The sequence below is a fragment of the Eublepharis macularius genome, chromosome 9, assembly GCF_028583425.1.
Source record: "Eublepharis macularius isolate TG4126 chromosome 9, MPM_Emac_v1.0, whole genome shotgun sequence".
In the NCBI taxonomy this organism is placed as follows: Eukaryota; Metazoa; Chordata; class Lepidosauria; order Squamata; family Eublepharidae; genus Eublepharis; species Eublepharis macularius.
The window spans coordinates 41,070,580-41,358,937 of record NC_072798.1 but is presented as its reverse complement, the minus strand read 5'-3'; the positions used below and the strand labels follow the sequence as shown (position 1 = coordinate 41,358,937).

Here is a 288,358-nt window from a genome sequence, read left to right as displayed (position 1 = left end):
GACAGTTATCAACAGTGTACTGTTTCTTTCCACGGTACTTTGCTGTTCCTTCTTGGGGCTGTGTGTGTGTGGTTCTGCTATTCATGTTGCCTTTTTTTCTAGGCATGCTACAATTGATGCATCTGCCAGGCAGTCAAACATAATATGAGGTCTGAACACAGCCCAGCAAACCATTTTATCCCTTCTTGTGGCTGGTGTTCTTCATTTGTTATTGTTGTACATTCAGCCCAGGTTGTTGTTTATACATTGACCATGTATATGGAAGAATGAATTGCTGTGGTCTTGTGCTGTTCCAAAGATGGAATTATGTTCAGAAATAATTCAGATTTTCATGGAAGTATCTGTAGAAGGGGAAATTAATAATGTATTACTGTGACAGAATAATGTCATTACTGTATAAACCACACAAACTTATTGTCTTCAGTAGTCAGCATTATTACACAGTTCAGCCGTAGGCTGAAGAAGGGGCTGTTCATGAGCCCAGCATTTTCTGAGGCATGGAGTTCTACCTATTACAAAGGGTGTTAGGAAGTTTCAAATATTTGGCTAAAGACGGAGTCTGCCAGTGATGCACAGTGATGCCACATAGGCTACTGAAACTGAGAACATAAGTAAGACTTGACAGAGCAAATGATGAAGGGGTTTCATTTCCAAGCCTGCCTTACCTGATGCCCTAGAACTAGTGACAATTGAAAAGAAAATACATCTACAAACCCCATTCTTTTGTCATTTTAGACCACAGCCAAGCTTAATACATTGTGATGGCCAGGGCTTTTTTTTGGGGAAAGAGGTGGTGGAACTTAGTGGGTTGCCCTAGGAGAAAATAGTCACATGGCCAGTGGCTCCGCCCCCTGATCTCCTGACAGAGGGCAGTTTAGATTGCCCTCTGCGCTGCGGCACAGGAGGCAATCTAAACTCCCCTCTGTCTGGAGATCAGGGGGCGGGGCCACCAGCCATGTGACCATTTTCAAGAGGTTCCGGAACTCCGTTCCACCGCGGTCAAGCTGAAAAAAAGCCCTGGTGATGGCCACATGGAGACCATTGGAAATGCTTATGTAAGGTGCAGGCTCTGCACCACAGAAAAATAAACCAGGATCACAGTGTAAAAAATAAAAGACAAACAGCTACTGTGATTTATGATTAGAGATGGGCACGAACCGCGTTACGAATGTAAAAAACCCACGAAAATGGGGATTGCGCGATCGTGACCCGGCGGATCGTGATCGGCCACGGCCAACGATCCAGCGGTCGGGAGAGGCCTGGTTCAGGGCGTTCGGGTGCGTTTTGGGAAGGCAGACACTCAGGCGCCAGCAATCTATTCCCCTGGCAACGGAGCCAGGGGAATGCCTGAGCTCTGTCTGCCCTCCCTCTGTCGCCCTGGAAACCCGAATGGAAGCCCAGCTTTCCTTGATCAGCAGAGCTTCCTTCCAACCACGGAGCTGCAAAGCAGTCACAAGTTGGGAGAAGACACCCAGGGGAGGGAGGGGGAAGGAGGTGTTCTGTAGCCATGGGCACTCCAATCTCATCCCTGCAAACCCTGATAGGCAGCTCTGACGGCCAAGCACAGACCTTCTGTGTTGCTGAATGGGACCCATGCTTATAAATAGCCGTGGGCTCCCAGGCTGGGTTTCACTTTCTGCGAGCAGTGGAGTGGGACAGAGCTCTTGCTTGCCACTTGCTAGCCTTTGGAGAGAGAGACTGAGAGAGTACAATTGAGCTTGGTTTTGGTGGATAGGGATCTATCTTCTCTGGTTCCAGGGCTGCTGCCTGGCTCTGGGGCCAGGCTTGGTGGGCACCTCGGCTGAGGGCTCACATTGATTATTATTAATCAGTGCCTGATCTGTTCAGGTCTGTGGGAGTGGTGGGCTAGGGTTCTAGTCCCTCCCTCCCTCTGGTGCCAGGGCTGCTGCCTGGCCCTGGGGCCAGGCTCGGTGGGCACCTCGGCTGAGGGCTCACATTGATTATTATTCATCAGTGCCTGATATGTTCAGGTATGTGGGAGTGGTGGGCTAGGGCTCTAGTCCCTCCCTCCCTCTGGTGCCAGGGCTGCTGCCAGGCCCTGGGGCCTAGCTAGGTGGGCACCTGGGCTGAGGGCTCACCAAATGATTCGTATTATTATCACAATCCTAATCATTTTAATTATGATTCTTATTATTACTATTATTATTCTTAGTCACTGTCCCTGTTCTGCCCAGGCATCTTGGTGTGCTGGGCTATGGCTGTAGCCCCAGCCTCTGGTTCCAGTACTGCTGCCAGGCCCTGGGGCCAAGCTCAGTGGACACCTCAATTGAGGGCTCACAGTGTTATTAGTGCCTGTTCTGTTCAGATCTGTGGGCGTGGTGGGCTAGGGCTCTAGTCCCTCCCTCCCTCTGGTGCCAGGGCTGCTGCCAGGCCCTGGGGCCAAGCTTGGTGGGCACCTCAGCTGAGGGCTCACATTGATTATTAATCAGTGCCTGATCTGTTCAGGTCTGTGGGAGCGGTGGGCTAGGGCTCTAGTCCCCTCTGGTGCCAGGGCTGCTGCCAGGCCCTGGGGCCGAGCTCAGTGGGCACCACAGCGGAGGGCACACAGAGTCACAGAGTCATCCCAAACTCTCGGTGCTGTCCCCTCCCGCAGTCCACCCCTCACCCCGTCGTCCGTGTCCAGCCTCACAGTGCAGCCTGTAACCGTTCGTCCTCTTTCCTCTGGGACAGTTAGCGGCCAGCGTTACAACTCCTCTGTATGGAGGCACTTTCGGGCCCTTCCTGTTGACCTCCGTGTGGTGCCGCGCCTGTGATGTCCTGGCGCGCAGGAGCAAACCCCCCAAACCTCTCTTCGATGGCCCTGAAGAAGCACCCGAAGAGGCACCACCCAAGCCTGTCTCCCTCCTCACCCAGTGAAACATCCATTGGGGAAAGGGGGCCACCCACTCCTCTGAGCGAGGGTCAGTGGGAGGATCATTTTGCCCTGAGGGTGGTGCTGGTGAGAGCATAGCGCTCCGGCAGGCCACACTGGCGGAGGTTGTCCCCTCGGGGTCTGGGACAGCGCTGTTTACAACCTCGACGCTGATGGCTCAGGAGGCGGCTGCCGCCGCACTGTTCCTCAGTGGGACCCTTGGGTGAGGACCCATGGTGGCTGGGGGATCAAGCCCCCGGTCCGAATGACACGTCCTCTCCCTCCCACACCGGGAATTCCAGCGTGCTCCTCTTTGACCTGGCGGTTGCAGGGGGATCTTCCCACTTCCCCCCCACATGACAGGTCCTCTCCCTCCCGTCCTTTCCGGCAAGGCAGGAATGTGGGTGATGCTGCTGATGGCAGCCTCCTTTGGGCACTTGCGCAGCAGCTCAGGAACTGTTGCACATATAGTTCAGCCGCATGGTGCCCCCAGCCATCGCAAACGCAGAGCAGGGGGGAATAGGTCGCTTGATTGATGTCCTTCCCGCAAAGGCAGGAAGGTGGCCGATGTCAGCTGCTGCTGCTGCTGCTGCCCTGTTTCCATCTCCCTCTCTCAGGAACCACTCTGACCCATCCAAACAATGCCTCCAGTCCTGCCCATCCCCTACTTTCTGCAAAGGCAGGACGGTGGATCAGGTTGCTTCACGAGGGACTATCCTGTCACTGCTCCCTCCTTGGTTACACAGTTCGATTGCGCTCTCAGAGCCGATTGTATTGTGTACGGATACAGTCGGTTGACAATGTGGCAGCACCCCTGTCAACGGGACTGACTGGACCTCTTTCAGCTGGGTGGGAATGTGTCCTGAAACTCCTGTCCTTTCTGGCAAGGCAGGAAGGTGTGTACTGTTGGCTGCCTCCGCCACACTGTTCCTTAGTGGGACCCTCGGGAGAGAACCCGCAGTTGCTGGGGGATCAGGCCCCCGTCCGAATGTCATGTCCATTCCCACCCACGCCAGGAATGCCAGCGCACTCTTCGGCCTGGTGGGCAGACACATGGGTGGTGCTGCCGGTGAGCGGCCAGACCCCCTGCCCCCTGAGGGTAAGCGGCTCGTCGCCACCTCCCCGTGCCCGCCAGGCCTGGTGGCCACCCCCAATACACACCTTTCCTTTCTCACCTGGAATACCAGCACACTCCTTTTTGGCCTGTCGGGCGGGCACATGGGGGGTGCCGCTGGCGAGCGGCCAGACCCCTGCCTACCTGTGCCCGCCAGGCCCTGCTTTGGCCTCCACGATCCTGTTCAGCAACGGGAGATGATTGTTGCGGTTCGGGTATTCAGGATCGTGGCCTGCACCAAACCACAATCCGTTGGTTCGTTAATTTTTTTTGGTTCGTGCCCATGTCTATTTATGACTGTTATATTATATCAATAAAATCACATGTGGTCCTTGCATATTACATAAATGACAGAAAAATATCACAACAAATGTGATCCTGTTTAACTAAATTAGCTAAAGGTGCATACTGAAATACATGTGTTATGCCTTTCTAGACTTACTCTAGTTTATTATTGAATAAAGAACTTCTAGGGACCAACTGGGCTCAATTTCTTGCATATTGTATCACTCTATGATCCCTGATTCAAAAAATGTTTTTCCAATCTATTAGATTCCTTATAATAATCCTGTGCCATTGTTGAATTACATTTTAATCTTAAGAACTGTCCATATGGAAGATTATAACGTGAGGTGGATGAAATTATTTGAAATGCAATAGTGAATTTTTATCTGTTGGTTTTACAAATGTCTTTACAGACAATTCATTTATACTGTTCCTATGTTCCTAGCTAAGTCAATTAAAATATTATAAATAGACATTGGCATGTGATTGCGGGTTTGCCTGGATGCAGTAATCAACCATTTATTGGATTTAGACAAACTAGAAGTATTAGAGATATATTCATTTGATCTGATTTTTATTGGAACCAGTCAAATAGGGATAGTCCATCTGGACACTATAAATGTGTAAGTGCTCGGTGTGTCCCCTCTTTGGAGATGCAGAAGTTTGAACATCCACAAGATCTGTATACAATGAATTTGTTTTCATTTTACAAACTGAATTACTAAAAGGGCAATATATGTTACATGCCCATGCCAGCTTCTATACATTGGGATGAGTGCACATGCTGTAAAAACATGCATTGTATAACATAGATCACGAATCTGCAATAAAAATATGGAAGCACCTCTGGTAGCACATTTTATAGAAAAGGGACACTCCGCTGATGATTTGCTGTTCTTCATATGTAGCAAACATGTATCACACGCATACGATCATTTTAATGTTAAAAAAATGTTGCTCTGTCAAGTGATGGCTTGAATATATAGATTAAAACCATGTATGCCCTATGGACTTAATCCCAATTTGGATTTGTTGTGTTATATATAGGAATATATATATTCTTCAGATACCTGAAGAAGTGATCTGTGGCTCACGAAAGCTCATATTCTACCTCTAATTTTGTTAGCCTTATAGGTGCTACTGGACTCCTGCTGTTCTCCATTGGTACAGATAGACTAACATGGCTACCCATCTTGATCTATATTGCATCTGTGATTGCATTTTGAAATATTGTTATATTGTAGTAGTAAGGGTATGATTTGAGGTAACATTATATACATGTTTTAGTACTTGACAATGATCATAATTGTGATCTGTACCTTTAAGAATGTGGGAGTTTCATAAGCAGCTGCATGGAATTACAGGGGATGGTTTTTCTTAAGATGGGTATGTTGCCAATGTGTTTAGAGAGTGCTTTGCTGGCTAGCATTAGAGCAATTAAGCTTGACCTGATTAAGGAAAGGTTTATTGGACTGGCTTGCTTCCTATGGAAATGTTGAGTTGCACACAAGAGGTAAGTCTAAATAATATAGCATATACTCTTTTAAAATATTAAGATTCCATTCAGCTGCATGGTGTCCCTAGTGTCATGGGCTGGGCACACCCAAGCTGATAGTCCAAGCACTAACACGAAGCCAAAGGAGCATTCAAGATTCAAAAGCCAGGTCCAGTCCATAATCAGGGCACAAGGTAAATGCCAGGGGTGTGTCCAGAGTCCAAAAGCCAAGTCCAGTCCATAGGTCAGAGCATGAGAGTGTCAAGTCAAGGTGCAGGCAAGAACAAGCTGCGAAGTTCAAGGAAGTGGTCACAGGTAATCAACACGTTGCTTCCATGCCTGGCAGTTTCTCCAAACTGGCTTTTATAGCCAGGGGTGGTTTTCAGCCAGCTGCTGGGGCTCCATCCTGACGTTACTCATCATCGCTCTCCAGCAGCTGCTGTTGGCTCAGGAGACGAGCACTGCGCTGTTTCTCCTGCAGTTCCAATCTCTGGTGTTGTCTGCAGCGTTCTTTGGGTGTGGGTGAACCTGGCGGGGTGTGTGTGGAGGCCCTTGGCTGGGCTGCACCTGTAGCCTTGGACGTCCCTGGCTGAGCTTCCCCTGTGGTAGTGAGGCCAGAAGGTGCTGGTGCCTCTGCCTCAGCTTCTGGCTGTGAGCACTGATCATCCAACAGCTGTTGTTCCTGATCACCAGCTTCTGCTGAGTCAGGGCTAGGGCTGTTTACACAGAACTCTTCTCCTGAGGAGTCCTGGCTGGCTACATGAGGCTCCTCTCGTCTGGAGGAGACCTCACCCTCACCGAGACTGAGCCATGACACCCAGAGTTTTTATGATTATGGTTAATTTTAGGGAGATAAGTTATGAGAAAGATCTACTAACTTCTGATAAAGGTTAACTACAAAATAGGCTTACATCTAGGTGCTCATTAGCTTGCCTTACTGCAGCTTATTACAGAAGCTGTTCTACAATATCACATGGATGTAGCTTTTCTAAATGTGTGATACAGTCATTGTTTCCTCTTTCAGATGTACATCACAGCCATGGCACTTATAACTGGCTAACTCATGGATTGGCCTTGTGTTGTGGACAGTCTCCATACATGCCAGTGCTATACTCTCCTCACCAAGGTTGATCCACATGACAAATTGTTTACTATGTCCTATGGCCCTCATGATGCAGAAGGTTTTTTCAGCAGCTTCTGTACTGCTGTAATGTGTGAAGTCATGTTGAGACCTTGCCTTTAATGAGGGTCCAGGAAGAAGGGTCTTCAGCAACAGTGGGAGCAGCTGCTGAGAACAGATCTTTGTATACACTTCCTGCTGCAATTAAAGATGTGTTATTGGATAAGTGGAGAGCAATGGGATGTTATGAGAAGAAAGAACAATTACAGGTCCTACACAGAAAACATTTCTAGGAAAAATCTTGAAAACTGCATGTAGATCATTGTATATGACAATAATGTGTGTGCCTATTCTGCTTCATTGAGGGGCTGTTTAGGGCTTTAGCATACACTCCCTCATCCTAGCATAGCTTCAAGGGGCTGCAAAATACCTTGGCCAGCCACCTAAGTCAGTTGGGCTGGGAGGAGATGAACACCATTTTTCCTCTTTCTTGTGCTTGGCTTGCTTGGGAGATGATCCTGCCCTGCTCACTGGGAGAAGGTATTTGCAGATGTTGCCCTTCTGCACTTATGGAAAACTCTTATGGAGATGGTTCCTACCATTGAAAAAACACAAGCTTTATACTAAGCAAACGGCATCTTACGTGTTCCCTTCCTCCTTGTTGCAGGGAGTAACAGCAAGGATTTCTTGAGAGGAAATTTTGATGAATCTGCAACTGAGATTATTTATTGCTCAGATGATCCCAGTGGATTAATTCTTTGAGCCGATCTATGTGTACATGTAGCTGCGAAGAGGGAAATGCAAGGTCCCCAGAAAGCTTGATTACAAAGCTCAAACACTTGCTGTCTGAAAAGCTTTGGGAGTTAATTGGGGTGGGCATGTAGAAATAAAGGCTAAACCTAATAGGTAGACTCTGCATGATTGTCACTTTTTGTGCCAATATTCTGGCAGTGTGTTAGTCATGCATCAATTTTTTTTATTTCCAAACGTGCTTTATGTTGCTTGAAAGGAATTAAACAGAGAGGCAGAATAAATCTGAATTAATGCAGCTTTTCATGCATTAAGCTAAATGGGAGAGACTGAAAAGTGATTTCAAGATAAGAGGCATGCTGTTGAGGAACCACAGATCAAGGCTGATTGCTAGAATATATCACACTTTCTTTGACTGGTGCACCAAGTGCATGTGCACTATGGAGTTTCTTGTAATAAAAATGTGCAGCTTTTGACATTGTTCCTTTGTTCTATTTTTTCTTTATCAGCCATTTTGAATATGTGAACCATGGTTTTACTAGTCATGGAAAGCTTTGGGCACTAAAACTGGAAATGTTTACACACCCAGCTACCATGAGAAATTGGGTACCAGATTTTGCAATGAATGAACTCTGCTGCATTGGTTTCTGTCTGTCGCCCATTTAGGTTAGCATTCATGTAGAATAGATTCCAGCCACACTAGCCTCACCCTCTTAACTACAAATATTTGATATCCCCAGTCAAGCAAGTGTGATGCTGTTGCTTCTCGGTCTAAAGTTCTTCAGAAAGTGGTGACTGTTACATCATTGCACATTTATAGGCAAATAGAGCCCTTTTTTCTTAAACTCCAAAATTACACAAAGCAGGCCTAATATGCAAAGCAGAATTCTTATGCTTGCCATATAGTTTGGGGTTGTAAAGAAACAGCATGCCTCTGTGTGTTGGTGCAGATTTTGAGATGTGAAACTCTTAGTGGTAGGAACTCCCTACCATTAATCTGCCCGATCTGTTACCATCAGCACTTATTTCCAAAAGAAAGTGTAAAAGTAATCAGAAGTCAGTTGTGGAATAGCCCTTTTCCTGACTATCACTTGCATTAAGAATGTGTTCAGATGTTACAGTTACACTGTGGTTTGTTTAAACCAGTGGCACTCCACAGTTTGTAGAAAGTCATATTCACGATTACCATTAACCAAAAGAGTCAGATTTACTTCCATCCCTGGTATCAGGCCTGCTGCAGCAGCTGCTTCAAAGTAATAACTACATGCCGCACTGAAGGAGTATCAGTAGTTTACACCATGGTTTGTGCAACAAACTCTGTTCTTTCTGTCTGGTAGACTAAAGCTTCATTTTTCATATGCCCAAGTTTATCTGCTTCTTGCCTTTGCTCAGCTTCCTAAAAGGGAGCACAACTTCCCCAGAATACCATCTCTGTGGCCAGGTGGTAGAACCAGAGGGCAGTACTACTCAACAAATGTGATTTGTGAGTTCAGCTGTCATAGCAAACTTAGACTTAACAGATTGTGCCTGCCCATACTCAGTGGAGCGGTGGGAGCCAAAAAGAGGATGGGGGATGGCATCTTGCAATACTCTAGGAATCTCTGTGGTTTTTACCATAGTGTTTGGGAGAATTTCTTGAGCATCCATAAAACCATTTCCTTCTCTCTGCCCCCAAATGATTTCCCCCTCCCAAATGCTGGCATCTGGCAATCCTATACAAACAATGGTTAACAGATCAGCTACAAACTCTAATGTGGAATTCCAGTGTGGTGCATACAAACAAACCACAGGTTTAAAATAGTTTAACAAATTTCAAGATTCTGGAAGTCATTGAGGTTTGCCTTCAATTCATAGTTGTAAATATAGTCTTGTCTCATGCCAGTGTGGACATAATTTTATGTACATGTATTCACCACATGCTCAGCAAAGACATGCCAAGATGGTAGTCAGGTGCATGTTTTCCAGTTGCTAATGCCTGATATATGTATATATAACTTAACATGAAATTGGCCTGATTTGGTGGTGTGAAAATGCCTTAAGCAGGAATGTACCCTTGTCCCCTCCAAAAACCCATAAGAGCCAGTGCGATTTTTCTGGGAGATATTGAAAGGCCCCTGGTCTCGTTATAGAGTTAGTGTCCTAGCCTCTTCTCATTCCCTCCCTCTTTTTAGACTGCATTTAAATAAGAAATTATAACCTGTGACTTGGGAGCTCATCTTCCAACCTGTTGTTAGTGGTGATGAATATTCATTGATGAGGGGGAAAGCTCTTTTCATAAGCACACAGCCTTTTAAATACTACTACAACATATTTTCCAGACCCTTACTATTGAAGAGTGTCTAGAACTATCCTATGGGGAAGCCATAGTAAGTGATATAAGCCCTTTCAAGAAAATACCTTGCTAACCAGTCATCATTAGTGACTTAATCTCAGATCACATCAGGAGTTGACACACAGTGGTCGCACAGTTGTCAAGAGCCCACCAGAGGTCTGTGACTCCTGGGGCATAAGATTCCAGGGTTGATCTCTGAACAAAGGGTGAGGGAAAGCACAATTTGCTGCTTCTTGCTGAGTGCCCATCCCAGATGGATGTTGCCCCTTGGGAAGCTTCCCACTTTGGGATGAGAGGAGTGCTAACATGCAGCAGCACAACTTGAGGAAAAATAGGAGAGCCATGTCTGGCTCTCTGCCTTGGGCACCTTTCTCAGACAGAAATGTGAAATTGACCCAGAGTTCCTTATGATATTGCAGGGCTCTCTGGGGTGATCTCCTGTTTCCAGCTAAGAGGGAGTACCAAGGGAGGAAGCTGAGCACAGACAGAACTAAGGCTGAGTTGCCTGTTGCACTCCATATGGGAAGATGGATGCATCAGCTCAGGAGATGAGCGCCTCCTGCAGTTCTCCCTCTGAGGCGGAGGACATCTTGGGTTGTTTCGTTTCACCCAATCAGGGAGGCAGGAGGTCACAAAACATTTTCTTCTTCCTCTTGGAGTCTAGAAACGCCCCATTGTCCCTGTTCTTTTCCTGCCTCCAGGGAGAGCAGTTGTTGCTACAGATTCTCTGCCAGCCTACAGTCTTTTTCTTATTCACCTCTTCTGATCCCTCTTCCTCTACCATTCCTCTTTAATCCTTTCCACCGCTCTGAGCTACTTATCTCCTTCACTCCCTCTTCACTCTCCACCTCTCTTCTTACCCACTTTTCTCTGCCCTCGCTCACTCCAAGGTGGCAGAGACCATGGAGTCCCGGGATTCCGAAGATAGTTTTATGGAGGGCAGGGAGGAAAGCCTGCCAGCGGCTGCATCAACTGTGGAAATGGCTGCTACAACTGGTACTGTCTTGCCGCCCAGGCTTGAATGGCATCCCGGCACCTTTCTGGCTGCTAAGTCGCGTACTTCTTCAAAAAGAGCGTGCCGCAAGCAACAGGACCCTGAGGCATCACAACCAGCCAGCGAGCAAGCCGAAAGCAACCCTGTTGACTCAGCTTGCGCCAAATCCCACATGGCTCCGGGTGCCGTGGTCACCAGCCTCCCTGCAGGACACTGCTCTGCAGGCCCTTCTACCATAGATTGGCCCAGCAATCAACCAGCACCGGCATCCAAGGGACAGGTAACGTAAACAGCGACCTCGGTTCCCTTCTGCAAGGTGAGTTTCTGTCCCTCCTACGTCAAACTATGAGGGAAGAGATCATTAACTTTTGCCAGCCCTCTCTTGAGGCAGTGAGCAAGTCTTCCTCCATTCCTGCCTCCCCACCCCCCCCAGTAAGGTATGCCGTACCCATCACCAATGGCCTACCAAGGCAGCTCAGAGGTTTACCCCAGTCCCAGCCAGGGACGAGGCTTGTGTCGTGGTGGGGCACTTCATCTGACAGTGAGGAGGGTGAAGAAGGGGTTCCTCTCTGAGGAGGAGGAGGAGATTATTTTGCCTGACGAGACCGATAGACTGTTTAAAGCTGAGGATTATCAGTATCTCCTGAGTAAGGCTCTGGCGGCACTAGAGCTTCAAGAGAAACAAAAAGAAGAGGCTGTTACTGGGGCGAGCAGGGCCACTTCTAGACCCCCAGTGTGTAAGGAATTTTTCCCAAGGGCAGAGACCCAGGAGAAAGTCTTCCCTTTCCCTGAATACTTTGAAAGACAGGTAAAAGCAGAATGGGCTTCCCCTGCATCTAGTAAACAACGTTCAAGCTCAATTAAAAATTTATATGCCTTACCTTCTTACGCAACTGAGCTTTTGCAGGTCAGTTGACGCTCCAGTGGCAGCCCTTCAATCCTCAGGTCTTCTGTCTGAAGATGGCCAAGGTTGTTAGGGACAATATGGACAGAAAAGCTGAACCTGCTCTCAGGAGAGCTCATGAAGCAGCGGCCATGGTGATCAGAGCCTCTTCCATTGCATCTATTGTGTCCTGACCGAGCATTGGTAGTATGGCTACGTAAGTTGATCCAGCCGCTACCCGACAACCAAAAACACCTTCTGGAAGGGGCAAACAGAATCATGAAAGCAACTGCCTTCACAGCAGATGCCACCCTAGATGTTCTTACTTTCTCTTCCAGGGCCATAGCCTCAGCAGCAGTAGCTAGAAGGCTTCTTTGGTTACGTGCATGGCCAGCCGACCTCAGATCCAAATTTATCCTGATGGCATATCCCTTCCAGGGAGATAAACTATTCAGGGATGCCCTGGACAAGGTGTTAGTTGAGACGAAGGACAAGAAGAAAGCTCTACCCAAGTCGGTTAAGCAGTTCGACAGGCAGCCCTTCAATAACCAGTCCTTTCGTACACACCATTCCTTGGCAAGACCCTGCCAGTACACCAAGTGTTCCTCCTGGAACACCAACAAGCAGCCCTTCAAGAGAACCAACTTTGGATTTAGGTCCAACAGGCAGCATCAACAGCGAGGGGAAAGACAGGAATACGACACCAAAAACCAGAAGTCTCAAAAGAATACTCAATAGAGTTCAAATCTCACCCACCGGATCGCTTCCTATCATTCCCTCTACACCAAAATCTGCAAAGGAGAACTGTCACCTTAAAAGTCGTTCAACATCTCTTGAACATCAGGGCAATAGAGTCCATGCCTCTGCGAGAGCAAGGCTTCGGAGTTTACTCTCTATTTTTCACAGTACTAAAGAGAAATGGAGACTGGAGGACCATCTTGGACTTAAAATTCGTAAACCATTTCATACAGCTGAGGCACTTCCGCATGGAGAACCTAAGATCGATTTCGAAAGCTTTCCTCACCTCCGTAGACCTTATAGAGGCATATCTTCACGTCCCGATTCATCCAGCCCATCGCAGGTTCCTGAGGTTCCACGTGGATAGTTGCCACTTTCAATTCAAGACACTTCCATTCGGGCTTGCCATGGCTCACAGGGTCTTCTCCGAAGTCCTCATCAATCCCATTGTCCGTCTTTGGGAGAGGGGAATTCACATCCATCCCTACCTGGACGATCTGCTTCTCAGAGCAAACTCCAGGGAGAAAGCTGTATCCAACACTCAGACCACCATACTCTTCTTACAAGCATACGGCTTCTTAATCAACTTGTCAAAATGCTCCCTTCAACCTTCACAAAGATTGCTCCATCTGGGACTGCTGATCGACTCCAAGAAGGGTCACCTCTTTCTCCCACCAGAGAAGATCCAGAAGACCAAGGAGCTGTTTGCCTTAGTGATACGAAGCAGTTCCACCTCGCTAATGATGCTTTCCAAGTTGATGGGGACTCTAGTGGCAGACTGTGAGGCCTTAGACTGGGGCTGCCTACGCACACGAGAACTCATGTCATTTTCATATGCCCAAGTTTATCTGCTTCTTGCCTTTGCTCAGCTTCCTAAAAGGGAGCACAACTTCCCCAGAATACCATCTCTGTGGCCAGGTGGTAGAACCAGAGGGCAGTACTACTCAACAAATGTGATTTGTGAGTTCAGCTGTGATAGCAAACTTAGACTTAACAGATTGTGCCTGCCCACACTCAGTGGAGCGGTGGGAGCCAAAAAGAGGATGGGGGATGGCATCTTGCAATACTCTAGGAATCTCTGTGGTTTTTACCATAGTGTTTGGGATAATTTCTTGAGCATCCATAAAACCAAAAACGATCAACAGCTCAAGGTCCCCCAGAAGGTCAGGGCAAGTCTCAAGTGGTGGACTTTACCTTCCAATCTGTGCCAGGGGAAATCCTTCCTCAATCCTCCAAGACTGCAGTTATTCACCGATGCCAGTCTAGCCAGCTGGGGGGCGATCCTGGAGAACCGACCTACGCAGGGTACCTGGTCACAGGAAGAGACAAGCCTATCCATCAATCTCTTGGAGATAAGGCTCTTGCATTAAGACAGCAGCGCTGTCTTCCGTCCTTCCCGTGGAGGGGTTTTGGCTCTCTAGGCATCCTCACATTCACCGCTTCCTCAGAGGCGCTACCTTCTTGAGTCCTCCTGTTGTCCATTGTTTTCCTACCTGGAGACTTCACGTCGTTCTGTCGACCTTAACCAAACCACCCTTCAAGCCTCTTGGCACAATTTCCTTGAAGTGGCTAAAACTCAAGACTATCTTCTTGGCGGCCGTCACGTCGGCAAGACGGATTTCGGAGCTGGGAGCGCTGTCAATCAAGCCTAACCTATGCATTTTCCACCGGGATAAAGTTGTTATCAGAACGGACCCTACCTTCGTTCCCAAGTCCTATTCCAGATTCCATAGGATACAGGAAATCAATCTGCCATCTTTTTGTCCTAACCCATCTCACCCCAAAGAGAGGGATTGGCACAATCTCCATGTACGAAGGGCCCTCAAGTCGTACCTTGCCAGTACCGAGTCATTCAGACGATCGGATTCACTCTTCATTAATGTCACTCCTCCCAATCAAGGGAAGAAGATGTCACCAGCAACAATAGGAAGGAACATTCGATCCTGCATAATTGAAGCATATAGGGCATGTAACAGGGACGTCCCACAGGGAATCACGGCCCACTCTGCGATAAGTGCAGTAACAAATGCGGCCTTCCTCAATGTTGCTTCCGTGGAAGAGGTCTGCAAGGCGGCCACTTGGTCATCAGTTTCCACGTTTGTGTGACACTACAAGCTGTGAACATATTTGACTCTGCAGACGCAGCCTTCAGGAGGAGAGTCCTTCAACATGTAGTACAAGATGAGGAACTTCTCCCACCCTGTAAAGAATAACTGCTTTGGGAGTACCCAAGATGTCCTCTGCCTCAGAGGGAGAACGGACCTTTGGACACTTATCGTGAAGGGTCCTTCTTCTCGGTGCAGGAGGACATCTTGCCGCTCCCGAGTTTCTTTGTCTATCCTTTTTTCTAGTTGACACTGTGCTGTCTGGAGACTCTCTACCTCCTTCCGTCAATAATCTGCTACTATCTTTTTCTTTTCACTTTTTGATTTTTTTGATTTGATTTCAGAGCACCTTGAATGAGAAAGATTTACTGCTTGTAGAGTCACCAGAATGAGACAAAGGGGCGTTTCTAGACTCCAAGAGGAAGAGGAAGAAGAATTTTTTTTTGTGATTTCCTGCCTGAGTGTCCTCCTGCGCTCAGAAGAGAAGGACCCTTCACAGTAAGTGTCCAAAGGTCCGTTCCAATCTCCGCTGTTGTCTGCGGCGCTCTTTGGGTGTGGGTGAACCTGGGGGGGTAGAAGCCCTTGGTTGGGCTTCACCTGTGATACTGGACATCTCTGGCTGAATTTCCTCTATGGTATTGGGGCCGTAGGGTGTGGGTGCCTCCGCTTCAGCTGCTGGCTGTGAACTCTGATCAGCCAGCAGCTGTTGTTCCTGATCACCGGCTTCTGCTCAGTCAGAGCTAGGGCTGGCTACACGGAGCTTCTCTTCTCCTGAGGAGTCCTGGCTGGTTACACGAGGCTCCTCTCCTCCGGAGTCCTCACTCTCATCAAGTCCAGACTGGGCCATGACAAAAATCTATGTTTCATTCATTTGCATTGCTTTTGGGAACAAAGTATGCACCTACTTCAGGATTCTGTTTTTGAAAGAACTGTGAAGCAACTGTGTTCTTGAAATTCTCTTCCCAGTAATGATTATTTAAAATGTATATAGGCCATTTTCACACGGCCAAATATAGCGCAGATTTTGCAGAATTATTTGCTTACCTGCGATCCACCTCGTCACGCTTCATCGCGCTCCCAACAGTTCAGTGGGTGGTAGGTATTCACGTCAGTAGATGTCAGGGCCATACCACCTGCTTTCTCTGCCTTAAAAAAAAAAGTAACCAAGATTTGCGCTATTTCAAAAATTCATTAGGCAGGTTCTGAGCACTCTCGTCCCTCCACACCGCAACACTTCCTGTGGACCTCCACCTGTTGCCAAGTAGGCCCCCTCCCCTGCTTTAAGGCCTGCCATGAACTGTGTTAAAGTTTCCTGCGTTACTGTTTCACTGCTGCACAAAGATTGCTTTGCACGTGTGTGCTCTGATACACGTGTCAGTTTCCTGCCTGCGTGTCAAGTACCCTGCTGCTGTAATAGACTGTGTAGTTTACTGACTCCATGTTTGGATAACTGCACAAAAGGACTCTCTTTCTGGGCAACCCTGCCCTGACCTGTATCTGGACTTCCCAGTGTGCTTTGGACTGTGTTACAAGTATGCCCCGTGCCTGCATTGCCATCTGCCACGGACCGTGCCTGTTCCCTGCTTTGGACTGTGTTTTAAAGTGTTGTTCCCCCTGCCTCCATGGAAGCCTGCCTCATGTGGGCCCAAGCCGCTGCTAGCAGCCGGGCGCCTGCCGGGGAAACCTCCAGCGAGCCTGGCTAGGCGCTCCCTGGTCAGTTCCCGCCTGGAGCCTCCCGCGAGCCGGTCGCCGAGCTTGCCCTCGCTACCGGGCAGCCTGCTATCCAGCCCCTGCTATGCCCAGCCGGCATCCATGTTCCTAGGCAGCCAGAAGACCCTGAGGAAGAGACTGCTTTGGGAAGCCATTTCGGCGAAGCGAGCACACCACGTCCGCAGCGAGAGCCCCTCGCCCCGCTCTGCATATCTTAGGAGCCGCCCCGGAGAAGGAACTAAGTGCTGACCATTCCAAGCACTTAGAGAATGCATCTCAAAGAAACCTCCGCATTCCAGAGCTGATGACATCAGGACAAGCCCTGTCCGCTGGAACATCCTTTCAGCCCACTTGGATTTCCCCCCTCCCTCTTTTGTCCCCTCTTCCTGAGGTGTCACTTATCACAATCTGATTACCAAAGTGGCCCATCCAAGCCATTCAGTAGCCCATTAGAACCTTTGTTTTAAACTGTGAGAACCACCAAGTACAGCACCAGCCCCAGGGTACGTTTTGGGGTATTTAAGCTGGTCTCCCAGACCACTCGGTGCCTCGGCCATTCCCTATCCAGACCTCCTTGCTGTCCGTCTGTGGTTCCGGTGCTGGCATTGGGCCACCCTCGCTGCTGTGTCTCTGCTTCGCTCCAGGATAAGTGAGTATTCCCCCCTATCATCGTTGGGAACCAGCTAATGCGAACGTCTCTGTATTTCCTGCTCTGTATTTCCTAGATCTTGTGTGTTCCTTGTATGATTGTGCAAGTTAGGCTTACGCCACACTAAATACACGTGTTTGGAACTTATTTGTTGTCTGCCTCTTTTTCACTAGAGTGTCTGGGATCGGGACCTCCGTATACATAGGTTATGATCCGCGCTTAATTTTAAAGTTACAGACTGCTATAGCTAATTCCCCATTATAATAAAAGAGCAGTTCTGGTAACAGTTTACTGGTGGAGAATGCGGGCAAACCCAGTTCGTGTGAATACACGTGAGTCGACACGCGTGTCTTCAGCGAACTGACTTAGAGGAAAATTTTCCAGACCTCAGTGTAAAGAGCGCAATTTAGCTCAGGGAATTAAAAGTGTGAGTGTGTGTGGCTCTAGCGAGCAATTCTCTCTTGTGGGTTGGCTTTTCCCCATTTCCTCCTTCAGCCAGCTTTGGACTACTTGCCTTTTGTGGTGCACCGCGAGGCCCTCCAGCCGTTATAACCGGTGTACTGTGGGTGAGGACCTCTGAACTGGTGAAGTTCCTGGCCACCTTCCGGGCCGCCTAAACGCGTCTTTGTGGGTGGGATCCCAGAAGTAGGCTCTATAGATATATATATCCTGAAGCAGCACATATAAAATTCTCTTCCGCCCTCCCCCGTCTCTCCTAAGCCCGTCCAAACCCCGTTCCTGCCAGCACTTAGGCTTCAATCCCCGCTCCGGAGGAAACGTGAAGGGATCGAGAGTCCGTTCGTTCAGTCAGTTTAGCTTTGGGAATCTGAAGCCAGATTCCTGAAGCCCCGCGCCAGCCGGCCGCACCGTGCTTAAGAGTTTTAAGTTAGACTCTTGGGCGCCTTTCCGCTTGCGAGTTTTAAGTCAGACTCGTGGGCGCACCTCGCTTGGGAGTCAGTGGGACTCTTGGGCACACTTTTGCTTGGGAGTTGTTGGAACTCTTGAGCGCACCTCGCTTGGGAGTACAGTAAGCTTTACTCCTGGGCACTTTTGCTTGGGGACTTGCAGAGGCAGTCCTTGAGCGCATTTAGTCTTTTGGTCTTGGCTTGGAGACAGTTTAATCGTTTGTCTCTGAGCACGAGGCCTGGGGACACTTTGAGCATAGTTCTTGGGCTTAGAGAGCTTGAGAGCATTTTGGCTTCTGAGCAGAGGCTTGGGAGCATTTCTGGTTGCCTGAGCAGAGGCTTGGGAGACCCCTTAATTGCAGTTTCCGAGCAGAGGCTTGGGAACACTTTTTGGTTTTCTGAGCAATAGGCTTGGGAGACCCCTGAGCTTTGGTTTTCCGAGTATAGGCTTGGGAGACCCCTGAGCTTTAGCTTCTGAGCAGAGGCTTGGGAGCACTGAGCGTTTTGGTTCTTGGGCTTAGAGAGCTTGAGAGCACCCTCTGAGCCAGTAAACTTCTCCTGGTCCCGTGGCTTGTAGGCAAGTTTGAAATGGGAATAGGAATTTTCCTTCTCCCCCGGTGGAGAAGAACTGAGTGTAGGACCCTTAAAAATACCCTTGTGAACCTAAAAGTAGGACCCTTTGAAATCACCCCCTGGTAAAAACCCTTGAGGACCTGAGGGAAGGATAAACCTCCTGAAAGGGACATAGAGAGGAAGAAGTTGTTAAAACCCTTGAGCAGCTTTAATCGCCCCACCCCTGGTGTCGCTGATCCACTCTTTAACCTCCCCCGAGATCAGCCTTAAACGAAAGAAAAATGTACCGGGCAGCCCCCACCGTGCCCCGCCTGGAGAAGTGGCTAGTTAAGAAGGGAGATTGCCCCTGGGAAGCCGGTTCCTTCAAGGGACCCGACCCGCTCCAGATAGTCAGAAGCGCCTTCCAAGATTTTTGTGAAAAGGAGAAACCTAGGTCCAGTAAGAAAGATAGATACGGAGCTTGGGCACTTTTCACCGCCCTACAGGACAGTGTGTCCCTAATTAATAAGTTGCAGACAGCTCAGGAAGAACAGGAACAGGAGATAGAAAAGCTAAGGAAAGAAAAGAAGGAACATGAGGAGAAAGCAGCCGAGTGGCGTTCAGAACGCGTTAACTTCATGCTGGAGAAGCAGGGTCTAGCCGCTGCCCTCCAAGACGCCCAGCACAAGGCTGAAGTGGCCACCGCTCGTGCCGATATGGCTGAGCACGCAGTAATTGAAGGACAGGAGAAGATTGCAAAATTAACCCATGCTGCCCAGTTCATGGCAGAGCAGAAAGTCGCAAAGATAGCCGCAGCAGACCACTCCGCTTGCAAGAGGGAGCTAGAGGCCCTAAAGCAGCACCTGGGAATGCAGCAGGCCGTAATTTCCGCCGTGCATCCCGCAGCCCTCTTGGCCCTCCCCGAAGGTAGTACCGACAGCTGGTCACCCCCTTCGTCCCAGCCCGAGGAAGCTCCACAGCCCCTCCATCCGATAGCTACCAAAGAAATTGTCACCACAGACGAGGATGGCAGGAAGACAGACCGAGTAGTTAAAGAGACCTGCAATTGGAGGCCCGATGAGCTCCAAGCCATAGCGGACCGCATGGGACCCCTGAACCGGGACTCAGCTATACAATGGTTTGCACACGTGACCATGTCCCAGCCCTCCGCCAGTGGCTCCGATGTAGCTCAGCTGGCTCGCCATTGTGCCAGCCCCGAAATAGTCACCTCTCTCAACGCATATATTTCTAACCGGAGACTAGCCACTCGCAGTCAGTATGGTGCCATGAAAGAGTTGTGCGCCTTCCTCTGGCCAACCAAGAGCTTGAAAGCCTTATACATAGCAGAATCTCAAAAACCCGGAGAGGACCCAGAGGCATATTTAGCCAGAAAGCAGCTCCTAGCCGAACTAGCAGACGAGGTAGACTTAGACTTGAGCGACATGCCTGACTTCGATGACTTAGAGTTTAGGAGAGCAGTCATAGATGGGCTCAACAGCACCACTCGCCTGGCCCTGGCAGGAGTCGAACCCGGGAGCATTACATGGGGAGAGCTGGAATCTCGCATCAGGAGTATTGCTGGCCTATTGCGAGAAACCGGCGCCATCCGCCATGTGAAGTCCCCGGCCTCTCATAGGAAGGAGAGCGAGCCGATAAGTGCAGTCACCTATGCCAATCATGGCCCCCACTCTCAGTACCGACCGCAGGGACGCGGCCCGTACTCGGAGGCAAGGGGAGGAATCCTGAGGGGAAGGAGCAGTAGCTTTAACCGGGGAAGAGGACCGAGGGACTACCGCCCGGGAGTTTCCTTTGCGCCCACCCCGAGTTACAGTTCCTCCTCCCAGCAGGGACCCCACGAGCCCCGATCACAGGATGCGCCCCTAGCCCCTTCTCACTCGCGAGCATCACACCCGTACAATCATCAGGTCTACCCGCCTCCAGATCAGTCTAACGTTTGGGGAGCATCGCAGGGCGACCACGAGGGATACCGGGACCGCGGCAGCACGCCCCAGTCCAGGGACCCCCTCCGTTGGGAACTTTGGATGCGCCTCAAAACCATGGGAGCGAACATGGAGCTATTCGATGGAAAGCCCACGTCCGTCCTAATGAAGGCGATCATGGAGTGGGAAGACCAGCAGCAGCCCCCAGTACCCCCGTCGGCGCCCCCGTTACCGCCTGACCCTCCCTTCTCGAGTCCCCCGATAGCTGCGGTCTGGGAACGCCCGAGCCCCAACAACCCCTTTAGAGGAAACGCCGCTTCCATCGACCAGGGCGCAGGATCAGAATAGGGTTGCCCCGAGTCCCAGTCTCCTTCCGTGGGCATAGTTGCCAAACTAAAGCCGGACACATGGGGGAGACCGACAGTGAAGGCAGGGATCGGGACTCCCGGGGAAAGGAAGAAGCCTGCCACCCTCCTCATAGATACCGGAGCTTCACTTAATATACTCCGGCCCACCTTAGTCACAAAGGGAACTCAGACCCCCACCACCATGCAGCTCGCCGGTTTCGGAGGCGGCATGCAGGAATCCCCGGTCTGGCAGGATATCCCCCTCTCCGTTGGGAACCTGGCCACCCGGATTTCGGCCTGCGCAAACCGGGGAGAAGATGATGGACTTTTGGGTATGCCATTTTTCCGTGCCGAGGGACTGACCATTGACCTAGCGAATGGGCTCCTATGGCGCATCCCAGGAGGCCCAGACTTTGTCAATGCAGTCCATCGATGCGCAGCCCTTAAGGCCCCCCTTCCTCTCGCCCCCATTACGGGAGACCCCTGGGCTCAGGACTTCCCCGAAGTTTGGGTGACAGACAAGGCCGAGTGTGGGATAGTGAAGGGCGCCTGCGTCCTGATTGAAGGAAAGGACCCCCCTCCCCAAAGACAGTACAAGTACCCAGCCGAGGCCGAGGCAGGGATAGCCAAGACTATAGAAGGACTCCTTGAGTGGGACGTCATACTCCCGATGCAGTCCATCTGCAACGCCCCATTGTGGCCAGTCCTAAAAGCAGATGGAGTGACCTGGAGAATGACGGTCGACTTCCGTGCCCTGAATGCCACCACCCCTCCAGTTGCCCCGGTTGTGGCCAAGTACAATGAGATCCTAACGGCCATTGCCGCTGGGTCCCGGTTCTACTCGGTCATAGACCTGGCCAACGCTTTCCACTCCATCCGGTTGCATGAGTCTTGCTGGTACAAGTTCGCGTTCACTTTCCGCGGCCAGCAATACGCATTCAAGCGGACACCCCAGGGATTCCACTCCAGCCCCAGTATTTGTCATGCCCATGTGGTTCAGATGTGGGAACGCCTCCAACCCTCCTCGAGGCCCCACGTACTGAGCTATGTGGATGACATTTTAGTCCACCCCCCCACGGAAGAATTAGCCCGCCAAATCACCAGGGAAGTCCTGGGACTCCTCCGCGAGACTGGGTTCAAGGCAAGCAGGGAAAAGGCCCAATTGGTTCAGACCAGCGTCAAGTACCTGGGTCTGACCCTGGGACCCGAGGGTCGCACCCCGGATGCCCAGCGAATGGAGGTCATTTCCAAGCTGCCTGCACCCACCGACGTCCCCTCCCTCAGAGCCCTTCTAGGAACTTTTAACTTTTCCCGAGACTTTATCGAGTCCTTTGCAGACAAAGCTCGCCCCCTTTATGCTCTCCCCAAGAAGAACACTCCCTGGGAGTGGGGACCGGAGCAACAGACAGCCTTAGCCGAGCTGAAGCGCAGCCTGGCCGCAGCCCCGGCCCTAGCCCATCCAGATGTTACCCAGCCATTCTTTATTCAGCTAGCTGTGTCAGACAAGAGCATAGGAGCCACGCTCACCCAGCAGCAAGCGGGAACCGCTAGAGTAGTAGCCTATGCCTCTCGCAACCTAACCGCAGTAGAGACTAAGTTCAGCCCATGCGAAAAGACGTGCCTTGCTCTGGTTTGGAGTCTGACCCATTGGGAATTTATCATAGGAGGTTCACGCACAATAGTTCAAACCACTCACACGCCCCTCAAATATATTCTGTCTGGCAAGATACAAGATGGCCAAGTCTCAAACGCCCGCATAGCACAGTGGACCCTGGCCCTGGTCAACCGCGGAGTAGAGTTCAAAAAGGAAACCACTGAGCCACCAGCCCCCTATGGCCTGTTAGTAACCGGGACCGAGCACGAGTGCCCCCTGGACCCGCCACCGCAGGTTGTTTGGCCAGTCACTTGGGGAGTCCCGCTAGAGGAAGCCCGACAGAACGGCTTCACCTGCTGGTTCTGCGACGGCTCCTCCTTTCACGTTGGAGGCTCCCCTCGGACAGGCTACGGCGCCGTGCGAGTGAGCGACGCCCATACTCTCAAAGGTCCAGCCCGCCCCCATTCCAGCCAAGCGGCTGAGGTGCAAGCGCTTCTGGCAGTGCTTGAGTTTGAGCCCCCAGAAAGCCCACTGGCCATCTACACAGACTTGGATTGGACGGCCAAAGCCGCCACGGTCTGGCTCCCGGTATGGCAAAATCAGGGGTGGAGAGCTAGTGATGGGAAACCCGTAGCCCACCTTCAGCTATGGCAGCAAGTAGCCGCGCTCCTTCAGTCCCGCCCGGGCCCAACACAGGTTACCCATGTCAAAGGACACCAAAAGACAAACTCAGAGACCGCCTATTGGAATGACCAGGCAGACCTCGCAGCCAAGGCAGCCGCCACTGAAAATGCCCCCTTACCGGAACCAGCCCCCGATTGTCCCCTCCACCCTGTCACCACCCGGGCACAAGCCCGCAGCCAAGCTCAGGGAACCGCAGGAACACTAGACCTAGCACAACTACAGCTATCTGACCCAGAAGTAGCTGACCTCCTAACCGCCAGAAGAGATCAGACAGGAAGACTAATGATCCGAGAAGAGGAAGGCATAGTTTGGGCAGTAGATGCAGCCGGCGAACGCCACTGGGTAGTGCCATTGGAAGTCAGGGCCGACTTAATCCAGTTTGTCCACGAGCAGGGACACCGAGGCAAGGACCTGACTCTGGAGAGGGTAAAAGAGGTTGGTTGGTGGCCTGGCATGCGCACCGAAGTAGCGCAATGGGTAGACAACTGTCTGTCCTGCGCTATGGTCAATGCAGACCCCACCGGACCTAGAGCTCCCCTCCAGCATCAGAGAATTGACGGACCCTGGGCTCGCATACAGATTGACTTTATCGGCCCCCTTCCCCCCACTCCTCGCGGCAATCGCTACTGTCTCACTGTCATAGACCCCTTTAGCAAATGGGTCGAAGCGTTTCCTTGTAAGCGCAACAATGCAGCCACCACAGCCAAACTACTATTCAACAATGTCTTTTCAAGATGGGGCATTGTGAGAGTCATGGACTCCGATTTAGGCTCCCACTTCATCGGGGAAGTCACACAGGAGCTTTGCAAGGCGCTAGGCATCCAGCAACGCTTCCATATAGCCGGCCACCCTCAAGCTTCAGGCGCCATAGAAAGAACCAACCGGACCCTCAAGGAGGCTCTCCGCAAAATGGTTCGCTCCTCCGGGAGAGACTGGGATGAAAAACTCCCCATAATCCTAATGGCCATCAGAGGCACCACCGCAGTTCACGGGCTCACACCCCATATGGTAATGACAGGGCGAAGAATGCAGCTCCCGGAAGCCTTCTGGCTAGATACGCAGCTCCCTTCTGATATGCAGCCCGTAGTAATTAATGACGCTTGGGTCCAGGACCTGCTCTCATCCATACACGCCGTCCACATGCAAGTGGCCCAGAAGTTAGGCACAGCTCAGAAGGATATGGACCGCAAACTAGGATGGGTCAGGAACCCCAGGCAGTGGGAAGAAGGACAGCTCGTTTTATATAGAAAGTTCTCACAGAAGGTGCATTCACTAGCAGCCAAATGGCAAGGCCCAGTCCCCATCACGAAAAGAGTCTCCCCAGCCGTCTATCAGGTAGCTATCCAGAGGAAGACAGGAGGCACTTGGCTAAAATACTTTCATGCCTCTCAATTAAAGGAATGGAAAGGGAAGCCGCTCCAAACCGCCCCTCCTGTGTATGACCCTGGGGGAGCTGCCACCAGCCCAGCCCCCCTCTGCCCAGTGATTCGCCAGATATCCCTTCACCCTGGGCCAGAGATACCCTGTGTCCCCTTAGACCAGACCTTTGTAGCCTTAGTATAAAAGGAACAGTAGAATATGTAGATATAGGTGTGAATGTCAAGAATCTCTCCAGTTCTATTCTTTAACTTCATTAGGCGGGCCCCACAGTTGGGACCCTTGGGGAAGACACGGCAACCAAAGCCAAATAGGACCACCACCGAAAGTGATTCTTAATTGGATTGTAAGCCGCATGTTCGGAAAAAAATTGCACAGGCAAAAGAGATTTGCTGTGTGTGAAAGTGTTTGGAGAGGCTTTAGCCCAAAAGTGAATGCAGTCTTCCAACGGTGAAACCACCAAATAAGGTGATTTCTTTGTTTGAAAACATTTCACCCGCCGTGCTGGTGAAGATCCCGCATCTACGTAGATTCGGGGTCTCACCTGCCAGACCCACGCTTTCGCATGATGGTCGGCTTTGGCTTTGAGGGCCGTGCCTCCCCTGGAAAAGGACCCCCAGATAACCCAACCTCCCTCTTTTACTAATGTTCATATTCGTCATGGTGAGTTGCTATACGGCGCCACCAGTTAGTACGCTTTAGTGCAAAGGTAAAAGACCCGCCAGTATTTTATAAATATGTTACCCCTGGAATGTGTTATTGAGGTGCGTTCGCTACACACAAGGGGCAGCGTGCCTCATTTACATAGCCAGGATCCCCCGCGCCAAGATGACCCCCGAACAACCCAGACACAGTGGCGCCGACAGATCTCGGCCGCCTCCGCCGCTTTTCGATAAACGCCGCCGAGCACCCTCGGCTCCACTTCGGCCCTTTCCGCTAGCAGCCGCCCGCCCCACGTAATCTTTTCCCTTGCCCGTACCGTACAAGGGAAAAGAAGGGGGGGAGACATATTGAAGTTATAATGAAGCCATGCCAGGCCTTCCAGGTGAGGGCAACCCGAAAGTACCCCACACCCGTATGCTTCTTGCTCCTTATATTTTTCTTGCTCAGTGTATTTTTCTTTTTGCCCGGTGTACCTTTTTTTTAAACCAGAAAATGGGGCCTCCCGAGGGAGTCCCTCCAAAAATTGCTAGTCCTGCAAACATATGACGAAAGCCCATTTTTAGGAAATTAAAGCGAGGGCCCCCATCTGCAGCAACCCTTATAGTTAATGGAAGCCGCTCTTTAGTTTTTTTTCCATTTTAAAGCGGCAAGGCCAGGCCGAGCCGGACCGATAGCTCTCAGCCCGCAAAATAAAAGCAGCCCGCCACCGAGCAAGGGGCACCTGAAGGCCACATAGTCTAGGCACCTAGGGACCCCTGGGGCGAGTTTGCATAATCCCGCCTAACGTACAGCCGACCCTTGCCCGACGTAAAGACGTTACCCTCTGAAATATACATGCCTTAGAAAGAAACCTTCGTACAGGAGTTCCCCAGAGCAACAAGCTGGAAGGCTCGCTTAGTGCTCCGGGACTTCTCGTTCGAGCCCCACCTAACATACAGTGCTGGCAGAAATACGCCCTCCTTTTTCCCCGCTTTACTTTATTTTATTTTTGCTGCAAGAAACTCAGGGAACCTGTACTTATATCTGCAGGTCTCCCCAGGATATTTTCACCACAGAAAGGAAAGGAAGGCCAGGAGATGAGGCACCTGGCTACTCTGTGTTTGCTCGTACTGGCAGGCACCCTAATAGAGGGACGCCCGTCCAAATTAATGCCCTACCCCCACTGGAGATGTATTAATACACTGGCAGGAAATGAAATGATGGTCTGCAAGGTTGTGCAGCAGAGTAATATGACCACCCCTATGGAGCGCACAAACTTCCGCAGTTGTGAAGAGCAGTGGATCCGACCCCCAGAGCTTGTTATTTTATGTGTGGGAGTGAAAACTATGTTCCTTCCCCGTATCAGGCCAGCCCCCACCGCAGTCCCGGTGGTAGACAAATATACCACCCCTGCCAACTTCGAAACCTCGCCATTTGTCACTGAGGCTTTCGGACCATACTGTGAAGTTATTTTAGTGTTGGCCGCAGTATGGAAGGCAGGAGACCCCTTTAGAATGACCATCCTACTAGGCACTACCACTGAGTCTGCATCAGTCACTATCACGCCCCCTTCAGGCGCAGTTCTCTCCTTTGCTATAGAACGCTGGGAGAACCTGACCTGGATTGTAAAGGAGGAAGACCTAGCCAAACACAGCCCACCCGATTGGATACTGGTTCAACAGACGCCCGAATGCCAAACCAATCCCCTAGCAGAGAAATTTCACCGGCTTGGGCTGCTCTTTGTAAATTTGACTCACGAACCAGGCAATTACTCCCTGCTGATCCGGACCCAGGAGACCCACACCATCCAAATTGACCCTTTGATTGCTAGCAATGAACAATTAAGCCAAGGCGGCACGCACATAGTGGGCTCCCATGTTTTGAAAACTGACATTCGAGAGAGAGTTCTAGTCCGCCCGCAAATGTCTTTAAAAGAGATCCGCATAGACTTAGCTGAACTAAATGTAACCCAGAGGCTGCCGCAGTGCGCTCCCTATCTGGAAGCCGGTGGCAAGGGTTGGAATGCATGGCTACAACTGTGGATCGATCCCTCCCCCTCTCTCTCGCGTGCCAGACGAAGCATTGCCGACTGGACTGCTCCTGCAGCCGGAGGCTTAGCAATCATGGATTCGGTCAATATTGAGACTCTCGCTAATAAGTTTGCCCATGTCACGACTAGCATCTCTGACTTAGGTAAACCGGTGGTGCAGTCCCTAAATTCCATTTCAAATGGGCAACACGAGATCAGATCCATTCTAGTTAACTGGGAGAGTCAAATTGAAAGAGATTTTTCTCTGCTGCTCAAAGGGACACAGTCTTTGGAACGCAACATGTCAATAGCCATGGCATGTATGCAAGCCCAACAATTAAACCAGGCTGTGGCCATGGGGCTAATTCGGCAAGCCACGGACGGGCACTTGCCCCTGGAAATTAAAAGATTGATTATGCCCAAATTGTCACCCATAGAACTGGAGCTTGAATCCTGGTGGTCTCTCGTAAATTCCTCATTCTCACTGACCACCCAGGAGCTTAAATTATTTTTGTTAACGGCCAGTGCGCACGAGTCATTCCATGTGTATCCAGTCGTGCCTCTGGGACTCCAAGTCAGCGACACCGAAGTCCTCTACGCCCGCCACCCCGACCATTGGGCCCGCTTCACCCCGACCGGATGGCAGCTCGTCAGCCTCCAAGGGCGCCAGCATCGAGACCAGACCGGCTTCATTTGCCAAGACCAAGCCTTTGCACCGCATCATCCCTGTGTAGCCCCGCAAGTCGACGCCCTCAACGAGTGCTCTTTTGAGGTCGTCCGGGAGAACAGCTCCGCTGTGGTCTACCTTGGGAAAGGATGTGCCTGCGTGCGAACGGCCTGCGATTTTGTGATCCTGAACTCGTTCCAGCTCAAGCCCGTGATCCCGGGAGTCAATCGCTGCTTTTGCAACCTGTCTTCGGTGGCAGCCTGCGACTTCACCTACACGGTACCGGTCTGGACCCAAGAAGAGATCCTGGTGGCGCCCTCCATCTATCGACATGTGAAGCCCATCTCCCTTGGCATCGGTCTGGAACTAATACATGAGCTCCTGGCCCACCCGCAGCTCCACCGCACCCTCCAGAGCATCCAGAGGGACGGGGACACCACCGCTTTGGTTGTGTCCCACAACGGAAAGGAGATTTTGGATCTTGTCCAGCGGATTAAGACCACGGGTGAGCATTCATGGTGGGAAACCCTCTTTGGCTGGAGCCCCACTGCCACTGGAATTTACAATTTGGCTTTGCACCCGATCATCGTTATTTTGGCCTTTCAAGTTTTGTTGTGTGCCTCACTACTTTATTTAGGCTGTTGGAGCCGCCGACAGCTCCAGCAACTCCAGATGTCCCACCGCATGGATCGCTATAACCCCGACCTTCTTCTGCCTTAAGGGTTGTTCTTGGCGCCCTCCTTTAACCCTTGTTTATTTGCTTACGTTGTTATGAACTATGACTATGTTTTATTATGTGTACGGATCCTGCACCGGCCCCATGGACGCTCTGCTGCCGGATACCGCTCCGAGGCCCTCTTGTGGACTAGGGGGGGAACATATTACTCTGCCTCCCAGCCCACGGCCCGTCTCCAAACGACCGCCAGCAGCGCCACCTCCATGAGGACTAGAACTGTGTGCCTGAAGCCCTTCTCGCCGCTCACCGACCCTGCTCTGCGGATTGACGCAGACAGCAAGGGGGGGTGGAAGTGTGTTTTGGAACACATGGACTAAGCTTGCTTGTTCTTGTAAATATGCAACCCAGTCCAGCAGCTGTACTGCGGACTGAGCCGTCTGTGATCTTTGTTGCTCTATTGTTCTATGAATTTCTTCCCATTGCTTCTTATGAATTTTACTCCCATGAATTTAGCCCCGAACTAGTCCCTCCCTCTATCTACTGCAAGTGCGCCCATGATCTTCCCATGAACTGGGACCCTTTTTATCACCCCCTATTAACTTTATCCCTATGAATTTGATTTTAACCTTTTGAATTGCCTTTTTAACCTGACTCCCTCCGCCGAGGTAATTCGAGCCTATTTATCATTTTATGAATTTGGTTTTAACTGAGACCCCTCCTGTGCTGTCTCTTTTATTGGGTATGTAAACATTGGTTTTAGACTGTATGAATTTGGTTTTAATTTGACTGTATGAATTGGTCTTTTAATTGCAGAGTTTATTTTTCTGTCCCCTATGAGCCCTTCCGCCGCTTACCCCTCATGAATTGTTTCCCCGCACTTGCTTTTACTATTGCTGCTTTTATCTATGAAATTGGTTTTAACTTCCGGAATTATTGTTTTAATCCTATGTATTTATGTATTTATGGTCTTAGCCCTCTATGAATTGTCCTACCCCTGATGAATTGGTCTATGCCTTGCTTGCACACTTCACTTCTATCCTCTATGAATTGCTTTTACTCTTACATTCATGAATTGTATCCATGAATTGTCTTTGCCTTGAATCCTATGCTCATGAATTATGAATTGCCCCTGGTTTTAGTGTATCAATCCACCATGAATTACGGACCTCCAGTTATGAATTGATCTATGTACGCAAAATATGAATTATTTCTGCTTGTATACATGAATTGCTATTACCTATGAATTTTTGCTATTTATTCTGACGGTTGCACTTAGCACACCCCCTGGTGTGAACCCAGAGACCTGCAGCCCATTGGCTGATCTAAATTGCACTTATTCGGTTAGGTGGTTCTCCAAACTGTTTCACTGCTGCACAAAGATTGCTTTGCACGTGTGTGCTCTGATACACGTGTCAGTTTCCTGCCTGCGTGTCAAGTACCCTGCTGCTGTAATAGACTGTGTAGTTTACTGACTCCATGTTTGGATAACTGCACAAAAGGACTCTCTTTCTGGGCAACCCTGCCCTGACCTGTATCTGGACTTCCCAGTGTGCTTTGGACTGTGTTACAAGTATGCCCCGTGCCTGCATTGCCATCTGCCACGGACCGTGCCTGTTCCCTGCTTTGGACTGTGTTTTAAACTGTTGTTCCCCCTGCCTCCATGGAAGCCTGCCTCATGTGGGCCCAAGCCGCTGCTAGCAGCCGGGCGCCTGCCGGGGAAACCTCCAGCGAGCCTGGCTAGGCGCTCCCTGGTCAGTTCCCGCCTGGAGCCTCCCGCGAGCCGGTCGCCGAGCTTGCCCTCGCTACCGGGCAGCCTGCTATCCAGCCCCTGCTATGCCCAGCCGGCATCCATGTTCCTAGGCAGCCAGAAGACCCTGAGGAAGAGACTGCTTTGGGAAGCCATTTCGGCGAAGCGGGCACACCACGTCCGCAGCGAGAGCCCCTCGCCCCGCTCTGCATATCTTAGGAGCCGCCCCGGAGAAGGAACTAAGTGCTGACCATTCCAAGCACTTAGAGAATGCATCTCAAAGAAACCTCCGCATTCCAGAGCTGATGACATCAGGACAAGCCCTGTCCGCTGGAACATCCTTTCAGCCCACTTGGATTTCCCCCCTCCCTCTTTTGTCCCCTCTTCCTGAGGTGTCACTTATCACAATCTGATTACCAAAGTGGCCCATCCAAGCCATTCAGTAGCCCATTAGAACCTTTGTTTTAAACTGTGAGAACCACCAAGTACAGCACCAGCCCCAGGGTACGTTTTGGGGTATTTAAGCTGGTCTCCCAGACCACTCGGTGCCTCGGCCATTCCCTATCCAGACCTCCTTGCTGTCCGTCTGTGGTTCCGGTGCTGGCATTGGGCCACCCTCGCTGCTGTGTCTCTGCTTCGCTCCAGGATAAGTGAGTATTCCCCCCTATCATCGTTGGGAACCAGCTAATGCGAACGTCTCTGTATTTCCTGCTCTGTATTTCCTAGATCTTGTGTGTTCCTTGTATGATTGTGCAAGTTAGGCTTACGCCACACTAAATACACGTGTTTGGAACTTATTTGTTGTCTGCCTCTTTTTCACTAGAGTGTCTGGGATCGGGACCTCCGTATACATAGGTTATGATCCGCGCTTAATTTTAAAGTTACAGACTGCTATAGCTAATTCCCCATTATAATAAAAGAGCAGTTCTGGTAACACACCTGCTCCCTCCCCGCCCCGATGGCTGCAGCGGGCAGGCTAGCTGGAGGCTCTCCCCTGCCTGGTGACCTTCCCCTTTCCCCACCAGTGCAGCCCGCTCTGCTCCAGTTCCATGCTGTCCTGTTCGGAGCTCTCCCGCTAGCTGCCCGCCAGCCCTGGCTCCCTTGAAATATCACAGCTAAATATCAGCTAATGAAATACGACATAATACACAAATTCACGGAATAACAATTGCCTCCAAAAATACAAATTAAGTATGTTTGCTGACAACATGCTATTGTATATTACAAATCCAGAAATCTCATTAATGCATTTGGAAAGTACCCTGGACAAATTTAAACAGTTATCAGGGCTGAAAGTTAATATACAAAAATCAACAGTAATGCCGATCAACCTTTCACAATTAGCAAGAAGCAGTCTCTCTTCAAAATACAACTATCAATGGGCAAACAACTATCTCCCATACCTGGGCATTAATATTCCATCTAATTTGGCCCACCTACTAAAATATAATAATTTCCAGGAAATAAAAAAGAAGTATTAGAGTGGAATAAACAACAGCACAGTTGGTACTCTAGATTCCACCTGATCAAAAATTTCTCACTCCCTAAACTTACATTCCTGTTTCGCACTATCCCGATAACAATACCTCGCAAACTGACAAGGCAGTGGCAAACAATTTTCAATAAATTTCTATGGAGCTATAAAAAACCAAGGATAGCATTCCAACGTTTGCATCAAACTCCCAAAAATGGAGGCTTCAACTACCCTGATGTTGAAATATATGTGCATTCAACTTATCTTTCAAATGTGGTACACATAGTGAGATCTACAGAAGAAACGTTATGGTCACAAATTTTAGACTCATTGCATCTATCGATACCAATCCAAGAGATAATATGGTGTAAACATCACCTCAGACCAACTCAAATCACTAACAATATATTTTGGACAAATTTGCTTAAAACATGGGACCATTACAAAACTAAATTAATGCCCAGGATACCACGTAATTCAACTATACTTTTGCAAAAATGGTTCCCACCAGGTTGTAATCTAATTAATCGCAAACAATGGAAATTCCTATACGGCGTAAAACTATGTGATATATCATCCCAAAACGGAATTTTAACAAAAAATGAACTGGAATTAAAATTAAACACAACCATTCCATGGTTCTCATATCTACAACTGGCAAATATGGCAAATAAAATATCTCTGAAAGACATTATGTCAAACCCAAGAACTCAATTTGAAGATCTCTTGGAAAATAATACTAATCAAAGAAGAGGACTAATCTCTAGAATCTATAAAACTATCATAACCTCCCAAAAACCAAAATATTACGCATACCAAAACAAATGGCAACAAGATTGTAACGCCCAAATTTCACCGGATCAATGGGAAGAAATTTGGTCCTCCTCAACATTAAAATCCAAAGCAATAAATATCAAACTTCAGTCGTTTAAAATTCTCACTCATTGGTACCTAACCCCAAAGAAGCTTTCAGTTATGACCTCTAATTATTCGCCTATGTGCTGGAAAAATTGTGGCAGTATAGGCACATTTGCTCACCTTTGGTGGCAATGCCCTAAAATAAATGCATTTTGGGTAGAGATACTAAAACAGATAAAATTAATAACGAATTACGAAATACCACTGGACCCTCTTTTAATCTTTTTAAACCTTTGGCAAAATCAAAACATACCATCCTCGCAAAAAGAGTTAATCATTAACCTAATAGCTATAGCAAAATCTTCAATTGCTTACTTTTGGAAAAAACAAATACCCCCACCAATCTCCCACTGGCTATCCAAAGTATGGGATCAGCTTATCATAGACAAAATAACAGACAATTTAACCAACACAACACACAAATCCAACTTTTATGAAAAATGGTGGCATTTCTTAGACTACATTGATAGGACAGAAGCAAATCCTCCAAACCATTTATATCAGAAAATACTAGATAGTTAGTTACGAGCTAAGTTGCTTCAAGAAAATTTTGTATAATATCTTTAACTGTAAGAACTGCAAATCATAGCATTCTGTCAGCAATTTTATTTATGAAGAGTATCTTATTGTTACTTCCATATATTACTTTTTGTATTTACTGTTTAAGTTGTATGGTTGAAGTTGTTTATTGTTTTGTTGATAAATAAAATTTATTATTAAAAAAAAAGAAATATCACAATAGCACAAATCACTTTCCTTTTTTTAAAAAAAAACTGGTCAGCTTTGTTCAGTCAGAGAAACATCGCAATAGTGCAATTGGTTTTTCTTTTTTAAAAAAGGGGATGTCACTGGGAGCCCGCAAAGGCTAGAGGGATCCCTGGACTTGTGCGGGAAAATATTTCCCAACAGATCCGGACAAGAAAACGGGGGAGGGGCTAAGTGGGAAGTCTCTGATGAAGCATTTCCAATAGTTTTTAATTGTCTCCAGTCATTCCCACGAACACCTAAAAAGTGCCACAAAGGGAATAAAGGGAACTTCACGATTGTGGATGATACAGGTATTCACGGATTTTAGCGGAAGAATAGCGAAAGTATGCACAAGTTTTGCGCTACAATAAGGCCTGTGAAAATGGCCATAATTAGTTGCTGATGTCCTTGCCATATATTGCTGTGTGCTGCTACTGTTCCCCCTTATTTCTCTCTCCCCTTTAGATAGCTATTTATACCCCATTTTTCTCCCTAGTGGGGACCCAATGCAGTTTTCAGTAGGCTGGAGGCAACCATCCTTCAGTGAGCCTTCAATCAACTTAAGTGGATCTTCTGGTGGAGGAAAAGCCACGTACACTGGAGGAAGTCCCCTTAGGCTGGAGGAAGGCTTCAAACTTCGCTCAGTGATCCACAGCAACATACTTCTCCTCTTGTTTGTTTTGTCCTCATAACAGCCTTATGAAGGCTGAGAGAGAGCAACTGGCCCAAGGTCAGCCTGCAAGCTTCTATGGTAGAGTGGGGATTTGAACCTGTCTCCCCCAAAGAACAGAGATGGACATTCTTATTTTGTACAAATGAACAAACTTGGCAATAGACAAGCCAAATGCGAAAGCCACTGCTAGGAAATTGGGTGCCAGGACCTCTAGTTGTAAAATGTTCCCGCAATGGGCTGATCAAATAAAAATACGAGCAGAGTGGCTGACATTGTCTAATGTAATAGGTTTGAAGTGTTCTCAGTGGTGAGGGACATTGTGAGCTGTACCCGTCGTTATCTGCAGCAAGTCATGTAAATCTAACAGTGTGCCCCCCTCCCAGTTCCTCGTCTTCATGGGGCTCTTAACCGTACCGATCCAGCTTCTGGGCTGAATCTATATGGGCTGCAGCAGTAAATACAGCAAGCAGTAGTGGGTGGTGACATTAGAGTCTGAACTCCTGGGTACAATAATTCATGGCAATCAGATCCGCTGGCATTTTTTCTTTTTAATATACCATTCCCTTCCTACTTATCTATCTTTAACCACACCACACATCACAGTGCCCACAATTATATGTGTCACAGATACAACTAGTCTGTGGTACATTACCACCACCTTTTAATGGGCAAAGCCATAACATAACCTTAACTACTTTAGAAAACTCAGCTGGTTGTGCACAGATGGTTCAGTGTAAACTGTTATGGGCTTGTTCTGTATTCACATTAGCATTGTCTGACTTAAGTCATTTTAGACTCTGTTCAGAGAGTTTCTGGGCACCTCTCCCAGAGTTCCCTGCAGAGATTCCCAAAACAGTGCACGGTGGGTGGGATGTTTCAAACAGGCAGCATCCACATTAGGATAAAACAGCAGAGACAGAAACAGTTCCGAGTTAAATAGGTGTTTGGCCCTGCTGGAACGTGATTTACTAAGAACAGCTTGATGCAAGTATGTAAATAATTTGGAACAGTTATATGGACAAACAGCATTACTTTCCTAGGGAGAAAAAGCAACATGTCGCACAGTAAATTTCTTTACTAAAGCAACATGACTAAAGAGACTCACAATGACTGCCTGGAATCAGGAGGGAAGAAACAAATAGTTTCTCCTCAAACTGGATTCTCATGTTAAGCTCCATTTTATAAATCCATAAAATATTTGCCTAAACCGTAATGTGTATTCTAAAGCGGTACAACTGTTTTAAGTTCTGCTTACTGTAAAATTTTGATTTTGTGCTGATAGTGATTTAAACAAGTGCAACTCAACACACTACTGCCATTACAAGAATAACCTTTGTCAGCAGTTCTCAAACTTCAGCAACTTAAGGACCCCCATAGTGACTAAAAAGAAATCATAGACCCCTGTGCCCTCCCCTCCTTCCTTACTGTTATACATCACATTTTGGACAGCTTCTTTTCAAGCATCAGACCATATATGCCTCATAGGGTCTTCTGTCCTCAGAACAACACAGTGAGACCCTTATCTGCTATATTTTTAAAAGTAAGTCGACGAACAATGCTTTTATTGTTGTATTGTCAAAGGCTTTCACGGCCGGAGAACGATGGTTGTTGTGGATTTTCCAGGCTGTATATGCCAAGACCATGGCTATACAGCCCGGAAAATCCACAACAACCAATGCTTTTATTTTTTGTGCATGACATACAAGAACAGGTCTCAGAGACTGATAGGGCCCTGGAGTCTTGCCTGTTGGAAGTGTCACTTGGAGCTAAGTTTTCTGGGGTAGGTCCATCGACCAAGGCCTTGGGATCCAGGGGCTATGGGTCTGGAAGAGGCTCTGGATCTGGAGGGGGTCCAGCGGTGTTGGGTGTTCCCTGAGCCTTCTGGTCTTCTGTTGGGGTGATCTCTGGCTAATCCTGGGTATCTTTCGAGAAGTCTGTTCCCGAGCCAAGCCCAGGGTGGCGAGTCATGAGTCTGTAACTGCCTGCTTCTGTGGGTAAAGGCCAGGGTGTGCTTCTACTTGGGAGACCTTCAGTCCCTGGCCCTCTCCATCTATTCTCTCAGTATATGTTTGCTCTTCTAATAAGCCCTTCATTTGAGGGCTTAACTTTTAGGGAAGATTTTTGTTTTACACAGGGGAACTGGAGCATGTTCCACTCAAAGTTGTCTTTAATCATCCTCTGACTGTGCTGCTGCTAGAAAGGACCTTTGGACACTTACTGAGAAGGGTCCTTCTCCTCTGAGGAACAGAGGACATCTTGGGTGTCCCCTTTGCCCAATCAGGGGACAGGAAGTTAAGTTTCTTCCTCTTTCCTGTTGATGCTTGGAACACCCCCTTTCTCAGTTCGGGTGACTCCAATCTGCAGTGGAATTTTCTGGTACTGGTACTGCACGAGTGTGACTCTCACCTGGTACTTAGACCCGCGGAATGGAATAGAAAAAGGATTCGAAGTGGAAGGAGAGTGAATGTTAGAGGAGACAACAGGGAGTGATAGACACAGAAGGACAGTGATGAGAAACCTGGGAGGGGCAAGATGTCCTATGTTCCTCAGAGGAGAAGGACCTTTCTCGGTAAGTGTCCAAAGGTCTGTTCTCCCTCTTAGGTGGAGGACATCTTGGGTGCTCCCAAAGCAGTTAATCTTTACAGGGTGGGTTGAGTTCCTCATCCTGTATCACGTGTTGAAGCACTCTCCTTCCAAAGGTGGCATCTGCCAAGTCGTACAGGTTTAGCTTGTGATGTCTCACGAAGGTAGATACTGAGGACCAAATGGCAGTCTTGCAGACTTCCTTCACTGATGTGTTGTTGTGCAGAGCTGCGTTTGTGGTCAGTCGCACTCCTGGTTGAATGAGCAGTGATTCCCCTGGGGATCCCTCTGTTGCTTGTAGGCTTCTACGATGCAGGTCCTGATATATCTTCCCAGTCATCACTGCTGACACTTTCTTCCCAGCATCAGGAGGGGAAGTATTAATGAAGAGGGAATCCAATATTTTGATCGAATCTGTTCTGGTCAAATAAGCTTTGAGAGTTCTCTGCACATCAAGAATGTGCCATTCCTTCTCCTTAGGGTGTGATGGACTGGGACAGAAAGAGGAGAGATTAATCTCCCGCATTCTATGAAACCTAGAGCTTGCCTTGGGTAGGAAGGTTGGATCCATATGAAGGACTATCTTATCTTTATGGAAGATGCGTAAGTTAGGTTTGATAGACAAGGCTCCAAGCTCTGAGATCCTCCTGGCCGAAGTGATGGCCACAAGGTAAAAATGGTCTTCAGCTTCAGCCATCTTAAAGATCTGTCCCTTATTGGTTCGAAGGGAAGCCTAGTCAGGGCTGACAAGATGACATGTAGTCTCCAGGTAGGAAAAAAACTGGTGAACAATTGGTGGGCTTAACAAGGTAGCACCTCTCAAGAAACGTACGTGCAGGTGCTTGGACAGAGAAAAAAACCCTCCAAAGAAGTAAGGATGGATGCCAGGGCTGCTACTTGTTTTCGCAGTGTGGCTGGCTTGAGGCCGGAGTCTAGCTCATCCTGAAGGAAGCCTAGGACTGTGGCCAAGGAAGGGTGTAGGTGGATCACCTTCTTTCTCTTCGACCATCTGATGAAGGCTTTCCACAAGTAAATCTTGATGGTTGGTTTCTTCCTAGAGGCCAAGAGAGTGTGGATCACTTGAGGCAGGTAGCCCAGTTTGATCAGGGCATTCCTTTCAATTTCCATGCAGTCAGACACATCCATTCTGGGTGCGGGTGCCAATTGGTCCCTGATGGAGTAGATCCGGGATGGACGGAAGGTGAAGAGGAGGGGATGAGGACATCGATTGGAGCATCGTCTCCTCAGCCACCATAGTGCACTCAGAATCACCTCCGCGTTTTGATCTGCTATTTTCCTCAGCAGCTTGGGTAAGATAGAGATCAGAGGAAAGGCATAGAGTAAGCCCTTGGGCCAGAGGGAGATGAGAACGTTGGTGCCCTCTGCCTAAGGGTTGGAGGTATCTGGAGAAAAATCTGGGGACCTGATGGTTTACATGGGATACAAACAGGTCTACAATTGGAACACCAAAAAGGTTCGTCCCTGTCTGGAAAACCTCCTGCTTGAGGGACCATTCTCCTGGTTGTATGGTTTGTCTGCTCAACCAGTCAGCCTGCAAGTTGTCTGCACCCTTGATGTGTTCTGCCTGGATGGATGTCAGGTGGACTTCTGTCTGCGATATGATCTTGACTGCCTCTTTGTGAGGTCTGGAGGACCGAGTGCCTCCCTGTTTGTTCACATAGGCCTTGGCTGACGTGTTGTCTGTGCGGATCAGAATGTCTTTGCCTGTTATGCTCCTGGAAAAGTGAGAGAGAACCAATCGAATCACCCGCATCTCCAGCAAGTTGATGAAGAGCCGAGAGGCCCCGGACCAGTTGCTCCTCCAACATTGCCTCCCATCCTGACAGGCTGGCATCTGTTAACACTTGGACTCTGTGAGGGCTCAGGAAGGTTTTCCCCTGCCAAAGGTTGGCATCCTGTAACCACCACTTGAGGCTCTCCTTGACTTTCCATGGGACCTGTACAAGTCTGTTGGACTTGGATATGATCTAAAATCGAAATGGTTGGAGGAAGGAAGGTAGATCCCGGGAGAGGAAATGTCCCCAATAGACGGCCTCGCAGTTTGCTACTAAGGACCCCCTCAACTTGGAGAGTGTCGTGAGTGAGGAGGAGCTGCTTCCGATCATGGATCTAATCAGACCCTTGGTCTTTTGGACCTGTTTTTTTTTTTTTGAGGGAGGAAGAGTCGTCCTTCCTTGATGTTGATTGTCAGACCCAGATGAACCAGCCTCTGTGAGGGAAGAATGGCACACTTGTTCATGTTTATCAGGAACCCGTGGCATTGCAGGAAGTGGATCGGCTCCCAGGTGTCTTGGAGGGCTTTCTCTCTGGAGTCCGCCCTGAGAAGGATGTCACCGAGATACAAATGGATGTGAATCCCCCTCTCTCTGAGTCGAATGATGGGATTGATAAGTACCTTCAAAAAGACTCTGGGAGCTGTAGCCAGGCCGAAGGGTAGTACTTTGAACTGGTAGTGATGGTTGTTGAGGCTGAATCTTAAGAACCGACGGTGCCCTGGATGTATGGGAATGTGGAGGAAGGCTTCGGAGAGGTATATGGAAGTGAGAAAGACTCCTGAGTGAAGTGCTTCTGAAATGGAGTGTAGTGTTTCCATGTGGAAATGTTTTAGTTTGATGAAGTGATTTATGAACTTTAAGTCCAGAATTGCTCACCAGTCCCCATTTTTTCTTTGGTACGGTGAAGAACAGGGAATACACTCCGAGGCCCTTCTCCTGATAGGGAATGGGCTCTATGGCTTTGATGTTTAAAGCACGTTGTAAGGCTTTCAGGGAGATAAGCTTTCTCTGAGGGTCCTTGCAAAAACGAGGACTTCAGGAAATGATCCAGTGGATGGGATTTGAACTCGATGGAGTACCCCTTGGAGACTACTTCGAGAGTCTAGGTGTCCACCTTTGATTCTACCCACGCTCAATGGAACTGTAGTAGCCTCCTTCCCACCAGGCCCCAAGGTGAGTCAGGATTTTGGGACTTTGGCTTCAAAATCTTGCCTGTCCCTTCGAGACTGATTAGGCCTGTGGGACCTAGAGGTGAAGGAGCTTTGCTTGAAGCTTTATTTGTTATTGTTCCAGGAGAAAATGTCTGGGCTCCCGGTGAGATCTGGCCAGGGACAGGTGGGAACAAAAAGGCTGAGGATTAAAGACGTGTCCATCAGATCTTCTGAGTGTTCTGGGTAAAGCCTTCTTCTTGTTTCCAAAAAACAAAAAACATGACCTACTAACTAAAGAATATGTGAAAAAATAAAAGTATATCAAATGTACAGTGAAATTTATTTAAACAAAACTCCTAGTGAAGCAAACGGCTTGTAAAGGCTCAAAAGCGCAAATGCTGGACAAGGTCTTGTTTCCGCCAAGACCCTATCCAGCATTTCTCTGAACAGTTTGTCACCCTGGAAAGGATAGGCCATAAGGATGAATTTGGAGTGGAGGTCAGCTGGCCAGGCCCTCAGCCATAGAAATCTCCTTGCGACTACTGCTGATGCTAGGTCCCTAAAGGAGAAGGTCAGGGCATCTAGGGTGGCGTCCGCCGCGAAGGTATTGGCCTTCAGAATCCTGTTGGCTCCCTCCAAGAGGCATCTATGGTTTCTTGGGAGCAGCTGGATAAGCTTATGGATCCACATTACCGAGGCTCTTGGTACGGTTGAGGCTGTGGCGGAGGTTCATATGGCCATGACCGAGGCTTCGTGGACTCTCTTGAGGGCGGATTTGGCTTTCGTGTCCAAATTATCATTCACAGCGCCTTGGCCAGCCTCAGCAAGCAGTCTTGAAGACTGAAGTGCTGCCACAGGAGCGTCAATCCGTGAAACCTGCAACAACTCATTAGCCTACACAGATAATGCATATAACTTAACAGAACTTGAGTATGATTTACTGGCCACAGGGGTAGCCCATTTGGCCTTCAGTTGCCTCTCAAAGTACTCTGGGAATGGAAAAATTCTCTCTGGAGTATCAGCCCTGGGGAAAGATTCCCTACATCCTCTGGGCCTGGAGGCCTTGCCCCCCTTAGGGTCTTCCTCTTCCCCTCTGGCGTTCCCCTGTAAATCCAGGGCAGCTGGGGCTTGGTCAATAAGTACTGGAAGCCCTCCGCTTTGAACAGCCTGTTGGTTTGGCTAGGGATGGTGATCTCTGCTTCCTCTTCCTCCTCAGAGAGGAACTCACCCTCCTCACCTTTAGAGGACGTTCCTCCCCCAAACCTTGCTCCTGCCCCCGGCTCTGCCCAGGGTGGACTTTTGGGCTGCTTTGGTGGGCCACAGTCTCTCTGCTTGGTTTTGGTTGTGGGGGGGGGAAGGGGGGCAGATGCTGTCTCACTAGCATCCCTGGTATGGGATTGACAAAATCTAAAGATCTCTTCCCTCATAGTTTGTCTTAAAAGAGATAAAAGGTTGCCCTGAAGAGGGGCTCCAAAATCACTGTCTGGTGCGGCCGGACTCAGCCCCGGGGCCCGGGGTGCCACCCTCCCGCCGGGAGAACTCAACCCCCCCGAAGCCCTGGCGCAGCCAGCCCCCTTACCTAGCTGGAGAAGAAGTGGCAGGCCCACCAGGAAGGGCTGCTGAGGCCACGGAGCCAGGCCCAGCCAGCCCTGAACACGCCGCCTCTGCCAGCTACGCCAGTGAGCCGGACACAGCTGGCTCCAGAGGCAATGCCTGCCGCTGTACAGCTGAGCCGTGGGCTGGTGCCACCGAGGAAGAGGCAGCTGCGGGAGACAGCAGGGTGAGGCCCAGCTGGCGGCACCTGTGCCCAAGCCGCGAGGCTCGGCGCCTGGCCCGGCAACGAGGAACACGCTGGGCCGGGCAGGGGAGGCCACAGCTGCGCCGGGGCTGGAGCAGCCACGCCCAGAAGAAAAGGGGTGGGCCTGGCATAGCCAGAAGGGAAGCAGGGAGGGGCTAGCCAGGGGAGGGTAGAGGGTGTGGGGGAAGACAGGGATTGGGGCCCAAGGGGGAGAGACAGTTCAGGGGATGGGTCAGAAGAGATGGGGGAGGCGACGAGAGGGGGAAGGGGGAAGGATTGGCTGTGGTGCTGGGGGAAAGGGAATAACAGGAGCCCTCCCAAGGAAGCCGGGGAGGAGATGGCTGGGGCAACTGGCAGTGGTGACAGAGAGAGAGAGAGAGGAGCCCAGCAGGGTAGGAGGAGGAGCTAGGGTGCCTTCAACCCCTTCCCCTACCCACATCTGACGGTGAGGGAGGGTCCTTCGCGGAAGCTTGCCATGGTGGAAGGCAGGGTCGGGGCGGCGGGCGGGGCTGGGGCTCACAATCACGAAGTACATTACCAGCCAGCGAAACATCAAGGTCTGGATTCTGCAGGGTCCAATCCGCACTGGGAGGGCTTGCTGTGCCTTCTCCCGGTGGGAGGGTGTTAAGTGTGTCATTCTGGCTGTGCGGGTTTTGGTGTGGCTGCTGCCACTTCCCGCCTTTTTCACGGCCTCTGCATCAGTGCGGTTCTCGGCCTCCAGGCAGACAAGCACTGCGGATCCCATCTCCTGCTGCTTCCGTTGTCCTCCTTTGTGAATAGTACACAGCTCTAAGGCTGGAAAGTTGCTAGGATTCCATTCCAGCCGAGAAGGCAGGATGGTACTGCGGGGATCTGTATTCTTTGTCGCGGATGTGACTGTAGCAGGGCTCTCCTCTTCGCCCTCCATAAAGCTCCCATCGGAGTCCACGAGCTCCATGCCCCTTGAGCTTGCTGAGACGGAGGCAAGGAATGGAGGGGAGAGAGCAGATCAAGCAAGAGCAGAAAAGGTAGAGAAGGAAAATAAAAAAGAAAAAGTGAAAGTGAAAGTAAGGCAGTGCAAAGGATCGATGAGCAAGAGTGGCAGAGCAATCTGCCCCTGCAACTGCTCTCCCTGGAGGCAGGAAAGAACTGAGAAAGGGGGTGTTCCAAGCATCAACAGGAAAGAGGAAAAAACTTAACTTCCTGTCTCCCTGATTGGGCAAAGGGAGTCACCCAAGATGTCCTTCACCTTAGAGGAAGAAGGATTAGTGCAGAGATTAACATTTAGCAAGCAGTACTAGAGTAAGACTGATGGTTTTTCTTGAACAACACTGAGTTGATGCTAGGAAGAGTTGGTCCATATTCTGGTATTCGTAGTAGTATGCTGATAAACCTGTCAGTTCCTCCTTTCCTATGTCCCATTCCTTACCTCCTTTTGACCTTGTACCGATCTATATTACAACTTGATTCTAGTATTATCAAGAGAGGAATCTCAGCCAATAATGTGAATGCTTAAGAAAATTCCAAAACTTTGGAACCGATCATTAGTGAAAGAACAATATAGGCAAATGTTTAATCCCATCATTCATTAAAATTCTTGAATAAATGCAAACAAGCAAATTAGATATAATTTTGGTCACGTGTCTTTGCTCACTTATCCGCATATGGATCATATATTTCCCCCACTCATTGTAGACTTGTCATTTTTTAAAACCACAACATTAATTGGTATAGATTGAGACAGCAGCCTGCTAATAGAAATCTGAGCAGAAAGGCATAACTAGTGGATCATTTTGCTCGTCTCTGAGTCATATCCTGCCCTGTGATCTTTACTGCTGACTCCACTTTCTTTAAAATGAGCAGAGAGATGGGAGGGGGAGTGTTCCACTGTTTCCCTTGGGAGCCCTTGCACCAGTCTAATAGACTTCACTGTCAGGAAACATTTCCTAGGGATTTGCTTTAATCATGGGTGTCAGACTCTTGTACTCAGGATGGAATTCCCCCCCACCCGCCTATATCAGTTCATGCTCCTCTGATATGATAGCAGCTGCTCAACTGCTTATTTCTGCTGCCTGCTGAAAGCCTCTGTCAGCTGATGGCCTTGGTCTACTCTGGAGGCACTTCTGCGTGTGCAGGAACCATAGAACCAGGGAGACACAGGTTTTGTGGGATGGGTTCATTCTGAACTCACTGCAGTTTGCATACTCAATCTGCAGTCAAGACAACGTTGCACTGCTTCATAACCTGTTACAACACAACTGCTTACCACATAAGTTAAAATTAATATTGTTAGCCAGACCCAACATGTATCTAGAATTGGACTATGACTAAGCTTTTCTTTAATTCATTGCTACCTTGTGCAGTATTAACCAAAGAGGAAGCCAAAACTTTGAGTGCTTTCAGATGTCACATATATCCCTGGAACAAAGCAGCAAATAATGCACCCCTTCGTTTTCCTCTGATGGCATCCATATTCAGGACTTGCTTGGATGTTGACCTGCTTTGGCAGTAATACTGTGTTAGTTTTCCATCAAACACATTTCTGCCTTATGTGCGAATTCCTGGATGACATTTGAAAATGCCCTGTATCAGGTTTTGGCATGGTGCCTTACAGTTAATAGGGTGTTCTGAAAAGAGAGTTGAAGCTGTTACTCACCTCTCTGATTGCTTGGAAGACCCAAAAAATGAAAAGTGTGATTGGAAACTTGTTCATATGTAAATACAGGTTCCTGAAAGCTGCAGAAAGGTTGAAAGGGGAAAAATTACAAAAACGTCTAGACATTTTAAAGGGCAAAAATACATAATTTCTAGAAATTTTGAAGTCAGAGGAAAAAATACATTCTATTTTAGAGGAAAATGGAAACATCTGCAGCAGTTAATAGCTTTTCCTATGCTGTTTTATTCTATTTAAGATTAACAAATGTATTATGCATATGAATGCTGTCAAATGGATTTATGAAATGTATATGTGTGATTCATATATACAGACAAGTGTATCTCATATTGGTTATGGAAGAGTGTGTGTCTTGGTATAATCTCAAGTGCCAGGAATGTTCAAACATTCAGGGCTGGATCATCTCCTCTGCTCCACAGATTTACCACTAGCAGACTGAAATCCACATTATAGGCTTCATGGCAAGGTTACAAAACAGGTGTCAGTTGCTTAATCCTTTGAATGGAAGTGAGATTATTTCTTTAGGTTGTCGGGAGTTGGGACTGATAGTGTGAGCTGAATTGTAGATGCCTTCTGATTATCGTCTGTAGGTGTTTTGTTTTTGCAAGATCAAGTCTGAGATCTAGAAGCAAACGTTAATTGGGATTGAATTTATTAATATATGAAGCTGCCTTACACAGAGTGAGATCATTCATTCTTCTATTCCAGTATTGATTGGCAGCAACTCTCCAAGGTTCCAGAAAGGGTCCCAAACCTGCTACTTGAAATCTCTTTTTAAAAGAAAAAATGGAGTTGTGAAGAATTAAGTCTACGACATATAAAACATATACTGTACCACTGAGCTATGGCCAGCTCCATCAAACAGCTAGAGATCTGTTATGGAGATAAGAGTCAAGGTTGAGCTGAGGTCAGAAACAGTGGAATCCATTCAGAGCATAGAAGCAGGAATATAATGTGTGAGTTGTGCCGTGATAGCGGGGGACAAGGTCTATTTGCAGAGACAATCCGGAGGGCTAATCAGTGGGAAGAAATGAGGAGCAGGCCACAGGCAGAGTGCTGCGCTGAGGCTTCCCTCTACACCCAGTTCCATCTTCAGGTTCCAGAACACCAGGGGAAAACAAGATAAGGAAGAGTCTTGTTAGCAAAAAAGGATAGTAGCACTAGCACATTCTGGTGCCCAGGTCTATAATGAGTTTGTATTTAGACATATACTTCCTCCCCCTGCCCTACAGACAGCTCATAAGCTTTCTTACTTACAGCACTTAATTTTACAGAGTACCTTCTTACTGCATGTAAGAGACAGAAAGAGAGGGTGTTTTTTGGTGGCAGGGAGCTTTCGTATATATGTGTGTAAGGGAGGGGGAGAGAGTGCACCAAGCCACTTAGTCCTTTACATTCCTTTGCAACCAGATATTTACATTTGTTTCAACATCTGCTCAGTGTCTTAACAGAACTTCCTTTCTTCCTAAATGGAATATAAGTGCAAGATAGGTATCTTTGAAACCTATTTTTAGAAGAGCAATAATACAGTGAATTGTTGTTAAAGAATTATTTTCTTTGCTTCTGTCATCCCCTGCTGCTTCCATTGGGTGCAAAGAAGTAGGTGTTTCTTTTATACTGTCTTTCTTGCTAACCATTCTAGGACACTTTGAAGGGGAATGTCTAAGACATTCTAAGAATGGTGCAAAAGCTAATGGTCTTGTTTCTGGATTTTGGTGGGTAGGAGGGTTAATTTTTCAGTCACCTTGAAATATGCTGTGAAGATGTCTGTCTTGCTTCCCAGGAATGTGGGTGGGTCCTCTGCTTCCTAAATCCAGCATGATTGTGCTCTTTTTGTGCTTACCCTAGCTATACTAAAGTGCTGTCAACTACTCTAGAGCCAGTCTTTTTTAAATGCAAGCACTAATCATAGCTTGCATCTTTCCCATTTAGAAGATATCAGACAGTATTGTGATTAATTTTCTTGAGGTGTCAGGGTGGTATAAGTTTGCCAGTACTGCTTGGGTATATGTATTTGCCATTTGAGAAGCAGGGGAAAAAAGCAGGAAAATAAAAGTTGAAAGTAAAAAACACATTCTGTAGTAAACAGAAGGAAATGTATTATTTGGACAGGAACACTTTCCTACAGACATGATATGTAGGACTACTAGCATATTTCAGTATTAAGTTAAACTTTATATCATTGAAAACCCCGAATTCTTTAATAATATGTTATCGTTATCACATATCACATTGTTGCCAAAATTATTTATCTTTAAACAAAAAATCTTTAAAATGTTGTATATGTCTATAATATGCATAGGAACTATTATCATTTAATGCTTTACATTTTCTTATACAAACATTTTCATACTACACATTTTCAGTAAAACCTTATCTTTCATTTCATTCATTGCAAAAGGGAAAAAATAAGAATATTTTCAGTGCTCTGTCCCCTAAATTGGAAAAAGTCCTTGGAACCCTTCCTCTAGTTTTTTCCTGAGTCCTCACATATTTATGTGGACACAGCCCTACTCATCGTGTGGTTGCAAGATCTAAGGAGTGAATGGTTCCTTTCTAGGGAATTATATCAAATGTAACCTGAGTGATTGAGAGTAGTCATCCAGTAGGTGAGAGGTTATCAAGGATCCATCAAAGCAAGTATGACTAAATTAAAGCTTGTAGGTGGTGGTGATTATTGTCCAGAGCCCCGCTAGATTGGAGGATTAAAGGAAAAATGGAAAGCCCAGGACCATACAGGTCAGAACTTCCCTTTAAGAAAATACTTAAATAAGCCATACACTGCAAAGCCAGCATTATCAACATCTTAGTCATCATTCCAACTCAAAAGTGGAGGTACAGGAGTGATTCTTGTTATTACCCTTTACTATTGCTACAAAAAATTACACTTGAAAAGCATGATGAGAAAAAAGGGGGAAACATATTCTGGACCCAGTCATGGCATACACATGAACTGGGATGGAAAGGATGATGGAAGAGTTTTATGCTGCCCATAGAAACTGCTTGCGCCTACCTAGTGAGGTTTGCCTCACTGGGACCCTTGCAGGGACCCTGGCTTTTGATATTATAGTGCTTCCTAAAGGAAGAATCTCAACTAGGCTGTGTTTCTCCTGTGGGCATTTTAGAGGGATGATAGACTCCCCCCACTTCCATGTTTGCCCTTCCCTTTTTTGTGTACTTTAAGCCACATGCTTCTTTGGGCTTAATTCTTGTTTCATACTTTTGTATCTTTAATGACAGCAGGTTGCTCTCTATAGGAGATAGGCTGTGCTTGAGGTATGAAGACATCAATACACTTGCTTTTTTCTACGGCATGCTGGCTGTATGTAGTATCCAGTTTAGTGGTTTGTATTTTTTATACACATCTAATAAGAGGCCTGTCGAAAACCTCCTTGCCGTATATGTTTCATTTTATCAGCCAAGCATTTAATGGCTGATGTTTAATTTCTCAAAATCCGGGGGTGGGGGTGAGAACGAGTCATTGTACACCTGTTGGGAGCCAAATGGGTACTATTACAGAAATCCCTATTCCTACTTCCAAGTTTCTCTTCTGGAATGTTCCATAGGCTGTGGTAATTGAGGAAGCATCAGTCTCAGACTGTGATTTTTCTGCCAGTAGAGGAGAGATCCTTTTCTAGAATAATTGCAGTGTATATCCTAAAAAAAGATGAGTGCCTTACATTCTAATTGAGAACTAGAAAGAAAACAGAGTTAACACATTTAATATAAGCCAAGCAGTGGCTTGCATTTATTTGGACAAACTACTGGATTATAATGTACAGTGGGGTTCTTGCCTTGAGCTCAAATGTTTTTTTATGTGGCAAATGGAATTAGCTTGGTGGTCAGAACCTACCTTGAGTCTCAGTGAGAAAGGCAAACAATAAATACCATAAATGAATAAAAATACATAAAAAATTATTCCTAGGTGGGCACTTCTTGAAACAGGTCTTGTGATACAGACCTCTGATTACTACATAGGGAGGAAGTTGACTGAACACAGGAGAGATTCAAGATCAGGGCAGTGGAATCTCGCATATTGGGTACGAGAATGTATTCGGAGAACTGCGTGTGTGATCCAGAAAGAGAATGGCAGGAGCTGTGCCATGCTGAGATACACTGACAGTTATAGAATTGCGTGGGTAACACTTGCACATCAGAGCTGAGTAACATGCAGAAATTTGCACAGTGAGGACCAGACTGGCTTCTGTAGAATTTAATGCTGCATAACCCATGTCAGAAAATGCAAAGGGAGACGGAGAGAAAGTGTAAACAACAGCAATCTTCATCTCTCTCTCTCTCTCTCTCTCTCTCACACACACACACACACACTGTCTGATTAAACAGAGTTGCCAAAAGAGGTCAGCCCTCACTGACTTGCTGACAGGTTGGCTAGAAGGCAATATGATTTGGAAGGGAAGTGATATTGATCACATTTTAAAAAACAAAACAAAACCCCTCCTCCCAATCCTTTTAAGCCATGTGATAAGTAAGTGATGGTGACTGGTTTTTAAAGGTTTATTGAATATCTCAAAATAAGGATGTTCTGGCCTTGGGGAAGGAAAGCAGCAAGCCTGGTAGGATAGGAGTACCAAGAGTAGGCAAGGAGGAATTCACTAGCATCTCTCTTTCTTTCTCTTCCCTTCCACACCAGCAGCTGCTGTATCAGGGGGATATTATTTGCCTTAATTTTTTTCCTGCCAGGTTTAGATGGTAAATTGATTATTTTTAGCTATAATGATGAAAGGCAATATCCATTCTCAAGGTTTGTATACTTCACAATACCAGATATGGAACAAGCAATAGCAGATAGCTGTCTCCATCTTGCTCTGCTTTTGAACTTCCTGGATGGTTTGATCAGTGCTGTTGGGGAATGCTGGACTGGAGGAATGTTTATGTTGTCCAACGTAAGTAGTTCTTAGCTGGCTGTGTGCCTCCACCATATCAGTGATGAGAGCCTCCATATAAAACACTGAACCTAATCATGCTGTATACAGGGTCCTTTATTGCCCCGGTAAAGCTCTCTGTAGGTAAGGACTGTAAATTATTTTGGCTGAGCAATATCTTTCTTTATAACTGATATTTTGTACAAGCAGCAGTATATCTGATTTGATTTTGATTTCGTGATGAATTTTTATTCACAGTTTCTAAGTCACATGTTGTTTACAATTTTTAATTACATTTACATTCATGTCAGTTCTGTGAGGTAGGCAAAACTGAATGATAGTGACTAATCCAAGTCCTCTAGTGAGCTAGGATTTGTCTGTTTAGTCATCTCTCTTATTAGTTCCTTTATGGAGCTCGATGCAAGAGTTGTGAGTTTTGCCACCTTTGTATCTTCTCAACAACCCTGTGAGGAAGGTTATGTTAGAGACAGCAACTGTCCCAAGGTCTCCGAGTGAGTTTCATGGTTGGTTGAAAGGTTGAATATAAATATGAGAAATGAATTTGCTTGTTTATGTTTGTGCTTAATTGCACACACACACATTATATTCATCTATCTTCTTTTAAAGAATTTTTCTCTCTCTCTCTCTCTTTAGTGTTTTCTCTGGTTTTGTTTCAACAATGATGCACAAAAAACTTTTCACTTTTCCACAGAGGATAAAGGTATGAAATAATATTTTTGTGGGGTGTGGGTGGTGGGGATGCTGTCCTATGAGGTAAAATCTGTCCTTTCTCAACTTTTCTAGGCGACCACTAGGAAGAATTATTGCTATTTATAGATGAGATTTAAAGGTCACTTCTCATGTCATACTTGATGTGTAAAAATGTGCAAACAAAAAGCAAGTTATCTAACTCATGCATTTTACAGGTAAATATGAAAGTATGCATAGAATGCCTGCAGTTCCCTGCTGCATTTCTACATGGTGATCAATGTATGCTTGCCATTGTATATGTGTGTGCAGCAACCAGTAGTCTTAATTGAGAGCTGAGGATGCAGAAATATTAAGACTCCTTTATTTTAAATATTTATTAGTCATGCATATTAAATAGCAGAGCAAATATGAAGGCAGGAGATTTAAAACCACTGGAAATTAAAATTCTTCTCTGAGTTCAATCTTTTCTGAAGTCACCATTTTACTTACTCCCGTTAAATGCTTTTAGCTAAGATGAGACCAGAATTTGCAATGGAAGGAAGCAGAAAACAAAATGTTTTGAAGCAGATGTGCAGTCCTCTAAGAACTACTTATTTCTGTACATGTATCAATACAACAACCATCCTCCCTACCTTGTAGGTCAGCTTTTCAAAGCCTCATGTTCTGCAGCTTCTATGGTAACTCCTTTGGGGGCTGAAAAGCATGTAAAATATACCAGACTCTGCCACTCATGTAATAACTTTTAAGCAAAGCACTTTGTGTGCTGGCTTCCATCCTTCGGGCTGCCTGTCAAATCCGTGCTGCTGATTCTGGCTGAATTTAATGAAAAAGCACTGGAATGACTCCTGAGAAGAACCCATATAAAGATTCTTGTGAAACCTGTCATCAAACAAGATAGATCCATTGCTAGTGTCTCCTGACCTTCTGTGGAATGATAAGGAAGCAAGGGTAAATGGGAAAGGTCAGCTGCCATGAATCTCTTGGCTATCTGGAGATACCAAATTAAGATGGCAATAAGGTTTGTTAATCTAACAACTTTCCATCCAGGCTTTTTCTGTATATCCTTCTCCTTGTAGGATTTCCCCCCAACCCTGGCCGAATCCACACTACCGTTGTTCTTGCAGCAGTTTTTCGCTTCCGCAGCGCCATTCCTTCATCTGTTCACACGCATCGTCTCTGAAGCCGTCATTAATTCGGCATGGCGTCGCCACAGCCCATTGCACTTTCGCCGTGGGTTATCTTTTGATGAATAACTGCCCTCCGTTGAATTCCGAGCCTCTCTTGACCTGCCTCCCAATTAAGGAGTAATTCTCCGCCTTTGTCCCCACCCCTTTTTTTAAAAAATAAAAGAGTACCGTGTCGATATGGTGACATCTCATCATATTAATCTCATTTTAAAAAGACGGGCAGACCTCAAATATCAGAGAAACAATTTCATATGTTAATTCAATTTATATATTTGGGGGGGGCATCCACATGATACTGAAATCATGGCTCATGTTACGCCCCGACACGGACTGTGCCGACGAGTTAGGCACAGATGTTAATTTTCCAAAGACAAAATGAAGCTCTGCTGTGGGATGCTGCTGTAGGTGATCGTGACCGCTCACCCATTCCTGGATGATTTCAACCAGCATGCAGGCTGTGATGTTCCGAGCGCTCATCGTGTCTTGGGTGATTTTTTAAAATATATTATATTAATGGTGTCGTTATACCATTGAACCAGGATGCTTACTTGTCGATATAGCGTCAATTTGTCCTTTTTAAAAAAAAACCGCGGGGGCCGTTCAGGGTTTTTCCCGCCCCTTTACCCGTCTTTTTGAAAGGGGATGTGATCAATGGATTGTGCAGGAGAAGCGCTATTCAAAGGGTGATGTGGACAAACAAGTGAAGAACGCGCAATAACAGATGGAGCAATCATTGCACAAGAAAAGCAGGAGCTAAGGTAGTGTGGAATCGGCCCCTATTTTGCTGTCCTTTAAGTGGTGTTGAGGAATGCAGGGAACGACAGTCAGTAAATTGCATACACCAACTCACAGTGGCTGCTGCTAAATCAGCTAGTTGAGGCACCTACTGTCTCAAAACTAATGGAATTGAAGACCTGAGCTTTCAACTGTAAAGCAACAACAAAAATACATAGAAGCCTGTTTTTACATGATTTAAGATTAAAAATACTGTCTTAATAGAAGGAGAAGCCTTAAACCTCTAAGCAATTTGTACTATTAGGACTTGTATGCATGCTCAGTTAGATTAAGTCCCTTCAGGTGTTTTATATCATCAAGAGATTATTCTGAGCCTGAAACAACTGAAAGCGAGGACAGGATAGTTTAGGGAAATCTAGAGTTGTCTCTTTAAACTTGGAACAGATATGGGCATACTTGCTGAGCTGGAACTACTATTACATTTCTCATATGTTTTGACTGTATTTGAACCATGTGAACTTTCTGTAACCTTTTTCTGTTTTAGTGATAATGTTATGCATACCATGACAACATGCCATTCTCTGTGTTGCCTGGTGTCTTACTGTCTGCATTGAGCTACATTGTTTGATTTCCTGAAGTGCAGAAGATGTCATGTCATGTTTCCTAATCTCATAACATTTTCAATATGGTATTGAGTTGGCTGTGTATATCCACCTGACCTTATTTACAGAAATTAGTGCCAGCCATAGAAGGTGGAAATATCTGTGCAGAGGGGGGCGGATGGGGGGAGAAGCAAAGACCACAAAACATTAGCAAAGTAACAGTAAACAGTAATATAGAAGTAAATAATGTTACAACCACAGATTTGAGGGGTAGGTGGTGTTTAGAATGCACCACACACGCTCACAGGTTGTTTCTGCATGGGTTATTTGGTTTGTGATCAATGCTGCTTCCCCCCGCCCCCCCCCGCCCCCCCCCCCCCGCTTCCTACCGCCATGGAACATTTGTGTACTTCTTTGGGGTTTCCCTTGCTTTCTTCTGATCTTTCCCATAGTAGTCTGAGAGAGGATCATGAAAAGAGGCATGACCAAATTCAACCATAATTTCCTGCCAATGTAAAAAAAAATTCTGTTCAGATGCCAAACAGAGTCTGCTTAAAGTTTGGGGAGAGAGTGAGCAGGATTGAGGCAGCAGGCCTCACACATGATGTAGCTCTCTAGAACCGTGCATTAAGCATAATGTTTGAACAGAGCTGAAGGCCACTTTCACATAGTTGGGAACTCTGCAAAAGGGCTCTGTGCTGAACATGTGAGGACTGAAGGCATGGTTGGCCATTGCAGGTACCCCTCACCACTGCATTTACAGAGCAGTCCAAAGCAGATCCTTCTAAATCAATTGAAGTCAGTGGGCTTAGAAGGCTGTAACTCTGCTTAGCATTATGTTGTAAATGTACAAGATGGCCAAGAGCTTTTGATTCAGGAAGACAACATTGAACAAGATCTGAAAGCCTCAAGTGGCCCTGATCACTGAACATAATCTTACTGAGAGGGTGGCTAATGTCAGGCAATGATGAACTGATCTACAATGCTCAGCTGGTAAAATCAGTCCTTTTCAAGATTTAATGAAATTACAGTTGCATTTTGGGCATAATACAGTGTGAAAATAAGCAACATTAATAGAAAATTGTAGAACTAGTAACTTGTACAAGTTTTTGAGGGTTGCATTTGCTTTCTTGAAGAGATCTTGAACCTGAAACCTTTATGAAAGTATTTGAAAAACTATTGTTAAAGCTGAAATTTAGAGCTGACTTTTTGAGGGGTGGCTTACCTTCCAAATTCATTTTATGCAAAGAAATTTGTTTTGCTAAAATGATCTATCTTCCTTGTTGCTATGGTTATATCTCTTCTTGTAGCTTTCCTAATCATCCTCAAGCTTCTGATCGTAATGTTTTTAAGTCTGTTTTTTCTTCACTGGTTCTCATTATAGCTAGTTTCTCACAGTTAATTGTTGAGTGTCTACTCTAGGACTTTTATGTCTGCATTTGGTCCTTCTTGCCCAGGTAGGTGAAGATACCTGCTTATCACAAATAGGAGACAAACTGAGAGTTGTGCATCTTTCTCATTTAATAAAAGGCATCACAACTTTCACTGTTCACCCTCCTAAAGAACAAAGCTAAATATCACAGTACTAAAATAGTGATAAGGGGAGGTCAGAACATTTGAGTAGCCCAAGGATGATTTTAAACAAAAGGTTTATTAAAAAGCAAAGCGAATAAAATATAAGGAAAGAGAGACAAAATAGCATATTAACTTAGCTAAAATTTTGATTTTGCTAGAGGTAGAAAATGCAAAGTTAGGGCAAGATACTTGTGGTACATTGTTCAATGAACTTTTTCAGGTATACGTTTGCCGTTCATGCTACTTCACTTGCTGAACTGAAGATATGTTTCCATGTTCCCCCAGAAATTCATGGCCAAAAATTCACCCTCACTACATCATACGGGTCTTGATCTTTATCTACTCTTCCCAGTCAGCCCAGTTGAGTAAAATAATCTGCATTTTAAAAGTCATGCTTAAGACCACGCTGTGAATGTGCCTACATAGCTGCTTGATCCTGGCAGAAGGGAAACTGGAATAAATCAGTTAAATAGAATTGGGATGAGAATTTCCAGGCTGGTGGTTAGGATTTTGATAAGAGAGCCTGTGCGGTGTAGTGGTTAGGGTGTTGGTACTAAATAAACACAGGCAGGGACTTGGATCATAGGCAAGAAACTATGTTTATATTTAGATTTGCTGTGAAACTCTGTCCTGTTGATATTTTTATCTTGAAAAAACTTGCTTGGTTTATTATAGTGATTCTGACCACTGGGTAGACTCCTTTGAGAGGAGAATGCCAAATATCTTGAAGAAAGGGTACAAATATCTGGAGAGGAACATGTTTCTTAGGTTGATGTGGACTTTCTTCATTCATCAGCCGAGACCTAGAACTCATTAAGGATTCTCATACATGCAGATGGGATTTGGCGAGGTAACTGGTAATGACTGCTTCTTCATTTTCTCTCTGTCTTATTTGGGAAAAGGTGCTGCTTTGCATAATATTTCCAAATGCATGGTTTTAGAAAGGGATGAGACATATCCTGTTCAGTTCCTCTTAATGCCACTTTTGTATCAGTAGTTTAGTCTACAAATATCAGTTAAGTGCAGCATGCACACAATTGCAGAAATCACCTGTGTAAAATATGGTTGGTGCTTGGCTGTGAATGGGACAGGAGAAGCTGATAAAAATAAAGGGGGAGGGAGAGAAAATGAAGTAAGAAGGCCTGCTATTTCTCTCTCTCTCTCTCTCTCTCTCTCTCTCTCTCTCTCTCTCTCTCTCTCTCTCTTGTCTACCCAGCCTCTGTGAACTGGTCCCTTTTGTGGGTTCTGATTCTTTTAAAGCAATCTTTTAAAAAATTGTGCACTCCAAGGGGCTGTAGCATCAGGGGAAGCACTGCGGTGGGTTTGCAGAGACTAAAGGTAAAAAGTGTTTGCACCTTAGAACAACTGTGGTCAGGTCACTGATACCAAGGAGAATGTACATGGAAGTTTGCTTGTCCTGATTTTGAGGAGAAGTGGGCTTGGCAGGGAAGCTAGAAAGTTATAACACTTGGTTCCTCTTAAAAAGAAAGCAGAGCAAATATCTTGTGTCACAGTATATATAAGACACATTAGAATCCTAACTGGTGTTGTATAAGGTATTCTGCTTTCTCCCTCTGAGGCGGAGGACATCTTGGGTGATTCCCACCGTCCAATCGGGGAGGCAGGAAATGAAACATCTTTCTTCCTCTTCCCTTGTGGGTGGGATCACCCTTGGTTTCCCAGTTCTTTTCCTGCCTCAGGGGAGAGCAGTAGGGTATAGGCTAGCTCTGCTACCCTGTCCTACTATTTACTCTTTACTCTTTATTCACCTTTTGTCTTTGCCTTTTCCCTTCCCACTTCAGCCTTATAGTCTTACCTTTCCTTGTTCAGTCCCTTTCACTACTCTGTGCTATCTTCCTTCTTGGTCCATACCCTTATTCTTCCTTCCCTGCGGAGAGGAGTCCCCTACTCGCAGGGAGACCAGGATGGCTTCAAGGGAGTCTTCCGACTCTGAAGACTCTTTCATGGACAAAGCTGGAGACAGCTCCCTAGGACCAGTCCTTCCAGCGGCAGGGGACGATCCGGCGGGAACCGACGCGCCGCGGAGGCCTGATCGGTCCCCCGGGGAAGACTCTTCGAAGAGAGAACACCCTGCAACAAAGCGCCCTCGTCTGTCTTCACCCAAGCCAGAGAGGGCAGCGCGCCATGGAAAACGAAAGCAGACCGGCGAGATGGCGCGCGACTCGATTTCGGCGGGAACGGCGGCCAGCTGCGACTTCCCGCCAAAACGCGGCAACGTGCTTCCCAACCTCCCGGCGGGAGAACTTGGGCACGGATCGGGGCCCTCGTCGCAGGATCTCAGTGCGATGCCTCCAGGAGCTCAAGTAAGTGATCCTTCTGAGGAGCTGTCGCCCCAGATCTTGGCTGCCATCAGGAGGTCCCTTAGAGAGGAGATCTGGGCCATTAGCCGGGGGCAGACTTCAGATCCTGATCGTTCTCAGCCCATACCAGACCAGCCTATTCCGGGTCCTTCTCACCAGAGAAGCACCTGGCCCACTAAGGCGGCCCGCAAACAATCTCTAGGCCCGACCACTAACAAGGTCTCGGCCTGCTATGATGAAGATCTCTCCCTCAGTGACATCTCAGAGGAGGGAGAATTTCTGTCGGAGGAGGAGCAGGAGTTAGACCCCACCACTGCCCAACCATCCAATAGGTTGTTCCAGCTGGAAGATTACCAATACCTACTCTCCAAGACCCTTTCAGCCCTGGACCTCAAGGATCCATCCGAGGGAGAGGAGGAGAGAGAGGAGCCGAAGCCCTCGGGCCTCAAGGCTAGACCCAAAGGGAACAGGGAATTCTTCCCCAGGTCAGACGAGGGTCCCAAACTGTTCCCCTTCCCTGAATATTTCAAGCGCCAACTCAAGGCCGAGTGGCCCACTCCTGCAGCCACAAAACAGGTACCCAACTATATGAGAAAGTTATATGTCTTACCTAACTTTGTGGACGAGCTCTTGCAGGTGCCTGTGATTGATGCCCCGGTGGCAGCGCTACAGTCTCAAGGTCTTCTCTCCGAGGACGGCCAAGGCAACATTCGAGACGGCCTGGATAAAAAAGGGGAAGCCGTGCTGAAGAGGGCACACGAAGCAATGGCTATTTCCATCAAAGCCTCGGACATAGCCTCTATGGTATCCAGAGCCTCGGTGGTGTGGATCAGGAGGATGATCCAGCTGCTTCCCGAGAACAACAGGAGGCTAGCAGAAGGAGCTAATAGGATCCTCAAAGCATCCACCTTCGTGGCGGATGCCACCTTGGACACCCTGTCCCTGACATCGAGGGCCATGGCATCTACCGCGGTCTCCAGACGACTACTCTGGCTTAGAACCTGGCAGGCCGACATGCAAGCCAAGATTATCCTAGCATCTTACCCTTTCCAAGGAGGGAAGCTATTTGGAGATCAGCTGGAAAAAATATTGATAGAAACCAAGGATAAGAAGAAGGCCCTCCCAAGGTCCCTAAAGTACACCTCCAGGAGACCAAGCAATTACCAACCATTTCGCTCTCATCACACGTTGGCCAGAAACAGACAGGACCACAAGAGAGCCTGGAACCCTCCCAGGGGCCATCCCAAGCGGACCGGTTTTCACTCCAAGTTCAACAGGTCTCAGGGATTCCGCGGCAACCGACAGGAATCCGACGACAAGGGTCAGAAGCCCTGACTATCACGACGCCCCGGTGGGGGGAAGACTTCTCCTGTTCCGCAAGACCTGGGAGGAATCCGAGGCGGACGCATGGTCCTTAGAGATTGTGTCCAATGGTTACTTGATCGAGTTTGCCTCCCTTCCACCGGAACGTTTTATTCCTTCCCCCCTCAAGAAGAATCAGTCCAGAAACCACATAACTCTGAAAGCGATCCAACACCTTTTAGACATACAGGCCATCGAACCAGTGCCCCCTGCAGAGCAAGGGCGGGGAGTATATTCAATTTTCTTCACGGTTCCCAAGAGGAACGGGGACTGGCGTGCCATCCTCGACCTCAAATACGTCAATCGACATATCAAACTCAGGCACTTCCGAATGGAGACTCTTCGATCCATTGCCGAGGCATTGCAGGAAGGGGAGTTCCTGACCTCGATAGACCTGACAGAGGCGTATCTGCACGTTCCCATCGCCGCACCACACCGGCGGTTCCTCAGATTCTGCGTCAAGAAGGATCACTTTCAGTTCAGAGCACTTCCCTTCGGTCTGTCCACGGCCCCACGGGTATTCACCAAGCTCCTAGTGGTTCCCCTTGTCAAATTACGGGAGAAGGGCATTCACGTGCACCCGTATCTGGACGACATTCTGATAAGATCCGCCTCCGAGTCCGATTCAATCAGGGAGACAATGTTCACCATTCAATTCCTACAGAGCCACGGCTTCTTGATAAATCAACACAAGTGCTCACTGCGTCCTTCACAAAGACTCGAGCATCTGGGCCTGATGATAGACACGAAGAAGGGCAGCTTCTTCCTCCCGGAGGACAAGAGAGCCAAGACCAGGAAGCTTGCGTCACAGATAATCAGGCAACAGGCGTCTCCACTCATGGAACTCTCGAAGCTAATGGGTCTGCTCGTGGCCAGTTCAGAGGCCATCTACTGGGGCAAGTTCCACGCAAAGCCACTTCAGGCCTTCCTGCGCCCCTACCAATGGCAGATCGCCCAGAGGTCGAACATCAAACTCCAGGTACCGAGCTCCGTGAAGGAAAGTCTGGGATGGTGGACAATCGACGGCAACCTTCGCCTAGGCAAGAGTTTTCTGTCACCAAAACTCACCCAACTCTTCACGGACGCCAGCCTGAAAGGCTGGGGAGCAACACTACACGACGTTCCTGCCCAAGGGGAGTGGTCAAAAACGGAACGGAACCTTCCCATCAACATCTTGGAGATGCGAGCAGTCTTCCTGGCACTGAAACACTTCCGGAGTGCGCTCGACCGCGAGCACGTCCTGGTGCGGACGGACAACGTCGCCACCAAAACATATATAAACAAGCAGGGAGGGACCAAATCGTCCCGACTCCAAAGGGAGGCCCACAAAATTATGACCTGGGCGGAACACAATCTTTCCTCCATCAGAGCGGAGCACATCCGGGGGATCCAGAATATCCACGCGGACTGGCTGAGCAGGGAGTCGCTCCAGCCAGGGGAGTGGTCACTGAAGAAGGAAGTATTTGCCTTGCTGACAGAGCACTTCGGAACCCCGGCAGTGGATCTCTTTGCCTCACACAGGAACAACCAGGTCCCACGTTTTTACACCAGATATTTCCATCCACAAGCGGAGGACACGGACGCACTCACTGCATCCTGGCCCGACTCTCTGCTGTATGCCTTCCCTCCCTTACCAGTGATTCCGAAACTGTTAAGGAAGATCAGACAACTCGGAGCAACAGTCATCGTGATTGCTCCATGGTGGCCCAGGCGACCGTGGTTCTCCACTCTCCAGCTGCTGTCAGTCTCACCACCGCTGCAACTACCGGTGCATCCGGACCTCCTACAGCAGGGCCCGATCCGGCACCCTCATCCAGAATGGTGGGCGCTGACCGGATGGAAATTGAGAGGAACTTGCTCCAACGAGAAGGCCTTCCCCCGGGAGTCATCGACACATTGTTAGCGTCCTGAAAGAGCTCCACCATCCGCATATATAACTGTGCATGGAAAGCCTTCCATAGATGGTGCAGACGTAAGAAAGTGTCACCTCTGGATCCGACTGTCCACTCCATTCTGGGGTTTCTGCAGGAGGGCCTCGACAAGGGACTTAGACCAGCCACCCTCAGGAGACAGGTTGCAGCCATAGGATCGGTCTGGACCAAAGACGGAGGAACCTCGCTAGCGTCTCACCCGCTCGTTAGGAGATTCCTCAGGGGGGCCACGCTGTTGAGACCCCCACCGGTTCATCATTTTCCTACTTGGAGACTCAACGTAGTACTCTCCGCCCTGACCAAACCACCATTCGAGCCGGTGAGAAGCGTATCCCTCAGATGGCTGCGGATCAAGACGATCTTTCTGGTCGCCATTACTTCGGCCCGCAGGGTATCGGAGTTGAGTGCCCTCTCGGCCCGTCCAGACCTGTGTGTCTTCCACAGGGATAAGGTGGTTTTGAGGACAGACCCTATCTTTCTACCCAAGGCGTATTCCACTTTCCATCGTTCTCAAGAGATCAACTTACCATCATTCTGCCCGAATCCCAAACACCGTAGGGAGCGAGAATGGCACACTCTGGACGTGAGGAGGTCGCTCAAGGTGTACCTGATCAGAACGGAAGATATTCGACAGACGGACGCCTTGTTCATCAATATCTCACAACCAAAAAAGGGTCAACGCATGTCCGCCTCAGCGATCGCGTACAGTATTAGATCTTGTATTACGGAAGCCTACAAAGCACAGCGGATCGAAATACCAGCCGGAATAACTGCCCACTCAACCAGAAGCGCAGTCACCAACGCAGCTCTGAGAAGGAGCGCCTCTGCGGAGGATATCTGCAAGGCGGCTACGTGGGCATCTTTAACTACGTTCATCAGACACTACCACCTCCACACCCGTGCCTCGGCGGACGCGGCCTTCGGGAGAAGAGTGCTTCAACATGTGGTGGAAGACGAAGATACACTCCCACCCAGATCGTAAGGCACTGCTTTAGGAGCACCCAAGCTGTCCTCCGCCTCAGAGGGAGTACGGCCCCTTGGATACTCACCGTGAAGGGTCCTTCTCCTCTGAGGACAGGAGGACATCTTGCCCGCCCACGATCTTCGTCATATTGGCACTCCTCTCCGCATTGTCGTACTCTGCTTCTGTCTGATCGCGTAGGAGCCGAAGGGACACTCTTGCTGGCTCTCACGCTCATTCTAACAATAAGTTACCTGTTAATTCTTGCATGCTGTTCGTATTTACTTATTTGATTATATTGATGTTTTCTATCTCACTCCTGTTGGGGTCTAGTTTTTTGATCTTTCCACAGTCTGTGTTGTACTGCTGGGGGGAGTCACCCGAACTGGGAAACCAAGGGTGATCCCACCCACAAGGGAAGAGGAAGAAAGATGCTTCATTTCCTGCCTCCCCGATTGGACGGTGGGAATCACCCAAGATGTCCTCCTGTCCTCAGAGGAGAAGGACCCTTCACGGTGAGTATCCAAGGGGCCGTTCTAGGAAAAACAGTGACAATTGGAACATCCTTTTTTAATGAGCAACAGTATCTATTCTGAAGTCTAGCCAGTGATCTCAAAAATTAGAATTGGAAACCAATCTAATGTTGACTACTTTTCCAGTTAGAACAGTTTAATATATAGATCCCGGGAGGGAACTGGAAAAAGGGGGGCAAGTGAAACTAGAGTTGCCAGTCTCCTGGTGGTGGTTGGAGATCTCCTGGAATTACAACTGATCTCTGGACCATAGAGGTAAGTTCCCCTGGAGAAAACAGCTGCTTTGGAAGGTGGACTTTGGCATTATACCAGTGATGGTGAACCTTTTTGAGCCTGAGTGCCCAAACTGCAACACAAAACCAACTTATTTATTTCAAAGTGCCAACACTGCAATTAAACCTGAATACTGAGGTTTCAGTTAAGAAAAAACAACTCATACAATTGTCCGAACTAATTAACATCTCTCTCTTTCTTTCTCTCTCTCTCTCTGTCTGTCTTACTCACTCACTCAGGAGCCACGAATGAAAGTAAAGCAAGTTAAATCAAAGCAGTTTGCCCTTCCTTGCACCAGCAGCCCTGCTGGTGCACTCTCTCCCTCCCTCCCTCCCTCAGGAGCCACGAATAAAAGTAAAGCAAGTTCAATCAAAGCAGTTTGCCCTTCTTTACACCAGCAGCCCTGCTTGCAAGCTCTCTCTCTCTCTCTCACTCTCACTCTCACTCACTCACTCACTCAAGAGCTACAACTGAAAGTAAAGCAGGTTAAATCAAAGCAGCTTACTCTTCTTTAGAAAGCCAGCCCCAGCAGCCCAGCTGCTGCCTCCGCTTCCTGCTGCTAAAGAGACGGGCAGCAGGGAGGCAGCGTTGAGGAAAAGGAATCACGTGGGCACGGCCAAAACCCATGTCATCTCTGCTCAGAACGCCATTCCAGGCATTCCCCCTCCAAATGAGCCCTGGAACTAGCGATCCGGTGACTTGGCTCGCGTGCCCACAGAGAGGGCTCTGCGTGCCAGCTGTGGCACACGTGCCATAGGTTTGCCATGGCTGCATTATACCATGCTGAGATCTCACCTCTCCCCAAACCCCGTCCTCTCCAGGCTCTCCTAAGTGAAACCCATAAAATTCCTACAGTGTGATCAGGAAATGATCAGGAAATGGCAAATTAAATAGAAAATGATCGAAGAAGTAGTTGTGAATGACTCCCCATACACATTTTGGAGCTATGATTGTCTGTATCTGAAAGCTGAACCTTTTCGCTCTTGTAGGCCTGGCAGAACAAAAATGGCTGTACTTAAAGAGAAATGGAGGAAGAGAGAGGAAGAGGTACGGTTGCCAGGTCTCCCAGGCTTGAAAGCAGGAGACGGAGGCTTGTTTGGGGGCCCATCAGAGAACTCACCTTGCAGGGTTCCTTGGCCTGTTCCTGCACCATTCTCCCCTGCTGGCCAGGTGAGAGGTTATGGGGTGGTGGTGACTAAGAGTGGGGGATCCCCTGCCTCCACTGAGGGGCTGGCAACCCTAGGAAGACACTGCCCTGCCCTCCTAAATTAGGGAGGGTAGAAGGAACAGCTTGCTTAACCAATGGGTCAGGCGCTCTCCCCCTCACCTGGGACTTGGGTGGGCCGAGCCAGGAACTGCCACCTCCCTCACCTTGACTTGTATAGGGCTCAGGTATGCTGAGCTCAGCCGTTCTGTTCCAGGGCTGGCCTGTGAGGGAAGAGGCCATTGGCCCATTGGGAGGCATCCTGGTGTTCTTAAAGACCAGTGTACCACTGCCTGTGAAGTTAAGTTAGGCTGAGAAAGTGCAACTGGCCTAGGATCACCCAGTGAATTTCTAGGTCAGAATCAGGATTTAAGGTCCTAGTCTGACACTGTCCATTACACAACAGTGGCTTTTGTGTGGTGGTTGCTGTTGAACAGTAATGAGCAGCTGGGCCTGAGTTAGTCATGGAAGTCAGGTGGTAGCTAGTCACTCAGTGGTTACTCCTGGGCCTGGCCCCAATGAGTCCTCCCTTAAAAGCCCAAATGGCCCTGGAAAAGGGTCCTGCCCCTTCCTGTGCCTTTTGTTGACAGAAACAGAGACTGGAACGCTGATAAAACTGTTGTGGTTTACTAGCAATGGCCACCAAGGGAATCCTTTGATCATTTGTGGGGGGAGGTTAACCCCACAGGTTTTTATTTTATTTTATTTTTAAAGATTTCAGGTTTTCTGCAAACCTGGGGACATTTTTCAGATTTGTAGAAAAAAATCTGCCTTGTCTGTTAATGGCTCTGGTCTCCAGATTTGACCTCGTTGAGAGTTAGAAATATTGATACATACAACCACTTTACCACATGGTAGGGTTTTCTACTATATGATTTTTTTGGTCCTCTGTAAAATTTTCTGATATTTTCCCCCAGCCACATATACTAATGCGTAGTGAATTTTGGGGGTTTTATCACTGTAGCCTCCTCACATTTTCAGAGTGGTTGCATGATTATGTAATATAATAATTAGGGGCACTGAGCAGTAGGGTCCCATCCCCCTGCTCTGGGCGGGGGATCCCCCGATCCCCCCTCCCCCCCTGCGCCCATTTACCTGGCCAGCAGGGAGGGTGAGCTCCCAGGGGCACCCCCTCCCCTGGTGGTGCGGTGCACCCCTGGGTGCGGGGCGCGCTTTGTGCACGTGCGTTCACAACAGCGAGAGGACAAAGGAGGTAGGACCCGGCATCCCAGTCTCCTGCTGGGAGACTTGAGGGACCTGGCAACCCTACTGAGCAGGGAAATTATTGCCGTAAATTTCATAGTTCATGACTAGATCACGATTTGAGTCCAGTGTCACCTTAAAGACCAACAAGGTTTCCAAGGTATACATTTTTAAGAGTCAGGTATCTGATGACTTTGACTCTTGAAAACTTGTGCTGAGGGATCCCATTTCCCCAGCTGGGACAGGGGATACCCCGCTCCTAGCCTCCTCTCACCTGGCCCGCAGAGGGGGAAAGCTCAGGAAAAGGGTAAGAACACCCACTTCTGCATCACACTGGGAATGACATCATTCCCGGTTCAACATGAAGCACTCCATATGTCTCCAGATTGGGCCACTACCTGCCATCCTCCACTTTCATACCCAGGGGCTATGGCAACCTTACTTCCACGTTGGAAATCATGTTGGTCTATAAAGTGATACTGGACTCTAGTCTTGTTTTCCTGCTGCAGACCAACATGGCTACCCACCTGAAACACAGTTCATGCCTGAAATTATCTTTTTAAAAACAGCTTGTCTGTCTTGCTTTTTATGCATGATTTCAGTTTTTACAATTACAGTTCTCTGTTTTCATGAGGTATTTTAATGTTTTTTGTTGTGTGAATGATTTTTTATTGAGGAACTCTCACCCTAACTTCTCAAAATTTGTGTGTGTGAGTATGTTGTGTGATAAAAGAGTGGTTGAAGTGCGTGTATACATGCCATCCAGCTTGTTTGCATCATGTGTAGCTACAGTTTAGTGGTTTTATGCATATGGCAACTGTGCACTAACTATATGTTTAAAATGTATGCAGGGCAATTACAGCAAATATTGTGTTCTTGTTTGCAGAGCTGTTGATGTTTTAATTTCATTAATAGCTTTTATTTTATTTTTGCCTTGTTTAAAGAAATTGTGGTTTCAAAAGATTCCACATTGTCAAGTATAGCGGCTTCAATGGCAGTGAGACAGGGTTGCCAATTTTCCAGCTGTGCCTTAATATGGGTTAAAGCATGGTTAATACATTGCTTGTGGTTATTATTACCAGTGTCTGATAAAAAATCTTATTAAAAGTTTTTAAGTAGGCGAATTCCCTATCCTGATTTCTGCGCGCTCTCAGAATGAGCTAATCCCAGATGGCTAAAGTCAGTGCTTCAACCATATTGATATTTCTCAGCATCAACAGCATTAATGCATTGTAAAAGGAAACTGTGACTGCATTTAAAAACAATTATAATGACAAATAAAATACAACAATTAAGAAAATTAGCTATAATAATTTGAAACTGTGTGCACATTTGCACATACATGCAACAAACACAACACTAAAAAAGGAACAAAAATTAGCAGAAAATGTGCTTCGTTTAGGCAGAGAACATGCATAGATAATTCCATTTGTCTACAGTGCAGACTTGTTTTAGCCTCTCCACCTTCACACATTTGCAAGCAGTGAAACACAGAAAACTGTGCCATCAAGTTGCAACTGACTCATTGCTACACCATCCTCAGGGAGTTCCAGGCAAAAGACAGAGGAGGTTTGCCATTGCTTCCTCATCATAGCAACTCTAGCCTTCCTTGGCTGTCTTCCACCCAGACAGTGACCGTGGCCCACTAGAGTTGCCAGGTTCCCTTACCCTCCTGGTGGGGAGGGGGACGACTTAGTGCTTACCTTTTTCTTCTTGCCAGCATTCTCCTCATGATGTCATCGCGCAAGGTGGGGGAGGCACAGGTGCTTCACAGTGAGCCAATATGGGCCCTGAACAGGTCCGATTTTGCCTGTTTGGGGTCCAAATTGGCCTGCTGCGAAGCGTGGGAGTGCTCTCGAGGCACAGCACTGACATCAATGATGTCACGCTGGCCCCAGGAGCATACCTGGGAGGCCTGTTTCCCGCCTCTCCCCCCTGCTGGCCAGGTAAGTGGTGAGAGGTGGGAGCAGGGCATCCCCTGCCCCCACCAGGGGAATGGGATCCCTATGGCCCACCCTGGTTAGCTCCCAAATTCTGATGAGCCTAGCTTTGCCCCCCCCCCAGCTATATTTTAAAGACAGAAAATGACAGGGAATTATTTGGAAAGTAGTGCAAACACCAACATTATCAATATGTTAACTTTTAATACAGTGGAAACAGAAAAACTATCTACTTCTGTAAATAAAGTTTGAACCAGGAATTAATATCAAAATGCAGCAGCAGTGGATGGAGAGAATGAACTAATATGTTCCCGTTTGGTGTAGTGGTTAAGAGTGGCAGGACTGTAATCTGGAGAACCAGGTTTGATTCCCCTTGAAGCCACTTGAAGCCAGCTGGGTGAACCTGGGTGAGTCACAGCTCTTCCAGAGCTGTCTTAGCCCCACCCGCACTGCTGGCGCCAAGGTTTCTGGCGCCTGCGGCAACCCACCCCCCGCGCGCGTGCAGTGCGTGCCACTGACTGAGCGATTATGTCATCGCACAGCGTAAGCCAGGGGCATTCGCCGGCGGATGGCTGGGGTGGCGGGAGGAGGCTACTCCGTGCTCCGCACGCCGCCCCGGCAGCGGCTCGTGGCTGCTGCGCCCGGCTGGGTCATGTGGCGGTGGTGGCGGCAGCAGCAGTGGCACAGGGCTGGCTGGCTGCAGCAGCTGCGAGCCAGCCATGCCAGCTCTGCGGCGCGCGCCTCCGCCCCCAACACCCCCTCTGGTGCCTCTCCAGTGCTGTCGCACCTGAGGCCACCGCCTACCTGGCCTCTATGGGCGCGCCGGCCCTGCCCACCCGCCTCACAGAGTGATTGTTGTGGGAATAATAGTAACACACACTGAGTGAGCATTAAGTTGTCCTGAAGGGTGGTATATAAATCAAATGTTGTTGTTATTGTTATTATTCCATGGCAATTAAATGAGGTAGTATCTAAACATGAAGCAAGAACAGACAGAATTGTACAGAATTATGAAAGACTGTATTATAATGCTTTAAGAAGCATTTAAGTAGTGATCAAACTTTCCCACATTTTCTTCATGGTAAGCTGATCACTGTATTCATTCAGAGTTGAGAAATAACAAGGGAATTCTTAAATTCACCTTTCTGTTGTGAAACAGAATAATGTACTTCATGCAAGGTCAGCCTGCAGCATGAGTGCTACTAGTAGCAAAGGCAGCAGATGATTGTGGCAGAACTAGTGTGGAGCGAGCACAAGGGTACAGGGGCCTATGGCTGAGTTAGTCCTGCATTCCTGCTTGTCTTTTCCATGCTATGCTCCTCCCTGCTTCATAGTTCAGTAGATGGAAGGCAGGACAACATGTGTGTGTGTTTTACATATGGAATGCTGTTGATGTAGTTTATCTGGATTTCAGTAAAGCTTTTGACAAGGTTCTTCATGATGTTCTGATGGATAAACTGGTAGACTGTGGACTGGACTCTAGGATGGTTAGATAGATAGGGAACTGGCTGGATAACTTGCAACCAAAGAGTAGTTGTCAATGACATCATGTCAGATTGGAGGAAAGTGTCCAGTGGAGGGCCACAGGGCTTGGTTCTGAGCCCAGTGCTTTTCAACATTTTTATAAATGATCTGGACAAGCATGTGAAGGGATTACTCATTAAATTTGCAGATGACACCAAACTAGAAGGAGTAGCAAACACCTTTGAAGACAGGGATAGAATTCAACGAGATCTGAACACACTGGAAAAGTGGGCAGATTTTTATAAAATGCAATTTAACATGGATAATTGCCAGGTTCTCCACCTGGGTAACAAAACTGCAAAGTACTGGATGAGGGATACACTTCTGGATAGTAGGGGGTGTGAACAAGATCTTGGGATATGGGCGGATAGGAAGCTAAATATGAGCAGTCTGTGTGATGCAGAAGCAAAAAAGGCAAACGCAATCCAAAGGCATAACAGCCAAATCACAGGATGTTATTACTCCACTATATAGCATGTTGGTCAGGCCCCACCTGGAGTTTTGCGGGCAGTTCTGGAGGCCTCATTTCAGAAAGGGTGTGGACAAATTGGAATGGGTATACCGAAGAGCAACCAGGATGATCAAGGGCCTGCAGACCAAGCTCTACAAGGAAAGACTAAGGAACTTGGGAATGTTCAGTTTGGAGAAGAGGAGGTTGCAGGAGACATGATTATTCTCTTTATTTAAAAGGCTGTTGCTTAGGGAAGGGAAAGGAGCTGTTCCTCTTGGCAACAGAGGATAAGACTTGAAAGAATGGGTTTAAACTACAGGAAAGAAGGTATGGGCTGGATGTTAGGAAAAATTTCTTCACATTAAAAGTTATTCAGCAGTGGTATCGGCTGCTTAGGGATGTAGTGAGTTCCTCTTCACTGACAGTCTTCAAGGGGCGGCTGGATGAATACTTGTCAGGGATGCTTTAGGCTGTTCCTGCACTGGGCATTGGACTGGACTAAATGTTCTGTAAGGCCCCTTCCAATTCTATGATTCTATTATATGTACACTCTAATAAGTACTATGGAATTATCACATATTTCATACATGTGTAGGCTTGTCATTTGCCTGCCTATGGCATGTAAATCCCTGCCCTCAGCCCCAGTCCTCATGCCCTCAAGAAATTAAGTGTGAATGAAAATTGCCTCCATGGTGACGCTCCAGGAATGTGCTCATGCCATGGAGATGATGAAAATTCCCAGCTTATCATCGAGAAGTGAGTCACATCCTCCCCAAATTTCATCTTTCCCAGGCACTTCCCCCCCAAATCTGGCATTTGCCGAGGCAATGCTGGTAATCCTACACATGTGGTACACTTAAAAAGGGGAGGGCTATTTCAGTACCCCTAATTGATGCATATCTACACATTCTTATGATTGTTCTTCTGCTTCCATAAAAAAAAATGTTAGAAAGTGTGCATTGTGCCCTTCCACTTTGGGGTTTGATCCAATAAAAGGGTATTTTTTGCATGCATAGTCTGGTGCTTTTCCTAGCATAAAATATAAATCACTCTTGCTGCAACCTAAACATTTATTTATTTAGGCTGTTCCGCCTCTACAGAGCCCCGCTTGAGGCAGCTTAAATTTAAAACATCACAAACGTGTTTTGCCCTGACCTTATATGGAGGGGAACAATTGTTCCCCTTTTCTACATGCTTGTAGTCTTCTCACATAACAGTCCAATCCTCCTTGTATTTCTTGGAAATAAGGAACATTCCACTTATCACCTGATAGTGAATAAGAGTATTCCACCAAGTTTGCATTTGAGAGGGAATTGCACCAGCATGGTTCTCTAATGCACCTTTGCGATACAGATGTATGATTATCTCATTTACATGTAACATTTTAAGTATATGCTTAAAAATCTAAGGTGTACCTAAAAATATAATGCACAAAACAGTCTTAATTCTCAGTATCTTACTTCCAGTTCCCCCAAATTCATAAATGTATTGTAAGATGCAGGAAAGTTGGAGTGTGACTTTAAATCATCAAGCAGCAAGTGTTCTGAAACTTAATACAAATGCATTTCAAACTATTTTTTACACATGCATACCAACATCTGAAGTGGGATTGAAAACTTTAAGTGGCATGGTTGTTGGGGGTTTTCCGGGCTGTATTGCCGTGGTCTTGGCATTGTAGTTCCTGACGTTTTGCCAGCAGCTGTGGCTGGCATCTTCAGAGGTGTAGCACCAAAAAGTGCTACACCTCTTTTTGGTGCTACACCTCTGAAGATGCCAGCCACAGCTGCTGGCGAAACGTCAGGAACTACAATGCCAAGACCACGGCAATACAGCCCGGAAAACCCCCAACAACCATCGTTCTCCGGCCGTGAAAGCCTTCGACAATACATTTAAGTGGCATGTTTGAAGGAAATTTTAAGATTGCAATGTCAAACTTTTCTATAGGGCAAACATGCTGTGTAATTAATTATGCATTGCAGCTAACTGGAAAAAGTCAAACTTTCAATTATGGCTTGGTATCAGAAAGTCTGGAACATTGCAGAATTCAAGAACGTGTTTAGTAATCAAATGGATACATTTGTAGAGAAATGAACTGTGTTATGTTTTGGAGTAGGATATAGCAGTATAGAGTTCATCCTTTATGTAGCTTTTAATTGGATTTAATTTCTTAATAAAAATAAACTTGCTAGTTACTTCAACCTTTTCTTGTATGGTTTGTCATCAGAATGCTTTGCAGCTCCTCTCTGCATTACTACCAACCAATCAAATTGAAAAATTACCCCTTTTACTTCAGTGTAATCAATCTGGAACAACTACCCCCCCTAGTTCTTTACTAGCAATTGCCTATCATCAGTAATCCTATGGAAAGTGGAAAAAAATCTTCTACCACCTTAATTTTATGTACAAAAGGATGGTTAAGATGACGCAAAGAGTAACAGATCAGAATTAACAATGCTCTTGATTTCACCCTGAAAGTAAGATGTATTATTGTAGTCCTTTGTCCTGACTAGGTTTGTTAGGATCATTGCTTTCTTCCTGTCTAAAATTCTCCTTGATGTTTCCCTCCTTGATAATCTCCAGTCCTCTTCCCCCTCCCCTCATCTGTCATGCAGGTGGCCCAGAACTGCTGTCTCATTGTAACCCTGAGAACCCCGAATTCTCTGTTTTCTGCCTCCAAAGCTGTTTGGTATAAAGGAAGTGCTATCGACATGCAAAGGTGTTATTCAGCGCTTCTCTTGCTTTCTAATGTTCCCTTCAGCTGGTGTCTCACTAAATCTACTCTCTCAGTGCATATTTGGAGGGTGTGTTAGTGTGTGTGACAGAGAATGAGCGAGCGAGAGCATCTCTTCCTCAGAATAAGAAGGATGTGTTGAGCCCTCTGGCTGGAAGCCAGGACTCTCTGTGGAAGTATAAATCGACCCATCAGGGAGGGGGGAAAGAGATTAACGTTGGCCGTCTTCATTAGTGGGTCCCCAGAGGAAGTCATAGCTGCCGTGAGCTGTGAATGAGACCAAGTAGGGGAGGGGAAGGGAGGGCTCGCAGCTTTTATCAATCCCTTTAGAGTCTCCTGAGGAGAGGAGAGAATGATAGCGATGGAAGGACATAAAATGAAGGAAGCTGGAGCCTTGTAGCAGAACACTTGCTGACTGCTGATTGGGTGAAGGGGTATTTGGCTGCTAGTCCTCTGCTCCAATCAGTGCCCAGTGAGCTGTTTGGACTACTTGGCATGCTAATTGGGAGAAGAAGAGAGGAAATTGGCCCCGTGGCAGCATGATGCCCTGCCATGCCAAACAAGCGAGAGTAATTACACTCGCAGCACCTTCATTATATAGGTTTTCAGGGGAACCATAAAGAAATAATTCTCCTCAGACTTTTTTCTTTCATTTTTTCCCCTTGGTGGTTTAAGCCAGGTGGTTTTTTCCAGTCCTCCCATGCTCTTTGCATACTTAGCCCCCATTTAATACTATTTCCTCCCCTCTTCAGGCCCGTGTTTTTGTGCATGCACGGGCCTGTTTTCACATGCATGCAAGTCTGTTTTTTAGCTTAAGCTGTTCAGTATGGAAGCGATCACATTTCTGGGTGGGTAGATTTTTCTTTCTTCCCCCCCTTTTGTCTAAATCTTGAAGAAACATATTTCTTGGTACAGTCCTTGACAGATTGAATTGTGATGGAGCTGCTACCGGTAAAATCCAGTTAAAGCTAGTTGCTCCTCCCCTCCCTTTTCCTCCTCCCCTGTTTCTACATGCAGTGGAAGGATGCAGATATGACAGCTCTGGATCTTGGAATTCTTTATTCATAAATACAGGTATGACCCTCACTGCCTGCCTGAACTCTGATCTCAGGGGATCACAGAGAGAGAAGCTTATTGCCCCCTTCACCTTTCCCCCCTTGGCCCTTGCAGGCTTGCAGTGTGTCAACAAGGGGATTAGTGACTGTGTTAAATGTGGTGCTGCTTTTTTGGCAATGGGACCCAGAACTGTAAGCAAATGCTTGTTACATTGCAACCTTGTTTTGTCTGCCTGCCCAGGGACTAAGAGGTCTACAGATAGGTGGAATCTAGAAATAGATTAGATTCTATATTGCTAACACAAGGCAGGAATTTGGGCAGAATCCAGTGTATTCCCTATTTCACAGTTGCTTGGTACGGTCTAAAACTAGGTACTCAAAACAGGTGCTATTGCTTCCTTGGCTCAAATGAGCATCTAGCCAGCCAGGAAAATTGTACTTCTATCTTTGAATGCCTGCTTTTCCCCTGTGGAGTGAGGCCTGAGCAATTCTCTTCCAGACAGCTGATCTGACAGTCCTCCTGTTCCTATTTTATTCCTGTGGCTCTGTGGATAATTGGAGTCAAAACGAGGATCGAATGATTAAACAAGATCCAACATTTGTCTTTCGGTCTTCCCAGATAATGGATCAGAGGTTTGAATAGTAAATATATTCCCTCTCATGAAATAGTGTCACCCACACATACACACACACGCTTGTGTGCACGCGCACACGCACGCACACACACACATGTATACATGCTGCGGTTAGCGATGTGGTGGTTCATTCATTTCACACGAGTCTTCATTTTACTTATTTCCTCCCAGTAATAAAAATCTTACATTTCTAGAACACCTTGAAGCCCCAGTCTGTCTTGCCACGTGTATTGATAGAGAAATTGCTTCTACTTCAGCAATTCTACCTCCGAAGGGTGAAAAATGCTTAATCTAGCTGTGGTTTGAATAATAATTTTGGTTGATCATGCTTGAATACTGGCAGCTTATGTGGATGATTTTTCATGTTTTATGTTTGTAATTGTCATGGCCTTTGATTAGTGCAATTATATAAATTACTGAAGCATATATATTTTTTACAGTATTGGAATAATAATAACTGCTTATTGTTCATATTCTAAATATATCCTATGTGCTCAAAGTGCTTCATGTGTAGCATTAATCTTTATAAGAACTCTGTAAACTGAGCTAACGTTATTACCTCTAGGTTATAGATGAAAGGCTGATGTTAAGATTCTGGGGTGTGTGGTTAAGTTGAAATTTGAATTGCGATATAATTTTCTTAAGTATTCCAATGGCTCTCAAAAAGCATTTTTTAAGAACTGCCCATAGAATTAGTGAGACAATAAATTTTATCGGATTCTCATTTTTAAGGTGTTACGGATCTTGATCCTTGGTCCCTGGGAAACAGGCACCAATTGCCTACTTTGGGTTAGGCAGCCTCTGGCATGCATGGCCAGACTATTTTGATCGGCATGGCGGTTCCCTTGTGCCACTACAAAAGCAAGAGCACAGATAAGTGGAGATGAGCTCAGATCACAGCTGGAAGGCAGAAGGGCAAAGTAGGAGTCAGCAGGATCCTGAGGAAGGATCTCCTCCTGTAGAACAGCAGTTATTTAAAATTGGAATTTGGACTGTTGTAGTTCTGAGAGTGAAAGTCAAAGTGTAAACTCTCCCAATGTTGCCCTTGTGTCCTACTAGGTCCCTGTTCACAAAGGAACTTTTAGGATCAGGCATTATGAAGGTATAAGAGGGGGACCTGCAACGACTTGTCCGGGGTGGGGAGATCTCATTTCCCCCTCTCCCACTATTTCATCTTGCCTTTTTCTGAAAGCTTCTATAGCCTCTCCCCTTTTCCTGGTTTCTTCTCTTTCCACCCACGTGCCGACCTAGTTTTATAAGCCTTTCTGACTTCAGCTTTCCTTCCTTCCCTCCCCTGGAAGCCTCTACCAAGGAAAACTATGGTCCAGTTGTGCTGTACCAGCTGCCAGGCTGGGCCCAATTGGGTGATGCCCGGCCTAGCCCAGTTGATGAGGGTGAAGTTGTGCAATGAGGAACCCACAAGAACTTGCAGTGAACATCTCATTTTCCCTTGCCTCCTTTCCCCCACACTATTTCCTCTTTCCCTCCCCCTGGCAACCCCCATATCCTCACCTCCCGCTACTTTATTCTTTCCTTCTCATACATCAACCAACCTAACTTTTATCTGCTCCCCATCTTCGCTATATTTATTATTTATTTACTTAATTTATACACTGCCTTTCTCCACAACAGGGGCCCAAAACAGCTTACATCATTCTCCTCTCTTCCATTTTATCCTCACAACAACCCTGTGAGATCAGTTAGGCTGTGACTGGCTCAAGGTCACCCAGCGAGCTTCCATGGCATAGTGGAGATCTGAACCTGCATCTCCCAGGTACTATTCAGAAACCCTAACCATTATAGCACACTGGCTTTCATGTGGTGGCTCAGTTAAATGGTAGCAAGTAGCCAGTCCTGGGTGAGTTGTGCAGGCTGCATGGTAGCAAGTCACCCAGTGGTTTGCCATTGGGCCTGACCCTGATGAGGCCTCTCTCAAGGGCCAAAACAGCCCTGGAGAGGGCACTGCCCCTTACCCTACCTTTTACTCACAGAAAAACAAGACTTGAGCTGGCAATACTGTTCTGGTTTCTTAGCAAGGGCCACTGAAGTCTTTCATTCCTTAAAACTACAGGCACTGCTTCTATTGTTTGGTTATTTATAACCCCCCCCCCCCCCAATATATTTTATTTTTTAGATTTCAGATTTTTCTGAAATGCTAGGGCTTTTACTCATGTTTGTATAAAGATCTAAATTTAAGTATCCACAGATTTGACCATGTTGAGAATTAGATATATTGATTACTCTGTTTCAGTAACATTCCCAGATGTGAGCTTTGAAAGCAAGTGCACCTATGTTTCATAATTACATCTCTAAACATTTTAGTCCCAATTTCCCATGTTCTCCAAACAGATCTATATCCAACCAATGGAATGTTTCTAGCCGATCACAGCCATAATCTTCCCTTCCCCACCTTGTTTCCCATAACACCAGGGTCTTTATGGTATATGCTGTATTTTTTCAGTACTTAGGCCAAAAAGATTGCCTATGCTTTACTTACTCTGTGTGCTGTCATGAAGCAAGGACCAGCCTGCAGAAGAGAGAAGATTGATGTGAGGATAGAGTTAGGACCACAATAGAAGCTTTCAGATATCTCAGAGGGAGACTTAAAAAGGCCAACATATGCTGACAAATGTTATTGAGAGAAAAAATGAATTCAAGATGAAGACTGAGAAACTATCTTTCCAACTGGAAGAAAGCTTGAGAATCTAACAAATGATTTGTGTCATTTCATTTAAATGCCTCTAGGCGATGATGACGTTGTTTTGGATTTTTTAAAAATAATTGTAACCTTGTTCTGGAAGGCTTGTGAATTTTATCATAACAGGGGGTTAGATTAGATAAATCATGAAATTTCTTCTAAATCAATGATTTGGAGATTGATCATTGCTAGGAGCATAACTCAAACGTGTTTGTTGCAGGACTTTGTAAAAGTGCCTGGCTACCACTTGAAACCGTGTCTCATGTAACCAGTTGATAACTCTGGAGTAGGGGGGGACTGTAGCTGTATTTTGGAGGTGCTGCAGAATAGCCATTTTGATTGTTACTCAAAGTCATTGGTCTCTGTACCATTACAGATATTTGATTAATGTGAATTGGAAAAGCTATTTTGTCACTGACCATCATCGTACTACTTTCTCAGACCCTGTATTGCTACTTTAAAAGATGGATCAAATAGGTGGAAGCTGGAAATGTGGACTGTGAAAGTATGTAGCATGAAAGTTTTTCCTCCCCCACTCCGTGGTCTTCCTTCAATCCAGAGTGGGGTGTAATGATTTGCCTCCCTCTGCTCTGCTCAGCCTTTAGGGCTGCTGTCAATAACAAATGATTCTGCTGTGCCTCATTTGCATATTGTTTTAAAGCCTCTGCATCTTCTTGCTCTCCCATCTCCTCTCTTCTCCCACACCAACATTGGGCTAAATGTTAAATTACCCCATCACCCCATCTTCTGCTTTCCTTTTTTGTTGTTCTAATATCCAATGCCCAGGAGCAGAGACAAGAGGATAAACAGGAGGCAGTCTCATTCGCTTTCTTTTACACAGAATTGTAGGCAAGCAAAGCTGTCAGCTTGGCAGCATGAGACAGGCTCCATCTCTGAAAAGTGCGGAACATGTCTGTCAGCCCTGAGTGATCTGCTTATAGTTCCAAACATCATAGTTATTTTCCTGACAATTATGGATGGGACTTCCCCACAGAATACTGCTACCATCTTCTGCTGCTTTTGCAGGGTCAGAAACCAGGGTTAGATGCAAGTCAGAGGGTCTGTCTATATGGCCCCCCTCCCTTCTCAATGTATTCATAGAAGCAGCATGATGTGAAGGCAACCTTGCTATAGGAGAGCTGTTTACTTGATAAAAAGCAACCCAAATCCAAGCCAACTTGGGTGGATGTGCCCTGGAAAGTAAACAATGGGCAAGTAGGCATCCTTCAAAGAACTAAACTTTTTAAAAGGTTCATAAAATGGCGGGAGCAGGAAGTGGCAGCTTTGCTTATGTTAGGGGAGAGTCTGTGGTTCAGGGAGGGAGTATCTGTTTGCCATGCAGAAGGTCCCAGATTCAATACCTGGCCTCTCCAGTTAAAAGAATCAGGGACAGACTGGCCATTAAACTTACAGGGAAATTTCCTGGTTGACTGCCGCCCTAGAGGGCTGCTGATGGTCAGGAGCCTGTATATCCACACCCCAGCAACTTTGCTAATACCTCAGGGGCTACTAGGCTTTAGACCCATCATCAGCAATGACAATTGGTGCCATCTTACCAATCGTCTCCTCCTGCATTGCTGCCAGATTAAGGGAGAATGGAATAGGTGAGCTAATGCCCATTGTTGCCCCACTGAGCTGTGTGTCCCTGAAGAACTGGCTTGTAATGCTGTAGGGGCCACTCAGCTTGGTTGCTCCAGGGCCGTTTTCACTTCGCAATCCACTCCTGATTATGATTTAGGTGATGTGAAAGACCTCAGCCTAAGAACCTAGAGAGCTGCTGTCAGTCTGAGTAGACAATACTGATCCTGATGGACTTATGGTCTGATTAAATGTAAGGCAGTGTCATGTGTTCATTTTGTTTTGTGTTGTTTCTTAAAGATTATATAAGTACTCTGAAATTTGAAGTGGAACATTTTGGAACATCTAGTTTCTAAATAACATCTAGTTTCTAAATAAGCTTTAAAAATCTTTAAAGGATTTCTTAAAATGGCATAGTTATGGGTCAGGGAGAAGGGAATCCATTACCTATGATAGTAACAATGCTAGTAACTGCAACAAAATAAGGTGTGTGTGTGTGTGTAAGAGATCTGTTTTTTTCAGTGACAAAATACTGCAGTTTTGAGTGCTGGAAAAAATAAAATCCCAGTGTTTGATAACAGGAACATCAGTTGACTAGTAACAGAAAAATATATGCACTGATGTATTCAGTCTCTTTCCTTGCTTTTCCTCTCCCTCCTTCAGTATATCTTGGATCAACAGTGGAATCCTGACCTCTCAGCATGATAGGGTTACCAATCCCCTGGTGGAGGCAGGGAATTCCCCACTCCTATCCTCCGTCCCACCCTTCACTTGGCTGGTGGAGGGGAAAGGCACAGGAACGAGCCTCCTAGATGTGCATCACGGGGCAGCACGATGATGTCACTTCCTGGGAGTGATGTCATGGCACCACCCCATAGTGTGCGCTCCCTTGCCTGCGAGATGACATCACTTTCTGGAAGTGATGTCATCATCACATACACATGCAAGAGAGAAGTGAAGACAAGGTAAGTGCTCCCCCCGCCCTCTTGCTAGGAGGGTAAGGGGACCTGGCAAACCTACAGAACACTCTGTTCTAATGCTATATATGTTTAGATAAAAATCAAACATAGTGTTTTGGAAAATCAAAATGCTGACTCAAATAACTGTGTAAGCTCTTTAGCTGAGGTGTTGGTGATATGTCCCTCCTGACTGCCTGTGTTCCACTCTGTGCCGCCCTGGATGTGATCAGTAGATCTACATCACTGGCTGAACCCTGCAGTTTTGTTATAGCCTCAGTGAGACCTCATAGTTGATGCCTTTTAATTGCTGGCTTTTATGTGACTTATGATTTATCTTTTTAAAGTGTTTTTAACTTTATATCTATTATTATTGTGACCCGCCCTGAGCCTGCTTATGGGGAGGGTGGGATATAAATGGAAATAAATCAATCAATAAATATATAAATACCCTTTCCACCATTAGTAAATTAAAATAGTTAGATTCTGTTTATGTTTCTGTTCCAAAGCAGGGAGCAATCATGGCCCGTTGCTGCTCCTTAATTCTCTGTACAGAGTGCTTTTGCTTATTCTGGGACTGGCTAAAAGATTCCTGTATATCAAAGCTATCACTAATTCTATTGCTCAATAACAGCAGGAAGCATTTATGCTAATAAAAAAATTACTGCTTGATAACGGTAGTGAAAGTCATTACTGTGCCATAAATGGACATCCTCTGGAGGCCATCGCATCCAATGATGCCTTTGGGGAAAGGATGCTTTCTAGCCATCTGGGAGCAATGATGTTTGGGTGATATACGCCTGTGGTAGAACAGGCTTTGGCAATTTTCCTTCCTAAAGGAAGGGCTACAATGTAAATGCTATCTTACTACACATTCCCTCAAACTGTGAAACACCTTTTTAAAAATTAATAACCATGCAGTAATTACTGTGCAATATTCCTCTGATTTGAGCACAGTCCTCCAATGGGTTGGAGATACCTAAAACATAAATATAATGGATGAACAGCAGATTAGGACTTGGATAGTTAACATTTTCAGAAAAATGGGAACAAATTTTGTGAGGATTTACTGCATTTCCTCAGAGAGTTTATTTTTGAAGGCTTCCATTGTGATTTCTACTCCTTCAGATGGATTTTAAAAAATTCAAATCTGTATGTTTTTTGCAAGCTCTGTGGGGTTGTTATAAATACGTATGTTTAAACTTTTGGTCCCCAAAATCTCTTATGCAGATATTTTGGTTGGTTGTAGCCAGCCAATATATTTTCAAGAACTCATTGGGTGGCCTTGAGAAAGACACACTTCTTTAAAACTTCACTCTCGGTATGAAAAATGAAAATCATCTCACAGGTTAGTTGTGAGAGAAGAGCAGTCCCATCCTGAGGGCTGCTGTGGTGGAGGCATCCTTCTGTCAGTGGAACAGTAGTGATCCTGGGTCATGCCCTAAGGGAATACCACACAGGCTGGGGACCCTACAAAAGCCCCTGCAGTGGGGCTGCATGGACTGAGATGGTGACAGCATCCACATCAGTTGCACTGTTGCACCCAGAAGAGTGAAATAGCATGGCCATGATGGACGGGGAGACCAAACCAATCTTGGGAGGGGCCATGGAGGGCCAGCCTTGGAGACATGATAGTGGAGGAGTGGGCCCATACAGTGCTGGGCCAAAGCACAGACCCCCACCAAACCAAACATAAACAGCAGCCTAAGAGGTAAAGGGGGACCTATCATCTTGCACACTGTCACCCAAAACATCCATAACATGGCCATTTGGCCTCAGCTGCCACTGCCCCTGGTGGGAGAGGAGAGAGGCCCCTGACCTGGGGACATGGGGACAAGTGAGCTGGAGCAGCCACAAGGCATTATTGAGTTGGGTCCAGGAACACATCTTGCAGCAGTGACATTGAGGTGCCCCCCTCCATGATAGCAGGGTACGTCCAGCCCATGCTGACAGTCCACATTCTGGCTACAAGAGGTTTGTGGGTAGGAGGTGCCCCCCTGGCTAGCACTGCTATCACACCCCTCCCTGCACAGCCTGCATAACCCCCAAGGCCTCTTTCCTCCCTGCCCTCTTCTAATACCTCCCTCCAAACCCACTCTGCAGCCAAGGACTATGCATGAACAGCAGCCACCTCCATGGTTGTCCGCACCTTGGCCATTATCCCAGGCCATGAGGACCCCCTTCCTGGCAGTATGGAGAGGACTCAGGCTGCTGGGGACTCAGAGGGGTCCACAAGAGGTATGGGGGCCAAGAGGCCTGCAGCTGCAGTCAAAAGGCATCACACCCATTAACTGGTCATTGGCCAGGACCTGCAGTTCTTCGGAAGGGTCCACAGAGGGCATTGTGGCCTTCAACTCAGGAACAGTGCTGCTGTGTGAGACGGAGCAGCACATGTGCAGCCTCCTGGAGACAGGTCCGTGGGCCTCAAGGACACTCGGGCACCTTCATACTGGGACCATGACAAATGCCATGGCAGGGTTCTCTGACCTCCTTGAGATGCTGCCAGGAGCCTTAGGGTATGGTAGCTAAAGTGGCTGGGCTGGGCTGGAGCACCCCTGCATCTTGGCCCCCTATTTCTCCAGGGCCAAAGTCCACCTTATTCCATTTGCCTTGTGTGTGTTGTGTTTTACACATGTTCATGCTTGCTGAAGTTTTGTCAGGCACATTAAAATTGACCACTTTATTTGCATATTGATTGTGTGGTGTTCGTCTGGGTGTGGGTTTCATACTGCTCATGCCATTGACATGTTGCAGGCGCCACCCAGTTACAGCATCCCATAGAAGCTGCTGGTGGTGGGGTTTTTTTGCTTTTCCTGGGCTTAGGGTTACCAGCCTCCAGGTGGTGGCTGGAGATTTCCTAGGATTACAACTAATCTCCAGACTACAGAGATCAGTCACCCTGAAGAAAATGGCTCCTTTGGTGGGTGGAGTCTATAGTATTATACCCTGCTAAGGCCCTTTCCAGGCTCTACCCCCAAATTTCCTACCCTGGAGCTGGCAACCCTACCTGAACTCAACAGGCACCCATGGGCTGTGCTGTAGTTTTTACAACCATGGCTCTGTGCTGTTGCTGGGGGGTGTTCCTAGGCTGGTGCAGCTTAGGCAGCTGACTAACTCCTGGCCCTGCCACTTCCCCTGCCAACACCGAGGAATGTGCTTGTGGTGCTCCACGGTGTGGTTGTGGCAATGCCCTGCTGTGATGTGTCATTGACAGGTTGGCACCATCATGTCTTTGAGATATACCAGCATAGTGGATGGTTAGCTCTCTGTGTGCTTTTGCTACTCTCTTCAGGATTGTGCTGTTAGTAAAGAAGCAGGCCAGGAGCAGATACAAAGGTAGTGGTGATACTGTAGAGAATTACATCTCTGACCTTTCAGAATGACACAAAACTGTTGGCATTCTTACTTAGCATTGTAGACAAGCCTGCTAACAAGAAGGACAGCTGTTAATGGAGAAAATTAGCCTACTACTCTGATTTTCAATAACTGACTAAGAAGGTATATAAACTTTGCAGTCTCTATGCCACGTTTAGGCCAACAAACAAGCCAAAGAGCATATGGACCAGGTCTTGCAAAAGTTTGTCTTCCCTGGAAAATGTAGAGAGGTCTTTGCAGTAAGACCTGTAACTAAAAGTCTGCTTAGCCCCTTAATACAAGGTTTTGCCAGTACATTGTTGCATTTACGTGAAGCCTGGTGTCCTGAGTTGCTTCAACCTCTCTAAAGATATGGCACAAGGTATCACCAGCATTCCCCCTCTCCCGCTTTAGTACTCCAAAATCTCTTTGCGATTTGCTATTGTGTTGTATAAGGGACTGTGTGGCTGTACAACTGAATATCATGAGTCTTAAAAGGAATGTTAATGAAAAAGTTGAATTGACAGGACAGTAGCTTATATAGAAACTAGCTTAATACATGTGCTTCGCTATAGTATTTAACTACTTGGGTCGGCAGAACCAGGGAAAGTTTAAGTTAGTTAGGATGGATCCTGCCAAGATATGGAACATTCTAAAAATGACAAACCCCAGCTCCAGGAAGAATGCGCAAAGCGGAGTCTGGAGTGTCACAAGATGACTGTGGCAGATTTGCAAGCCCTTCTGATAGATCAGCAGCAGCAGGTAGGGGCATCTGCGGATGCGCGCATATACCAACCAGAGGCGAACTTCCGGCTGCAACTGGAACTGGAAAGGATGCATATTCAGGCTGAGAGGGAGCGGAGAGAACATGAACTAGAACTCCCAGCAGAGGCAAGCAGAGATCCACAGGCAGGAGCGGGAGGAGCAATGGAAACACGAGCTCAAGATTCTGCAACTGAAAGTAGCCCAGAGCAAGAAAATACAAGTCACGCCCAAGGACTTTGTGGCATACAAGGAGAGAGAAGACCCCTCCATAAACCTTTCCAACTTCGAGAAGGCGGCCAAGCAGTGGGGAGTTGCAGAGGAAGACTATATGTTTTACCTCTGTAGTATCCTGACTGGGGAACTTGCCACCATTTATCAAAGCATGCCATTGGGGCATGGCGGAATAAGTTTTGCAGCCTATAAAGCCACCGTCTTTAAAAGATTTAAACTAGGGGCAGACCACTTTCAGAAGCAGTTTCGGGGCTTGGCCCCACAACAATGTAAATTGTATTGTGAATTTGGGGTAAAGCTAAATGAGTTGGGGAGGAGATGGGCAGAGGAGGCAAAAGCCCAGGATTATGAGGGTTTGTTCCAGTTGTTGGTTTTAGACCAATTTTACTTTAAACTCCCCAAGGAGTTAAAATGTCTGGTAAAAGATAAGAAACCAAAACCATTGCAGAAGCCTCAGAACTGGCAGATGAACTAGTGCTGAACAGGGAGGGGTTGGATTGGATGACTTCCCAATTGGGAAGGGAAGAGAGGGGTTCCCACAGGGGTGGGAAAGTACAACCTTCCCCAAAAAGGGAAGGGGCACCTGCCAAGGCAGAGGGTAGGAAGTCCCCTGATTTGACAAACTGGAAATGGCCCCAGGTTCTCAGGTGTGGGGAGGCTGAGCACCTGAAGTCAGCCTGCCCACAGTTGCAAGCCGAGACCTCCAAACCCAATTCAAACGTACCAGTTACGCAAAAGGGGAAAGAGGAGAAGGTTGCAGTGGTAAGCCATGAGTGCCTCTTCACCTGAATGGAGCCAGCAGAAAACTGGAGTGATTTTGTGGAACTGGTAAAATTGCAAGACGGGTTGGTTTGGGGACATGCTGACACTGGCTCCTCGGTAACCTTGGTGAGGGCAGATCTGGTGTCGGAAATTGATATTGTCCCTGATATGGAATTCAGAATTCATGGGGTTCTGGGACCGCCATGATTCCTGTGGCCCGGATACCAGTGGAATGGCGAGGGTCAGCAGGTCTCACGGAGGTAGGAGTAATGATGGAACAGGTGTTTCCAGTGTTATTGGGCCGGGATTTGTTGGCTGGCCAGTATACCATTAATGCAGTAACACGCAGCCAAACCCTCGGAGGTGGGAGGAGGAAGGCAACTTCACAGAAGCCAAATCTCCACCAACCCGGGAGGAGGGAGTGACCCAGGTTACTGAGGTTGAGGAGAGGGTAGTCTGCCAGGAGGGGGAGAACCAGCCAGTCTCCAGCCCTGAGGGAGAGTGTGTCAAAGGGGAAGAACGGTGCCATTCCACCCAAGAGCAGCTAGAAAGTGTGGAGCCTTCCAGACTGGAAGGGGGTCAGTTGAATAATGCTAAAAACCCAACTGAGGAAACCAACCAAATCTTTGCCGAGGATCCTGGAAACAATGGGACTAGGGGTGGTCTAGAGGAACAGATGGTAGAAAGTCTGGGGGGATCCAGAAATGTTTCTGTCAGAGTTCAAGGAGACCCTAGTCTGGAACCACTGTGCAATGGGGCAAGGAACCAGGAAGTGGAGTTCTCAGATGCTCTTACTGAGCAAGTGGTAAGGAAGCAGTGTCGGTTATATCGGCTCTGGTTACCACCTAATAAACAAGGGTATGGGGAAGTAGTTTGACAGCTTGTGGTTCCAGGGAAATACAGGACCAAGCTCTCAGAGTTGGTTCATGACATACCCTGTGCAGGACACTTAGGAGTTAACAAGACCAGGTGAAGACTGTTGCTAAACCTTTACTGACCAAAGCTGGTTCAGGATGTGAGGGACTACTGCAAGTCATGTCCAACATGTCAAAAGGTGGGCAAGAGTGGGTGTAAAGTCCAGGCCCCTTTGCAGTCCCTTCCTATCATGGGAGAGGCATTCCAATGGGTAGGGATAGACATAGTGGGCCCGTTCCCAAAGTCTACTCAGAGGGGCAAACGGTTTATTTTGACTTTAGTGGACCATGCAACAAGGTACCCAGAAGCAGTGCCTCTAGCCTCCATTGAGGCTTCAGTGGTAGCTGAAGCCCTGATCAAGGTCTTTTGTCAACTAGGATTTCCCACAGAAATTCTGACAGATAGGGGGCGCAACTTCTTGTCTTAACTGATGGAGTGTTTGTGGAAATGCTGTGGGGTGAAGCGCCTGAAAACTACTTCTTACCATCCTCAATCCAATGGATTGTTTGAGAGGTTCAATGGGACATTGAAGGGAATGCTAAGAGCTTCTGTGGACACTCACCCCCAAGACTGGGATGAAAAACTACCGCAATTGTTATTTGCATATAGGGAGGTACCCCAGGAATCTACAGGATTTCCCCCTTTTGAACTTATGTTCGACAGAAGGGTTAGGGGACCTCTAGATCTGGTCAAGGAAAGATGGGAGGAAAAAATCCCAAAGGCAAAGAAATCTGTGGTGGACTATGTACTATCCTTCAGAGAACGATTGAAGGGGATGATGCACGTTGTTAAAGAGATCTTTCTCAAAGCTCAAGGTGAGCAGAGCAGTTGGTATGACGAAACAGCGAGGTCTCGAACTTTTGAGACAGGGGACAGGGTGATGGTTTTTCTGCCCCTTCGCACAAATAAGTTAAAAACTGCATAGGAGGGACCCCATGTAATTGTGGACAAACTGGACGATATTACATATGCAGTTGCTACGAAGAAGTCTGGACACAACACTAAAGTGGTGCATGTGAATATGCTGAAACCATTCCTCGAGAGGCCCATGGTGTTGCAAGTAACTTGAAAGGAAGGAGAAAATGAGATGCTGGACGATGACCCCTTAGATGTTCTGGCGCACTTCTCAGAGACTGCACAATAGGAGGAATTGGTGTGGTCTATGGGAATGTCCAGACATGACAAGGAAAATATCCTTTCAGTGTTACATAAATTTGAGGACATTTTCAAGAAAGAACCAGGGAGAAAAGGCCTGGCAAAGCATGGAATTGACACTGGTTCTCATGGACCTATCTGGTGCCCCCCTTACAGAATCAGCAGTAAGGTGTTGGCAGATATTCGGAGGGAGGTACAAAAAATGCTGAGTATGGGAGTTATCAAACCCTCAGTAAGTCCATGGGCAGCTCCTGTCATGCTAGTGGCTAAACTGGATGGCTCAATTAGGTTTTGTGTGGACTATCGAAAGTTAAACAGTATCACAAAAGCAGACGCTTATCCTATGCCCAGGATAGATGCTCTGCTAGATATGCTAGGTTCTGCCAGGGTGATATCTACGGTGGACTTGTGCAAGGGTTATTGGCAGATGGAACTAGAGCCTGAGGCAAGGGCTAAAACGGCCTTCATTACTCCAAATGGACTGTACAAGTTCGTTGTGATGCCCTTTGGCCTTAGAAATGCCCCGGCATCCTTCCAAAGGCTACTCAACAACTTGCTAAGGGGCATGTCAGACTGTGCGGTGGCTTATATTGATGACATTGCCATTTTTAGCAAGGACATGGACTCGCACCTGGAACATTTAGCTAAAGGGGCCATACGGCGAGCAGGCCTCACCATCAAGCTGAACAAATGCCAATTTGGAATGCCAGAGGTGGTGTACCTTGGACATAAGGTGGGGAGTGGGAGAATCACCCCAGTGTGGGACAAGGTGGAGGCTATTCAAAAGTTGGAGGCCCCAAAGACTAAAAGGCAGGTCAGGGCCTTCTTAGGACTGGCTAACTACTACAGACAGTTTGTCCCAAATTTTGGAGCAATTGCAGACCCCCTCACCAGGAAACCAGCACCTGACAAGCTGGCTTAAACTCCTAGCTGTCAGGTAGCTTTTGAGAGGCTGAAGGCAGCTCTGGTCTCTATGCCAGTGCTCAGAGCCCCTGACTTTGACAAATAGTTCATTGTTGCCACAGATGCCTCAGACCATTGAATCGGGGCTGTTCTAATGCAGGACTGGGACAGAACCAAACATCCTGTGGCCTACTTGAGTAGGAAACTTATTCCCCAAGAGAAGAACCTATCCTCGGTACAGAAGGAATGTCTGGCAGTTGTATGGGCTCTGGACAAACTTTGGCCTTATTTGTGGGGACAAGAGTTCACCCTCCTGACTGACCATTCCTCTTTGCGATGGTTGCAGACCATGAAAAACACCAATTCTAAGTTGCAGAGGTGGTCCTGGAGGATCCAGGAATACAACTTCAAAATTGAGCACATTGCTGGATGGCATAACATGATTGCAGACTTTTTGTCCAGAATGAACATGGACACTTAGGGTGTCAGACTTTGTAGGCTGGGGAAACTTCCTGATTGTTACACATATTATGTTTTGTTAATGGGTTTCTCCCAGTCTAGTTGGATTCTGCTACGGGGTACTCTCTGGATGAGAGTACCCCTCCGGTTTAGAATCTAACGAGGGGGAGGTGTGGAGAAACGCCCTTTTGTTTGTGGAGTTAACTTTCTATGGGCTGCAGAGGGGAGGGGCCAGTTCCGGAGTAGAATGTGATTTGAGAGAGAGAGAGAGTCGGTTGGTGAGGAGGTTGACAGTTGAGGGAGAGATGGCTCTGAGGAGAGATGTAGATCTAATGTATCCCCAGGTAACAAAGTATCGTGCCTGCCCTACACAACTTCTAATTAGGGCATGAGTATAGAGAAGTAGAGGGAGAGAGCGTAGGGGTTTCTTTTTATGTTGTATTATTCCTTCCATTCACTGTATATTTGCCTGAGTATAGTAAGAAGTTAAATAAATGATTTTTGGAATTTATTAAGGAAGAAAGATCTTCTGTTCCACATAGTCCCCCAACTGCTTGGGCTCACTAGCGGAGGAGGGAGGTTAGGAGGCTTTCCCCCCTAACCAGGACCCACTACAGGGACAGTGATGGCAGCAACTACCCAGAGACAGAAAAGTGAGACGGCCTCTCCAGGTGCTAGGCTAGGCACGGGAGGGGTAGGCAGAGCGGGGTCTACCAGTTAAGAAAAAAAAGAAGAGAGAGGCCCCGTTTCGCCACATAGGGTATGAGCTTTCGTGAGTCACAGCTTATTTCTTCAGAGACAGCAGATTGAAATCATTGGTCTTAGACTAGAGTAACTCTGTTTAGGATTGCACTGTAAGGACAGTAGACTATACAACTGTGTACTATCTCTTGCTGTAAGTGGGTAGTTTCTGTATTGTATAATATGTCAAATTTAGTTATTTGTGCTGTGTTTCAGAATTGTTTCAGCTCTGTATTGGATTTCTGCTTGTTTTCAAATTTCTGCAAATTTGGATTTACATGCCCTATTATATTGTTTGTTGAATGTCCCAGCTATTGATTGTATTGATTTACACTGTGTAATCCGCCTTGAGTCTTAGTGAGAAAGGCAGACAGTAAACAACACAAATAAATATTACATCTATGATACAATATTCATGTCCTTGCTTGATATTTCTATGTATCTATCCTAGGAGCTTTACCTGAAGGAGTCCCCCTCCCATTTTGTTCACACAACAATCTTAAGAGATAGATTAGGCTATAAGAGAACAAGTGGTCCCTGAGCACCTAGTGTGCTTTATGACTGAGTGGAAATTTGAATCTGAGTCTCCCAAGCCCTAGTATGACACTCTGTCTGCTGAACTGCATTGATTTTCATGGTATTACAGTCATCAAGCAATCAACATGCATTTAGGAACCAGACTTAGACTAACCTTTAATAATTTTGTGCAATTCAATTCAATTGAAATACCTTTAATGGCATACAAAGATCTAAGACAGCAAACAAGTCACTATAGTGACTTGTTTAATTTTGTATAGTGACTTGTTTAATTTTGTGCATATCGTCAGTGCATACTGTCAAGCATGGAATTATACGTATGTAAAAATGTTTCATATCTAGTTCAGGATTTTATCATTGGGTTTAAGCTATGATAAGGAACCAAAATGTTCTTACCTTGTGAAAATGTGATAGCATTTTGCAAAAAAAAAAAAAGCCTTTTGTGACCGAAATTCTTTCTGTTGCAGAAAAAAAAATTACATAAGTTCTGGAGAGAAGATGATAATGTCACAGTCTGTGCATATTAGTAGTAGTGCATTCACAAGTTATGCCTTGTGTGTAAAGAAGAGTGAAGGAGGATCTGAGATAACCATGCTTTTAAAGAGGCTACTACAGTGATACACAAAATGCTAAAAATTTTATTTAGAGAGTAAGGAGTATTGAAAAAATATTTCACATTTTTGTGAAGTGCAGCCTTGTCCCTGCCTAGCGCTGGTGCGTCTGCCATGTTGCCATCTGCCGTGGTGTCGCGCTGCCTCGTTCCCAGCCCCTGTCACTACCTCTGAGCTGCAGGGTCGGCCCTCAAAGGGGGGTCCCCCGATGTGGGAAGGCTCCTTGCCCTGTGTAATGCCTCAGAATAGGGGGGTTAACCTCGCTCTGACAGGTGCTCTGGCTTGGCCTCCTGCCCCTCCTGGAGTCTGCCCTTTAAGCTCAGGGCCAGTCCTCCGTCATACTCCTCCTTGGCCTGGGCATGGAGCCTCCTTTTATACCTTCCCCCTGACTACCACCCACACCCTGGTTCCCACCCTCCAACTCTCAGAGACATTCCGAACACCTGAGCCAGGGGTGGCTACAGCCTCTTTGTCCCACCCCCCTTTGGCTCCCCTGGGGCCTGATTGGGCACTTCCCCCTGGCGTCCTTGCTCCCAGCTCGGAGGTGCTGTTTGGGAGCTGGCCAGGGGTTTGCCCACTGGCCCTGGGCTGGGCCGGGCTAGCATCAGGCCTCTGGAGGCGGGGCCTCACCGTCCCTCCCACCCGACCTGGATTAGTGTCTCGCTGTCCCCACCCCAACCCAGCTGGGGTGTGTTTGGGGCAGCCCCAGCGTCTACTGTGCTGCGCGGAGCCTGCTGCCGCAGCCACGTGCAACTGCTCACTGGGCTGGGCCAGGTCCTTGGGCTTCGCAGCGCTGTCCTCCTCGCTGCCAGGATTGGCCCCCTTTGCGGTCACACCTCCTGGCTCCAGGCTTCCTTCGGCCGCTGAGGCACCTGCTGCGGGGATGGCTTCCTCCTCTTTCTTCCCGCTCCTGTTCCTCCAGATGGGTCTTGGGCTGGTGCTGGGTTGGGGTAGCGGTTGGGGCTGCCATCTGGGCCAGGGTTGCAGGGCCCGACTCCGGACATTTTAATCAACATACTTTTTATTCTTTTTGAAATATTCAGTTACAAATTTAAACCATCAAATCCTCACATTGGAAAAGGTCTGCATTCAGATACCATAGAAAACTTTGTCATGACATCCAAAAGAGTAATAGCTAATAAACCATGGTTTGTAGGTTGACAAACTAGGATTTGTAGTTGTTTTGTTAACACAGTTTGAACAAACTGTGATTTACTGCAATGTCCAAATAGTGAAAAGATAGTAGCTTTTCCCTTTGTGGCTGCCTGCCACAGTAAGAGCTGTATAGAGGAGCTGGAAAAAACTAACAATGTGACCCTAAGCAGAGTCATTCCCTTTTAAGTCCATTGAAGTCTATGGGCTTAGAAGGGTGTAATGCTATGTAGAATTGCTCTACAATTGTTCCAGTGGCTTTCGGCTGTTAGTGCACACTTTCTCAAATTGCTCCCCATTCACTCCTTCTCAGCCTTCTAATCTTCTCCCCAAGCCCATTTCTCAGCTACAGTGAGACTCTCAGATTATTACTGTTGCTAAAACCTTTGGGGCTGGAGAGGGAGATAGGTGGTAGCAAGACACAAGAATTTAGCTCATTATTTATTTATTTATTTATTTATTTACATTTTTAGACCGCCCTCCTCGTCAGACAGGCTCAGGGCGGTTTGACAACAAATTAAAAACAGTAAAACGTTATAAAAACATTAAAACATCGTATAAAAACCATTAAAATTGGCGGGTGTAGAATATTAAATATTAAAATGCAGCATTGTCCTGCATGGGTGGTGGAAGGTCTTCAGTGGTATGGCCAGCGAGAGGACAGCCTAGCCCCCACCAAATGCCCGGTGGAACATCTCTGTCTTGCAGGCCTGGTGGAAAGATAACAAATCCTGCCGGGCCTTAGTTTCCTCAGACAGAGAGTTCCACCAGGTCGGAGCCAGAACTGAGAAGGCCCTGGCTCTGGTAGAGGCCAGGCAGACCTCCCTGGGGCCAGGGACCATCAGCAAGTTCTTAGTGGCTGATCGAAGCGACCTCCGGGGAACATATGGGGAGAGGCGGTCCCGAAGGTATGCTGGGCCCAGTCCGCATAGGGCTTTATAGGTCAACACCAAGACCTTGAACCAGACCCGGTACTCAACCGGTAACCAGTGCAGCTGACGGAGGATAGGTGTTACATGAGCCATAACTGGTGCTCCGGCAACCACCCGTGCAGCTGCATTCTGAACCAGCTGCAGTTTCCGGATCAAGCCCAAGGGAAGCCCTGCGTAGAGTGAGTTGCAGTAGTCTAATCTGGAGGTGACTGTTGCCTGGATCACTGTTGTGAGGTCATGGGTCGATAGGTAGGGGACAAGTTGTCGAGCCTGTCTTAGATAGAAGAAAGAGGATCTAACAACCGCTGCAACCTGTGCCTCCATAGACAAGGAAGCATCCAGGACCACCCCCAGGCTCCTCAGTAGCGCTCCGTCGAGAGCAGATACATTTTGGATTTGGATTTGGGGATGGCATGCTTTTTATTATCCAGAATTTTGGGGACTCTCCTACCATTTTCAGATATTTTTTTCAGGGACATTTTTGGATCCTGAAAATTTGGGAACATTTTCTCAATTGCCTTCCCATTCCACCACCACTCTGCAAGAGGCAGCATGAACTGGGAGGGAGAGATGGAAAGAAGGAAACTGGTCTTGCTCAACAGCTGTTTGGTGTGTGTGTGTGGGGGGGGGTCTCCCTCCCTTTAAATTTAAAAGGGCCATTACTTTCTATGGGAAACCTTGGCCTCTGAAATTGGAGGCCAGATCTACCCCCATAAAAAAATGGTGCTTTAAATTTTAAAGGGACTGGTGACACTAACAGCTGATCTGATAGACTTGGCCTGCAAAACTAGGTCTACTAACCAGGGCTTTTTCTGGAGAAAGATGTGGGGGAACTCTCACCTGGGAAGAGGTAGTGCACTTCTCAATACATGCGTGCACGTGCTTCTGGGACTCATGATGATGTCACTTCCGGGAACGCGCTGCTGCCTGAATTGGGCCCAAAATGGCTGAAAGGGACCCAAAATGGCCAGGATGAGATGGCTGCTGAGTGGAGGAGTGTTTCCCCACCCAGCAGAGGCCCAATCCTGGCCGTTTTGGTCCCATTCCTGGCCATTTTGGGCCCAAAATGGCTGAAAGGGGCCCAAAATGACCAGGATCAGGCAGCTGCTGAGTGGGGGAGTGTTCCCCCGCTCGGCAGTGGCCCATTCTAGGCTGGTTCGGCCCTGATCCGGGCCATTTTGGTACTGTTTTGGGCCCCAAACGGTCAAAATGGTGCTGAAATGGCCCGGATTGGGGCCAAAACAACCTGGAAAGGGCTGCTGCTGGGCGGGGAAAACCACTCCTGCCCAACCTGGCCCAATCCTGGCTATTTTGGCCCCAACCCTGGCCATTTTGGGCCCAAAATGGTGCCGAAATAGCCCGGATAGGGGCCGAACCAGCCTGGAATAGGCCGCTGCTGGGCGGGGGGGATGCTCCCTCGCCCAGCACCAGCCCAATCCTGGCCCTTTCGGTCCCAATCCTGGCTGTTTTGGGCCCTAAATGGGCCAAAAACTGCGCCAAAATGGCCCGGATCAAGGCTGATGCGGTCTGGAACGGGCTGCTGCCGGGTGGGGGAATGCGTTTCGGCCCCGGTCCTAGCCATTTCAGCCCTGGCCCTAGCCGTTTTGGGCCCTAAATGTGCCCAAAATTGCCGGAACAGCCCAGATTGGGGCCAAAGTGACCTGGATCGAGTCGCTGCCAGTCTGAGGAACCCTCCTCCACCCGGCACCAGCCTGATCCTGAGAAGTTTTGGCCCCAATCCAGGCCGTTTTGGGCCCGAAATGGGCCCAAAATGGCTCAAACGCCCTCAATTGGGGCCAAAATGTCCCGTATTGGGCTAGTGCTCGGTGGGGGGACCCTTTGTCCCTGATCTGGGCCATTTGGAGCCCTAAATTGGTCCAAAATGGCTGAAACGGCCCAGATTGGGGCCAAAACAGCCAGGATTGGGGCGGTTCTGGGTGGGGGAATGCTCCCCCACCCAGCAGTGGCCCGATCTGGGACCAAAATGGCCAAAATAGGCCTTTTTAAAAATACCCATGTGACACCACTCATGCAGATATTTTAAAGAGCTGCCAGTCCAGCTCAAAAAAAGCCCTGCTACTACCCATAGGACATTGTGGAGCCATTATTTCTTATAGGCTGTAGAGAAACCAGGTCTATTGCCCATGGGAAATAATTGGCACATTATTTTCTGAGTGGTAGAGAAGCCAGGTCTACTCTTGGGAAACAATGAGTACGTTTACAGTCCCTGTAAATTGTAAATGGTCATTATTTTCTATGGGGTAGAAATGGCTGAAATCAGAGGCCAAGTCTTCCCATAGAAAACAATGGCTCCTTAAAATTTAATAGAAGGGACAGTCAGACTCACAGCTGTTTGGTGGAATAATTTCCCTTTCTCTTCCTTTTGGTTCCTGGCCCCTGAAAACGTGGACTCTCAAAATTCTGGGGGATACATTTTTTTTACTCTCATAATTTGGGAGTAAAATCAAAAAGAGTCCAGTAGCACCTTTAAGACTAACCAATTTTATTGTAGCATAAGCTTTCGAGAATCAAGTTCTCTTCGTCAGATGCATGCAAAGATGGACTCTTTTTGATTTTGCTACCACAGACTAACACGGCTAACTCCTCTGCATCTATAATTTGGGAGTGTTTATGGTCATTTTGGGTATCCTGGAGTTGACCTGAAACAGCTAATTTCCAGTTAATTTTTAGCTATGGTAGATCTATGTGTAGACCCCTAGATCTGGTATTATTCTTCCCAGATAGAGTATGAAGTGTGCAGTAGTCATGATGCGTGTACTTCATGCATGCAACTGCAGTTCATGTACTTGCTCCAACCAAGCTGTTATAGATTTCAGTTGTGTAAATAGTAATGTCATCTCTGGATAGAATGTTCTAAGGTACATTTTCCAGTGTCCTGCTAGACTTCTAGAAAGAAAATACTCGCCCATTGCTTTCTGAGGATTTGGGATACTTGAAGCCACTTCTTCCTTTATTGTTTAGGAACCTTGTACAGGCTTGATTACACAGACACATGATCATACAATTGAATCTTGGCTCGTTCACAAACCCTGTCCTATTCAGTGCATGTCACCTAAGACTGGAGTCCAGTGCCAGAAGAACAGGTTCTCACAGCAACTGGGGTATTCATTGATCTGTAGGTGAGTAACTTCATACAGGAGGGCTGCAACATCAGTCTAGGCATTAAGCTATGGCCACCTGGCCTTCTAAACAGATGGAAAAGAGGGCATCGTCATAGGATATCAGCCCAATGCTGCAAGAGGGTGAGTCACTGGAAAAATAAATTCAATGTAGTCACCATTTATAATAGAAAGGAAACAAAATCTATGTACTTCTATGAGAAGATGGCCATTGTGTTTCTTGAGCAGAGGGCAGATGCCTCAAGAAGCAGAATTGGACAGCCTTAAAGGCATTATTTGGCCAGTAAAAGGATTCCTCTACCAACTGTGTGTTCTGCAGCCACTCTGTCAATTGCTGGCCTTCAGAGTGTCTCCTAGTGTATCCCCTCTTGTAAGCACCCATTCATCAGGCTTTGCAACATGGATGTTCAGTCTCCATCACTACTGCCAGGCAACAGAAAATCAACCTGTAGAAAGTGGATCAGAGACGAACACAGAGTAAGGTTGAACATTGCTTGACTCCTCCCTTATAGTTCCAAACCATTAATTACATGTAATGTGCCTTCACTTTGCACATTACTTTCTTACCATACACTATTTGTTTTGCACTGTTGCTGCCCCTTCCAGTGCCACGTGGCAATTATAAGCACTTTTCTAATATGGCCCAGTTAGAGAGAACAAGGTAACTGGAAAGTTGCCTTCCTTTCCATGCTGAATAAGTTTGTTACCATTTGTTTAACATTAGTTTTCCAATTTAAAAAAATGTTCACTATGGTACACTTATGGTTCTGAGTCAAAGACTTTTAGATTAAAAGGAAAGGCTGTGGTGAGCGGGCATTCAGTTCCTATACAGCTGTACAAAAGATAATTATTTGGGGAAAATCCTCATTCAAAGTCATATGACTGTAGCAAAATTTAGGTTGTTTAGGATGAGTTTGGGAGCTAGCTTTCAGTCCAAGAACATCCTAGCATATGAGTTTAGCCTCTTCTGCCTGGCTTTGAGGTTCTTCTGAAACCTTGATGTGTGATGAATGACCTTGGGCCAGTTACACACTCTCAGCCTCATAGGGTTGTAGTGAGGAAAAATGTAGGAAAGGAGAATGATGTAAGCCTCTTTGGGTCCCTGTTGGGAGAAAAGCAGGGTATAAATGAGATAAAACAAACAAAAAGAAGTAAAACAAAAATTAAAACAAAAACAAAGGATCAAAATCACAGAATCAATTGATACTGAGGAATTTTTCACTAGAGCATGGTAATCCAAGCTGTGGTACCAAGGCCACTTCTTAGACACCTGGGCTGGCATGTCTTGGCCATCTTCTGGTCATCATCTAAATATCACTCCTAGATGCCACATTGGTTGCCATAATATTTTCTGGCCATTCAGAATTGGAATATGGCTTTTCTATTAATTTTAAATTGGGGACTAGGGATATGCCCTTCAGCCAAGGATGATAATCCTGTATTTTACAGTACAGTATCCTCAGAGGAGGACATTGTGGTAGATGTGCCGTTGGCATACCTAATCCCAGACAGTGTATGCTAGATGTGCATGATGAATGGTGTGGGAGGATGAGGGCTTATCTGTGGGAGAATCTTGAGCTACCTGGTCCACATTTTGCTGTGGCCATCACTGCTCCCAGGAATGCTGAGCAGCCACTGTCAGTCCTTCTAACTCAAGCTGGCATCTTGAGACATGTGAGGGTGATGAGAAGGCAGACTGAATTCATTTAAGGGACTTTACCACATGTTGGCCACAGAGTTTGAACTGCCTGTAATTTTCTTACACTACATGCTTAGTAATCATCCCTTGTAATATTCACTGATAGGATCTGTGCACTCCTCACAGATGCTTTTCCTCCTCCTCCTCCTCGCAAGTAAATTTTTAAAAATCCAAGTTATGTTTTTTATTATTGAATAAAGGGCAACCAAGGATTGTTAGGGAGGAGGTTGGCTGGAATTTGAGATTGCAGGTTATTACGTTGAATTTAAGGAGCTTTCTAGATGTGTGCAGAAACTTGATAAGGCGTGATTCAGACTGGTATACATGTAAGGGGATGGCTTATTTGGGGGAGAAAAAATACTTCCTGTGGACAAGTTTACATCGGGACCACACAGCGTAGCATCCAGACAAGAATAAAAGAACATGAAAGACACTGCAGACTTGGCCATCCGGAAAAATCAGCAGTGGCTGAATATAGCCTAACTCATACAGGACACAGTATCCTATTCCAGGACACCAAAATACTGGACAACACTTCCAACTACTTTGTCAGATTGTACAGGGAAGCCATTGAAATTCATAAGCATAAGCACAATTTCAACAGGAAAGAAGAGACTTTAAGAATGAATAGAGCATGGTTTCCAGTCCTGAAAAACACCAGGCTAACAAAATACTCTGTACCCTACAATAGCCCTGCAGAGAAGATTAGCATATCAAGCACCAATCCATATGCAAAAGAACCTCCTCAGGATACAGCGAAGCCTCCCTCCATTAGCATTCCACACCCTGGGAAACTCTTACAGGATGACTCAGCCCAACCCCACCTTCCTGAGTAGATATAAATTACCTACCAACATCTTTTCCACACTGTGACACTGAGAGGTCTCTGTCTTTTGGTGCTATACCTCTGAAGATGCCAGTCACAGCTGCTGGCGAAACGTCAGGAACTACAATGCCAAGACCACGGCTATACAGCCCGGAAAATCCACAACAACCAAAAAATGTTTCCGTTCATTGTTAATTTCCATCCTGGGGTTTGAGAGTACAGACTTGTTCAAACCACTGCTGGTTCACTACATGCATCTATTTATCTGGTTACTTCATTTATACCCCACCTCTCCCCCCAATGTGACCTAAATGGCCTTACATCATTATCTCCCATTTTATCCTCACAACAACCCTGTAAAGTAGGTTAGGCTGAGAGTATGTGATTGGCCCAAAGTCATTCAGTGAGCTTCCATGGCAGAGCAGGGATTCAAACCTGGGACTCCCAAATCCTAGTCTGACACTCTAACCACTACACCACACTGGCTTTCTTATTAAGAATTCCTATGGCATGATAGAACTTCACTGGTTAGAGATAGTAGGCCGGAATGTTTATAACCTATGCTGCAGGAAAGAACACTTTTGGACAATGAATTCCTTGGGTGGGGTGATAAAGTTTTAGTGGGGCCAACTCCTTGGTTAATTTTAGTATATTGTTAATTAGTTTGTTAGGCTTTTTAGATGGTGTACTGCTGGCATTTGTTACGTTAAGAGCATGGGGCTACTCGGGTTTTTTTTCTGGGAAAAGAGGGGGCGGAACTCTCAAGAGGAATATGAGGAAGAAACACACGGGATTCTTTGAAATAATATTATTTTCACGCACTATTGCCAAGCATTTTCAAGAGGTGCCGGAACTCCGTTCCACCGCGTTCCCACTGAAAAAAAGCCCTGGGGATACTGTTGAACCCAAGTAGTAGATGGAGAAATAGGCTGGCACTGTTGCTAAGACTGCCTTCTTTCAATTACATTTGGCTCAAAAATGTCACCCTTGTTTGGCCATGGCTGATTTTGCCCTTCTGATTCATGCTGCCTCAAGACTAGATTATTGCAGTGCACTCCTTTGTGGGGCTGCCTTGAACATGACTCGTAAATTGCTATCGGTCCACAATTTAGCAGCTTGTGTGCTGGTGAGAGTCAGTCAGACTGCTCATATTACAGAGATATTAAATCATTTGCATTGCTTACCTATTTGCTTCCATGTCCAGTTCAGGGTGCTGGGTTTGACTTTTAAAGCCCTTTATAGTCTGGGACTTAATTGAAGGACCACTTCTTCCTATATGAGCCTGGATGGACCTTAGGATCTTTCCATCAAAGCCCGTTTTCTATTCCCTGTTTAAAAGTGGTGAGGACAGCAGATGTTCCAGGAAGAATGTTCTTTGTGGCAGCCTCTGTCTTTGTGGAATGAGCTGCCAAGTGATGGGAGGGGTGGTTTCTTCTCTTTGCAGGTTAGAAGGCAGTGTCACACAGTGCAGTTTATAAAGGCTTTTGGTTGAATTCGTTTTGCCCTTTATTGCATTTTATAATTTTGATTTTAATTTTATTAATGTGTATTGATTGGATTTTTAGTTTGATATTAGACACCGCTTTTGAATGTATACAGAAAAGCAGTATAAAATATTTCAAATAAAGAAAGGATGCAGCACACTTGCTGTTCATAATGCACTGCTTTACTGATGTGGTCTGCTGAAGGGTGCACCTATATGCCACTGTTGAAATTCTCATCAGGGATAGCAGTAAGGGGAAAGGGTATGTGTAGCAGTAAAAGAGGGTTGTAGTTTCTAGGGTTTCCAGCTCCAGGTTGTGAAATTCCTGGATATTTTGAGGGAGGAGACAGGGGAGGGTGAGGCTTGGGAGCGGGGAGATATCAGCAGGGTATAATGCAATAGATTCCATCCTCCAAAGGAGCCATTTTCTCCAGGGAAACTGATCTCTGTAATTCCAGATTTCCAGCTATCACCTGGACATTGGCAACCCTAGCAGTTTCTGTTGCCGTAATTTTCAGTTGGAAGTTGCTCATGGCATGAGGTGTATAGTGGGCCACATCCTGAATGTGTACACCTGGTAATTGTTTATCCAAAATTAAATAAAGAGGCCTTGAGACAACAGACATGGTTCATGTTTACTCTTGATTCACATGCATATGGACAGAGGTGAAAAATAAGGATTTGAGACTCACAAGTTCTGTAGTGGGCAATAGTGGGAGAGTTGGGTGTGCTTTTTAGCTGTGGGTAGCAGATGTCTGAACACTGCAGTTAATTGGGAAGGGAAATGTAAACCTGCCTATGACTGCAATACGGAGCCCAGCTTCACAGTAGAAGCCAATAACAGAAATTAAATGTAGGATGTTTGAGGAAGCCATGTAGGGTCATGTGAGTGGTAGGTGAGTTGTTTGTAATTGCAAAAAAAAAAAAAAGATGTAGAATTTCTTTAAAAGCCAAGTTTTGCCAACACAGGATTCCCACTCTATCTCAAACTCTTTCTACCTCTGGAAGGTAACATAAATGGAACCTCTCTGTCTCCTAAATATGCTGTGAGCTAGTACTCTGGTGAGGAGTATGTTTCAATAGCTTTTCGTTTGCTTCAGGACAAAAAAACCATAACTCGGGTGCACTTTTGTCTGCACAAGTGTTGATTTGTTGTAGTTGTCTGGTAGACTAATTATAATTGGATCCACAGACTGTGGTTTGTAGTGACATCTGAAGGCAGCCTATAACTTTTTCAAGTGGTTTTTAATATAATCATTTCCTCCTGTTTATGTTTAGATTGAACATTGAATGATACAGCAAAAATAGGGGACAACACTAACGCAAGTGGTTTGGGGTTTCAAAAGTTATGCAGTTATGAATATGCAAATTATGCATGATAAATTAGGACCCCCATATTTGTGTAACACCTAACAGATACTTTATCATTGTAATTTGGAGGGTGTTATATTGTGTATATAACTGCAATTTCATAAGACACAAATAGAAAAAAAATAGATGGGGGGAGTAGGGTGGACCAGATGCAGGAGAAAAGGAGAAAAGGAGATGTAGTACTGAGTACAGATGTGCACTGAAAAAAATTGCCATTTCAGTTTCACATCTAGATTTCTGAAACAACTATGTACCTTTACTGTTTTTTCTGGCTGGGGTGTTCCTCTCTCGATTCTAATCCATTTAGGGATCTTTTTGTTATCAGGAGTTTTGGACTCATTCTTTGCAATGAGAGCTCCCAGACTCTATGGAACAGCTGTTTTTGTAGTTACCAGCACCAAAATCACACCAAACACAGTCCTCCCTCTAAACCATCAACCTACCAAGTTTGAGCATACACAATGTGCGTAAGGTATCAAGGCAAATGTCGGGTGGCTGCACATGCACATACAGTGTTCTTCAAAAACCCTTGTAGACTCAGTTAAGACCTTAGGGGTTATACTGGATCCAGCATTATTAGTAGAAAAATGATTTAAGGCAGTGGCAAAAAATGCTTTCTACAACCTCACTCTAGCCTGGAAGATGGCTTCTTATCTTGACACTGCTGACCTGGCCACTTGGATCCATGCTATGGTAACATCAAGGCTTGACTATTGTAATGCTCTATACATTGGCCTCCCATCTAATTTAACTAGGGGCTTCAATGAGTGCAAAATGCTGCAGCTCGATTGTTATCAGGAGCGAGCAGGAGCATGAACATCACTCCCATCCTACAGTCACTCCACTGGCTACCCATCATTTACTATGCTCAGTTCAAGGTATTAGTTATTACATATAAAGTTCTTCATGGCTTTGGTCCAGCATAACTACGGGACTGCCTCCCTCCCTATGTTCCTCCATGGCAGCTTCGCTCATCTGAACAGGGTCTTCTGCTGGTGCCAGGCTGCACACAGGTGAAGTCAGCAGCACCCCGTACAACGGCTTTCTCTGTGGTGGCCCCTATCCTGTGGAATGACCTGCCTGAGGAAATCAGAAGAGCCCCCACTCTCTTGGCTTTCTGTAAATGATGCAAAACTGACCTATTCAAAAAGGCTTTTTACTCAAATGGGAGGGCTGTATTGTAGGGATGGGGTCTCAGATGCTTCACTAACGAGTTGGGGATCATAGACTTCATCACTATTTTTGCCTTATATATTATCTGCTGCTTTAAATATGTATTCCTATGTACAACCAGTGCTCCATGTTGTCTAATGTTAGTCCTAGAATTGATTATGTTTTGTTCCAGTATTTTTTCCTACTCTCTTGGATCCTTGCTAATACTATGTCTTTTAAACTTGTATCTGTTTACCTTATAGTATTGTATTGAGATGTACTTGATACTGATTGTATTAACCTCATACTGTGTAATCCGCTTTGAGTCTCAGTGAGAAAGGCAGACTATATATGACAAATAAATAAATAAATAAATAAAATTAGTCTCCCATCTAGTCTAAATCATTGATCCACTGAATTTTTCCTCAAGCACAATAACACACACACACAATGGACCCTGTAGAAGATGAGTGTCAGTGGGTGCACGCTATGGCAGGAAACTGACTAGCAAAGGAGCAGCAGTGACGGGGTGGCTCCCAAGCAAGAGTGCTCTAACCAGTGCAGTGTAGCAACATTAAAAACAATCCTGCTTCAAGTTTTTTTTTCTTTTTCTGTAATGCCAATCAATTATCACCTTTGCATTTTGCTGTTGCCCGTTGCTGCTATGTTTCCTTTTGTGATGAGGGGCAAATCCAAATTCTTTCTGTTGATGCTCAGGGCGTTCTCACTGCCAATCTTCTTCTTTGCCCACAGGCAGGCAGAATGATTGTGAGAATCCCCCCCTCAACAGACCTGTGTTTTCCCCATAAATTTTCCTTTTGCTGTGGAGGCAGGCAGGATTGTTTTTGAAAGGGCGGAGTAGTTAAACATTTGCCATTTGACTCAGAAAAAGAGAGAGCCCTAAAAGACTATGGAAGCAATCCTAATCAGGTTCTACTCAGATGTGAGTTCCATGTTATTCAATAGTGCTTACTCCCAGGAAAATGTTTTTAGAATTGCAGACTATTATTGTTGTCTTTGACTCAGCTTTTATCAAGTTTGACTGATTGAATAGACCACTTGCACAACACACCCCCAGCAGCTCTTTACAGAGACTAACTGTCCAAGTATCCTGATAGCAGTGAAGAAGACAGACCAGTACCTGGGTAGCACTGCAAAACAACCCAAGATGCACACTCCAACTGGTCTGCTCAGATTTAAGTTTCATGTTCTTCAATAGTACTTACTCCCAAGAAAGTGTCTTTTGAATTGCCCCCTATGATTGAAGTCTCTCTTCCAAATGTTTTCAAAGCTGATAGGTGGTGACAGGTCTCCCCTTGCGAGGATCTGATTGACAGAGAGACAATGCCATTTCCTGGGTAGCAACAAGAAAAAGAAAATGCACTCATGTGCATTGTGCTCATTTCCCCTTCCTGCCAACAGGGTTAATGTAAGGGTGCTCTCCACTTGGGTTCCAATTGGTGAGTGCTGTTTAGGAAAACAAGATGAGGTCCTGTTAGGTGAGCCCAGTGCCAGCCTGCTTGCTGCTTCTGCTGCTGCAAGGAATGAACCAAAATGAAACACACAAACTTTTTGGTGGGAGGGACTTGTTACAATTTAGTTTCCTGGATTTGGTTCAGTGTTCTGAAAGCTGCTTTAACAAAATGAAACAGATTTCTGGGTGTATTTCCAGCTCATTTTTTTCATTTTTCACACCCCTAGTGCTAAGTGTTTTATCCAGTTGATGTAAAGCAATCTAAAAATGTTGGAACCTGTTTTTTTTAATAAGAGTCATGGAATGCTTTTAACTCCTCTCCAATAATCCCTTTCCTGTGGTATTGTTTCCAAATAATTGGTTTTAGGAACAAAGTTGTTGTAGTTCTGAGGTTCAAGCCACCCTGGAATCTTCCTGGACACTCATAAGTCTATATCCTAGAATTGTCCCCAAACCAAGATATTTGGGAGAAAGCTGCAGTTATGTAATGGTGAGGGTACGGCACTTTGCGTATGCTCAAAGTACTCTTTTTCCTTTCCTACTCATGTTCCAAAAGTTATCCTCTGATGTTCAGAAATAATTATAAGACAACCCTGCCCCCCCAATCTGGAATTGTAATGACATTGTCACTTAACAGGCACCGGTGCTTAAATGCCTGGAAAAATTTTTAGTTTGGCTCATAATGCAAAATAAAATCCCATATATATGGAAAATGTACTAGCAGTTTTATTTTTTGTTCTAGTCATTGCTAATAATTCCATCTTATAAAGAGCTACGCAAATGCCCTGAAGGGATTCAAGGCTAAAGGGAACTGGGAGACAAGGCTAGAGAAACTCTGGAGGTGTGTGTGGGGGGAAGGAAGTTGTGCTTTCCTTGAACTTTTCTGACCCACTGCTGGAGGCTTTTCAACCCAGCAGGTTATGCAAAGATGCCATTCTCCCTAGACCCTATTTTCAGTCTAAGGTAAGCTGGACCACCCCCCACCATTATTCCCCGAAGCCTCAGTGTGAAATGCATTTATATTGGGAGGCAAAAAATAATTTCAGAAGGGGAGAAAACTGCTAGAAATATCTGCCAATGAATACATTCATTTTTATTTCTTTATTATTATTTTCAGTTGTATGCTATAAACCTTGAGATGGTTCGCACACTCATCATTCAGGTAATTCCACAAGGGTATCGAGAAAATCATTAAACAGTAATGGAAATGTTCAAATATCTGACTAGCTGTCTTCATCAGTGCGTACTTATTCAGAAGTTAATCCGCAGTGAAGTCAATGGGTCTTCCTTTCAAGCAAATGTGCAGAGGATTGTAGTCATAGAGTACATGCATACACATCTGAGAGTAAGTTTCATTATGCATGCGTACGATCAGGCTGCTTTGTTTGTAGCATGGGTCATTACCAGAAAGTAAGAGTTTTTATGTCAAGAGTTGGGATTTCTAGGCAAAATCTGTGGTAGCCGTTTCTGAATTTTCAGAGGCTGGTTGATATGGGATTGACATATCTCTAGGGTTTTGCATGCAGCCTAACCCTCTTTTCTCCAGCTATTGCCAGCTCCTGTACTGAATCTCTGTTTTAGCAACAAACTTTGAGATACACCAGAAAGTTTATTATTATTTATTTATTTTACTAAACTTCTATTCCGCCCTCCCCACAAGTGGGCTCAGGGTGGATCACATCATTTAAAAATAATAAACATAATTTCATAATATCCATAAAAATTTCATTAAAACACATTATAATTCACGTTCAGTTTAAGACAGCAATAAAATTTTTCCAAGACGGCAGCAGTCACTGTTTGGCTATATTCACCAACAATTGAACAGTTAAAAACAGGGTGGTAGGCAGGTCTGATGGGGGAATTTATAAATCAATCATTCACCTCCCCCTTCCTACAAGGCTGGCAGAGGCCTAGCCCAGCCTCAGTCATATGCCTGGTGGAACATCTCTGTCCTACAAGTGTGGCAGAAAGATAACAAATCCTGCCAGGCTCTAGTTTCAGTGGTAATCAATGCAGCTGACACAGTATAGGTATTATATGTGCCCCACTTGGCACTCTTACACGCGCAGCTGCATTTTGAACCTGCTGTAATCTCCGGACCAGACCCAAGGGAAGTCCTGTGTAGAGCAAATTACAATAATCTAGTCTAGAGGTGACCATTGCCTGGATCACTGTAGTTAAGTCATAGGTTGAAAGGTAAGAGACTAGCTGCCTGGCCTGTCGTAGAGGGAAAAAAGAAGACCTAGCAACTGCTGTGACCTGCGCCTCCATTGTCAGGGATGTGTCCAGGATCACCCCCAGAACAGGCACAAGAAGCCCCCCTTTGAGGGTCAGGAGCTGGAGTCCTGAGTCTAACCGCCCATGACTCAAGTGTAGGGCCTCCATCTTTGCAGGATTTAATTTCATTTGACTCTGTTTCAACTATCCCGTCACGGCCTCAAAAGCACACTCCAGGACATCTGGGGCTGAGTTGGACCAACCGTCCTGCAGCAGATACAACTGTGTATTTATGACACCTGAGTCTGAACCTTCTGGGCAAGGGGACGCATATAAATATTAAACAGTAACAGGGAGAGTATTGCCCCCTGCGGGACACCGCACACCAGGCATGGTTGGGATGACAGTTTCTCCCGTAGCGCCACCCTCTGTCCCTGACCATGGAGAAAGGAGACTAGCCATTGCAGGGCAGTCCCTCGTATCCCCACATCGGTGAGGCAGTGGGTCAGAAGATCGTAACTGACCATATCGAACGCTGCTGAAAGATCTGATAATATCAGCAGTGCCAATCCACCTTGATTTGCTAAGATCATCTGTGACAGTGACCAGCAACATCTCCATCCCGTGTCCCAGGCAGAAACCGAACTGGAAGAGGTCGCCGTCAGTTCAGTCAGTCAAACCTTTAGGAAACCCTGCAGCTGTTCTGCCACTGCCCGCTCAGTCACCTTACTCAGAAACGGGAGGTTCGAGACGGGGTGGTAATTGGCCAGATCAATGGGGTCCAAAGCTGGCTTCTTTAGGAGAGGTCTCACCACGGTTTAAGTGTTTAAACATCATTAAAGAGGAAACCAAGACAACATCCTTATTGCCTAGGATTGCCAACTCTGGTTGGGAAATCTCTGGAGATTTGGGGATGAGGGGTTTGGGGAAGGAGAGGGACTTCAGCCACGGTATAATGCCATAGAGTCCACTCTCCAAAGAAGCCATTTTCTCCCAGGGAACTGAACTGATACCTGTAGTCTGGAGATCAGCTATAATTCTGAGATAGCTGCAGGTTCCACCTGGAAGTTGGCAACCCTTTTATTGCCCCTTGTCTGTTTGCTTTGTGTCTCTTTGTTTTGAATTATTTGGTAAAAAATCAGCCACTCTAGATGAAGCTCTTCTTATGGGGCAATGAGAGTTACTTTTTCATTTTGGTGTATGAGTGCATGTTTGAAGCCTATAGCAATAATTTAATTTTAACAGCAAGCTCCAGGTACAGTTATCTATGCATAGATAAGACATGTGAAAAAAAAGTTAATTAAAATGCCTGTCACCACCACTTCTATGTACTATACAGATATTTGCCACACTTCACTTGGTTTGTGTTCAGGCTTCTAAATAAACAATAAGCATGGGGTTGAGTTTTCCCCCCATAAGAAAGGATTAAAGGAACAGGAATCTGGAGAAATGATTTCAGCCACAATCAATATCATTTGCAACCTTCCTGTGCTTGAAAATTACAGTTTGGGGATATTTGCATGTTTGTTGCTTTGTTTCAATGTTAAAACAGTAGTTCTACTACATTTAAAATGTGTCTTGCACTCATATGAATAATTTTGAATTAATCTGTGTGCACTATGTGCAGTATTGCAATCTATGCATTCATATTGTATCTTTCTCTTTGTATTTATAAAGGCTATTTGAGATACCTCTGAGATTCTCATGTGTCATAACATGTCTCCCAGAGATGGGGCGGTAGAAAGCATAGCAGCATTGCAGTTCTTTGAAAACGAAGTGTTAGCAACAGGACATAATAAGTATAGAATAGCTTCATCATGATTTCTTTATATGGCTCACAGGCATCTTCTTGGATACCTTGTGACAAAAGCTCTTGTAGAAGGACCTAGTAGTTGCCTTTTTAAAGTTTTGGCACATGTTCTGATAAAGAAGACATTCATAACTATATTGTCTAATAAAAGAGGCTTCTGCCTTACAACTTCAGTTGTCAGGTCAAGACTTGGAGACACTACTGTACTCTTTAAGGGCTGCATAAAAAAGCTTAACTTGTCACTACAGCACTGTGGAAAGAAACACCACACCCTTTTAAGTTCTGTGTAATTCCTGAACCTCTCATCTTCACAGAATATTAAAGAACACCATATTCAACAGCCGCAGGTTTTCCCAGCTTGAGAATGCAATGGTGGGAAAAGCTTTATCTTCCAAGAATGTCTTCCTGTCCAGTGGTTATGATTTTGAAAGGTACAGGAACCAAGTTCTAGCTGCAAAATAACTCTCCAGCACACCAACCCTCTTCAGCCACTGGTATTGTCCATTGTGCTTAATGGTTGCTGCCAGGCCATCCTTAACCTTGTAAGCAATTTGAAGCACTCACTTTGAGCAGTGGATTACAGAGAAGTACCATTTTTCTGCCTCCTACCAGGACCTCTGTAATCTTTCTAATGACCTACAGTTTGTGGGAGCGAGAGGTGTGTGTGTTATTTTGACTTCTTGTTTCAGATGTGAAAATCTCTAAGGCTAGCTGCAGGAGTGCAACAGTGTGGCTTCTTCTAAGGATCTGATAACTTCAGACCCCGGTGGGAGATTGGATTTTGGACTAGATGGTCCAAAAGTCTGACTCAATAGGTCAGTTCCAGTATTCTGTTCTGTGCTGATTTTAGTCACTGTCCATCAATTTCCTTAAAATGGTGACAGATAGAATAGTGAACCGTGTCCTACATTTTAACATTCCTGTCTTTGAGCTTCTCTTCCCTCCTAAAATTTCGGTAAAGACCTAGGTTTGCTATTAAATTGTTCCTGTTGTCACACAAATGTATGATTTTATGAAATAAATTTTATAGGGATCTGTGTGTGTGTGCGCGTATGCAGTTGCTGTGTATGAGCCCCAACCACTTAAGTGGAAAAAAATTGAGTAAATTATATATTGAACTGCTAACTGGTGCGAAGGCCTTGTGGTTTCCATGGTAACTGGGCTGGAAATAGCTCCATGTGACATCAGAATGGTACAGGTATAGTCAGATTCAGCCTCCCCCCCCCACAAACAAGTGAGCACAGTAGGTACACATATCATGCATGTGATTAGCATACACTAATACATTGACATTGCAATTAATGTATGTAAATATTCAAACAACATGAGGTGTCTAAGTCGCCTTGGTTTTTTGTATGCCTGAAAAATATATGGAATCTCTTGCAAATACGAAAAGAAATTATCCTGCTCCCATACATATCTGCATATTCTATGTCTTTCTGTAATTTTGAACTGCTTAGAAAAAGAGAAAATTAAGAATGGCATTAAAAACTGCATTGATAGTATTGTGTACTTTAATTTTGTCCAAGCAGCTGTGGTACAAAGTTAAATGAGATATGCAAAATAGTGTTTATTTTTAAGTGTGGCATTTAGCCTGCCCCCTTACTTTGTAAATAGAGATGATTGTCTCATGCTCATGCAAAGTTTTAGCTATAAAAATCAAGAAATGTAAAACTTGATTTCTCTGTCATGATATTTCAGACTTGTTTTCTGAGTGTAAGCCCTACTGTACTGTAGGGTAAGTGCCAGTACAAGTACAAAGCTTGAAGGATTGAGTTGATTGCTAAAAGATCAGTGGGAGGTATAAATGAATTTATTAATGCAAGCATTTTATACTTTAATTGAAAGAGAGAGGGTGTTGAATTTTTAACAGAGGCATCTTTTAATCAAAATGTTAATTAGTCATTGACTTTAAGTAGTTTTACAGAAACAAGCAGATCTGTTTAAATAGTCTCACTAAAGTAAAATAAATAAGAATATTGTATATTATAAAGATATTCCTTACATCCTGTTCTGGGCCATATTTTAAAAGATATTGCATATATACAGCTTGAAAACTGACACCTTTTAGAGATCTTATAGGAATGGGCACAATTGTGTAGGAAGAAAGAAGTACATGTATTTTCATTTTGGAGAGGCAAGAGTGAATGTGTGGGTAAAAAATGCCCTGAACTTCATACATCTGAGGAAATGGGCTCTAAGTCTTGAAAGCATATTTACTTAAGTACTTTACCCTACTTTTCTCCTGCTAGATACTCAGAGCATCTTATAAAATACAATTTTAGTAAATAAATATGTCCAAATTAACATGAATACTCCAAATGTTGGGTCAATCCCTGATCCATTGGCCCAGCTGCCTTCAGGATTTTAGGCTGTGAACTGAGGATCAAGAGCCCTTCTGTTCTTGCCCTTGCTTGTGCCCCTGGCTACACCAAGGCTAAATACCTAGAAACAGCAAGCAAAGAAACAAACTCTAGCCACATCTTATTCAGCTGCTGCTAGCAAGATGCTTTCCCGCTATTTTCCCCTGCTGGCAATAAACTGTGTTAGTCTTTAGAGTGCCACAAAACTCATTTTTGGTTTTTCTGAACACAGCCATCCCCTCCAGGTTTTGTTTCTCACTGTACAGCTTAGAGCAAGCAGCATGAACAAGTGGCTCCATGTGTCCTTCCAGATTAGCATTTTTTCATGCAATAAATGAAGTAATAATATTGGAGAGGACCCTTCAAGTGGCTAATCTCTTGGTTCATTTTCCCAGCACTCAAACATCATTATTTTGTCACAGGAAAAAAACTTGACACCCCCCGCTCCCCTGTCAGCATGGTCACTGCAATCAAGAGTGCTGTCATATGAAATGTGGTTGAACAAGCCACATTCGCATCTGTTGGCTTGTGTCTGTGACATCGCTAGTGATACATCTCCACTTTCTGATATTTTCAAAATTCATGCTTTATTCTAATAACACATTAACACTATAGAGAACGAGTACATTCCCATACAATCACACAGCCTTTTAAAACAAGAATAAATACTAGTAAGGCTACTGTTCTACACCTCAGGCTAGAATTGTCCTGCTGCTTTGTGGACTTTTTTGTTCTTTTCAGTTTGCTTGGAAATACGCAGCCCTGATGGCACAAGAGAGGAGGGGAGCAGAGAGGTAGCAGCTGGCCACTCATTTCCTTTTACAGGGCAGGTGTCTGTAGAAAATGCTTTATTTATCCTATCTGTGGACTAGTCTTACTTTTGCCTTTACCTTTCAAGTTTCATACCTATCATTGACTTATTCCTGGGAGTGCTGATGCACTTCTAGCTTCCCTTTCCCCTTGTCAGCCACCTCACAGCTGGCAAAGGTTTTGCAGCTGGGCACCTAAAAGGAGAAAGTGAGAGGGGAAAGAAGAAATAAAAGATAACAATAAAAGATCAGCTCGGACTGCAAAGCAGATCAGTCAGAGAGACTTCCTTCCTGGTCTTGTGCCAGCCACGTGTTTGTGCTGTGTTAGTCTTCTGGGCACATTCCCAGTAAGTTTTCCGGAGAATGACAGAAAAGCAGTTAGACACAGATGGGTAAGGCATAGGCTGAATATAGACAAGGATCAGAAAATGGTGTGTGTGTGGCGGTGGGGGGAGGGAGTGGGAAGAGAATGAATTAGCTGAGAGACTGTAAAATAGAATGGCATCTCTCTCTGTATGAAAAAAAGATGTATTCTGTGATCAGATGCTTCCATTGGGAAATACTCAGTAGGACCTGGCCAAGAACCCTAGGAGGTTTCTCCACTCTCAACTGCTGCTGCTGCAGTTGTTTTTAAAGCCAGAGGGGAAGCAGCAGGCATGTCTCAGAAGTGAGTAATCATGCATGGCAGAGAAGAGATTCTTCAGAGAGAAGAATCCGCTACCACTACTGCCTTTTACCCTTTCACAACTTTCCTTTACCTTGCCTTATGCCCCCTTTTGACAGACAGGCCAAGTTTCCCCCCACCCATTTTGTAACTGGAAGAAGGAGAAGCTTAGGCATAGTGTGTCATCCATCTTTTGTTTCTTACTCGAAAGGATATTTAGAATGTCTGGTTGAAGAAGCAGAGGAGTTAGCCGTGTTAGTCTGTAAGAAAAATAGCTAAAGAAGAAAGCAGGTAGTGGATGGGTGTAGAGCAGATAGAGCACGGAAATCAAAGGGTTTCTCCCACAGGGTTTTCCTACCTGTTTCGGCTCCATACTACTTCAGTTTATCCCCTGATTTCTGCATATTTGTTAATGCCTTTAATTTCCCCTTCACTTTCCACTGGTATTTTTCCTGGTTCTTTAGGGACCACTTTTACTCCAATTTTTTAAAAACTGATTTTGACTCACCATTGTTCCTCATGCATGTTTCTTTCAATTTTGTTTGTTCCATCCACTCCCACCTACCTCCAGCCTACTTCTTGACTGGACGTTTGTTATCATTGTCAAGCCACATTCTCTGCTTCCCCCTTCCTTTTCCACCCTGGAAATGTGTGGTTTTGTTTTTGATTTGTTAAAAATTCACCTCTTACAACGATATATCTACACTGCTATAAAAGAATGGCATCACAGGCATGTTAATTTTATTGTTCTTGGGCACATTGCCGCAGCCATCTTCCCACCCAAGGACACAATTTTAAAAATTAAAATAGGTAATTAAGGTTTGTTTTTAATGAACATGCCTGACAGTAGTATATCAATCAGTGATGTTTTGAGGACCTGTTCATAACCCTTCCTCTCTTCTTAAAAATTCTATGCTTCCTGTTATTGCTGTTACGGTTTATTTGGGATTTGTTACCACTTTATATTTTGTGTGGTCAAACAGTAATTTTCTATCACTTTCTATCCCTGGCAGTTGTCACACATGTGCATTTATTGGTTCTGCAAGCAATCAGAGAATCGCCTTAGTGGCAACCAGTCTCTGTGAGCGTGAACTGTACTAGCCAATCAAAACACTTGTATGTTGTGATGGTATCTTTGAACATAGAAAAAACTTCTTTACCATGACACTGAGAAGCACCATTTTTTCCTTTTCCTTTCCTTTAGTAGTTGCTAAATATTGGCTCAAAACAAGCCTAATGGGGAGTTGTGTCCTGACGTGAAAGGGAGGCTTTAGATCTCCTTTCTTTTGGGGGTGAAGATAAGGTTCAGGAAGTGCCAGGAACATCAACATTTTTGAAAAGAATTGCTGAGCAGATGCAAGCTGGGGACACGAGCATTTGGTGGCTGAGTGTAGGACGAAGACTAAAGGGGTATGGCAGTCCACAATCACTGCTCTGATAATTCCTCCACAATGTGTCCATTCTACAAGGAACTACACAGCATTCTTTGCAGGGATGCAAGTGTGAAACTGAAGCCCCTGTCAAGGCCTTAATTTTCAAATGGTGGATGTAGTCCAAAGACCATGCTTGGAAGAAGGGGGAGGTCAGAGGAACTGTTTTCACATCATCAACTAACCCAGATCATATCCGTTGGTCCACACCTGCGGATGTGGGTAAGTGTTGCTGTACTCTTCTTTTTTCACAGTCGGACCTTGGGATGGACTTTGAGGAAAGCAGCAATGATTTGCCTGTGTTATATCCCTTCAGGTACACATGAATATCTTCCCAGCACTGCTGCTGACACCATTCCTGTGGACAGAGACTTCGATGACACCAGGATCACAGAATGCCTTGAACCTGGTCAGTGTGTAATTCCTTCAGGAGATGGTCATTGCACTTGCCCAGCAGTTCTCATGTACTTGAAACAGACTGTACAGCCCTCACTCTGTTCTTGTGGCTATTTATTCTTGTCTTATTGATATCACTTTCTATTTTAATGGGGGTCAAACGATGTTTGTCCCTCTACCCAGACCACAAATAAGGACTTTCCAGACAAGTCCTTTTCTTTCTTCTGTTTTGGTGGTTGTTAAATCTGTTCCCATATGACAATCTACTACTGTTGGGATAAAGCAGTATAAGAAGGCTTCCTCACCATGTATCCATGTGCATTGAATCCATTCCCCTCCAATATCCCTCCCCCAGAAAAGAAGGAAATCTTTCCCTTGTGCAAGGGTTGGTCACCATGTCCTGATGAGCTCAAGTGGAGATTCTCATGCATATTTTTGTGCCACAACTGATCAGAGAATCACCATCATGGGATCTCGCTCTACCTGAGCCTTTGGATTTTTCCCATTCTAAAAAACCAATTCCTCCCTCCATTATTGACTGCATGTCTTTTTGAGGGTTCTGTCTCATTCCACAAGAGGAAATTGTCATTCATTCCCCTCAAATTTTGGGGGAAGGGTGATTAGAAAAAAAATCTCCTGTAGTGCTGATGTAATCTTTTCAGTTCAGGGGATGGAGTTTAAGTAGGGTTCAGGTAGCCTTGCCAAATGGTCAGGAACCATCAACTCCCTTGCATAAATACCAGGGTACTGGAGTTGTGTTATGTATGGCACGTTGTTACCAAAGCACAGCATTCCATTCTCCTTTCCCAATGTTAGTAGGTCCCAATGTTAGTAGGTTGATGGATCATTTCTCAGAGAATCTCCCCTAACCCCATCTGAAATCCTTACTTGTTTTTGGTTATCTAAACAGTTACAGAATAATGATGTATTCACATGTGCATTATGCCTGCTAACTACTTATTGGCAACTTCTCCCCGAAAAAGTTATTTAAATATAACACCAACAGAACCCACACACATAGTCAACAGAATACAACCATTTACATTTCCAAACAAAGCTGACTAAAGGAGCAGTTATCCTTCTTAGAATGGATATGTTACCATCAGCGGTCATAGAGGGTAAATATACAAAGCAACCATATGGGGAAAGAGTGTGTATGTGGGGCTGGGAAGATAGAAATGAGAGGACATGTCCTTTTTGAGTGTAAATTTTACCAAAATATCAGAGCTGCCTATATAACTCTGATTCACGATCTGTTCCCGGGAAGAAATGATAGATTTTATTTAGATAAAACGTTTAGCCGATAGAGACCAAGAAACCACCTTAAAGGTGGCAAAATGTGCTGTGCAGGCCATACAGCTCCGGAAGTATTTTGTAGGAGGAAATATTTAAATATTTTATTAATTTTAAAGTTTTAAATATTTAAGAATTTGGATCCTGGAAATTCAATGTTTTTTTTAGATGAATAGATCTGTTAACAATACAGTTTACCTTGACTGTATGTTTTGTATGTTTTAATTAGATTGTATAAACCAACAACTAAGAGGGAAACTTCCTACGAAAGCACCAACAATAGGAGAGCCACTGCTCAAGGAAGAGGAAACAAAAAAAGGTTCCCGTGTTGAACCACAATTTCAAAGTCTATAATGCCTTCACTTAACTGATATCAATAACAAGATAATTGATGTATCACTGCACAAGTCCCTTATAAATACATCAATACATCATTGGGACCCAGTACATGAATACAAATATTATAACAACAAGTGTACATTTAATCAGGAAAGTCCCAGAGCGTAATGCATTAGCAGTTCAATTTGCAGTTCGTTTGCAGTTCAACCCAAATGGTGTAAGCTAATGACGCTCATACTCTAGGAAGCAAAGGGACCTCCAAAAAGGCTTGCGGTCAGCTGGTATGGCCAAGGACTTGCTATCCGTCCAACCCCAATAGGGTAAACTAACGCCGTTCGTTCCTTTACGACAGGGAGAGCTCCGACTTAGTTCGCGTGCAAATGGCGTTTCCAAAAACCTGGCTACGAGCTTTTCCGGCCGTAATAATTCTTCTTTGCTCGTTTCGACACTATTCTTCTTCCGGCCAGTTAATTATCGAGTCATAAGTCCCCACATTCAAAATCTCCATTGCCAATTCAATCCATTTCAATTTGAATTTAATTAGATTGTATGCCATTACTTGTCTGGTCTTTGATTGTATTAAACTTTGATTTGATTGGAAGCTGTAGAAAATCTCTCCAGAACAAAACCATTATTCCATGGTAAGCAAAAATATCCATATTAAAAATATTGACTTCTTAGAAGTTTCATAGCATTAAATATATTAAGTATATTCCTTTAAATTTTGCCTTTGAGGAGAAAAATGTGTGAGAACATAGAGGAGGCATGGCTGGGTGGGATGGGGCCAGGGAAACTAAAACGCTAAATTACCAGCTAGTTGTATCTGCAGAGCCATGGAAGCTTGCTGTGTAACCTTGGGCCAGTCAGACACACTAGTGTACTGGCCTGCAGGTTCCCAGTACTGGGGCTGGAAGGCAGACTGGGCTCCGACACACAGTCCAAGGCTGGTACTCCAGGGGCCAGGCAAGGTGTGGTCATTCAGTCAAAGATCAGGGTTCCAGCAGTCAGGCTAGGCAAGGTCAGGCAGTCCAAGGTCAGGCTTTCAGGAACGAGGCAAGGCACAACAAAGTGACCAGCTTCACAGCTATTGTACACGTTGTATACATGCCAACTCCTATCCCACAGGGTTGTTGTGAGGATAAAATGGAATGGAGGAGAATGATATAAGCCACTTTGAGTTTTCATTGAGAAGAAAGGTGGGGTATGCTGGTGAAAAGTCGCAGGCAACTTATGGCAACCCCATGGGGTTTTCAAGGCAAGAGGCATTCAGATGTGGTTCACCATTGCCTACCTCTATGTAACAATTCTGGATTTTCTGGCTGGTCTCCTATCCAAGTACTTATCAGGGCTGACCCAGCTTAGCTCAAGTTCTGACAAGATCAGGCTACTCTGGGACATCGAGGGGTTGATGTGAGGATAAAATCGAGTAGAGGAGAATAATTTAAGCTGCTTTGAGTCCTAATAGGGAAGAAAGATGGGGTATAAATGAAGTAGGTAAGTAGGTAGGTAAGAAAAGCAATAAATAAATAAACAAACAAATAAATAAATAAATAAATAAATGCTTTATTTTACAGAGCTTTGTTTTCTTCAGAGAAAAATCATTGGGATGAACTCTGGGACATTTTTATGGTAGCAGTTAAACTGGTGATGACCATGTTTGCAGTAAGGTGCATGTTTTTCCCAGTATCAGTTGTGTCTGAGGTTGTAGTCTTTTATGCTGTGCTATAGAACTTGGCAGGTACCAATGAGAACAGATCCATTTTATTACAGCGTCTTTCTTCCCTGGGCTGTGTTTCTTGGTCATGCTACAGTGCAACAGACCACAGGGTCTGGCTTTTATGTGTAGAGATGACTGTGGAATGATGCCTAATGTAAGCACAACATGTAGCCCCAATGTTTTTAGCCCATAGTCAGGTAAAATTTGGTCATAAGGGAGACAAAGTCTTCCAGGCAGTTTCATGTACTCTCAAGATATGTATCTTTTAATCGTAAGAAGCTGGGCTAAACCATTTTTTTTAAAAAAAATTTCATCTTGTCATATAAAACTGGAATACATGGATTTAATTCAGTTTATTTCTAAAGTCAATGGGAGTTACCTGGCTTTAATTCAAATACCTAGTTTTAACTGGAGTATGAATTAGTATCTAGCTTCTGACATTCAAGGCAGTGGTGAAATATATAAAGTGGGATAGAAGATATAATGTTAGAATTGGCTGTTGGAGCTTTGAGTTCAAATCCAAGCTTACTGGATGTCCTTGGGCAAGTCACTTATGTCTTAACTTTAGTTCTTGATCTGATTACTGCTGTTTGAACTTTCGTAATACTGTATTGTAATCTTCTTGTTTTATATGCTTTTGATTGTTTTTTTATAAGCCTCTTTGAGAACCATTTGTTCGTCATCGTCCTTTTGTGCAGCCCCAGGCCAGCTGCAGAGAGTTCTCTAGCTTTTAAAGTCTGTGGCGCTCCGCCTCCACTGCGCATGTGCAGGAATTCCCATGGGAACGCATGTAGAGAGGCGGAGTGCCCCCACTTCCCTCAGTTCTTCTTTCACTGCCATTGAGAGAGGTTCTTCCTAGCTCTTCTCCTCATTTACCATGATTTTCTGCACTCATCTATCATTCGATTTCATCATGTTTCATGTCATGTTGCAAGTCTCCTGCCTGAGCCCTGGAGATCTAATGCCAGTCAGAGTAGACCAAATATGGATTATTTTAGACCAAGGAACTGATTCAGTATCAGACAGCTTCATGTGTGTATGCATCACCATCTGATTCTGGGCCAATTATCATCATCATTTTTGAAGTGGGAAAGCAGTCAACACTTTCACCCAGCTTGTATGTGGTAAAGTTGTCTTGTGAAAGTGCATCTATGTAGCACTATTCTAATTTACTACATTCTGAAATACATTTGAAAATTAGCATATGCCAGTATGTGATAACTTATATTCACACCAAAAACTCTTAATTGTAAGATATTTACGCCCAAATGGTTCCTTTAATAGGCCATTGGAACAATTTTCTTATTTTAGAACGTAAGAATTCTGATTGGCAACGCACTTGGTCTTCCCCAAATGCCAGGAATACTTGCCTTGTAAAACTGATCAACATGTGAGGAACTGTTTTTCTAATATGAATTTCATCATAAGACTCAGTTTGGCTCACAATGGAATCGCAGAGGTGTGTCATGTGCCTCCAAGCAGTGTGTTCTGATATGTGATGATTTATGTTTATCATGCATACATAAAACATGCAAATTACCTGTGGCTTTTGGCTCATTCTGTGTTTTCAAGATATCCTTTGGTGCCACTGCCTAGCAAATTGTTAATCTCATGGCAGTCGCCCTTGGATTTATGGAAGCATTTAGCGAAGTGAAGTCCATATTCATGAGTGAGTCATCAGGATTTGATTTCTCCTTTCTCAAAACTGCTGACCTTTTCATTTTTGGTGCAGTTATGTTTTGGATGAGCTGCTCTTCTGAGGCTGAGCAGAGACTCTTCTGCATTGCCTGAAGGAGCCCTGTGTCTGTTTGGAGTGGGAGATGACAGTGCAAGTGAAGGAAGCCTCTGCATTCTAGGCCTGCAAGGCAGCCAGAGGCCATTTTGAGTCTACACTTTTCGCACAAAAAAATTCAGTTACATTTCTTTTTCACTACTGAGAACCCCCTCAGTTCATTATAGCAGCTGAGTTAGCACATGATAGGTTAAAAAAAAGATGAAAACTTATTGGGCATGTAAGATAAAAAAAATATAATTAATTTTCTATCTTTCTTGTTTGTTGTAGTAGAAAAGGAATGGGCTGCCTCTATCCCCCCCCCTACAGTTTCTTCATTTATTTCTTGGGCATTTTATTTTGAAGAGATGGAAGTGACTGCATTATCAGTTAGTAAAGGGTCCAGTAGCACCTTTAAGACCAACCAACTTTATTGTAGTATAAGCTTTCGTGAGCCACAGCTCTCCCCATCAGATGCAAGAGAGGGAATATGATAATGGTTAATAAAATTATGCATAGGGTGGAGAAAGTGGATAGAGAGAACTTTTTCTCGTATCTCATAATACTAGAATTTGGGGGCACCCAATGAAGTTGGGCAATAGGTTCAAATACAGAAAAAAGGAAATAATTCTTTATCCAATTAGTAATTAAATTGTGGAATTCAATGCCAGTGGATATAATGATAGCCACAAGCATGGATCATGTTAAATGGAGTTAGATACATTCATGGAGGATAGGTCCATTAGAACCTCCATATTCAGAGGAAGCACACAGAGGTGTGCTTCCTCTGAATATGGAGGTTCTAATGGACCTGTCCTCCATGAATGTACCAATGTAGGAGGCACCATCAGAGAAGGTCTTTGGCCTCTTTGCCTTGGGTTGGCGCTCCAGGGTAATTGGTGTGAAACAGCTTGCTGGACTTGATGGACCTAGGGTTCCAGGTGCTCACCAGTGGTGGGCAAACTTCTGGGGATTTGCCCCCTTGTCCACCAATTGCCCAATGATTGGTGGAAGGGGGCAAGCTCCTGGAGGTTGCCCGCCACTGGGAGGCACCTTTGGAATGCGTGCCTGTGTGCACTCCCAACCAGCGTGGCGACATCACTTCTGAAAGTGACATCGTTGCACCAGCCATGGGAGTGTTCCTGTACTTTGTTTGGAGATGATTTGGGCCCCAAACGGGCCGAATTGGCCCCGTGCGGAGTGCAGGAGCGCACTTGCGGCCAGCGTGGTGATGTCTCTTTCGGAAGTGATGCCATCATGCCGACTCCAGAGCCGCGCAGAGATCATCACACTGCCAACATGAGGTAAGTGCCAGGTCCCCAACCATCCCAGCGGGCGCATAGAGGGACCTGGCAACCCTAGATGGACCACAGGTCTCATCCAGCAGGCTCTTATGTGATTGTCCAGACAGATTGTATAGTGAGGGTTTATTTCCTATCTCCTGGGTTTATCTTGTGAGGAGAAATGTTTACCAGAATAGTGGCATTAGCCATAGTTTTGCTTTTTAGGAAATACAAAGCTGTGGCTTTTTAACTCCTCTTGGAACAGCAGCCTACTAAATACAGGACGGCAAGAGAGATAGCAACTCAGTTTAAGATACACTTTCTTTCTGAGAATGTTTTACTTTGCTGGGGATTCTTCTGAACAACAGTGTAATGTGAGCTTTTGACTTCTAGTGATAAGAGCATGGAATGTGTAGCTACCATTTACACTCTAATCTCTTGAGCTGACAAGCAAGAGGCCTGTCTTGGTTGCTGAAGTGATGGGGAGAAGTTGTATAACTTTAATCAAGGCTAGGAAAAGCCACTGTTAATTTCCCAGAGGATGGGTGTTAACAGTTGCTTGTGAACTCTGCCAAGTTTTCCTCCCCCCCAAGCAATTTGTGCCTAATTTTTCATTGCTTACATTATCCTATTGCAAATATTTTCAACATGGTATGGACTACATTTACAGTAGAATTCTAAGTAGAGTTATACCCCTCAATGCACATTGACTTCAATGGACTTAGAAGGTTGTACTTTACTTAGGATTGTACGGTAAATGATATTCTCTCCTTGCTTCAAAACGTATTTTTGGCTCTATCAATCTCCTTTAATTTTCTCAGGTTAATTGGTTGTGTCTACATATGTATACACATATGTCTTCCTTCCCCCAAAGTTCACCTCTATTCAAACAAATAGAGAACAAGTTCTGTGCTTCTGCCCCATTCTGATTTATTTTCTTTTACTTTGTTTAGTCCACCTTTTTCTTTGATACTCAAAGTGGATTACAACATTTAGCAATGCAGTAAGAACAGTATGAAACATACAATAAACATTGTAATAAGATTGGATTATCAATTTAGAACACAGTACAATAGAAAAAGTGTAACATGTGACATAAGAAATGCAGAAACTGGATTGCAGCAATTAGAAAACAATTCAATAAAAACAAGAAATGCCTACAATAATCAGTGCTATAAACTCCCTTCAGTTGTCTAACCTTACAAAACAGCATCATTTGTGTTTACTTTGCTATATACTTTGCTTTCATAAAAACTAGCGGATTATATTTTCTTAGCCTATTCCAAGATTAATGTATTTTAATAACAAGATTCTAATCAATATGCATACAAATCAGTGTATTTCAGTGTATTTAGAATGGTAGACTTACTTGTACATTATGTATAACTCTTTAAAGTAAAAAAATCTGAAGAAAACTGATGGGTATTTTTGATCTTAGAATTTTATAAAGGTTTGTTTCCTGATATGATTTAAGTAACATGATATAAATTGCAGCATTGTCTTTTGGGGTTTATTACAGCCATTTGGCATATTATAGTATCGGAGAAACTGAGCAAACCAAACATAATTAACAAAGGAGATGTAAATATAAGGCAGCGTAGTTTTGAGCTTACATCATAGCAGTTTATCCCAGTATTGTCTGCCTGAACACTGCTTTCCATGTAATATTATTTACGGCAAATTTCTATTTGCCACTAGTCATATATGTGTCATGGATTCATTGCAAATCCTAGTAGTTCAACACGTGTAACATACATAGATAACTTCAATATGGTGAGGATTTTCTGCATTGTTTTCATTGTTGCCTTGAATGTAGAGGCATGTGCATGAACTTCTCCTCATGGGAGTTTTCTGCACACTTTCCTCCATGTTTTCCACATGTGCTCAGCAGTGACTCTGTATTTGTTCTTGGGGGTGTGGTTATCATGGCTGCTATGATGATTCATGTCACCCCCCCATACTTTTGAACACACAAGCACTGTAGTGCTATAACAGTTCTATTAACATGTGAAATAGATTGTTACATCAATATGGTAATTACCAACCTTAAAAAAAGAAAACTAAAAAAAGCCAGTCAGTTAACGCATGACAGGAAAATGTTGTCTGTGAAGGGCAGATGGTGGGAAAATGGTACTGGTGTGGATGGATCCTTTGCTGGGTAGGAACATGTGTATCATTCCTTCCAGACAGCTTGCCAATTGTTTGTATTCTTTAAAAATAAATAGAGTAAAGCAGGTTTGGAAAAAATGTATAGAGGATGAGAAAAACCTAGAAATGGAATGATTACCAAATTTACGGCATGATGTGTGGAAGCTAAAAAAAAAATCCAGTTTGGAAGCCAAAGTGGAGAAAAATCTCCATGTATAAGTGGCCATGGTCAGCAATATGTGTTTGCTGCATCAACACGCCGCATTTATATTGAGGCACACAAAACATTTTACACGTGCCTGCAAAGCTGTAATAAGTGAAGCATCCATGGCTTTGAAGCCATGAAACTCACAGCCTTGGTAAAATTGGGACCCTCCTAGTACCTGAGAGATGTAATAGAATAATGTAAGATACTGACATTTATGCCATCTCAAGGATCTTGGAAGAATGTCAGGCTACAAATATGATAGATAATAATCTGGCTATGGATTTCTGAATGTTCCCTATCTTACTGCATAGTAGTTTACTTCTGTATCCAAACATACTAGGAATATTTCCAGTAACCAACTGGGAGTAACTCCAATGTAGTTTTATATGTTCTGAATATAAGCTCTGAAATCTGAAAGCATTATTATTTGTATAGGAAATTCTGGTGTTTTTGTACGTTTTGGATGTAGACATTAACTGCTGAAGTCCAGTGAGTTTTATTTTGGATACATAGGCATTCTTTAAATTCATTTAAAGGTCCTCCATGAAAAAATGAGGCTTTGCTTCCCAGAAACGAATGCATAATTCTTTGTATCTCTGGCATTTCTTTGCTATATGCATTTGGTAAAGTCATATTATCTTCCTGGTGCCTTTGTGGGATGCTCGTTTTCCCATATTGTCAGTTTATACTGTAACTTCTTTCAAGGAAGAGCTTTCGAGCAACATACATAGTCTGGATGTTAGCAACATACATAACTGTGGCTTCAGTTCTTTTGAATTCTTTTGGCTTTGTGTGGCTTTTACTGATTAGTAAACTCTTCAGATGATTTAAAAACATATTCTATAGAGTCCAGACCAGTGGATGCTCCTTCTGGAGAACTTCATGCCTTGCTGTTCAGGAGTTTACTGCTCAAGCCCTGGGGATTTCCTTCATATATTTAGGGAGTTCCAGTCGCTTCAGGATTTCCTTTTTTGCGTCTCACCAAGAACAAATCCCATGACTGCCAGGTAATTCTCTTTGCAGCTGTTTCCCTCCTTTACTCCCATCACAGTCTCATTGATTGGCTGCAGACCTGAACCCTAGTCAAGCCACACCGGCTCTGCACTCAACATTTGTTGAACCCTTCCAGCTTCAAGGAGAAGCAGATTCTGGCAGATGACAGTCCAGTTAAATCTGAGCTTTCTTTGTTTTAGTCTTTGTCTAAATCATTAATTAATTGCACGGTCATATAGAAAAATACGTACAATATTTTTTTAAAGTCCTAGCAGATTAAAGCAAGCAGAAAGACCTCCCCCACTTCTCTAGAAATTTTTAAACATTTGGCAAGTAAATGTCTGTCTTTCCTGGATGAGACCTGTAAATCATGTCAACTCTGTATGTTAGAATGCATGGATTATCCCACGGCCATATGGAGGGAGTGCAGAAACGTTTAGCTTGCAATAGCATCACACCCATTAAGAGTCAGCCAAAAATGTGATGAGAAGAGTCAGCGAAGGGGCTGTAGCATAGTTACTGTGAATACAGTTGTAAAAGCCTCTCACAGTGTGAAATCTACATTAGTCTAATCTCATCTCTCTGCCAGATAGCCTCTCTCATTTTTTGTTCCCCATGTGTATTTTATCACTGCCATGTAATTCTACTCCTTTGAGAGGGTATAGGGAACTGAATTGCCTTAATTGTTTTGTTAGACCAGGAGAGAGGAAGTGTTCTGGTTCAGGAGAGGAGTACTGATGGTATTGGTAGGGGAATAGTAGGAGGGTGAAGTGGAAATAGGAAGAGAGAGTGGCAGGTGATTGCCAACGTAAAACAAATGATAGCAGCAGCTGCTTCTGTTGTATACCCCACTACAGGTACTAACCTAAGAAGTGGAACATGGAAACAATTATAAAGGTTGGTGAAAAGACATGGGCCAAGGAAGGCTGCTAACTGAGGGCTATTGCATGCTCCTGGATTAGGTCCCAATGCATTCCATGACATGCAATGTTTGGACATTTTGGAATATTTTTGGAATATATTCGCAGGAAAGTATTTTGGTTTGCTTTCCAAAATATCACAGTATTCTATAATCACTGCAATGCTTTACTAGTGCTACACTAAATGATTCTTCAGTTATTACCCAAGATTGTGATCCGAATCATGTTTATATGGAAGCAGATTTCATTGAAACGGTGATACGTTTTGATGAATAAAAAGATTTAAGATGAAGGTAGGGATGGGTAAATCTATAGTTGTGAATTCCTGTGATATTGCTTGTTTTTTAAGAGTAATAGAGTAGGAGAAAGGACTTTCAGATTTTCCTTTTTATTCACATACTACACAGAAAACACAGTTACTATTATGATAGCTCAAATACTTTCTTATGTTTCACTGACAATCCTTTCTCAAAATACTTGAATGTGTTTTTTCCTCCTTGATTGAGTGGGGTAGAAAAGAGAAACTGCTGGGCTTAATGAGAGCCTCCACTTGTATCCCAAGTGAATCTTTGCCCCTATTACAGACTTGTGTTTTGGAGTCAAAAAGCTGAGGATGTGGATTTCAGTGACAGTAAGAACCAGTTACCATGTTTCTCATTATATTGGATGGGTCTGTGACTTGATGGGTTGGTTATATATGTTAGTAAAAATCTCTCTTCCTAATTTAAATAACATAAGCCTCCAGATAATTCCAAGTTTTTGGCAAACCTGAATTTTCCATCTCTAATATGCACATTTCTAGCCTCAAAATGTAGGTTTTCCTAACTCTGGAGTTGCTCCGTGACTGCAGAAGGAAGAAACAAAAATGCTTTGGCTCCGGTCACATCTGTCAGAGAAAGATGGCCTACTTCATCTCCTTCCTAGGAAGATCGTTGGGAAGGGAAGACCAGCCTTTCTCCACCCGGCAGCAACAGCTTCTTGTCCTTCCTTGTAGCATCAGTGGCTGCAGAGGTGTGAGGAACAGACATCTTGGCACCAGCTAGAGGAAGAAGGGCTTCTGGGAAAAGGCAGCCCTTCTCTTCTTGCAAAAATGATAGCAAAAGGAAGACCTTGTTTTGAGTTATTGTAGAATCTGCGTAAGCCTTTGTATGGATATAAATCAAATGAATAAATACCTGATATTGCAAAACAGTTCTGAAAATGGATCATATTTTTTATCCTTTCTACCCAACTAATTTATTCTATACATGTTGGGCTGGATCCAAAGATCATGATTGAAAGAAAAACAGCCTCTGGCATTGTTTTGGAAAAGGTCCTGCATATCTTCTTGGATTTAGTTTCACTTTTTTCCTAATCTTCTAACACACAATGAATGTGGAAAGCACCTTAGACAAGGATCTTTGGGTCCAACCTTTTAAGTATATGTAAAGATAGGGAGACAGACATGTTTAGTTTTTATGCTGTGTGAGCAGTAATGCTAGGCATATGTCATTTTAGTTGAAGCTTTCTAATGTGCCAAACTCCATACTTATTTTGCCTCCAATACATATTTTAATCATCAGGAATGGTTAAGAAGTGGTGGTCAGGAGCAGATTTTAAAATAAACCCTGTTTCTGTTTACAGATTAATATGTTTTGTTCAGTATTTTAAGGCCTTGTTTATTTGATCTGGTGATCTGAGTGGGAAGAATAATGGTTAACCACTATGACTTTTAGTTTTACTGCTTTCAAGTCTTCCTCAAGGACTACCAGCCTCCCCTCCTTTCTTCTCTTTCTGCTAATAATCTCCCAATGCCCAGAAGCAAGCCTTTAGAAAATAATGTATAAGGAACAGAAGCTAGGGGGTGTAATTAATATTCCTAGAATGTAACATCAGCAGCATGCACACACTGAGTAGAATATTAGAGCTATTAGCAATGAGCTTCTGTGCAATATCTGGGTTGAGAATTCTGGGTGATTAATCTGCCTCTAAGCAGCAGCCTCTGGGCTGCGGGGATGCTGTAGCATGTCCAGAATCAATTTTTTTTAAAAAAAATTACCTTTCTGCACCAACCAAAAGAGCTGCTGTGTGTGAAAATAAATACATTCATTTGTCTTTGTGCAGCCTTGTTTTATTTGTGTAAGACCTATACTGTAGGTCTTCAGTTCCTGTAATATTTTGCTTATGAACAACAAGGGTTACCCAGTATTCTGGCCAGATTCCAAGTTGGGTAATTGTGTTTCAGGTCAATTTCTAAAGCATCCTTGCTCTAGTTTCTCATGGATCGATTTTTCCCTCCCTCTCTGGGTAACAGAATGTTTGCTGTGCTGCCTCACTGGCAGTAACTGGTGATGTGCGCTCTGTTAAGTTATTACAGTTTTGATAGGAGTCTTGGGGGAGAGAAAGCTACGGGTATATATAGGATGTTCCTACATTTGAAGAAAATTAACACAAAGTTCAGAAATAACATTGATGTTATATAGTGTAAACAGCCTGTGGTATTTTTGCAGTCTATCATGTGACATGCACAGATTTGTTCAATGTCATTATGTGCTACTTATTCCTTTCCCCTTTCTTCCATCCTTGGTTCTTCCTCCACCTGATCCCTTCCCTATGTCTAGGACAGTCCAATCCTGTGGTCCTGTTATGTACTGTACAACTGAGCTGGCTTTATGATAGTGTAGTCACAACTCTGTGTACTCCCAACAGCAAAGGAAAGTACACAAGAACTGCAGCAGAAATGAGCTAATAAAGCAACACATTCCAATGGCATCCATAGCAACGCTGCCACCACATACTCACCCACCTACCATGACAGTGATTCTGTGCATAGGGTTGTCAGAACTTTCTTCACAGCACATATGAGTTAGTGTCCATGTGAAAGAAACAAGCATTTCTGCAAGGGAGAAGGTCAGATGCACAAGAAAGATTAGAAGTTACAACAGCAAACTCATAGACAGCACCAGAGTTTGCCTAGCAGCTTAGTGGAAAAGAGCAGTGCTATGGAAAACAGCAGAGGGGTTTGAGTCTTGCTTTGGGAAGATGGTGAAGTGATTGTCATAAGCAAACCCACCTTTATGGTAATCCCTCCAAAATGAACCCATCCACACAGACCAGGACTAAGGTGTTGTGGTGTAGTGAAACAGAACAGTTTTTATACACACGATGTCCTGAATTGCAGTGGAGGAACTCTGTCTCCCTCTGAAAGTATGGGACAAGGAATATGTGAAGCAGAGTTGCTAGCAGAATTAGAATCTGTGTAAGGCACTGCAGAGTTGTATACAAGAGAAAATCCACCTGGAATTTCTCTTGTGCATGTTCCGCTGCAGTAAATGGAAGCTGCAAAGGAGAAATGGATTGCTGCATCTGATCCCTGGCAAGGAAGGCCTCTGTCAAATAGGATACTCAGGAATGAATGACACACTGTAGCCCCTACATGGGGCCCACATGAATTGGCTTCATGTGGTAAACTGTTACCACAAGAAAAGCCATTTTTGGCCTGGGCTTCACTAAAGGGATATATGAGAGGGAGGAATGTATATCACACACAAAAAAAGATTTCCCATTTCCAGGTCACTAAACTCTGATGCTTCCAATGTCCAATCAAGTTCAATGTACTATCAAGTTCTGGTCATGCTGAGCGCCTATGGTGATCTAGACAAGGCAGACCTGGCCTGCTAATTAGCTGTACTTAAGTGATTGCCTAGGTACCAGAGGTGCAGGAGGCACTGGGGGCAGCAAGCTGCAAACCCGAGCAATGCCCCAGGACTGTCATCCGGGTTCATGACATGTCAGTCAGGATCAGTTCTCATAGCCTATCTACATGAACCCTACCCCACCAACACACCCTGGGAGGGAGAGAGGAAGGAAGAATAGACTGCCAGTTCTGCTGCTGGTGAACTCCCTTACCCACCCATCTTATAGGGTGGCAGCAGCTCTTCCTGTGTGCCTGAGTCTCTGTATGGCAGCTTGCTGAGTGCATGGTTCCAGGCAGGCTTGGCTCGGGATGGTGACTCTGCACATGCTGATGACGTGATGGGGGTGGGGGAGCTGGCTATTGGGATGGCATAGGGTGTCAAGAACTATTGGGTCAGCCCTGAGATAAAGTCGGACATGGAACCAGCCTGGAGCAGACGTACAGCAATATGTAGCTAGCAGATATCAAGCAGTAGGAACCATAGATCTGAAAGGAATGGCCTGGTTTGAAAGCAGCAGGATAAAAGTCAGGGTATGCAGGACCCAGGAGAGCCTGTAGAAACACAGAAGGTGCTCTAAATATTATAAATTCAAAGCTCTACTAAGTCTTTAAAATGTGCAAGCAGGACAAATGAATTCTGAAAAACATTTTGTGCAGGCCAAGGAGCAATACTGTGGTTTGCTGCACTTGAGCTGGTGCGGTATACTGGTTAAAAACTTTGTGCCTACAAAATACCCATTTGTGTTCCAGGGTCACTGTCTGGTTGTACCTTGATAAAATAAGTTGCTGTGTTTTAAAGGTGAAAATAGTGCATGAAGGCAGCCAGTCAGAACAGCTCTTGGTAATAGAAGAGGTTGACAAGACAATGATTGGTTTTCCCCCAAAAGAACTACAACTCCCATGAAGCAATGCAAGAATACTCATACACAAAACCATTTCTGGTTTAGAACTGGCTGGCTTTTCTTTTAGTTTTCAATATGGGTAATGCATTCTAGTAATTATGCATGGTAACAAGCCTTTAGATACTTCTCTTTTAGTAGCCTAAAAGTATTAAAACACATTTTTGCTGAGTTTTCATTTTTAAAAATTAATTTTTTCTGCTATTTTCTAAACACATATCTTGTTTTGACTTTTAATGATATATTAGTATTTATTTGTTTATTTAATTGAATAGTAATTATGTACCAAATTTTATCCCTCGGGGTTAGAGGTTGTAAACATGGGTTATGATACAATCAAAGCTGAACTTCTCAAATTAGAGTACATTAGATAGACCTGACTGACCCATTTGAAAACACAACCCAAAGCAGCTAAGAAAAAAATACATGTAGTGATCCTTCCTTTTATTAACAACCTGCTTGAAAGATAACATCTGCCTTCAAACAAGAACACACTGTCTGTTGATCCTAGGCTCCAGCTTTGATCCACAATCTGTTTTAGATTTGGCTGTACTCCCAGAGGTTTATACAGAGATACCCCTGGGCTCAACATTTTAAAAGACTGTTCCATACCTATGGTATGGAAGATATTATACGCAGCTCAGATTTCTTCTTGTGCCAAGCTGTAGATAACCGTGGCAGATACTTTAAAGGACACTTACACAGCAGTTGATTATACAATAGGCAACCCTTGAGAACTTTCTGTAAGCAAGGGGGAATTGAGACAGTAACGGAAATCTTGACAAGTAAGTGTATCATACATGGTCATCACCATCTAAAACTATGTTAAAGGGAAGCTTTTCCTCATTGACCCTACACAGCTCGCAGGTGATTGTCACAGGCTTCTTTAGACATAGAAAGTTTTCCTCTGGGTGACTATAGTCAACCAATAACTTCAATCCACCAGCATATCAAAACAGGGGTTTGCAAAAAGGTCGCTTTGTGTATCTATGGCCCAGCTTTGCTTGTCTTCATACCATATGGTTCTGTGATATTTCTTCTTGTTTCCCTTCTGTCTCAGCCCATCATTGGTCTTGCTTACGTTCTCATGCCTAGGGGAGAGGGTGATGGAAGCAAGGTCTGAATCATCAAGGGGTGGTAATAATACCTCAGAGGCTTCCCACCAGAGGACCAGAGTTTGGCCTATGAAGAATTTGTGGTGTTTTCTGAAACAGGTAGAGTGCTGGTATGAATGCCAGTTTTGGTACATTTCTGGCAGAATAAATGGGCATGGTTTCAGCAGGGATATAGAGAAGCATCATATCCCAGCCAAGTAACAACATGTGTTGGGTTTTAAGGACATCAAGGATGACAAGAGCCAGCCTGTCTGTCTGTGATTCAGCTTCTAATGTATCCCAAAATAACAGAACAGTTTCTTTACCTCCTGAAATGTCTGGACATGGGTGAGTTGGATAGCAAAGCTCTCATCAAGGAAATGAACAAGAAGTAGCAGCATGCAAGGGTTGTTCTCTGATTTTGTATCCAAGAGTGGCTGGATGTCTGGACTTCCATCCTTTAGAGAGCCAGGTTCCTCCCCTAAGCTGGAAAGTTACAGTGTGCTGGAGGATTTTGTAGGGGAAGATGTGGATTCAGTTCCTGCATTCACTAGAGACTACTGTGTTGAAAACAAACAGATGGCCCTGGGAAGTGAAGGAGTGAAAGGACACAATGGCTAAGCACGCATTATTGTCTGTAATGCTTCTGGCATGTAGTCTTTTAAGCCACTGCCCTAGCTCTAACATCACTGGTAAGTATCCAGATTTGTGCTGGGGAAGAGCCAGCATGAGCATTCTCTTCCTGGATGTGGGATTCCTTCCTTTCAGTTTTTATAATGTTTTTATCTGTGCTTCCCTTACCTTTTGTGATGCAATTTCCCCCCTGCTTCAGGTCTTCATGTTTACTGGAGACGTGACAAAACTATATGTGTAAAGGAGCAAATGAGAGAAACAGAAGGAACCTTGCACAGAACTTAAGAGAGATCTCCCGAAAGCTGCCTTTGAGCCACTGTAGAACCAATATGTGCTTAACTTCAAAACATGAGTAGTCCAGGAAGCCAGGGCCTGCAGTTTTGATGCAAGAACAATAAACTATACAACTTATGCAAATCATGCAGGTTTTGATTAATAAGTCAATCAAATTTGATTAGCCACAAATTACATTCAGCAGAAGTTGTTGCATTCTATCAGGGATAGCACTCATATGATGGCAGGCACCACACAAATTGCTAAACAGGTTGTTTAGTGTGACCGTAAAATGGAAGCTGTGATGGATTTCATGAAATCCATCACAGTCTAAGCGGAAGAAAGCTGGGAGTGGAACCGTTGGGGAGTCGGGGTGTTATGAACTGGAAAAAGTCACTCTTCCAGGCAGCCAGTTGGAAACCTCTTTTAAACACATTTAGAGGATACTTTCTACCTTTTCAAGTTTATTGCTACAACTATAATGCCTAGAAATTTGTTCTTTTTGTTAGAAACAGGTGATTTTTTTCAAGTGCCTGAAGAGTTTATTTAGATTTCAGTAGTTCGTTTTCATGATGTGATCAGTCATTTCACAAAGCATACACTAAATTCTTGGGATGGGATAGTGGTAGAGGACAATACATCCTCTAGCTGCCAGCAGGAAAGGACAGCTGATGTTTTAGAAAAGAAAGAGACCAGGCAGTGTCAAGAGGTATTGATAGGCTTGTCATTCTTTGGACAAACTCAAAGGAATGTTCTGAACAGACTAGGGAATCAAAAAATGGTATTCTTTGTAAGAGTAGGCTTTTTTTGTTTTTTCATTTGTTACTCATTTTTGTTTCCACCTGATTTCAATGGGAAACACATTTCTACTTGTAATATTTTTATTTTCAGTCCAATTTTGATGAAATATTCTAAGATTGTATGCATCAATTAAGGGATTCCCCTTGCCAAATTTTAGAAAGATTTTTTAAAAAGCATTTCCATTTTATAGGTAATTAAAATCTTTCTTGTATAATGGGGCAGAGATGGAGATTTGGCAACCCCAGAAAACAGGCAGCATTACAAAGCAAGCTGTTAGTGGTGCTTCACGCTTAACAAAGGAATGCACAGATTATTGCATGTACAGATTATTGCATGTACAGGTTATTGCATTTGTGAACACAAGGAACCAGATTGAATTGCAAAGGGAGATGTATCTCAAAAAGAGCAAATAATAATAATAGATACAGAGGCTTGCAATTGGCATCCCAAGAAAGGCAGTTAGAATGGTAGAGCAGGCACAGAGGTTTAACAAGGGCTCCCGCCATTATTGAGCCTGTAGGCACTTCTGGAATTTTGAGACAGTAGTAGGTGCTACCATAATATGCTTGGTATGTGATGCTGCCAATCCTAAAGTGGTTGTGCATGTGGTGCCAATCACAGCATGTTAGAATGTTTCAAGCCAAGAATCCTGCTAAAGTAGAGACAGCTTCCATGCAGATGCAAAGGTGATGCTTTCCAGGGCTCTTTTAAAGCATCTCCTGCACTGAGGCTGCAGCGGAAAGCTGGAATCGGCTCTTGAGGAAGAGGGCATGATTCACTTCCTGTGTGGTCGTGTGGAGAGGTTTATACGCCCAGGGAAGATATTGAAGGGGGAATGTCTGAGAGGTGCCTGCCTGGGATGCACTCAGCACTTTATAAATCAGTTGTTAGGGAGTCACATGAAGGTCCCCGATTTTTCATTTTTCCAGCAGAGACCTTTGGATTTTATTGTCAAGACCTGAGAAGCAAGTAGGTGTCAGGAAACATCAATTCATGCCTTGATGCCGCCAAGCAGTACTTTAGGGAATCTCTGGTTCAGACAATGTGTGTGAATGCTTGGTAGAAAAGATACAAAGGAATAAAATACTTTACAAAATCACTGTAAGTGTGATACTATTAATATGTGTGCACTCATTAACACACAGGAATATAATATTGTAGTATCTGTGCATTGCAAGTCACATTAATTCAGAGGACAATGACATTAGTAGACTTAGAACTGTCAAATACACTTGCATGAGCATTAAAGAGTTTGGAAAATAAGGGGAAACCTCAGAATAGCTAAACTGTTATTTACATGTTTGGACAAATAACAAATACATCATACTTCTCATATAGGTACATCATACATTTGCTATTCAATTTGCAAAACACCAGAAAGAATGAAAAAATGGTCAGTCTCAAAAAGAACAGACCTAGCTTGAGTAAACAGATACTGGTATGGGAGCAATGGGAGCTGCTGCTTATGTAGAAGCAAAGAAAGCCCTCTCCTAGCTACTGATGATCATTAGAAATGGGATGGAAAGAAAGACCCCTCAGGAAATAATCCCTTCTACTGCAAAATCTGTTTTCATCTGCTAATTGGAAAAGTTCCCACTCACTTTCATCATTTCTTGGTTCTTTACCCTCTCCAACTGTATGCTGCTTGGACTCACTAAGCAACATCAACAGGTGCCAGAATAATGTACATTAACTAACATTTGTTAATGTTGGTGGTTTCTCTTAGTTTTTATTGTAATGACAATAATAGAAGGGATATTTTCATTTTGATTTATGATTAGTTAATGAAAGAATGTGCATCCCCAATTCAAAGCTGATCTTAATTTTAAACGAGGCCTTTAGCATGCCCTTTAGCATGGAAGATAATAACAACTGTGCTTATATAGCACTCTTTAAAACAGATTTGTGCCTCACTCAGAGCAGTGAACAAGGTCGGTGATATTATTATCCCCACAATCAGTTGGGGATCTGGGACTACGAGGAGTGGCTTACCTATGACCACCTGCTGAGCTCATGGCAGTAGTGGGATTTGATCCTGCAGAGTGCTGATTCGCAACCCAACCACTTAATCACTATCATGCAGCAGCTCTCATATGCTTACTTGTTCACAGTCTTACTTTGGTTCCCAGAATAGTGAATGCAGATGTATCACAGTGACTTGTTCCACCTTTCGTGTTTCAAGCAGAGCTTCAAGACAGATCCATAGTTTTGTAAGGTCAAGTAATACACGAACAAGTTGGAGGGTTTTATCATTTTCTATATCCTCAGACCCCTAAAATATGGTGATTATTTGTTTGCAAATGAGGTTCAGTTTCCTGAAAGAAATGTACCATTGAAGTTACAATGCAGTGCAATAAAAATTTCACAAGATCATTTCCTTGCTTGACTGCCTAATGATTGGAAATGACCAGCAACCTGTGTTCTTTTCAGATAATATTATCATATCCTGGTATTGTCACCTCTCACTGCACCTCCTGCATATTTCATGATTCATTGTCACAACATGCTGTTGCACATCTTCTTGCGCTGTCACATCTGTGTGGATGTGCTGTGAGAGAGATCACTTGCAGCTTTGATTTCTGCATGTACTACTTTTGCAAGGTGTCCCTCCACACCAAGTCCAATTACTTGAACTTGTGAACAATATGAAGTCGTTTAAATTTCCCTGTCCCAGGTGAAATTGTTACAAGAACTGAATGGTATGATGTTAACAGAAGGAGGAAACGGCTTCTTTTGCCACTTTGTGGTAATTTTCAGTTTTCTGCAGTGCAGTAATATCGACACGCTGTGAGTCCCCCAAACAATTGGCAAGATCTCTGTGGCTAAAAATCTAGGCCAGCAGCTATATGAATATATTCTTAGCATCTTATGTTCAATGGAAGGTTAGATGGTGTCCTCTGGTAAAGAGATTAGTTGTGAAAGAAACGCTTCTGCAATATTTTTACCTTGTGAGATAAAGAGAAGGCTCTTCTTCCCTTGGAGCAACCAGAACAGGGGAAAAATACCCTGAGACTCTTTTTCTGTTTTAGAAAGGATGGGAAATAAATTCTAATGGGATAGGGTAGGACCCCAGCTGCCTCTCTGGAAATGTGTGGTGTGTACACTGATCTCCATCATACTGCTTCTTCAACTCAACACTGCAAATAATGTTGCTGACAGCATTTTATGGACACTTCTCAACCAGCCTAAGAAAACAGAAAAGTCCAGAGAATACTATATATTTCTAAATAAAAAGTGCTTCTTTTTCTTTTCTGTTCTTTTAATTTTTCCACAATAAAATAAAAATTGTAACTGAAAAAAAAGCCCAGAAAGGCATTGATAGCAGATATTGGATGGAGTAGACACTGGGAAAGAAATCTTTCCCTTCTTCTTTGGGATCTCTCAAGTTCCAACAGAAATCTGCTCCTTAGGCTGCCATTTATATAGAAAAGAAGCAGCACAGTGTCCACCTACCTCAAGGTAAGTGATTTACAACTGATTCCTAGATGCATTTTTGACATGGTATAACCTTCACAAGGGTGCTGTGTCACCTCAGTTGACTGTTAGAAGGTGATTCTATCACACAACTACCATGTTAAAAAAAATCAGGCTTGTGTTTTAAAAAGGCATGATACAATTGCCTGAAATAACTGTACCACATCACTGACAGAATAAATTGGCCTCAAGGAATTCTTTCTGGGTCTGTTCACCTGTGCTTGTATATCTCTTGGTCTCTCATCCTTTTATTTTTCAACACTTGATGATGTAGTTGTATGTGTGAATTGTTTCTGTGGATAACTAATGAGATAATATGAGACCTATATCATCTATGTGAGGTCTGAGATAGCATTGTCACACATGTAAGTCATCACTTGATCTTACAGGAATGGTTATGAATATGCATGTGTGAACAGGACTCAAATGTGGTATATTTAATTTTTGTCCCATGGCATTTTTAGTACATGTTCAAGCATATCTTTGCAAGTTTAGTGGTTGAAAAAGGAGCAGTTACTGTACTATCACATCCAGTGCTTTTTCTATGCTGCTGTAGAATCACAACGCACATTCAGCCCTGTTTATTGTTAGCTAGGTGGGATCATTGGCCCTCTATTCCAGCAGACATCTCCACACCCCTCCCCCAGAGGAATGTAATGAACAATAAATGTCTGCACTACTTCTTGATTCTGTATTTCTAACATTGTGCAGGATTTGTTGCAGGTTTTTGGGTACTTTAAAAACACTTTTAATGACAACATTACACATATTCAAATGTTAATATATTGGTGTCTTGGAAGATTAATCCAGTGGTTATAATCTTGGGATTTTTTAAATAACTAAGAACTAAATTGGAAATTAAATTAATTTTTAATTCATTAATCTCAACAAGAATGTTAATTGCTAAATTAGATGTTGGCTAGCTAAAGTTTGGGATAATTTGATTGTACTGAAGATAACATATTGCCTGAGGTTTATGTAGGGAAAATTAAAGTAAATTTTCTCTTGGGAATTGAGGAGGTTTACCAAAACGTTTGTACATATATTGTTCTGTATCACAATTTTGTACATTTCTTAAAGAAAAGAAAGTGGCAGGCAGGGGTCATTTCATAGAAAAAGAGCTGGAGGAACTCATTAGCATAACTCATTAGCATATGCCAATTCTCTTGCCATTACCGGAAGTGTGTCAGTATAACTGATTTGCATATGCCACACCTCCTGACATCACCTATTCTGGTTGTTTTGGACCCAATCCTGGCCATTCAGGGCCGAAATTGGGCCCAAAATGGCAAAAGGGGGCTGAAAATGGCTGAAAAGGGGCCCAAAATGATCAGGATCTGGCCGCTGATGAGTGGGAGAGTGATCCACCACCTGTCAGAGGCCCGATCTGGGCTGTTTTGACCCCAATCCAGGCTGAAATGGGCCCAAAATGGCCGACAGGTAGGTGGGGCCACCTGACGTGATCTCTTTGGGGAACTGCGTTCCTGTGTGTTCCCCCTCAAAATGAGCCCTGGTGGCAGGTAGCATTTTTAGTATATTCCCATGGTAGAGTACATTCCCCTGTTAGAGAGCCTGTGCTGGGTTTCTTATGGCAGAAAATGTTGATCAGTAACCAATAATTCACATGTCTGCCATTGCATCTGCTTACCAGAATAAAAAGAAATGATCATTATCTTTAAAATATTGTCAATTGATAATGGGAACAATGGTAGATCTCCCCCCCCCCCGCTTTTCCTGGTTCCTCATGACATCATACCTGGCATCCATCTGGCCCTGTGGGGCAGTGGATGCACCCTGTAAAAATCCACATGCCAGGAAGCTGATCAATGTCAGTTGGCCCTTTAATAGCCAGTTGTCTGTCAATCAGGTGCCTGGTGGCCCTGCAGGGGAGCAGCAGGGTAGAGCTTGTTCAGAGGCCAATATTGGTCCCTCACAGATTTGACAACACCCCCATGGGGAGGCCACTAGGCTTACCTCAGGTCTGAATTGACCTTTAAAAGGCTTGAGGGAAGAGGCTGAGGAGAATGTACCAGCTCAGGAGTGAGCAAAGCTAGGGGAAAGGAAATGGAATTGGGTGATGCTCAATCTTTGCACCTCTCTATGAGGCCAAGGGAAAAATCTTCAGTTGAATTGGATCATGGTGCACAGAGGTCATGGCCTGGGACTTCATAGCTATTTCTTGTGTTGCCCTGTTCTCTTGGATCTCATGAAGTTGGAAAAAACCCATCTCTGGTTGGTGACACCGCTCCTTTCCTTACTCTGTAGTGGGGGGTACCAAACTTCTCTCTGGGTAGTAATCGCCACCACTGCCAAATCTGAAAGAGTATCCTTCTTCTGCTAGACAGATTGGTACATTGAGCACCCTGTATATTGCCACCTGCAATTTCAGTCTTTTGTGCTCAAGGGATAGTGAGCTCTCCCACTGCCTCTCCTCTTTCCTGTTCTTTGGATAGCAAGACTGAATAGGTGTGGTGAGTTTACATAGATCAAGCTTTGATAATTGAATATAAGAATGTTTAATAAAGAAAAATAAAAATACATGGTCTATACAAGCATCAGTCTGAGCAAGGATACAAAGAAAAGGTGAAAACGTGCAATCTTATCAACCCTAAACTTTATACTTACCCTAAATAATGCTTAATTAGGATAGGCTAGTAATTCTTGGAGTTGCAGCATTTAAAATACCTTTATTACCTTAGTTCGCAGAGTTCAGATTTCTCTCCATTACCCCTCACTATGTGGATAAGATGTTGTTTTAATGGCTTGTGTGCATCCAAGGAAAAAGAACAAGAAGAGAGCATAAGAGAGCTCAAATTCTAAGAATTTATATTCTCCTCTTGGAGACTCAACTGCCCTCTGGATTTGTTCTGGTCGTCCTGCCTTGAGGAGATAGCTTTTGGCTGTCCGGGTCTCAGTTCCCTTTTAGGTGTGACATTCCAGCAGCATGTGAAATGTTATACCTTATCTTCTTAGCATAACTAAGAGCTGGAGTACTCTGAGCAAGGGAAAGAGCTGACTCATGTCCTTTTGCCAGTTTTTTGACAGCACTCTCTACCACCACCACTAGCATTGTAGCCTCTAGAGCATGTATAAAGTGTCGCCCCAATTAATAAAACATCAAGGTGCATTTTAGGATGGAGGGCATTTCTCCACATGATGCAGATTCTTTCTCCCTTTTAGTTCTTAAATCCACTATAATAACATAGTTATGTGAGAAGAAAAGGTAGAGTTCATTTAAGGCACTGAAGGTGTCTGGCTGGCCTAGCAGCATCCTAAAGAAATCATGTGTCTTTTAAACGTTTAAATAACCCTCCATGTGATATATTGATTATATGTCAGCATCTCTCGGTAAGAAACAAAGCTGTACAATCTATGAGGAAATTAGTCAGATTCTAAATAACTTAGATGGTGTCATACACTATACCTTCTTTGACTCTGCCAAAATGCTCCAAAATAAATAGTGCTTTTGCTACCTATACTTCTTTCCATTTTGCTGGTTTGTGAAGTTAGCATTCCCAGATCAAAATTTCAGATATGAGCTGTGATTTCTGTTTATGTAGCCACTGCCTTCTGGAATAAGGGGCAAGCCTTTAAAATGTGCAACGTCTGGAAACCTTAGCAGGGGCTCGGTAAACATCTGTGGCCCAGGGAATTTCTTGGTATGGAGGTGAGAATAAGAGAGGGCTGCTGTGTACCAGATGTAATACAGAAGCAGGAAGTTTTTGTTTTGTGTAACAAAACACTTCTCGAGGCCTTGTAAAAGAGAAATGGATGTTGTGTTTTTGCATGGCAGTAAAGGAATACAAGTGCTGTATTACTTATTCCTTGCTTTTAGAAGCACTTTGATAAAGTTGTAAATTGTGATGACTGTTAAGAGGGCCCTTCCATTTTGTTCTTCACACATTATTAGCAGTGGTTGTTTAATCTAGATAATCTATTTTACCCTCACCATGCCATTAAGTGATCCGTGACTCTATGCTGGGAGTGGTGGTGGTAGGTTATATTTAAGTTAAGGGGAAATGGGGCAGTGGAAGGAGGATGAGCCAGAATAGAAGAAAGGAGTAGTGTTATTTCCCTCACTGTATCTTTACTTGCCGAAGGGTTGCTGAGTGCTGAGCCAGCAGATTATCAGTCTGGCCAAATCTGAGTATATTTAAATATGGACACTGGAGCCATGAATGGATAAGACAGAGCTTTCTCCAACCTGAAAAAATCCCAGGTTTGCAGAAAAATCTGAAATTTAAAAACAAAAAATAGTGGGGGGTTAAAAAACCAAAATGGTAAAAGAAAGTGCCTGTAGCTTTAAGAACAGATGCCATTGGTGGCCATTGCTAGGCAATCACAACAGTTTTGCCTAAATTCTTGGCTTGGTTCCTCTCAGTAGATGGTAAGAGGACGGGTAGGGCCTTTTCTCAGGCTGTTTTGGCTTTTAAGAGAGGTCTCATTGGGGCCAGGCATGACATCTACCACAGAGCAGTTTGATACAACACAACTTGCATGACTTCTCTAAGCCTGGCTGCTTGCTACTGTTCAATGGCAACCACCCCATGAAAGCACGTGTGGTGTGGTGGTTAGAATTTTACACTGGCATCAAGAATCCTCATTCTGTCATGGAAATTCACTGAGTGACACAAGATCAGCTTATACATTCTCAGCCTAATTTATCTCACAGGCAGGGGTGGATTGGCTATTAAGGGCAGCAGGATACTTCCCAGTGAGTCAGTGCACCCCCCCCCCCCCAATTTGGTGTGTTTCAGGATTTCATGGCAATCATTGGTCTGTTTCAAACTATATCTAGCCTTGTACATTCGGAAGGTCATGTATTCTGCTTGGGTGAAAAGAAACAGGATTTGGGGAAGGGAAATTTATGATTCTTTCCCTGTCATGGACATATCATTCTCTGATACTGTTTAAATTTACAGGAACTCCAAAATTCAACAGGTTGGAGAACAGCTGTTAGAGCCATCTGAAGTTTGGGGGGAATTTTCCTAATAGTAGAGTTGATGGCCACCTTCTGAAATGGGGAAATGTCCCAGGAATTTGATAGGATCTCTCCTGGATGCCCCCTCCTGTTGATAGGCCCTGTGCTTTACTCAGAAACTGAGATGATGAAATGGTAGGTTGCTCATGCATCAGTGGGCTAATGATGAATCTGAACAAACATGAGTTATAGCTTATTTGACAGTAGAAGTAGACAACTTCCAGTATGCATATGAAACACAGGTGAACAAACCATTTTGCTTAGCATGCAACACTGATTCTCTGGGCCAGCAACACAGGCAATCCCCCGAAACTTTGGCAGTACCTCTAGGAGTAGTGGGAAAGAAGAAGGCAACAGGCATAATTTATGCCTATCATCACCAGCAGGATCCACGCAACCAACAATTGTGTCAAAGATGAGTCCTTGAGGCACTGGCAATGCTACTGGCTTGCTGCCAGTGTGACTGGTCAAATACAACCCTCATCTCTCCTGACCCACTGTTTTGTTAGCCCCAGCAGCACTACTGATGTCTCAGGGTCTCCTTGGTTGTTTGGGTGGTGAACTGGCACCAAGCAAAATGGTCAGGCATGTTGCTTTTTGGCGCTTGTATCAGAGGTTACATACCCCTGATATGGATCTTTTAAAATCTGGTTTCTAATCTGATCTTAGTACTCTAGTACTACACCTTGTGCCTTGTTAAATGGACAGTGGGAGTGTATTCCTGTTGGTTATCTAGATACCTTGGTGGCTTTCTGTACTAATAATCATGGTATCCTTCTGGAATTGTCATGTTGAGGTAGGGGTGTGGCTCAGTAGCAGAACCTCTACTTTGTGTGCAGAAGGTTCCAGGTTCAATTCCTGGCAAATCCAGTTAAAAGGATCAGTTAGTAGATGATGTGAAAGACCTCTGCTTGAGATGTTGGAGAGCCACGACCAGTCAGAATAGGCTGTCCTGACTTTAATATCGTGATCTAACTAGGCAGCTTTGTGTGTTCATGTTCTGGGATGGTACCGGGGATGTTTCTGTTTTTGCAGTGGCTCCAGACCTTCCTAGAGGGAAGATTTTTGAAAGTTATGCTGGAAGACTGTTGCTGTGTCCCATGTTCTCTGGATGTTACTTTGGTGTTACTTTGTTTTTGATCTACATGAAACTGTTTGATGAGTTTATTTGGAGATTTGGGATTCAGTACCACGCTCAACTCTACTTTCTATCAAATTTTAGGAAGGCAGTGGAAATTCTAAACCAGTGATTGAGGTTAGTAATCGACTAGATGAGGGAGAATTGCCTGAATTGTCATCCAGGCATTGTTGATTCTGGATACGACTGATCAAGTAGGCATGGTTGATGGGGTTCTACTCCCCGTTATGACACAAAATTGCTGCCTGGGTGGGCTCTTGGATCTGATGCTACTTTCAGATGCTCAGCTGATGACAGTAGCTAAGAGTGTTTTTATCAGGTTTGACTGATTCACCAACTACATCCTTTCCTGGAGAAGAATGGCCTTGCCACAACAATTAATAACATAAAGGTTAGACTACTATAATCTGTTGTCTGTGGGAGTGCTTTTGATGTACCCCCAGAAACTGCAACTGGTCCAGAATATGACTGTCTGGGAATTATCAAATCTTATCAAATATGTTGGATCACAGTAGGATTCAGAGCTGAATTCAAAGTGCTAGTTTTAAATTTGAAAGACCTAAATGGTTTGATTCCAGAGTATCTTCTCACATTGGAGTCTATCTCCACAATAAGATCTTCCTTAGAGACTCTGTTTTGAGTTATATCACTGACTGAGATGTGTTGGGTGGTGATACTGGCCAGTGTCTTCTTGTGAGTGGCACCAAGATTATTTACTTGGAACTTTTTTAGGCTGCTGCTCCACCAACCTGCCCAGTTATAGAACTTCTTCTTTAGAACAGGTGCATAAAAGTCACAGCATTCCCTGCTGGTATTTCTACATGTACAGGGTGTTTTGTTGTTGTTGTTGCTGCTGCTGCTATTTTCTGCTCCTAGTTTTATTGGCTTGTGCCATTTTTGTTATTATCTGCTATTGGTTTTACTGATTCTGCTGGGCTTTAATGTCTTGTCTTTGTTTTATTTTGTGCTGTAATTTTAAGAATTCTGTTAGCTGCCTTGGTGGATCCATGAATTAAAGCTTTAAATATTTTATCAAATGGATGAATCTACTGAAAGAATCTTAGAACACCCTAAAAAAATTTATGAAATCCTAAGAATATTTTGAAATCAGTCCCATTGAAATAACAAGGTTTACTTCCAAGCAAGCATAATTAGGATTGAGCTTGAATTTTGGGATATTTTTTACACACTGGCATTTGATAGGTAGGAATGATTTCCTAAGCTACTAAACATGCATATTACTTTGGTCCTTATAAGACTCTGAGATGCACAATAGTTATTGAAATGCTACCAGTGTTTGTATTATGGGGGACAGGGAGTAGAGGGGGCCTTTCATTAAATTCATAAGCCCTATTCCTGGCTTCCCTCAGCCCCTCTCACTGGCTATTGTAAGCCAGCTGTATTTCTACAAGATGTTGTGCAAATTATTATTAGTTGTGGTCCCAGTTTATGAGGACATATGCACAACAGTCAGGTGCTACGCCCTCCATTTTAGACTACAAACACTACTAACAGCTTCCTACTAAACTGAAAACAAGAACTATATTCTCATGAGCATTATACTTTGAATCATATTTTTTAGAAAACCCAACCATTAGCAATACCCCTCTTTCACATTTCTTCTCACTATGCTTGTGAAAGGTGAGATACAGGAAGGAAAATTCTCCTCCCCCTTCTGGGCTCAAGAGACTTCCTCAGGAAAATGATATCAACTGAAATATATGGCAGATGGCACAGGACAGCAGTGATGCACAGTGGATTACTCCATCCACTAGTCAAACATCCCATGGCCAGTGAAACCTCTTCTCCACACTGGGACAAAGTAATATTCACTGTGAGTTCATCTTGCTTTGGATTGGAACCCTATTCTTTCACCACTCTGTTAATTCCAGAAGGGAATTTTCAGGAATTTGTTTATTTTCATTCCTTCTCTGAATACTCACAAGGGAAAGAAACCAGTTAGACCTAGGAATTTTTGGTGCCCCTGCCCCACCTAGACAGAATCCCGTCCTCCATGTGGCTCCTGATGGTCATTTTAATTGGACTCCCCCCAACTTTCTCCTGCTTACTTCTCTGCTGGAGATGAAGAATATATACTGCTCTTCCCTTGGCACCAGCAAGAGGTTTTCTGATCCTGACATTGCTCCAGACAGAAGGGAAGTTTTAAAGAAAGGAGTGAGGCAGGCACTTCCCACTTGATTTGAAAATTCCCTGAGCCAGTGTATGCAATAGACTCTGCAGGCAGCTGGTGCTCCCAAGATGTGGCAAGAGACTGTGCTGGACAGGAGGGAGTACCTGACCCAACTACTTGGTGTGGGAGGTAGACAGGTTGCCTGCTGCTGAAAGAGGTCCTGACATGGATCTGGATAGAATAAACAACGCAATGAAGAGCCGAACACCAGACGACCCTCCTCAGCCAGCATGTAGTCATGGAGAGACAGGGGTGTGAGTTCAAGGCAGGAAGGCCGTATAGTCTTTTGAATGAAGGCGAGGAGTCAAATCATACTCCCAGGAGTTAACACATGTGCTACAGGTGTAGATCAGGAGGAGTGGGGGCCCTTCTACTACTGCATGTTGCTTTGGCTGCTCTTACACCTCCTTATAGTGGTTAAATAACAGTAAAGGCTGATTTAGCAGCCATTTACACCTTTTCCAAAGTCAATGATAACCACTTTAATCAAATTGCATCAGTTCATTGAACAGCACTAAAGATAATTGAAGTGCATTGTGTGATTACTTTTTAACTATAACTGCAGAGGTAACTCTGCAGTAAAGTTAAAGGAGTGGCAAAGTGCCATTCATCCTGTTGGGTCCCTTTAAAATTACTGAAAATGAGAGGAGAGTGGCCTGGTTTAGTCTCGGGTTAATTTGGACCTGATGTATATGCTGTAGGTTGTCTCTTGTCTTGAGTGGGGAGGTCTGAATAAACACCTCTGTGGTTTTAAATTAAAAATGTGTGGCTTGAAGGGTTTTAAAAAAACATTTATGGGGGAACAGAAATTGTAGGTTGGATGACTGCTTGGTGTATAGAGTCACAGTAAACATTCCTCGACAATGCTCCTGCCTCTGTTTTCCCGCTAGCATCAGTGCCACTTGGTTGTTGGCCAACAGAAGAATGTCACTTAGCATTTAATAGCATGCTGAAGCTGCTTGCTCTTTTCCATCCTTGGCTGAGTCCCTCTGCATCTCCACTTAAGCAGGGGGAAATGGGGACAGATGCCCCTGGCAGCCTTTTTAGTCCTAGGGCCACCTGTGGGCTGGAACTCAGCCTTGGAATATGGTACCCCAGCGACAATAGGAATGGCAGTCAGTGGAACAAGCCAATGGTGCGTTTTGCAGCTCTGGTCCTCCTGCAAGCCACTTTAACCTAGATCTCTACCTCATTTTGCTGTTTCCTCCCTATTCCTACACCAACTCTACATGGATTTCAAGCACCGATCTGATTTTGGGACAGATGTATCAATACTCTTGAACAGGAGGGGTAGGGGCAGATGCATGAGCACAGAAAGGGATCATTTTGTCTTGTCTCTGTGTGTGTTTCTTTCCATTTCTCTCCCACCCACATACCCTGAGATATAATTTTATTAGGAGCAAACTTAATTTCAGTATTCAAAATAGATAAAATAAAAACGTATTCTCTTTGGTAGCCTTTCTCCCTGTGATCTCTTTGTTACTCTTGCAGATACGTGTTTGAATAAGAGCCTTTCCCTCCTCCCCTCTCCTTTTTTATCCTCCCTGCTCCATCCTGCAGTGAAGTCACAATCCAGTGTTTGTAGACTCCATGTGATGTCACAGAGTCAGCCTTGTGACTTCACTCGCAGGCTCAAACAGAAGGTGCAGACGGGGCTGGGAGAAGAGGGGAAGGAAAAAAATTAAAGCCCCCACCTCATCCCATCCCCCCACCCTCTTCGTTATAAAACCAGTAGCTGAGATAAATCGGAAGGGGGTGGGGAGAAGCAGCAGGAAAAAAAAGCTGAGAATGATGCCTGAGAGCAGGTACAGTAGCCTTGGCTTTATGTCTGTGTTCTTCTTGGAAGTTCCAAGTGCCCTGGAGAGGCCGGATCGTGCAGACCACACGCACTTGTGTGTGGTGGTGGTGTGTATGTGTGTATATGTGTGTGTGCCACCCAGTGACGCTCTGGCGGTACGGTGCATTCGGCAGTGGTGTGGTGTGGTGTGTGTGTGTGTGCATGCGGAGAGGGAGGCAGTGAGCGATGGCAGGCGAGGGGCAGGCGAGCAGCTTCAGACCATTTCTCAGAGGCGCGCAGCTGGAGTCCTATTGGGCTGGCCACGGCGAGCCTCTTTCTTGTCCGTTTTCAAAGGCCCCAGCTGCCGGCTGCGCCCTGCAGTCCGTCTTGCAGCTTTGCACGGATGACACAAATGGGTTATTGGGTTTCTGCGTCGCTTAGGAGGTGGCGGCGGCGGCGGCGGTTATGGTTCTCTCGCTCACTCGCTCTCTCCCCTTCTCCTGCTTTGCAGGTTGGCGGGGGCGGGGGTTGAAGCCGCCTGGTATTTAAATGCGGCGTAGGCGCTGGCAAGGGGAGAAAGGTAGGGCCTCAGGGTCACATTCCCCGAGGCTCGGGGTGGGGGCGATGATTTCCTCGGAGAGAATCTCTCCATCTTTTGAACTGACGACATCACAATAGCAATGCGGCTCCAACAGGCAGTGCCGTCTCTCCCCCCCGCCCCAATCCGGGCGGGGGTGTCTTGGCTTCAGCTGAGCCGCCCCTCCCTCCTCCTCCTCGCTGCGTTTTCCGCACCCGCTTTGCCATTTGTCTAAAGGGTTTTTTTTCTGGGAGGGGGGACACAAAAGGAGGACTTGCCCCGTGGCGGGCTCGAACGGGAGGCTCGAAGGCAGGCAATTCAGCGAGGCGCGGGCTTCGCTCTTTCGGGCTGCCGAGGAAGCCTTCATTTTGTGTCAGTGGGCGCCTTTGCGAGAGACCAGGCGGGGAGCGGCGCGCGGCGCTGGAAGGACGCGTGACATTGAGTCGTCTCTCCGGACTGGTTCAGCGCCCGCGGCGGGAGCGGGGCCGGGGGGCTTCAAAGGCGCTCCGCGGCGAGAAGGGGCTGCTTCTGGCAACGACCCTGCGCCGAGAGGCTTGCCGACAAAGATGGGGGTTCGTTGCGTCTTGGAAGGGAAGGGCTGGAGCCAGTCGGCGCAGCGCTCGTTGTGGCGCAGATCTGCCGGCGCGCCTGGTCGTGCCCGGGACCAGGCGGCGCTCTGCCCTTTCGGCGCGGGCTGGCGGGGCAGAGCGGCATCCATGTGAACCTGACAAATAGCACAACCTCCCGGCTGCCCGGCTCTCGGCCCGGGTGTCCTCCGTGCCACCGCAGCTTCTGTTCCGTGGCTGCTTGGCTCAGCCCTGCCAGAATACCTGGACAGAGCCTGACCCAGAAACCCATTTCCGCCACGATGGGCTTGATTCGGAAGGGCAGATGTGTGTCATTAATTGCATAATCCTGCCTGTGTAGAAATATCCCCAGTGGCTGATTTGGAATGAAAGCAGAAAGGCTGTGTCTCCAGCCACCCTGACTTTTCACACCTTGGGGTGTGTTTGCTGTGATTCCTCACTGGGGAAGGGGATCAACCGTCTGGTAAGGAAGGCAGCCCAGAGTCCTGTGACATTTTGGAGGCTTGCAAGTAGACTGAGCAAGGCAGAGTCCACTTCTGCTCAATCTAATGCTTAGATCACTGGGGCTTGGGGCTGGGCACTCAGGCTGGTGCCCTGACCTGGATAGTCCAAGCAAGCCTGATCCTGCCTGATCAGAGAAACGAAGCAGGGTTGGTTTTGGTTAGTAATTGGATGGGAGATCTCCAAAAATGACCAGGGTTGCTATGTAGAGGCAGGTAAATGGTAAGCCACCTCTGTTTAAGTCTCTTGCCTTAAATACCCCAGCAGTGGTCACCCTACAATTTGATGGCACCACCATCACGCTGAGGCCGAAACCTTTGCTCAGGGGAGAAACTCTCTAGGTGGCCTGCACATAATTCCTCTAAATCCAATTTATGTTTATAGGCTTGCCGTGAGGCTATAATGTTTCTTCAAGTTCTTTTGGGGAAGGCTGGAATGAAAATGGAAGCATCTCTTGCTTTGAGGCACTTTGTTTTTTGAATTGCATATTTCAAGGCTGAGTCCTACTAAGAACAGTTTTTCTCAGGTCTTTCCTGGAGCCCTGACTTTTTAGTAGTTGGTTGTTAAGCTAGACAGGAAATTGCTGAAGCCCTCAAATCCATTAACTGTAAGGTTGTGTGCAGTTGTGCTGATCCACAGTATGATAATTAATCTCCCTTTCTCCAGGTGCATATTGTGCTTAAATATGACCTCTATTTTTTGTCTTAACAACAACAACAACATTCGATTTATATACCACCCATCAGGACAACGTAATTCCCACTCAGAGCGGTTTACAAAGTATTTTATTATTATCCCTAAAGCAATCACCCTGTGAGGTGGGTGGAGCTGAGAGAGCTCTGACTGAGCTGTGACTATCCCAAGGTTACCCAGCTGGCTTCAAATGCAGGAGTGGATAATCAAACCCGGTTCTTCAGATTAGAGTCCTACCGCTCTTAACCACTACATCAAAATGGCTTTGCATGGTCTTCATATTTCTATTTCATTGTGCTTAATCTTATCTCTATAAGAAGGACTGAAAAGGTATGCTGCTCTTAAACATGTATAGTTTATGTTTTCTGACTTACTAGGTCAACCCTGTATACCAGTAGCTCCTATACTAAGGCTAACCCCAGTATGATGAAATTGTGGCTTAACACATGCCCGGCAGCAAAGCCAGAAATGCAACAATAGCTGCAGAAATGAGTGCACACTGACAGACTCTCGCAGCATCCCTGGTAACTCAACCATCACCACCCACCAATCACAATATTGCTCACCATAGGTGCTGAAATATTGGCCATGCAGGAAAGGGACAAATCAGTGGACACCCAAAGAAACCCATGCTGTCACACAACCCAGTATACCCCTCCCTACACAGAATAGAAGCAGGCAGCCAGGAAAAGACCATAGTGCTTTCTTTACTGCAAACTACCATAGCACAACAAGAAGGAAGGCAGTCACTGACCCTAGGGGGTTCCCTGTAGTCAAGGGTACAAACAGTCTGCATGTAAACAACTGTCCTTTTGACAGGTAAACAGCCGGACCCAGATAAGAAAGTAAGAAATGCTATTCCAATTTCAACCTAGCCAGCTCCACATAGCCCAGCGGATAGGAAACAAGCACGAGGAACCCACAGACAACTCCTAGGAGGAAGGTTTAAGTCCTGCTGTAGGAATAATGCTATTGACACAGACATCTTCAGTATATTTCATATAACACAGTTGCAGTGGTGATGTTTGTGTTAGGAAAACTATTGTTTTGCAATGTAGAAATGTTTTCAGGGATTAGTATCTGGCAGCTCAATGGAAAAGAGCACTGCAAGAGGAAACAGAAGATGCCGGTTAAAGCCAAGCCAACAACCACAAGGATATATTGATCACTACATGGAAACCAGTTAGGAAAAGAATGCCTTTCAGGTATTCTGGAAGCAGCAATAATTTTAGATGCTAAAAGGCAAAGAGCAGCAGGAGTAGTTTGTTTATGTTGAGAGCAACCCTGGGAACCTTTTGTGGGTTAAGAATGCAGGGTATAATTTTAGAACCTCTAAACCTCCCACTCAGTAGAACAGCTTCTTAACCATACGTCTACAGGAGCTGACAGAAGACTGACTCCCAATGGGACTGTGGTAGTTTCCCAGGACCAGCCTTATTACACACACCCTTCCTTTGCCCCCTGCATGGCACCCAAGGAGCATAGCCATATTGCTGAGAACTAAAGAGGAACAATGTTGGACTGTAACCCAGTAGAATAGTGCAGATTTGGTACACAAGACTGCTCAGCTTCTATCCATGGCTATGATGTCTGTGAGAAAACATCTTGAAAGATAGACACACACTGGCAGCAGTTCAGTATAATAGCCAATCAGAGGGAGAGGCAGAAGGACCGGTGGCCTCATTTATAATTCTTTGGTTCAGGATGCCTTTCTTTTTACTCTTCCCACTTTATCACATCCAGTCCCTCAGGTTCCATTTGTGGACTGGCAGTGCCTGATGTTTGTTTTTCATAGTGGACCATGTAATTCATCTCCTTGTTCTGCTTCATGCACATAAATATATGGAGTTGCTTTATACTGAATCAGGGCATTGGTCTAGCAAGGTCAGTGGCTATCCAGTGCCTCAGGTAGAAGTCTTCCACGTTACTTGCTACCTGATCCTAGTGGCTGTAATACTGGGGATTGAACATGGGACCTTATGCATGTAAAGCAGATACTCTGCTACTGAGTCACACCACTGATCCTCAAGTTGTGATTGATTCACTAAACCAGCACTAATTGATGGCGGTGGAGGGGACTTGTCCAGTTTCAGACATCAGCAATTCTGATGGGATATCATGGCAGGGAACTTCCTCCATTCATATATCACCACACGGTCAGTTGAAATGAGTAATAAGACAGGGTTCCCCATCTGCTGACTATCACAAGAGGAGAAGCACAGTGTAAATGACTAATCAAGAGCCAATATAGCGTATTAGTTAGAGTGTTGGGTTAGGACCTGGAAGGCCCAGGTTCAAATCTTCACTTAGCCATGAAGTTCACTGGTCCAGTCACAGGATTCCTGTGAGCTCCTTGGAGAACAGGTGGGATAAAAATGTATAGGCAAAATTATAGCATTTGTTGAATAAGATCAGCCATGAAGTGAATTCTGCAAGCAAGCCCTAGAAGTATTGTTGGTGACATTTCTCTTCTTGCAGGGGTCTGTTACAGCCCACACAGTAACAAATACAGCTTTGTTTTATTGCATCCCCAGTCTAGCTACTGTTGGAGCTACTCAATTATTGTCTGTCAGGCATGTTGGAAAGGGAGAGGAATCCTGGGAGTCCATAGGGCAGGAAATTGTTTCTCATTCATCACTGCTGCTACTCTTATTGACCTCACTTGTCGTCTGCACAGCACAGGGGTTGGGAACATCATTGCTTTTGAACGTTGGAGGGCTAGTTGCCTGTGCAAGACATATATGAGCATTTGAGCCAGTGGGCACCTTCAGAATTCTGACACAGTGTGTGCAGCACAAATATAAAATGGTTGCCATGAGGGGTGGAGTCAACCACAAAATGTGAGAGAGTGAGATCGTGCATAACTCTAATAGTGTCTGTCTGTCTGTCTGTCTACCAACCTCATTTATACCTGTCTTTCCCCCCTGTGATGTAGATTAGGCTGAGTGTGTGACTGGCCCAATGTCACCCAATGAGTTTCCATGACAGAGTGGGGATTCGAACCTGGGTCTCCCAGATCCTAGTCCAATACTCTTAATGACTATACCTTGCTGACTCTCTAGTAACTCTTCAACATTTCAGGCAGAAGCTCTGTTTAATAGGATGTCTTTTAAAATGAACATATTGTTTTAAAATATTTTGTTGCATACACCTTCAGTCACACAGTGAAGATCCTTGGGACAAAACAAAAATCTGCACAGCCAATCAAATCTCTAATGACTAATCAGAAGCCTTGCTGGGCAAAAGCCCAAACTGGCCTTGCCCACTTTCTAAAAATACTTGATGGGTGCCAGAGAAAGAACTGGAGGACATAAAGATGCCCATGGGCACCATGTTGGAGGCCACTGGGTTAGAGGCTAGCTCAGGTAGTACTTATGATGGGATATATGGTAACTGAATAAGAAAGAGTACTGCCACAAGGACCTTGCATGCTCCAGGCTAGCTGTCAACTCCTTTATGCCCTGTGAGGTCTACATGTGGACATTTACTTTTAGGAGAAGTTTATATGATCAGTAGGAAAATACCAACCTCATGTAAGGAATTGCATTGGAACTCTGAGTCCTGCTCTGTTGCCATAGCCTTATGTCTTACAAGGAAGAATGTATCATGACTTCAGCACTGATATGTGGAGTGTAATGCCTTAACGTTCATCAATAACTGTGGTTGTGCTCCCCATGGCCTTTATGGGTATATGGCGGTTATTTATCGTATTTGGTAGTTGTGGCCAGTAGGGTTCCCTCTCTGTGCAACCCACATGTGTCCTGTATGAGAGATACTGCTGCCTTCTCTAGAGTACAGGATGGTTATTTTAATGTGCATATTGCCAAGGGAAGGGGGGAAATGCTCTGGCCCTGGGACTCTGAGCACTCCATGGACCTTAGGGTGGTCTGAGTAATTAATGAAGCATGTTTAATAGGTCCCACTTTCAGCTACAGGCTTCTCCTCCATTCCTTGCTTGTGTAGGGTGTATTGTCTTTTCAGCATTAGAAGCAGTAGTGGAATTTCATTCTTGAAGACCTGAGGTAGCGTACCTGGAAAAGTTCTGAGAAGATGTATTAGCAGTATGTCCTTCATACTTCATAAAAGAGTCTTGGATTGTACATTGTTTCTGCGGAGTTCCCTTTCACAAGTGTACCCATCACCAACTTTGTTCGTAGGTGCTTGTTAGTACTATGAATAGGAAAACAAAATGACCTAGCATTCTGCTGTACATCATAATATCTGTGAGCTCAGAACTTGGTTGGGCCTGATATATTCCTTTCTGGTGTACAGTGATTGGCTGAAGATTTAGTTGCATTCCTATTCTTAGTGCTGTGTGCGTGTTTTCTATGCTTCTGATGTATGTATGGCTACCCTATGAATGAATAACCTCCCAAACATCCTGTCATTAACAGCATTGTTCAGAACTTGCAAATGGGAGGCCATGGCTTTCTTTATTGAATTAAGTCACCTCACTGTGTGTCTTCCTTTCCCTACCGTATTGATTGATTGATTGATTTGATTTGATTTGATTTATACCCTGCCTTTCCTGCAAACGCGCTCAGGGTGTCTTACAACATAAAATATACATTAAAACGTTGTAAAAATATAAAACTCATTTAACACCTTCCACCTTTCCTAGCATTATGATCTTTTCCAGTGAGTCTTCTCATGATGTGACTAAAGTACGATAGCCTCAGTTTCGTCATTTTAGCTTCTAGGGAGAATTCAGGTTTGATTTGATCTGGAACCCACTTATTTGGTTTCCTTTTGGCTGTCCACGGTAGCTGTAAGCCTGTCCTCTGTTATCACATTTCAAATGAAGCAATTGTTTGTAGGGGATGAAAATGTGTGGGCTGTAGTCTGGAGCAACTAACTATAATGGGAGTGCTTTAAAACATCTCTTTTATAGGTGTAATCTTCTTCTCTGTCGTTTCTGTGCAGGCACAATATTGGGTCCCTGAGCCCATGAAAAGCAAAACTTAAAACATCCTAGAACCAAGCGAAAAGAATTTTGAAGGCTGGCCCTGCCCATCTCAAGAGAAGGTGCACTAGCAAGTGCGTGCCTACAGAAGGAGTGGCACTTTCTTACTCAGTTATTCTGAAAGTACTGCAGTGATCCATTGGTCCTTATTTCCACCTACTTTCTACCATTTATATTGGTGGTGTTTTGCTGGCATAAGGGTTCCACCATTACAAAGACATCACTATAGTGTTGTAATTCTTTCCCACTAGCATAGTTTTGCGTTTTGCTGGCATAAGGGGATATAGTGGCAACCCTAGCCTGCCTTGCAACTGTAACTGGAGGGTAGAATTAATCTATAAGAGCAGCTTATGCAAGTCCCCATAAAGACTACTTTGTCTTCTTTTGCTCTTAGCTGGGCTGAAGTCTATGTAGGTATTTATTTCTGCAATCTAGTTAAGTGCCTGTCTTAAAGTAGGATGTTTGGTAGCTGAATCCCTTCTGCTGATGCTGTCTCGTGTACCTGTGAAAAATCCATGGAAGAATATTCCACATTCTCTCTACAAAGTATATTCTGTATATAAATTGTTATTGTTTTAATTAGAATTTTCTGCCAAAGTTTCACTCAATCCATTTTCCTGTACTTTAAACTCAGCTTCTTTATTTCCATTGGATATAGGAAACAGTTGTCCTCCCTTCCAGCCCTGATACTCAACATATCCCTCTGCTTTTTTTCTTTAGGCAAAAAATGCTTGAATCCTACAGCCTTTTGTTTGGGTTGCAGTTCCTCTCAGCATCCTTTCCATCTTGTAAATATCTTTCTTGAATTGTGACAACCAAAGTGGAATACAGTAATACAAATGAGGCCTCACCAGTGCAAAATATGGGGTGCTATTATCATTTTCCAGGTCTTTGGGTAATTTTAAACATCTTTAATGTGAATATCAGTACTACATTGGCTAGAATCTGTTTGCTTTAAAAATAACTCTTTTCTACTTTCTTACCTGCTGCTCTAACAACATTAAAAATGTACATAAATAACATGAGATTAGCATTGCTAATGTTAACATGGCACTTTTTATGTACCACAGGATCTATCTATCTATCTATCTATCTATCTATCTATCTATCTGTCTGTCTGTCTGTCTGTCTGTCTGTCTGTCTGTCTGTCTGTCTGTCTGTCTGTCTGTCTGTCTGTCTGTGGTGTACCTTTCAATGCAGTTTTTGAAGGCAAGGAACAATATTTACACCACCATAGAATATCAACAAAATAATTCCACAAAAAGAAATGAGCAAACTTAACTGCTGTCAATTAAATCAATTAAAAGCCCATGAAGTTCAGGAAACCTATGCAAATAAATAGATCTTTAAAAGGGCCAGACTCAAGTCTGAAAAACATTGGTAGCTGATTCCACAACTTGGGGAAAAAAAACCCTCTTTTTGCAGTAACCAGCAACCTGATTGATGATGGGCCCATCAAAAAGGTGCTTTCTGACACATCCTGGGCCAGACACCAAAGGCCACACTTTATATTGTCAGCAAACAGGGCCTTGCAACGAATGCTGGAAAGTTGTCTGTCACCTCCCAGTTGCAGTTTCCAAATAACAACTTAGGGAAGCCTCATGTAGAGAGCATTACAGTAGTTAAGGTGAGAGTAATGCACAATAGTGGCCAAATCCTACTAATCTAAGAAGTTGTATAATTAGTAAATCAACCAAGATAAGTCATGCTTCTGACACAAGAGGGGACCTGTATTCAAGCCTATGAACCTATTCCTTTGGGGAGAATGTGGCCCTATTCACAGTGTGCATTTGTACCACTTTACCAGTAGTAGGCATGCTCACTACAAGCGACTCTTATTTTGTCTGGATTAAGGGTCAGGTTACTCACCTTCATGCAGCCCATTACGGACTGCAGACAGACATTCAAGAATGTAATTGCCATACCCCACTGAGGTGGAAAGTACAGATAAAACTGGGGGTCATTCATTGTACTGTTGACTACCACTTCAAACTTCAGATGATGTTCCTCAGTAGTTTCATGGAAATTTTAAATACTTTAAGAGTTGGAGTCATGGGAGATCCCACAAACTCCCAGTCAGGGGAACAACAGGTCCTGAACACCATCTTCTGGAATCTCCAGCAGATGGACCATCCCAGTGCAGCATCCCCAACCCTGACAGTCAGTTTAGAGGAATGCCATAGTTAATGGTCTGTTAGTTAATCAAAAGCAGTGAGAGGTTCAGGAGAATTATGAGTTGCGCAACTCTGGTTTCTTTCCTGGCAAATATTATTCATCAGGGTGTCCAAAGCAGTGTTGATACGGAATCCAGCGTGAAGCTAGACTGAAGTGGGTCTAAATATTGATTCATGTTCTCTTGGCTATCTGCCATAAACCCCAGCTCACTGGGTTTGTATACTATGGGCATTCTGCTGGAAGAAGCAGCTCTTTCTCTGCCTTCCCCAACAGCCCTAACATCTGACCTTTGAAATAGGGTTGCCAGCCTCCAGGTAGTGAAGAACAACACAAGGGAAACACCCGGATAGTAAGAACGCAAACAAACAACGATTCCGGGAATCAACAGTTAATAACAATTCATTTTCATTTTACAGTGCAAAAGTGCCAATGTGCAAAGTGCAAAGATGCAGAACAATAAATATAATTAATACAATAAGATCTTATGTTTCTCGTGTCCAATCAATCATGGAATAATGATGTCCAAAAAGGGAATAACATGAAAACCCACACAGGGGCTGAACATAGAGTCACAATATGGGATAAGAGATGACCCCAGTCCAAATTGGAGTAAAATCCAAACGTGCCGACGGGATTATGCGAGCATCTTATACAATTCCCGTTTCGTATAGATGATACTTCTTCCTGGGCACAGTTAATTCTGGACTGTAACAAAAATATAATCTCTTCTTAAAATTGTGAAATATCTTTAAAACATTCAACAACAATTTATCACAATACATACTTACTGGTCACCATATGAATAAATACACCAATGTGACAGTACATATGTTCATCCCAACTTCAATACTTCAATACATCACAGCAATGAACAATAACATGGACATGAAACATACAGGAAAAGGGAACCTCCTAAATACATAATTGACAAATTGTTTAATGAATTGATTAATAGGTCCTATCCTCAGAGACCGCAAAACTTACAGCAATCATACAGCCATCAGATAGTAAAACTTACAGATAGTAAAACTTACACACAGCTAACAAGTAAACCCATCATATCTATGTATCTGAACTGGTTATCTAGTTGGGCTTATACTGCTGTGCAAGGAGAAGTGCACAGCAGTATAAGCCCAACTAGATAACCAGTTCAGATACATAGATATGATGGGTTTACTTGTTAGCTGTGTGTAAGTTTTACTATCTGTAAGTTTTACTATCTGATGGCTGTATGATTGCTGTAAGTTTTGCGGTCTCTGAGGATAGGACCTATTAATCAATTCATTAAACAATTTGTCAATTATGTATTTAGGAGGTTCCCTTTTCCTGTATGTTTCATGTCCATGTTATTGTTCATTGCTGTGATGTATTGAAGTATTGAAGTTGGGATGAACATATGTACTGTCACATTGGTGTATTTATTCATACGGTGACCAGTAAGTATGTATTGTGATAAATTGTTGTTGAATGTTTTAAAGATATTTCACAATTTTAAGAAGAGATTATATTTTTGTTACAGTCCAGAATTAACTGTGCCCAGGAAGAAGTATCATCTATACGAAACGGGAATTGTATAAGATGCTCGCATAATCCCGTCGGCACGTTTGGATTTTACTCCAATTTGGACTGGGGTCATCTCTTATCCCATATTGTGACTCTATGTTCAGCCCCTGTGTGGGTTTTCATGTTATTCCCTTTTTGGACATCATTATTCCATGATTGATTGGACACGAGAAACATAAGATCTTATTGTATTAATTATATTTATTGTTCTGCATCTTTGCACTTTGCACATTGGCACTTTTGCACTATAAAATGAAAATGAATTGTTATTAACTGTTGATTCCCGGAATCGTTGTTTGTTTGTTAGCCTCCAGGTAGTGGCTGGAGATCTCCTGGAATTACAACTGGTCTCCAGGCCACAGAGATCAGTTCACCTGGAGAAAATGGCTACTTCTGCGGTGGACTCTATGGAATTATGCCATGCCAAGGTCCTTTCCCTCCCCAAACCCCACTTTCTCCAGGTTTCTCCAGGTTTCATGCCCCAGATCTCCAGGAATTTCCCAATTTGGAGCTGGCAACCCTACTTTTAAAAGACATTGCTTGGGCCAAGGGACTTTCACAGGTTGGAGAGAAATCAGGCGAGATTGTCCCTCCTTTCTTTTGCATCAGCACAATGGTGGTAGGATACAACCCATTGTGGTAACTTTGCTGCCTTACTGACTTTGTACAAGAGTCCAGTGGCACCTATAAGACTAACAGACTTTGTGGTAGGGTATGATACCTGATACCTTCAGGTATCTGAAAAAGTGAGCTGTGACTCATGAGAGCTCATACCCTACCACAAATGTTGTTTGTCTTATAGGTGTTACCGGACTCCTGCTTTTTTCTGCTGCTACAGACAGACTAACACGGCTACCTATTTTGATTTTGTATATACATACAAAAATTTCTCACTCTCCAAAGAAACCTCCTGCTGCCTTTATGCATTTCTACAGAGCAACTTGCCTGGTGAACCTGGCAGACAATTGTTATGGATGGAATTGTTACCTCATACAAATGGCATTTGCAAGGCTGGACTAGCCCATTATTTCCCCTTCTTTTTCTCCTTCTGGATTTCATTTTATATCTATTATCCCAACTGACAGAGATTTTTTTCATACAGATTTTATTAATTATTTACAATTCTCTCCAGTGTTTTATCCTCTTTAAATTTTGTAAGCATGATGTCCAGCAAAACTGCAAGACGATCAACACTCTGTCTTACAAAAGCTACCCAATATTTATTTCTAATCTGATTGAGCTACAATTACCCTCTGAGTGCGAAGGTTCAGTTTTCCAAACAGCAAGCTGTGGGGTAGAATCTACCTCTACTGGAAGATGGAACCTGTGAAGCAGGAGGAATAAAGAAAGCTTTCACATCAAACGCCGGGTATGTTGATCTTAAACAATGGAAAGAAATAACTGGCCTTGGCTTGTATACCTTTTACAGCACTTATTCTGCAGACATTGGCAGGTGATGACGCATATCTTCATGCCATGAGAAGAGTCACCTGCTGATTTCTAAACGATACTTCTCTCTTGCAGCTGTTTGGTAGGCCTTTCCTCATGTTCAGACAGCCTCCTGATCTAAAACAGCAACAATGGGCAACCTAACAGAGATACTAACTGATGGTCGAGAACCTGCCAAAAAACCAAGTGCCAACTCTGTCTCTACACTCTGGCAACACTAACAGAGGGCATAATAACGTCAGACACATCATCATTTGCTCATCCTCCAATATGATATATGAACACTGTCAATAATGTCATTCTCAGCGCAATCCTGAAGCCCGCCATGCTGCTGGCACCCGCATACCTGCGACACTGCTCGTCTGCACCCTAAGGAAGGGCTATGCCAACAGCCAGGTGCAGCAAGGCTGCTGCTGAGAGCACATGCTTTGTCATTCCCCTGACAACCCTGCCATGATCCCCCAGTGGCTCTGCCTCCACCATGATAGGCATGCGAGGGGTAAGCAAAGGTGCAGTCAATGCATAGGCAGCAATCCGTGCTGCCCGTTGACACCTCCATTTCCCCCACCAAAAAGCAGGCAGCTGAGGACCACATGCCCTGTGGGTCATGGCACCTGCATTGGAGCACCTGGTTGGGGAGAAACTGTCCGGGGGGGAGCTCCAGTGCTGCAATGGCAGCTCCCTTCATTGATCGAGCATGTCACAGGCCTGCAGCTCCCCGGTTCCCAGTGGAGGCACCTAGCTGCCCCACACAGGCCAGGTAGCTGGACCCTTGCTGCAGGGTGGGGGGGGGAACCTACCTCAGCCATGGCACCAGCAGCTGTGTGACATTTTTCTGTGCTGGCATTGCACAGCCCTCTGGACAGGGCTGGTCTCCCTCACTCAGCTGTGCGCACATGGGCGCAAGGAAGGTGGTCCACTCCCTAGTCCCAACCCCCGCTGCGGCAAAGGATCTCCATATGCAGATAAAGAGGGCATCCTGCTGATAACAGCTCTCGGTTGTGCCCTGCCATGGAGGTGCCCACTGGGATACTGATCCAGCCGTTGCTGCGACCGGTGCAAGAGGGCCACTCACCATGACCAAAAGGACTCTCCTGAGATGGCGGGTGGGGAGACCAAGAGTGGGAGGCCCATCTGCTCGGGCAGCCCTCAGGCTACCTGGGCCAGCCCAACTAGAACTGTACTGCAAGAGAGCTGGTGTGTGCCTGCACCACTCTAGACCGATATTCCATGTAGAAGCACCAGTCCAGGGGAGCAATGCTCCCCCTCCACCTATTTCTTTTCTTTGGCACTACCAGGGTTAACATCTCCAGTCAGAATGGGGGAATGATGGGTAGCCCCCTCTCCAGACCCTCACTTTCACTGGTGAAGAGAAGAACCCCGTGGGGGCAGAGAGCTTCTCCCCTGCAGGCATGTGCATGCAGAGTGTGGACTGGCTCACCCCCCTCCTGCAGATCATCCTTGCTCGCTGGGTCGCCACAGCCATCTGTCTGGTGCCTCAAATCCCAGCGGCGCTGAGAAGGGGTGATGGCCCTCTCCTCTGCACCCAGGCCGGACCCCGCATCCCACCCAGTTTGCCATGATATCCTATGAGGGGGGCCGGGTGGGATGGGGGCAATGTGCGGTGGCGGCCCCCACAGGATTAACAGCCCCTGTTCCATTCAGCGGTTGAGCCACCCAATGGGGCAACAACACCTGGTGGATTGCTTCCCTGATGGCCCAGGGCCGGGAACCATCCCCTGAGATATGTCATGGGGCTTCCAGAAGGGGAAGTGGTTGGGAGCTACAGCAATGAGGATGTTTGACACAGATCCAGAGGTGTTAGCTGTGTTAGTCTGTAGTAGCAAAATAGTAGAGTCCAGTAGCACCTTTAAGACTAACCAACTTTATTGTAACATAAGCTTTTGAGAGCCATAGCTCTCTTTGTCAGATGCATGGAGGGTATGAAGAAAATGGCCAGAGATATATAGATGGTTTGACACAGAATTTATTGAACTGCCAGCAGTGAAGGGAATGTTTGGTCATGTGTTGCCAACTTCCCTTGGCCAGGAGGGGAGCTGTGCCAGTTTGTGCTGTGGTTGGAGCCACGAAGGCTCATGCTGCCTCCTCAGGAGCAAGTTCGAGTCACGTGCTGCCTGGGGAACGGCTCCTTAGGTAGGGCTTGGATTGCAGCTGGGAAGGATCACCGGGGGCTGGAACAGCCATGCTCCCTGGCCTCCCTGACGTGTTTCAACCATGTGTGGCAAGAGGTCGGGCCTCGCACAGGCCACAGCTGGGTCTTCCATGTCCTAGGAGGGTGTCCAGGGCCACGGTGGTGGCTTTGTCGTAACAGGTGCTGCTGGCAACCAGATGATGAATGCCCCTCTGGCGGGAAAGTGCTCCTCGTCTGCATCTGCCTGTTCTGCTCCCGTGGCTGCTTGGAGTTCTGCTATCTATTATCTATTTCTTTATCTCTTATATTCCATCTTATTACATCAATTGTGAGTTCTATTATGTCATTATACAGTTAATCTTAGTATCATATTTATGTTTACCAATTATAGTTATTTGTCATCCATTTGTAGAAGGGATCCCATGGTACAGAGAAGTCTTCTTCCATTTGCCCTTTCATTAACAATGTTAATTTATCCATTTCCGCCATCTCCATTACCTTTGTTATTAATTCTTCTTGCTAGGGGATTCTTTGTTGTTTCCAATAGGTTGCTAATAAGATTCTAGCCACTGTTACTATATGGATTACTAAGTGTTCTTGCTCTCTCTTTATATCTGACATACAGTTTAATAGAAAAATTTCTGATTTCAAAGGAATTATCTGTAAAATATTTTGTAATAACTTATGTACCATTATCCAATATCTATGCGCTTCTTTGCAGGACCACCACATGTGGAAAAATGTCCCTATACCTTCTTTACATTTCCAACACTTATTTGACATATTTTTAAACATTTTAGCCAGTCTAACTGGCGTTAGATACCATCTATGGAACAGCTTATATAAATTCTCTTTAAACACAGCAGATTTAGTTATTTTAACATTTACTTTCCATATCTTATTTCACTGTACTTGGTCAATATCATTACCTAAATTCTGTATCCATAGTCTTTTACATTTCTCCACCCCATCATTTTCTTTCATTTCCATTAGGAAGATATACATTTTCTTTATCAACTTTTCATCTGAATCACATAACAGTTTTTCAAACTCTTTTTGTTCTAGGTAAAAGCCCCCCATTTTTTTGATCTTTATTGTATCTGGATTCAGTCTGAACTCTTGACCACCAGTCTAAATTAACATCCTGGTTTTGTAGTTCTTCTTTCATTTTTAGTAGTCCTTTATCGTCTAGCAACTCTTTATATCTAATAATTTTACTTGCCGAACATACATTTGGTTGGGTGAACGCTTCTAATGGGGAAACCCATGGGGGGGGGGGTCTTCTCATATATTTGCGGTGCAATTTTTTCCCATATTGTCATAAGGGATTTCCTTATCAGGTGGTTTTTAAAATATTTATGTCCAGCTGTCTTCCCTTACCATACAAATGCATGCCATCCCAGCTGTAAGTCATGACCTTCAAGGGCTAGTAGTCTTGAATTTTCCAATAAAATCCAATCTCTCATCCACACTAGACCACACTAGACCACACACTGATATTGAGAGGGAGACAGTAATGCAGTTGTGAACCCACCATTGTGGGGAAGTTACGAGAGCAAGCACCCAGTCACCCTGCCCTGCAGCCGCACTCTCTCCTCTGTCCGAAGGGAAGGTCAGCTGAGGGAGTCTGAATGGAGCTCCCCCATCCTGGGCTGCTGGAAGCCCTCCCAGAAACAGCTGTGTTGAGCATGGCTCACTGGGCAACTGCCTCAGTGGCAGGCATGGGCTGTGCTGGCTCACTGGCAGGGCCTGTGCCTCCCTCCCCCCTTCCCCGGTGAGCTTCAACTGCAGAGCCCAGCATTTCAGGGAAGCTGGAGTGAACGAGCGACCTGGGGCAGCTGCCTCCCCATGTCCTTCTTACCTGTCATTGTGCCCTCGCCCCTCCGTGATCCAGGACTCGAGACGGGTAACATGCAAGGGAACGTGGCTTGTGGTTGTTAGACATTTTGGACATGGGTCTCTCCCCATATGTAAGTGTGAGGCATGCCTTGAATTTTGCAAAGCTGTGCACTCTTGCCCCTCTGGTAGTCGGCATCCTATGTTCCACAGTGCTGCTAGGGTGGCGCCACATGTGTCTGGGAGGTAATCAACTTTAACCGCACAATGGGTGCCTATGGGCTAACACCAGCTGTCCGGAGCCGGCCTGTTTCGGTGCGGATCGGGCCCATTTTTGAGCTGCTGTGGAGTGCAGGAATGCTTCTGCGCTCCACAGCGCCTCAAAACTGGCCTGATCCATGGCAGAACGGCCCGTTTCTGGCGCTGTGGAGCATGGGAGCGCTACGCAGCATCCAAAAACGGGCCTGCCCAGGGGGGGGCGCGATGTCGTCACTCCTGAAGTGACGTCATCATGCCTGTGGGGGCACGCGTGCACACTCTGCGCGCATACACACCCCTCTCCCCAAAGGTAAGTGACAGGCACTTGTCCCCCACCGGGAGGTTGAGGGGGCCTGGCAACCCTAGTGGGGATCCAGTGTGGCACTGCAATGAAGGACGGCCTGACTGCTGCAAGGAGGAAGGCAGCGACAAGGACGGCTTTCCCGGTGGTGGCTGCGAGCGAGGCAGGCTGGAGCACGCTGACCTGAGAGTGCAGGAGGTGGCAGTGGCCCGGCAGGCCTGGCGCTCACATGAGCCCCAGAAGCTTTCGGGCCCAGCCAGCAGAAGAGGGCCAGGCCAATGAAGCAAGGCTCACCCAGGAGCCCAGCAGCCAGGTGCCCCAGGAATCAGGCCCCGGTGGCAGGCCCAGCAGGAGGGCACCCAGCAGATGGGCCAATGGGGGAGAGACCTGTCCCATGCCAGCCCTGATAGAGCAACAGGAGACAGACAGGCCAGGGATGGCGGCAGTTCTCAGGGTTGGGGGCGGGGCCAAGGGTGTGGCCCCATGAGGCTCAGGTGGTGGGCATGACTCTGGGGATGGATGGCTGGGAGATGGGGCAGGGCTGGCAATAGGGAAGGGGATATAAGGAGGGCACCAGATCCTGGCCAGGGAGGAAATTAGAGGTCTGGACCTGACACCAAGGCCAGCTTTTCAGGTGGGGGCAAGGGTACCTAGAGGCACCCCGCTTTGCCCTGTTCCCCACCGATCTGAGGCCTCAAGGGAGGAGCCCTCAGGCGCCCACCGGAGGGGATAATTCCCTGGCACGGGCTGAGCAGGCGGCCTGGTAGGTTACCCAGGGAGCCAGTGGGGAGGACGGCATGACGGCCGCACACAGGGTGACAGAGCCCCTCCCCGATCCTGACACCATCGTTTTTCGTAATGTAACTTTCTGCTGCTGCCGGGAGCGTTCTCGTGCCCAGAATTGCTTAGAGAGCCAACTAACTTGCACTCCACCTCCCAGCATGCTCCATGGCCTGCCAGCACAGGGACTTATACCCCATTGGAAGACATGGGCAGAGTGGCACCGGGCTACTGCACTGTTGTAAGAAGGATTGTACTGGTATAAGTCCGGGACATACCGATGTAACTCGTACTTGGTTCTCAGGGCACTTTTGGCCCCCACCCCAGGATTGTGTTGCCTGTCTAAGACAACAAGACAACCTTATTCATGCTCTGTGAAAAAGGATGATTAAAAAGAAACTAAAATTATAAATCAGCTTGATATTTAGGAACCAGTTGGTGAACCTATCAGTCTACTAGGCCACTCTACTGCTGATCTGAAAGTTACTATTCAGCAGAATTTCAAATGGAGACTACAGTATGAAACTGCTGAATTAGCATTAATTAAAAGAGAAATAAGTGGGTTCTATATCAAATCAGGCCTGAATTCTCCCTAGAAGTTAAAATGGCAAAATTGAGGCTATTGTACTTTGGTCAAATCATGAGAAGATAAGACTTACTGGAAGGTCAATAATACTAGGAAAAGTTGAAGGCAGTAGGAAAAAGGAAGACCTGGAATGAGATGGCTTGACTTAATAAGAGAAGCCATGTCCTCCAGTTTGCAAGATATTTTATTTACATCATTTATAGATATGAAGAAGTCTGTTAATGATAGGATGTTCTGGAGAGCTTTCATTCATAGGGTTGTCATAAGTTGGAAACAACTTGACAGCTCGTAACACAATAAGATATACATTTATTAGAATACAATAAGGACAATGGAGTCCTATCAAACTACAAGTCTTTAGCTATATGTCTATGAAAATTGTGTTATTACAAAGTACTGAGGATGGTCAGTGTACTTACCTTGTATATGGTTAAGTCTTGCATAGAAATATCATGAATATTATATCTTGTATTTCATTGACTGCCAGCTGAGGGCATGCTTGATGGATCTGACAAATTGGATTTTAGTTCATGAAGGTTTATATCACAATAAATCTGTTGGTTTTTAAGATGCCACAAGACTCCTTTTTGTTTATCATTGTTTGCCATTGTTTACTGTAAAATTGCCCTCACCTGGACAGCCCAGGCTAGCCTGATTTTATCAGATTTTGGAAGCTTAAGTAGGGTCAACCTTGAATTAGTACTTGGATGGGAGACTTCCAACAGTGTCTCTAGCTTTGAAAACCCTATGACATCTCCTTAAGTCGGTCACAACTTGACAGCACTTTCCATCATCACTGTAAATTTAGCTGCTGCTAAAAGGACAAGAGAAATTCAGGCTGGGTTTTTTTTTGTCCATTGGCAACCATATTTGCATTTGTTTAGGTTACTTTATTTATTTGCCTTGATTTGTTTCTTTTAAACCTTGTTGAGAACTTTAGTAGATCAGTATTAGGTTGTCATCATTTCCCAATATTATGATCTTATATGATGTGATAGGCAAACTAGGTTATAGGAATGGGTTAATTCTTGCAATGAAGCAGGATAAAGTGCCCAATCGTTTTCATTCACTCATCTTCATTCACAAGATTGCAGTGAAGAAAGGAGAGAAACTACAGCTAAGTGTGATGCTTCCTCAAGAACGTAAAAGCATTTGAGGTGGGGAGCCAAGCCTTCTCCTAGTTTTTATTATTAATCAGATGAGAACAGGAAATGTATAAATTCTCTTTGAGTAAATGTGGTCTGAACTGGAAATATCTGTTGTCATTTTTTAAAATAGTAGATAAGATCTACTTTATTCTTTTTTAAGGAAGTGCTGATAATAGTTTCAGAAGCTTTAACATTTATTTTATACCTGTGTTATTCTAAGAAGTAATACATGAAAACAGAAATGTTACCGCTTTGCTTAAGTTCTTTATCATGAACACGTTAACTTTTTTGTACTATTACAGATACTGTTGCCCCTTAGAAACCTCATGGATTGTAGTAGTGAAGCTGTTTTCTAATATAGTAATAGGGGTGATTGTGTTTTTTAAAATAAATAATTTGGATATTGCTTTTATGGCATTCTTTTGAGCTCTACCATGCTTTCAGGTAAATGCTGACTATTTCAGCTGCTAAAAGTCTCTAAAGAATGATAATTGTTCTTACAGTAGGGTATTAGCATTTTTACAAAAAAGGCACAGTATTGATTTAGAACATAGACTTTCCTGATTCAGCATGTTCTAAAACTAGGGTGTAACCTTTGATTGTACAATATATTAAAGATAAGGTAAACTGTTGATAAGGGAGTTATAACTTGGTATCACACACTGGTGATAATCAGGACTTTGAAAAACTGTTGCATGTTGTTATAACCTGACACAGAGGCATGTTCAGTATGGAATGCAAATTAGTTTTTTAAAATTTACTGTAGCTTTTATTTATTTATTTTAATCCCCCAGAAGAAATAAGGTTAAAGATGATGATACATACTCCTCCAAGCTAGCCATTTAAAGTTTTTAATGTCACTATATTTCTGCAGGAATTATGACAAATTCATGATTTTTTTAACTTTCTTTTGCTATGGAGGAATATCCTCCCCCCCACGCCCTTATAGGATCATTCTAAAATGAATCTGTTAATTAGAATAACTGCTATAATTGTTTGCTCTGTGTAAAAAAAGTCTTTTAAAAACCTTCAAAATAAGCTGTATATACAAATCTTCCTATAAAATATGCTCCGACTGAGTTTTAAAAAGATCATTTGGAAAAATGGGATATTCTCAATAATTGCTCTTTTGTATATTACCACCCAGGGATGCTTTTAATGATTCAGGTAATGGAGATTTATTGACTTGCTGGCCTCTTCTGCTGTGCTGGGGACAGTCCTTGCCAGCAAGCTATAAATTTGGGTGAAAAAATTTGTACTGTTCTGACATCTGTTAGAGGATAAGAGGGTTTCTCCGTTCAACTTCTTGTCTAGTCTTTTGTTAAAGTCAGCATTCTCTGACAACCAAGTCTGCTGTTTAAAAGAGAGGATACTTGCATTGTTATGATACTTGGGAACCAGCCTCATTGAAGTCAGATTGGGTTGCAAGTTAGAAATAGGAAGCAATAGAAAAATGGATTCAATTTTTTAAAACCTTTTCCTCTAGCATTAGTTCCTTGTTATCAATATTTGGAAAGATGAATGTTGAAATACAAAGCAATGTACAGAATATTGACTGAAGGGAGCCTTCATATACAAATGCAGAGGAGTTAGCCGTGTTAGTCTGTGGTAGCAAAATCAAAAAGAGTCCAGTAGCACCTTTAAGACTAACCAATTTTATTGTAGCATAAGCTTTCGAGAATCAAGTTCTCTTCGTCAGATGCATGTTACAGAGACTGGTCAAGTATAGAAGAGGAGGAAGGAGAAGGGGAGGAGAGAGAAGAGGCAATAAGGGGGGGAGAGGGGGAGGGTGCAACCAAAACATTCCTTTGCTAGTATATGTAAACATCTCCTTTTGGTGTGTGGATCAGTTGGCTTCAAAGGAGTTTGCCCTGTTAGTTTGTAGCAGCCAAACAGCTAGACCATCCAATTCCAATGCAGTATGAGCCTTCGATAACCACAGCTCTCCTTGCCAGATGCATCTGACAAAGAGATCTGTGGTCCCCGAAAGCCCACGCCAGGTGCCACTGAGCTCCCCCAGACCCCGCCTCTGTAAAGGAAATCTGTTACCTGTGATAATGTGATAACCATTCATAGTCCCTATTCAGTCCCAGTTTGACAGAGTCAAATTTGCATGTGAATTCCAGTTCAGCAGCCTCCCGTTGGATTTTGTTTTTGAAAGGTTTCTGTTGAACTACAGCGACCTTTAAGTCTTTGATGGAATGTCCTGGTAGATTGAAGTGTTCTCCCACTGGTTTCTGGACGTTGCCATTTCTAATGTCAGATTTGTGTCCATTTATTCTTTTGCGTAGAGGTTGGCTGGTTTGTCCAATGTACAGAGCAGAAGGACATTGTTGGCACATGAGGGCATATATCAGATTGGAGGATGAGCAGCTGTAAGAGCCAGAGATAGTGTAGTTGATGCCATTGGGTCCTGTAATTGTATTCCCTGGGTAGATATAGGGGCAGAGCTGGCATCTGGGTCTGTTGCAGGGCCTGGTACATGTGCTGGTGACTCTGCTGGCTGATTCATGGTTGTGAGTGAGAAGTCATTTAAGGTTGGGGGGCTGTCTGTAGGCAAGGAAAGGTCTTCCACCCAGGGCTTCTGAGAGAGAGGTATCATTTTCCAGGATGGGTTGTAGCTCACTGATGATACGTTGGATGGGTTTGAGCTGGGAGCTATAGGTGACAACCAGTGGTGTTCTGTTGTTAGTTCCATCAAAGACTTAAAGGTCGCTGTAGTTCAACAGAAACCTTTCAAAAACAAAATCCAACGGGAGGCTGCTGAACTGGAATTCACATGCAAATTTGACTCTGTCAAACTGGGACTGAATAGGGACTATGAATGGTTATCACATTATCACAGGTAACAGATTTCCTTTACAGAGGCGGGGTCTGGGGGAGCTCAGTGGCACCTGGCGTGGGCTTTCGGGGACCACAGATCTCTTTGTCAGATGCATCTGGCAAGGAGAGCTGTGGTTATCGAAGGCTCATACTGCATTGGAATTGGATGGTCTAGCTGTTTGGCTGCTACAAACTAACAGGGCAAACTCCTTTGAAGCCAACTGATCCACACACCAACAGGAGATGTTTACATATACTAGCAAAGGAATGTTTTGGTTGCACCCTCCCCCCTCCCCCCCAATTGCCTCTTCTCTCTCCTCCCCTTCTCCTTCCTCCTCTTCTATATTTGACCAGTTTCTGTACTATGCATCTGACGAAGAGAACTTGATTCTCGAAAGCTTATGCTACAATAAAATTGGTTAGTCTTAAAGGTGCTACTGGACTCTTTTTGATTCATATACAAAGGCAGCAAACCTCTCTGAACACCAGTGATGGAAGGCAGCTGCAGGGCAGGGCCTCAGCCTCTATGGCCCATTTAGTCTTTAGGGCAACCAGTTGGCTACTGTGTGGAACAATATGCTGGACTAGATGTACCAGTAGGGTGATCCAGGGAATGTATGTAATATCTAAGGGACAGCTGTTCCCAAATGATAGGGCAAATCATGCTTCAAGTGAATCAGTCTGCCAGTACATTAATGAGAGCAGAATTGCTACTGAAATGTATCTGTAGATATCCATCTACCCTCTTGTTTTTCTATTCTCAGTGAGCTTTTGTGAATTGGAAATATAATCTGTGCCAGTAAATTTACCTAAGAGAGGTTTGTGAAAACAAAAATTGGGCCAGTGATGCTCTAAGCGATCTCCATAAAAGGCAGTTATTCGGACTAAACTCAAAGGCTGCTTTCTAGGATAGATTTTTGATGAGATGTTAAGATGCAGAGGATTTAAAGAACAAAACATGCACATTATATAGTGGTCTCAAGGTTTGAAAATCTGAGATTAAAACATTTCAGTGTGTTAATATTGACTTGCTATGCAATGAATTTAACTTTCAAGTAAATGCAAGGGAGATGAGAAGTGGGCTGTAACTACAACCCAATAACTGTCCCTATTTTTCCATTATTTCCTAAACTGCTCCTTGTAAGGATTACAAGTGCGAGAAGTGGAAATTTTGATACTTGGCTTCTGCTAGCCACCACTGTCATAAAATTGCCTCTGAAACCATAATCTGAGGGTTTGGGGTGAGAAAATAATAAAAGCATACACTTTCTTTATATTTAGAAAAGAAATAAGAGTTCTTTATTGCAGGAACTCCATACTTTGATAGGAAAGGAGGAGAGATAGATCCTAACTACCTATCTAGTCTAAGGATGGGCATGGATGGCAGGACATGGCCTGCATCCATGCTGCCAAGATGGAGGGAGGAGAATGAGAGAGGTGTTGCCTGGAACAATGCCAGGAAGAGAAGAAGTGAGAGGGATGAAGTCAGGAAGAGGAAATCCTGAGAATAGCAATCTGTATATTAAAGGAGCCCTGTGGCACAGAGTGGTAAGCTGCTGTACTGCAGTCCAAGCTCTGCTCACGACCTGAGTTCGATCCTGATGGAAGCCGGGCTCAGGTAGCCGGCTCAAGGTTGACTCAGCCTTCCATCCTTCCGAGGTCGGTAAAATGAGTACCCAGTTTCCTGAGAGTAAAGTGGAGATGACTGGGGAAGGCAATGGCAAACCACCCCGTAACAAAAATCTGCCAAGAAAACGTGATGCGACATCCCCCTGTGGGTCAGTAATAACTTGGTCCCTGCACAGGGGACTACCTTTACCTTTACCTATATTAAAGGACAGTCAGAGCAGTAAACAGAGTGCCCTGACCTCTCTATCTTTCTAACTCTTTGGTTTGGCCCCCTCTGAAACCTGAGGAGAGGGACAGTGCTGGATTCTCCTCTTCCAACAATAATTATATAATTAGGAGGATGAAAAGTTGAATCATTTTGTTTTGGATTTTTCCACCACTGGCGTAATGAGAGAGTGTGGGAGTGTGTGCGTTTCTCCCCACCCTCATGCATTCCTCCCTGCTGGCCAGGTGAATAATAGTAATAGTAATAGTAATAGTAATAGTAATAGTAATAGTAATAGTAATAGTAATAGTAATAGTAATAGTAATAGTAATAGTAGATTTACATACCACCTTTCAAGATGACTTAACACCCACTCAGAGCATTTTACAAAGTATGTCATTATTATCCCCACAACAAAACACCCTGTGAGGTGGGTGGGGCTGAGAGAGCTCTAGAGAACTGTGACTAGCCCAAGGTCACCCAGCTGGCTTCAAGTGGAGGAGTGGGGAATCAAACCCGGCTCTCCAGATTAGAGTCTTAACCACTTTCTTAACTGTGCTCTTAACTACTACACCAAACTGGCTCTCTCAGTGGCTGAAGGGCTGCGGATGGGGGTTCCCCTGTCCTGGGCAGCAGGATGGCAAGCCTACAAGACACAAAGCTGGCCAAGGGAGCCCTTTGGGCCTATTCAAGCATATTCCCTTTAAGGGTTACAGCATGCCTATGATCCATTTGTATATTTGCTTAGAATTAAGAATGGTGGATAAGGAACCTAACTTGAGGATTCTCTTAACTTCTGTAGCAGCATAGTGGGGTGAGACTAGCCACAGATGTTGCAACTTTTTTTTTTTTGATCAGCTATCGAGGTTGCTGTTATAAAAGAAGTTCTACTTGGTGCCTTTATAACAGGGGAAAAGATCAAAGGTTTTTCTTTTAGTCCGTCTTTCTCACTGAGACTCAATAAATAATATAATAGGGTCTATATACAAGTTCGCAAAAGATTTAAAACCAGCAAAAATCCAAGAGTTGAAGAAATGCTGAAACAGAGCATAAGCAGTTCAAAGACTGATACATTGAACAACACAGAACTGCCTAGTTAGCAAGCAGGTGAGTAATCCTGAATAGTAAGAGCAAGATTTTTAGCCCTCTTGACCTGCAAGAGTCTGTGTGAGCTAATGGAGAGTTCTTTCCCTAAGGTCCAGCCAAGCCTTCTTGCATACAATATGTAAACAGCGCATTATGTGGGTGGTGGGTCCTCTATCTGCCTATGTCTCTCTGTCTGTGTAGTGGAACAGATATCTGACCTAGCTCCACTTTGGCGCCAGCAGTGAGGATTTAAGTATTTCAGGCTTTTCAAATTGTTGTTGGCCTTGACCTGAATTTAGGGTTGCTACAGTCTGGGTAAAAATCAATACCTTCTGGTTATAAATGTGCAATTTAAGCCATGTTTACTCGAAGGTATGTTCCACTAGCTTTATTCCCTGGTAAGTGTGCATTGGGAATCGGATTGCACTCTTGACTGCAGGTTTCCCCTTAAGAGTGACTCAAGGTTAGGCCTATTGAGTTCTAGAATCCGCTGGGCAGGCACGGGGTTAAGCTTCTCCTGCTCCGTCCCTGTCGCTTTAACGGAGCGCGCGCAAGAGGGACTCGTCTCAGTAGAGTTCTCGGCGGCGGGTAGCGCGCGCGCACGCGTCTCTTTCCCACCCTACCCGGCCAGAATTCGCTGCCGCCCCGCGCTCCTCCCTTTTGCGCGCGCGGCTCGCCGCTTCTCCATTGGTCGGGCTGCGTCAGGTGACCGCGTGTTATTTCCTGTGTGTGAGGGGAGAATGGAGAGAGAAGCTTCCGAGCCACCGCCGCGGAGCCGCCCCCGTCCCAAAGCGGATCCCCGCCACCCTCAGCGCTACTGAGAGACCCCGCCCGCCCCGCGTTCCCCCCTGGGGGGGCGGGGAGGAGAAGAACGAGGCTTAGGTACGGCTTCTGTAGGAGTGGGCCCCGATGGAAGGGGCGGGGCGCGAATGGGGGGGACGGGGTGCCAGGCGGCCCGTGGGCCGCAGCATCCGTGCTCTTCCCCAGTCGGGCTGCATGTGATGGATGCTCGTAGAGGCGCACCGCTGGGTTGGTGTGAGTGGAGAGGAAATACTGAGGTTGTATTGGAGTTGGGTCGGTCCTCAAGCTCAGATAATTTTAATTTTTGGAGTCAGTTCAGAAGCTCGCGCTTTAGAATTCTAGTCGTATTTTATCTTTGCACTTCTTTTGCGGGGCAATGCATGGTAGAGAGCCAAAGGGGGCCGTGAAATGATTCCTGGAACACTTGAAGAATGTGTGGCTGACTTTCTTGGGTGGGATTGTGTTTACTGAAACTCCCTTTGAGGAGGGGAAAGGCATCCCGGCTCATGTTGCACTGGCTAGATCGCTCCTGAGATCACCTTAATTTCTCAGGTCTTACACGTGCCCTTGTGTGAAGTAGGTATGGAATAGGGCAAGAGATATTGAGTGAGGCCCACTAATGTTGTAGGTAGGCAGATTTTCCTTCATCCTGCTAGTTTTTTAAAGGAAAATCTGTTGGAGATAGGACTTTAATTTGTACATATGCTTTATGGAGATACTGTTTGTTGTTTTTTGGTCTCTTGTGTTAAGATGTAAACAAATCTCAACTAAATAGTTTAATTTCACCATTGTCTGTATCTACATGAGCACAATAAAATCACGTGAAATATTTCTCTAAATACTTCATGCGCTGCTTATCCTAAAAGTTGGAAATCATTTGAAAGCATCCCCACTCTTCTCTCATTGTCTTGTAAGGCCTAAAGGGTGATCCTATAGCCATGTTCTAGAAGCTCCTGTCTTGAATGACTTCTAGAAAAAGTAGTAATACCATTTACAGTGGGCAGAATTACAATTGAAAGACTTGTTTTTCCCCAATATGTTTAACAAGGCATTCTAAGTAACTTCATATCTTGTAGTATCCATGTTGTATGTGGTAATTAATATATTAATTGAGAGGTGGCAAGGAGTTTCTTGGTAGTACGTATAAGAATTGGATACGAAAACCTGTTCAGTCACAAAGTCTATTAGGTGAGTGGCCCATGGTCACCTTTCACCTAATAGATACCACAGAGTAAAACAGGATAACTCCAAACTATGCCACCTTGAGTTTTTTTGTCAAAGGGTATGAAATAATTGCAACCTCCCCCCCCCCCCCGCGTTCTCTATTTGACTTGCTGTGTGAGTACCAAGTACAGACATCAGAAAAAAATAGCCCTCCCTTCATTGGAGGCAATGTATTATATTTTTTAATTTTGTATGTGTATTGTGTGAAAATAGATATTTCTTTTTGGGGTTGCTCCATTAACTCTAGTTTATAATGAGACTTTGTATTACCAGTTTAATACCATTATTATAACAAAGTGGTGAATCCTAGTTTTTCCCATTTTGAGGTTCATACATTTTATTTGTCCTACCAGATACCTTCAGTGGCATATCCGTGAGCAGAATCCTAAGGAGAGTTACTTAAGTCTAAGCCCATTGATTTTGTTGACTAAGTAACTCTGTTTAGGATTGCAATGTGATTTTCCAAGCCTAGCTCATTTTGTGATATTTGAGGAAATTGCTGTATTTTAGTGTGATCTCTAAATCAGAGTTAACTATTATTCTCAGGCTTTGGATCTATTCTGTTCTCTAGACAGAGAATTGTGGAACAGGAGTGTTTCTCTACAACTGAAGGTTCTCATGGATGTGTGTATTGGTCTTTTTATTAAAGTTATCTCTGCTTAGCAGTAAGGGAGGACTTCATGAACCTGAAGAATGAAAATACTTCATTTTGGCGTAAGATCTCCTTAGGTGGCAGATTTGTAATAGTTCTTCTCTGGCATGCATGTGTGACAGAAGCACAATAAAATGTATGGGAAAAACGCATGAAGTCTTACTTATTCTCTGAATCAATCCATGGAAATATGGATTGGTATGCGTAAAAGTTCTGTCTCATGAAAATAATCTCTCTTTACAAATCAAATTGTAGATATCACTTCTACCGTACCTTGATTCAGATGAGGTGGGCCCAGTTGGGGAGAGGGACAGAGACAGAATTGCATCAGAGGCTAGATCCTGGCAACTGCTTGCTGTCTCTCCTCCAGATAAGAGAGGGGGCAATGCTAAAGGTAGTTTACACAAGAGCCTGTGAACTAGCATGTTTATGGAAACTTGCGGCTTGCCTTTTTCATGGGTTCTGATGGATGACATGGAAGTGAAGAACCTTCTTCTAACTCGCAAAGCTGTGCTGCTGCTACCACCACTGCTCTGCAGCACCTGAAATTCTCATCAGAGGAGTATGTCTGCTGGTAGCAGTGGCAATAATGAGAGCGGCAGCAGGATATAGAGGTGCTACAGCAAATTGGAGACTTCTGTACACATGGTAGCAATTCTCAGCCTCTTACCTGAACTGGCACTAAATTAGTGTCCACATAGTCTTGCTTCTCCTGATGTGGAAAAGCCCTTTTGCTGTTCAGATAATATATGCTGCTTATTTTTAGTTTTAAGAATGTAAAAGCTTAGCATTTGATCTATTAATTTGTTTAAAACCATAGGTCATCACATAATTGGCATTTGATCACTCAGAGTGGAAAAACATACATGTCTCTGTAGTAAACTCCATTGGTTGTAGTGTTCCTAATCTCCTGTTGCTTAGTAAAACCTTTTGTGAGGTGGATTTTTGCCAGAGCTTCAGTCTACTAAAAAGGCAGATAACATTGGTGTCATAAGTTTAGGAATATTATATGTGTTGGTTCTGTTAGCTGTTAAAGAGAAACAGAGATCAGTAAATTGTTGATTTTGAAAACCTATGTATAGCTTGGCTATGTCTCAGCCATGGTAATCTCTATGGGTAGGATCCATTGATCTGTTCATGCGATGATTGTGAGCCTTTTCTCTGTTACCACTCTGCCCAGCAGTGTCTTTCAGTTCTGGGAAGAAGGGGCAAATTTGCCACCTTCCCCTTCCTCACTACAGCCTCCTGAATTGCATGGGTAGTAGACTGCATGGTTGTTAATAGCATTTTACTGAGTTGGAAGAGACTGGTAGGGGGAAGGGAACATGAGAAAGACCTTTAACTATTGGCCCCTGCCCTTAAGAACACAGAGAGCCCTGATGGATCCTACTAGTGGTCCGACCCTTTAATAATCTTGCTTGCCCTCTTCTGTACTTTTTCAAGCTCTGCAATGCCTTTTCTGAGCATGGTGACCAGATCTGCACATAGTATTCCAAATGAAGTTGCACTTAAGCTGTACAGGGTTATTATAATATTGTCTTTTTAATCCCTTTTCTAATAATCCCAAGCAGAGTGTTGGTCTCCCCCCCCTCCCCATGCAGCATTTTCATCCAGCTATCCTCTACAACCCCAAGGTCTCTTTTCCTCTTAATCTCTTCAAGTTCAGATCCCATTAGCGTATGGGAAGTAGGGATTTTTTTGTTCCAGTATGCCTCACCTTTCACTTACCTACATTAACCTTCATTTGCCCCATTTGTTGCCCACTCACCTTTCTTCCAGGCCACTCTGAATGGTGTATATAGCCCCACCCCCATTTTTAGTCTCAGAAAAACTGTGAGAGTTTTGGTGCAGTATGAAAGAGCTCTGGGATTCCATACTTTCTCCATGCAACAAAGTGGAACTTTTGAACAGTGGGGCCTAGTTCTACATATGTATGCATAGGATTGCAGTCTTAATTGTTACCTTATGGCTGAAAGCAGCCCAAGTGTATATTATATCTTCACTCAAATATTGGTTTTTGAATTCCCGTTTACATTTTTTCTGTCTTGAACAGCCAGCCTGAAGAAGAATTAGTCTGTGCAACTCAGAATTTAGATATTGCATTGTGAACAAAATAAAGGTTTATTTTACTGACCATGTAAACCTTATAATGAACATGGCTCCCTAATGCTGAGCTATTGTGAAGAACTTAGCTATAGATTACTTTGGAAGGTTGTTCCAAAATTGGTTTAGAGGGCAACAAAGGCTGTTGTATTAAATGCAAATCATTTAAGATTGCAATGTCTGTGAAATGTTCAGAATTAGTGGTCTGCTACTTAAAATTCTGCAATAGTGATGTGAGTTTTTAGGAAAAACTATCCAGATTATCTAAATAGAGCATGATCTGATTTAGTAGGTTCGTTTTGATTTACAAACTTAAAAGGTACCCCATATAAATTTTGTGTCCCCATAGCAGCAAATATGTGGTCTGAATTACTTGAAAGGAGAAAAATCAATAACATTTGGCTTAAATGTTGTGTTGAAAAAAAAATCAAAGTTTTACATGGAAACTATTTTTATTGGAATAAATACTTGTAAAAAGTTAGTGTAGTATGTGCTTCCCTTATGTTGTTTAAATTTAAAGAAAACATGGCATTGATAACTATTGACATGGTTAGTTTAGCATACCCTAAGAACCGTGCATGACATGTCACGAGTGTAATTCTCCACTCAACTATGTCACTGGAATTTAACTGTCAGTCACAGAATTAACTTGGGCATCTCATCACTTGTATTGCTTGTTGGTTCTGTATCAAATTGGTCCCTTCTACCATGTAACAGGAGACAAATAAGGATTTTAAGCTTTGATTTGATCTGTATAGCCAGTTGGGGTGAATTCATAACTTATTTTTCATTTAAATTTTATGTGTATTTGTGGTTTTATCTGCCCACCTGTAACAAGCTTTTGCCCGTGCCTGAAACTAAGCTTCTACTAGCCAAAAGAAAGATGTATCTTCCTCCTGGAAAGCTTTCAGCAATTAGTTCTCAGACCTGTCAAACAGATAAGTTCTTTGAACCACCTGTTTATCAGTACATTTATTTATATAGGGTTCAATATTGCTTTGCAACTCTTTATCAAACACACAGACACCTATCTAGAGTTTATTTCACTTTACTGAAAATACACCCTGGTTTTTTAATGAAGCAAGTAATCAAAATATAAACAGCTATTAATATAAATCCTATAAAAACAGAACACAGAAAGGCAATAAGAAATAAGTTTGCTAACATTTCTTAATAAATTCCAAGTTTAACATAATCAAAGTTTCTATGAAGTGCATAGGTAAAAATAAGTTCTCACCTAAATTCTCTCAAGAGATTTCTTCCATCAGAGCTCTGCCATTCTATCTGAGTTTACAATTTTATACATCATCATATGCAGATATCTGAGGTCTGTTCACATGATAACACAAACGATAATCGGTCTGATGCTTCATTGAATATTCATAGTTTCTATTGTATAACCTTCCAATTAGTAAAAAATTACGTTATACTCAAACTTGCAAAACAAAACTATAAATTTCTGAGAAGTGTCAGAAAAAGTTGAGAGATCGCCATTGATTGAATCTCCGATAGAGGAACATTAATCTTGATAGAGTCCACTATTTTAATTAACTGTCAAAAGATTGAAGCACACCTGTTAGAATTACCTAACACAGAAAAAAACACAGAGATGATTCATGCAAAGTCTGAATGTCCATTTAGAATACAAGTGCTTGGCCTAGTATTGCTCACTATTGATTATTGTCATGTGCTTTTATCTATATTGGTGCAACACACCCTTGGTTCACAAATCAATAAAACCATATATGTACTCTCTCACACAATTCCCCGGGATAATCACCTAAAAACATTAAAATTACACTTTGAAACTCCCATGCTTGCCTAATTTATTGTATTGACAACGGCATCTCTTCATTGAGAGGAATACTTTCAGCAGAAGGTGCTACAACCACCAATCTCCCCACCCTCCACCCCGCTGCCTCTTGGCAGGTGTTTCTTATCTCAGGAAAGTTTATTCCTATTAGGCCCCTCCTGGCCTAATAGCTGCACGGGTCTTGAGGATCTAGTTGGAAGGTAGAAAAGAGAAAATTGCTCATTCCTACTTCTTTCACCAGAACAGTGATTTCTTCTCTCCCTATTGCAGTCTTTCCACTCATGTGGGTCTTGAGATCCTTCAGATAAACTTTCCTGAGTCAGAAATGACTTGCTGGGGTAAGCCAGGAAGATTGGTGGTCCTTGCAGCCTTGTTGCTGGAGCCATCTCATTGTTAATTTTACAAAACTATGGCTCTTTAGTAATGGAAAAAATTCCATTCTGTACTTATATTCATAAGTTTGTTTAAATTTAAATATTGTACTATTCAGAAGTACACAAAGCAGTATACAATAAAAATGTACATTTTTAAAATTATAGCTTTTCATCATGCTTCCTTTCTTTGATAGATACAGTGGTGTACGTTGCCTCCTCCCGTAATTTAAGCAATATAAATGCAAAGATAACTAAATACATCTTTAAAACTCAGCACAGCATGAAAATAGCAAGGAACTCTCTCCTAAATGGCCTCAGTTTTATTAAATGCTATAAAGAACAAAACAGTGTTGGAAGGTGGACTTTCCTAGACAGTGAATTCCAGAGTTGGTGCCAAGTTTGGCATCTCTCCCTACTCCCCACCCCTTCCTTTCTTGTCCAGAAATGAAGGGACACAGATCTGTCTATCCCCAAGCAAGTCAGAGGACAAGGTCATGTGGCAGGGGTACATGAGGCATGAACTTGAAAACTAATAGTCAGTACCCAACTGAGAGTGTGAAAGTTTAGTGATAGTGCAGATATGCAAGATGAGTGTGTATTGTGTCCCCTGTAGCCCACTTGCTATGAGGAGGGCTGGCTGCAGAGTTTTGCATTCTCTAGGGACAACCAGCAGAGAGTGTTGCACTAATTAGATTATCAAAATGATTATAGACATGTAACTGTTATTCAGCATGGTTAAGGAATAAAACAGTTATCTCTGAATAAGGAAATGACTCTCAAAAGGTCATCAAGCAAAATTCCTGTTAAAACACAGAACTAAACTCTGGTTAAATACAAGATAGCTTTATTCTAAGGTGCGTTTCCAAATCAAGGACGACTGTACAGTGTGATTATGAAGTTCTCAAAACAGTTGATTATAAGAAATAAATGGCAGGGATTTTTATCATAAGTGACCTTTAGCTACTCCATCTACAGTTGGGTTGGGAACTGTATTAAGCGTTATTGTGACCACCTGAAGCAGCTGCATGTAGCTAACTGCACAGGATTACTAACATCTGCATTAATTTTGAAATGCTGTTGTGAGTGGAGGGGTTGTCCTTGTAGAGTGGTCAGTGTGTGGGGGTGAATATTTAAGATGCTTAATGGTTGTCAGCAGATAGTACTGAGATCTCAATTTGTACACTTCTTCCAAAGAAGATATATAATTGCCATGTGTATATACAGAACAAAAAGAGGTATAGTAGTGATACACAGTTACTTGGGAATCACCTGTACCCTTCCACAATGTAGCACCTACCCCATGTTTCAAGAAAGTAGGCAAGGCCTTTGCTCAGTAGGGCTCATGGTTGGTAGTTGGTTCCCACCTTGAAACAGCCACCACTGGAGCTTGCATACTTCCCTGAGGTGCAGGCCTCATGTCAGAAATGGAAGTAAATGTGGCTATTTTGGTTGAGGGCAACTGCAGATGTGGCTCTCCCTGAGCCATAGAGTGAGTGCCACTGGATTATAAGGTTAGTGTGTGCGGTGCTCCATTTTCAGAAAACCAGTCATCTTGAGAGATGTGACAAAACCACACTACCAGATTAGGGCTGCTCTCCATGTTAGTTTTTTGTAAAGTACTGATGTAGTTTGGTGCTGTGTAGTATGTGAAGTGGCAGAGTTTACCAGTATTTTCAGTAACAACATGTATTCCTGACTCCCAGTATTACAAATCACATTACATTTTTAAAATGTGGAAAATGTAATACATCCGATATTTGAATTTGCCTTCTTGCTTCTGGTCCTTTAAGATAAAGCTAAAGTGTCAATTTGCTATAAGACCACAACAGCTGATTGTCAAGAGCTGCCTTCTTTTCTCATTGTGGATGGAAAGTATAAAAGGTTATTTGGAATGTTCTGTTGAGTCAATCTGCTGATTAATATACTGCAAACAATCTTTTTCTGATGTGCTTGCAGTTGTGCAAGCTCTTGGATTGTTGTTGCTACAGATGGAAAGCAAATCCAGTTCATTTTTGCATGACAGCTTCTAACCAAAGTATGGAGTGTGTGTGCATGAGGACACTGAATGGATAGGTCATTTCCAATTCGGTTAATGCTTCTTAAGTAAACTCTTGCACAGAAAGACTCTGCAAATTCTTGATCCAGGAAAGAGAAAGGTTCTGACATTCTAGATCTACCAGGATGCTAGTTTGGGGAATAGAGCAAAGTGAGTATTATTTAGCAATCAAGTGGTGTGCAGGAATTTCATGGTATGAGGCTACCCATTTGGAGAGATTAAGTAACCAGTGTGCTTCCTGCAGTATTTGTACAAATGATGGATTGGTAACCATCCTTTGATTTTCAGAATATACGGGAGATAGCAAAACAAATAGATTGATGCGGTTGCTGGGTGACCATTCATTTTACAGGGCAATGTCTTAGAATAACTGGCTGTTTCTACATTTGCTTGAATTGTTAGGAGCTGGTTCCCAGTACCTTATCAAAGTTTGTAGAATGCCTCTTTGCCTTCATTTATGTTCTACTTCTGTATTGCTAAATAAATAAATGCCATCAATACTCTGTCCTCTAAATAATCATATTGCTACTTTTCCTTTAAGGTGCTACTGGAAGGTACACTTAATGTGTCTTAATCTGTTTACTCAAACAAATACAAAACTTTGCCTAGAAATTACTTTAATTGAAATATTTATAATTCTTAATGACAGGACATTTCAGTAGCATGCATTGTTCTTCTGCGGATGCAATCACTCACTGCTAGCAGCAAGTTAGATCCAGTAACTTGCGTTAGTGAATATATTTTTCTCCAAGGAAAGAAGTCTTGGTAGAGTAAAGTAATCAGATCCAGTATGGCAGAAGGGAGCTCCAAATCAGTGTAAATTTTTCCCTGTTTTTATTTTTATCTACAGCTCTTATATCTCACCTTTCTGCCCAGTTGGGGTCACCAAGGCAACTAGTATAAAGCAATGAAGACAAGTGACATAGTACTTGAAGACAAGTGACATAGTACTTTTAGCACACCCAGAGAGCTATGCATAGAATGCCACTCTTGTCCACTATTCTACTTCAAAAGTTATTCTTAAATTTTGAAGTATTTTTGGTTGCTTAACAGCAAAACATAGTAAGCAAGTCAGTGAATTTTTAATTCTTCTTCTTGAAGAACCTTTAGTAATATCTTGTGTCTGAATAAGGGAGCGGTGACTCTCAAAAGCTTATACTCTGAAAATCTTGTTAGTACCTAAAGTGCCACTGGACTAAAATCTTCCCGTTCTACTGTAAACCAGCATGGATACCCATCAAAACTTTAGTAATATCCAGTATGAATTCATTGACATGTAATATCACAGGACTGAAATCAAAATGGAACATCTTGATACATTTGGAAACTGCATTGTTGAAGATTAATTATTTGTTTAGGATCAATTCATTTCTTTGATCAGGAAGTTGTACTAGGTAATACGGATGTGTTAGTCTTTGACTATATGCAGTTTGTGAGCAAATGATGATGTCTGATTGCAGTAAAAAATGAAGTGTATCCGTTGAACAGTTTCAAGTCTTGCAAAGACTAAGTAAACTGTCTGGTGCTCTGTGTGATAATCAGACCGTTTTGTAAATACATACATAAATTTCTCTAAACTGCAGATTTTCTACATATTCCAGAATATGTTAATTGAAGCACAGTTTAGAAGATTGCAATCTTTCTGTGAGCCGCATAAACAAAGGTAGTGCTGTGGCAGAGAGTTAAGTTAGTTGAGCCAGATAAGAAGGAGCATACATTTTGATGCTTTAGAGTCATACAGGAAGGTACAAGTACCTCTTTGCACAGCGTCATTGGAAACTGAAATTTCCTAGCATATTGTCTTGATGCTACTATAGAACAAAACATAATGATTTTCATGGTTTTAGGCATGTCAGTCTTTCAATATATAATGTGATTAAAAGGAAAGTTGTATTGAATAAAATTCAAATGGTGATTTGGAACGTTCCTGTCTCATGTCAGGAGTTGCCTCCTATTTCTGGCTTGAGTGGCTGAATTGCAATAGCTGTCCATCTCTTCTTTACTGCCTCTTAAAAATTCAACTTGTCCCATCTTATTATTTTAGGAAGACAAGATTTCTGCTTGTTTGTATAAAGAGACTTTATAGTGAATAATAATATATCTAATAATAGTGCATTTATGTACCAATCTCCTAGACAGATTAATGCCCCACTCTAAAACTCATGGTGGCTCACAACATACTAAATACTATCCCATAAAAATGTAACAAAACAGCCATAAAATTATTAACAGTCAAATCAGATAATATACCATACAATATAGTCCAGGTTGAAAGTTTGCTTTAAAAGGAATAAAAAGAATACTTCTGGAAACTAGGTGGCAAAGTGCTTTCACTTCTGCAAGGAGTAATTCCAAAACATGGGCTCTGGTATTGAATCTATTTTATATCTTGGCTGTTGCAGTTCCTTCTTGCCATCATGTTAGAACTTCAAGGAGCAGCTTTAGATTACAACATGTGAATGAGCTCATATGAAGAGAAATGGTCCTGTGGATTGAATTTTGCACCTCTCCTATAAGACTTTCAAAAGCACCTTTAGTATCATTCTTACGCCATAAGAGGTTTCCCCTCCATGTGGATGGTTATAGTTACCCTTATTCAAGGGCAGAACTGATTCCCAGAACCATACATAGAGAGCAAGGGTAAGAGATGAACTGACATTGGAAACTACTTTTTCATGGACTCATGCCTGTAACATGCCTGTAGCTGTTAAAGACTTGCCCAATGCATGGATTTCCCTCTCTGAATTGCTACCCTTCCACAACCATTTGCTTATTCCAGGGACCCGCATGAATGGTCCACTTACATGGTTATGGATAAACACAGTAAAAACAACTCCCACCGTGGGGCTGAAGTTAAAGAGCACTTCGCTTTTTGACAAACATATTTTCGACATATTAATCTGAATCTATGCTGGCAACCATTGACTTTGTTTCTGCAGCATTGCATAATTGGCTCTTGAGTTGATAGGTAATATTCAGAACTGTTTGTCTAGTTCATAGGACAGCTTCCTAACAGGTGTCTGCCTTTTTAACTGTGTCAGCTTCCACATTCCTAGCCTGTGGGTATCTTTTCACACCCTTATGTTGTTGGGCTGTCATTTTAATGCATTGTGTCATACTGAAGATTGATGAGGTAAATGATTCAGTTTGTTTCAGTTGTACATGTTAACTACTAGATAGACACTAGGGTTTTTTTAGCTGCAAGGCCTTGCCATTTTAATTGTCAGTACCTTCCTCATCTTTTTGTCAAGTTGCAACAAATATTCACATTCTGCTGAACAATTTTCCAGATCAAACAGTATCTGTAGTTTTTGAATACTGACCTTATCATAAACTCAGATCTACAAAGTTGTAAGGAAATATCTTGGAAATATGTCGCATGCAGTTTTCATGGGTTGGCCTGTCTTTTATGAACTTCATTTGGTAGTTTTAAACTGGACAGTGTGAATCAGAAGGTGTAATGTTTTGCATCTAAATAATTTGGATTTTATTTCTGCTTGTTAATGTGGGTTTTTAAAATTTTTGTCAGTGGGTTTAAATGCAGACCTCTGAGGAAAGGAGGAGGGATCCTGGATGGGTGAGTGCAGTGTGATATGATTGACTGATAGCTGAACCCTAGGAAGCAGAGTGAACTGCCTTTTTTAATTAGATTACAAAGGGGAAGGTTTTCAGTCAGTCTTTGGGTGTCTTAGAGAAAGGATTCTGCCTAAATCAGGCAAACTGTGTGGAAGCCTGAGAGCAAAATTCTGTCAAAGTCAGGCAAACTGTGTGTGTACACCTGGGTCAGTCTGCATCTATCCAATAGATTATTTTGTCTAAGTCAGGCAAACTATGTGGAAAGGCCTGAGTGAATCTGTGTCTGTGGATGAGAAGAGAGTTTATTCTGTTAGTGAAGATTTGTGTGGAAAATTAATCTGTGTGACTGTCTGTGAATATACATTTGAGAAGATATAATTATTTCTGAAACCACTAAACTTAAGAACTACTCTGAAACCAGCATGCGTATCAAAATTCTGCAACATTCACACTTACGTATTATAAATAAATTCCACTTTAATAACAACAACAACCGCTCTTCAAGAGAGATTAGTGCCTCACCCAGAGTTGTGAACAAGTTAGTGTTATAATTATCCCCACAATACAGCTGGGGAGCTCGGGCTGAGAGGAGTGCCACCTACTGAGCTCATGGCAGTAGTGGGATTTGAACCAGTAGAGTGCTTTTTGTGCCCAACAGTTCCCCTTTTTTTTAACCTCACAGTCATCCTCATGCCCTGACCATTCTGTCAAACTACCATCTATAACAAGCCTTCCTATATTACTAGCTAAACTGAGGAGGTCTAAGGTGTAAACCTTTGGTGGCAGCGAAAACCTTTTGAAGGAGTAAGGGGGCAGCAATATATATGTCACAAAAAGGAAGGTGTTCTCAAGGTACTAGCTTGGATAAAGTAGAGAACACCTGAAACTCTGTTTGGAGAAAAAAAGAGCGTTTGTTGTGACCAGCATCCTCCTGAGGTATAACAGCAAATTGTTACAGAAGGCTTTCAAGTTTTTGCCCCTTTGTTGGCAAGAGTAGTAGTGCATGAATGAAAAAATGATTTATATACCTGGACTATTTTTCCTTGCCCCAAGTTGGCTTTCAGTTAAGTCAGCCATGCAAGACTGGTTGTTGATGAATCGGATTTTAAATGTTATCTGCATCATTCCCTTTTTTTGCTTTAAGTATTTTTTGGTCATCTGTAAAAAACTAATAGGAAACAAGTCTAGCATATTATCATCAAAATTTTTGCAGTTACACTGTTTCCAGTCCTTTACGTTGTAGTACTCTGTGAACTATGCAACAGTGGTGCTTCATGGAGGAAAGGTCTCAGAATTCCCCTGCCCATCTCTATGGAAAACAACCATATAGTCATCTTTGGAAGAAGTCTTGTAAGATACAGTACATAAAAGTTGGAATTCTGTTTATATGTAATCAGAAGCCTTTTTATAGATGAGAGAGTTACTAATTTGATATACCTCTTAATATTAAAATTTAGTTTTAAAAAAGGGAGTAGTTGAAGGAACTAGTAAAGAAAATGGACAACAAAACGGATACACTGATTTGGAAAACATGATCTTTCCTCAGTTTTTGGGGGGGGGCAGCTCTGGATTAGTGGTAAGGCATCTACTTTGTGTGCCAAAGGTCCCACGCTTAGTCTGGCCATCTCCAGTTAAAAGGATCAGGTTGTAGGTGACATGAAAGATGAGGCACTGAAGTGCTGCTTCTAATCAGAATAGACAATATAGACTTTGGTCAGTAATTGCAAGTTCATGTGGAGGTGGAGCTAGAATTCTAAAAGCTTATTTGGGAATAATTTTTAAACTGGTGATGTTACTGGAAATGCTGAGTTACTGATTTTGTTTTGTTTTGTTTTTTCAGGTGGGCTGTTAAGCTGTCAGTCTGCAGCTGAACAGCATGCAGTCCTTCCGGGAGCAGAGCAGTTACCACGGAAACCAGCAGAACTACCCGCAGGAAGTGCATGGTGCATCCCGGCTAGAAGAATTTAGCTCCCGCCAGCAGACTCAGATGTTCCAGGGCTTTGGAGGGGGTGGCAGCGGCAGCAGTGGACGCCGTGGAGCAGCAGTAAGCTCTGCGTCAATGGCTGGTGAGAGCTCTGGACATCAAAACTATCAAGGTTTCAGAAAAGAAGCAGGTGAATTCTACTATATGGCCTCCAATAAGGATCCTGTGTCAGCTGGAGGACAGCAGCTTCCACAGCGTAGGCCTTCTGGACCCGTGCAGAGTTATGGGCCACCCCAAGGCAGCAATTTTGGGAGTCAGTATGGAAGTGAGGGTCATGTGAGCCAGTTCCAAACACAACACTCAACTCTTAGCGGAGTGACTCACTATCAACAGGATTATGCTGGTCCTTTCTCCCCTGGAAGTGCTCAGTACCAACAGCAGACTTCCAGCCAGCAGCAACAACAGGTGCAGCAGATGAGACAACAGCTCTACCAATCTCATCAGCCTTTATCACAGGCATCCAATCAGTCTGCATCCAGCACATCTCATTTGCAGTCAATGCAACGTCCTTCAGCTCTGCCTTCATCTACTTCTGGTTATCAGTTACGAGTGGGTCAGTATAGCCAACACTACCAGCCTCCTGCTTCTTCCTCTTCTTCATTTTCTTCTCCTCAGCGTTTTGGCCAATCTGGGCAGAACTATGACAGTAGTTACAGTGTGAATGCTGGCTCGCAGTATGAAGGACATGCTGTGGGTTCCAGTGCACAAGCTTATGGGACTCAGTCAAATTACACCTTTCAGGCACAGCCAATGAAGAACTTTGAACAGTCAAAGTTGCCCCAAGGAGGTCAGCAGGGACAGGCACAGCAGCAGCCTCCCTCACAGCATGTAATGCAGTACTCAAATACTGCCACAAAGATGTCTCTTCAAAGTCAGGTGGGACAGTACAACCAAGCAGAGGTCCCTGTGAGATCACCCATGCAATTCCATCAAAATTTCAGTCCTATATCTAACCCTTCGCCAGCTGCCTCTGTGGTCCAGTCTCCCAGCTGCAGTTCCACGCCATCTCCTCTTATGCAAGGTGGGGAGAATCTTCAGTGTGGACAAAGTAACATGCCAGTGGCCTCTCGAAACCGCATTTTACAAATGATGCCTCAGCTTAGTCCAACACCCTCCATGATGCCAAGCCCCAATGCTCAGGGTGGAGGTTTCAAGGGTTTTGGTCTTGAAGGATTGCCAGAAAAGAGGCTTACAGATCCAGGGCTAAGCAGCCTAAGTGCCCTGAGTAGTCAAGTGGCTAATCTTCCCAATACAGTCCAGCACATGTTGCTCTCTGATGCTTTGGCACCTCAGAAGAAAAACTCTAAAAGATCATCATCTAAAAAAACTGATAGCTGCACCAACTCAGAAGGTTCCTCTCAGGCAGAAGAGCAACTCAAATCTCCTCTAGCAGAGTCTATTGATGGTGGGTGCTCTAGTAGTTCAGAGGATCAAGGTGAGAGGGTGAGGCAGTTGAGTGGTCAGAGCACCAGTTCTGACACTACTTACAAAGGGGGTAACTTGGAGAGATCCCACTCCTCGCCAGCACAAGCATCTCAAAATGAGCCTGCAAAGCTCAGCACCAGCCCTGCAGATGAGGAAGAAGAGGCTCCCCCCCCTGATGAGAAAGAGACTTTGGTAGCTGTGGAGACTGCCCCAAAGATCAATGAAAAGGCAGTTGGTGTAATAGTCTCTCGGGAGGCTATGACAGGAAGAGTAGAAAAGTCAAGCAGTCAGGATAAATCTCAACAAGATGATGTTCCTACAGGTGCTCAAGCACTTCCATCTGCCAGTGGGGTAAAAGAGCCAAGTCATATGGGGCCACAGCAAGAGCCACAAGGAGGCAGTAAAGGGAGCAAAAGTGGGGACAGCAGCACGAACCACAATGGAGATGGGAACAGCCAGCTTGGCCATGCTGTCATTGGCTCCAGTTTTTCTGGTAGAACAGAGCCTTCTAAATCCCCTGGTAGTTTAAGGTATAGTTACAAGGACAGTATAGGCATTAGTATGCAGAGAAATACTGGCAACTTTCCTCAGTATCCTTCAGGTCAGGATAAAGGGGATTTTTCAGGGCATAGTGAACGAAAGGGACGGAATGAAAAATTTCCCAGTCTGTTGCAGGAGGTCTTGCAGGGATACCACCATCACCCTGATAGAAGATACTCTAGAAATGCACAGGATCATCATGGAGTAACTGGAAGTATTGAAGGTACTATGCGACCAAATGTCCTGATTAGTCAAGCTAATGAATTAAGCAATAGGGGTCTTTTAAACAAAAGCATAGGCTCTCTCTTGGAAAATCCACACTGGGGCCCCTGGGATAGAAAGTCAAGTGGTGCAGCTTCAGAGATGAAACAGATAAATCTGGCTGATTATCCTGTGCCTAGAAAGTTTGAAATGGAACCCCAGTCTTCAGCTCATGAGGGAGGAGGACTTTCTGAGAGGAGATCAGTTATTTGTGATATATCTCCTCTGAGACAAATTGCTAGAGATCCAGGGCCTCATTCTGTTGGGCACATGGGCACTGATGGCAGAAGTGGAAGGAGTGATCGTCTAGCTCCTGGTTCAGGTCAGTCAGTTATACTTCCTGGCGGCCTAGTGTCCATAGAAACTAAGCTAAAGTCTCACAGTGGGCAGATCAAAGAAGAGGAATTTGAACAGTCCAAGACCTCTGCCAGCATGAACAATAAAAAATCAGGAGACCACTGTCATCTTGCCAGTTTTAAGCATGAGTCTTACCGAGGGAATGCTAGCCCTGGAGCGGCAACTCTTGATTCTGCATCAGACTACATGTTGCAACAGGATAGCCGATCAGCACAACAGAGGCGAGGACCTAGCAGAATGGGAAGCAGCCGGGAGGGAATGAGGGGTAAATCACCCTCTCAATTTCATGATCTGGCAGACAAACTGAAGATGTCACCAGGTAGAAGCAGAGGTCCAGGGACAGATCTTCACCATATGAATCCTCACATGGTGCTTTCTGACAGGGTTAATCGGAGTTCCTTGCACTCTCCTTTCCCCCCCAATTCTGAAAGCTCATCTTTGGCTTCAGCATATCACACTAACACTCGACCTCATGCTTTTGGTGACCCTAACCAGGTGCTGAATTCCCAGTACCACTACAAAAGGCAGCTATACCAACAACAGCAAGAAGAATACAAAGATTGGAGTAGCAGCTCTGCCCAGGGAGTGATTGCAGCAGCTCAGCATAGACAGGAGTCAGCAAGAAAGAGCCCAAGGCAGCAGCAATTCTTGGACAAAGTAAGGAGTCCCTTAAAAAATGACAAAGATGGAATGATGTATCTCCATTCTGGTTCTTACCATGAGGCAGGAAGCCAAGAAGCTGGCCGTTGTTTGTTGGGAAGTGATGGCACTCATCAGAATAAGTGTACTGAAATTAAACACATGAATCAGAAGATTCAGCAGCATGAATCTGGTTGGGATCTCTCTCGGCAAGTGGCTTCTGGCAAAACAAGTGGATCTTTAGGGGCAGTCAGTCAGAAAAGATTTGGTCCTCAAGATGGTGATGCACACAGACGTGATGATGCTGGGGATGTACTTAAATCTGCTAATGCCATGGTAAGGATCCCTGGCCAAGAAGATCAATCTCCTCAAAATCCTTTAATCATGCGGAGAAGAGTCCGCTCTTTTATTTCACCTATTCCAAGCAAGAGGCAGTTGCAAGACATGAAGAATAGTGGCACTGAAGACAAAGTGCGCCTGCTTTCATCGTCAAAGGATGGAAGTGACAGAGCATTTAACTCCTATACCCACTCGTCCCACAATCAAGATGTTGGCAAGTCGCTTCCCAAAGGAGAATCTTCTAGGAACCTTTCAGCTCCTGATAATAGAAATTGTTCTGCTGTTTCCCTCACAAGCCCAGCTAAAACAAAAATTCTGCCTCCACGGAAAGGACGTGGATTAAAATTGGAAGCTATTGTTCAAAAAATCACATCTCCCAATGTTCGGAGAAGTGCTTCTTCAAACTGTGCTGAAACTGGTGCAGATGCAGTTACTCTTGATGACATTCTGTCCCTGAAGAGTGGCCCTCCTGAGGGTGGGAATGTTGCTAGTCATGGAATAGAGACAGAAAACATAAAAGAAGAAATTGTATTGGATCAGGAGAGCCAAGAACTGACCAGTGAAGTGACAGTATCTTCTGAAGAATGGCATGGTGATGGAGATGAGTTAGTGAAAAAAGAAGCATTGGAACTTGCTAGTGCTGGCAAAGAGGGCTGCATGTCTACTGTGGTCCCAGGACCATCACAAAAATCTATTGGTCAGGGAAGAACAGATGGATCTCAAACTGGAGTGGGATCTTTGAGTTTTTCTGAATCAAAAACAGTATCCCCATCCAGTGTCTTGACTTCTGAATCAAATCCAAAGATTGAAGAGAAAGATGGAGATGCAGTTATCATGACACCCAAACCAGATCCCTTCCCTCCAAAAGGATATTTTCCTTCTGGTAAGAAGAAGGGGAGACCTATCGGAAGTGTGAATAAGCAGAAGAAGCAGCAGCTGCTGCTGCCGCCGCCGCCACCACCGCCACCACCACCACCACCTTTATCAGCACCAGTAGCACTGCAGCCATTGGAGGTAGCAGAAGATGGAGAACCGAAACCTAAGAGACAACGAAGGGAGAGGAGAAAAACTGCAGCACAGCCACGAAAACGGAAACCAAGACGAGCTGCTCCAATTGTGGAGCCTCAGGAACCAGAAATCAAACTAAAATATGCTACCCAGTCTCTTGATAAAACTGATACCAAGAATAAGTCTTTTTTCCCCTATATTCATGTTGTAAACAAATGTGAGATAGGTGCTGTGTGCACAATAATTAATGCAGAGGAAGAGGAGCAGAATAAACTGGTGAGGGGCCGAAAAGGACAAAGGTCATCAACACCTCCTCCCAGCAATGTTGAGAGCAAAGTATTACCTGCTTCCTCTTTCATGCTACAGGGTCCTGTAGTCACAGAATCTTCTGTTATGGGCCACCTGGTCTGCTGTCTGTGTGGCAAGTGGGCCAGCTATCGCAACATGGGTGACCTGTTTGGACCTTTTTATCCCCAGGATTATGCAGCCACGCTGCCCAAAAATCCCCCTCCCAAGAGGGCCACAGAAATGCAGAACAAGGTCAAGGTACGGCATAAAAGTGCTTCTAATGGTTCTAAGACAGATACTGAGGAAGAAGAGGATGAGCAGCAGCAGCAACAACAAAAGGAGCAGAGAAGCCTGCCTGCCCATCCTCGCTTTAAGAGACGGCATCGCTCTGAGGACTGTGCTGGGGCCTCTCGGTCACTTTCGAGAGGTGCTGCTTGTAAAAAAGCAACAACTGAGGGTGGCAGTGTCACTGAAAAAACTCTTTCAGACTCTAAACCCCCTGTGTCCATTTCTGAAGGTGGCCCTGAGTTGGAGTTACAAATTCCTGAACTACCTCTTGACAGCAATGAATTTTGGGTCCACGAGGGCTGTATTCTCTGGGCCAATGGGATTTACCTGGTCTGTGGCAGGCTCTATGGGCTGCAGGAAGCTGTGGAAATAGCTAAAGAGATGGTGAGTACTAAAAAATTAATGCTATAATGTTTCTTATACAGCCAGCATTGTGGTGTTTCCTGTGTTCTGGCTGTTGCCCCTTCACCATGTTGTCAGTGTGCAACTACCGTTGTAATTGTGTTCTATAGATATTGAGAACCAATGATAGTTTGTTGCCTGTGGAATTATTTTGGATTCAGATGTACACATTTTTGTAGTGTGCAGTCTGTCTGCTGGTCTGTATTAAGTATATTGGCAACTTCTGAAAAACAAGGTACTCTTTAAGTGGTTTTAAATGATGTGTTGTCACTAAAAAATAAAGGATAGGCTGCTGGCAAGTAAGAAAAATTTGCAGCACTGAAAAGCTATTCATTCCCCTTTCTGCCTCTAGTGCCTGTACTACTTACTGGATTCTTAGGCTATTTTCTTCTCTCTGCCACAGTGAAACCAAAAGAGTTTGGTTTCACAGTTATTCTCCCCTCCTTTTCAGGAAAAGGCTTATATTTAATACTGGACTTGGAATGCAAGGTGTAGCATGGAAGTTCTTACACAGTGGAAACAACGTCCCAAGAAAAGCAGCAAACAAGCAACCAACAACTTTAGAAAACAACAATGAAATACAACCCCCCCCCCCAAAGAACAGGAAAACTCTTAAACATTAACAACAGCAAAAAATCTCTTCAACCAGGAAAACAGCAATCCCACCTAAAAGAACAGTCATACAGCAAATTCTTAAAACAGCTAATGACAAGCCAAATGACCCCCCACAACAAAAACAATTATTTATCAAAATTAAACTTTAGTTAACAAAAAGGTTGCCCCTTACTCTCGCTGCCCCCAAAACAGAAAACGATGAGTAAGTCTCCTGGCCAGATGTCCTCAGGCAGGCAGTTCCTTCCTCCCCTCACTTGGGTCTTCCTCCAGGGAGGCAGCAGAAATGCAGTCAATGCAGGGGTTAATCCAAAAGCCAGAGGGCAGCCCAGGCTCAGCAAGGATTCACAGCAGAGTCTCTCTAGTCTCCAGAAATCGTCCACAAAATGGAGTCTGCTCCAAGCCAGGCCTGTCTTTGTCTTTGCAGAATTTGAAAAAGACTCTCTTCCATCAAACAATCCCTGATTGGCCAGACAACTTCAGCTCCTGCACCCATTGGCCACTAACTGCTCCTCCTTCCTGCCTTACTGTCCCCTCCCCTATGAGGAAAAAAGCCTGGGAAAGGGTGGGGGGGAACAACTTGGAAGCAGCCAGCCGCTATAAAATAGTATTCGCGATTTTGAATTCAGGTGTTCAGGATCTTGAATATATTTGAGATTCTCCAATTTGATTTGGTATAGCAAGATAATGCTAAATCACCATAAATTCAGCTATATATTGAGTATAATAATACTGAATCACACACTTCTACCATGAAGATATGAACATGCAGGGGGGAAAAGTCATTTTTTCTGGAGGACTTTTAGAGATTTTCTGGGGGGAAAACCCTCCTATAAAATATATATGAAACATATTCTCTCTTGGAATTAGTGACATACATTTTAAATGAAGGTGTTACTGACTCAAAATATGTAGTGTGAAGATTATGTAAGACAGTCTGCAGCATTAGATAGTGGCAATCCGTGTGTTTACGGTAGACAAATGCAACATATTTTCAAATATATATTCATTATTTAAATTTGACTAATTTTTCTGCAATTAATATGCTGTGATGTGGATACACTGTTGAAGACTTTAGTGTTTTTATTGTTAACTCCATATCCAGGGATGTTGTTAGTCCTAGTGTGACTATGTGAGATGGTTTCTGTCCAAAAATACTTAAATTTATTTATTATAAAAATTGTTTCCCATTTTCATTGTTTTTTTCCTGCCTGTCAGATGAGAAGAATTAAGATACATGTGCTAAAATGCAGCAGTTTGCAGCTTTCTGAAATGTTTATCTGTATATCTAGTTGTGAACATGGCCATACATCAAAACATCTACACAGTAGGCCAATGTACAGAGTAAGAGAATTTTTCTACAAACCTGGGAAAAACCCCAGGTGTGCTGAACTAGCTAGAAATGGAAAGGGAAAAAGTGAAAAAAAATTCTCTCTCACTCCATTGTCTGTGGCATGGAGACACTGCAATATGAAGGGAAGAAAAAGACATACTGATATGTAGTGTCCTGACCGGGATGATCCAGGTAGTCTGATCTCATCAGACCTTAGAATGAAGACAAGTGATAGCAGTGGCCAGGTGAGTGGGAGGAATGATGGACATATGGATGTCAGTGACTGGAGGGGGTGAGAAGATGATTCTGGGTAGCGTAGGTGGGCAAGGTGGTAGAAAGCAGCGGTGGTTGTGGGGGAAGAGTGAAGGCAGACAGGGAGGACATAGCTTGAGGGCAGAAGGGGGGCAAAAAGGCCATGATGCCATATGGACTTAGAAAGCAGTGAGTGAGAAGGGGGAAGTTACTGGTGATTGGAGGATTCTGGGGCCAGCAGAGGGGATGGGATTTTACCAACAAGTTACTAATCAGTTCCCTGCTGGTTTTCACAGCTATTTTTGGAGAAAACTAAGACATTAACACCCAAAGTTCCAAAATGTTGCCAAATAGTACAATTTTAATATTGTAAACTATATAAATTATTCATTATAGTCTGCTAAAGCAGTAAAATACAGATTTAATAAGAATATATGTATATATTTCAGGGTTTTCCAACATTTCCACTTTTTTATGGCTTCAAAATTTCAAAATAAATGTATGTTTAATTGAAGTTGTTACTATCCCTTGCAGGGTTCGGGAGATGTTTTTAAAAATTTTGGATGGGTAAATATGCAGTTTAGAACTAGTTCTTTTGGTTTATTGGGAATGTTGTAAAGTAGTTAATTATCTAAATAATTTATTCAAAACTATGTTTTATCACACTCACAAATATTTAGGCTGTGTTACAACCAGCATGTTCAATATTAAATTACTGTTGTAAGATCCAAAGTAGTTTATTGCTTTCTGCAGGGTGCTTGATAATAGTAACAGCTTGGGAGAAATTTGTTTCTCCCCATCTGGGCAGAAGTAGTTTTAACCTGTTCAAAATTAGCACCTTCCACACACCTTTACTAGCAGTCCAGACAGCCTAGCTTAAGCAGAGTTCATCGGTGCTTGGGAGCTCAGGGTTGGCAACAGTTAGTACTTGGATGGGAGACCACCAAGGAGGAAGGCAATGGGAAAACCACCTCTGCTTATCCCTTGGCTAGAACAGCGCAGGATTGGGGTTGCCATGATTGATTGAGGGCACGTTTTTCTTGTTACGCACCCTTACGTAACATTGGATGATCCTTGTTGTTTTCATTGTGAGGAGCAAAAACAGAAGAGCAGCATAGTTTATTGTCCATTATCATACTTTGTAAACAGTACAAAAGCAGAGATTATGCTGAAGGGCAAACCACCTCTGTTCGTCTCTTAACTTGAAAGCCATACAGAGTTGCCATGAGGTGGCTGCAGCTTGACAGCATCTTACACACACAAGCTACTGTGGTTTTAAATGGTAGATGGGACTGTACCTTTAGTTTTAAGCATGATAGGGGTAGATGTGGGAAATGCCACACTTTCAGATTCCTACCTGCAGATTTTTAAAGGAATGTCACAGAGTGTTCTGCAAAGAAGTCAGCTCCTATAATGAATCCTGCATGAAAAACTATGTAGTCTTGCAGTTGATTACCTTTGTATCACTGTTCATGTTCATAAATTTATCTTGATTTAGCTATTTAATCTCAAATATCTCTTGTACAAACATTTCTGCAAATATTCCAAACTTGGAGTGTATTAACATATACATGAGTGCTGACAATCCCAGCATATCGAGGGCCATTTCACGCTGCAGCAGGAGTGGGGAGGTCCTTCCATGTGTGGAATTGAAGTAGGATACAACCCAAACCTTTGAAATGGATCTGAATACTTGTATATTAGCAACTGCAAAAATTAGTGTTAGATTATTTTGACTTTTATCTGTTGAGTCTTTTGCTGAACTTTGTTATAAATGATATATCTTTTTCAGAATTAAAAGTATTTCAGGAGTAAGCATTTTTATAACCATCATGCACATAATTATGCAGAAGGGAATAATTTTGAAAATAAACTTCAATGTTATTGTATGTTGAAATAGTACTTATTACAACAAAAAAGTTTTTAAAAGTCAAAGCAAAGATCAAAAATATGCAAAAGAAATGCTTAGGATGATAATAGATCAGTGATCTTGCTGCAGCTATTTATCTCTCCCCTTATCACAGTGTTTCATCTCTTGAAGCCTATTATTTACTTAATATTTCATTATTTGTTATATTGGGAAAATAGCAGTGGAAGAGTGTGTCTCTTTGCCATGTCCTGGTCCTGGCACACCTTCTTATCCTTAAGTATTTGAAAAGTTCAATTGATATAATATAGCAGGGGAATGGAGGAATCATGCACAGCATCTTTTGCCATGTTTCATTTCTCAGCACATGGCCCTTCAAAATTCTTGCCTGGCCTCATAGTATTACCCCTTGCTGCTTCTGCATCAGGATTTCTCAGCATCCCCTGTGATGCTGGAGAGGCTAAAGCTTTTTAGGAAGGCACTGCTCGAGGTTGAGATGTGAGAATCTGAATGGCTGAAGCGATGCCTTGCTTCCTACATTGTGGAACCAGGAAAGAAATAGTGGAGGTGGGTCAGTTAATTGCTCCGTCTCCAGATCCTTGGATTGGAAGATTTGGGGTATGTGTGTGGGGTGCAGGTTTTTTCCTCCATCTTGAATGTATCTCTGATTACAGGCCCTATAATTTCAATAGAGAAAATAAATGGGAGCGATTTGACTTATTTACTTGCATTATTTATAGTCCACCTGTCTCACTAGGACTCATGGTAGATTACAGAGTTGGTCAGTACAAAAAACAGAATGGGACATGTAATGGACAATGCAAGTACAATAGGATCTGGATTGTAGGAATCTTAAAACCAACCAGAAATATAAACAGAACTGAAGCAAAAATATAAATATTTCTATAACACATTAAACGAGGCAAAAATTACTGATAGGAGTCTACTTACAACAATAGACAGTATAAATTATACATCGTAGTAGAGACCACAGTCCCTTATTCTTTACCAAGTATGGGAGCTCTTTCGTACAGACTATACTTATCTGTGTAGAAAAGCTTTTTGGAATAACTCAGTTTTGCATAGTTTGCAGAAAGCCGAGAGAGTGGGAGCTTTCCTGTCATCATTGGACAGGCCATTCCAGGTGGAGGCCACATGTGTATGGGAATTTTTCCACTAATAGGCTGGCATTTGTAGAAGGCCCTGCTCTGATGAGCAAAGCCGATATAGTGGTGCATAGATACAAGGGACTTAGGCCATGGAAGGCTTTGTATGTGATATAGGGGTGTGTACCCCAAAAAAGATTTGGGTTTCCTGCTTCGGGTTTACCCAAAGTGGGGAAAAAAATTCAGGAAAACCTGAATCCCAAAGCAGCAAGCTGCTTCAGGTTAAGGTATTTAAACCACTTCTGGATTATTAGGGAAAATTTGGCCATTGTTTCCAATGGGAAATGCTGCTCCCAGCTATCCGGGGGAATGGGGAGGCCCATTTTCTTTCCAAAATCACTCTCAAGTCAGTCTCCTCCAGGTACAATCATCAGGTCCAGTCAAGTCCAGGTCCATTTTACAAAATGCCACTCCCAACCACCTAGAAAGCCCCCATAGTTTTTTCCATAGGGAACAATAGAGACTGGTTTGAGAATGATTTTTTTTTCTCTTTGGGGCGAGGGGGAATTTTTCTTAGTGTGATTCTCTGGTGTGGAGTTGTTCCCCTTGCATCAGTTTGGTACAGGGGGGGCGCTTTGGTTTACTTCTAGTTGCAAGAGTGTCCCTTGCTTCATATGGTTTTGTGTATTTTAAATTAAATTTTTCTTAGTGTGAGTCTCTGATGTGAATGTTGGTCCTCATAGGGAACAATGGAGGTCGGCGGCGGATGGGACACCTTCTTTGGGGGGCCATAACATGCCCCCCCGAAGTCCAATATTTCTGAAACTTGGATAGTTGTAAGAGGAGGGTTAGGAGAAGTTCTCCTGCATGTTTGGTGTATTTTGCTTACAAAATACTACCCCCATCCACCTAGGACCCCCCCCCCCAATTTTCCCCACAAGGAACAATGGAGATCAGCAGTGGATAGGGGCACCTTCTTTAGGGAGTCATAACAAGGCCTCCCAAAGTCCAATCTTCCTGAAACTTGAGGGGTCTTGAGAGGACAGGTAGGAGTAGGTCCCCGGCAAATTTGGTGCATTTTGCTTACAAAATGTCACCCCAGCCACCTAGAAAACCCCGGAAGCACTGATTCCTCTTGGTGTTCCTTAGGAGTGGCAAGGGAAAAGACTGCTTCTGCGTTACCTGAAGCTTAAGCTGGTTCAGGAATGCCGAAACATCCCAAATTGGGCCCGATCTGGGTTAAAAACCCAGATCTGTAACCCAAAACGCACCTCTCTAATGTCATTGAGCCCAGTAACTGATGGGCAGCCAGTGGAGTGACTGTAGAATGGAGGGACTGTATAATGTATGCCTGTTTCCTCTACTTGATAACACTTGAGCTGTGTCAAAATCAAAAAGAGTCCAGTAGCACCTTTAAGACTAACCAATTTTATTATAGCATAAGCTTTCGAGAATCAAGTTCTCTTCGTCAGATGCCTGATCAAAACTGGGCAGATACAGAAGAGGAGGGGGAAAGAGAGAGAAAAAAGGGAGGGGGCATAAATCACAAGAAGGCAGAATGCAATTAGCATGGAGGCTATCAAAACATTCCTTTGCTTGGAAATGTAAACATTTCCTTTTGGTGTGCAGTCAGTTTGTAGCAGTGAAGGTATCCAATTCCTATGTAGTATAAGCCTTTGATGACCACAGCTCTCCCTGCCAGCTGCATCTGACAAAGAGAACTGTGGTCCCCGAAAGCCCACACCAGGCGTCACTGGGCTCCCCCAGATCACGTGGCGTTCTGCTCCAAGTTGAGTCTCCTAGGTGATTTTGAGGGGAGACCAACAAAGTGCATTAGAGTAGTCTAGTTTTGATGTTATTGTGGTGTGGATTCAAGTAGCCAGATCGGCTGTGTCAAGGTAGGGTGCTGTCTTCTGGCCTAGACTGAGATGGAAGAAACCTTTTTTTTTGTAGCTGCATTCACTTGCAAGGATCAGCTGAACATCATTACATGTGGGGAGGATAATGTTTTTCAAGATCTCTGCCTTCCCAGTCTGTCTTTTCAGGTTTTAGTTTCAATTTGTTCACCCTTAGCCAATTAACCGTAGCAGTCAGGCAGGAATTTAGGGGCTTTACTGCATCACTAGGGGATTTGAATATGGATACATAGAGCTTTATGTTCTTCAACAGATCTGCAATGGGTTATGTTTCTGAGGTGGGACACAATTTTGCCCTAATTCCATATGCTTATACTTCCAATGGAAGGGCAGAAATCAAGGTGGAGGGGATGACTAATTTTGGCTTCTCAGTAATGTCATTCATTGCACACCCTTTGTGTTTTCCTATAAGTCAATGGAAGCCATTCATTTTTAATGAATGAAAGTAAATACAGACAGAACATAGGGCCAGAAAGTGTTGTTGCTTAGGGTTGATCCACTGAGCAGTGAAAGCTAAGAATGCTTTGTGTGAGTGGTCTGTTGCTTTTAATGTTAACTTGTGATAGTGAAGACAGAAACAAGAACGTCTAGAATACCACAGAAACCAGGATGTTCATGTGTATGTACAGTTTTCAGAGGGTGATGCTTCTTGCCTTTTATCTTTCTCTAGTGTCGATAACTGAGGAAGACAATGGAAGCTAAGTTTTAGTGGCTTGCAGAAGCTATTCTTGCTGCTGAAAGAACTAAAACCAGCTGCTGCTGCTGCTTCATTTGATACTTGCTGAAAATTGTTATTTATAAATAATAAATTAATAATGAATGTTAATGTCATTGTTTCATAGTAGCAATGAAGCTAATTACAAAAACCTCACATTAGTTGTCTCTGTTACTGTCTTAATCAATTAATGCTTTAAGCAATTGAGGGTTGTTTAACCACTATTTTTTTTTAATGACATACTTAAACCCGTCAGGTCTGCTTCCCAATTGAATTTTCCCTGATTGTTTAAAACATAAATCTGGGATTGCCTGAGAAATGTACGGAAACTTCTATCTTATGCAGATATCAAGTGTTCATTTAAGATGTGTAAGGGGAGGGTCACTTTGGGGGAGTATTTTGAGATACATGGCTCTGATTTGTCCAACATTACAAAAGATACGCTTTAGTACTTTTCTGTGTCTAAAGCTACAACAAAATTGGGTTTTTTCCCTTCAACTCAGATACGTATGTTATGGTAGCATAGGGTGCAGAAGTTTGTAACTTTTTTCCAGGTATTGGGTATCCTTGCAACTTTTCCTATGGAAAATGAAGATACTTATAGATTTAAATGCCATAAATATGCCAAATAATATAATTTGATATACTAAGTTTATTAATGATGTGTTTTATGTTGTTCAATAAGTTAAAAAAAATTCATTTTGATAGGAAAATAAATGTTGCAGCATATATTTAAATTCTCCTCCACTCCCCCCGCAGAAAACCCATGGCTTCAGAATTCCTGGAAATTTCACATCTCTGTTTCTCTGCTTGAACCATGGAGAGCTGCTGTCAACTGAGGTAGTCAGTGGACTAAACTAGGTGGACTAATCGTCTGATGGCAGTTTCCTGGCTAGCCTTGCGCGATCCTTGGACATGGATCCAGAGAAGTTAGCCGTGTTAGTCTGTAGTCACAAAATAGTAAAGAGTCCAGTAGCACCTTTAAGACAAACCAACTTTATTGTACCGTAAGCTTTTGAGAACCACAGTTCTGATGAAGAGAACAGGGCAGGAATCTGTTTCCATGCTTAATTAAATCATTTGTATTCCATCTTCCTTTAAAATTGTACTTGACATTATACATAATAATAACAACACTAATTTGTACTCTGGTATGCGTCAAACATATTTAAAAATCTGTTTTAGCTAGTATGATGGATTGCTCTGACTCGCTCAAAGTCTATAGACTGTTGAACGATTCCTGACGTCACTGAGAAGGTGGCCAAGTTTCTCCATTCTGCTTTGAAGCTGCGTCAAAGAATATCACGGAAATAAGCTATAAATGTATTTATGTATTTGTAATGTAGTATCCTTTTAACCTTGTTTTTCTTTTTTGTAAGTGGATAACTTGAATTGTTGCTATATGCTGGGGGTGGCCAAACTTGCTTAATGTAAGAGCTACATAGAATAAATGTCAGATGTTTGAGAGCCGCAAGATATGATGCACTGAAGTGACTTCAGAAGAGGTGGGTTTGGGGGAGTGTCCTGAAAGTGACATCACAGGAAGAGGTGGGATTTTGGTGCAGTATGCTGGAAGTGACATCATTGGAAGGGGTGGAGCTAGGGAAGAGCCATCACCTGACCTTTGACTTGGATGGGACATCAGAAAAGTGACGTCCCATCCTTGCTAGGCTTCACCCCTTAAGTCCCCAGATATTTTCTAAGTCAGATCTGGCAACCCCAACATTTTTATTGAAAATATGAAAGACATGGAAAGAAAAGGAAGGAAGGAAGAAAGGGAAAGGGGGAAAGACATGGAAAGAAAGAAGGAAAGAGAGGAAGGGAAAGACATGGAAAGAAAGGAGGAAAGGGAGGGAAAGAACTAAACTAAAATCAAATGTATGGCCGCGGCAACACTCAGAGACATCTGGGAGCCACGCAATATGTCTAGAAGAGCCACATGTGGCTCCCAAGCTGCAGTTTGGCCACTCCCGTTATATGCCAATAAAGGCTAACTTGAACTTGAACTAATAACAACACAGCTGTTAAAAAGCACAATGTTTTAACACCAGCAGAACAACACAGGTGGTTAAAAGGCTAAGATTATAATTAATATATAGTAAAATAAGCCTAAACCAGCCCAAAAGATTAAGAAAGAATAGGGTTAACTTAACTTGGGGTGGGGCCTAAAAGGCTTGAGAAAATAAAAACATCTTTACCTGCTCCCTGGAAGAGTATAAGCTTGGCATCAGTGCTCCTCTGTGGGTGGAAATTCTAGAAGATAGGTGCTACTACTGAGAGAGCCCTGTCTCAGCACATCCATCTATGTAGAGCTCTAAAAACAATTTGGAGGAAAAATATTTTTCCAGAGTGTTGAAAAAACGTATGATTTTTGGAATGAGTGAAAAGCTTTCTAAGGCAAGGTTTTATTCAAAAGATGTTGTGTGAAGATTTTTGCGCCAGACAATCTACGGTATTAGATGTGATCATTCCTTTGTCTATTGGAGACATATGCAACATGTTTTTAAAAATACGCTAATTTTTACATGTTGCTAATTTTGTACAAAATAAATACACTGTTTGCTTAACATAGTATAATAAAGTTTAATTTGATAGCCTAATATACTGGTAGCCCAGTTATCATTTCTGTTCAAATAATACTTTGTTCTTTTTTCCTATAAAGTTTCTGTTTTCTGTATTCAGCCTTTCAGATGGCAAAAACTAAGATACATGTGCTGAGGTAGCATAGGGTCCAGCAGTTTGCACCTCTCTCTGTAGTAATAAGTATATTTGTAATTTTTCTTCTAGAAATCTAAAGCCAACGTATGCTTTTAAATTTCATAAATATTCCAAATAGTGCAATTTTATATGCTATTTCCCTCTATGTGGTAGTAAAGAGTGCTGCAAGTGAAAGAAACATTTTCTATGCTATTTGTTCTGTCCTTTCCATGACAAAAATTGATTGTCGGAAAGTTAGTCTGTGGGGTTTATTACTAAGCTTATGAAAAAAATCTGGAAGTTCAACTTCCTTTGCCTCTTACAAGGTTAGGGCGATCTTGCTTTTAAATATACGGGATCTTGTGGCATGCTTGTCTATTCTTCCTGTAGGTAATCTACAAAAATGCAAGTGTGCAAACTGAAGATACACTTCTGATTTCACCATTGGTAAAATTTCAGGGGCCAAATATCAGCAGTCTCTCAAGTTTCTTTAAATCCAGTGTGGTGCTTCTGTTATCTAAAGCAAGGTTTTTATTTAATGGAGTTTTCTTAAATAAATCAGTCATCTGTGCCTTGACTCTGGGAAAGATCCTTAGTGTCTCAGTAGCCAGTTGACTTTTGTCAGGCTTTCTTTGTTTAATTTATTATGGCAGTCAAGGAGAAAGAGTTGAAAGACTGAAGTGCTTCATTTATATATTTAAAATTCATGTTTTCTTTTGAGGTTTGTTTTCTGTCAACATGTTCTCTGATCTTTGGAAAACTTAAATATATTTAAAGCATATGAGGCAAGGATCTAGGCTATTGGATTGTATGATAACTTTTCTCACATATTTAAGCCAGTCAATGATCTGTAATTATCACATGACTAATGTAATGTACACGCTCATGCTATGGAAAAGGTGTTGTAGAGGATGAAACATGGAGAATTCATTTCAGTTTCATGTGCTTTCACTGATGGCTTCTGAAACTGCATTCAGCAGTTAATTGAAAAAGCCATCAAGGGATTGTCAAAACCTGTTCACTCTGCTCCTCTGATCTATTTTTAATAATCCCCATTCACCTTAAATGAGATGCTTCTAAAATCTCAGAGTGCACAGTATGTTCAATTGTAGACTTGCGGTGCACGAATAGATAGTTGCCTGGAATATGTGTTTTGTTGTCCCTTTTGGAATGCACTTACTTGTATCCACCTTAGGAATCTGCCACACAGAATCTTGTAGCCGAGTCTTTCTCTTTCTTAAAACAGCAAGTCCCTTTCAAAGGCTCTTTCCAGACGATGCTTTGGTTTGGTGTAATTTATTTGTATACTTTATTTATAGTCTGCCTTTCTTTTGGGGATTCAAGACAGATTACTGGATACGTAGCAGTGCAATCACTGTATATGTAGTAATGGTGCAGTTTCACAGAATATTCTCTCCTACCTTTTCTGGGAAAATTTCCTTTTCTCTGTGATCAGCCCAGTTGTACAAATGTGTTAAAATGTATATGTGTATTTCAAAAATCAAGTTACAGGTCATGTTCTTTATTGCATGTGAAGCACCCTGACAGGCTTGAATTGTTTGTTATTATTAGTATGGATAGTTTGGAATGTTAACAAAATACTACCTTACTTGGCTCTCTTTGATTGGGATGTGTGTAACCGCTTTCTGAATTTTTGGAACAGAAGAGGCCAATGCTGATCACAGTGGTGTGAAATTTCTCTTTCCCCGAGTTTGTGGCTTTAGTGTCATAAAGGAACTTCCCAAGCTCAAGAAGAGACTTTAATACCATAATGAAATATTTTGCATTTTGTGGAGGTTGCTGCCATCTGCTGGTTAATGAATATAGTTTGTGAAATGGAACGTAAAAAGTGATGGCAGGCAGTAATAAATGTGTTTATTAGTATTTTTTCTGTTGGTAATTTATTTTGGTTTTAAGATAGATCTCTTTTGTACGGTTTTCATGTGGAGAACCTGAAGCACCAATTTACAAGGTCATGCAGAAGAAATTTTATTATTTTATTTTATCAAATTTATACCCCACCCTCCCAGCAAATGAACTCAGGGCAACTAACAATATATATTATACAATTAAAACCATATACATATCTAAAAAAATCATAAAACTATTTAAACAACTGGCACTATGATCAACTCAGGCTATGATAAATACCTAAAAAAAGCCATGTACATAACTGTGGCACAGCCCAGGGTGGCTGCCAGTGGAGCACAGGATGTGGCAAACAGGAAGGCGATAATTCGCTGGCTCACAGCCAAAGGCCCAGCAGAGCATCTCCATTTTGCAACACCTGTGGAACTGTAATAGGTCCCACAGAGCTTGTATCTCAATCAGGAGCATGTTCCACCAGGCTGGAGCCAGGGCTGGAAAGACCCTGGCCCTAATCGAGGCCAGACAAATATCCTATGGGCCACGGACCACCAGGAGCTGCTTGTCTGCAGAGCTCAAGGCCCTATTGTAACGAGCTTTTGCCCATGTCTGAAACTAAGCTTCTATTAGCCAAAAGAAAGATGTATCTTTCTCTTGGAAAGCTTTCAGCAATTAGTTCTCAGACCTGTCAAACAGATAAGTTCTTTGAACCACCTGTTTATCAGTACATTTATTTATATACGGCTCAATGTTGCTTTGCAGCTCTTTATCAAACACACAGACTCCTGTCTAGAGTTTATTTCACTTTACTGAAAATACACCCTAGTTTTTTAATGAAGCAAGTAATCAAAATATAAACAGCTATTAATATAAATCCTATAAAAACAGAACACAGAAAGGCAATAAGAAATAAGTTTGCTAACATTTCCTAATAAATTCCAAGTTTAACATAATCAAAGTTTCTATGAAATGCATAGGTAAAAATAAGTTCTCACCTATATTCTCTCAAGGGATTTCTTCCAACAGAGCTCTGACATTCTATCTGAATTTGCAGTTTTATAAATCGTCATATGCAAATATCTGAGGTCTATTCACATGATAGCACAAACAAACGATAATTGGTCTGATGCTTCATTGAATATTCATAGTTTCTATTGTATCCAATTAGTAAAAAATTACATTATACTCAAACTTGCAAAACAAAACTATAAATCTCTGAGAAGTGTCAGAAAAAGTTAAGTTGAGAGATCACTATTGGTTGAATCTCTGATAGAGGAACATTAATCTCGATAGAGCACTGTTTTAATTAACTGTCAAAAGATTAAAGCACACCTGTTAGAATTACTTAACACAACTAACAAGAAACTTGAAGGATCAAGAACCAAAAACATTTTTGGAAGATTGGAAAAAGTTGAAAAAATATATGGAAAAGAAATAGGATGTTAAGGGGCAATTATGGTCTTTTGAAGGGTTTTAATGATACTAAGTAAGATCAGATATAGTTAAGATCTTTACTAATAACAAGATAAGAACAACTATAATATAGAAATAATGTGATATTAATAGCGGGGGGTTCGAGTGCTGTTAGAAGTCAACATCGAAAAGGGGGAGGGGTGGGGTGGGGAAATATACTTGTGGGAATTGAAATGGATTGTATTTGTGTTTTAATCTGACTATATATTGACCCATCCAATAAAAAAATTATTAATTAAAAAAAAAAGAATTACCTAACACATAGAAAAAAACACAGAGACGGTTCATGCAAAGTCTGAAAGTTCATCTAGAATACAAGTGCTTGGCCTAGTATTGCTCAGTATTGATTATTGTCATGTGATTTTATCTATATTGGTGCAACACTGTGGGGGACATAGTGGGAGAGGCGGTCCCTCAGGTATGCAGGTCCCAATCTGATAAAGGCTTTGAACATTAAAACCAATACTTTGAACTGGATCCAGAACTGAACTGGAAGCCAGTGCAGCTGGCACAGCACAGAATGGATATGTGCCCAAAATGGCATCCCCATAAGGATACATGCTGCCGCATTCTGAACCAGTTGTAACTTCCGGGTCAAGCCCGAAGGCAGCCTAGCGTAAAGCGAGTTAAAGTAATCCAACCTGGAGGTGACTATTGCTTGGATTACTGAAGCCAGGTTTTAGGATGAGAGATAGGGCACCAATTGCCTCATATGCCGAAGATGGGAAAAGGCAGATCTGGCAATGACTGTGCCATAGAAAGTGTGGCACCCAGGAACACACACAGGCTCTTCACCATCAGTGACAGCTGTAAAGACACACTGTTGAAGGTTGAGAGCTTGAAGTTAGTTTGTACTGTATGCAACTAAGAGAGGAATTCATTCATTTCAATCCTCTGCATCATTTGACTTATTTTGAAATTTATCTGTGGCAGTGATGAACAGTTTACTGTCACTCAGAAAAAATTGTTCTGAAACATGCTGTGTTCTACATCATCAGCCTTGCAGCATTTTTATAGGGTTTTTTTGTAGCAGAAGCATAATGATCTAGCCTATATACTTGAATGCTCAAAGAAGTAAAATTGGGAAACTATTTGTAGTAGTTCCTGTTATGCTTTTAGCAGAATTTTTGGGAACTACTTCATGCCTTTCAGTCTGACTTCAGGCCTGGACTTGGAACTGAAGTGCTGGTGGAGCATCTTCGCTTAAAGATGGATATGAGAGTCATCTCTGTTGATATTGTTAGATCTTTCAGCAGCCTTGATACAGTAATCCATTGGATCCCAACCTGTTTGGTATGGTGACCCACAGATTCAAATGTATTTGGTATGGTGGCCCATCAGTTTATTGTCACATGAATTTTGGAACTTAGGTCTTTGGCAGCCATCTGTTTTGTGCATTTTAAGTGTGCCTATTTTATAGCTGTTACTTGACTCATCCAAGCAAAAATGTATTTAATACTGTGCAAAAGCCGCTTTCACAGGCTTTGTTACCTACTTTTGGGTCAGGATTCTTCAGGTTGGGAAGTGCCTGCTGAAACATCCAGAGCTTTGGCATGGAAACTTGGTTCTTTCATTATCTAAGGCTACAGATGTGTCCATCTCAGCAATGAACCAGTGCTTTGAGGCAGAGGTCAGGTGGCTAAGGTACAACAAGCTGATACTGAATCCAGATAAGACAGAGGTAATGCTCGTTAGGAAAGCTGATGCTTTGGAAGGGCTGGGACTATTTGTTGGGGAATGGAGCAGAGTTGGTGTTGGCAGGGCAGATTAAGAGTTTGGGGGGGGGGGCTTGTGGACCCAGCCCTGCTGTTTGGAAAGCAATTTATACAGCAACAAAAAGTTGTTGTTGTTGTTGTTAATTCAGTGTATAGCCTGTCCTCCCGTTAGCGGGTTTAGGGCGGGTTACAGCAGTAGATATAATTACAGTAAATAGACAGTAAAATCACAAACTCATTTTCCACAGCATAATTACCAGTAACCTAGATGGGCCCCTTTCCCTTTTCTCTGCACATCATACACATAAAAAGAGGATGGAGGTGTGAGTTTATAACTCAACTCTAGTTCATCATACGTGGTGGGGGGAGATGATCATAGAGCCCTTCTGCTTGTAGGAGACCGGCAGGGAGGCTGATTAGATGGATCCTTTGCTGGCCTCGGCCATATGCCTGGCGGAACATCTCCACAGGCCTGCTGAAAAGATACAAGAACTTGGCAGGCTCAAGTGTCTTCTGACAGAGAGTTCCACCAGGTGGGGGCCAGGACAGAAAAAGCCCTGGCCCTGGTTGAGGCCAGTCGAGCCTCCCTGGGGCCAGGGACCACCAGTAGGTGTTTGTCTGCAGATTTAAGTGCTCTCTGGGGTACATACAGAGAGAGGTGGTCCCTCAGCTATATTGGTCCCAGTCCGTTTAGGGCTTTATAGGTCAAGACCAAAACCTTGAACCTGATCCGGAACTCCATGGGGAGCCAGTGTAGCTGCTGCAGAGTTGTATGTGCCCTGAATGGAATTCCCGTCAGGACCCATGTGGCAGCATTCTGGACCCACTGCAATTTCTGGGTCAGGCCCAGGGGAAGCCCGACGTAGAGCGAGTTTCAGTAATTAATCTGGAGGTGACCATTGCATGGATCACTGTTGTTAGGTCATGGGCAGTGAGATAGGGGGCAAGCTGCCTGCCAGCCAAAGATGGAAAAAGGCAGACTGGGCAACTGCCGTGACCTGGGGCTCCATTGATAAAGAGGAATCCAGCGTCATGCTAAGGCTCCTGACTGATGGAATGGGCACAAATGGTGCCCCATCAAAGGCCGGGAGCTGGATCCCCACATCTGCCATCCCACGACCCAGGTACAGGACCTCCGTCTTCGTGGGGTTCAACTTCAGTCTGCTCTGCTTCACCCATCTGGACATGGCCTCCAGAGCTCTAATTAGGGCATCGGGAGCAGAGCCAGGCCGTCCACCCATCAACAGATACAACTGGATGTCATCTGCATACTGATGGCAACCCAGTCCAAAACTCCGTACCAGCTGGGTGAGGGGGCGCATATAAAGATTAAACAACAGAGAGGAGAGTATCGCCCCCTGTGGGATGCCGCACACCAATGGGTGGTGTGCTGATAACCGCTCCCCCAGCACCACCCTCTGTCCTTGACCATAGAGAAAAGAGCCAAGCCACTGCAAGGCAGTCCCTTGAATCCCCACGTCTTCAGGCTGTTCTCCTCACTGAAGGTAGCTTACCTACCATTAATCAGTGCTATTTTCATTTCAAGAAGCCCTACAGAGCAGGCTTCTTGAGTAGGTTAGGGAGACACTGTTTCCAGACGTTTTAGGAGGTGCTGTAAGGCTATTACATGTGCTACAGCTTGCAATGGAGTATAGGCTGCAGGCATAGGCAGGAGGAGGAGGAAGAAGGGTGATTATTGCAGATTTTATTGTAACTTCTATGTTTTAAATTTTGGATTTGTAAGCTTCCTTGAATCTGGCTGGCCCAAGCTGGCCTGATCTTGTCAAATATTAGAAGTTATGCAGGGTCTGCTCTAGTTAGTATTTGGATGGGAAATCACCAAGGAGATCCAGGGTTGCTATGCTATGGCAAACCACCTTTTTGTCTCTAACCTTGAAAATCCTACTGGGTCGTCCTGAGTCAGTTGCAACTTGATGGCACTTTACATGCTGTGATGGACTGCATTTGAAAGGAGGTTTCATAAGTGCAGCAATCAGAGAACTGGGAGGGAAAGTGTTAACTCTTGCTTGGAATGGAGAGTTTGAGTGACAGGTGCTCCCTTCTCTCTGATCGGTCAGTTAGAACCTGCTGAAGAGCTGACAGTTGGTTTCCAACAGGATTGTTCAGAGAGTTTGTGAGTGATTCTGACAGGGAAGGTCAGACGGTTTCCCTCTGGAGTGAGGGAAGAGAAAACTAACTGAAGAATTCTATTTAAGAATTGTTAGTGTAAGTATCAGCAGAAGCTGAAGCCTGCTTGACACAGACACTATAGAACTGGGAGTGTGTTTTGGCAAGAGTGATTGAGTAGTAGGTTAGACTCCATTCTCCCTCTGAGGCAGAGGTCATCTTGATGGGTGATTCCCACCCTCTAGTCAGGGAGGCAGGAACAAATTTTCTACTTCCTGTCTTCCTAGTGGGAGTCACCCTTTCTTTCAGTTTCATTCCTGCCTCAACAGGGAGAGCAGCTTCATCCGTATGCTGCCTTGCCTTTCAACTGTTTCCCCCCCCCTTTCCTTCGCTTCTACTTTTCAGAACTTGATTCTTGCCTTGTTTACTCCTTTCTACTCTGCCTCCTTGCTATTCTCTTTCTCCCTGTGCGCATGCTAGAAGGCTTGCAGGGGAAGCTTTCTCCTTCCTTCCTTTGGCTATGGCGGCCATTTCATGGCAAGACAGAATCATGGACCAGCAGAACATGCTCTTCCATCACCATAGGATTCCTCTCCGAAGGAGAGTTGGAAACCCCCCTCACCACTGCTTCCTGGCAACAACCTCAGAGACAGTGGGGCAATCCGCGAAGCAGCAGCAGCTGCGGCCACTCATATCGTGAACAGACCAGAAGTGCAAAAGGCGCTATTCCTCCCTGAGCAAAAGAAATACGGCAGCCATTTCTGGCCTCGCAAATGAGAGCAACATTGCCAACCAGCTGGGAGGTGGCTATGGAGTGGATTTCTCCACATCCTTAAGCCAGTCTAATGGCAAAAGACCCAGTGGGGGCAGCCAAGCCGGTCGGATATTCAACAGTCATTCGTGCCTCCAGAACCCATGGCAAATGAAGGAGGGCTACTTGTGAATAATGCAATGGGATAAGGACCCCTGGTAGTACCTCAGGAGTTCCTAAATGTCATTAGACAGATTTTTTAAAAAAGCTAGCTTATCTTACCTCAGAAAGCCATGGCCGCCATTTCTAGCCTTGCCAAAGCTGGCAACGTTGCCAACAGACCAGGAGGTGGCTGCGGAGTGGTTTCCCACATCCAAAGCAATCAATAGGCGCAGGACCCAGCGAGAGCACCAAATAGCAATGGCCCCAGGGTCCAGTACTGCTGATGGTCAACTTGTGAGTAAGGCAGTTGGGTCAGGCACTGGAATGCTATTCCCAGATTTCCTAAACTTGTGTCAGGCTATGGAAACAGGATACGTAGTAGCTGACTTCACCCCTTGCAGCAAGAAATCCAAGCTCTCTTGAGTCAAGGTTATTTATTGGAAAATCAAAACTAAAGCGTATATATGTCCGTAGATTCTACAGAAGCAATATAAGCGACTGGCTGTACATAGATCTCTTGCTGAGAATTACGTAGGGGAGGCTTGCTACAAAGTTCCAGTCCTTCTCTGGGAGCCCCCCGCCCGCAGGACTCAGCTGGGCATAGTCAGTCAGTGGGAGAATAGGAGAGAACCGTCCCAAGGCCGCTGTGGTGAGCCATTCGAGATAAGCACGCTGTCTTCCCAGGAGCGAACTGGCCTGTGTGAAAACCACACACACACATACACTGAATAATTACAGCAAAACAAAGATGGAAGGACTGTCGATGACAGACCTGACGACTTGATTACATAAACGGAGACTGCCAATTTTTGTCAGAGTGCTGAGGGAAGAGACAGGCCTCCCTCTGGTCCTTCCTCTAGGCCTTCCACCCCCCCAAACAGGGAACTGTGGAAGAGACCATTTTTTACAAAGGGAATCCTAGCAGGCCTTCTGAGGTAACTAGAAAGGAAACGTGTACCAAAAAAGAAAGGGAAACGGAAGCTTATGCAGGTAGTAAAGTTTTTTCTCCCTGTTGGTTCCATATATTCCTACACGCCCTTTTTTCCTTCAGGGAATGGGGCCTGCTCTCCCCAGGGTTCTCAATCTCTTTTAATCAGCACAGAGTAACTTTATTCTGTAGAAACAAAGAAAAGAGCACAAGGCCTAGCAGGCCTTCAGCCAACTCAGGTAAACATGAGTAAACCCTGGACTGGAGTGGAACTGCTCCAGTTTTTAGTATCCTGGGACCAACATAAAACACGAAACAGACTCCACAGCATTACAGTTGATTGTGCTGAGAGAGTTATTGCTGCAAGTGTGTTAATCCGATCTCTGGAATCTTTCTTGTATGACACCAGTTTTAACAAGAGACAGTTTGGTGTTATGGCTGGAGTGTTGGGCTGGGATCTAGGAGATCCAGATTCTCATACCATTCTCTGTTGCAATTTTTCCTTTAAGCTACTGATGAACTGGTCGTTATGATTTCTCTGCCATCCCCTTGAAGGGAGCGAGAGACATGTTTAACCCTATCCTAGGGCATAAAGGGTATGGGCCAAAGTGCTTTGAATTGAGGCCATTGATCATCTCTAATAGCAGATTGCATCCTTGTAGGAAAAGATAAAAGCCCAATGGCTCCCTAAGAACTAATGTTTATTTGCTATGTGTTTTTGTGAGTTCACTTTACTTTTTCATATAAGTGACTGTTGCTGTGACTTTACAGAGACTCTGAATTCTTTGGTCCAAATAGACAGCACTCTTGTTACAGGTAAGTGCATCCCTCCTTTCTCATGCCTCCACTCCTCCAGGACAAGACGGAAAGGAGTGTACACCATATTCTTCACAGTGTCAAAAGAATGGAGATTGGAGGGTGATACTAGACTTAAAATATTCAACAAGTTCATAAAACTTGGGCATCTCAGATTGGAGATGATGAGATCCATCACAGAATCCCTACCGCTGGAGGGCCCATAGCACAGTGGCAGATCACCTGCCTTGCATACAGAAGGACCCAGGTTCAGACCCTGGCGTCAGTTGTTCATGGATCTCAGGGCCAACCTACACTAAAGGAGTACCTTACTGTACTAGATCTAATGGAAGCATATCTCCACGTTCCGATCTTGTCCAGGCACCAAAGACTCCTCCATTTCTGCACAATGGGGCTCCATCTACAGTTCAGAGTACTTCCATTTGGCCTCTCTAGGACACCAAGGGCCTTCACAAAGAATTTGATCAACCCAGTGTAAAGCTAAGGGGGAGAAAAGCATTAATCTACACGCTTACCTGGGTGACTTGCTGATCAGGTTAAGCTCTGCATGCCTACTAGCTTACAGTTCCTGATTAACTTACAGAGAAGTTCTTTATAATCTAAATAGTGACTAGAACATCTGGAAGCCCTGTTAGAACAACACACAATTGTTTGTTCCTAACTGAAGCAATGGTAAAGAAGAGAAAGGAGATGCCACAAGGGATCATCAAGGTCAGGTATTTATTGATAACATTGGCTAAACTGATGGGTCTACTGATTCCGAGTATCAACGCTGTCTAGTGAAGTCGACTGCATACAAGACCCTTACAGACTTCTGAGACCCTTCCAACTACAAATTATGAACAAGAAAGGTCTTTCCATTCAGTTCCCCCTCACAGTAAAAATAAATAAATAAAATAATAATATTTTTTTTAAAAAGCCTTGTATGGTGGACAACTATGACCAGCCTTCTGCAAGGAAAGCAACACTGCATTCCAGTAATGGAACAGGTTCCACAGACACCAGTATGTCTGGATGGGGAGCTGCACTAGAAGATCCACCAGTGCAAGGTCGATAGTCCAGCAGTGAGATGAGACCCTCTATCAACCTACTGGAGCTTTGGGCAATTTATCTAGCCCTACTACACTTCAGACCACAAATACTAGATGAACATGTTCTAATCAGAACAGACAGCATGACAACCAATTTCACCAGTTGCTTCCATTCCAAGGACAAAGTAATCGATGCATTGACATCACAGTGGCCAAGCATTCTGCTGTTTGCCTTCCAACCACTCTGAATCTCCTGAAACCAATCAGGAAGATAAGAGAACAAAAACAAACAAACAAAAAGCAGAAATCATATTGGTAGCCCCTACTGCCCTCAGCTCTCTGCTCTTCAACAGCTGTCAACACTTCCACCACTGACTTTTCCAGTATCTCTGGATATGCTCCAGCAATGCCAAGTTCTGCATCCACACCTGGAATAGCTACATTTAACTGCATGAAGAGTGAGTGAGACTCTCTTGGCTAGGTGAGACTCTCTTGGCTAGGTTATTCTCAAGAAGTAACCAACATGTGACTGGCCTCTAGGAGTCAGTCCACTTACAGGATATATAATGCATCATAAAAAGCCTTCACAGGAGATGCAAAAGAAAAAGGGGTTAATGTCATGAAACCCAAAACCAGATCCATTCTATACTTCCTACAGGTCAGTCATGCAAGCAGTCTCAGAGCCTAAAGATGTCAAGTTACAGTCTTAACAACAGTACTGCCACGTACTAGAGTCTGAGTCTGTCCAGACACCTCACGTATGTGAGACACCTCCTCTAGTGTGATACTCTGAAGGATCCGCCACAGGTTCACCAATTTCTGACTTGGAAAATGCATACAGTTCTTTATACTGTTACTGGGCACCCCTTTGAGAGCCTGTCAAGGAAATTCCTCTTATGTGCTTGAGGACTTGGTTCCTCTCTACAGTTATATCTGCAAGATGGGTATTGCAACTGGGTACCCTGTTAATTAGCTTGAGCTACGTATCTTACACAAGGACAAAGTGGTCCTGAGAACAGATCCTACCTTCATACCAAAAATGATCTCTCCCACAGATCACTGGAATTATGTCTACTATCAGTTGACCAAATACTTTTCATCCCAAAGAAGAAATGTGGCATGCTCTGGACATAAGACTTATTCTAAAAGCATTTCTTTATAGAACAGAGCAAATCTGGAAAACAGCTTTCTTATTTATCTCTGTATCCTCACTGAATAAAGGGATGAGGATGTCTAAATCTGCCATTAGCAGTAACTTCAAGGCATGCATTATCAAAGCACACAAAATTCAAAAACTAGACATACTAGCTAGGATTACTACTCACTCAATATGAAGTGCTGCACCAGCGCAGCATTTGCCAGACATGCGACAGTTAAGAGATTTGCAAGGCTACTTCGTTGTCTGTATCTACCTTTATTAAACACTTAATAAGCTGAACACTTACAAATCATCTGATGTAGTGTTTGGCAGAAGAGTATTACAACATTTTATGACCAGATGACAATGACCCACCCAGAAAATAGGGACACTGCTCTGGGAGGTCCCATCAAGATGACCTCTGCCTCAGAGGGAGAAAGGACCATGGGATACTCACCGTGAAGGGTCCTTCTCCTCTGAGGAAAGGAGGACATCTTGCCCCTCCCGAAGTCATTGTCTTTTCACTCTCTTCTACCTGACAAATTTATTTCCCGTCCTGATGTTTCCCCTTAGCATGTTTGTTCTCACCTTTCTCCTTGTTATTTAATTCTAGAGTGTCGTATTCATAATTATGACGCTATAACTGCTTTCGGAGTTGCCAAAACTGAAAGAAAGGGTGACTCCCACTAGGAAGACAGGAAGTAGAAAATTTGTTCCTGCCTCCCTGACTAGAGGGTGGGAATCACCCATCAAGATATCCTCCTTTTCTCAGAGGAGAAGGACCCTTCATGGTGAGTATCCAATGGTCCTTTTCCAGCCAAAAGAAAAAGGGTTATATCTTCTTAGGAGAAAATTAATTCTTGTCCAGTTTCTAAAGGGGGTTCTATCTGAGGAGGACCCTGGGTCTGTTGTGAAGGGAAAATAGTTGTAAACTGACTCCAGGGAATCTAAGTTGTCTTCGGAAACTCTGTGAAGAAACGTTGCTGTAACTAAAGTATTAAGTAAAACACCTCTCACTGCTAAGAACCAAGAATATAAGAAACTTAGCATCAAGAAAACTATTTTGCTTGTTACTCAAAGTGTATTCTATACTACCAAGAAAATTTTACCTCAGCACTTTCATTCCATGACTACACTTATTCAATCCCTGCCTGTTAAATAAAAGTGTTATTTCCTCTTGAACATTATACAGTCTTCAGTGCCATTTCCAACAAAAAGGAAGAGGGCTCCTGCTTCTTCCCATCAAGTTCCTGGGCTGGGCTAAAAAGCCAAAATTATATCTGACTGTCAGGGTGGGACAAACAGACTTTCAAACAACAAAGATTAACACGCTACTTGGGGTTGCTCAGCAAAAGCAGGCAAACTGAATTTTGGCAGGAAAATCTGCCTCACAGTGGAGGAGTAAAAGGGAGATCTGTCATACATACATACAAGCTTTTTGGCCTAGAGCCAAAAAGGAACATTGCAGTATAAATATTTAAGTAAGCAGATTTGGGAGGAGTGTGCACATATGCACATCAGTTGATGATTGCTTGCAGCATCAAATGATGGCTTCAATATTTGTGTGAGACATCATAGACAGAACTTTGTTTATCTCAAATGCAGGTCTTTTTCATAGTTTGCTCATTGAATCTTGTGTCCAGGTTCAGCAGAGGGTTGTAATGACTGGTACCTAATGCCTTTACATTTACTGCTTTTCAAAATGTTTTTGGTGTTGCAGAGCTTCTGTGGAATGCATCTTTCTGTCGTCATTCTGGATAGTTCTCACTGAGTTCTTCAGGTGAAAGTAGTCTCTCTGCAGTAGAATCCCAGCTGACATAAGCAAAAATCCCGGGCACTGCTGATTTTTATTTCTGAAACAACTGGCACATTTTATCCCCCATCTTTGTTTCAGGTTGTGCCTTTGGTGATTGACAGTGCCTGAGCTGCCTGTTTACTTATTCTCTAATACTTTGGGCAAGTGTCTACTATAGAGTTATGCTGAAATTTTCATTTTTTAAAATTATGTAAGATAGAAACTTCTCTCAAGGTGCTTGTGAAAATTCATTGAAACCTTTAGAAAGGCCAAAGTGTGAGGTGGTGAACCAGGTAAGAATGCCCAACCATACAGTGTAATACAGCGTTATTGCAGTTCATGGTGGGCTGTGCTTTGTGGTAGAAAAAAATGTAGCACTACTCTGGCTGCCGGCAGAGAGTCTAACCAGCAAGAAGTATGGTGCAATTTCTTTGCTCGATATGGGTTAGGCTTGGCAAGATTCAGTGCCAGCTCAGCTGTTGTAAATTCTTGTCCTCTCTCCCTTCCAGTCCCATTTTCTTCCAATACGGAAATGAATAGGCATACATTTCCACATACCTTGGAATGTGCATGTGCCCAGCTATTCATATGCCTACCCTTATACAAATATAACTAATGCAAACTTTCTATATAGCCACACTGCTTGTACAACCCACTCAGATGTATTTATTTTGTCAAGTATTAGACTTTCTGGTTTCATGGTATGAGCCAGGAGGTTGGTTCATGGAGGAGCACAGAACAGTGTACACTTCTTTGAGCTCTTTGGAAGAAGGGCACAATAAAAAATTATTTCATTATTTCATTATTCCGCCCTCCCCATATGGGCTCAGGGCGGATTATAGCAATTAAAACACATAATCAGCAATGTAAACAAGAATTCACACATTCATAAAAACATTAAAATTACAATTTGCATATAAATAGTTTAAAAAGATATCAAGAGGGTGGTAATCACAGTATAACTCAACTTAGGTAAGGTAAAGGTAGTCCCCTGTGCAAGCACCAAGTCATTACTGACCCTTGGGGGGGACATCACATCACGACGTTTTCTTGGCAGACTTTTTGCAGGGTGGTTTGCCATTGCCTTCCCCGGTCATCTACACTTTACCCCCAGGAAACTGGGTACTAATTTTACCGACCTCAGAAGGATGGAAGGCTGAGTCAACCTTGAGCCGGCTACTTGAACCCAGCTTCCGCCAGGATCGAACTCAGGTTGTGAGCAGAGCTTGGGCTGCAGTACTGCCACTTACCACTCTGTTATAACTCAACTTATCTTCACTCAGTACAACAAACTTCTAAAGATGGAGTAGTGGTAACATCTAGTGGGGGGAGTTAAGCACTAATTTATTGAGTCCCTCTCCCCTGCGTGGCCGGCAGAGGCCAGGCTCGGCCTCAACCATACGCCTGGCGGAACATCTCTGTCTTACAGGCCTGGCAGAAGGACAACAAATCCTGCCGGGCCCTGGTTTCAAAAGACAGAGTTCTGCCAGGACCAAAAAGGCCCTGGCTCTAGTCGAGGCCAGGTGGGCCTCCCTGGGGCCAGGAACCAGCAATAGTTGTTTGTCTGATGATCGAAGTGTCCTCTGGGGCGTATATAAGGAGAGGCAGTCCCACAGATATGCAGGTCCCAGTCTGCTTAGGGCTTTGTAGGTTAGTACCAAAACCTTGAATCTTATCCGGTTTTCCACTGGCAATCAATGCAGCTGACGTAGTGTAGGTGTTATGTGCGTTCCAGTTGGCACCCCAGGGCAACATGTGCAACTGCATTTTGAACCAGCTGTAACCTCCAGACTAGACTCGAGGGAAGCCCTGCGTAGGGGAAGTTACAGTAGTCTACTCTAGAGGTGACTGTTGCTTGGATCACTGTAGTTAGGTCGCGGTTTGAAAGATAAGGGACAAGCTGCCTGGTCTGTTGAAGATGAAAAAAGAAGACCTGACAACCGCTGTGACCTGGGCCTCCATTGTCAGGGAGGCATCCAGGATCACCTCCAGGCTCCTAACACTTGGAACGGGCTCTATTGGCACATTAAAAACACACTAAATAAATAAAAGCACTGGACAAACAAAAACATCAATTTAAATACTACAGGGTTCTTCTTGAGGGAGCCAGATAGGAAAATCTCAAGTGATTGACTCTAGATAGCTATTCACATACCAGCAGTCTGGATACCCCATTCAGGATCTTATGTTGATCCCCCCAGAGTGAGGAGGAAAGGGCAGATAAGGTTCTGTTTCTGTAAAGAGAGTGACTGAGAGGGAAGGGGAGGAAAAGATGGTCAGGAAGGCAAAGGAAAGTGAAGAATGGTAAGGAAGGAACGGAAAAGAAATATGTGGTACAGAAAATGAAGGAATGAATAAGGATGAGAATAGAAAACAGAAAAAAGGTGAGCAAGAGCAAGAAGTCAGGGGTGTGACTGGCCACATTAGAGAGTGAAGCCATGGAATGGATAGGAAGGAGGAGAACCTTCCAAGAGGATAGGGAATGGAGTGATTTGTTGATTAATGGAAGGGATATTTATTTATGTATTCATTTATCATCTGTCTTTCTTGCTGGAACTCTAGGCAGATTACAAGATATAAAACAGTGCAGTCAGCATAAGATAACCAGTGAACAAAATGGACTAGGATTACAGAATTGGAGAACAATTTGAACAATGTACTATTTAGCACAAAGAATACTACAGATTACAAAATGTGTGTTACAAGGTATAAGACAGTGCAGCAAAAGTAGGTGCTACCTACGGTAGTCATTACAGTAGACTACAAACTTACTCCATTATAAAGGTTGTGGTCTTTTGAAAGGAAAGGTCAAAAAGGATCCAGGGGATGGCAGGACATTTCAGGCTAGTTAGTCGAACTTGTTTCCCAAGTCAATTGGCAGAAAGCATTATTGAAACTAAAATTAGTAGACATCTAGAGGGTATTCAGACATCACAATAAGAATTTGTTAAATGTGTTGTCAAACTCCTGATTAGTCTATCAGACTTACATAATAGACTACAGGTAATTTGTAAATTCCATTTACTCTGCTGCTTGCCTCCTTTTTCATCTCCAAGCAGGATTTCCAGATGCTACTCAGAGCTTGCATGCAGTACCAGTGAGGCTACTATATATCCATCCTGTTTGCTGTTGGTTGACTGCAGTAAATGGGAATAGGAGAAGGGGGGAAGCCTAGGGCATCAAGCTTCCTCCTTGCTCTTGGCTAAGGATTGTCAGTTACCTTCTTCATTCCCCTTGTTTGTCCAGCCACTGCTGTGCATTCTATAAATTCTACTCTGATAAAAGGCAGTCCTCATTCTTCTGCTGTTTTGCCACATTCCCTAATATTGTTTCCTCTTGAAAAATAAAACTTTAGGAAGAAACACATGGTTATGGTCAGTGCCTTTACTCTTTCTTGGGATATATAGAGAGCGTGCTGGTTGCTTTTGTCTCCAGCAGTGGCAGTTTCTATTATGTATGTTGTGGTGAGTGGGCAGCAAGGGGAGAGGGGCTTTTGCCTTCATTATGCTTGCAGGCTTGGAAGCATCCGGCTAGTGATGGTTGAGAAACAGTGTGGTGGACTAGCTTAATCCATTCATCTGATCTAGCAGAGCTCTTATAATGTGGCAAAAGGAGGAGAGGCAGCCTCACACAGGGCTGGAGATCATCAGCTTTACCTGCTTCCCTCATGGGTGGAGCAAAGGATGCTTATTGTCTTGGCAGCCTTCTGTAATTGCTTCACAGGGATGCTGTCTTGATTGGAGGAAATCTGCATTGGTGGTGTTATAACTCTAGAGGGTAACTTTTGAGTCATGCAACTTATCAAACAGGCAGCTTTGTTTCACTTCCTTACTGATCTACCCTTTCCTGTAGGGTTCAGTCCGCCTGCCTGCTTCTTGGAACTGTGGGAGAAGCAAGGAGAGAGAGGCATTGACACTATATTGGCTGTTGCATACTGTCTCTCCATCTCCTGGCCTTACAGGATTTAGAATGCTCTTATTTTCATAACTACTTAGTGTTGCAGTGGTATTCTACAAGAATGCAGCTAAGACTGTTGTTTTTGTTTCAGACAATCCCAATTTTAAGCCCTGATAAGCAGTAAGAGTTATGGCAAAGAGATATAATGAAGTTTATATGGCAAAGGAAAAAACCACGTATTAAACAAAAGCTTTTGCAAGATGCAAAGGAAAGAGGTGGATTGGGGCTGCCAGATCTAAAACTATATTATGCAGCTGCCTGTTTAGTTTGGTTAAAGGACTGGATAAAGTTAAAGAATAGGAGACTCCTGGAATTAGGACATGACCTAAGATATGGGTGGCATGGATACCTGTGGTATGATAAGATCAAAGTAAATGTAGATTTTAAGAACCATATCATACGTCAAGCCCTGATACAAATTTGGAATAAATTCAAGGCAAGAATAACAATAAAAATACCATTATGGCTTTCACCACATGAGGCATTATTTAGAAGGGAAATAGTATGTAAAGATAAGTGATTAACATACTACAATCTATGTAATTTTTCACAAGGGGAGATAAAAATGCATTCTAAAGAAGGATTGAAAGAGAAAGGCTTTGAATGTCAGTGGTTTGTGTATATGCAACTATCAGAAAGGTTTAAAAATGACCTTAAAATGTATGGTATGGAGGAAACTACTAGTACATTTGAAAAAGAGTTATGTAAAAAAGAAGATCACTTAATGTATAAATTTATGCTAAAAATGGAACTAGAAGAAGAACAAGTGAAGGACTGTATGGTTAAGTGGGCTATAAATTTTGGATATAACATCCATATGAAGCAATAGGAGAAAATGTGGAATTGTGGTCTAAAATTTACATCGTTATAACTTGAAAGAAAACTTCTATAAAATGATGTATAGGTGGGGCATGACCCCACAAAAATTAGCTAAGATGTTTAAGGGGGTGTCAAACAAATGTTGGAAGTGTCAAAAAAATGAGGGTTCCTTCTACCATATGTGGTGGTCCTGCCCGGTTGCTAAAAAGTGTTGGAAACAAATACATCTAACCAGGGCTCATTTCAAGGGGGAACGCGCAGGAATGCAGTTCTGGCAGTTCCCCAAAGAGGTCACATGTCAGGTGGCCCCGCCCACCTGACTCTCAGCCATTTTGGGCCCATTTCAGCCTGGATTGGGGCCAAAACGGCCCGGATTGGGCCTCTGAGGGGTGGCGAATCACTCTCCCACTCAGCAGTGGCCTGATCCTGACCCTTTTGGGCCCTTTTTGGCCATTTCCAGCCCCTTTTTGCCATTTTGGGCCCAATTTCAGCCCTGAATGGCCAGGATTGGGTCCAAAACAGCCAGGATAGGTGATGCCAGGGGGTGTGGCATATGCAAATCAGTTATGCTAATGACACTCCTGGTGATGGCAAGGGGCGTGGCATATGCTAATGAGTTATGCTAATGAGTTCTTCCAGCTCTTTTTCTACAAAATGACCCCTGCATCTAACAATGCAAAAAATATTAAAGAGCAACCTACAACTAAAGCCAGAGATGTGTCTATTGAGTTTAGTGGATATTTCAATAGAAAATGAATTTGGAATTTTGATTAGATATATGACAATGGCTGCAAGAATAATTTATGCACAATATTGGAAATGGAATAAATTGCCAACAGTAGATGATAAGCTAATAAAGATGTTGGAGATTGTGGAAATGGCAAAATTAATGGAACTGCTGAGGGACAAAGCGACAGCAAATTTTGTGAAGATCTGGAAACCTTTCATGGACTTTCTGTATATAAAAGAAGTCAGAACTAATTATCTGTGGATTTGAAAATTAGAGTTATAAGATTGGCAACAAATGATAGGCTGAAGTAAGCGGAAAAAATGCAGATATCTTGGCAGTAAAGTCGAAGTTATATGTTTACTTAAGATATGGGTATTATGGAAGAGTTATTAATAAGAAAAAAAATTCTGTAAAATGTTTAAATGGTATGTCTCCCTCTATGTTCTTGTTTATTTGTTTGTTTTTATGTTTTTGTTTCTTTATGTGAACCTTTGCTTGTCGTTTGCTGTAATAAAATAAAATTTAAAAAAAGAAATGCAGCTGACGTCGTATGGTGAGGGGCCTGCTACTAGTATGGAGCAACGTCAGACATACTTTGCCGCCTATTTACTCATTAAAGAAATATGCACTTCTGAAGTAGAGGTGCTTGAGAATTAAGTGACAGTCTCTGGGATGCCGTGGGGGATATCATTTTGTTTCTGGAAATGTTTTTGTTTCTTTCTGCCAAGCTGTGGAGCACTTTGTATGAATCTCCATGCCCTGTTCACTCTTGAAAGAAGCAGATGTCTTTAGGTCCCAGGAGGTGAAGAAGCTGAGCTATTATCCTGCTAGTGGACTGTGGAAAGCAGCAGCATCTGCCAGACTGGGGACTTGTTCAACAGCAGGGGATCTGGCAGCAGGAGCAGATGAGCTCCGCCTGGCACAGTTACTGGAATTACTGTTTAGTAGAAAATCATGTCTGTGTGGGCGGTTAAGGGCAACCCTTGCAGATTGGGCAGACTATGCAAGGGGGATAACAGCCCCCTGCAGTCTGATCTGCTGTTACTGTTTTTTTAAAACCCTCCCTGCCAGTGAGCATTTAACAGAAGTAGGAATGTAGTATTTCTTGTGGTAATTTGAGCAATGAATGTGGCAGATGAAGTTGGGATAGATGAGCCAGCACAAAATACATTATGGAAAAGTTATATTTCAGAATGAAATTGCTGAATTTTAGTACCAAAAGAGCAGGCAAAATAGGTCTTCTGTCCTAGACAATGTTATTTTGAAAATTTGAAGGAAAAAAGAAGCCATTCACATTCTGTTCCCCTATCCCTTTGTATAACATTGTCCTTTAAACCTTTTAGGCTTCGAGGATTGCATCCAATGATTACATCATGCTGAGTGGGAGAGAAGCATGTTGGAATATCATCTCAGTTGATGCATTACTCTGTTGTATGTATCAGAAGGATTAAATAAAAGTAAAGTTGAATTCCTGGCAAACTGGGAGTTTGGATAACTTGACTTGTGTCTAGAAGAGTGTTGGGAATTTGGGAATGCATTGTAGACTTAATAGTGGTGGTCAGAGCTGGGCGCAAAAATGCCAAAATACAACAACAGATGCTTGCTTTCCTGAGCACTTCAATGGCTTGGAGATGGGAATCTTGATCCCTCCCCCCACTTCCTGCAGACATCTAGCTTCTCCCTTGATTCTGTTCCAGCAGATCACCTGTAACCCAGGAGAAGCGTGTTGGACTGCAGCAGGAAGGAGAAGGGGAGAATATTGTGCTGTGTGAACGGAAATCTTTTCCATTTACAGAAATCCTCTGTGAGACTCACCTGAATAATTTGATGAAAGTGATCAGGAATTTGAAAAGTCCTTTCAATTCTTTGTAGGGCTACTCTTAAAAGATTGATCCTTTTAAATGTTTTTGTATCTGCTTATTGTGCACTTAGATTGTGCTTGCCACAGGAATCTCTAAAGTTGGGAAAATGTCAGCGATGCATAGGTTCCAAAATCTCAGTTTTAGTTTCCAGAACTGAATAAGATGGAATGTATTTTAAAAATTTCCAGCAGCTGGTATCCAATTTCCATTCATCAGAGTGACCTTGTCCCAAGCAGTTGAAATTTAGTAGTTAACCTTGTAAAACCATTTTCTGCATGTAAAAAGAGACTGATAGTGCAATGGCAATAATTTAACTAGAATTTCAAGCAGCTGAAGCTTTGTGATTAAGGAAGGAAAAAAAGAAAAACGTTTGGGTATAATACCTTGAGATATTTTTCATAACAGGGAAGGTAATGGTTTGGGTCCAACGGTATATATCCGCAAATAAAAATACGTGCTTTTTGCCGTTGTCTCTCGCCTACTTCAGACCCCCACCCCCACCCCCAATTCATACTTTTACCTATTCCTGAAGGTCTTCATTCTCGATGAGCAGCATTTCAGGCTGCAAAGGGAGGTGGAGGTGAGGAAGTCACATTTTATTAACAGAAATGCATTCTCTTAGTGAAGATTTACCATAGCATCCAAGCCAATGTTTCCAAGTCAAGTAGCTCTCTTTGGAATGTGTATGGGAGAGCTGGAGTTTCCTCCTATGTTCCATTCTCTTACCAGCTCCTCCACCTGACTGTCACTTTTGCTAAAAGTTGGGTGCAGCAGTACAGAAAGCTGCAGTGTTGGGATACCATAAATGAGTCTTAGCCTGTCTGCTGCATTTTCAAAGAGAGCCCTTGCTTTGTGTTTATGAAGTCTCTGATTCCAGCCCTGCCATCTGTAGCTAAACTATCTCAAGTAACAGATGTAATCAAGGAGTTTTTCTAAAATTCTGCAGAACTAAACAGGGTGTATTCCTTTGGGATAGATAGTTTATTGATTGGGCTCAATATAAGGTAGCTCTTTTACAGCGGGTAAGGGGGAAAACTCCCTGTCCCCTGTCAGTAGCAGGAAGAAACTCAAGAATGCAGCAGTTCCCCATGCTGGAGGCCCCTGATTGGTTGCAAAAGAAGAGCGTTGTATTGGTGACAAGGCTGGAGTGCTCTGCATGGTCAGGATGTGCGTGTCAAATATTTGATAGGCCCGGTGTCCAGTTTTGAGGATTGATGAACACATTACAGAAATGTACAGCACCATGATTCACTGCCCCCATCATGTGTAGAAGAGTTATTCAGAATATGCAAACTGAATGGAAGAATTGATTTAAATCAAAGAAATTTAAACTCATTGTTTCAAATCAAGTTTCCTGTATTGTAATTCATGTTTTCTGAAGAGAGGTGCATACAAATAGATTGTTGTAACAATGAAGACATATTGGTTTGTAAACGGCAACTAAATCAAGCCTTCATGCTGCACAGGAGAATAATCCAAAACCCTTGGCTGTACAGCCCACATGCTTTGCATGCTACAGACATAGATCTTTTTGGATAGTTTATAATGACTGTTTTAATATCTTCTGTCACAGAGGAAGAGATTAATGAAAAATTTCATAACTTTGTTAGAAGACTAGCAATTTCATTTTTGAATTCTAGGAACTCTTGTGTGTATACAATCTAGATTTGTCTGGTGAAGGATCATTGAGTCAGTTTGATATTATAAATGCAGATTTTTAAAATATTAAATCCAGATTTTACTATCTGTAATTCAGGTTTTTAAGAAGAAATAATATAAGTGCAATATTTTTAGAAAATAAATCAATTTTCACATTTTAAATCTTCAATTTTTATCCAACCTGATGAATAAACATAATTTATACAGATTGCAGAAATCAGTTTTTCTTGTTACAGAATAATTTACTTAGTACAGAGTATATACAGTCCTGATTCCTGGCTTAGATCTTGGTTATTTGAAGGAAAACCAATTCCAATTATCCGTTGTGCCTGCGTTTTGGATATCACAGATAACCAGAGTTAGTTTTAAACCACCATTCCTTCATCCCCTTTCTGCACAAGAAGGAATGTGTCATGGATCAGCCTGGGCTCAGTGAAAGTGAGGACTCCTCAGGAGGAGAGGAGCCTCATGTAACTAGCCTTGACTTCTCAGGAGGAGAGGAGCCTCCTGTAGCCAGCCCTGACTCAATAGAAGCCGGTGATCAGGAGGAACAGCGGCTGGCTAATCAAGAGTCCACAGCCAGCAGCTGAGGCAGAGCTACCAGCACCCTCCAGCCTCAACACCACAGGTGAAGCTCTGCCTGGGGCTTCCAGCCTCACAGGTTCACCCACACAGGTTCACCCAGAGAGCGCTGCAGACAAAGGCAGAAAGTGGAAATGTAGGAGAGATGGCACAGTGCTCACCTTCTGGGCTGACGCCAGCTGCTTGTGGATAGCGACGATGAGTAGCATCAGGATAGAGCCCAAGCAGCTGCCTACAAACCTCGCCTAGCTATAAAAGCCAGGCTAGAGAAACTGCCAGGCATGGAAGCAACACATCAGTATCCTGCTACTGCTGCGACCACTTACTCAGACCATGCCTTGCTTATGGCTGTTGTGGGTTTTCCGGGCTGTATTGCCGTGGTCTTGGCATTGTAGTTCCTGACGTTTCGCCAGCAGCTGTGGCTGGCATCTTCAGAGGTGTAGCACCAAAAGACAGAGATCTCTCAGTGTCACAGTGTGGAAAAGATGTAGGTCATTTGTATCTACTCAGGAGGGGTGGGGTTGCGCTGAGTCATCCTGTAAGAGTTTCCCAGGGTGTGGAATGCTAATGGCGGGAGGCTTCACTGTATCCTGAGGAGGTTCTTTTGCATATGGATTGGTACTTGATGTGCTAATCTTCTCTGCAGGGCTATTGTCGGGGATAGAATGTTTTGTTAGCCTGGTGTTTTTCAGAACTGGAAACCATGCTCTGTTCATTCTTAAGGTTTCTTCTTTCCTGTTGAAGTTTTGCTTATGCTTGTGAATTTCAATGGCTTCCCTGTGCAGTCTGACAAAGTAGTTGGAAGTGTTGTCCAGTATTTTGGTGTCCTGGAATAAGATACTGTGCCCTGTTTGAGTTAGGCTATGTTCAGCCACTGCTGATTTTTCAGGTTGTCCAAGTCTGCAGTGTCTTTCATATTCTTTTATTCTTGTCTGGATGCTACGCTTTGTGGTCCCGATGTAAACTTGTCCACAGCTGCAGGGTATACGGTATACTCCTGCAGAGGTGAGGGGATCTCTGCTGTCTTTTGCTGATCGTAGCATCTGTTGTATTTTTCGGGTGGGTCTGAATACTGCTTGAAGGTTATGCTTTTTCATAAGCTTTCCCATCTGATCAGTAATTCCTTTGATACATGGCAAAAACACTTTTCCTGTAGGAGACTGTTTTTCCTTGGTTGTTTGGTTCATCCTGGGTTTGATTGCTCTTCGGATTTCATTTCTGGAGCCATTTGCCTGAAGTGCGTGGTTTAGATGATTAATTTCCTCATTGAGAAAGTGCGGCTCACATATCCATCTTGCACGATCCACTAATGTTTTCATTATGCCTCTTTTCTGTCGGGGGTGGTGATTGGAGTTTTTGTGTAAGTACCGATCAGTGTGAGTTGGTTTCCTGTAGACCTTGTGACCTAACTGAAAGTTTGCTTTGCGGATGACCAAGGTATCCAGGAATGAGAGTTTTCCCTCGATTTCTTTCTCCATTGTGAATTGTATGTTCAGGTGGATGTTGTTGAGATGATTCAAAAACCCCATCAATTCTTCCTCCAACCCATTGTGAGTGCCATTGGTTCACTGACATATGAATTAGCTAGACATCTGGCCGATCTCCTGTAGGACCACATCGGGAAAACCTCGTCTTACATCAAAGATTCAGCAGATTTCATCAACAAAATCAGTTCTCTGAAACTCAATCCACAAGACATACTTGTCAGTTTTGATGTTGTATCCCTGTTTACCAAGGTTCCAGTAAAAGACACTATTGCACTTATTAATCAGATTTTCCCAGAGGATGTAACAGCCTTATTCCACCATTGTCTGACAACCAGTTACTTCCAATGGGACAACGAATTCTATGAACAGATGGATGGGGTGGCCATGGGGAGCCCACTCAGCCCAGTTATAGCAAACTTCTACATGGAACATTTTGAAAAAACAGCTCTAGAATCAGCACCCCACAAACCTAGTGTATGGTTCCGGTTTGTGGATGATACATTTATCATTTGGAGCCATGGGGAGGAAGAATTGATGGGCCATCGTTCTCCGGCCGTGAAAGCCTTCGACAATACATCATGCCTTGCTTACCTTGTTTCCTGCGTCCTTTGGACCATGCCCCTCACTGCCTGTGCCTAGCCTGTCACTAGTAACTGGCCTTGGACCTCCTGACTTTGCTATTCGGACTACCCTCAGCTCAGACCTCAGCTGACTCTCCACTCGATACTCAGACCTTGGAACAGCCTTTGACCATGTTACCTGACCATCCCATGACAGGATGAGCTAAGCGCGCACATAAACTCAGCACAAACTAAGTTAGTCTAAAGTTTTTAATCATGGTCAAAATCATATTAAACTGCTCAGTGTTTCAATAGGTACAGATCTTTAAAAAAATTCAAATAGTAATAGAAAAATATTAAATTCTGAGCAACCTTCCCCCTAATAGTATGGCCATCATAAGAAAAGCCATTCTCACTTTTATTCAAAATTTACAGGTGCCCGATAAAGATCTGGACTTTGAAAACTTAAGAGGCAAGTGAGTAGTGATAATGAATTCCACAAACCCTAGCTGAAGGCCTCAGGTGGTCCAGAGCAGGCCAAATGCAGGCCAGACCCCAGAGAGAGAGTGGCACTAGACTTCTGTTTGTTTCCCTATAAATAAGCATTTTGGTCCTCTGAGAGGCATTGTTGTCCGATGTGCCAAAGAAGAGTAACAAGATGGTGAGGAACCCTAGCATACCCCAGATGATGTTTGCCTTCCTCTTTTTGAACCATAATCAGTAGATGGGCCACTAATGTTCCATTATGTTTCTAATTATTGTAGAGTTGGGATAAGCATCCAACAAGCCTATATAATGCCCAAACTTTGGGCAATAAGAAGGAAGAATTTGATCTACTAATGCAGATGGAAAGGTATGACTTAGAAAGCATTATAGAGACTTGGAGGGATGATTCTCACAACCCTTTCCTCCTCCCCACCTTATTACTCCAGGCCAACTCCATCTCTCTAAAGAGAGAAAGCCCTGTGAGTCTACGACTCTCAAACTTGGCAGCAGCAGAAGTCCTCCGGGTGCAGATATCAGCAGGCAGCAGTGGGAAGGAATCCACTGGGCAGCAGTATCCAGTCACAGTCCATGTCAAATCCAGAGCAGGCCAAATGCAGGCCAGACCCCAGAGAGAGAGTCCACAGCCAGCAGCAGGCTTGGTCTCACATCTCTTTAGGCACCCAGAGAACACAAAATGGAGGCTTCTCTAAGGCAAGCCTGCCTATTTAACTCCTTGGAGGGCAGTTTTAAAAAGGCACTCTCCTTCTAGAGAATCCCATTGGCCAGAGAAAGGGAGCTCCTTCAAGAATTGGCCACTCACTCCCCCCCCCTTCCTTCCCCTTCTGCTTCTGCCTCATTCCCCCTTCCCTTCTCCCTCCCAGCTGTTAAAAAAGGTGGGAAACTGTGCTTCTTGGCTGTTTCTTAGCAAATAATAGCCCAACCACTAATATAGAAGTTTACTGAATTAACCCGAATTAATTCAATAAACTTGAGTTTGGAAATACCAGGTCTGATTTGGTATTCTTTTTTGAGCTCAATAATACTGAATTTTACCAAATCAGATAAAATTAGGTATTTTCAAAGGAATAGGAAGCGTGAATTGCACATCCGTACTGGGAACTACGGGCTAGTCAGCCTGACCGCTGTCCCAGGGAAGATACTGGGACATATATTAAAGGCATCAATCTGCAAGCATCTGATGGACAACATGGTGATACAAGAAAGTCAGCAGAGATTTGTCCCCAACAGATCCTCCCAGACCAACCTCATCTCCTTTTATGATCGAGTGACAGGCATACTGGATAGTGAGAATGCTATAAATGTAACTTATCTGAATTTCAGTAAAGGTTTTGACAAGGTTCCTCGTGATGTTCTGATGGGTAAACTGGTAGACTGTGGACTAGACTCTAGAATGGTTAGATGGATAGGGAACTGGCTGGATAACTGTATCCAAAGAGTAGTTGTCAACACCATCACGTCTGACTGGAGAGAGGTGTCCGGTGGAGTACCACAGGGCTCAGTCCTGGGCCCATTGCTTTTCAGTATTTTTATAAATGATCCGAACAGGGGTGTGAAGGGAGGAATAGCAAACACCCTTGAAGATAGGGATAGAATTCAACGAGATCTGAACACATTGGAAGAGTGGGCAGATTTGAATAAGATGTGATTTAACATGAATAAGTGCCAGATTTTCCACCTGGTTAATAAAAATGCAAAGCTTGCATGAATGAAGGATACACTTCTGGACAGCAGTGTATATGAACAAGATCTTGGGATACAGGTGGATTGGAAGCTAAATATGAGCAGTCAGTGTGATGCAGCAGCAAAAAAGGCGAACACAATCCAACAGCATAACATCCAAATCACAGGATATCATTGTCCCACTATAGCGTGTCAAGCCCCACCTGGAGTATTGTGTGCAGTTTTGGAGGCCTCACTGCAAAAAGGATATGGACAAATTGGAACAGGTGCAGAGAAGAGCAACCTGGATGATCAGGGGCCTGGAGACCAAGCCTGCGGGGAAAGACTGAAGGACCTGGGAATGTTCAGTTTGGAGGAGGTTGAGGGGAGACATGATTACTCCTTTTAAGTATTTAAAAGGCTGTCTTAAGAGGAGGGAAGGGAGCTGTTCCTGTTGGCAATAGAGAATAGGACTAAAAACAATGGTTTTAAACTACACGAGGGGAGGTACTGGTTGAATGCTAGGAACAAGTTCTTCACATTAAGAGTAATCATTTTGATGTTTTGGACACTTCTGAAAAGGAGTTACTGTAATATAGTGATCAGGAGCTGGAGGAGAGCATAGGACTTAGGGAAGCAATTAAGGGAAGAAGCGAGCTACCACTACAATACTCCCAATTAGGTGAGCATTGTAGTGATATAGATGCTGAAACAGGTGATTAGGAGTTGGAGTTCATGGGACCTAGAGAAGCAGCCAAGGGAGGAAGTGATATATACGTTAAAACAAGGGAGGATAACTTTAGTTTATTGGCAGCCCAAACATATATTATTGTCAAATCTCTTAATAAAATTTACGAAAAATTAGATGTACTAACTTCTTATATCCTTCATAACAATAAGCAAGGGAAGGAAGCGGTCAGCAGTGCCTTAGATTCTTATTCATCCAAGTACTCAAAACTGGAAATCAAGATGAGTCAACATTTGATTTTTAAACTAAGCAAAATTATTCTTGAAATCTTCCCAATCAGTTTTGCTAATTTTGCTAATCCGCCCTGAGCCTGCTTGCGAGGAGGGCGGAATATAAATACGATTAAATAAATAAATAAATTTCCACTCTAGACATATCCCACAATTATTACGGTCCACAAGGTTTGAAATGAAGCCTTTTGGCCTCTGTATTAAAAAACATTTTCACAACTCTAAACTGTGCTCCCTTTTCGAGAACAAGGAAATAAGATCAAGGTGAGAGGCAAAACAACCAGAGAGAAGTCAAGCTCTGGTCCACCATTCAAGAGAAGAACAGAGGAAGTCCCCTATATTATCTAAGGAGACAGTGGTAAAGAGAGGAAAACTCCCTGGAGCTAGTTTGAATCTACGAGAAATGGGAGCTGTGGCCACTAAACCCCAATTGATTGATCTCACTTCACCTTTGAAACTCCCTGTGACGGACTCAGCTTCAGATGCTGGGATTTCCAGACAGCAGGGCTCATTTGGAGGGAGAACATGCCGGAACGGTGTTCCAGTAGAGCTGAAAAGTGTTCATGTGGGTTTTGGCCCCGCCCACATGATTCCTTTTCCTCCCCTCTGCCTTCCCTCCAAAGGAGGGTAAGCTGCTTCAGTTCATTCTGCTGCTTTATTTTCGTGAGCGAGTGAGTGAGTGAGTGCAAGCCAGGCTACTGGGCCTGGATCTCCAAAGGAGGAGGGTAAACTGCTTCAGTTCATTCTGCTGCTTTATTTTCGTGAGCGAATGAGTGAGTGAGTGCAAGCCAGGCTACTGGGCCTGGATCTCCAAAGGAGGAGGGTAAGCTGATTCAATTCATTCTGCTGCTTTATTTTCATTCGTGACTAGTCAGTGAGTGAGTGCGTCCGTGCAAGTAGGGCTGCTGGGGCTGGCTCTCCAGAGGAGGGTAAGCTACTTTGAGTTCATTCGGCTTTATTTTCAGGAAATACCTGGAGATTTTTGGGGAAAGGGGCCTGAAGGGTGGGTGTTGCCTTCTTCTGACACATTTCTGGTGATGTCAGGGTGTGTGGCAAATGCTAATGAGATATACAAATAAGTTATGCTAATGAGTTCCTGCAGTTCTTTTTCTACGAAATGACCCCTGCCAGACAGTAAGTGTATGATTGACATGCCCCCCTCCCCAGTGTGGCTAGCCTGAAATGGCAGTTGGGGTTGGGATGTTGAGGGAGCTGTCAGTTGGAGTTGGAGAGAAAACAAGAGAGTGAAAGAGAGTTGGAGCCTGGCTTTTGACCAGAGAGGGTTAGGCAGAGAGTCCTTTCTGAGAGAGGAAGTAATGTTTATGAAGCACTTTTAGTCTTTGGACTAAAGTGGGAAAAAGCAGTACTAATTCCTGCTTAGACTTGAGAGATCTGGGAATTATAGTGGGCAAAGGAAGTGGGTAGAAAGGAGTCTCCCTTTCAGATCCAGGAAAAGCGTTGTAGCTCATAACTATAATGCCTGCCCAGAATCTAGTAACGGTTTGACACAGTAGAGCACCCTAATGTCTGGAGAGGAGGGGAAGTCGTGCAGTGTTTGTGTGTAAAAAGTGAAACTTTTGTGAAGCAGTGCCAGCCTCTCAAAGAAACCAAGTGTTTTGTGCCTCACACCAGTGAAGTTGCTGTACAAAAACCTTTCTGTTACTTCAATTCAAACACCTGCCTTCTGACTTAACCTACTGTAAATAAACCTCCTGTTTCATTTTGAACCTCCCCAAGTCTTGTGTGCGCCAGATTCTGCTAAAGGGAAGCGCAAACCCCTGATCTGTCCCCTACTAAGACTTGGCTGGGTAACCATTTTTAATATTCCATAAGGGTGGGACAAGAAAGAAAGTTGAAGCTACACATCAACCATGCTACCAGAGGCTTCCCAGCCCAGTATACAGCTTCATAGGCTTAAAGACGAGAAGTTTTACCTCAGGGTAGGGGAAGGTCAGCCCAAGCCAGAGTTGGACATGGGTTTGTGACACCTCCCCAAACACAACAACTAATACCAGGCAACAAGAGAATGTGGAGGGGCTAGAGAGGGAAAATAAAAGAAGATTAGCCCCAGAGGAGAGAAACACAGACTCTGACCCATGTTTCAACCAAGACGTCATCTCCTCTAACTAGTGGTACTATAGAGGAAGAGGTACACTGGAACTGTGAAAACCTCTGGCCAAACAGAATTGTAAAATCTAGTTTTAATAAGGAACAAGAGGTCACAAATACCAAATGACTAGAGAAAAGTCTAACATTCAAAAAAAATTCATGGAATTCTTCAGGATGGACTTTCAAAATACAGATTCCTTGAAATCTATACTCAGATCAAGACATTTCACATCCTGCTGATCCTGGAAACAAGGGTTTCAGAAGAAATCTTTGTAGAAGGGTGTATTACCTTCTCATTTAGTGCTGAAAGATGTAACAAAAAGGGATACTTTTGTGGAGGATTAACATGCCTAACTGCAAACTCTTTGAATATAAAAGAAGTGAGAATAGTGGCTTCTACCTCTCTAGCACTTGCGGGTTTTTTGGCCCTTCCAACAGTCTCCTTTTTATTGATAACAGCATACTTATCCCCCGTCCTAAGGAAAGAAGAGTTAGTAAGAAACTGGAACAATTTAGGCGAATGTAGATGGATTTGTCTCAGAAGCAAGAGAAGGGCTATCGAAGCATTACTTAATAATAGGGGACTAACATTTGTATTGGTGCATATGGATGTAATATAAGCTTAGAGATGTTTGACCCAGAAAAGGAAGACTTCCCATATAGCGACCCCCTGTTAAACAGGGGAGGAAGGGATCAAGAGGTAAATCCAGTAGGTAGACAATAGGGGTGTACAGGGACGGAAAGATTTGGTTTTCCCACTTCAGAATTTCCGAAGTGGGGAAAAAATGGAAATAAGCGGTTTCCGAAGTGGCAGGCCGCTTTGGAAACCGCTTATTACCCTGCTTCCGTATGCTCTGTGAAGATTTGGAGCACATGGAAACTTCCTGATGGGAGGGGGAAGAGGGAGTTTCCTCCTCCCCCTCCCATTGGGTGAAATAAGCAGCATCACTTCCTATGCTTCAGTTGGCTAGCAAGGGAGAGATCCCCCAGCAGGCCAGCTGAAGTTTAAAGGGCGCTTTCCCTGCCACACATGCTTACTTATTTTATCCATAAAATATCAGCACAGTAGATATTTGTGCTAACGTTTAGATATTTAGGAATGATATTCTCCCAAGACCTGTCTTGGAAAAACCAGTTCCTGTCTATCTCGTAAGATAACACCATATTTAAATGTCTTGACACTTTTTTTTACACAAAAGGAGGGAAGTATTACCCAGCAGCTATAAGGACTTTTTGAGGTAAAATTAATCAAATGATACTTTATGGTGCCAAAACATGTAGAAGGTATAACTGAGACTGTTGATTCCTTCTTATTAAAATTCCTGAGAAAAAAACCAGTTTGCCAAAGTATGTATCCAGTATCGATACTTGCCAAGCATTTGCAGTTCCTTCATTAGAGTCAGTAGCTTGGCTGGATGCATTTAGACTCAGAATTAACATTCATTTTAACTATAAATCTAAACTCCTTTTTAGACTAGGAGACGATCCCTTCCAGAGTAAATGAAAGAGACTGGGTCCATCAGAGACTGGAACAATTAGGCTTTACTCCGGTTTTACTACTCTTGATGGGAAGCGAGAAAACCACATTCCAAAAGGTCAAAAAGCAGCTACTGATGCTAGATTCCAGAATCACAGATCAGCAAGCAAGGAGAGTATGTTCCCTTGCCTACAAGGGGCCTGAATCTCCAGCTACTTTACCAGCATATTTGAAGTTCATGACAGTTACCTGAAATTGAGATTTTTTTTGGCTGCTAGATTAAATGCCGTATTAATCCTAGAAATGAAAAATCACTTTTTTAGAGTTCCCTTTTCAGAAAGCTGGTGTTTCTGCAATACTGGGAAGATAGGTACCTTGGCTCATCTAGTTACCGAGTGTCCCAATTTCAGTAAGGAGAGACAGATGGATTACCTCAATACTTGAGAAGAATGAGCTCACAAATATTAATCAGAGCCTTTCTTCTCTTTTACAAGATAAGGAACCATATGCCACCAGGTCACTGGCATCCTACCCTTTAGCAATCCAGTTTAAAATTTTAAAAAAGTTTGTGATTGGAGTGAGCTCCACCACCACCCCTTCTCTATGTGGGATTAGGCTGATGGCTGTGGCCAAAAGAGTTGTATCAGGAAAGGAAAGGAGTAATTCAGCAGTGGAATCAGCTGTCTAGGGATTTGGTGGGTTCCCCCTCATTGGCAGTCTTCAAGAAGTGGCTGAAGGAATTCTTGTCTGGTATGCTTTAGGCTGTTCCTGCATCAGGCAGGGGTTGGACTAGGTGGTCTGTAAGGCCCCTTCCAACTCTGTGATTCTCTGATTTTAAGTCACTGCTTCTGAAACTTTTTATAGCGAGACAGACTTCTAAACTTATGATGATTTTCAGAATCCACATGCAAAATAGTTGCGTGCTATCCCTCACAATATAAAATGTAATCTTACATCATTTAATACTAAATAGGCTTATAATTTATTCTTCGTATTTAATATTCTGTCTACATAGCATTAGTGAGCAACAAGTTGTATTTTTTTAATGTTTTACACAAACTCAGATTTTCTGTCAAATCTTGTAGAACTTTCTCTCCCAGCTCATCATGTTCTGCTTCTGGCATTGGTTCTCACCTGTGAGAGGGTCTAAACTTGCTTTTAGCATGAGGAACAAGTGTCTATACAAATGAAATGTTATGTGAGAGAAATAGAATAAGTGTCTAAGGTTTGTATGTATATTAATGTTTTATTTTTCTGTTTGTTCCAGAAATGTTCTCATTGCCAGGAGGCAGGAGCCACTTTAGGCTGCTACAACAAAGGTTGCTCCTTCCGATACCATTATCCATGTGCCATTGATGCAGGTAATAAATAACAAGGCAGTAATCTCAAAATAACTTCTTGCTGATTCATAAACGTTTTATAAAAGAAATACTTTAAAAACTGCTTGCTTCTGAAGTAGAACAGTCTGTGGAACAGGATATGGCACCGTTTTACAGTAAATTCCAAGAGGGAAAAATAATCTGCTTCAAACACCAGAGTTTTACTTATAGGTGACACCCACAAAACTGATATTTACCTAAGATACAGAGGTTAAACCTATTGTGAAATATACTCTAGGCTTTTAATTGGAGCTACCTTCACATTTTGCTAAATGCAGAATTAACACTCTTGATTTGTGTAGTCTCCAACTTTTCTCCCAAGAAAGAGTTAATCAATGTTAGTATATGCCTCCTGTAATCATAAGACATTTGGAGTGCCAGAGACACAGTTAAGCTTGCTTCTAGAGATTGGCAAGAGTCCAGCAGTGCAGACTGGTGAATAGGATTAGAGCGACAAAAATAGCCATTGTACTTAGCGGTAAGCTCTTTCCTTCAGGGCATGGGTTGTAACTACATGCTTTGTGTCTTCTACCTGCTGAATTATTTTTATTGGATTATGAAAAATAAATGTGCTTGTATAATGTCTATCATAATTCAGCACTGACCTCAGGTACTTTTAGAAACTGATTCAACAGGGCCTTTGCTGTGGTATTTGGTCATATTATATTGACAGGTATTTATTTTTTTATTTATTTATATTTCAATTTATATACCGCCCATCCCAGGTATACGGGTGGGCTTTTTCTCTATTCTATATTTCAGAAGCATTGGTTCTTTTTCTAAAAGATAACTAAACAGAATGGCCTCCCAAATAAGACACTGGATGCTGCTCAGGCAGCCTTTCATATTTGGCCTCTGTGCCCTTCTCCCAAGATGGCTCACAAATCCTACTATATAAAAGTGTATGTTCTAGACAACTCACTTCCTACCCTGGTGTGCCACCAGAGGGCGCTGCCACGGCAGGAAACCCAAGCCGGGATCAGGTGCAGAGCAGGTGGCAATGCGCATACCCTGCCTTCACCTGACCGGGATCAGGCGCAGAGCAGATGGCAATTCCCGCCACCCCCACTTTCACCCAGACAGAATCAGGAGAGGAGCAGGTGGCAATGTCACCCCCTCACCACTGTTCGGCTGGGATCAGGAGCAGAGCAGGAGGCAATGTGCTCCTTCACCCAGCCAGGGTCAGCAGCGGAGGATGTGGCAATGTCCGTCCCTGTCGCGCACAGGGCTGAACACAACAGGCAGGAGGCTCTCTGGTACTGCAGGGCTGAACACAACAGGCAGGAGGCTCACTGGTACTGCCAGGAAGTCAGTAGTCCAGAAGGCAGCAAACAAGGGTCCAGAAGTCAGGCCAAGTGTCAGGGCCAATACGTCAGTCAGAGAGAGGAGCAGGCAGAAGGGAAGTCAGAAGGCAGGCCGAGGTCAGAGTCCAGTCAAGAAGCAGAGCAGGGCACAAGGCAAGGCACGCGGCGCGGCGTACACCTCTGGTATCAGGGAGTGGCGAGCTGAGTTGCTTCCACGGTTGGTTTCTTCGGCGTCTCTCTTTTATGCTGTCCTAATTAGGAACAGATGTTGCCTCTTTGCCTAATAGCCCCAATCGGTGCTGTGCCTGTAAACGAGCACTCCTTCTCTCCAGCAGAGCTGTCTAATCTCTATGTTTCCTCCTCTCAGCTGGCTCCAGGTGCTCGGGTTTCGCTTTTGCCCTGGGGGAGTCTTTGTCTCTTACAGCCTCTGCGGAGGTTTCTGGCTGTTCCTCGTCCCCAACAGCCTCTGCAGAGGCTCCTGGCTCTTCCTGCTGAATTCCCTTTAGAGCAGCAGCAGTGGTTTCTGACTGCTCCTCCTCTCCAATAGCTTCGGCAGGGGCTTCTGGCTCTAGAGGAGATCCTGCTGACCCTTCCTGCTCATCTTCTGAGGAGGACTCTGGGGCAAGAGGTGGCCAGTTGAGGCTGAGGCTGACTCATGACAGCCCCCCCTTTACTGGGCCGGGATCAGGCGCAGAGCAGGTGGCAATTTCCGCCCCCACCCCCCACAACTTCAGCCGGCCGGGATCAGGAATGGAGCAGGTGGCAATGTGCGTCCCCCACCTTCACCTGACCGGGATCAGGCATGCAGAAGGTGGCAATGCCCCCCTCTGTTTTCCTTTCCTGTTTGGAATAATAATAGATTGGTGGCTATCAAAACATGGAGTTGTGAACATACTCGGCAAAAAGTTTCATTCATAACCCTAAACCTAATTAATTTGTGTTGAAAGAGGTCCTTATTTCTTATGAATGAAACTAGGTGAAATAAGTGCTTTGTTAACTAGCATCAGTGGGGAATGGAGGAGAAAGTGGAGGAGCAGTGCTGCCTTCCTGTCTACCCATTTTGTGTAAGTGCGTGGGGGAGGAACAGGGAGTGCTTCTTGGCCATTGTTTGCTGTGCAGTAGCCAAATGGCTCCCATGGCTGAGAAGCACTCCATGCCACTCATATTTATCTTTTTATTATTTTAAAATGTTTTACCTTGCCTGTCTCGTGAAAAGCAGGATGCAAGAAGGCTTATAGTAAAAATCACTCCAAACAAATATGACCATATTTCTCTGCCACCTTGCATTTGTGCAGCGTAGACCAGTGGTACACTTTCAGTTGGTCAGGGGCTATTGGGTTCTGGCCTACAGGAGGAGGTAGACTGCTCTGCAGCCCACTGTGATTAATTACTTTGCTAAATGCTTTGCAGTTAACATTCTCACATCTGTTCCTACTTGGACTCTACATTAATAGTGACATAATTGGATGGTCCCAGGTTGCCGATTTGTTCAGTTGTGTGGGATACTTTTCAGCTTGTCCAGTCTGAGGATTTGGACAGGATTCTTGGAAGATTGAGACCTATCACCAGGCCCCTCCGGGCTGCTTAAATCTGCTGGGGGGAGGGCTGGCAGACTAGGTCTGGGAGATAGTAAATGCGTCCCTTAGAAATTGGGTAGTTACCCCTACCTTGAAGCGAACTTTGGAGCATCCACTCCTAAAGACACCTACTCTGGACCCAGGAGAACTGAATAACTTCTGTCCAGTCTCTGTACCATTATTGAGTAGTGTCTGGGCAGCTCCAGAGAGTGGTGCTGGGGGACTGCTCTGCCCTTTGATGTTTGTACTGTGGCGTTCCGTGAGGTTTTCTCTTGACCTCCTGTGTAAAGCTGCTGGAAGATATCATCCATTGATTTGAGCTGAGCTACCATCAATATGTGGATGATACTCAGTTGTTCTATTTCACATTTCTGCCAGATCCAGGGAGGCTGTGGAAATTATGAACAGGTGCCTGAAGGCAGTTTTGGAATAAATTAAGACTAACAAGCTGAAAATAAACCCCAACAAAATTGTGGGAAGTTCAACCCAGACATGGGGATATCTCATGTTCTGGATGGGATTGCTTTCCCCCTAAAGTAGCAGTTTTGTAGCATGGTGGGGTGCTGCTGCACCTGGGCCTCCTATTGGATAAACAGGTGGCAGTAGTGGCCAGGCATGCATTTCATCTGTGGTGCTATGACAACATCTAGATTAGATTAGTACAATTTGCCCTACATTGGGATCTACTATATGAAGCTACAGTTGGTACAGAATACTGCAGCCTGAATGTTGAGTGGAGTGGGTTGCAGGGACCATATCACTCCAGTCTTGTTTCATCTGCCTTTGCTCCCAGGCCCAGTTCAAGGTGCTGGTAATTTACCTTTAAAAACACATATGGCTTTGGACCAGCATACCATATGAATCTAGCCATCCTCTTTGGTCATCTTCAGAGGCCTTGCTTTGAGTGCCCTCTAACATATGAGGCTAAATGGGCAGCAACCTGAGGGAGTTGCTTTTGAGTTGTAAAGAATTGTGGGGAAGGGATAAACGGCTTTCTGAAGTCTCAAATGTTCTGAAGATACATCTAAAATTAGACTAAGGGCAACTGACCCAGTAATATCACTTGCAGCAGACTCAAATGCCTAAAATATGCACTAAAAAGGATGCCTAGGGAAAAGTAATTGTTCTCGAGAAAATTGCACTTTTGGTCATTTTGGTTCTGGAATGAATCTATAGAATAACCTGGAATACCTGGAATGAATCTAGAACAATGAGGCTTATGGAGAAGGGTCTTTATAGTATGCATTTAGTAAACGTAGGCTTGGGAGTCTTAGTTTGGTTAAGGCTTTTGAGTACATACTTGGCAGCAACCAGACATCTTTTTCAAATATATCATACCTACAGTAATTATATTATGTGGAGCTAGTGAAGCAGGTACAACACTGTTGTCAGGCATTTGATTTAAAAGAAGTGATTACTGGATTAGGAGCTGACGGTTTTCTGTGTGCTGTGGGCAGGCATCTTGAAGAAGTGAGGTGTAGACAAAATATGAATCCTGCTGTAAGTGTATAAATCCTCTGTGTGTGGAGTGTGTGGTTAAATAAGGCTTGTGTTTTGTTGGAGAGTTGTGATTTGTTTTTTTCTAAGGAATTAGTTTTGCAAAAGTTTGGATGATGTAGCTCAGCATGCTGATCACTCAGAATAGTACAGTCACATCGCCTTTATAACTTCTGCTATTTCTATGAAGAGAAAGCCCTTGTAGCTACCTTGAGTATCAAATTAGCACGCTTATTGTGGAATTTCATTTTGTTTTACCAATAATTTTGTGTTCTGTTTTCTTTTCCTCCTCTAGATTGTTTACTAAACGAAGAGAATTTCTCAGTGAGGTGCCCCAAGCACAAGGTAATAAAAGATACCAATTTAACATTGGCCTTTACTAGACACAACAGTACATTTTAAGGCAATATTTATCATTCTGGGTAATTTTCTAAAAGGAAGTGTTCCTATGTTGTGGTGGAGTATGTGAGATTGGAAAAGTCAGACGAGAGTCTGCATTTTGTATTTTTCTATTGAATTAGTTTTATTTCAGAATTTTTATGTCCATAGTTTTTGTCCTGAGTTTCTGATTTTTGTTAAAAATGGGAAATAATTGAGGAAGGAATTTGTAAGAATAAATGGGGGAACAGGTTGGAAAGTTCCTCCCATCAGTGGATCTGTGGGAGGCTTGAGCGTCTTGTAGTTGATGAGAAGTAATTGCAGTGCTGAACACTACTGGCCAGATAATCGCCACATGCCTGTTCAGTTCTGAATATGTTGCCACAGTCTATATCTGTGGACACAGAAATACTATATTTCCTAAAACTCCAAACTGAGAAACAAGTTGTGTATCTCATTATTTAGCTAAGTAATATCAAGTAGGAAGAACATTGATTTTAGTACAGAGCCAAAATTACACAAAGTGGAAATTATGTTTATGGGAGAATCAAATTCTGTTTCTGGCACCAGAATTTGTGCCGTATCTGTAACAGAAAGTTCTAGAAGACAGAGCACAGTTGCATCTTTAAATAAGTTGTAATTAAATATCTTCATTTTGTATAGAGTTGGATACTGGGGATTCTATTCTTGTTTCTCTAATCATAGACAATGTAGAGTAATAAGTAGGAAGCTGTTTGAAGGCTGCCATGTACCTCTATAAAATCTATAAAAATGTTTATTTCAGAGCAGAAATTTGGTTTTCCAAAGTAGAGGGCTGTTTTGTTAAATAGCAGTACTATAAATGCAGACTGCTTTCAAGCAGCATAGGTCATGTCACTGGGGCTTCAAAAACAACCAAACCTCAGGAAACTGAATATGCTTGTTGTTCCTTCAGAATTATTCATGTTACCCTGGTTTGTGTTGATCCCTGTTGAACTAAACTACTTTTTATTTTCCAGTAAATGAACTGAATTGATAATATCATGACAAGACTGTAGATATTAAAGTTCAGCAGAATTCAGAAGAACCCATATTCTTTGTACAGTCCCACATATAGAGGTTCTGTGCCTATGCCAAACTAATTCTGGGAAAGTTGTAGCCCCTGGAGATTTTGATTATTAATGTATGTTTCAAGGACAGGCTGAGTACCTTCATGCTGTTTTGATCGGGAACATACTTTTGTTTTAGTTTTCTCTTCATTGTTTCTGGTGTTCTTATGCCATCTTTTGTAAGTGCAGTATCTTCAAAATGAAAATCCTTATCACAGGTTGACATTATTGTTTTGATTTACCTTGGTGGTAAAGTTGATTTTTGCCTGCATTGTTTGAAATTTACCAAGCAGGTGCTTCACAGTCTCCCTTCGAGTGTTTTCTTGAAAGAAACAGCACTGGTGGTCAGCATTTCTGACCAATCTATGGTTCCCCAGTTAAGAGAGCAGTTCTCTCTTTTCCCTTCCCATTCCGTGGAGAATTTCTAGCTGGTGTTGAAAGGCCATTCAGCTCAGGCTTGGTCAATTCTTTGACTGTTTCTCTTACAGACTTGTGTAAAACAATGGGCTGTTGCTGCCATGTCTGTGAAATGTTATGTGTTGAACACATGAGCAAAGGAGCCGGTTTGGTGTAGTGGTTAGGAGAACCACAGATTACACTCTAATCTGGAGAATTGGATTTGATTCCCCACTCCTGTGCTTAAAGCCAGCTGGGTGACCTTGGGTCAGTCACAGCTCTTCCAGAGCTCTCTCAGCCCCACCTACCTCACAGGGTGATTGTTGTGGGGATAATAATAACATTCATTGTAAACCACTCTGGGTGGGTGTTAAGTTGTCCTGAAGGGCGGTATATAAATCAAATACTATTTTGTTGTTGTTATTGTGAGGATGGGGATAGCCTTTTGCATTGCAGTTATTCATAGCTTATTTTCTGGAGGACATCTTCCTCCTCCAGGTATATCAGCTAACCAGTTTCCCATACATGTGATTGCACAGACCACAAAGAAGAAAAATTGCTTATTTGTAACTGTTGTTTTTGAAGTAGTCATGTGCAGTCACGTAACCCACCCTTTCCCCCACTGCTGGTAACTTACCTTTTGGAGTAGGTAAAAGTAAGCACTGTGTCATTACTGACCCATGGGGGGACATCGCTTCACGACGTTTTGGAATAGTGGCAAAGAAATCGAGTGAGGAGGTGCTTGCTTTGAGGCATTTCAGATAGGAAGGGGGTCAGTAGCACCAGTTCCTTCACTAGAATTCTAGAATGCTCACAGTTGCTCTGCACAGATGGTCCCCTCTGAGAACGTCCTTTATAGCTAAACAACCTGACCCCTTTCCTCTTCCCATACACTGGTGTGAAACTACTCGATATCTTCTATTTCGTTTGAAAATGACAAGTGGAGGTTAGGTTTGTTAATTTTTTTGCCCTCTGTAGCTCAGTTGAATTTATTGAATGTGGCAGTATTTGGTCTGATAGTGTCCAAGGTTTGGCAGGGGAACTGAAGTCTGGCAGAAGCTAATCCATTTTACTCCATGCCTTCTGAAAATGTGTTGACAGAATAGGCAACGTGGTGGAAATTTATAAGATCCTTACAGGGCCATAAAGAAATACATTAGAGTAAGCTAAGGAACCAAGGGTTGAATTGTTTTTTTTTCTTTCTTGATTTCTTTGTGTGAGAAATGGGTATGCAGCTTCAGCAGCTCTTCTTCCTCATACTTGTTCATTTATTTTTATGGGCTAAAGTTTTGCTTCACCAAGGAGGAAATACAAAGGTTCCCTTTACTGTATATATAGTACTTTCCTCTGATGAATGAATGCATCTTTTATTATCTCTGATCTGATCCAAATGTTCTAATAAAGAGAAATGTGCTGTTTTCCCATGTAATTGCAAGTAATTTCCTCTAAATCCATACTCATTTTCTGTCCTTTATACTGAGAAGGGTGTGGGTTACACAAAAACTTTGCCATGAAAATTCTGCACTTTGTATACTAATTATGCATGTCTGTGGAAAATGAACATGTATGTTCTTGTTTTATATCATTCTGCTTCCACTCAGCCTTTGTAACGTTAAATGATCTTTCTCTGGCATGGGGTTTTAAGTTAGCCTTTACAAAGATTTTTTTTAACCCACTAACAATTTTTGCTCTTTCTCTGCGTTGCTAATTACAATGAAATGCATCATTCTGTTTATAAGCCACTTTTTCTTCCAAAGGAAACCAAAAGCAGCTGTCTTGCTCCTAAAGAGGTGTAGGGCAGAGTTGAAGTTTCTTTTTTACAGTTGAGATATAGTTGAAAGTTATGAGGGAGGAGTCTTTCAAATAAGTTATTTTGGAGTTTACTTTGTCACATGGTGATGCCTTCTATCCATGTGATAATTAACTATATTGTTAGAATCTCTACCAAAGAGAAATCCAGGATTTTCAAACCAAATTTGACATTTCTGATGTAAATGGTGGAAACAGTTAATATTAGGGGATAGTAAAATATCCTTTCAGAACACTTAAAGAAGTATAAAAAAGTACAATCCAATTAAGCCAGTGGCTGGGTTGCTCATCTTGCAAGTTTTTTGTAGCTCCATTTTCTAACTAAACTCTGTATACTTTTCAACAGTCCTCTTGCTTCACAAAAATTCTAATTGCTGTCATGGAGAAATCCTGCCTGCAAAATTCTATTTGGTGTTCTAGTACTGACGCCTCTTTCTCTCTTTCTATCTCCAAATATTTCCCGTTTTCTTCTCTCTCTTCCTTTTATCATCTTCTTTCTCCTTCATCTCCAACTTGGCATACTGCATCATCAGCCCCTCCTCCCTTGCTCTCTTCCTTCCTTGCAGAACAAGATGGTGAAAGGCAGCCTCAGCACAGAGCAGTCGGAGCGGGGGTGAGGGGGGAAGTGTGTTCGGGAATGAAAATAAAAACAAGCACAGGTGAGTTGAGGGAAGGATTTTCAGTTTGCCCTCCCACCTTTTCCCCGATTTGAGGGAGAAGTAGGTGGTGATTTTACTATCCTGGGATTTTAATGGGGACTCCTATTCACTTCAGTTTGGTGGTTTCATCCTGGTATTGCTATACTGATCTTTCCCTTTTATAAGTGAAGGGCTACATTTTCTATACAAGCATGTTTGACATATTCCTCTGTTTTATTTTTACACAAATACCTAAGGGCTTGGGCGAGAGGGCTAATTTGTTCATCAATGGATCGGCACTTTGCAGTCTTTTTCACTGTTACCTTTGAGCCTTAGTAAGTTGGTATCAGTAATTGGCCCAGCAGTGTTCAGGTCATTCTTGTTCACTTTCTGGAACACATAGAATAGAAGAAAAGACAAAGATAAGAGCTTCATAAGGTCATAATGTGCTGTCAATTCTCAAGAAAGGGATCCATGGACTGTCAAAGCTTGTACAAAATAGAGTTATCTCTTTTTTTTGTCCTGGGAAGACAAAACAGTGCAAGAGGCAGCCTTGTTTGGTCTGTTTGTGAATTTGTCTGTACACAGACTAATGAGCAACCTGAAAATATGACAGAGCGCTCTCTGCAGCACTCATCTCTACCTACAGTGTTATTTAAGTCATTTACATATTATATTTTCTTCCAAGGAGAAAATATATGAAGTGAGGCAAAAGGGTAATTTACCTCTCAGTATGTGTATTTGGGCATACCTGTAGGAACAGAACCAGAGAATGGGCCTTGACTCAGTGGTAAAATATCTGCTTTTGCATTGCAGGAAGTCCCATGTTCAGTACCCAGCATGATTAGTTAAAAGGGTCAGATAATAAGTGATGTGAAAAGTATGCAACCTGAGACCCTAGAGAGCTTCTGCCAATCAGAGTAGACAATACTGACCTTGATAAACCTTGATCTGAGATGTTATAAGGCAGCTTCATGTGTTCTCACATTTAAATTTATGGAGCAGAAATCTCTCTTCATGACAGATGATTACTCTAGATTTTTACAATTTTCACTTGATTAGTTCCATAGATGATTAAGATGTACTTTGATTTCTGCAATAAATACAAATTATGCTTGGCTTGTGCAAATTATGTTTGGATTGGATTGATTTCTACAATAAATACAAATTATGCTTAGCTTCTGTAGTCTAATGATTGTAGATAAGTTTGCAGAAGAAATTTATATAGTTGTTATCCAACCTGTGATAGGCTCCTGGACATTCAGATTTTTGGGACCATAGCTCAATTTAATGTTTCCGTTTGGTATGTCATTTTTTGAGTTCTGAAACAGAAAATACACTATGAAGTTCATCTGCTACTACTATATTGTGTTTTAAAGTAATCTGTTTATCTTTTTCCCACATGTGCAGAAAAGGAAGCATGTTAATGCTTGGTTTCAGTGGAGCTTTCTTTTTGTACATTCAATATAGTAAAGTTTAAAGCCAAAATGAAATAAAACATGAGAGCTGCAGTTTCCCTGATATGAGTGTTTTAATTGTAGAGATTGATTCTGCTACACTAAGAAAGTGGCCAGAAGATGTATATCTTAACCTGTAGTCTAAATGTGTCCCTCACATATTAAAGTATCTTGATTGCCTTATCTTAAGTCTTATTTTAATCAACCTAGTCCAAAGTGGAACTTTTATTTTTTTACTGCCTGAAAAGATTTGTCCACCCCTTTACCAAGCATTTTTGTTTGTTGAAGCTTAGCTTGAAACGTGACATTTTTTCTAGCCGAATGAATTTTCAGTGTTGTATTGGTGATACTATATAAAATGAATGTTTTAACTGTTTTTATTTGTTAAATGCCAAGTTGTACCAGTTAGCTAGAAGTAGTAGAAGACATGCTATCTAGAATTGAGAAGTTTGGTTTATGTTATGCATGTGCCCTCTTACTAGTTTAGTCCTGTGTGCTGTGTGTCCTTTAAAGGAAGCACTTTAAAGACTGGTGAGGACCTTGTTCTAGTGCTGTGCATCAGGCACAGTAATGGAATGCCTTGCTGTGGGTTCCTTTATTTATGAGCTAGCTGCCCCAGCACTTTTGATCCTTTTTTTTTAAGGGACTGAACTGAACAAGCTTAGAGCTCATGGAGAGGGAGAATATGTGAGAGCTTTGTGTATCTCTTGCTTGTCTGTGCTGGTGCTGGATAGTTTCTAGATAAGGCCCAGAAATTTTACAATTGATTTTGAATGCCATTCATTTGCCATTCTGGGGATTTCAAGAATGTTTTCAGTTTTCCTGTTTGCTTGTATGAGCCTTTTGATATCAGATAAAGGTGCCTGCCTATTTGGGGGATAGGTTTGAGAAGTCCTCCCTTTGACTTCTAGAAGTGTGACAGCAAACAGGGGATCTCTCCTTTTCTTTGTTAATGGCAGTGTGTTTGTTTAACATAATAGTGTTTGTTTTGATTTATACTCCCATCTCCACTGGAAGGAAGATTATACTCACTGACATATCCTGACTACGAGAGTGGGATGTGGGAGACAGAAAGCTATACTGGGTTCACTGTGCTATACTGGTTTCCTGTCACTGTGGGTGGTACACTAAAATCTGGTGATGTGGAGAGGTGTTCTGCCCTAGACAATTTTTAGGCGTCCAACTTGGGTGTTTCTCCCTTGCATAGTTCTTATTGTTTACATCTGAACCAATTTCAAACATCCAAGCATATGTTGGTACTGTATCATGTTTTCACTTAAAAGGTTTATAGAATTGTGTGTAGCCTATATCCAGCTTGAGTATCCTAAAAGTTAGAGTATAAACCCATTATGGGATGGCTTTGTTTTTAAATTGTTGCTGTCTAATTGTTTCCGCAGAATGTATGCATTGTGGAGAGATGCCCTACTAATCAAGTGACCATGTCAGAATGCACCACCCCAGCCTGTGACAGCAGCTGCTTAAATAAGCCCTACACTGACTCCTCTTGCAACCCTGCATCCTAGCAATAAATGTAGTGGGTTCTGACATGGACACCTAGGTGCATGGGAATGGACTTTGGCTTTCCATCATGCCACTGTTTCCATGACACTCTTAATTTTTTTAAAAGCATTATCAGTAGATTTCCATAAACTGTTGTACAAAATTTAAGCTCTCTTGGTCCACTTTTCCTTAGGGCTTGGTGTTAATTTTGCTAGGCCAATTAATGGGAAAGTTTAGCACAAACATACATTTTTTCCTAATAGCACTGCTCTTATTTTTCTGCAGGTTAGGCTGTTGAGATAAGAAAGCGGCAGACATTCAAGACTGAATGGATTCTTTCCCACTGTGCAGTCATGCCCCTCTCTTGACGTGCCTGCCAATGCCAGCACTTCCTTCATCAACTCTTTCATCACACTTGACTGACAACATCATGATCAAGGAGTCTGAACCAGCTGTTTTCATGGATACAATCTCCATAGTGACTATGGGAAAGGGAGGGAAACGCAGAAAAAGTGGGGAATTACAGAGGGTGGGATAAATATATATATAGATTATATATATATATATATAAAGATCTATTTTTAGTCTTGATAGACTTGTTTTAAATGAAAGGTGCGCTATCCCTTTTTATGCATTTAATTCAATTTATAAGACCCACATACGTTCCAAGTTGCTCATGACAAATACAATTAAATCCAAACAAAGTCTTTGGAAATGGGTCTCATCTTGCTTCAAGAGGAGGTATGGAGTTATCAGCTTGTTTAATCAAATTTGTCTCTTCACTCCAATTTCAGCAATGGAAAAGCCAGGTTTTTTAAAAAAAATACTTTTGGGGGGAGGGCAACGTCTGAAGGGGTGGGAGGTGGGGATGAATGGTTGCAGGGGGTGGGATGTTTGTATTTGTGTATGTATGAAGAGGGAATTTATTTTTTTTCTTTTAAGAACACTATTTATTTTTATTAAGAAAGGAAGCCTAAAAAAAAAAATCAGGAGACTGATGTCGTGACTTCTTCTAGCTTCATATACATATACTTTGACCTTATAGACATGATTCTGTCTGTACCAAAAGGTGGGGGATTTGAGCCATTCTCGGCATTGACAAATACTCCCAAATCATTCCAAGAAGCAGCAGCCTTTTCCCCGAGCAGTTGAGAGGAGGGTGTTGGCTTGCCTACCAGAAAGGGGTATTCACCAGTAAGTCTGAATGTCGACATAATCAGTGTGTGTTAAGCTGACCAGGAAAATCCAGTTAACCCTTCTTTTCTCCGTCTTTTGTTTCCCAAAGGAAGGAAGGGAGAATGTCAATTTAGCAGCATACACCACTTGGTTATTTTTTGTTTGTTTGTACATTGTGTAATTTTTAAACATTTGAGTTCTAAAAAACAAAACTTTTTCTCTTGTTAAGGCCTTAAGAAGGGGTTAGTGCATCTTTCAGGGGTCACTCTGCCATGGGAATAAAATAGCTGTTTCACAAACAGTTTTATATAAAAAAAATCTAAAACAAAAAAAATCACAAAAAAAGCCTAATAAACTTCATTTTAACCTTGTTTCTTCTGTGGATTTTAATGTATTTCCTTTTTCCTGTAAAAAAAGTCATTGTTTGTGGTTGTCTTGAGTTGTTTATACATCGTCTTAACTGCCTTATTTTCAGATGGGCTCTCCATAATCTTAAACAGTGGACAAGACTGTTTACACCAATGTGCAACAGGTCCTCTGAGCATCTTAACCTGGAGAGTACCAGCATCAGAACTGTTACTCATTTTTCTGGAAATCTAGAGTTGTTTACTAGTGATTTACTAGATTGATCTCTGTTTTCCTGCTCCAACATCTCATTTAGCCAAACAGACTTATTGTGCAGTAGTAGACAGCAAAGTATTCAAGTGTTTCCAAGAGATACAAAGCAGGAACCCCATTTTCATTTCATGTAGGCATAAAACGAATGTAAACATAAGACATATTTCTGTTTGAAATGTGTGAAATATGTATTTTAAGTGTATAAGAAGCAGCCCTGGTCCAGCATCCTATTTTCAGGAGTAGTTGCCCTATGCTTTTAGGGAGTCTATAACCTAGACATGAAGTCAGTTCTGCCCCCCGCCTCACCTCCATGGTGATTGTCTCATTGCAACTGGCATTCAGACATATACTACCTCTGGATTTTTCACTTGGCTGTCATAGCTAATAGTCTTTGGTGTGTTATCCATCTGTTTAAACTCCTTTTGAAGACATGTAAGCCTGTAGCCATCACTATATCTTCGGGCAGTAGATTCCATATGCAAATTGTACGTTTCTTCATCTTTTCTGACTCCACTGCCAGTCAATTTCTGTGGATAGTCATGAGTTCTAGTGTTAAAGAAGAAAGAGGGGGGGAAATCTCTCTACTTTTACAACTTGCATAATTTCATAAGCCTCAATTGTCTCCACCAAACTGGGTGTGTGACTGTGAAAAGTGCAACTAGGTGAAACTCATCTAAGAACAGGAAAAAAAAAGTGAATGAAAAGACAAAAGCCCCCAACATTGTGAGCAAGCAATGTGTAGTTGGTATATTTTGGTACAGTGAAGGAACTGAAAACAAATGAGTGTTGGATCTGTTAATTGTGTTTTCTGGAAAAGAATAACAGAAACCACAGTGTAATGAAAATATTGACATTGGAAGCTTGTGAATTGACCATACAGTTTGGAGTCTTTAGAGGCAATTTAGTAAAGGCTAAACTTTTACTGATTGCAAAAGATGTGTGCTTGGAGTAATCTGTACATGGACCTATACAATTATAAGAGAATGCACGTTTTTCTGGATTTTTTTAAAAAAGCTACAGAGTCAACTGAATCTGTTCAATCTATTCAGTTTTATAAAATTTAAGTGTCTTGGCTCCATGAAACCTGCACGTTTCTGAAGACCAAGGAGTGTGTTGGGCAAGTTGCATCTGTTCCTATACCTCATACTGCCAGCATTATTCCCATACCTATTCTTGAGGCTGTTCTTTGAGAGATCCAGACCAAAGAGGACCATAGATGTCCCTGGACTCCACTGAGAGACGCTTGTTTTTTAAACGACATTATGCTGCAGACAGCTGATGTGACAAGAGTATCATTAATGGCAGAGAAGGTATAAATCAAAAGGATGATTTGGTGTTTAGTTTTATATCCTGTCTTTCAGCCTAATCAGGGCTACCAAGGCAGCTAACAACTAAAAACAGAAAAGAATAAAACACTGAAGGGAAGGAATTCCACAATCTTGGAGCCATGGCTGAGAAGGCCTTCAGAAGGCAGGAAAACCTGAAGCAGGGCCTTGAAGTTTACTGTAGTGAATGATCAGGTAGGTATGTATGGGAGTAGGCAGTCCTTAAAGCATGTTGGCCCCAGACAGTATAAGGCTTTAAAAGTCAATTGGATCCAGAAACCAGTGAAGATGGACCAATTCTGGAGTGATATGGTTCCCTATGACCCGCTCCAGTCAATATCTTGGCTGCAGCATTCTATCCCAATAAGATTTCAGAACACATTTCAAGGACAAGCCATGGAAAGCATACTGCAATAATCTAATCCAGATGTTAGTGGGATATCCATCATGGTGGACAGATTATTTTTCTGCTGAGGAAAGGCTGCAGCTGTCTTAACTAGTTGAAGCTAGTAAAAAGCATTCCTGGTTATAGCTACCACCTACTGGATCCAGCAGCACCCCAAAGCTACAGACCACCTCTTTTAGGAGGAGCACAGTAGCATTTACGTTTTGTCAGGCTTAAACTTCAGGTTTTTTTAGTTCACAATCACTCCAAAATTGCCTCCAGGCAGTGGTTCAGGGTTTCTACAGTGTACTTGGGTTCAGCTGGAAGAGAGATCTGCATATTGGTGACAGCCCAATCTAAATCTCTGGATGATCTCACCCAGTAGTTCCATGTAGATGTTAAGAACATGGGGAATAAGATGGAACTCCACAGGTCAGAAGTCAAGGAGCTGACCAGCAGTTCAAGACAGCAGTCTTGGAAGTGACTTCTAAAGTAATTGATGGGATTTACTTTTTACTAAACAGTGATAAGGGCTGTGTTCATAAGGAAAATACTATATCCTGAAGAGGTACCTTTCCACAAGGTATGAATACTATATATACCCACTTCATGAGAACTCATACAGCCAATAATCTTGCAAGTTTCAACTAGTTACTTTTAAGGCTGAAGTTGGTAGCCTCATGCTTGTAAGGAAAAGTGAGAAATGCATGTGCAAGTACATCAAGATTGAGAGAGGATGGGTGACCCTTTCAGTTACCAAGATTTTTTACTTTGTACAACTCTTGAATGTTCACTCTGGTTTTGATTTCAGTGGGTTTAAATATTCCCCATACTGCAGAGGATTGAACTATTATTACTTGCTGTTATGGTAATTTACTCTTTGGTTCTTAAATCTGTTGGGTCTGCTGTTTTTCATTGCTTCATATGATTAATATTTCTCTTGCTGCTGCATGGTTTTTTCCTCAAGTTTACTTTTGTTGCTCTGTATTTCTGAAAAGCACCTTAATGCTAGGAGAGAGGGAGAGGAGCCAGAAGGTCTGACCATTATTCTCTGCAACTAAAAATTACTAAACAAGATTTTAATTTTTTTTAAAATGAAACTTCTGCACAGGAGCATAATTAAGTATGTTAAACCAATAACTGATACTAGAGGGCATGCTTTATTTGATCAATGTTATCTTTCAGTTCCATTTTCTGTAAACCTTTTAAAAAGTTCATTGCAATTCTTGATGAGTTTCATTTTTACAGTTTTCTCTGATTAGTGTTTCACTGTGATTCAGCTGGACTTTTGCATGACATCAGGATAGTTTTTCTGACCAAGTAGTAACAGAGCCTCCATTTCCAGCTAACATAATTCACCAAAGATTAAGATTGTTACATCTCAGGAATGGGTCTCAAGTAGAGTTTAATATTTGTGTCCCCATTGCCCTTGATCTCCAACAGAATTTGAACAACCTGCATAGTCCATGGCTGTGCAACCATTTGTTTGGAGCCATGGGAGTCATTTATTTGCTTCATTTGCACCTCTACCTTTCTCCCTAATTCAGACCCAAAACAGCTCACATTGTTCTCCTCCTACATTTTTTGTCACAACCCTGTGAGGTAGGTTAGGCTGAGAGTGTATTACTGGTTCAAGGTCACCCAGGAAACTTCCATGCAGACTAAGGATTTGAACCTGGATATACCAGACCCTCACCCTAGTCTAACACTCTACTATACTGGTCTTTCTCCATAGTCATGATTCAAAGGGGATGTAAAAAGTTTTAGACCACATTACAAGTAGATTCTGGTCTAATTCATTTCATTCCTAGGGAAAATTGTATTTTTAAGTGTTTGCATGAGTAAAAATATGGATATACACCAATCTTTTCATGTATTAATTGTACTGGATATAGCTTAAGAGTAAATCAACATCAGCACTAGCCAGTAGGAACTAGCAACTATCATACCAAATGTACATACATGTATTGCGGTTGTGCTTGTCATGCTTCTGGGGGCTAGTGCTGGGTAGGGTTTCTTCCCAAACACCCCCCATTTATACATTATTTTTTTTTGTAATGGTTAGCCTGAAGAAGAGTATTGAAGAACTCAAAAGCTCCACACACTCTTGTGTCAATTTATTGGTCCTTAAAATGAATTTTATGGATTGGGGGGGGGGGTGGCTTTTACTTTGGGACCTACCCTGCTGTAAACAATTTCTTTCCACTTTTAAGATACTCAAATTCAGATGATAATCCAGAAGTACATGACTAGCAAGAGATAGTATCTGTGAGCATACAACACAAGGTAGGTGAAAATACCTAGTTTGGCCTCAATTTATACATTATGCAGCACCTTACATTTATCTCCTGAATTAATAAAATGGCTTCCAAGTGATTTCTGTGCTCTCTTCCAAGAACAAGATTTTGAGTCTCTTTGGTTTATAGAGAGATTAGAAATAATTGTTGGACTTTGTTTTTATTGTGGAGTGTAATCGATTTATTACCTCTTGCCCAGGGAAGAGCTAGGTGTAACCTGAAACCACCACTGTTTGAATCTGCTCTGCATCTAACACAATACAGACCTGAACAGGACTTAATATCAAGTCCTAAGGCATTCACCCCCTCCCCAAACATTTTTTATACGTAAAAAAAAATTTTTTTTGGTAACATCAAGCCTGAAAAAGAGTTCTAGAGAACTTAAAAGCTTGCACAATGTTATGTATTATTTGATTGGTCCTAATAAAAGATAATGTGAATTCTGTTTTTGGTTTTTGGATTTTACTTTTGGACCAGCAAAGCTGTAAATGATCTTTTTCCTGGGATACAACATGAAGGGCTATAAAAACCTGCCAAGCTTTTAAGATCAGAAATCACCTTTGGGCACACATGAATGTTCATTTATGACAATAACAGTTGTTCAGCTCTCCATTTGAAAAATTACTTCCCCCTACAAATGCTAAGATAGCATGTTTTGAACTGACTGATAGATGAGGCTATAGTGAGAAAAAAGGAATTGTGCCTTAGAAATAGGTAAAGTGAGGGCAGTAGAATTATAGCAATCAACATAATTGTTAGTAGCAATCTCTAGATAAAGGAGATACTCTCATTAGTGCTTACAGGTACAAAGGATGGACTTGTCCAAGGATATTTCAATAACTACTTTACAATTTTTCCTCTTTTTTGTATTGTATGGTGCCTAGTAATATACATGTATTCTAAATAAAGTACAATGGTGCCAGAAGACATCTGAGTGCCTCAGAGGAGCATGGAAGTAAAAATATCACTTCCTTTCACAAAGGCCAGTCTGTTTCACTCCCACAAGATTTTCATTTGTTGAGGTAAAAACATGCTAATGAGAAATTTGAGCAAGGCAGTGTAATAACATAACATTCAATTTATATACTGCCCTTCAGGACAACTTAATACCCACTCTGAGCGGTTTACAAAGAATGATGTTGTTATCCCCACAACAAACACCCTGTGAGGTGGGTGGGGCTGAGAGCGTGCCAGAGACTAGCCCAAGGTCACCCAGCTGACTTCAAGTGGAGGAGTGGTGTGCAACTTAAGGGAGAGCACAGGGAGCAAAATGAAAGGAGTGCTGGCTGAAAACAACGAATAAGGGGAACAAAACGAAGAAGCAGCAGACCCAACAGGCGGAATCTTTCAGAGGGAAGGGAAAGCGCAAGAAGGGATTGAACCTGGAGAAACACAATGGAGCTGTTCCTCTGGCTGGCCTCCCAGTTCCTTGCCGTATGGAGTAATCTTAGCATGCTGGTTATATTTCTTACTTTTTTCACTTTGTCCTTTGATTTTATGAAGCGCAGGAGGCACTGGAGCAATTACCCTCCGGGGCCTGCCTCCTTTCCTTTTGTTGGAACTATGCTACACATTAATTTCAACAAACCTCACCTTTCCTTCACCCAGGTAAGTGCTCAGTTGGAAAGATTCCTTTTAAAAAGTACTACATGTAATATTGAGTACATGGATCAATAAAGACCTTGTAATAATAAAAAGAGGGTTTATTCAACTTACTTGTAGGTTGAATATTCAGGAATATCAAAGGGACAAACTAGATATAAACAATAGAAACTTAGGAGGTAGTTGTGCACATTAAAAGTCTTCCCCTTTACTCTGTTAAATTAGTAAAATAATAGTGAATAAGTGGGTCACTGACAAAAACTTGCAGAGGGGGGAAATCTCATTTTCCTTTTCCCCATCATAGAATCATAGAGTTGGAAGGGGCCATACAGACCATCTAGTCCAACCCCTTGCCCAGTGCAGGATCAGCCTAAAGCATCTCTGACAAGTATTCAGCCTCTTGAAAACTGCCAGTGAAGTGCAGCTCACCACCTCCCTAGGCAGCTGATTCCACTTTTGAACTACTCTGACCGTGAAAATTTTTTTCCTAATATCCAGCCGGTACCTTTGTGCATGTAGTTTTAGCCCATTGCTTCGGGTCCTACCCTCTGCTGCCAACTGGAACAGCTCCTTGCCCTCCTCCAAATGACAGCCTTTCAAATATTTAAAGAGAGCAATCATGTCCCCCCTCAACCTCCTCCAAACTAAACATTCCCAAGGCCCTCAGCCTTTCTTCATAGGGCTCAGTCTCCAGACCCCTGATCATTCTCATCGCTCTCCTCTGCACCCTCTCGATTTTGTCCACATCCTTTTTGAAGTGAGGCCTCCAGAACTGTACACAATACTCCAGGTGTGGCCTGACCAAGGCAGTATAGAGAGGGGCTATGACCTCCTGCGATTTCGACGCTATGGCCCCTTTGATACAACGCAAGATTGAATTAGCCTTTTTTGCCACCTCATCACACTGACTGCTCATATTTAGTTTACACTCCACTCTTACCCCAAGATCCCTTTCACATATACTACTGCCCAGAAGTGTATCCCCCATCCAGTATTTGTGCTTCCCATTTTTGTGGCCCAGATGTAATACTGTGCACTTGTCTTTGTTGAATTGCATCCTATTCACAGCTGCCCACTTCTCCAGAGTATTCAGGTCTTGTTGAATTTTAATTCTATCTTCTTGGGTGTTTGCTACCGCTCCCAATTTGGTATCATCAGCAAATTTAATGAGCAGCCCTTCCACTCCTTCATCCAGATCATTGATAAAAACATTGAAAAGTACCGGGCCCAAAACCGAGCCCTGCAGCACCCCACTGGACACCTCTCTCCAATCTGATGAAACGCTGTTGACCACCACTCTTTGAGTGCGGTCCTCCAACCAGTTCCCTATCCACCGAACTGTCCTATAGTCCACTCCACAGTCTTCCAGTTTGTCCAACAGAATGTCATGGGGGACCTTATCAAAAGCTTTACTGAAATCCAGATAAATCATGTCAACAGAGTTCCCCTGATCCAGTAAGCTGGTCACTCGATCAAAGAAGGAAACCAGGTTGGTCTGGCAACATCTGTTAGGAACAAAACCATGCTGACTTCCCCGGATCACTGAGTGGTCCTTCAGATGTTTACAGATTGATCCCTTTAAAATTTGCTCTAATATCTTCCCAGCAACAGAAGTCAGACTGACCGGTCTGTAGTTTCCCAGGTCATCCTTCCTCCCTTTCTTAAAGATTGGGATAACATTCGCTCTTCTCCAATCTTGTGGCACATCCCCAGCCCTCCAGGAGGCCTTGAAGATGATGGACAGGGGTTCTGCAAGTTCTCTGGAAAGTTCTTTCAGCACTCTTGGGTGCACCCCATCCGGCCCAGGGGACTTGTATTCATCCAGTGCAGCCAGATGCCTCTCCACTACCTCTCTGTCAATGTCAATTAGCCACTCAGGTGTCCTGCCACATTTTCTACTATCTCTAGATCTGCCTGAGTTCTTCAGGGAGAAAACAGAGGCAAAAAAGTCATTAAGCCTGTCTGCTTTTTCTCTGTCCTGCATCAGAGTTTCTCCATCTACTCCCAACAGCGGTCCAATTGCCTCTTTTACCTTGCATTTGCTTCTCACATATCTGTAGAAGTTTTTCTTATTGTAGCGAGCCCTCCTGGCCAGACCCAGCTCGTACTGAGCTTTGGCCTCTCTGATGGCTGATCTGCAGTACCTAGTAACCCTCATATACTCCTCTTTAGAGGTCTGTCCTTCTCTCAATTTCCTGAACATTTCCTTTTTCTCCCTTAGCTTATTCTGGAGCTCTCTGTGCATCCACATCGGTTTCTTGGAGCCCTTACCATGTTTCCGTCTTGCTGGGATAGTGAGGGCTTGAGCTTGCAAAAGCTCGTGTTTGAGAATGGCCCACCCTTCACTCGCTCCTTTCCCTTCCAGCACACTCCCCCACGGAATGACTCTCATCAAGCCTCTGAGTTCATCGAAGTTGGCCCTACGAAAATCTAACCTACGAGTCTGGCTATGAACTTCCTTGGCTCCCCACAGCAACTGGAATTCAAGGAGGACATGGTCACTTCCCCCTAAGGTCCCCACCACCTTCATCTCATCTACCAATTCTTCCCTGTTGGTTAATATCAAGTCTAGTATGGCCGAGCCCCTTGTAGCTTCCTCCTCCTTTTGAAAAAGGAAGTTATCCGCCAGGCAGGTCAGGAAATTGCGTGATTCATGACGCTTTGCTGAGCCTGTCTCCCAGCACACATCAGGGAAGTTGAAGTCACCCATAATTACAAGGTTCTGATGTCTGGATGCTCTGCCATGTCCTGTTTCCCTTCCCTGCACTCCATAGCCTCTCCCCCTTTCCTGCTTCCTTCTTCCCACCGGCCTCTGTCTGCTCCCTAACTTTAACCCCCCCCCAGCCTCTCCCCTATGGCCCAGTTGTGTGGTGCTTTCTGAAATGGGACCAGTTGCATGGTGGAGAACTTGTAAGGACTTTCAGGATGTGCTTGACTTTTCTCTGTATCCCCTTCCCTGCACTTTTCCCTTTTCTCTTGGCAGCCCCTATGTGATCACCTTTCCCTACATCCGCCTTTCCTTCAAACCCACTAAACAACTTACTTATCTGTCCCCCATCCTCAGCTATATTTCTTAATTTCATTTATATGAAGCCTTCCCCCCCACCAAGGGGACCCAAAGCAGCTTAAATCATTTTTCTTGCCTCCATTTTATCCTCACAACAACCCTGAGAGGTAGGTTAGGCTAAGAGTGAGTGGCAGGATCAAAGTTACCCAGTCAGATTCCACAGCAGAGTGGCAATTCAAACCTGGGTCTCCCACACCCTAGTCTGAATTCTAACCGTTACACTACACTGCCTTTTGAAGGGTGGCTGCTTTGAACAGTAGCAAGCATCTGGACCTGGCTGAGTCATGTGGTATTAAGGTGCCCATTCGTTGCTTCTGGGTCCGGCCCCAATGAGTCCTCCCTCAAAGGCCAAAACAGCCCTGGAAAGGGTCCTACCCACTCCCCTTGCCTTTTGCTGACAGAAACCAAGCCTGGAATGCTGGCTCAGTAACAGCCACTGAGGGCAACTGGTTGAAGCTACAGGTATTCCTTTGATCATTTTGGGTTTTTTCATGGTTTTTTTTTTCTTTTTTAGATTTCATATATTTCTGCAAACCTGGGGCATTTTTCAGGTGTACAGGAAGATATGTCTAGTCTGTTAATGGCTTCAGTCTTTGAATTTAAGTATGCTCGGATTAGGGCCATTTGGCTATTAGTATATAACATAAAAATATTGCACATAATTGTATAGTGTATATACATGAGTGGATTTCTTTCATACGTTGTATCTTAGTGGGGTGGTGTTAAACTGAAGGAGAAGGGATGACTGCTGGGATACATGGGTTTCTTCTGAATGACTAACTAGCCAGTGATTTTCTGAAGGACCATTGGAAAACATTAAAACACAGGGATTAGTTGCTCACAAGCTGATCTTGAGGGATTATCTCCAATTGGCAGAAATTCAGAAAAAAACCATACAAATACTGTTATTAAATATATGTATTGAATCATTTGTTGAATTGTCTTTCCTTTTTTTCAGAATAAAGGGGTACAGAAAGGAGAGGGGGGATAACAGGGTCAAGGGAACAGTGAGATTTTGCACTACAAGAGTTATTAAAATACAGAGTACCCAAAACATATCTTAATCAGAGTTTCACTACAGGGGTTCTTAGAATACTGAATGCACAAAAATTCAATCTTTTTCAATATTTATCCACATAGCAATAGAAATTGCAACTGTTAAGTCTCATTACTATATACTACACATACTTAGTGCCTCCCACCTCCTTCCCCATACTTAGTAATAAAAAATTAATAATCAAAAAGGAAAAACTCCTCATTCCATTATTACTACGCTATTTCATCTTATCTCTTTATGTAACTGATTAATATAGCAATCCTCTCTACTTATCCCTAGCTTTATCAATGTTTCTATATCTACAAACTGTTTTAGCAATTATATATTTAATTATATATTCATACATTTCTCCCTTTGTCAGACTGTAACCTCTTATAAGCTATATACAATAAGCCAGTATGTAATCTTATTCCTCTTTATAAAACTGCAACATCTTATTTATTGTATTCTTTATAAGCAACATAATTCCCCCATTTCTCTTCAAATTCACTTATTGATCTTCTATTTAAATAACTCGTCAGTGTTGCCATCACTGCATATTCTGCCATCTTGTCTTTCCAGATTTCCTTGGTTGGACATTCATCTTCTTTCTATTTACTTGCAAATGTCACTCTTGCCGCTATCAACAAATATCTGAATAATTCATGTAAAGTTTTATCAATATTTTCTGGTATTATTCCCAGCAACATAGTCTGGGGTTTTAAGGCAAAATCTAGTTTTAAATTTTTTTGCATCTCAGCATGAATGTCTTTCCAAATTTTTTGCTTTTTTTGCATGTTCACCACATACGATAAAAAGAGCCATCCACTTCTTTACATTTCCAACATGACCCTATATATTTCTTGCCCATTTTTTCAATATCTTTTGGCGTGATATACCATCTGAAAAACATCTTATACAGTTTTCCCTTAGTATTTGACTTGCCATGAACTTTATACCCTTTGTCCAAAGATTCTCCCACTGTTGAAATGTTATCTCTTCTCCAAAATTTTGCATCCATTTTACCATGCAGATTTTAACTTGTTCTGTTTCTGTATCATATTGAAGTAAAAGTTTATAAATGTGACCCAGAATGTGCTTCTTCTTCTGTGTAATTATTTTCTCAAATTCTGTAAGATCTCTTAATTGTCCTCTATAAACTTTTAAAAGCTTCTTTTAATCTGGAGACAGCCTGAAAATACATCAGTCATTGTATTTTTATTCCTTCATCTTGGATTTCTTGCCATGATTTTATCTTCCCTTGAGAGTTTATCATATCTCTATATGTTATTAGGTCATTGTCTTTTCTCTGTTTTTTATCACAAAAAGCTTCAATTGTTGATAATATTGGCGATATCAATGGACTCATTCTCTTTCTAACTGATTCCCAAATTTGTATCAGGCTCTCCCTTATAACATGATTCTTTTGTTGTCTCCTTGTTCTTCTTGTCACCCAAAGGTAATTATGCAGCCCCTCTACTAAATCCACCATCTCTAATTTTATTAATCTGTCCTTAGGGTTTCGTATCCAATCAATAATCCAAACCAAGCCAGCTGCTTGATAATATAACTTGATATTTGGAACCGCCAGCCCTCCTCTACATCGCTCATCTTGTAGTAACTTGAATCTTACTCTTGTTTTTTTGCCATCCCAAACAAATTGATTTATTTGTCTCTGCCAGTCTTTCAATGTCTTATCTTTTATGCTGATAGGTAACATTTGAAACAAAAAATTAATTTTTGGTAAGATATTCATTTTAATTGCAGATATTCTTCCTATCCAGGAGAATTGTCTTTCCAAGCATGTTTCATATTTTGTCATGTAGATAAAATATTTTTTGTAGAAGTTTGTACAGCACATACATATACCCGGTATTCAGCACATGCATTTTCTCATTTGTTGAATTATCTCTGTTCAACTAAAACTTTAAATAAGATCATGTAAGCCAGGTATTTTTGTGGAAATTAATGCAATGGCATAACAGAAGGCAGCACAAACGTATAACACATTCTGTGCCAATATTCTCTCATATATCAGTTTCTCTACTGGCTAAACAGTTGGTCATGTAAGCAAATTATTTTGTGGAAATTTTATCTGAGTGTTTGATCTGCAAAGGCGATCTCAGAATGCATTCATTCAAATGGTCTGTCTACGTATGTGCATCCCAACAGTGATTCTTGCCGGGATGACCATTCAAAGCTTGCTTACTTCCTGTACATTCCAGTGGGCCACTTCTGTCCCAGTGCTGCCAAATAGTAATTTGGGCCAGAAAGCAATACAGTCAGCACATGTGATTACTCAGTTGCTGAATTAAGCCTTTTGAAGAAGGCTTCACATTATATGCAAACTAGTTTTGTGGCAAATTAATATTATAATAATAATAACTGTGCTTATATAACAACAACAACAACAACAACATTTGATTTATATACTGCCCTTCAGGACAACTTAATGCCCACTCAGAGCGGTTTACAAAGTATGTCATTATTATCCCCACAACAAAACGCCCTGTGAAGTGGGCGGGGCTGAGAGAGCTAGAAGGTGTGACTGACCCAAGGTCACCCAGCTGGCTTCAAGTGGAGGAGTGGGGAATCAAACCTGGCTCTCCAGATTAGAGTCCCATGGTCTTAACTACTGCACTAAACTGGCTTTCTAGACAGAGAGATCTTCTAGACAGATTAGTGCCCCACCCAGAGTGGTGAACAAGTTAGTGTTGTTATTATCCCCACAATACAAAGCGGGGGCTGAGAGGAATGGCTTACCCAAGGCCACCTGCTGAGCTCATGGCAGTAGTGGAATTTGAACCAGAAGAGTGCTGATTCAAAGCCAAACCACTTAACCACTGTGCTACAGCAGCTCTCATGTAGTGACACAACACAATCCAGCACCAAACACATGTACATTCTCATTTGATGAATTATGTCCTTTTCAAGCACAAGCATGTTTCACAATCCTCCACTTACACCATTATGAGAGATGTTCTCAAGCACAAGGTGGTAGCAATCACGCGTCCCCGTCCCCCCAGCTCATTCCTGCATAAGTACGGGAATTTGCTGTCATATTTTGGCTGCCCAGCTAGCAGTTGGATATACAATATTCTTACTCATTATCTATACTACTAAGAGCCCTGTGGCACAGAGTGGTAAGCTGCAGTACTACAGTCCAAGCTCTGCTCACAACCCGAGTTCGATCCTAGCAGAAGCCGTGTTCAGGTAGCTGGCTCAAGGTTGACTCAGCCTTCCATCCTTCCGAGGTCAGTAAATTGAGTACCCAGTTTCCTGGGGGTAAAGTGTAGATGACTGGGGAAGGCAATGGCAAACCACCCCATATAAAGTCTGCCAAGAAAATGATGCAACATCCCCCCATGGGTAAGTAATGACTCAGTGCTTGCATAGGGGACTACCTTTACCTTTATCTATACTGCTGAAAAGGAAAAGTGGCAGATCAGAGAAAGAAAGAAACCGAAGCTCAGGGCCTTCGACTACACTGTTAACCCAGACTCCATCTTGGAAGCATCCAAGCAAGAGCATTGTGACAATGAGAAAAATGGTATATCTGAGATCAAAAGTGATCATTCTTGAAAAAAAAACAGCATCTGTTTATTACTGATGGAGATACATCTCCCTGGCAATCAACATCCAAAAATGAAGACCCCCAAGAGCTAACACAATTAAATAGAACACAGGACCATGGACTACACCACCCACTGGAACACAGATAACAGTCCTTGAAGAGAGGGCAGTGAGACACTGACTGTGATAAAGTCAGAGAAGCAGCAATAAATAATTCTGTGTGAGACAATTCAGTGGGAAGGTCTGTGTTTGTTCAGTATACAAAATGTAAAATGGGTTTGTTTTATTGTTTCTTAACTCGTAAAGCTCTATTTGATAAAGACAGAGTCCTTGTACCTTTATAACACTGATAACAAGGCCAGGCTACCAGTGGCACCTGGGTGTCATTGTATTCAAAGATTAATAGGCGATTGTTGTGGACTCTGTGATGAATCATAAAAGGGCAAAAGGCAAAGTACTACATTTGGTTGCACAACATGGCATCAGTTGGCTGGAGTTGCTTTTTCAGCAGCCATTAGGTGCTGATGTTGTGCAGTAGCCTAACAGCAATGGAGAACCGGATTTGATTCCCCACTCCTCTACTTGAAGCCAGTTGGGTGACCTTGGATCAGTCCCAGCTTCTCAGCCACATCCACCTCACAGGGTGATTGTCGTGAGGATAATAATAACATGTAAACTGCTCTGAATGGGTGTTAAGTTGTCCTGAATGGAAGTATATGAATCAAATGTTGTTGTTGTGCTTACAGTGTCCAATGCATACTCTATGGTTTGTGGCCAGATATACTCTCTCATAATCCAGTATGCTCACACATGGATTGGTGTTAATGTGGTACAGCACAGTAGGTGCTTTGCGTCTAGTGAGGGGCTTGGGGCAAACATACCATGTCAGGGGTGGGAGGGAGAAGGAGATCTTGGGGAGAAAGGGTTAAGATGGCAGCACCTTGGAGTGCATCTCCATCTCTTCATCTTGCTCCTCTGCCAGGCTTTCCTCTTCCCTCTCCTCAGACAGCCTGCTGGTCTCTGGAGGAGGGGTGCCACTGACCAGCTTTTCTAGTTCATCATTGTGGGCTCCTGTTCTGTACCCACATGGGTACTGTGCGTGCACAGGCCTACTGTGGAGAGGCTTTGAAGCTCAAAATCACTAGAGGAATTTCCTTCCCATGCCATCACCCAACTTGCTTGCCTTACCCAGGCCCGACTGCTTGCTACTGTATGGCAGCAGCTAGCCCAATAAAAGTCAGTGTGGTGTAGTGGTTAGAGTTTCTAACTAGGATTTGAGAGACCCGGGTTCAAATTCTCACTCCTCCATGGAAACTCACTGGGTGACTTTGGGCTAGTTTCACATTCTCAGTCCAACTTACCTCACAGGGTAAGTTAAAGTAGAGGAGCAGAGAATGATATAAGCTGCTTTGAGTCCCCACTGAAGTGAAAGGCAGGGTATAAATGAAGTAAACAATTATCAATTTAGTTGAAGATGGAGGACAGTTAAAAGGTGGGTGGGTGGGAAGGAGAGGGTATAGGAGTTGTCAGTTGGAAAGAAAGAAGAAATAGTGTGAAGAGAAATATAGGGGAAAGTGAGGTGCCCTCTGCAAGTCCTTGTGGGTTTCCCATTGCACAACTGGGCCATAGTTTTCCCAGGTAGAGGCTGCCAAGGGAAGCAAAGCTGAAGACAGGGGGGCAAATAAAGGTAGGTTGGCTAGTGGGTGGGAAGGATAGAAGGAAGCAGAAAAAAGGAGAGGCTGTAGGGCTTTCAGGAAAGGGAAAGGGGGGGGGGATGAAATGTCCTCTGCAAGTCCTTGTGGATTCTCTCCTTGTAATTTAACTCATTTCCACAAATACTTCCCTTACGTGATCCAATACAGCAATTAATTGGAGACTCATAATTCAATAAATGAGAAAATACATATTGTGATGATTGAATGTATGTAAATAGAGTATTGGATATTGGCCAAAATGATTATAGGGTAGCATTGGGATGGAGATTGCCCACAGGAATGTACTCTGTGTGCATGTTCATTCATTTTAGTGGGGTAGCTCTCTGAGATGTTGCGGCAAAACAAAAGGAAGTTGTCTGGCACTTTAAAAACAGATTTGCTGAAGCTACGTGTTGCTATCTCCTTTTTTTTTTAACAGCTCAGTAAGAAATACGGGAACATTTATAGCCTTCAGAACAGCTGGACAAATATAGTGGTGCTGAATGGATTCCACACCATAAAAGGAGCTTTAGTTGATAAATCTGAGGATTTTGCTGATCGCCCCTACTTTGCTGTCTACAGCCAGATGGGCTATGGAGAAAATAATCAAGGTATATCTGGAATTCCAAGAGAAGAGAATGGGCAGTGGCTTTCCTCATTCACCATTTGTCAAGCCAACACAGCAATATTGAAGCATGGGATGCCAAATCATGTTCCCTTACCAAAACTGAATCTAGAAGGTGTACAGAACTTATTTCATCTGGAAAATTGTTCAAATACTAAAGATGTCTTCTTCATGAATTGCATGCATGTAGCTTTTAAAAAGGGCAAGTCTGCTGTAGTAGATATACCAGCTCATTCTTAACATGTGCAGGGCTGGTATCTTGTTTACAAAGAGACTCTTCCTTTCTATTTTCCTGCTTCTAATTAGGGATACTTGAACATCCACCAGTTTGGCTCACATTTTGATAGCAAGTCCTGATCTAGAAGCTAATTTTTCAACAGACTGTTTTCTGTTCATGCCTATTTGGCAGTAAAGGGAACTTCTGGCTATGCCCCAATCTTGCAGGGACTCAGGGAGGAGATACAAAGCTAACTCTCTACTGATTGATTTGTTGTCCGCCCCCCACTTGTAACTAGGTTCTTACAAAGCTGGAATGATGCTGTGTGTGTGTGAGAGAGAGCACATGCATGCACAGGGATGATTAACTTCTGTCCACTACAGGCTTCTGGAACTCAGCAAGAAACCTGTGATTGGGAGAAGAGGCTCAAATCAGCTTTTTGCTGGGTCCTAGAAGCTTGGGGTGGGGGAAACAGAAGCCAATGACTGCTGTTCACCTCATTCAAGCTTTTCCGTGTATCGGCTTGGGCTACAGAGAACAGAGCCAGTTTACTTCTATTACTGCTTTGTGATCTCTGTGCATCACACTGATGGGCTTTGCAGTTATGCAGAGCAGCAATTAGAAAACTTCTAGAGCTAGCATTTAGGTGCAAAAATCCACCAGAGATGTAGCTTTGGACCACACATGTCTAGGAGTCCTGCCTGCTCAGTTCCTTTTTCATCTGCTACAGCGGTAGTGGCAATTTGGAGCTTCTAGAGATTTCATCTCAACAGCTGCTATACCTCCAGTCACCTCATGTTTTCTTTAAAAAAGTCCAAAGAGAGAGAGGCAAAATTATCAACTCCAGAGAATTTTATAAAGAAAAGAAACATAAACAGCATTCTTCAACTCAACCCACACAAATAGGTATTTACTTGTGGGAGCATAGATGGAACTGGAAACAGGATATGCCATTTATGCCTCCCAGGCTGCATCTGAGATTGACTTACATATGCCTTCTTCTGGGCCTGGGATGCCCACTGCAATGCAGATTCCATTAATCAACCATGGTACTCCCAAGAGAGGATGTTCCATCAACTACCTGGAGCTTTTGGCAGTGTACAAATCACTGCATACCTTTTGCCCTGGGCTGCAAGGTATAGTATTATGGGGAGCCACCAGGAACACAATACTCACAACCTGTATCAAAAAGCAGTGTGGCACATCCACAAGCACCCTGAACAACCTTGACTGTGGCCTGCAGGAGAGATGATTCCAGAACAATTTCACTTCCATCATCATCCATATTGCAGGACAGAACAGGTGCCCTCAGTCACCAAGGCATTGCTGGCACAGGGAACTTGATGCATATCTGCATCCAATCTTTTGTAAGTGAGGTATGCCACACATTGACCTCTTTGTGACTTTCAGCAACTCCAAGTGTGGCCAATGCTGCTTCAGAGCAGGCATAGTTGACCTCTTCATATAGGACACTTTCTTTCAGATGTGATTTGTACACCCATTATATGCTTTTCCTCTTACCGTCTTGATGTAGCAGATGAAAAGGAACTAAGCAGTTGAAGCTTCCAGGTAAAATCAAAAAGAGTCCAGTAGCACCTTTAAGACTAACCAATGTTATTGTAGCATAAGCTTTTGAGAGCCACAGTTCTCTTCGTCAGATGTATGGAGGGCAGAAAGAAACTGGTGTCAGGGCTTGCCGCCGCTGCCGCTGGGCGTGGCACTGGGCAGTCTGCTCCTGACATCACAGGGGGGCCAGGGATTCTGCAGGACCCTGCTCTGTGGAAGGAGGGGCGGTATACCTCACCCAGACTCCCTCTCAGTCCACTCGCTGGCCTGCTCAACCTGGCCTGATTACCCTCTGCGTCCTCCTTCATCTCCTCCTTCCAGAACTCTCCTCCAAGCCTCCACCCTTGCATCTTACTGCTCTCACTCCACATCATCACTCCTCACTCACACCCACCACCACAGGGCTCTTCCCAGCCAGCTTTTATAGGGCTTCCTTCTACTGCCCCACCCCTCTTCCAGCCTGGCCTTGGGCTGCACCAAGCAGTTGCAGCTGGGGTAGCTGATCTGGCCCCACTGACCAGCACCAGCTGTGCCTTGTTCCCTGGCTGCCCAGCCTCCCTGCCTTGGCTGATTGCTGAAGGCCTGTCCAGCTGCAGTCCCCTGGCTAGCAGCCCGGCCTCCCTGGCTGAGCTGATGGCTGAAGGTGGGTCCAGCTGCGGCTCCTTGGCTGGTTGCCCAGGGCTTCCTGCAGAGTGCCTCCAATAGCCCCACCTGGAGTGGCTTGGCTTTTGGCAACCCCTGGGCCAGGCTACTATTTTCTAGCTGGGGCGTGGCTGTGGGTTGTTGGGGCTGCTGCTGCTTCCCCTCCTCAGGTAAGGTCTTTGGGTGGGTGACTTCTGGGCTCCCAATCCCTCTGCCCTTGCCCCCTTCCGCCTTGCCTAGCCCCCTTTCCCTCCCTAGGGGAGTGGGACTCGCTGGCCTCTCTCTGTCTCCCCCTGCCTCCTGGGGCCCTGGGCTTTTGCCCCTTGCCCCTGGCACCGGCAGGTTCTGGCTCCATTTGCCTGTGGGAGGGGTTGACCTGCTGTCCCCCAGCTGCCCCCTCTGCCTGCCAGTCAGACCGGTTGACCTGCTGTCAGCTGGCTGACCAGTTGACCTGCTGTCAGCTGGCTGACCAGTTGACCTGCTGTCTGCTGGCTGCCCCCTCTGTTTGCCCGTCAGCCCGGCTGACCTGCTGTTCCCTCCTACCAAGTCTGGGGGCTGGGACCCAGACCCCGGACACACACCCCCACTTAGCTTTGAGTTGTGGGGGTCAGGGTCAGACTCAAACATGCGGGATATGAAGTCCGCATCCACATGCTGCGCCCCCTTGCGGTACTTGATGGTGAACCGGAAGGGGAGGAGGGAGAGGTACCACCGCAGCACACGGGGGTTATGTGCCTTCATGCGGTGGAGCCATTGCAGGGGCGCATGGTCCGTTAGTAGGACAAAGGGATTATTGGCCAGGTAGTATTGCAGGGCCCCTACTGCCCACTTGACCGCTAGGGCCTCCCGCTCCACTGTTGCATAGCGCCTCTCTGCGGGCTGCAGCTTCCGACTCAGGAAGAGGATGGGGACGTCGGTTCCGTCACGTTCCTGAGTCAGGACTGCCCCAAGGCCGGTGTCAGAAGCGTCTGTGGCCAGCGTAAAGGGTTGGTCAAAGTCCGGGTTCCACAGGGCTGTGGTATTAGAGAGGGCTGACCGCAGGTCCTTGAAAGCTGCTTCTAGTGCTGGGGTCCACCGGACTTGGTTGGGCAGCCCCTTCTTTAAGCAGTCTGTCAGGGGGGCGGCTCGGGAGGCAAAGTGGGGGATGAACCGCCCGTAATACCCCAGTAGTCCCAGGAAACGTCGGACCTGCTTCTTGGTCTGGGGCTGGGGGGCATCAGCTATTGAGGCCACCTTGTCTGGTGGTGGGCGAACTCGGCCTCCCCCGACCACAAAGCCCAGGTACTGGAGTTCCTGGAACCCCAGGTGGCTCTTCTTTGGGTTAGCCCGTAGTCCGGCTCGCTGGAGGGCCCTCATGACAGCTTCCAAGTGTTGGAGGTGGGTGGGCCAGTCCGGGCTGAAGATGATGATGTCATCTATGTACGCCATTGCATACGCCCGGCACTCTCCCAGCACTTGGTCCACCAGCCGCTGAAACGTGGCAGCTGCCCCGTGTAGACCAAACGGCATCTTCTTGAACTGGAAGAGGCCTCGTGGGGTGGCAAAGGCTGTCTTCTCCCGGTCCGCTGGCCGCACAGGCACTTGCCAGTAGCCCTTCGTCAAGTCTAGGGCCGACAGGTAGCGGGCAGACCCTAGGTGGTCTACCAACACATCTGCTCGGGGCATGGGGTATGCATCGAACTGGGCCACCTTATTCAGTTCACGATAGTCGATGCAGAATCGGGTGGTCCCATCCGGCTTGGGCACCAAAACTATCGGGCTCCTCCAAGCGCTTCGCGAGGGCTCGATTACCCCAAGCCTGAGCATCTCGTCGGTCTCCTTCTCCACGGCCTCCCACCGCTTCCTGGGGATGGGGCGCCAGGTAGCCCGGGCTGTCTGCCCCGGGTCCGTTGGAATGGCATGTTGGATCAGGCTCATGCTGCCCGGCCTGCGGGAGAAGACCCCGGGAATCCGAGCCCAGAGGTCTTGTAGCTGGGCCCTCTGAGCTGGGTTGAGCTGAGGGTCCACCTTGGGCTCCTCAAACTCCGGGGCATCAGTGGTCCAAGGCAGCACACTGTCAGGGAGCTCTAGTGGGTCCTCAGCCACGCCGCACTCCTCTTTCGGGCGCTCGTGCCACTGTTTTAGGAGGTTCACATGCAGGGTCTTCCGCCGACGCCGGCCAACCCCACACTGGACTTCGTAGGTGGTGGGGCCCAGCACCCTTCGAATCTGGTAGGGACCCCTCCATGGGTCCCCTTCCTCTCTTGGGAACACCGAGTGGTGCACGAGGACCTTCTCTCCGGCCTGGAAAGTCCTCATCCGTGCACCCCGGTCATAGGCGGCCTTTTGCTTTGACTGGGTGCGAGTCAGTCTGCGATTTGCCTCCGCTTGGGACTGTTGCACCCGGTCACGGAGCCGGCTCACGTACTCCTGTATGGGGGGCGCGGGGCTGCTGGCCCGGGGCCCCCAGCGTTCCGTCAGCCGGGAGAGCATCCCCCTTGGCTTACGCCCATATAGCAGCTCGAATGGGCTGAAGCCGGTGGAGGCCTGCGTGGTCTCCCGGAGGGCGAACATGAGCGGGTCGATGTACAAGTCCCACTGGTGAGGCTTGTCCCGCGTCATCTTCTTCAGGGCCTCCTTGACGGTCTGGTTCAGCCGCTCTGCCAACCCGTCTGTTTGAGGGTGGTAAGCCGAGGTGAACACCTGCCGGATCCCCAAATTCCGGCAGAGCTGGCGCATGGCTGTGGCACGGAACGGGCCCCCCCGATCCGTCAAAATTTCATCTGGCAGCCCCACCATCGCAAAAAACTTGGACAGGGCCCGTACCATCCCTGGGGTCTGCATGGTCTTCAGCGGGATGACCTCAGGGAACCGCGTGGCATAGTCCACAATCACCAGGGCAAAGCGATGGCCCCGGGGTGTGCGTGGCAGCGGTCCAATGAAGTCCATTGCGATGCGTTGGAAGGGCGTCTCCATGACGGGCAGCGGGGAGAGGGGGGCCTTCGGCGGGCGGCGGGCTGCCACCCGCTGGCAGGTGGGACACGAGCGGCAGTGGGCCTTCACGTCTGCATTCACGGAGGGCCAGAAGAATTGCTCAAGAACCTTCCTCAGGGTCTTGTGGTGCCCCAGGTGCCCGGCCCAAGCGTGCTCATGGGCCGTGCGGAGGACTTCTGCCCGATAGGCTGCTGGCACAAGTAGTTGGCGGACCTCCCCCTGGCCATTTGGGGCACGAGCTAGGCGAACCCAAACCCCTCCTTGCTTCTCGATGCGAGGGAGCCGTTGGGACCTCCGTTCATCCCGCACTTGCTCCTCCTCCCGAGCGGCTGTCTCTCGCAAGCGCTGCAATGACTCATCTGCCCCTTGAGCATCACGGAATGGGCGGTCTGCCAGGGTTCCAACTGGGTCTCCAGTCCGTGGTTCTGCCCCTGGTCTGGTGGAGGGACCCTCTCCCGGGTCGTTGGCCTCCTCCACTTGCAGAGCGGTGGCAACTTGTGGGTCTGTCAATTCCCCTGCCGCCTTCAGCCGAGACCCGGCGATCCCTGGGGTGTCTCTTCCCAATTTCTCCGCTGCCTGCTGGAGGAGCCTGAAGAACCCCGGGGCATCTCTTCCCCGCAGTATTGGTACGGGTAGGTGAGCTAACTGGGCAACTTCCATTTGGTGGCGGACCCCTAGGTACTCTATCGTGATTAGGGCCGTAGGGTACGGCTGGGTGCGGCCCATCACATCCGTCACCGGGATCCAGCGGTGCACTGGGGTGGCAGCTGGGAGGAGCTGGGGCCGAATTGCTGAGACTGCACTCCCAGAGTCCAAGAGGGCTTGTAGGATCAGCCGGCCTATCTTCACGGTGGCGCATAGACTCTGCACCTGCTTGCCAGGCGGTGGGTTATTTTCCCAAACGAGGGCGCAAACCCTTGGCAAGGCCTCAGTGAGCGCGCCAGCTTGCATCTGCAGCTCCGCTGTCTGTGCTAGTTCCACTGGAGCAGCTGGGTAGGCTGCCTCCAGCTTTCCCCACATCCTATCCTGGCGTTCCTCCAGCCACGGTCCGAGCTCCGCTGGGGCAGCAGCCTTGGGAGGCCGCCCCTTGACTGGCGCCTGCGTCGGAACGTCTCTCCCCGTACGGGCCACCAACTTGTCAGGGCTTGCCGCCGCTGCCGCTGGGCGTGGCACTGGGCAGTCTGCTCCTGACATCACAGGGGGGCCAGGGATTCTGCAGGACCCTGCTCTGTGGAAGGAGGGGCGGTATACCTCACCCAGACTCCCTCTCAGTCCACTCGCTGGCCTGCTCAACCTGGCCTGATTACCCTCTGCGTCCTCCTTCATCTCCTCCTTCCAGAACTCTCCTCCAAGCCTCCACCCTTGCATCTTACTGCTCTCACTCCACATCATCACTCCTCACTCACACCCACCACCACAGGGCTCTTCCCAGCCAGCTTTTATAGGGCTTCCTTCTACTGCCCCACCCCTCTTCCAGCCTGGCCTTGGGCTGCACCAAGCAGTTGCAGCTGGGGTAGCTGATCTGGCCCCACTGACCAGCACCAGCTGTGCCTTGTTCCCTGGCTGCCCAGCCTCCCTGCCTTGGCTGATTGCTGAAGGCCTGTCCAGCTGCAGTCCCCTGGCTAGCAGCCCGGCCTCCCTGGCTGAGCTGATGGCTGAAGGTGGGTCCAGCTGCGGCTCCTTGGCTGGTTGCCCAGGGCTTCCTGCAGAGTGCCTCCAATAGCCCCACCTGGAGTGGCTTGGCTTTTGGCAACCCCTGGGCCAGGCTACTATTTTCTAGCTGGGGCGTGGCTGTGGGTTGTTGGGGCTGCTGCTGCTTCTCCTCCTCAGGTAAGGTCTTTGGGTGGGTGACTGCTGGGCTCCCAATCCCTCTGCCCTTGCCCCCTTCCGCCTTGCCTAGCCCCCTTTCCCTCCCTAGGGGAGTGGGACTCGCTGGCCTCTCTCTGTCTCCCCCTGCCTCCTGGGGCCCTGGGCTTTTGCCCCTTGCCCCTGGCACCGGCAGGTTCTGGCTCCATTTGCCTGTGGGAGGGGTTGACCTGCTGTCCCCCAGCTGCCCCCTCTGCCTGCCAGTCAGACCGGTTGACCTGCTGTCAGCTGGCTGACCAGTTGACCTGCTGTCAGCTGGCTGACCAGTTGACCTGCTGTCTGCTGGCTGCCCCCTCTGTTTGCCCGTCAGCCCGGCTGACCTGCTGTTCCCTCCTACCAAGTCTGGGGGCTGGGACCCAGACCCCGGACAACTGGTCAAATATAGAGGAGGGGAGGAGGGATGTAAACAACTCCTTTGATATGGAGATGCAAACAGCTCCTTTTGATGTGGGGATCAGTTTGCTTGTGTAAAGGTTCAAAGGAGTTTGCCGTGTTAGTCTGTAGTACTAATCTGTACTACTAGTCTGTGCTACTAGTCTGTAGTAGCAAAATCAAAAAGAGTCCAGCAGCACCACCAAGACCATACAATTCCACTGCAGCACAAGCCTTCGATAACCACAGCCCTCTTAGTTACAGACTAACACGGCTAACTTCTCTGGATCAGCTTCCAGGTATGTTAGCTTGCTAATATATAGCCATCAGTGAGACCATGAAAAAGTAAAAACAGGTTGATGATTTGTGTTACTCATCTGTGCATTCATATGGCCACTTAGCCTTCCTCACTAAAGCCTTTAATTCTCTTAAATTTTATAAGAAACTGAGCAGGAATTTACAACTTCTCTCTTCTGGACCTACAAAATCTAAAGCTGTATCTTTGAGACAAGGAGATTTTTATGGCTAAATACCAGCTCTTAGACTATCTGAATTGCTGCTGTGCACTACTCATCAATGTAAATGCGCAGATGACCATGTGAAGAATAACAGTTACAGGTAAGCAACCTAGCAACCCTTTTTTTGTCTGTGGCCCAAGCTCACAGAGGATGCAGAGAACAGAAGCAATCTGTTTATCTTCTCTGCACCCCAGTCTCACACAACTAGAGGCTTGGAGTGAGGAGGATAGAGGCTGATTGAACAGTGGGCTCACTGTTGATGATTGAACAGCTGATTGAACAGGGTGATTGCCGTTGAATAGTAGCAAGTAGATGGGCCTCGGTTAATCATGCATCTCATGAGATATCAAGTTGCCTGGTGGCTGCTGCCGGACCTGACCATGATGAGTTCTCCCTTCAGAGGCCAAAACAGCCCTGGAAAGGGCCTTGCCTCCTCCCACTGACTTTTACTGAGAAAAACCAAGGCTTGAAGGCTGGCTATACTGTTGGACTTGCCTAACAGCCACAGAGGGCATTAATTTCTTAAAGCTACAGGCATTGCTTCTATTATTTTGGGGGCTCCCCCCCAGTGTGTTTTCTTTTTTTAATTTCTGGGTTTTTTTCTGCACACTTGGAGCTTTTCTCAGATTTATAGAAAGATCTGTTTTGTTTGTTCTTGGTTCCAGTCTCTGGATTAAGTATCCACAGATGAGGCCATGTTGAAAATTAGATATGCTGATATTGAATTCTGAGCAGTGAACCTTCCCAGCTATTGGTTGATATAAATGTTCTGATGGGAATGAAGCTCTCAACTACTGTATGTTCACATCAAAATTACCATAATATGGTACTTCTTTAATTCATGTTAAAGTAAAAAAAAAATGCCATTTTTTAACTCCAAATTAGTAAACTATAATCACACGCATGGTTCCTCCAGAAATTAATAAAGAGCCACCTCAATGATTCCTCCATTTGGCTAAACATTTTATCAGGAGCTGCAAGGATACCTCTCTGAAATTCTTTGGTATCCTTCCGGAGTTTCCTGAATGAGGCATTGGTAACATCTCCCGGTACAAGACCAACCTTGAACATGGGTCTGCTCAACATGTCTTCTACTTGGCAGATGGAACCAATCAAATTAAATAGAAAAAGGTATTCCAGTCCCTCAGAAAGTATGTATCTATGCATATGATATGAGATACTATAGAGCAAGGATCAGAAAGCAGAGGACATGGTATGAAATCTAGGCTTTCAAGGAGTACAAACGACCCAGTTGACAATGCAGAATCAAAGGAGAGCAGTAGTCAGAGGGATGTTCGAATCACACTTTGGAGGAGACACCATGGACCACCACATGCTTTCTCTTTCTTACAATGGCCTCTCCTGTTAAAGTAGTTGACTAGGGTTGAGAGACATCCAACAGGCCTAATAATACAATGTGCATAATATAAATGAAAAAGTGCCTTTGTTCCTCTCCCCTTTTCAGGATTCATAATGGCAAAGTACAATCATGCATGGAAGGAGCAGAAGAGATTCTTCATCTCCATGCTGAAGGACTTTGGGATGGGCAAGAAGTGTCTGGAGCAGCTAATAATTGAAGAAGCTGGATATCTGTGCTCTGTATTTAGCTCCAGGGAAGGTTTGTGAAATCCAGGCATTTCGAGAAACAGAAGAATGTTTAAATCACAGATTTGTGGGATATATAATTTATGATGAACTTGTTCATCATTTCCTAACTTGAAATATTTTCACCTGTGTGGGTTCAGGGTCATTCTAGGCCTCATGATTCTTATTTGGTACATAGGTCCAGTTTCTGCTATCAGTCCAGTACCCTTTGCAGGAATACCTAGAAGTTACATCACCGTACCTAATGTGATGCTCTAGAATTTGCCCAAATTATATGCTAAAACCATAGAATTTTGGTGAATTCTAGCACAGCATATTCAGTGAGATGATGTCACCTCTGGGTGTTTGCCGGAAGTGACATTGTGCTGTTGGTGTGATACCAAATTTTCCAGTATTTTTCCTCAGCAACGCTGCCTAGTGGTAGTGGGCAGAGGTCAAAGAGGCCCTAAACAAAGAGGCCATGTGTATGTTGGATTTGGCCTGCATATGCAGCTGAATGGGTTGGTGGAATGCTGAGGTGGCAAAATGGACAGCAGTAACACTTAAGGGTAAAGAACAGTAGGCAAGGAACAGAACCAAATCTTCTCTCCTATGTCTTAGTTTTCTGTTTGCAGAGTGATTTTTTTTAATGTGGGGCCAGAATTCAAAATTAATACTTCTCCACCTGTAGTCTGAAGTGATAAAGTCTGTTCAGTTACCACTTTAAGTTTACACTAGTGGCCAAAATTGTGGAAACCTTTTGGGAAAAGTGCATTTTTGAGGTTTGATGGCTCATAACACCACTTTTTTTTGGAGTAATACCATGACATTATATATCAATGGAAAGATATTTTAATCAAGAATGTAATGCAACAAAGTTTGTTCAATTATCTGTATTCTATCAAATGTTATAGCCAAATAACCAGGAAAAGGAAGCATAACTTGCTTAGGTTGATATGAAGTAGCTTTCCTTCATTTGAATGTAGCCATTCAACGTAATACAACTAAAGAAATGGCACAAAAAGTTGACTGGTCACCCAGAAAGCGATATAAAATAGTACTATTAAGTGAACAAGGCTACAGTTATGAAGAAAGGAGAAAAATTGGTGGAAACTTAACCAAAGGTGGCATTTCTAAATTTTTGAAGAGGTATAAGTCAACTCAGTCACTACAAAACCAGGCTGGTAAAGGCAGGAAAAGGTGTACACAAGCAAGGGATGATAGAAGAATTGAAAGACTGAACCTAGGTGACAAGAAAATCATCAGGGTGTATACAGAACGAAATGGCACAATTCAATGTGAAGTTGAGTGCAAAGACTGTTCAGCGCAGACTGGAGGAATTTGGTCTTAATGCTAGAATTCCACGAAAAAAACCATTGTTATCTCTCAAACAAAGGTTGAAAAGATTAAACTGGGCTAAAACCCAAGTTAACTGGACAGCAGAACAATGGGACAGTATTATTTGGAGTGATGAGACCAGGACTCATTTTGAGGGGGAACGCGCAGGAACGCAGTTCCGGCAGTTCCCCAAAGAGGTCACATGTCAGGTGGCCCCGCCCACCTGACCCTCGGCCATTTTGGGCCCGTTTCAGCCTGCATTGGGGCCGAAATGGCCCGAATCGGGCCTCTGACAGGTGGTGGATCACTCTCCCACTCAGAAGCAGCCCGATCCTGACCATTTTGGGTCCCTTTTTGGCTATTTTCAGCCCCTTTTGCCATTTTGGGCCCAATTTCGGCCCTGAATGGCCAGAATTGGGTCCAAAACAGCCAGGACAGGTGATGTCAGGGGGCGTGGAATATGCAAATCAGTTATGCTAATGACACTTCTGGTGCTGTCAAGGGGTGTGGCATATGCTGATGAGTTATGCTAATGAATTATGCTAATGAGTTCCTCCTGCTCTTTTTCTACGAAATGACCCCTGGCTGAGACCAAAATCTCCCTCTTTGGTAGCGATGGCATAAAATACGTGAGAAGAAGAATTGGAGAAGATTTGCATCCTGATTGCATTACACTTACCGTGATACACACAGTTAGTGTTATGATATGGGGTTGTATGATATCAAAAGGTGTGGGCAGAATTTGCATGATAAATGGCAATATAAATGCCCCAAAATACATAAATGAAATACTTGAGCCCAAACTGAAGCCTTCCACATGTGATCTTTTCCAAGATAATGAAGCATTTATATTTCAACAAGATTCAGCTCCATGTCATGTTGTTGCTGTGTGCAAAAAGTGGTTTCATGATCATCATAATCCACTGTTGGAATGGCCTGGGAATAGCCCACACCTTAACCCCATTGAAAATCTATGGAGCCGACTAAAGAAACTGGTTAGTGAGAAGCTACCCAGCAATAAAACGCAATTAATAGAAGCAATAACTCAATCGTGGTTTCACATTATAACAGCTGCAGAACTAAAAAACTTGGTTCACTGCATGGGAAGGCGTTGTAAGGCCGTAATTAAAGGAAAAGGTTACCCAACTAAGTATTAACTGACATGGTGAGAATTGCTGTATAACTCATTTTTTCTATGTGTTTTGCTTTTCTTCTTTATAACGACTGTTCTAAAAATATTTCCTTCATAAAAGTTATTGCATTACATTCTTGATTAAATTATCTTTCCATTAATAAATAATTTTATGGTATTGCTCCAAAAAAAGGTGGTGTTATGAGCCATCAAATCTCAAAAATACACTTTTTCCAAAATGTTTCCACAATTTTGGCCACTAGTGTACATTTATAAACCAGTCCTTGAAATATAATAGTGTTATTTTTTTCAATAATAATTTCTGTCTGGAAGACTATGTACATTGTTGACTCTTCATGAAGAAATTATCAGATGCATTACAGATAGGTGCCCAGTTCATAGGCGTCAGAAAGAACTGGGAAGAATTTTCTTTCTTTTTTTAAAATTTATTTTAGTTCCATCATATTCTGATAACAAAATTAATCAAAAGTCTTACGATCTTTGGATAATGGTTGTTGGGGGTTTTCCGGGCTGTTTTCTGGGCAACAACCATCGTTCTCCTGCCGTGAAAGCCTTCGACAATAGATCTTTGGATACATTTAATTTCATCTCTACAATTCCATCATAATTATACTGTTTTCACTACGCTATTATCACTATAAGTCTGCATTCTTTAATTCTAGTACTTCTTTACTGTGCTCATTCATTTGATTGTATTCTACTAACATATAGTTGCGTCTCCATTTTTTCTACTTCCATTTAACCCATCTATAAAATGGGTTCCATTTTTGTTTTCCGTCATGTCCATTTTTTTCTTTTATTAATTCTGTCAGTGTGTCTATTTCTGCCGTCTCTAAGATTTTCTCAATCAATTCTTCTTTTGTTGGTATATCTGTGTTTTTCCAGTATCTGGCATATACTATTCTTGCTGCTGTTATTATATGTATTATCAAATATCTATTTTCCCTATTTAATTCCTCCGGTATTATATTTAGTAGGAGCATTTCTAGTTTAAAAGGTATATTTGTTTCTAGCACCTCTTGCAAGAACTCATATATCCTTTTCCAGTATCTCTTCGCTTTTTTACATAGCCACCATATATGGAAAAATGTGCCCACTTTCTCTTTACATTTCCAGCATTTATTGGGTACTTCGTTGTACATCTTTGCTAATTTTTCTGGTGTCACATACCACCTATAGAACATTTTATATAGGTTTTCTTTAAAGGTGGTTGACTTTGTTATTTTGATGTTTACTCTCTGTAGCCATTGCAGATCTATGCCGTGCCCCAGAATTTGTTCCCACTTTGCCATGTGCACTTTTAAGGTCTTATCTTCTGTCTTCAATTGTTTCATGAAGGCATATAATTTTCCTATCAGTTTTCCATCTGTCTCTAACAGCAGCTTATTAAAAGGGCATCATTCCATGTAGAATCCCTGTGTTTTGTCTTTAGCAAATCTGGATTCTATTTGCGCTCTTAGCCACCATCCTGTCTCTATGTTCTGTTCTTTTAGTTCTTCTGTTGATTTTAGCTTACCATTCTCCCCCAATAGCGGTTCATAGGTGTGGATATTCTCCCACCTTAGTAAATTTGGTTGGGTGAATGCTTCCACTGGTGATATCCATCTTGGTGTTTTGGTATATATTTGGGGTTTTATTTTCTCCCAGACATTCATCAGGGATTTTCTTATTATGTGATCCTTAAAATATTTATGTGTATCTTTTTTTTGGTACCAGAGGTAGGCACGCCATCCCATTTTAAGGTCATGCCCTTCTAAATTTAAAAGACTTGGGTTGCACAATAAAATCAATTCCTTTATCCATACCAACGTACAGGCCTTGTAGTATAACTCCCAGTCAGGTAGGTCACCTCCTGCTTTCTCTTTGGAGTTCTGTAGGACTTTGAATCTTATTCTTGATCTTTTACCTTGCCATACGAATTTGGAAGTTATTTTATTTAATTCTTGAAAATATGATTGCTTTCTTATAGTTGGAATAGTCTGAAATAGGAACATGAGTTTTGGTAGTATGTTCATTTTGATTGAAGCTATTCGGCCCAAGAGAGATATATGCATGTCTTTCCATTTATTCAGATTTTCCTTAACTTCTTTTAGCAATTTCTGATAGTTCTCTTCCATTAAGGAGGAAACCCTATTATTATGTGAATTCCTAAATATTTCACTTTTTTTCCCCATTGAAAACCGGATTTCTCCTTTAGCTTCTTAATTTGTATTTTTGTCATATTGGTAATTATTTTTGTTTTTTGGTAATTAAGACTCATTCATGCCATTTCGCCAAATCTTCTTAGTTTCTCCATCAAGGGATCTATCGCATCTGTAGATTCTTCCAAAATGCATATCAGGTCATCTGCAAATGCTTGTATCTTATATTCTTCTCCTTTTATTTTTGTTCCTTTTATTGCTTCCGTCTTTCTAATTTCATTGTTTAGCACTTCCAATGTCAGGATGAATAGAAGTGGTGATAGAGGGCATCCCTGTCTTGTTCCTTTTTCTATTTTTATACTTTCTGTTAAGTCCCCATTCACACTTATTTTTGCCTTTTGTTCCATATATATCATTTGAATCATATTTACACATTTGGCTCCATATTTCATTTTCTTTAGTTGTTCTACCATGAACTTCCAGTTAATGTTGTCAAAGGGTTTCTCTGTGTCCAAAAAAATTAAAGCCATTTGTTTTTCTGGATGTGCTTCGTAATATTCTAAGATGTTTAATACTATTCTAACGTTATTTCTTAACTGTCTTCTTGGTAGGAAACCCATTTGGGAAGAATTTTTTAGCTACAGGAATGTGAGCTTAGCAATAAGAAAAACTGCTGGAGTGTATGTGTATAATCTGCTTTCTTTAAATTTTTCAAGAGAAGATTGAGAGGAACCATTTTCCATATTCAGCCTAATCGTGGGATCTGCTCATTTTCATGTGGGTGTTTATGAAAAGGTTTTCCTGGGTGAGATTCTTTTTTAAAAATGTAACTTGTGGTTAAACTATCCATAGATCTTTTCTTTTTCCTCAGAGTACCCTCTCTAGGAACTAGGGTTGCCAGGCCCCCTCAACCTCCGGGCGGGGGATAGGGGCCTGGCACTTACCTTGGTAGAGAGGGGGTGCATGCGTGCAAAGCGTGCGTGCGTGCACCCCCACAGGGATGATGATGTGACTTCAGAAGTGACATCATTGCGTGGCCCCTGGGAGCACATCCAGGCTCCACAGGGGCTCAAAATGGGCTCAATCCGCACTGAACCAGGCCCGTTTTTGAGGCGCTGTGGAGCGCAGGAGTGCTTCTGTGCTGCGCAGCACCTGAAAATGGGCCCGTTCTGCCGCGGATCACGCCTGTTTTGAGGCGCTGCAGCGCACAGGAGCATTCTTGCACTCTGCAGCAGCTCAAAACGGGCCCATCTCAGCGCGGATCGGTCCTGTTTTTGAGGTGCTGTGTAGCACAGGAGCGCTCCTGTGCTCCGCAGCGCCTCAAAATGGGCCCAATCCACGGCAGAATGGGCCTGTTTTCAGGCGCTGTGGAGCGCAGGTGCACTTCTGCACTCTGCAGCGCCTCAAAACGGGCCCGATTTGCACCGAATCGGTTGAGGTTGAGGGGGCCTGGCAACCCTAGTTCCTAGAGAGGGTACTCTGAGGAAAAAATGATGTCACTTCTGAAGTCACATCATCATCCCTGTGGGGGTGCACGCACGCACGCTTTGCACGCATGCACCCCCTCTCTACCAAGGTAAGTGCCAGGCCCCTATCCCCCGCCTGGAGGTTGAGGGGGCCTGGCAACCCTAGTTCCTAGAGAGGGTACTCTGAGGAAAAAGAAAAGATCTATGGATAGTTTAACCACAAGTTACATTTTTTAAAAAGAACTCTCCTGAACTCTGCAGCGCCCAAAAATGAACCTGTTTTGTCATGGATCGGTCCCATTTTCAGGTGCTGTGAAGTGCAGGAGCGCTCCTGTGCTCCACAGCAACCCCGATCCGGGCCAAAACGGGCCCAATCCCAGTGGCTGCTGTGCATGGGAGCGTGCAGCACCACGGGGAAGCCTGCAGGAAAGGTGCACGCCCCCTGCTGGTTAGGTAAGTGGGGGCGGGGTGGAGGGGGCTGGGGCGGGGATCCCCGCCCCCATTGGGGGTCTGGGATCCCTACTAGGAACAGATGTGTGGGAGAGGGTGGCATGGATCCAGCCTTCATGCAACTTGGCTGGCTCTTCCTCCAATGGGTTCCTTATGCTGGAAGAAAGCTTAACATTTTGGTTAGTGGTAAGATGGAATAGGATCTGCCCAGGTTTCGTCTTCTGTATTCCTTACCAGTTAGGGTTTCTGTTGAAGTGCAGAAAAACTGCTTATCTCTGTTCTAACAGACAAGATCTATTTATTAACAAGCTCTTTAAGCCATACAGACCTTCTTGAAATGAAGAATGGAAGAAATGAGAGTGTAGGAACCTAGAAAAAGGTAAAAATTCATTGAAACACTAAAGTTGAAGAGGGTTCAGACCAAGACTGGCAGAAGAAGAAGAGGAAACAGAACAATACTGTACATGGGGAAAGCAAAGGGAGCAAGAATATCTAAACAAATACTCACACTAAAACGATCAAAGGGAATTAATATGCATGGGACACTAGCCACTATGTAAGGTGAACATATTACGTCACACTCTGTAGACACCTGTCAAAAACTACTTAGGGAGATCAGGGAATATAGTAAATTTTCAGTCCTTTGTAGTGGATAAGTTTGCTCTTAGTGCTTACTGCATGACACAATAATTGTATTGATGATTTACTCTGGAATTGTATGGAACATTTTCACTATTGCAGGGCTTTAGTTGCCTGTCAGGGACATTGACTGCCTCTGTTCAATCATGAGCACAATCTTCTGCAGAACTTGTGTGGTATTAATTCATGTATTAAGCTGACCATAGTGTCAGGAATTTGAGACTGATACCAATTACAGTTTGCCAAGTACATGCTGGCTGGTTTTTCAGCTAGTTTTATGATCTAGGAAGTCCTGTAGAATTGATAGGAATTATTCATTATATGTTGAATAAAATTATTGTGTGAAGTGGGTAAATGCATCTTAATGAAAAAAATTCTATCTCTTTTAGGTCATCCATTTGATCCTCACTATCTCATAAACAATGCCGTTAGTAATGTGATATGCTTCCTTATCTTTGGTAATCGTTTTGACTATAATGATCAGAAATTCCAGAGATTGCTTCATCTGTTAGAAAAAGCCATACATGAAGACGTTGGATTCTTGCCCCAGGTGTGGTAAAATGCTATTTGATCAGATTAACATATTGAGAAACTGTGAACCTAGAATGTCATTTTCTTTTTTAATTTTAATACTAGCTCCTTCATGTGACACCTTTTTTGTTGCACATCCCTGGAGTGGTACAGAAAGTCTTCCAACATCAAAAGCTTTTATTTGACTATGTAGCTCAGTTTCTGAAGGCACACAAAGAAACCTGGAATCCTTCCTATAAGAGAGATATTACTGATGCCTTTTTAGAAGAAATTGAGAAGGTAAGGTATGAAACGTTAGGGATGAAAAAAACCCTGCTCATTTCTCAGAATTAATTTAGAGATTGCCAAGTTACATTTGTGGATGGCACTATAATATGAATGCCCTTCGAGAGTGATTAACTATAGTGTTATAAACAAATTTGCCACACTTTGGAATTCTCTGACTATTCCTGTATAAATTGCTGTTAGGCATCTTCTGGTGGAGTCCTCTGTCTTGTAATGTTTTGGAGTGCTGTCGCTCATCCAACTAGTTTACCTCTTCATTACTGATTCCTCATTACAGGCTTCATCATCTCTACCATGCATATTTGGAATGCACAGTTCAATGTTGTCACATCAAGAAGGAGTATTCCTACAAATTATGGGAGAGAAATAGAGAACTCAGCACAGGGATGCTGGTTTTAGCAGCAGTCTCATGACATTTGTAATATGTAATATGTCTCCAGGGTATTCCTACTGAATGTCTGTCATGTTCTACCCACTTACTCTCTTATCAGAAAAAGAAGGAAGACAATAGTTTCAATGAAGGTAACTTTCCTTTGGTAATGTCTGACCTATTCGCTGCTGGCACAGAGACCACCACTACCACACTGCGCTGGGGACTGCTCTACATGATCCTCCATCCCAATATCCAGAGTAAGTGGTATATTACTAGTAATTATTTTAGGGACCATCTATCTCTATATTAGCTTTCTTCTGTCCAGTAATATCTGAAGATGCCCTGAAATGAACTGAGGTAAAAAGCAAGAGCCTTCTCAATATTGGCCCTAATATTCTAGAAGCCTACCAGAGCCTGGGAGCAATGTCCTAAAATCCTAAAAGTCACTACAAAATCTTCAGGTTTTTTTTTTTAAAAAAATAACAGGCTTCAGTATGTATGATTTTGAATATAATGTGTGTGTTTTATAGAGGTTTGGGATTTATTTTGTGGATAGCATATTTCAAATGGATAGCAATGAACAACGAACATCATGTTCATTTTTTTTCTGTTCGTGCCCATCTCTATTAAAAACTTAGAAGATTAAATGAATCCAAATTAAAGGGCCCAGTATTAAAATTGCTGAATATTAGGACATAAATATATATCAATATACAACAAATATATTTATTACAATTTATTTTAAAAACAATTACAGGCCCAAATATAGTCTCAGTTCAGATTAAAATCAAACAGAAATCTCAAAGCCCTTCTGTGACCCTGATCAAATGTGTTTCAAACTTATGGCTTTCTTCAGTGGTCAAAAATAGCTATTATGCAACCCTGACCAAACACGCTGAAATGCATTTGGTCAGGGTCGCACAAGGTCTTTGTTTGAGATTTCTGTATAATTTTAGAATCAAGGTTATATTTGGGCCTGTAATTGTTTTTAAACTAATTTGAGTTAAATGCATGTATTTTTTGGTATATTTATATATATTTATGCCCTATATTCAGTAATTTTAATATTGGGCTCTTTAATTTGGATTCATTTAACCTAGGTTCCTAATGGACATCCATCCATCCATCACCACAGTCTCAGCCATGCAGCCATGTCAATGCTGCTATATTCAAAAGAATGGACAACTAAGCATGTCAGAGACAAGAGTGTTATGATAGCCAGCATGCCTGCAGGGCCAGTTTGATGTATTGATTAAAATGCTGGACTAGGTCCAGGGAGACCTTGGTTCAAATCTTCCCTTTCCGTAAAACTTCCTGGATGACCATAGGGACCATTGTTTTGTCTCAGTACAACCTATCTCACAGGATTGTTGTGAGGATAAACTGAAGGAGTAGAGAGTGATTATTGTAACCCAGAACTCCTTGGAGGAAATGTGGTATAAAAATGAAATAAATAATGAAATCTGACCAATGTTTTTCAACAAACCATCATAATCTAGTAATATTAATCCCAGTAATTAATATTACTGGTGGTCTTCATATCTCTTCAGTACTATCATAAAAATGGGACAACAGTGTCTACAAGTGTTTAAAGGCAACCTGTGAAATAAATCTTTCATTCTTATTACTCAAAAGAAAATGTAGAGCTCTCCAATTCTGCAGAGGTATATGGAAAATGCAACAAAATATTTTTTCCAGGCAAAGTCCAAGAAGAAATTGATGAAGTAATTGGCAGGAACAGGTTACCCAAAATGGAAGATCAGACAAACATGCCTTATACCCGAGCTGTGATCCATGAAATCCAAAGATTTGGGGATATTGTTCCAACTGGTATATTCCATATGACATACCGGGATACAGAGTTGGAAGGCTTCTTCATCCCAAAGGTATGATGGGGTTGGAGAGGAGATGTAATCAAGTGAAACAGGGACTTCATCTTTGAGTCATCTGTGCAGGCACACAATAGGCCTGTGCAGGCACAGGCCAGTCATGGAGAGAAGTTTCTACAGCTTTCTAGAGTTTTCTGAAGCTCTTATGGCACGCTGCCCAGTTCATTGCAAGATGAAACCTTCCTGCCAAAACTCTCCCGTTGCAAAATCATCACATAAGAGTGCCCTCTTCCCTCAGTTGTTCTTTTGCCACCATAAAGAGAGGTTTGTCTCTTGTGACACTCTTCACTGAAAGTCCTGTAGGTTTACCAACTCTCACCTGAGGTAAAAAATTGTCCCAAATGTCTCCAACAGAGTTTTTATTCACTTCTGTCATGGCTCAGAAGTCTTTATTCAAGAAATACAAAGACTGGTGCACGAAGACGATACTGATGAACACTCTTTGTGTCTTTTATGCTTGGGAGAGACCCATAATGTCAGTACTTACACAAATTGTCAAAAGTTTACTCCCAAAGCCTGCTGTGATAGGCCTTCAAGGCTGAAAGCTGCACAGTCTTCTGTATACCTTTACTATTGTCACCTTTTCTCACTTAAAAGGCATACCTTTGAAGTCTCTGGAGACAGAACCTCTCTAACCTAACACTCTGGAGACAAAATAGTAAAGAGTCCAGTAGCACCTTTAAGACTAACCCACTTTATTGTAGCATAAGCTTTCAAGTGCCACAGCTCTCTTCATCAGATGCATCTAACTCCTCTGGATCTATGACTCTGGAGACACAAATCCTATCTGACTGGAATGGAAACTCTCCTTTTTTCGCTCTTTGCCTCCCGCCGGGCTTCTCCAGCCTTTCCATGGATCCTGATTCACTACTTACACACCAAACAAGACTAAAGAGGACTATGGTTGTTGTGGGTTTTCCGGGCTGTATTGCCGTGGTCTTGGCATTGTAGTTCCTGACGTTTCGCCAGCAGCTGTGGCTGGCATCTTCAGAGGTGTAGCACCAAAAGACAGAGATCTCTCAGTGTCTCTCAGAGATCTCTGAGAGATCTCTGTCTTTTGGTGCTACACGTCTGAAGATGCCAGCCACAGCTGCTGGCGAAACGTCAGGAACTACAATGCCAAGACCATGGCAATACAGCCCGGAAAACCCACAACAACCATCATTCTCCGGCCGTGAAAGCCTTCGACAATACATCTAAAGAGGACTGTTTTTCAAAAAGGGCAGGACTTTTGCTCATCTGTCACAGTGATCCAACACCAATATCTCCCAATGATGATAGGAGCTTTTATTTGGAGCAAATACTGCAGATGATGTCATTTGTTCCAATGTGAAACCATCAGATCTAGTTCTCTGGGTGCTACACAGTGACTCCCTAGGGTCCAATGCCTTTCTGGTCTTTCAAGCCTTCTTCGAATTATCCAAAAGAACTCTGGAGTAAACTGTGCCCACTCCTACCCTGCCTTGCAAGAATGAGTCAATGTATAACGTTCATCAGGAAGTTTTCACACCCAACCCACAACTCCATCGAAGTGAAGTTTATGTAGTCCAAGTAGAGATCTGATACCCACTTGGCCCCAACAGAGAAAGCAGGCAGGAGATTAGATGCCATAGGGCATAAAGTGTATTCTTGCTTAGCTCTGACTTACAGGATATCTAACTACCAACCTATAATGGGAAGATACCAGATTTTTCTCTGGGAAAGGATGTCTCCTAGAGGATATGGTCCTAGGCAAAGTCCTGCAATCTGAAGTCATCAGATTCTCATAGTAACAAACTCAGCAAAGCACATAGCGGATTATAGCAGCTGAGCCCCAGCCTCCTCTTTGGTGTCCTGCAGACATGTTTAGCTCAGATCTACCTGTCTCCCTAATCAGACCAAAGGGAAGGGGGAACACCTTCCATCTGAAGATACTGAGTTATTCAGTGCCCAAACGGATGAAGCCTTAGACCACATCTGGGGGGAAAATTAACATCTAAGAGCCAAAACACACGAGAAGAAATACCTAGATTCAGCACGTGTTCTCTTACCTCAAGGTTTGCCGGGATCTGTAGGCATCCTGGAAGCTTAAAGTTTAGCATTTACAGAGCAGCAGGAAGGGAAATACAGGCGCCTGTATTTCCCTTCCCCTTCCTGCTGCTCTGTAAATGCTAAACTTTAAGCTGCCAAGACACCTACACTTCCCAACAAACCTTGAGGTAAGAGAACAAGTTTAGCATTTACAGAGCAGCAGGAAGGGGAAGGGAAATACAGGTGCCTGTATTTCCTTTCCTGCTGCTCTGTAAATGCTAAACTTTAAGCTTCCAGGACGCCTACAGATCCCGGCAAACCTTGAGGTAAGAGAACACGTGCTGAACCTAGGTATTTCTTCTCGTGTGTTTTGGCTCTTATTATTATTAATAATTTAGCTATAACCGTTCAGTGGAAATTCCAAAACAGTAAGCTTCTGATTAACAGTTGCTGTGGGGAAACAGCAGCAGAAGTCTATTGCCACCATGCCTGGGTTTCCTGGAAACATCTAGCTGGCTACAAGAAAACATGATGGTCGATGAGATAGCCTGTTGGTTTTTGTAAGTTACAAAAAGCATTCAGATGCTCTTTAAGTGCACTTGGGCTTTCCCCATTGGTATCGAGGATAGTGAATATATCCCAGAATGGGCCTTTAAACCTTGATGAGAATATCTCCTCTTTCCTTCATGAAACTACACCCCTAATGCAAGTAAAGGGTTCTGTCCATTGTGAGGCTGACTTCTCATTTTCAGCCATTTTATAAAATTTTGTGCATCTTTTAGAAAATGAAGTAACAGTTGGGTTTAGGGTGAAAAAAACCCAGAATAATATAGATGAGTTTATATTAATTTCAAAATCTGTTTCCTTAGTACAGTAACAATCTTTTCATGGTCAGAGCTCATGGTGTAAAATTGTTGGACCTATTTACAGCCTGTCTGGTTAACACCCTCATCTGAACAACAGTGTAATTTTAAACAAACTTAACACCTTTCTGAATCCATTGAAGTCAATGAACTTAGAGGGATGGAACTCTGCTTAGGATGGCATTGGAGGTCTCATAATTATTAAAAGAACATAAGGGTCACCGTGCTGAAGGCCGGAGATGCGGAATCTTCTACCCAAAGTGGCCAATCAGGTGCTTTAGGAAATCCCACCAGCAAAATCTGCAGACAACACCCCCCCCCCCCGGTTGAAAAAATGACTATTTTTTCCCTTCCCATCACATTCTAATGCTGCAGCCACCCATTAAACAACTGTTGCCAAGTACCCCACCCGCTAGGCTCTACAACAATCGCATTTTTGTGTTTTATAAATGAACAGGACAATAATCCTCGGCTATATTAGCTTTATTTTGGAGGTTAAAATAATTGAATGTTGGATTTTGGAGTTCATTTGTACCCTTCTCTGTTGTTCAACTCACATTTACCATTGTTCATTTTTATTTTAGACACTATTGAAAAGTAGCTTCATTATATACATTCCATTGTATCACTTAACCTGTAAGAACTTTCTAGTTAAGGTATTAGCCTAAAAGGCTAGGGATTCTAACATTTTAGTTCATAAGTGAAATGAAGTTGGATGTAAGGATCCCACAGTGCTTCCTTTGGAAGTGAGATATAGATAAAAAGATACCATGAATATTTTTCTTCAGGCCAGTTTTGAAATGTGTATGTGTATATATTCAGGGCACCACAATTATCACCAACCTGACATCTGTGCTGAAAGATGAAACCATGTGGAAAAACCCGCACCAATTTTACCCAGGGCACTTCCTCGATACCAATGGGCAGTTTGTCAAACAAGAGGCTTTCCTGCCATTTCCTGCCAGGCCTCTTTCCTGCCAAAGAGACGAGCAGCTCGGAGAGCCAACTTCAAATGATTTTTCCAAGGTTTTGGTAGAATGAATCAGTGTGGTGTGGTGGTGAGACTTGGAGTCGAACCAGGGGGACTGAGGTTCAAATGTTGACTCTGCTGTGAAACTTGCATGGTGAGCTTGGGCCAGTCCCACATATTCAGACTGATTTACCTCACACAGTTGTTTTGAGAATAAAGCTCTGAGCTCCTTTAAGGAGAGGTGGCATAAAAATATGATCGCTCTCTCATGTCCTTACCAGTAAAGGAGATTTCTCTGAGGTGTCAAGTCAACTAATTCTGTGATGTTCCCCTAAGTTCAGACCAGTATCAATCTGAATCAGATTGCCCAAGTGTCCAGAAAATAGCCTTTCAGGCCAGTAGAAGTTATAGTATACAATTATTATCGAAAAATATGACAGTGGAAAGCCTGCAATGTATGAGTTCCTTGAAGTCTGAACCTGCTTATCAGCAGAGGACAATGGAACTTACCATGAAGGTTCCTTCACAGACGTTGTTGATCTGAGTCATTTGTAGTTTCCCTTCCTCAGAATGCTCAAAGCAGATCACAAAAACATTTAAAACCAAACAATAATTCAGGAATTTTAGATGCAACATTGCTTTCCACCCCTATTATTTTGAGGGACTGTGAAAAATATTGGACATGTTTCCAAGATGTATTTCCAGTGTGATGAGGGAACACATGACTGTGTGCATGTGCTTCTCCCTACCCTCATACCTCTCCTGCGCCAGCCAGGTGAGGGGTGTTGGGGTGGGGTGGCAGGTGGGGGTGCAGTTTTCCCTGCCCCAAGTAGGGGGAGAGGTTAGGGTTACCAACCCCAAGGTGGGGCCTGGAGCTATCCTAGATTTATTTATGTCATTTATAGTCTACCTTTCTCACTGAGACCATTACATAGTGTGAGATTAGCATAGTCAGTATCAAGGACATTTCAATAAACAATGGGAAAAGGTAAGTAAATGCAAGTTTACAAAGACATAACATTAGCGAAAATTTAATACAGAGTTGAAGAAATGCTGAAACAGCATAAGCAGTTCTAGGACTGACATTAGACAACATAGAACTACCCAGTAGGGTCATACTTAAAGTAACAGGTAGTACATAGGAGCACATACTTAAAGTAACAGATAGTGCGAAGGCAACATAGTGGTCATCTCCAGTCTGCTGAGATGTTCCCTTGGAGGAAATGGCAGCTTTTACAGCATCACATACCCACTGAGCTCCCTCCCCAAACCCCACCCTCCACAAGCAGGACCCGTAAATCTCCAGGAATTTCCCAAGCTGGAGTTGTGAACCCTAGTGGAGAAATAAATCTGCAATGTGTCTTGCCTCCTCCCCAATAGGAGGAAAGAACACTCATCCCAGGGAATGGAGGCTAGCAACATCTTTGTCAGCTGACTTAAATTCTGGGCTGAGCTTCTGCTTCTCCCTTGTTACAGACTTGGTTATGGCCAGAGGCATGAACCTTTGGTGTGAGGTGAAAGGCTTTTGGCTCTTAGCCTTTGTCCCTCAGTGACCTAGGCCAGTGGATCTAGGATTAGTCCAAGATTTTGGAGTACTGTACGTGAGGGTTTTTTGCTTAGATTTTATTTTTATATTTTGTAAGCAGCTTTGAATCCTCCTGTAGTGAAAACTGGGGTAGAAATAAAATCAATAAAATACTCTCCTCCAAGTGAGATTTATAGCCAACATCTTTGGCCAGAAGGAAGAAGAGCTGGGGTGGATTGGGTTGTCAACTCTGGTTTAGAAATTCCTGGTAATTTGGGGGTGGTGCCTGGGGAGGGTGGAATTCGGAGAGGGGAGCAGCTCAGTGGGTACGTGATGCCAAAAAGTCCACTCTCTGGAACTCCTATTTTCTCCAGGTGAACTGATCTCTGTAGCATGGAGATCAGTTGTAATGCCAGGGGAACTCCAGGCCCCATCCTAGGGGTGGCCTTTTCAAGTTCACCAATAAAAATTAGGAGTTATAAGGAATGACCTGCAGTAATTAACTGCAATTGACGTTTGGCTTGGTGTCCTCCTCCCTCAGGTCGCCGTTCCTGTCCAGGTGAACAGCTGGCCAGAATGGAGCTTTTCCTTTTCTTTGTAAGCCTGCTTCAGCAGTTTATCTTTCTTATCCCAGAAGACCAGCCTAGACCAAGAGAAGAAGGATACTTTTCTTTTACACATGTACCTTACCCCTATCAAATCCAGGCTATTCCAAGATAAGTGCAGATGTTTGCATAGTTCTTAAAATCATGCAAATCCCCTTACAGTTTGAATAAATAAAGCAAGCAGTCTCATTAGCACACATCTATTAAAAGTAATCATTTTGTGTGCTTGTTTGTGTTAAACCATTATTTGTGTAACAGTTAATAGAACAGAATGTTAAAGGCAGTATAAACTACATACTATGTTTGTTTTTGAATATGCAAAGTGCTTGTGGCAGCTCTTGGTAGATTTAACAAGGAAGTGAAACAACATGGACCAATGTGGAATTTTGTGTGAGATGAGAATACTCTATATTTTTCACTTAATAGTCTAAGTGTTATTTTAGAGATGATTGTCCTAGGAAATTGTGGCAAGGTTTGATAAACACAAATCTCTCATTTTTGATCCAAGTTAGAAATGGCTTTAAAGGCGAACTCTAGAGCTGGCTGTTTTTCTTCCCACTCTTTTTTCCCATTGATATTAATTGCACCCCCACTCCTTTGGTTATTCTTTTCCTGAACCCTTTCCAGTGCTATGATAGCCATTTTCATATGGAGCAACCAGAATTATATACTTTACTCCAGTGTAGCCACATTGTATTGTAATGCTATTTTATTTTCAGTCTGTGTCCTAGTTATTTCCAATGCTGAGTTTGTTTTTTTCACCTCTGCTGAACTCTAAGTCTTCATTGAATTATCCACCATAACCCCAAGAGTATTTTATATCTTGGTCATCCTTTGCCAGTTCAGACACCATCAATGTATATTTCAAGTTAGCATTTATTTGCCCCAATGTATATCACTTTTAACTTACAACAAACTTCAATTGGCACTTTGTTTCTCACTTAGCCAGTTTTGAGAGATCATTTTGAAGGTTTTCACTATCAAATTTTGATTCTTGCAGTGCTACATAAATGGCAATATTTTTGTCTCCTCTTCCCTCTATTGTTCTCTATGCTCCTTGAAATGTTGTTTCCATGGATCAGTAGAGAACCACAAACACACTCCTGGAATGTCATGAGGTTTGGTGGACACCTGCAGTGAGGTGGGAATATAGGATCCAAGACCTGATGGCTTTATTGCTTCCCCTGTCTCTAGATCCATTTATGGCACCCGTACCAACATAGATCCTTGAAGGACTCCTTTGCTTACATTAGGATAGCAGGATTTGAGTCCTGTGGCACCTTAGAGACCAACAAGAATTTCTGTGTGTAAGCTTTTGAGAGTCAGAGCTCCCTTTCTCAGAGTGTAAGGTTTTGAGAGCTCTGACCCTAAAATAATTATTTAACCTTTTTCTAGTTTTTAAAAATCCTTCCTCATTATTCCTTTCATATCTGTGTAATCTAAAGGTTTTAGCTCTGACTTGGACACTGCTTGTAATATAGGCAAGGTGGAAGAAATGCTTAATACACCATCTGGTCTTTTGACCTAGTTACATTGATGGATATTGTCAGGATCCTGGCACCTGTGAAGGCCAGGCAACCCAATTATGGCATCAAGATGATTTAATTTAATTTAATGTTGGCCAAATTCCCTAATGTTGTATGAAAACATGTTATTCATTTTTGTTTGAAAAGACATGCTATGGTGATTTTGCCCAGCAGATGGCAACATTTAACTGTTGATTCTTAAAATTTAACTTATTCTAACTGTAACAATAATACAAACTGAGTTTTGTTTTTTGTTTTTTTAAATAAAGATTTTATTTAGAAAAGAAAATATGTG

General features: G+C 43.9%; 2 protein-coding genes across 5 annotated transcripts; both read left to right on the top strand.

Annotated features, from left to right (window-relative positions):
- Positions 1-62,210: 62,210 nt before the first annotated feature.
- Positions 62,211-244,710, top strand: TCF20 (transcription factor 20). 4 transcript variants are annotated; one of them, XM_054988399.1, is made up of 6 exons: positions 62,211-62,244; positions 181,764-187,436; positions 231,408-231,501; positions 236,193-236,242; positions 240,102-240,227; positions 243,449-244,710. In XM_054988399.1, exons 2-5 carry the CDS (start codon positions 181,800-181,802, stop codon positions 240,183-240,185), a joined length of 5,865 nt encoding a protein of 1,954 aa, XP_054844374.1. In that variant the 5' UTR covers positions 62,211-62,244; positions 181,764-181,799; the 3' UTR covers positions 240,186-240,227; positions 243,449-244,710. The 4 variants fall into 4 exon arrangements, with proteins under 4 accessions (XP_054844374.1, XP_054844375.1, XP_054844372.1 ...); XM_054988400.1 differs by lacking the exon at positions 62,211-62,244 and adding an exon at positions 168,066-168,206 and having other exon boundaries at positions 240,135-240,227; XM_054988397.1 differs by lacking the exon at positions 62,211-62,244 and adding an exon at positions 168,066-168,206.
- A 5,533-nt stretch (positions 244,711-250,243) lies between these two features.
- Positions 250,244-286,649, top strand: LOC129335663 (cytochrome P450 2D15-like). The gene is made up of 8 exons (XM_054988402.1): positions 250,244-250,572; positions 260,376-260,547; positions 270,181-270,333; positions 277,876-278,036; positions 278,123-278,296; positions 278,794-278,932; positions 280,374-280,561; positions 286,474-286,649. The coding sequence occupies exons 1-8, from the start codon at positions 250,360-250,362 to the stop codon at positions 286,531-286,533; spliced, it is 1,260 nt and encodes a 419-aa protein (XP_054844377.1). The 5' UTR covers positions 250,244-250,359; the 3' UTR covers positions 286,534-286,649.
- The last annotated feature ends 1,709 nt before the right edge of the window (positions 286,650-288,358 follow it).

Coding starts and splice junctions, on each gene's coding strand:
- TCF20 (XM_054988399.1), top strand. CDS start 181,800: ATGCAGTCCTTCCGGGAGCAGAGCAGTTACCACGGAAACCAGCAGAAC. Junction 231,502..236,192: donor TCCATGTGCCATTGATGCAG/GTAATAAATAAC, acceptor TTCCTCCTCTAG/ATTGTTTACTAAACGAAGAG. Junction 236,243..240,101: donor TGAGGTGCCCCAAGCACAAG/GTAATAAAAGAT, acceptor CTGCATCATCAG/CCCCTCCTCCCTTGCTCTCT.
- LOC129335663 (XM_054988402.1), top strand. CDS start 250,360: ATGGAGCTGTTCCTCTGGCTGGCCTCCCAGTTCCTTGCCGTATGGAGT. Junction 270,334..277,875: donor TGTATTTAGCTCCAGGGAAG/GTTTGTGAAATC, acceptor TATCTCTTTTAG/GTCATCCATTTGATCCTCAC. Junction 278,037..278,122: donor ACGTTGGATTCTTGCCCCAG/GTGTGGTAAAAT, acceptor TTTTAATACTAG/CTCCTTCATGTGACACCTTT.